At 61.6% G+C, this 264,627-nt stretch overlaps 5 protein-coding genes, 1 long non-coding RNA gene and 1 pseudogene across 9 annotated transcripts; 3 read left to right on the plus strand and 4 right to left on the minus strand.

Annotated features, from left to right (window-relative positions):
* The first annotated feature begins 4,252 nt into the window (after positions 1-4,252).
* VARS1 (valyl-tRNA synthetase 1) lies at positions 4,253-110,258 on the plus strand. Of its 3 annotated transcripts, XM_090129005.1 has the most exons (29): positions 4,260-4,515; positions 10,562-10,696; positions 12,389-12,670; positions 17,904-17,988; positions 23,186-23,286; positions 26,519-26,646; positions 31,455-31,619; positions 35,830-35,911; positions 40,459-40,578; positions 43,682-43,790; positions 46,539-46,642; positions 48,282-48,372; positions 50,986-51,110; positions 54,041-54,144; positions 57,179-57,337; positions 66,535-66,631; positions 70,327-70,438; positions 73,136-73,206; positions 75,974-76,099; positions 80,145-80,249; positions 81,228-81,296; positions 82,159-82,237; positions 84,276-84,403; positions 90,235-90,390; positions 94,018-94,383; positions 97,681-97,792; positions 101,744-101,937; positions 106,397-106,546; positions 110,143-110,258. In XM_090129005.1, the coding sequence occupies exons 1-29, from the start codon at positions 4,405-4,407 to the stop codon at positions 110,209-110,211; spliced, it is 3,735 nt and encodes a 1,244-aa protein (XP_089985131.1). In that variant the 5' UTR covers positions 4,260-4,404; the 3' UTR covers positions 110,212-110,258. The 3 variants fall into 3 exon arrangements, with proteins under 3 accessions (XP_089985134.1, XP_089985132.1, XP_089985131.1); XM_090129006.1 differs by lacking the exons at positions 106,397-106,546; positions 110,143-110,258 and adding an exon at positions 104,178-104,321 and having other exon boundaries at positions 4,258-4,515; XM_090129008.1 differs by lacking the exons at positions 84,276-84,403; positions 90,235-90,390; positions 94,018-94,383; ... (2 more) ...; positions 106,397-106,546; positions 110,143-110,258 and adding an exon at positions 83,311-84,089 and having other exon boundaries at positions 4,253-4,515.
* On the minus strand, positions 29,462-31,448 carry LOC149913733 (uncharacterized). The gene is made up of 3 exons (XR_016460982.1): positions 30,362-31,448; positions 30,052-30,169; positions 29,462-29,932 (listed from the first exon to the last, which is right to left on the minus strand). It is a non-coding gene; the product is annotated as an uncharacterized LOC149913733 (long non-coding RNA).
* Positions 31,626-35,822, minus strand: LOC149913734 (uncharacterized; annotated as a pseudogene).
* Positions 110,259-114,771: 4,513 nt separating the features above from the next.
* ABHD16A (abhydrolase domain containing 16A, phospholipase) lies at positions 114,772-176,330 on the minus strand. The gene is made up of 20 exons (XM_090129019.1): positions 176,178-176,330; positions 167,905-167,961; positions 165,448-165,514; positions 165,256-165,342; positions 158,002-158,087; positions 157,775-157,851; positions 154,435-154,533; positions 152,514-152,628; positions 146,775-146,876; positions 145,098-145,161; positions 138,491-138,540; positions 136,224-136,347; positions 130,615-130,719; positions 126,010-126,073; positions 125,838-125,894; positions 123,514-123,576; positions 122,198-122,274; positions 119,725-119,823; positions 119,569-119,615; positions 114,772-114,880 (listed from the first exon to the last, which is right to left on the minus strand). Exons 1-20 carry the CDS (start codon positions 176,268-176,270, stop codon positions 114,797-114,799), a joined length of 1,617 nt encoding a protein of 538 aa, XP_089985145.1. The 5' UTR covers positions 176,271-176,330; the 3' UTR covers positions 114,772-114,796.
* A 4,173-nt stretch (positions 176,331-180,503) lies between these two features.
* Positions 180,504-221,726, minus strand: CSNK2B (casein kinase 2 beta). 2 transcript variants are annotated; one of them, XM_090129270.1, is made up of 6 exons: positions 221,525-221,726; positions 207,585-207,633; positions 202,856-202,971; positions 198,791-198,866; positions 190,210-190,399; positions 180,504-180,693 (listed from the first exon to the last, which is right to left on the minus strand). In XM_090129270.1, exons 1-6 carry the CDS (start codon positions 221,594-221,596, stop codon positions 180,603-180,605), a joined length of 594 nt encoding a protein of 197 aa, XP_089985396.1. In that variant the 5' UTR covers positions 221,597-221,726; the 3' UTR covers positions 180,504-180,602. The 2 variants fall into 2 exon arrangements, with proteins under 2 accessions (XP_089985396.1, XP_089985395.1); XM_090129269.1 differs by having other exon boundaries at positions 207,585-207,687; positions 221,525-221,723.
* Positions 221,727-221,793: 67 nt separating this feature from the next.
* Positions 221,794-229,083, plus strand: GPANK1 (G-patch domain and ankyrin repeats 1). Its single transcript, XM_090128996.1, is given in 4 exon segments — positions 221,794-222,687; positions 222,690-224,152; positions 228,080-228,435; positions 229,073-229,083. Coding segments are annotated over 4 exon segments (2,403 nt in total). The 5' UTR covers positions 221,794-222,114.
* A 17,608-nt stretch (positions 229,084-246,691) lies between these two features.
* LOC149913737 (lymphotoxin-alpha-like) lies at positions 246,692-261,340 on the plus strand. The gene is made up of 4 exons (XM_090128969.1): positions 246,692-246,919; positions 250,930-250,963; positions 257,096-257,152; positions 260,847-261,340. The coding sequence occupies exons 1-4, from the start codon at positions 246,794-246,796 to the stop codon at positions 261,254-261,256; spliced, it is 627 nt and encodes a 208-aa protein (XP_089985095.1). The 5' UTR covers positions 246,692-246,793; the 3' UTR covers positions 261,257-261,340.
* Positions 261,341-264,627: the final 3,287 nt, after the last annotated feature.

The following is a 264,627-nucleotide window of genomic DNA, read 5'->3' on the forward strand; positions in this document are numbered from 1 at the left end:
GTGCCCCCCCCCAGAAATGCCCTAATAGTGCCCCCCCCCAATAAAAACCCCTTTACCCCCCCCCATTCCCAACTCCTTTATTGCCCCCCCCCAAATAAACCCCCCCTTCTGCAGCCCCCCCTTTCCTGCCCCCCCCCCCCAATAAACTCCCACTTTTGCTGCCCCCCCCCACATCACCACCCCCTTTTTGCTGCCCCCCCCCCCAATATGACCCCCCCCCTTTAAAACCCCTTTTGTGCCCCCCCCCATAAGCACCTCCTATAATCCCCCCCCCGAATTATTCCAAGCCCCCCCCACTTTCCTGCCCCCCCCATAAACCCCCCCACAGCCCCCCCACATTAAGACCCCCCCATTTTAGTGCCCCCCCCCATAAACACCCCTTTAGTGCCCCCCCATCAGCCCCCCCCTTTGCTGCCCCCCCCCCAATAAAAACCCCTTTACCCCCCCCCATTCCCAACCCCTTTCCTGCCCCCCCCCAACAAACACCCCCCCATTTGCCCCCCCCATTTATGCACCCTTCAGTGCCCCCCCCCCATCAGCCCCCTCCCTTTGGTGCCCCCCCCCAGAAATGCCCTAATAGTGCCCCCCCCCAATAAAAACCCCTTTAACCCCCCCATTCCCAACCCCTTTGCTGCCCCCCTCCAAATAAACCCCCACTTCAGCAGCCCCCCCTTTCCTGCCCCCCCCCATAATAAACTCCCACTTTTGCTGCCCCCCCCCACATCACCACCCCCTTTTTGCTGCCCCCCCCCCCATTATGACCCCCCTCTTTAGTGCCCCCCCCTCTGTGCCCCCCCCATAAGCACCTCCTATAATCCCCCCCCCGAATTATTCCAAGCCCCCCCCACTTTCCTGCCCCCCCCATAAACCCCCCCATAGCCCCCCCACATTAAGACCCCCCCCATTTTAGTGCCCCCCCCCATAAACACCCCTTTTAGTGCCCCCCCATCCGACCCCCCCCCTTTATTCCCCCCCCCCATTCACATCCCTTCTATTCCCCCCCATCAGGGCTCCCCCCCCCAAAAAAATTCCCATTTCCCCCCCCCCCACATAAACCCCCCCCATAAACCCCCCCCAATGACCCCCCCCCCATAAACACCCCTTTAGTGCCCCCCCCCCCCCAAATAAACCCCCCCCTTTTTGGTGTCCCCCCCCCATCAGCCCCCTCCCCTTTTAGTGCCCCCCCCAGAAATACCCTAATAGTGCCCCCCCCCAATAAAAACCCCTTTAACCCCCCCATTCCCAACCCCTTTGCTGCCCCCCTCCAAATAAACCCCCACTTCAGCAGCCCCCCCTTTCCTGCCCCCCCCCATAATAAACTCCCACTTTTGCTGCCCCCCCCCACATCACCACCCCCTTTTTGCTGCCCCCCCCCCCATTATGACCCCCCTCTTTAGTGCCCCCCCCTCTGTGCCCCCCCCATAAGCACCTCCTATAATCCCCCCCCCGAATTATTCCAAGCCCCCCCCACTTTCCTGCCCCCCCCATAAACCCCCCCATAGCCCCCCCACATTAAGACCCCCCCCATTTTAGTGCCCCCCCCCATAAACACCCCTTTTAGTGCCCCCCCATCCGACCCCCCCCCTTTATTCCCCCCCCCCCATTCACATCCCTTCTATTCCCCCCCATCAGGGCTCCCCCCCCCAAAAAAATTCCCATTTCCCCCCCCCCCACATAAACCCCCCCCATAAACCCCCCCCAATGACCCCCCCCCCATAAACACCCCTTTAGTGCCCCCCCCCCCCCCAAATAAACCCCCCCCTTTTTGGTGTCCCCCCCCCATCAGCCCCCTCCCCTTTTAGTGCCCCCCCCAGAAATACCCTAATAGTGCCCCCCCCCAATAAAAACCCCTTTAACCCCCCCATTCCCAACCCCTTTGCTGCCCCCCCCCAAATAAACCCCCCCTTCAGCAGCCCCCCCTTTCCTGCCCCCCCCCCAATAAACTCCCACTTTTGCTGCCCCCCCCCCACATCACCACCCTCTTTTTGCTGCCCCCCCCCCAATATGACCCCCCCCCTTTAAAACCCCTTTTGTGCCCCCCCCCATAAGCACCTCCTATAATCCCCCCCCAATTATTCCAAGCCCCCCCCACTTTCCTGCCCCCCCCATAAAGCCCCCCACAGCCCCCCCACATTAAGACCCCCCCATTTTAGTGCCCCCCCCATAAACACCCCTTTAGTGCCCCCCCATCCGATCCCCCCCCCTTTATTCCCCCCCCCCCCCCATTCACATCCCTTCTATTCCCCCCCATCAGGGCTCCCCCCCCCAAAAAAAATTCCCATTTCCCCCCCCCCCACATAAACCCCCCCCAATGACCCCCCCCCCCCCCATAAACACCCCTTTAGTGCCCCCCCCCCCCAAATAAACCCCTCCCTTTTTGGTGTCCCCCCCCAACGACCCCCCCTTTAGTGCCCCCCCCTTCAAGCCCCCCCCTATTTGCTGCCCCCCCCCCATTATGACCCCCCCCTTTAAAACCCCTCTCTGTAACCCCCCCATATTTTAGAACCCCCCCTTCTCCTATGCCCCCCCCATTTATTCCCCCCCCTTTCAGTGCCCCCCCATTAGAATCCCCCCCTCTGATGCCCCCCCCCTCCAATGCCCCCCCATTTATTCCCAGCCCCCCCTTTCAGCGCCCCCCCCCATATTTCAGAATCCCCCCCCTCCAATGCCCCCCTATTTGTTCTCCCCCCTTTCATTGCCCCCCCATTAGAATTCCCCTCTTCTGATGCCCCCCCTTCTCCGATGCCCCCCCATTTTTCACCCCCCCTCAGTGCCCCCCCATATTTCAGAATCCCCCCCCTCCAATGCCCCCCCCATTTATTCCCCCCCTTTCAGTGCCCCCCCCAATTAAAATCCCCCCCCCTCCAATGCCCCCCCATTTATTCCCAACCCCCCCTTTCAGTGCCCCCTCTGTATTTTAGAATCCCCCCCCCTCTCCGTTCCCCCCCCATTTTTCCCCCCCTTTCAGTGCCCCCCCAATATTTCAGAATCCCCCCCCCTTCTCCGATGCCCCCCCATTTATTCCCCCCTCTCTCAGTGCCCCCCCCCATATTTTAGAACCCCCCCCTCCGATGCCCCCCCCCACATTTATTCGCCCCCAATTAAAATGCCCCCCCTTCTCTGATGCCCCCCCATTTATTCCCAACCCCTCCCTTTCAGTGCCCCCCCCGTATTTTAGAATCCCCCCCCTTCTCCGAAGACCCCCCATTTATTCCCACCCCTTTCAGTGCCACCCCCCTTAAGAATCCCCCCCCCCTCTGATGCCCCCCCTTCTCCGATGCCCCCCCATTATTCCCCCCCCTTCAGTGCCCCCCCAATTAAAATCCCCCCCTTCTCCGATGCCCCCCCCATTTACTCCCCCCTCCTTTCAGTGCCCCCCCCCATATTTTAGAATCCCCCCCCTTCTCCGATGCCCCCCCATTTATTCCCCCCTCTCTCAGTGCCCCCCCCCATATTTTAGAACCCCCCCCCCTCCGATGCCCCCCCCACATTTATTCCCCCCCAATTAAAATGCCCCCCCTTCTCTGATGCCCCCCCATTTATTCCCAACCCCTCCCTTTCAGTGCCCCCCCTGTATTTTAGAATCCCCCCCCTTCTCCGATGTCCCCCCCTCATTTATTCCTCCCCCCTTTCAGTGCCCCCCCCAATAGAATCCCCCCCTCTGATGCCCCCCCCTTCTCCAATGCCCCCCCATTTATTCTCCCCTCTCTCAGTGCCCCCCCCCATATTTTAGATCCCCCCCTTCTCCGATGCCCCCCCCATTTCCCCCCCCCCTTTCAGTGCCCCCCCCAATTAAAATCCCTCCCCTACTCTGATGCCCCCCCCATTTCCCCCCCCCTTCACTGCCCCCCCCATATTTTAGAATCCCCCCCCCTTCTCCGATGCCCCCCCCATTTATTCCCCCCCTTTTGTGCCCCCCCCCATTAAAATCCCCCCCCCTTCTCCAATGCCCCCCCCTCATTTATTCCCCCCCCTTTCAGTGCTCCCCCCCCCCGGCTCCAATGCCCCCCCCATTTATTCCCAACCCCCCCCCTTTCATTACCCCCCCCATATTTTCTCCCTTCCCCCCCCCTCCCATTCTACCCCCCCCAATCATTCCTCCATCTAATTAACCTCATTAATTTCTTTTTCTCCCCCCCCCCCCCCAACAGCAATGGCCGCCCCCCGTCTTTTTCTGCCCCCCCCCCCGGACGACGCCCCCCCCACCCAACGCGTCCTCATCGCCGCCCTTTTTTCCCCCCACCCCCCCGAAATCATCCGCCTCTCCCCATCCTCCCCCCCCCCGAAAGAATTCACCTCCCTTTTCCCCCCCCTCACCAAATTCCCCTCCCAGCTCTTTTGACTCCGGGGGGGGCGCTGCTATGGGGACCCGGAGCCGTAGGGTTTTTTTTGGCCCCCCCCGAAATGGGGGGGTCGGACCCCCCCGCGGCTGCTTTGGTTCGCCAATGGGAGGCGTTCGCTGATGGGGAGATCCGGCCTGCGGGGGCTGTGCTGGCGGGGGGGGGCGGACAGGAGGTAAGGGGGGGGGGGGGGCAAAATTGGGGGGGGGGGGGGGAGAAATTTGGGGGGGGGAATAGGGGGGGGGAAGTGGGGGGGGAAGGGGGAGAAACGGGGGGGTTATGGGGGGGTTATGGGGGCACTGGGAGATCTGGACTGGGGGGGCAAATTGATGGGGGGGGGCGGAGAGGAGGTAAGGAGGGGGGGCAAGTTTGGGGGGGGGGGCAAATTTGGGGGGGGGGCAAATTTGAGGGGGGGGAACTGGGGGGGGGAAGGGGGAGAAATGGGGGGGGTTTGGGGGGTTATGGGGGCACTGGGGGATCTGGACTGGAGGGGGGGAGGGATTAAATTGGGGGGGGTAAAATTGAGGGGGGGGCAAATTGAGGGGGGGGGAAAACTGGGGGGGGAAATTAGGGGGGGAAATTGGGGGGGAAAGGGGGAGAAATGGGGGGGTTATGGGGGGGTTATGGGGGCACTGGGAGATCTGGACTGGGGGGGCAAACTGATGGGGGGGGCGGAGAGGAGGTAAGGGGGGGGGGCAAAATTGGGGGGGGGAGAAATTTGGGGGGGGGGAGCAAAATTGAGAGGGGGGGAAATGGGGGGGGGAAATTGGGGGGCAAATGGGGGGATATGGGGGCACTGGGGGATCTGGACTGGGGGGGCTGTGCTGGTGGGGGGGGGGCGGAGAGGAGGTAAGGGGGGGGGCAAAATTGGGGGGGGGCAAATTTGGGGGGGGGGGAATAGGAGGGGGAAGTGGGGGGGAAAGGGGAGAAATGGGGGGGTTATGGGGGCACTGGGAGATCTGGACTGGGGGAGGCAAATTGATGGGGGGGGCGGAGAGGAGGTAAGGGGGGGGGCAAAATTGGGGGGGGGGTAAATTTGAGGGGGGGGTGAATAGGGGGGGGAACTGGGGGGGGGCTGGGGGGGGAAGGGGGAGAAATGGGGGGGTTATGGGGGGGTTATGGGGGCACTGGGAGATCTGGACTGGGGGGCTGTGCTGGTGGGGGGGGGCGGAGAGGAGGTAAGGGGGGGGGGCAAAATTGGGGGGGGGGTAAATTTGGGGGGGGGGATTGGGGGGGGAACTGGGGGGGGAAGGGGGAGAAATGGGGGGGGTTTGGGGGGTTATGGGGGCACTGGGGGATCTGGACTGGAGGGGGGGAGGAATTAAATTGGGGGGGGTTAAATTGGGGGGGGCAAAATTGAAGGGGGGGCAACTGGGGGGGGAATTGGGGGGGGGAAATGTGGGCTGGGGGGGGAAATGGGGGGGAAGGGGGAGAAACGGGGGGGTTATGCGGGGGTTATGGGGGCACTGGGAGATCTGGACTGGGGGGGCAAATTGATGGGGGGGGGGCGGAGAGGAGGTAAGGGGGGGGGGCAAGTTTGGGGGGGGGAATCGGGGGGGGGAAATGGGGGGGGGAATGGAAGAAATGGGGGGGTTATGGGGGCACTGGGAGATCTGGACTGGGGGGGCTGTGCTGATGGGGGGGGCGGAGAGGAGGTAAGGGGGGGGGCAAAATTGGGGGGGGGGAATAGGGGGGGAACTTGGGGGGGGAACTGGGGGGGAAGGGGGAGAAATGGGGGGGTTATGGGGGCACTGGGAGATCTGGACTGGGGGGGCAAATTGATGGGGGGGGGCGGAGAGGAGGTAAGGGGGGGGGGGCAAAATTGGGGGGGGGGAGAAATTTGGGGGGGGGAAGTGGGGGGGGAAGGGGGAGAAACGGGGGGGTTATGGGGGGCTTATGGGGGCACTGGGGGATCTGGACTGGGGGGATGGGGATGAGGTGGGGGGGGAGCAAAGTTGGGGGGGGGCAAATTTGGGGGGGGGCAAAATTGAGGGGGGGGAAAACTGGGGGGGAGAAATTAGGGGGGGAAATTGGGGGGGAAAGGGGGAGAAATGGGGGGGTTATGGGGGGGTTATGGGGGCACTGGGGGATCTGGACTGGAGGGGGGGGAGGAATTAAATTGGGGGGGGTAAATTGGGGGGGCAAAATTGAGGGGGGGTAAATTGGGGGGGGGAAATGTGGGCTGGGGGGGGATATGGGGGGGAAGGGGGAGAAACGGGGGGGTTATGGGGGGGTTATGGGGGCACTGGGAGATCTGGACTGGGGGGGCAAATTGATGGGGGGGGCGGAGAGGAGGTAAGGGGGGGGGCAAAATTGGGGGGGAGGCAAATTTGGGGGGGGGGAATGGGGGGGAAGGAGGAGAAATGGGGGGGTTATGGGGGCACTGGGAGATCTGGACTGGGGGGGCTCTGCTGATGGGGGGGGCAAAATTGGGGGGGGGGGGCAAAATTGGGGGGGGGCAAATTTGAGGGGGGGAATAGGGGGGGGAAGTGGGAGAAACGGGGGGGTTATGGGGGGGTTATGGGGGCACTGGGAGATCTGGACTGGGGGGATGGGGATGAGGTGGGGGGGGGAGCAAAGTTGAGGGGGGGGCAAATTTGGGGGGGGGGCAAAATTGAGGGGGGGGGAACTGGGGGGGGAAATTAGGGGGGGAAATTGGGGGGGAAAGGGGGAGAAATGGGGTTATGGGGGCACTGGGGGATCTGGACTGGAGGGGGGGGGAGGAATTAAATTGGGGGGGGGTAAATTGGGGGGGGCAAAATTGAGGGGGGGCACTGGGGGGGGAAATTGGGGGGGGGCAAATTTGAGGGAGGGGAAATGGGGGGGGGAAATGGGGGGGTTATGGGGGCACTGGGGGATCTGGACTGGAGGTGGGGGCGGGGGGGTGGTTAAATTGGGGGGGGGGGCAAAATTGAGGGGGGGGTTAAATTGGGGGGGGGGACAATTTGGGGGAGAAGGGGGAAAAATGGGGGGGTTGTGGGGGTGGATGGGGGACGGGTTAAATTGGGGGGGGCAACAAGGGGTAAATTGGGGGGGGGGCAGATTTGGGGGGGGGTTATGGGAGCACTTTGGGGGGGGGATAAATTGGAGGGAGGGGGGAATTTCAGGGGGGGGCAGCTTGGGGGGGGGAGTTGAGGGGAGGGCTTAAATGGGGGGGGCAAACTGGGGGGGGGAAATGGGGGGGTTATGGGGTCTTGGGGGGGGAGTTAAAGTGGGGGGGGTATTTGGGGGGGGCAAAAGGGGGTAAATTGGGGGGGGATTTGGGGGGGGCAGGGGGTAGGTTGGGGGGGTTAAATTGGGGGGGGGGCAGCATGGGGTAGATGGGGGGGGGATTATATTGGGGGGGGGTTAAATTGGGGGGGGGCAGCAGGGGGTAGATGGGGGGGGGGCAAGAGGGGTTAAACTGGGGGGGGGTAATTTGGGGGGGGGGGCACCTGGGGGTAGATTGGGGGGGGGATTAAATTGGGGGGGGGGGCAATTTGGGGGGGGGCATCAGAGGGTAGATTGGGGGGGGTGAATTGGGGGGGGGTGAATTGGGGGAGGGATTTAATTGGGGGGGGGCAACGTGGGGGGGTGAATTGAGGGGAGGGAGAAATTTGGGGGGGGGGCAAATTTGGGGGGGGGAGCAATGGGGGGGGTTAATTGGGGGGGGTTAATTGGAAGGGGGGTTAATTGGGGGGGGGGTGAAATTGAGGGGGGGGCAAATTGGGGGGGGGCACGGGGGGGTTTAATTGGATGGGATGCAAACGCGGGGGGTAAATTGGAATAAATGGAGAGGGACAAAGTGGGGGGGGGGACAAATTTTGGGGGGGGGGTCATTTGGGGGGGGGGGGATTTGGGGAGGAGGACCGGGGGGGTTAATTGGGGGGGGGGGGTTAATTGGGGGGGTAAAAAGGGGGGGGGAGGGATGAATTTGGGGGGGGGCAAATTTGGGGGGGGGGGCACGGGGTGATCTGAGATGGGGGGGGGGGGCATAAGTATGGGGGGGTGAAATGGGGGGGTACATTGGGGGGGGGGGGGGAGGTTGGGGATTTTGGGTGGGGGGGGGCACCGGGGGGGGGGAATTGGGGACTTGGGGGGGGGGATGGGGGGCATTGAGGTGCTGGGGGGGGCAATGGGGGCTGTTGGAGTCAATGGGGGGAACTGGGGGGGGGCATTGGGGTGGGGGGTGCTGGGGGGGGGCACTGGGTGCTACTGGAGTCGATGGGGGAAAATCTGGGGGGGGCATTGGGGGGGGGGCACTGGGTGCTACTGGAGGGAATGGGGGGGCACTGGGGGGGGAACTGGGGGCTGTTGGAGTCAATGGGGGGGGCATTTGGGGGGGCATTGGGGTGGGGGGGTTGCTGGGGGGGGCACTGGGTGCTACTGGAGCCAATGGGGGGAACTTGGGGAGGGGCATTGGGGTGGGGGGGGCACGGGGGGGGCACTGGGTGCTACTGGAGTCAATGGGGGGAACTTGGGGGGGGGGGCATTGGGGTGGGGGGGGCACTGGGTGCTACTGGAGCCAAGGGGGGGGTGGGGGGGGCATTGGAGTCAATGGGGGGGGGCATTTGGGGGGGCATTGGGGTGGGGGGGCGTTGGGGGAGGCACTGGGTGCTACTGGAGTCGATGGGGAGAAACTGGGGGGGCATTGGGGTGGGCGGGCACTGGGGGGGGCACTGGGTGCTACTGGAGCCAAGGGGGGGGCGGGGGGGGCATTGGAGTCAAGGGGGGGGGCATTTGGGGGGGCATTGGGGTGGGGGGGCGCTGGGTGCTACTGGAGTGAATGGGGGGGTGCTGGGGGGGGCACTGGGGCTCTGGGTGTCAATGGGGGGGAACTGGGGGGGGGCATTGGGGTGGGGGGGCGCTGGGGGGGGGCACTGGGTGCTACTGGAGTCGATGGGGGAAAATCTGGGGGGGACATTGGGGTGGGGGGGGCACTGGGGGGGGCACTGGGTGCTATTGGAGTCGATGGGGAGGAACTGGGGGGGGGCGCTGGGGGGGGGCACTGGGGGCTGTTGGAGTCAATGGGGGGGAACTGGGGGGGGGAATTGGGGTGGGGGGGGCACTGGGTGCTACTGGAGTCAATGGGGGGAACTGGGGGGGGGGGCATTGGGGTGGGGGGGCACTGGGTGCTACTGGAGTTGATGGGGGGGCAGGGGGGGCATTGGAGTCAATGGGGGGGGGCATTTGGGGGGGCATTGGGGTGGGGGGGCGCTGGGGGGGGCTGGTTATGGGACAGGCTATTGGTCCAGCTATGGGGCAGGCTGTGAGCCTGGCTATGGGGCCGGTTATGGGGCAGGCTATGGGTCTGGCTATGGGGCAGGCTGTGGGTTCAGCTATGGGGCCAGCTATGGGGCAGGTATGGGGCAAACTATGGGGCCGGTTATGGGGCAGGCTGTGGGTCCAGCTATGGGGCAGGCTGTGGGGCTGGCTATGGGTCAGGTTATGGGGCAGGCTATGGGACAAACTATGGGGCCAGTTATGAAGCAGGCTATGGGTCCAGCTATGGGGCAGGCTATGAGTCTGGTTATGGGGCAAACCCTGGGGCGCTATGGGGCTGGTTATGGGGCAGGCTATGGGTCAGGTTATGGGGCTGGCTATGGGGCAAACTATGGGGCCGGGTATGGGTCCAGCTATGGGGCAGGCTGTGGGGCAAACTATGGGGCCAGTTATGGGGCAGGCTATGGATCCAGCTATGGGGCAGGCTGTGGGGCTGGCTATGGGGCAGACTATGGGTCAGACTGAGTCTGGCTATGGGGCAAACTATGGGGCCACTTATGGGGCAGGCTATGGGGCAGGCTTGTAAGTCCAGCTATGGGGCTGGTTATAGGTCCAGCTATGGGGCAGGCTGTGGGTCTGGCTATGGGGCAAACTATGGGGCTGGTTATGGGGCAGGCTGTGGGTCCGCCTATGGGGCAAACTATGGGGCTGGTTATGGGGCAGGCTGTAAGTCCAGCTATGGGGCTGGTTATGGGGCTGGCTATGGGGCAAACTATGGGGCTGGTTATGGGGCAGGCTGTGGGTCCAGCTATGGGGCAGGCTGTGGGGCAGGTTATGGGTCTGGCTATGGGTCAGGCCGTGGGTTCAGCTATGGGGCAAACTATGGGGCTGGTTATGGGGCAGGCTGTAAGTCCAGCTATGGGGCTGGTTATGGGGCTGGCTATGGGGCAAACTATGGGGCCGCTTATGGGTCCGGCTGCGGGTCCGGCAACGGAGCTGAGCTGCAATTCCCCTCCCAGGCGCTGGGGGCGCTGCTGCGCGCACTGGGGGCGCTGGAATCGCACCTCGGGGGGGGGCGGCGCTTCCTGCTGGGGGAGGCGCCCACCCTGGGGGACGTCGCCGTCGTCTGCGCCCTGCTGCCGCCCTTCTGCCACGTGAGCGACACCCCGGCACCCCCCCACGTGACCCCCCGGCACCCCATGACCCCCCCGTGACCCCCTGCTGACCCCATGACCCCCCATGCCCCCCCGATACCCCCCTGCTGACCCCATGATCCCACATGACCCCTGTGACCCCCGTGCCCCCCCATGACCCCCCCATAACCCCCAAGTGTCCCCGTGACCCCCCTGTGACCCCCCCATAACCCGCTGCTGACCCCATGGCCCCCCCATGACCCCCGCATAACCCCCTGCTCACCCCCATGACCCCACATGACCCCTGTGAACCCTGTGCCCCCCCATGACCCCCCAAGTGTCCCCATGACCCCCCTGTGACCCCCCATAGCCCCCTGCTGACCCCATGACCCCCCATGTCCCCTGTGACCCCCGTGCCCCCCCATGACCCCCTGCTGACCCCATGGCCCCCCCATGACCCCCCCATAACCCCCTGCTCAGCCCCGTGACCCCACATGACCCCTGTGACCCCCGTGCCCCCCCATGACCCCCCAAGTGTCCCCATGACCCCCCTGTGACCCCCCATAGCCCCCTGCTGACCCCATGACCCCACATGACCCCTGTGACCCCCGTGCCCCCCCCGTGACCCCCCCATGACCCCCCAAGTGTCCCCGTGACCCCCCTGTGACCCCCCCATAACCCCCTGCTCAGCCCCATGACCCCACATGACCCCTGCGACCCTCAACCCCCCCGTGACCCCCCCATGACCCCCCAAGTGTCCCCATGACCCCCCTGTGACCCCCCCATAACCCCCTGCTCACCCCCATGACCCCACATGACCCCTGTGACCCCCGTGCCCCCCCATGACCCCCAAGTGTCCCCATGACCCCCCTGTGACCCCCTCATAACCCCCAGCTCAGCCCCATGACCCCACATAACCTTACAACCCCGTGACCCCCGGTGACCCCATGAGCCCACATAACCTTACGACCCCATGACACCCGTGACCCCACATAACCTTGTGACCTCGTGACCCCCCCGTGACCCCACATAAACTTACGACCCCATAATCCCTCATGACCCCCTGCGACCCCACATAATGTTACAACCTCGTGACCCCCCGGTGACCCCGTGACCCCCCTGGTGACCCCACATAACCTTATGACCCCGTGACCCCCCGGTGACCCCGTGACCCCCCTGGTGACCCCGTGACCCCACATAACCTTATGACCCTGTGACCCCCCAGTGACCCCTTATGACCCCACATAACCTTACGACCCCATAATCCCCCATGACCCCTTACGACCCCACATAACTCTTCTACCCTGTGACCCCCGGTGACCCCATGACCCCACATAACCTTACGACCCTGTGACCCCCCATGACCCCCCGGTGACCCCATGACCCCCCGTTGACCCCATGACCCCACATAACCTTACAACCCCCCTGTGACCCCATGACCCCCTATGACCCCACATAACCTTACAACCTCGTGACCCCCCTGGTGACCCCGTGACCCCACATAACCTTATGACCCCGTGACCCCCCGGTGACCCCGTGACCCCCCTGGTGACCCCTTATGACCCCACATAACCTTACGACCCCATAATCCCCCATGACCCCCTACGACCCCACATAACCTTACAACCCCGTGACCCCGCGGTGACCCCGTGACCCCACATAACCCTACGACCCCGTGACCCCCGCTTGACCCCGTGACCTCTGACCCCGCAGGCTCTGCCGCGGTCGCATGGCGCCCGTTTCCCGGCGGTTGAGCGCTGGCTGCGGCGCTGCAGGGAGCTGCCCCAAATCGGCGCCATTTTGGGGCCGCCGCCGCCCCACCTCCACCCCAAGGGCGGCCCTAATGAGCCTAACGAGGGCGCTAACGAGCCTAATGAGCCTAACGAGCCTAACGAGCCTAACGAGGCTCCCAAGAGCGCCGCCCAGCTGAGGAAGGAGGCCAAGAAGAGGGAGAAAATGCTGCGCTTCCAGAGCAAGCAGAACAGAGCCATGCAGGTCTGCGCTTATGGGGTCGTTATGGGGTCGGCTATGGGGTCGGCTATGGGGTCGTTATGGGGTCGTTATGGGGTCACTATGGGGTCGTTATAGGTTATGGGGTCACTATGGGGTCACTATGGAGTCGTTATGGGTTATGGGGTCCTTATGGGGTCACTATGGGGTCACTATGGGGTCACTATGGGGTCCTTATGGGGTCACTATGGGGTCACTATGGGGTCACTATGGGGTCACTATGGGGTCGTTATAGGTTATGGGGTCACTATGGGGTCACTATGGGGTCAGTTATGGATTATGGGGTCACTATGGGGTCCTTATGGGGTCCTTATGGGTTATGGGGTCCTTATGGGGTCACTATGGGGTTGTTATGGGGTCGCTATGGGGTCGTTATGGGGTCACTATGGGGTCGTTATGGGTTATGGGGTCATTATGGGTTATGGGGTCCTTATGGGGTCAGTTATGGGGTCATTATGGGTTATGGTGTCACTATGGGGTCACTATGGGGTCCTTATGGGGTCAGTTATGGGGTCGTTATGGGTTATGGGGTCGTAATGGGGTCGTTATGGGGTCACTATTGGGTCAGTTATGGGGTCAGTTATCGGGTCACTATGGGGTCACTATGGGGTCGTTATGGGGTCGTTATGGGGTCCTTATGGGGTCACTATGGGGTCCTTTATGGGGTCGTTATGGGTTATGGGGTCACTATGGGGTCCTTATGGGGTCCTTATGGGTTATGGGGTCCTTATGGGTTATGGGGTCGTTATGGGTTATGGGGTCACTATGGGATCGGCTATGGGGTCGTTATGGAGTCACTATGGGGTCCTTATGGGGTCCTTATGGGGTCGTTATGGGGTCACTATGGGGTCACTATGAGGTTGTTATGGGTTATGGGGTCACTATGGGGTTGTTACGGGGTCGTTACAGGGTCGTTATGGGGTCGTTATGGGGTCGTTATGGGGTCGTTATGGGTTATGGGGTCACTATGGGGTCGTTATGGGTTATGGGGTCACTATGGGGTCCCTATGGGGTCACTATGGGGTCGTTATAGGTTATGGGGTCACTATGGGGTCCTTATGGGGTCCTTATGGGTTATGGGGTCGTTATGGGGTCGTTATGGGGTCGTTATGGGGTTGTTATGGGGTTGTTATGGGGTCGTTATGGGGTCACTATGGGGTCACTATGGGGTCATTATGGGCTATGGGGTCGGCTATGGGGTCATTATGGGGTCACTATGGGGTCCTTATGGGTTATGGGGTCACTATGGGGTCATTATGGGGTCACTATGGGGTCACTATGGGGTCACTATGGGTTATGGGGTCACTATGGGGTCACTATGGGCTTGTTAGGGGCTATGGGGTCACTATGGGGTCACTATGGGGTCGTTATGGGGTCACTATGGGGTCACTATGGGTTATGGGGTCTTTATGGGGTCCATATGGGGTCACTATGGGGTCCTTATGGGGTCCTTATGGGTTATGGGGTCCTTATGGGGTCACTATGGGGTCAGTTATGGGGTTTTTATGGGTTATGGGGTCACTATGGGGTCACTATGGGGTCCTTATGGGGTTGTTATGGGTTATGGGGTCACTATGGGGTCACTATGGGGTTGTTATGGGTTATGGGGTCACTATGGGGTCACTATGAGGTTGTTATGGGTTATGGGGTCACTATGAGGTTGTTATGGGTTATGGGGTCGTTATGGAGTCACTATGGGGTCCTTATGGGGTCACTATGGGGTCACTGTGGGGTCACTATGAGGTTGTTATGGGTTATGGGGTCACTATGGGGTCGTTATGGGGTCGTTATGGGGTCGTTATGGGGTCACTATGGGGTCCTTATGGGGTTGTTATGGGTTATGGGGTCGGTTATGGGGTCGTTATGGGGTCACTATGGGGTCGGCTATGGGGTCGTTATGGGGTCACTATGGGGTCCTTATGGGATTATGGGGTCGGCTATGGGGTTATGGGGTGGGTTATAGGGTTGGTTATGGGCTATGGGGTCGGTAATAGGGTCATTTATGGGGTCCTTATGGGGTCACTATGGGGTCACTATGGGTTATGGGGTCTTTATGGGGTCACTATGGGGTCCTTATGGGTTATGGGGTCCTTATGGGTTATGGGGTCACTATGGGGTCGTTATGGGGTCACTATGGGGTCGTTATGGGGTCACTATGGGGTCGTTATGGGGTCCTTATAGGGTCGTTATGGGGTCACTATGGGGTCACTATGGGGTCGTTATGGGGTTGTTATGGGTTATGGGGTCATTATGGGGTCACTATGGGGTCACTATGGGTTATGGGGTCACTTTGGGGTCAGTTATGGGGTCACTATGGAGTCACTATGGGGTCACTATGGGGTCAGTTATGGGGTCAGTTATGGGGTCACTATGGGGTCACTATGGGGTCGTTATGGGGTCACTATGGGGTCACTATGGGGTCCTTATGGGTATGGGGTCCTTATGGGGTCACTATGGGGTCGTTATGGGGTCGTTATGGGGTCGTTATGGGGTCGTTATGGGTTATGGGGTCATTATGGTGTCGCTATGGGGTCACTATGGGGTCACTATGGGTTATGGGGTCACTATGGGGTCAGTTATGGGGTCGTTATGTGGTCACTATGGGGTCACTATGGGGTCCTTATGGGTTATGGGGTCACTTTGGGGTCAGTTATGGGGTCACTATGGAGTCACTATGGGGTCACTATGGGGTCAGTTATGGGGTCAGTTATGGGGTCACTATGGGGTCACTATGGGGTCGTTATGGGCTATGGGGTCGGCTATGGGGTCCTTATGGGGTCACTATGGGGTCACTATGGGTTATGGGGTCTTTATGGGGTCCTTATGGGGTCACTATGGGGTCCTTATGGGGTCCTTATGGGTTATGGGGTCACTATGGGGTCGTTATGGGGTCACTATGGGGTCGGCTATGGGATCGTTATTGGGTCACTATGGGGTCACTATGGGGTCACTATGGGGTCGTTATGGGTTATGGGGTCACTATGGGGTCAGTTATGGGGTTGTTAGGGGTCCTTATGGGGTCACTATGGGGTCACTATGGGGTCATTATGGGTTATGGGGTCGTTATGGGGTCACTATGGGGTCGTTATGGGTTATGGGGTCGCTATGGGGTCCTTATGGGGTCCTTATGCGGTCCTTATGGGTTATGGGGTCCTTATGGGGTTATGGGGTTGGTTATGGGGCTATGGGGTCGTTATGGGTTATGGGGTCATTATGGGGTCATGGGGTCAGTTATGGCGTCATGGGGTCGGCTATGGGGTCGTTATGGGGTCGGTTATGGGGTTATGGGGTGGGTTATGGGTTATGGGGTCATTATGGGGCTATGGGGTCGGCTATGGGGTCGGCTATGTGGGGTTGGTTATGGGGCTATGGGGTTGGTTATGGGGTCATGGGGTTGGCTATGGGGTTGTGGGGTTATGGGGTCATGGGGTCAGTTATGGGGTCATTATGGGGTTGTTATGGGGTCGTTATGGGGTTATAACACCAGTTATGGGGTCGTTATGGGGTCATGGGGTTGGCTATGGGGTCGTTATGGGGTTGGTTATGGGGTCACGGGGTCGGCTATGGGGTTGTTATGGGGTCGGTTATGGGTTATGGGGTGGGTTATGGGGTCAGTTATGGGATTATGGGATCAGTTATGGTGTTGTGGGGTCGTTATGGGGCTATGGGGTTGTTATGGGGTCGGTTATGGGGTCGGTTATGAGGTTGGTTATGGGGTCATTATGAGTTCCTTATGGGGTCAGTCATGGGGTTATGGGGTCAGTTATGGGATTGGTTATGGGGTCAGTTATGGGGTCAATTATGGGGTTATGGGGTCATGCAGTTGGTTATGGGGGCAGTTATGGGGTCGGTTGTGGGGTTGCTTGTGGGGTTATGGGGTGAGTTATGGGGTCGGTTATGGGGTTATGGGGCCGTTATGGGGTTGGTTATGGAGCTATGGGGTCGGTTATGGGGTTGGTTTGGGGGTTATGGGGTCAATTATGGGCTCGGCTATGGGGTCGGTTATGGGGTCGTTATGGGTTATGGGGTCATTATGGATTCTGGGGTCAGTTATGAGTTACGGGGTCGGTTACGGGGTCAGTTACGGGGTCGGTTATGGGGTCGGTTATGGGGTTGGTTATGGGGTTGGTTATGGGGTCATGCAGTTGCCTATAGGGTTATGGGGTCGGTTCTGGGGTCGGTTATGGGGTTCTGGGGTCGGTTATGGGGCTATGGGGTCGGTTATAGGGTCATGGGGTCGGTTATAGGGTCATGGGGTCGGTTATGGGGTTGGTTATGGGTTCTGGGGTCGGTTACGGGGTCGTTATGGGTTATGGGGTCATTATGGATTCTGGGGTCAGTTATGAGTTACGGGGTCAGTTATGGGGTTGGTTATGGGGTTGGTTATGGGGTCATGCAGTTGGCTATAGGGTTATGGGGTCAGTTATGGGGCTATGGGGTCGGTTATAGGGTCATGGGGTCGGTTATAGGGTCATGGGGTCGGTTATGGGGTTGGTTATGGGTTCTGGGGTCGGTTACGGGGTCGTTATGGGTTATGGGGTCATTATGGATTCTGGGGTCAGTTATGAGTTACGGGGTCAGTTATGGGGTTGGTTATGGGGTTGGTTATGGGGTCATGCAGTTGGCTATAGGGTTATGGGGTCAGTTATGGGGCTATGGGGTCGGTTATAGGGTCATGGGGTCGGTTATAGGGTCATGGGGTCGGTTATGGGGTTGGTTATGGGTTCTGGGGTCGGTTACGGGGTCGTTATGGGTTATGGGGTCGTTATGGATTCTGGGGTCAGTTATGAGTTACGGGGTCGGTTACGGGGTCGGTTACGGGGCCGGTTATGGGGTCGGTTATAGGGTTGGTTATGGGGTCATGCAGTTGGCTATAGGGTTATGGGGTCAGTTATGGGGTCAGTTATGGGGTCGGTTGTGGGGTTATGGGGTGAGTTATGGGGTGTTATGGGGTCGGTTATGGGGCTATGGGGTTGGTTATGGGGTCGGTTATGGGGTGTTATGGGGTCAGTTATGGGGTGTCATGGGGTCGGTTATAGGGTCATGGGGTCGGTTATAGGGTCATGGGACCGGTTATGGGGTCAGCTATAGGGTATGAGATCGATGATGGGGTTGGTTCTGGGTTCTGGGTTTCTGGGGTCAGTTCTGGGTTCTGGGGTCGCTTACGGGGTCGCTTACGGGGTTTTGGGGGAATTTTCTGGGATTTTGGGTCCCCCAGGCTCAGCCGAAGCCGCCCCGCAAGCAGCGCCGCGATCCGGGCGTCCTCAGCTACGATGTCGGCACCCAGCCCGGCACCAAAAAGGGTCTGCGGGGTCATGGGGGGTCTGTGGGGTCTGTGGGGTCATGGGGGATTCGGGGGGTCTGTGGGGTCTGTGGGGTCTGTGGGGTCATGGGGGGTCTGTGGGGTCTGTGGGGTCTGCGGGGTCATGGGGGGTCTGTGGGGTCTGTGGGGTATGGGGGGTCATGGGGGGTCTGGGGGGTCTGCGGGGTCATGGGGGGTCTGTGGGGTCTGTGGGGTCTGCGGGGTCATGGGGGGTCTGGGGGGTCTGCGGGGTCATGGGGGGTCTGTGGGGTTTTGTGAGGTATGGGGGGTTTGGGGGGTTATGGGGGATTTGGGGGGTCTGTGGGGTTATGGGGGTCATGGGGGGTCTGTGGGGTTTGGGGGGTCTGTGGGGTCATGGGGGGTCTGCGGGGTTTGGGAGGTTTCTGGGGTCATGGGGGGTCTGTGGGGTTTTGTGGGGTATGGGGGGTCATGGGGGATCTGTGGGGATTTGTGGGGTATGGGAGGTTTGTGGGGTCATGGGGGGTCTGGGGGGTCTGCGGGGTCATGGGGGGTCTGGGGGGTCTGCGGGGTCATGGGGGGTCTGTGGGGTCTGTGGGGTATGGGGGGTCATGGGGGGTCTGTGGGGTTTTGTGAGGTATGGGGGGTTTGGGGGGTTTGGGGGGTTATGGGGGATTTGGGGGGTCTGTGGGGTTATGGGGGTCATGGGGGGTCTGTGGGGTTTTGTGGGGTCTGGGGGGTCATGGGGGGTCTGTGGGGTCTGGGGGGTCTGTGGGGTTTTGTGGGGTATGGGGGGTCATGGGGGATCTGTGGGCTTTGGGGGCTCTGTGGGGTTATGGGGGATTTGGGGGGTCTGTGGAGTTATGGGGGATTCGGGGGGTCTGTGGGGTCATGGGGGGTCTGTGGGGTCTGGGGGGTCTGGGCGGTCATGGGGGGTTTGTGGGGTTTTGTGGGGTATGGGGGGTCATGGGGGATTTGTGGGGTATGGGGGGTCATGGGGGATCTGTGGGCTTTGGGGGCTCTGTGGGGTTATGGGGGATTTGGGGGGTTATGGGGGATTTGTGGGGTCTGTGGGGTCATGGGGGGTTTGGGGGGTCTGTGGGGTCATGGGGGATTTGGGGGGTCTGTGGGGTTTTGGAGGCTCTGTGGGGTCATGGGGGCTCTGTGGGGTTTGGGGGGTCTGTGGGGTTATGGGGGATTTGTGGGGTCATGGGGGGTCTGTGGGGTCATGGGGGATTTGGGGGGTCTGTGGCGTCATGGGGGATTTGGGGGGTCTGTGGGGTCATGGGGGGTCTGGGGGCTCATGGGGGGTCTGTGGGGTTTGGGGGGGTCTGTGGGGTTTTGTGAGGTATGGGGGGTTTGGGGGGTTTGGGGGTTATGGGGGATTTGGGGGGTCTGTGGGGTTATGGGGGTCATGGGGGGTCTGTGGGGTTTGGGGGGGATTTGTGGGGTCTGTGGGGTTTGGGGGGTCTGTGGGGTCATGGGGGGGTCTGTGGGGTTTTGTGGGGTATGGGGGGTCATGGGGGATCTGTGGGGATTTGTGGGGTATGGGAGGTTTGTGGGGTCATGGGGGGTCTGTGGGGTTTTGTGGGGTCATGGGGGGTCTGTGGGGTCTGCGGGGTCATGGGGGGTCTGTGGGGTCTGTGGGGTCATGGGGGGTCTGTGGGGTTTGGGGGGGATTTGTGGGGTCTGTGGGGTTTGGGGGGTCTGTGGGGTTTTGTGGGGTCTGTGGGGTCATGGGGGGTCTGTGGGGTCTGGGGGGTCATGGGGGGTCTGTGGGGTTTGGGGGGGTCTGTGGGGTTTTGTGAGGTATGGGGGGTTTGGGGGGTTATGGGGGGTCTGCGGGGGATTTGTGGGGTCTATGGGGTCGTGGGGGATTTGTGGGGTCTGTGGGGTTATGGGGGGGTCTGTGGGGTTTTGTGGGGTATGGGGGTTATGGGGGGTCTGTGGGGTCATGGGGGGTCTGTGGGGTCATGGGGGGTTTGGGGGGTCATGGGGGGTCTGTGGGGTTTGGGGGGGATTTGTGGGGTCTGTGGGGTTTGGGGGGTCTGTGGGGTTTTGTGGGGTCTGTGGGGTCATGGGGGGTCTGTGGGGGATTTGTGGGGTCTGGGGGGTCATGGGGGATCTGTGGGGTTTGGGGGGTCTGTGGGGTTATGGGGGTCATGGGGGGTCTGTGGGGTTTGGGAGGTTTGTGGGGTCATGGGGGATCTGTGGGGTTTGGGAGGTCTGTGGGGTCATGGGGGGTCTGTGGGGTCATGGGGGGTCTGGGGGGTCATGGGGGGTCTGTGGGGTTTGGGAGGTCTGTGGGGTCATGGGGGGTCTGTGGGGTTTGGGAGGTCTGTGGGGTCATGGGGGGTCTGTGGGGTCTGTGGGGTCATGGGGGGTCTTTGGGGTTTTGTGGGGTATGGGGGATTTGTGGGGTTATGGGGGGTCTGTGGGGTTATGGGGTGGGAGAAGTCTGGGGGTCTGTGGGGTTATGGGGGGTCATGAGCGATTTGTGGGGTCTGGGGGGTCATGGGGGGTCTGTGGGGTTATGGGGGATTTGGGGGGTTATGGGGGATTTGGGGGGTCTGTGGGGTTTTGTGGGGTATGGGGGGTCATGTGGGATCTGTGCGGTTTGGGGGGTCTGTGGGGTCATGGGGGATTTGGGGGGTCTGTGGGGTTATGGGGGTCATGGGGGGTCTGTGGGGTCATGGGGGGTCTGTGGGGTTTGGGGGGGATTTGTGGGGTCTGTGGGGTTTGGGGGGTCTGTGGGGTCATGGGGGGTCTGTGGGGTTTTGTGGGGTATGGGGGATCATGGGGGTCTGGGGGGTATGGGGGTTATGGGGGATTTGGGGGGTTATGGGGGATTTGGGGGGTCTGTGGGGTTATGGGGGATTTGTGGGGTCTGTGGGGTTTGGGGGGTCTGTGGGGTTTTGTGGGGTATGGGGGGTCATGGGGGATCTGTGGGGTTTGGGGGGTCTGTGGGGTTATGGGGGATTTGGGGGGTCATGGGGGGCCTGTGGGGTCATGGGGGATTCAGGGGGTCTGTGGGGTCATGGGGGGTCTGGGGGGTTGTGGGGGATTTGTGGGGTCGTGGGGGATTTGTGGGGTCTGTGGGGTTATGGGGGGTTTGGAGGGTCTGTGGAGTCATGGGGGATTTGGGGGGTCTGCGGGGTTTGGGGGGTCTGTGGGGTTATGGGGGATTTGGGGGGTCTGTGGGGTTTTGTGGGGTATGGGGGGTTTGAGGGGTCTGTGGGGTCATGGGGGATTTGTGGGGTCATGGGGATTTGGGGGGTCTGTGGGGTCATGGGGGGTCTGTGGGGTTTGGGGGGGATTTGGGGGGTCTGCGGGGTTTGGGAGGTTTCTGGGGTCATGGGGGGTCTGTGGGGTCTGTGGGGGATTTGTGGGGTCTGGGGGGTCATGGGGGATCTGTGGGGTTTGGGGGGTCTGTGGGGTTATGGGGGTCATGGGGGGTCTGTGGGGTTTGGGAGGTTTGTGGGGTCATGGGGGTTCTGTGGGGTCATGGGGGGTCTGTGGGGATTTGTGGGGTATGGGGGGTTTGTGGGGTTTTGTGGGGTCTGCGAGGTTTGGGGGGTCTGTGGGGTTATGGGGGATTTGGGGGGTTATGGGGTTTTGGGGGTCTGTGGGGTCATGGGGGGTCTGCGGGGTTTGGGAGGTTTCTGGGGTCATGGGGAGTCTGTGGGGTTATGGGGGAATTGGGGGGTCAAGGGGGATTGGGGGGGTCTGTGGGGTTATGGGGGATTCGGGGGGTCTGTGGGGTCATGGGGGATTTGGGGGGTCTGTGGGGTTATGGGGTGGGAGAAGTCTGGGGGGTTGTGGGGGGTCTGTGGGGTCATGGGGGATTTGGGGGGTCATGGGGGATTTGGGGGGTCTGTGGGGTTATGGAGATTTTGGGGGGTTATGGGGTGGGAGAAGTCTGTGGGGTTATGGGGGGTCTGTGGGGTTATGGGGGGTCTGTGGGGTTTTGTGGGGTCATGGGGGATTTGTGGGGTCATGGGGGATTTGTGGGGTCTGTGGGGTTATGGGGGTCTGTGGGATTTTGTAGGTTTTATGGGGGTTTTGTGGGGTTTTGTGGGGTTGTGGGGTGGGAGAAGTCTGTGGGGTTATGGGTGGTCTGTGGGGTTATGGGGGGTCTGTGGGGTTTTGTGGGATTATGGGGTTATGGGGGATTTGTGGGGTTGTGGGGGGTCTGTGGGGTTATGGGGAGTCTGTGGGGTTTTGTGGGGTTATGGGGGATTTGTGGGGTTTTGTGGGGTTATGGGATGGTGCCGGTGCCGGCGTTGTACAGCCCCACATCACCCCATAACCCCATAATGCTCCATCACCCCATAATGCCACAACCCCATAACCCCACAACCCTACAACCCCACAACCCCACAGACGTGTCGGTGCCGCTGCCGCCGTCCTACAGCCCCACATCACCCCATAACCCCACATCACCCCATAACCCCACATCACCCCATAACCCCACATCACCCTATAACCCTACATACCCTACAAAACCCCACAGACGTGTCGGTGCCGCTGCCGCCGTCCTACAGCCCCACATCACCCCATAACCCTACAAACCCTACAAACCCTACAAACCCTACAAAACCCCACAGACGTGTCGGTGCCGCTGCCGCCGTCCTACAGCCCCACATCACCCCATAACCCCCCATAACCCTATAAACCCTATAAACCCTACAAACCCTACAAAACCCCACAGACGTGTCGGTGCCGCTGCCGCCGTCCTACAGCCCCACATCACCCCATAACCCCACATCACCCCATAACCCCACATCACCCCATAACCCCACAAACCCTACAAACCCTACAAAACCCCACAGACGTGTCGGTGCCGCTGCCACCGTCCTACAGCCCCACATCACCCCATAACCCTACAAACCCTACAAACCCTACAAAACCCCACAGACGTGTCGGTGCCGCTGCCGCCGTCCTACAGCCCCACATCACCCCATAACCCCCCATAACCCTATAAACCCTACAAACCCTCCAAACCCTACAAAACCCCACAGACGTGTCGGTGCCGCTGCCGCCGTCCTACAGCCCCACATCACCCCATAACCCCCCATAACCCTATAAACCCTACAAACCCTCCAAACCCTACAAAACCCCACAGACGTGTCGGTGCCGCTGCCGCCGTCCTACAGCCCCACATCACCCCATAACCCTACAAACCCTACAAACCCTACAAACCCTACAAAACCCCACAGACGTGTCGGTGCCGCTGCCGCCGTCCTACAGCCCGCGCTACGTGGAGGCGGCCTGGTACAGCTGGTGGGAGAAGGAGGGATTCTTCAAACCCGAGTATGGGGTGAGCCGCCCTACAACGGCCCCATAACGGCCCCATAACAGCCCCACAACGGCCCCACAACGGCCCTAGAGCTGCCCTACAACGGCCCTATAGCTGCCCTACAACCCCCCTAGAACCGGCCTACAACGGCCCTATAGCTGCCCTACAACGGCCCTACAACGGCCCCAAACAGCCCCACAACGGCCCTACAACAGCCCTAGAGCTGCCCTACAACGGCCCTATAGCTGCCCTACAACGGCCCTACAACAGCCCCAAACAGCCCCACAACGGCCCTACAACGGCCCTATAGCTGCCCTACAACGGCCCTATAGCTGCCCTACAACGGCTCTACAGTGGCCCTATACCTGCCCTACAGTGGCCCTACAACGGCCCTACAACGGCCCTATAGCTGCCCTACAACGGCCCTACAACGGCCCTATAGCTGCCCTACAACGGCCCTACAATGGCCCTATTGCTGCCCTACAACCGCCCTATAGCTGCCCTACAACGGCCCTATAGCTGCCCTACAATGGCCCCACAACGGCCCCACAATGGCCCTAGAGCTGCCCTACAACCCCCCTAGAACCCCCCTGCAACGGCCCTATAGCTGCCCCACAACGGCCCTATAGCTGCACTACAGCGGCCCTATAGCTGCCCTACAACCCCCTAGAATGGCCCTACAACGGCCCTATAGCTGCCCTACAATGGCCCTACAACGGCCCCACAACGGCCCCACAGCAGCCCTATAGCTGCCCTATAGCTGCCCCACAACGGCCCTATAGCTGCCCTACAACCCCCTACAACCCCACTAGAACCCCCCTACAACGGCCCTATAGCTGCCCTACAACAGCCCTACAACGGCCCTATAGGTGCCCTAGAGCTGCCCTACAACGGCCCTAGAGCTGCCCTACAACGGCCCTACAACGGCCCTACAACGGCCCTATAGCTGCCCTACAACCCCCCTACAACCCCCCTGCAACGGCCCTACAACAGCCCTACAATGGCCCTATAGCTGCCCTACAACGGCCCTACAATGGCCCTATAGCTGCCCTACAACAGCCCTACAATGGCCCTATAGCTGCCCTACAACGGCCCTACAATGGCCCTATAGCTGCCCTACAACAGCCCTACAATGGCCCTATAGCTGCCCTACAACAGCCCTACAATGGCCCTATAGCTGCCCTACAACGGCCCTACAACAGCCCTATAGCTGCCCTACAACAGCCCTACAACAGCCCTATAGCTGCCCTACAACAGCCCTACAATGGCCCTATAGCTGCCCTACAACGGCCACATAATGGCCCCACAGCTGCCCCATAGCACCCCACAGACACCCCATTATGCCCCATAGGCACCCCAAAGCACCCCATAGCCGCCCCATAGCCACCCCATAGCCACCCCACCACACCCCATAGCGACCCCATAGCCTCCTCAAAGCACCCCATAGCCACCCCATAGGCACCCCATACCTTCCTTAAAGCACCCCATAGGCACACCCCATAGCCACACCCCATAGCCACCCCACCCCATAGGCATCCCATAGGCACACCCCATAGCCACCCCATCGCCACCTCCCCACTGCCCCATAGCTGCCCCATAGGCACCCCACCTCACCCCATAGGCACCCCATAGCCACCCCACCTCACCCCATAGCACCCCAAAGGCACCCCCCCACCCCATAGGCACCCCATAGCCGCCCCACAGGCACCCCATAGCTGCCTCATAGCCACCCCACCTCACCCCATAGCACCCCATAGGCACCCCCCTTCAACCCCATAGCCATCCCATAGCCACCCAACCGCCCCCCCATAGCTGCCCCATAGCCACCCCATAGCCACCCCATAGGTACCCCATAGCACCCCATAGCCACCCCCCCTCACCCCATAGGCACCCCATAGCCGCCCCATAGCGACCCCATAGGCACCCCATAGCACCCCATAGCCGCCCCATAGCTGCCCCATAGGCACCCAATAGCACCCCATAGCACCCCATAGCCACCCCACCTCACCCCATAGCCACCCATAGCCACCCCCCCTCATCCCATAGGCACCCCATAGGCACCCCACCTCACCCCATAGCACCCCATAGCACCCCATAGCCACCCCCCCTCACCCCATAGCCACCTATAGCCACCCCCCCTCATCCCATAGGCACCCCATAGCCACCCCCCCTCACCCCATATCACCCCATAGGCACCCAATAGCACCCCATAGCCACCCCACCTCACCCCATACCACCCCATAGCCACCCCCCCTCACCCCACCTCACCCCATAGGCACCCCATAGGCACCCCACCTCACCCCATAGGCACCCCATAGCACCCAATAGTGCCACATAGCCGCCCCATAGCCACCCCCCCTCACCCCACCTCACCCCATAGCCACCCCACCTCACCCCATAGCACCCCATAGCCGCCCCATAGCCGCCCCATAGCACCCCATAGCACCCCATAGCACCCCATAGCACCCCACCTTACCCATAGCACCCCATAGCCACCCCACCTCACCCCATAGCACCCCATAGCCGCCCCATAGCCGCCCCATAGGCACCCAATAGCACCCCATAGCCACCCCACCTCACCCCATACCACCCCATAGCCACCCCCCCTCACCCCACCTCACCCCATAGCCACCCCACCTCACCCCATAGCACCCCATAGCCGCCCCATAGCCGCCCCATAGCACCCCATAGCACCCCATAGCACCCCACCTTACCCATAGCACCCCATAGCCACCGCACCTCACCCCATAGCACCCCATAGCCGCCCCATAGCCGCCCCATAGGCACCCAATAGCACCCCATAGCACCCCATAGGTCCCCCACCTTACCCATAGCACCCCATAGCCACCCCACATCACCCCATACCACCCCATAGCCAACCCCCTCATCCCATAGCACCCCATAGCCACCCCCCTCACCCCATATCACCCCATAGGCAGCCCCCCTCACCCCATAGCACCCCATAGCCGCCCCATAGCCACCCCCCCTCACCCCATAGCACCCCATAGCACCCCATAGCCGCCCCATAGCCACCCCCCCTCACCCCATAGCACCCCATAGGCACCCAATAGCACCCCATAGCCACCCCACCTCACCCCTTAGCACCCCATAGCCGCCCCATAGGCACCCAATAGCACCCCATAGCCGCCCCATAGCACCCCATAGCACCCCATAGCCGCCCCATAGCACCCCATAGCACCCCATAGCTGCCCCATAGCCTCCCCAACCCCCCACCTGTGCCCCCTGCCCGCAGCGCGCCGGGATCTCGGCGCCGAACCCTCGGGGGGTGTTCATGATGTGCGTCCCCCCCCCCAACGTCACCGGGACGCTGCACCTCGGCCACGCGCTGACCAGCGCCATCCAGGACGCCCTGACGCGATGGTGAGCCCACAGCTGCCCCACAGCTGCCCCATAGCGGCCCCATGGCGGCCCTATAACTGCCCCATAGCTGCCCCATAGATGCCCCATAGCTGCCCTATAACTGCCCCATAACTGCCTCATGGCTGCCCTAAAACTGTCCCACAGCTGCCCCACAGCTGCCCCATAGCTGCCCCATGGCTGCCCCACGGCTGCCCCATGGCTGCCCCATAACTGCCCCACAGCTGCCCTATAACTGCCCTATAACTGCCCCATAGCTGCCCCACGGCTGCCCCATAGCTGCCCCATAGCTGCCCCATAGCTGCCCCACAGCTGCCCCATGGCTGCCCCATAGCTGCCCTATAACTGCCCTATAACTGCCCTATAACTGCCCCATGGCTGCCCTAAAACTGCCCTATAACTGCCCCATGGCTGCCCCATAGCTGCCCCATAGCTGCCCCATGGCTGCCCCACGGCTGCCCCATAGCTGCCCCATAGCTGCCCCACGGCTGCCCCATAGCTGCCCCATAGCTGCCCTAAAACTGCCCCATGGCTGCCCCATGGCTGCCCCATGGCTGCCCCACGGCTGCCCCACAGCTGCCCCACGGCTGCCCCATAGCTGGCCCATAGCTGCCCCATAGCTGCCCTATAACTGCCACATAACTACCCTATAACTGCCCCACAGCTGCCCTATAATTGCCCCACGGCTGCCCCATGGCTGCCCCATAGCTGCCCCATAGCTGCCCTATAACTGCCCCATGGCTGCCCCACGGCTGCCCCACGGCTGCCCCATAACTGTACTATAACTGCTCCACAGCCGCCCCACGGCTGCCCCACAGCTGCCCTATAACTGCCCCACAGCTGCCCCACAGCTGCCCCACGGCTGCCCCATAGCTGCCCCATAGCTGCCCCACAGCTGCCCCATGGCTGCCCCATAGCTGCCCTATAACTGCCCTATAACTGCCCTATAACTGCCCCATGGCTGCCCTAAAACTGCCCTATAACTGCCCCATAGCTGCCCCATAGCTGCCCTAAAACTGCCCCATGGCTGCCCCATAGCTGCCCCATAGCTGCCCCATGGCTGCCCCACGGCTGCCCCATAGCTGCCCCATAGCTGCCCCACGGCTGCCCCATAGCTGCCCCATAGCTGCCCTAAAACTGCCCCATGGCTGCCCCATGGCTGCCCCATGGCTGCCCCACGGCTGCCCCACAGCTGCCCCACGGCTGCCCCATAGCTGGCCCATAGCTGCCCCATAGCTGCCCTATAACTGCCACATAACTACCCTATAACTGCCCCACAGCTGCCCTATAATTGCCCCACGGCTGCCCCACGGCTGCCCCATAGCTGCCCTATAGCTGCCCCATGGCTGCCCCATGGCTGCCCCATAGCTGCCCCATGGCTGCCCCATGGCTGCCCCATAGCTGCCCCATAGCTGCCCCATGGCTGCCCCATGGCTGCCCCATAGCTGGCCCATAGCTGCCCCATAGCTGCCCTATAACTGCCACATAACTACCCTATAACTGCCCCACAGCTGCCCTATAATTGCCCCACGGCTGCCCCACGGCTGCCCCATAGCTGCCCTATAGCTGCCCCATGGCTGCCCCATGGCTGCCCCACAGCTGCCCCATAGCTGCCCTATAACTGCCCCATGGCTGCCCCACGGCTGCCCCACGGCTGCCCCATAACTGCACTATAACTGCTCCACAGCCGCCCCACGGCTGCCCCACAGCTGCCCTATAACTGCCCCACAGCTGCCCCACAGCTGCCCCACGGCTGCCCCATAACTGTCCTATAACTGCCCCACAGCTGCCCCACGGCTGCCCCATAGCTGGCCCATAGCTGCCCTATAACTGCCCTATAACTGCCCCATGGCTGCCCCATGGCTGCCCCATGGCTGCCCCATAGCTGCCCCACGGCTGCCCCACAGCTGCCCCATGGCTGCCCTATAACTGCCCCACGGCTGCCCCACGGCTGCCCCATAACTGCACTATAACTGCTCCACAGCCGCCCCACGGCTGCCCCACAGCTGCCCTATAACTGCCCCACAGCTGCCCCACAGCTGCCCCACGGCTGCCCCATAACTGTCCTATAACTGCCCCACAGCTGCCCCACAGCTGCCCCATAGCTGCCCTATAACTGCCCCATGGCTGCCCTAAAACTGCCCCATGGCTGCCCTAAAACTGCCCCACAGCCGCCCCATGGCTGCCCCATGGCTGCCCCATAACTGCCTCATGGCTGCCCTAAAACTGTCCCACAGCTGCCCCACGGCTGCCCCACGGCTGCCCCATAGCTGCCCCATAGCTGCCCCATAGCTGCCCCACAGCTGCCCTATAACTGCCCCATGGCTGCCCTATAATTGCCCCATACCCACCCCACATCTCACCCCACACCTCACCCCACAGGCAGACGATGCTGATGGAACCCAGGCTGTGCCCCATAACCTGCCCCATATCCCACCCCATATCCCACCCTATAGTGCCCCATACCCACCCTACAGCTGACCCCACCGCTGACCCCACAGCTCACCCCACACCTCACCCCACAGCTCACCCCGCAGGCACCAGATGTGCAGGCAGACGATGCTGTGGAACCCGGGCTGTGCCCCATAACCTGCCCCATATCCCACCCTATAGTGCCCCACATCTCACCCCACATCTCACCCCACAGGCAGACGATGCTGATGGAACCCAGGCAGTGCTCCATATCCCACCCCATATCCCACCCTATAGTGCCTCATCCCCACCCCATATCCCACCCCACACCTCACCCCCCATCTCCCCCCATAGGCACCGGATGTGCGGGCGGACGACGCTGTGGAACCCGGGCTGTGCCCCATAACCTGCCCCATATCCCACCCTATAGTGCCGCATACCCACCCCATATCCACCCCATCCCCACCCCACACCTCACCCCACATCTCACCCCACATCTCACCCCACAGGCAGATGATGCTGATGGAACCCGGGCTGTGCCCCATAACCTGCCCCATATCCCACCCTATGGTGCCCCATATCGCACCCCACAGCCTGCCCCATCCCCACCCCACATCTCACCCCACAGGCAGACGATGCTGATGGAACCCAGGCAGTGCTCCATATCCCACCCCATATCCCACCCCATAGTGCTCCATATCCCACCCCACAGCCTGCCCCATCCCCACCCCACAGCTGACCCCACAGCTGACCCCACATCTCACCCCACAGGCAGACGATGCTGATGGAACCCGGGCTGTGCCCCATAACCTGCCCCATATCCCACCCTATAGTGCCCCATATCCCACCCCATAGTGCCCCACACCTCACCCCACACCTCACCCCCCATCTCACCCCACAGGCAGACGATGCTGATGGAACCCGGGCTGTGCCCCATAACCTGCCCCATATCCTGCCCCATATCCCACCCTATGGTGCCCCATCCCCACCCCACACCTCACCCCCCATCTCCCCCCATAGGCACCGGATGTGCGGGCAGACGACGCTGTGGAACCCGGGCTGTGCCCCATAACCCCATATCCCACCCTATAGTGCCCCATATCCCACCCCACATCTCACCCCACAGGCAGACGATGCTGATGGAACCCAGGCTGTGCCCCATATCCTGCCCCATATCCCACCCTATAGTGCCCCATATCCCACCCCACATCTCACCCCACAGGCAGACGATGCTGATGGAACCCGGGCTGTGCCCCATATCCTGCCCCATATCCCACCCTATAGTGCCCCATATCCCACCCCACACCTCACCCCACACCTCACCCCCCATCTCCCCCCCAGGCACCGGATGTGCGGGCAGACGATGCTGTGGAACCCGGGCTGTGCCCCATAACCTGCCCCATATCCCACCCTATAGTGCCCCATATCCCACCCCATAGTGCCCCACACCTCACCCCACACCTCACCCCACATCCCACCCCACATCTCACCCCACATCTCACCCCACAGGCAGATGATGCTGATGGAACCCAGGCTGTGCCCCATATCCCACCCCATATCCCACCCTATAGTGCCCCATCTCCACCCCACACCCTGCCCTATACCCACCCCACACCTCACCCCACACCTCACCCCACATCTCACCCCACATCTCACCCCACAGGCAGACGATGCTGATGGAAGCCAGGCTGTGCCCCATAACCTGCCCCATATCCCACCCCACATCCCACCCCATATCCCACCGTATAGTGCCCCACATCTCACCCCACATCTCACCCCACATCTCACCCCACAGGCAGACGATGCTGATGGAACCCAGGCTGTGCCCCATATCCTGCCCCATATCCCACCCTATAGTGCCCCATATCCCACCCTATGGTGCCCCATATCCCACCCTATGGTGCCCCACACCTCACCCCACACCTCACCCCCCATCTCCCCCCCAGGCACCGGATGTGCGGGCAGACGATGCTGTGGAACCCGGGCTGTGCCCCATATCCTGCCCCATATTGCACCCTATAGTGCCCCATATCCCACCCTATGGTGCCCCACACCTCACCCCACACCTCACCCCCCATCTCCCCCCCAGGCACCGGATGTGCGGGCAGACGATGCTGTGGAACCTGGGCTGTGCCCCATAACCTGCCCCCATATCCCACCCTATAGTGCCGCATACCCACCCCATATCCACCCCATCCCCACCCCACATCTCACCCCACATCTCACCCCACATCTACCCCCCAGGCACCGGATGTGCGGGCAGACGACGCTGTGGAACCCGGGCTGTGCCCCATATCCTGCCCCATATTGCACCCTATAGGGCCCCATATCCCACCCTATGGTGCCCCATCCCCACCCCACACCTCACCCCACATCTCACCCCCCATCTCCCCCCATAGGCACCGGATGTGCGGGCGGACGACGCTGTGGAACCCGGGCTGCGACCACGCGGGCATCGCCACGCAGGTGGTGGTGGAACGGAAGCTGCAGCGAGAGCGGGGGCTGGGCAGGCTGGAGATGGGCAGGGAGGCCTTCCTGCAGGAGGTCTGGAGGTGGAAGGAGGAGTGAGTGAACCCATAACACCCCATAATACCCCATAGGGACCCATAGGGACCCCACAGAGCACTTCCTGCAGGAGGTCTGGAGGTGGAAGGAGGAGTGAGTGAACCCATAACACCCCATAATACCCCATAGGGACCCATAGGGAACCATTGTGCCCATAGAGCCCATAGGAACCCATTGGGACCCATAGGAACCCATAGGGACCCATAGGGACCCATAGGGAACCATTGTGCCCGTAGATCCCATAGGAACCCATAGGGACCCATAGGAACCCCATAGGGCCCCTTAGGGAACCATTGTGCCCATAGATCCCATAGAGACCCATAGGAACCCATAGAGACTCCATAGAGACCCATAGGAACCCATAGGGAACTATTGTGCCCATAGGGATCCATAGAAACCCATAGGAACCCCATAGGGACTCATAGGGACCCCACAGAGCACTTCCTGCAGGAGGTCTGGAGGTGGAAGGAGGAGTGAGTGAACACCTACCCCATAACTACCCCATAAGTACCCCATAAAGACCCATAGGGACCCATAAGGACCCATAGGGAACCATTGTGCCCATAGGGATCCATACAAACCCATAGAAACCCATAGGAACCCCATAGGGACCCATAGGGAACCATTGTGACCATAGATCCCATAGAGACCCATAGGAACCCATAGAGACTCCATAGAGACCCATAGGGACCCATAGGGAACCATTGTGCCCATAGGAACGCATAGAGACCCCATAGGAACCCCATAGGGACCCATAGGGACCCCACAGAGCACTTCCTGCAGGTGGTCTGGAGGTGGAAGGAGGAGTGAGTGAACCCATAACACCCCATAATACCCCATAGGGACCCATAGGGAACCATTGTGCCCATAGAGCCCATAGGAACCCATAGGGACCCATAGGAACCCATAGGGACCCATAGGGACCCACAGGGACTCCATAGAGACCCATAGGGACCCACAGGGACCCATAGGGACCCACAAGGACTCCATAGAGACCCATAGAGACCTATAGGGAACCATTGTGCCCATAGATCCCATAGGAACCCATAGAAACCCATAGGAACCCCATAGGGACCCATAGGGAACCATTGTGCCAATAGATCCCATAGAGACCCATAGGAACCCATAGAGACTCCATAGAGACCCATAGGGACCCATAGGGAACCATTGTGCCCATAGAGCCCATAGAGACCCATAGGAACCCCATAGGGACCCATAGAGACCCCACAGAGCACTTCCTGCAGGAGGTCTGGAGGTGGAAGGAGGAGTGAGTGAACCCATAATACCCCATAATACCCCATAGGGACCCGTAGGGAACCATTGTGCCCATAGAGCCCATAGGAACCCATAGGGACCCATAGGAACCCATAGGGACCCATAGGAACCCATAGAGACCCCATAGGGACCCATAGGGAACCATTGTGCCCATAGATCCCATAAAGACGCATAGGAACCCATAGGGACCCATAGGGAACCATTGTGCCCATAGAGCCCATAGGAACCCATAGGGACCCATAGGAACCCATAGGAACCCCATAGGGACCCATAGGGACCCATAGGGAACCATTGTGCCCATAGATCCCATAGAGACCCATAGGAACCCCATAGGGACCCATAGAGACCCATAGGAACCCCATAGGGACCCATAGAGACCCATAGGAACCCCATAGGGACCCATAGGGACCCATAGGGACCCCACAGAGCACTTCCTGCAGGAGGTCTGGAGGTGGAAGGAGGAGTGAGTGAACCCATAACACCCCATAATACCCCATAGGGACCCATAGGGAACCATTGTGCCCATAGAGCCCATAGGAACCCATAGGAACCCATAGAGACCCATAGGAACCCCATAGGGACCCATAGAGACCCTTAGGAACCCCATAGGGACCCATAGAGATCCTTAGGAACCCCATAGGGACCCCATAGAGACCCATAGGGCCCCTTAGGGAACCATTGTGCCCGTAGGGATCCGTAGAGAGCCATAGGAACCCATGGGGACCCATAGAGACTCCATAGAGACTATAGGGACCCCGTAAAGACCCATAGGGAACCATTGTGCCCATAGATCCCATAGAGACCCATAGGAACCCATAGAGACCCATTGAGACTCCATAGAGACCATAGGGAACCATAGGGAACCATTGTGCCCATAGAGACCCAAAGGAAACCATAGGGACCCATAGGAACCCATAGAGACCCATAGAGACTCAATAGAGACCATAGAAACCCCATAGGGACCCATAGGGAACCATTGTGCCCATAGATCCCATAGAGACCCATAGGAACCCGTAGAGACCCATAGGAACCCCATAGGGACCCATAGGAACCTCATAGGGACCCCATAGAGACCCATAGGGACCCATAGGGAACCATTGTGCCCATAGATCCCATAGAGACCCATAGGAATCCATAGGGACCCATAGGGACCCATAGGGATCTGTAGAAACCCATAGGAACCCATAGATCCCATAGAGACCCATAGGAAACCATAGGGACCCATAGAGACTCCATACAGACCATAGGGACCCCATAGGGACCCGTAGGGATCCGTAGAGACCCATAGGAACCCATAGAGACCCATAGGGACCCATAGGGATCCGTAGAGACCCATAGGAACCCCATAGGAACCCCATAGGGACCCCATAGAGACCCATAGGGACCCATAGGGACCCCATAGAGACTCCATAGAGACTATAGGGACCCCGTAGGGACCCATAGGGAACCATTGTGCCCATAGATCCCATAGAGACCCATAGGAACCCGTAGAGACCCATAGGAACCCCATAGGGACCCATAGGAACCTCATAGGGACCCCATAGAGACCCATAGGGACCCATAGGGAACCATTGTGCCCATAGATCCCATAGAGACCCATAGGAACCCGTAGAGACCCATAGGAACCCCATAGGGACCCATAGGAACCTCATAGGGACCCCATAGACACCCTATAGTGCCCCACAGTGCCCCATAGACACCTGTAGTGCCCCATAGAAACCCCATAGTGCCCTGTAGTGCCCTATAGACACCTGTAGTGCCCCCATAGACACCCTATAGTGCCCCATAGTCACCCTGTAGTGCCCCATAGACACCTTATAGTGCCCCACAGTGCCCCGTAGACACCCCATAGCACCCTATAGACACCCTGTAGTGCCCCATAGACACCCCATAGCACCCTATAGACACCTGTAGTGCCCCATAGACACCCCTGTAGTGCCCCATGGTGCCCCATAGACACCTGTAGTGCCCCATAGACACCCCGTCCACATCCCACAGTGCCCCATAGATACCCTATAGTGCCCTGTAGTGCCCTATAGATACCTGTAGTGCCCCATAGACACCCCATAGTGCCCTATAGACACCTCTAGTGCCCCATGGACACCCCATAGTGCCCCACAGTGCCCCATAGACACCCTATAGCGCCCCACAGTGCCCCATAGACACCTGTAGTGCCCATAGATACCCTATAGACACCCCACAGAGCCCCATAGACATCTGTAGTGCCCCATAGAAACCCTATAGTGCCCCATAGTGCCGTATAGACACCTCTAGTGCCCTATAGACACCCCATAGACACCCCACAGTGCCCCATAGACACCTATAGTGCCCTGTAGACACCCTGTAGTGCCCCACAGTGCCCCATAGACACCTGTAGTGCCCCACAATGCCCCATAAACACCCCACAGTGCCCCATAGGCACCCCATAGTGCCCCATAGACTCCTATAGTGCCCTATAGACACCCTATAGTGCCCCACAGTGCCCCATAGCCACCCCATAGTGCCCCATTGACACCCCATAGACACCCCACAGTGCCCCATAGCCACCCCATAGTGCCCCATTGACACCCCATAGACACCCCATAGTGCCCCATAGACACCCCATAGACACCCCATAGACACCCCATAGACACCCCACAGTGCCCCATAGACACCCCATAGTGCCCCATAGCCACCCCATAGACACCCCACAGTGCCCCATAGACACCCCATAGTGCCCCATAGACACCCCATAGACACCCCATAGACACCCCACAGTGCCCCATAGACACCTGTAGCACCCTATAGGCACCCTATCATGCCCTGCTATGCTAAACATAGCCTATAGCACCCTATAGAAACCCCATAACGCCCCCCAGTGCCCCCATAGACACCCTATAGCGCCCCATAGGTGCCCCACAGCAGCTCCCCCAGCTGCCCCACATCTCCCCACAGGAAGGGCGACCGCATCTACCAGCAGCTGCGCCGCCTGGGAGCCTCCATGGACTGGGACCGAGCCTGCTTCACCATGGACCCGGTGTGTGGGGTGCTGTGGGGTGCTATGGGGTGCTATGGGGTGGCTGTGGGGCTGTATGGGGCAGCTATGGGGCCTCCATGGACTGGGACCCAGCCTGCTTCACCATGGACCCGGTGTGTGGGGTGCTGTGGGGTGGCTGTGGGGCTGTATGGGGCAGCTATGGGGTGGCTATGGGACTGTATGGGGTGCTATGGGGTGGCTATGGGGCTGTATGGGGTGCTATGGGGTGCTATGGGGTGGCTGTGGGGCTGTATGGGGTGCTATGGGGTGCTATGCGGTGGCTGTGGGGCTGTATGCAGCACTATGGGGTGCAATGGGGTGGCTGTAGGGCTGTATGGGGTGCTATGGGGTGGCTGTGGGGCTGTATGGGGTGCTATGGGGTGGCTGTGGGGCTGTATGGGGTGCTATGGGGTGCTATAGGGTGGCTGTGGGGCTGTATGGGGTGCTATGGGGCGCTATGGGGTGCTATGGGGTGGCTGTTGGGGCTGTATGGGGCACTATGGGGTGCTATGGGGCAGCTATGAGGCTGTATGGGGTGCTATGGGGTGCTATAAGGTGGCTGTGGGGCTGTATGGGGCAGCTGTGGGGTGCTATGGGGTGGCTGTGGGGCTGTATGGGGCAGCTATGGGACTGTATGGGGCAGCTATGGGGTGCTATGGGGTGGCTGTGGGGCTGTATGGGGCAGCTATGGGGTGCTATGGGGTGGCTGTGGGGCTGTATGGGGCAGCTATGGGGTGCTATGGGGTGGCTATGGGGCTGTATGGGGCAGCTATAGGGTGCTATAAGGTGGTTGTGGGGCTGTATGGGGCAGGTATGGTGTGCTATGGGGTGGCTGTGGGGCTGTATGGGGTGCTATGGGGTGGCTGTGGGGCTGTATGGGGCAGCTATGGGGTGCTATGAGGTGGCTGTGGGGCTGTGTGGGGTGCAATGGGGTGGCTGTGGGGCTGTATGGGGCAGCTATGGGGTGCTATGGGGCAGCTATGGGGCTGTATGGGGTGCTATGGGGTGGCTGTGGGGCTGTATGGGGCACTATGGGGTGCTATGGGGTGGCTGTGGGGCAGTATGGGGCACTATGGGGTGCTATGGGGTGGCTGTGGGGCTGTATGGGGCACTATGGGGTGGTATGGGGTGGCTGTGGAGCTGTATGGGGCAGCTATGGGGCAGCTATGGGGTTGTATGGGGCAGCTATGGGGCCTCCATGGACTGGGACCAAGCCTGCTTCACCATGGACCCGGTGTGTGGGGTGCTGTGGGGTGCTATGGGGTGCTATGGGGTGGCTGTGGGGCTGTATGGGGTGCTATGGGGTGCTATGGGGTGCTATGGGGTGTTATGGGGTGGCTATGGGACTGTATGGGGTCCTATGGGGTGCTGTGGGGTGGCTGTAGGGCTGTATGGGGTGCTATGCGGTGGCTGTGGGGCTGTATGGGGTGCTATGGGGTGCTATAGGGTGGCTGTGGGGCTGTATGGGGTGCTATGGGGCGCTATGGGGTGCTATGGGGTGGCTGTTGGGGCTGTATGGGGCACTATGGGGTGCTATGGGGCAGCTATGAGGCTGTATGGGGTGCTATGGGGTGCTATAAGGTGGCTGTGGGGCTGTATGGGGCAGCTGTGGGGTGCTATGGGGTGGCTGTGGGGCTGTATGGGGCAGCTATGGGACTGTATGGGGCAGCTATGGGGTGCTATGGGGTGGCTGTGGGGCTGTATGGGGCAGCTATGGGGTGCTATGGGGTGGCTATGGGGCTGTATGGGGCAGCTATAGGGTGCTATAAGGTGGTTGTGGGGCTGTATGGGGCAGCTATGGGGTGCTATGGGGTGGCTGTGGGGTTGTATGGGGTGCTATGGGGTGGCTGTGGGGTTGTATGGGGCAGCTGTGGGGTGCTATGAGGTGGCTGTGGGGCTGTGTGGGGTGCAATGGGGTGGCTGTGGGGCTGTATGGGGTGCTATGGGGTGGCTGTGGGGCTGTATGGGGTGCTATGGGGTGGCTGTGGGGTTGTATGGGGCAGCTATGGGGTGCTATGAGGTGGCTGTGGGGCTGTGTGGGGTGCAATGGGGTGGCTGTGGGGCTGTATGGGGCAGCTATAGGGTGCTATGGGGCAGCTATGGGGCTGTATGGGGTGCTATGGGGTGGCTGTGGGGCTGTATGGGGCACTATGGGGTGCTATGGGGTGGCTGTAGGGCTGTATGGGGTGCTATGGGGTGCTATGGGGTGGCTGTGGGGCAGTATGGGGCACTATGGGGTGCTATGGGGTGGCTGTGGGGCTGTATGGGGCAGCTATGGGGTGGTATGGGGTGGCTGTGGAGCTGTATGGGGCAGCTATGGGGCAGCTATGGGGCTGTATGGGGCAGCTATGGGGCCTCCATGGACTGGGACCAAGCCTGCTTCACCATGGACCCGGTGTGTGGGGTGCTGTGGGGTGCTGTGGGGTGCTATGGGGTGGCTGTGGGGCTGTATGGGGTGCTATGGGGTGCTATGGGGTGTTATGGGGTGGCTATGGGACTGTATGGGGTCCTATGGGGTGCTGTGGGGTGGCTGTAGGGCTGTATGGGGTGCTATGCGGTGGCTGTGGGGCTGTATGGGGTGCTATGGGGTGCTATAGGGTGGCTGTGGGGCTGTATGGGGTGCTATGGGGCACTATGGGGTGCTATGGGGTGGCTGTTGGGGCTGTATGGGGCACTATGGGGTGCTATGGGGCAGCTATGAGGCTGTATGGGGTGCTATGGGGTGCTATGGGGTGGCTGTGGGGCTGTATGGGGTGCTATGGGGTGCTATAGGGTGGCTGTGGGGCTGTATGGGGCAGCTATGGGGCTGTATGTGGCACTATGGGGTGCTGTGGGGTGGCTGTGGGGCAGTATGGGGCACTATGGGGTGCTATGGGGTGGCTGTGGGGCTGTATGGGGTGCTGTGGGGTGGCTGTGGGGCTGTATGGGGCAGCTATGGGGTGCTATAGGGTGGCTATGGGGCTGTATGGGGCAGCTATAGGGTGCTATAAGGTGGTTGTGGGGCTGTATGGGGCAGGTATGGTGTGCTATGGGGTGGCTGTGGGGTTGTATGGGGTGCTATGGGGTGGCTGTGGAGCTGTATGGGGCACTATGGGGTGGCTATGGGGTGGCTGTGGGGCTGTATGGGGCAGCTATGGGGCAGCTATGGGGCTGTATGGGGCAGCTATGGGGCCTCCATGGACTGGGACCCAGCCTGCTTCACCATGGACCCGGTGTGTGGGGTGCTGTGGGGTGGCTGTGGGGCTGTATGGGGTGCTATGGGGTTGTATGGGGTGCTATGGGGTGGCTGTTGGGACTGTATGGGTCAGCTATGGGGTGCTGTGGGGTGGCTGTGGGGCTGTATGGGGCAGCTATGGGGTGGCTGTGGGGCTGTATGGGGTGCTATGGGGTGCTATGGGGTGGCTGTGGGGCTGTATGGGGCAGCTATGGGGTGCTATAAGGTGGTTGTGGGGCTGTATGGGGCAGGTATGGTGTGCTATGGGGTGGCTGTGGGGTTGTATGGGGTGCTATAAGGTGGTTGTGGGGCTGTATGGGGCAGGTATGGTGTGCTATGGGGTGGCTGTGGGGTTGTATGGGGTGCTATGGGGTGGCTGTGGGGCTGTATGGGGCAGCTATGGGGCCTCCATGGACTGGGACCCAGCCTGCTTCACCATGGACCCGGTGTGTGGGGTGCTGTGGGGTGGCTGTGGGGCTGTATGGGGCAGCTATGGGGTGCAATGGGGTGGCTGTGGGGCTGTATGGGGTGCTATGGGGTGGCTGTGGGGCTGTATGGGGTGCTATGGGGTGGCTGTGGGGTCCCTGTGGGTCCCTATGGTGTCCTTAGATCTCTGTGGGATGTCTATGGGGTTTCTATGGGGTCCCTGTGGGTCCCTATGTATCCCTATGGGGTGCCTGTAGGTCCCTATGGGGCTCTGTGGGGCTCTGTGTGTCCCTGCCTATCCCTATGGGGTCCCTATGGGTCCCTATGGTGTCCTTAGATCCCTATGGGGCCCTATGGGGTCCCTATGGGGTCCCTATGTATCACTATGGGTCCCTGTGCGTCCCTATGATGTCCTTAGACCTCTATGGGATCCCTATGGGGTGCCTGTGGGTCCCTATGGGTCCCTAAGGGTCCCTATTGATCTCTATGGGTCCCTGTGGGTCCCTGTCAGTCCCTATTGGTCCCTATGGGTCCCTATTGATCTCTAAGGGTCCCTATGGGTCTCTATGGGTTCCTAAGGGGCCCTATTGGTCCCTATTGATCCCTAAGGGTCCCTATGGGGTCCCTATTGATCTCTAAGGGTCCCTATGGGTCTCTATGGGTTCCTAAGGGGCCCTATTGATCTCTAAGGGTCCCTATGGGTCACAGTGGGTCCCTATGGGTCCCTAAGGGTCCCTATGGGTCTCCATTGGTTCCTAAGGGTCCCTATGGTTCTTGATGGGTCCCTGTGGGTCCCTATGGGTCCCTATGGGTCTCCATTGGTTCCTAAGAGTCCCTATGGGTCCCTATGGGTCCCTATGGGGTACGTATGGGGTTGGTGTGGGTCTGACCCCCTGTGTGCCCGCAGAAAATGTGCCGCGCGGTGACGGAGGCGTTCGTGCGGCTCCACGAGATGGGGCTCATCTACCGCAGCACCAGGCTGGTCAACTGGTCCTGTGCTCTCAGGTCTGCCATCTCCGACATCGAGGTGAGGGGGGGGCGTGGGGGGGGGGCAGGGGGTGGTATGGGGGGGATATGGGGTGGTTAGGGGGGGTATGGGGGGATGTGAAGGGATATGGGGTGGTTATGGGGTGGTTGGGAGGGGGATATGGGGTGGTTATGGGGGGATATGGGGTGGTTATGGGGGGATATATAGGGATATGGGCTGGTTATGGGGTGGTTGGGGGGGATATGGGGTGGTTATGGGGTGGTTGGGGGGGGATATGGGGTGGTTAAGGGGGGATATGGGGTGGTTATGGGGTGGTTGGGGGGGGATATGGGGTGGTTATGTGGGGATATGGGGTGGTTATGGGGGGATATGAAGGGATATGGGCTGGTTATGGGGTGCTTAGGGCGGAATATGGGGTGATATGGGGTGGTTAGGGGGGGTATGGGGTGGTTATGGGGGGATATATAGGGATATGGGCAGGTTATGGGGTGGTTGGGGGGATATGGGGTGGTTAAGGGGTGATATGGGGGGATATGGGGTGGTTATGGAGTGGTTAGGGGGGGTATGGGGTGGTTAGGGAGGGATATGGGGTGGTTATGGGGTGATATGGGGTGCTTATGGGGGGATATGGGGTGGTTATGGGGGGATATATAGGGATATGAGGGGATATGGGGTGGTTATGGGGGGATATGAAGGGATATGGGCTGGCTATGGGGTGGTTATGGGGGGATATGGGGTGGTTAGGGAGGGATATGGGGTGGTTATGGGGGGATATGGGGTGGTTAGGGAGGGATATGGGGTGGTTATGGGGGGATATATAGGGATATGAGGGGATATGGGGTGGTTATGGGGTGGTTAGGGGGGAATATGGGGTGATATGGGGTGGTTATGGGGTTGTTATGGGGGGATATGGGGTGGTTATGGGGGGATATGAAGGGATATGGGCTGGTTATGGGGTGGTTAGGGGGTGATATGGGGTGGTTAGGGGGTGGTTGGGGGGATATGAGGGGTATGGGGTGGTTAAGGGGGGTGATATGGGGGGATATGAGGGGGTATGGGGTGGTTATGGGGGGATATGAGGGGATACGGTGTGGTTATGGGGGGATATGGGGTGGTTATGGGGTGGTTGGGGGGGATATGGGGTGATATGGGGTTGTTATGGGGGGATATGCTGTGGTTATGGGTGGATATGGGGTGATATGGGGTGGTTAGGGAGGGATATGGGGTGGTTATGGGGGGATATATAGGGATATATAGGGATATGGGGTGGTTAAGGGGTGATATGGGGGGATATGGGGTGGTTATGGAGTGGTTAGGGGGGGTATGGGGTGGTTATGGGAGGATATATAGGGATATGAGCTGGTTATGGGGTGGTTGGGGGGGATATGGGGTGGTTATGGGGTGGTTGGAGGGGGGATATGGGGTGGTTATGGGAGGATATATAGGGATATGAGCTGGTTATGGGGTGGTTGGGGGGGATATGGGGTGGTTATGGGGGGATATGGGGTGGTTATGGGGTGGTTGGGGGGGATATGGGGTGGTTATGGGGGGATATGGGGTGGTTATGGGGTGGTTGGAGGGGGATATGGGGTGGTTATGGGGTGGTTGGAGGGGGGATATGGGGTGGTTATGGGAGGATATATAGGGATATGAGCTGGTTATGGGGTGGTTGGGGGGGATATGGGGTGGTTATGGGGTGGTTGGGGGGGGATATGGGGTGGTTAGGGGGGATATGGGGTGGTTAGGGGGTGGTTGGGGGGGGATATGGGGTGGTTATGGGGGGATATATAGGGATATGGGCTGGTTATGGGGTGGTTGGGGTTGGATATGGGGTGGGTATGGGGGGATATGAAGGGATAGGGGCTGGTTATGTGGTGGTTATGGGGTGATATGGGGTGGTTAGGGAGGGATATGGGGTGGTTATGGGGGGATATATAGGGATATGAGGGGATATGGGGTGGTTATGGGGTGGTTGGGGGAGGATATGGGGTGGTTATGGGGGGGTATGGGGGGATATGGGGTGGTTATGGGGTGGTTATGGGGGGATATGAGGGGATGTGGGGTGGTTATGGGGTGTTTGGTCTCTGTGTGTCCCTATGGGTCCCACTATGGGTCGCTATGGGTCACTGTGTGTCCCTATGGGTCGCCATGGGTTGCTATGGGTCCCTATGTGTCACTGTGGGTCTGGCTGTGGGTCGCTATGGGTCGCTGTGGGTTGCCATGGGTCACTGTGGGTCTGGCTGTGGGTCAGCATGGGTCCCGCTATGGGTCGCTGTGGGTCGCCATGGGTCACTGTGTGTCCCTATGGGTCCCTATGGGTCCCGCTATGGGTCGCCATGGGTCGCTGTGTGTCCCTATGGGTCGCCATGGGTCGCTATGGGTCGCTATGGGTTGCTATGGGTCGCTGTGGGTCTGGCTGTGGGTTGCTGTGTGTCCCTATGGGTCCCACTATGGGTCGCCATGGGTCGCTGTGTGTCCCTATGGGTCGCCATGGGTCGCTGTGGGTCGCTATGAGTCACTGTGGGTCTGGCTGTGGGTCGCTGTGTGTCCCTATGGGTCCCTATGGGTCCCGCTATGGGTCGCTGTGGGTCTGGCTGTGGGTCACCATGGGTCCCTATGGGTCGCTATGGGTCGCTATGGGTCGCTGTGTGTCCCTATGGGTCGCTATGGGTCGCCATGGATCGCTGTGGGTCGCTATGGGTCGCTGTGTGTCCCTATGGGTCGCTATGGATCGCTATGGGTCGCTGTGGGTCGCTATGGGTCGCTGTGTGTCCCTATGGGTCGCTATGGATCGCTATGGGTCGCTGTGGGTCGCTATGGGTCGCTGTGTGTCCCTATGGGTCCCACTATGGGTCGCTATGGGTTGCCATGGGTTGCTGTGTGTCCCTATGGGTCGCTGTGTGTCCCTATGGGTCCCTATGGGTCGCTGTGGGTCGCTGTGTGTCCCTATGGGTCGCTATGGGTCACTGTGTGTCGCTGTGTGTCCCTGTGGGTCCCTATGGGTCCCTATGGGTCACTGTGTGTCCCTATGGGTCCCTATGGGTCGCTGTGGGTCGCTGTGTGTCCCTATGGGTCCCTATGGGTCACTGTGGGTCCCGCTATGGGTCGCTATGGGTCGCCATGGGTCGCTGTGGGCCGGCAGGTGGAGAAGCGGGAGCTGCGGGGCCGGACGCTGCTGCGGGTGCCGGGATACCAGCAGCCCGTCGAGTTCGGGGTCCTCGTGGCCTTCGCGTATCCGCTGCAGGGCGCCGGTATGGGGTGGGGGGGGTGTGGGGTGGGATATGGGGTGGGGATATGGGGTGGGATATGGGGTGGGGATATGGGGTGGGTGGGGATATGCGGTGGGATATGGGGTGGGGATATGGGGGGGGGGGGTATGGGGTGGGATACGGGGTGGGGATATGGGGTGGGGATATGGGGTGGGGGGGGATATGGGGTGGGGATATTGGGTGGGGGGGGATATGGGGTGGGGGGATATGGGGTGGGATATGGGGTGGGGGGGGGTATGGGGTGGGATATGGGGTGGCGGGATATGGGGTGGGGATATGGGGTGGGGGGGTATGGGGTGGGATATGGGGTGGGATATGGGGTGGGGGGATATGGGGTGGGGTGTGGGATGTGGGGGGTGGGGTGTGGGGAGTGGGGTGTGGGATGTGGGGTGTGGGATATGGGGAGTGGGGTGTGGGGTATGGGGGGGGGGGAATGTGGGGGGTGGGATATATGGGGTGGGATATGGGGTGGGGGTGTGGGATATGGGGGGTGGGGGGGTGGGGTGGGGGGGGTGGGATGTGGGATATGGGGTGTGGGATATGGGATATGGGGGGTGGGATGTGGGGTGGGGATGTGGGGTGTGGGATATGGGATGGGGGGGATATTGGGGTCCTCGTGGCCTTCGCATATCCACTGCAGGGCACTGGTATGGGGGGGGATATGGGGGTGAGATGTGGGGTGGGGGTGTGGGATATGGGGGGTGGGGAGTGGGGTGGGGGGGGGTGGGATGTGGGATATGGGGTGTGGGATATGGGATATGGGCTGTGGGATGTGGGGTGGGGGTGTGGGGTGTGGGATATGGGATGGGGGGGATATCGGGGTCCTCGTAGCCTTCGCCTACCTGCTGCAGGGCGCCGGTATGGGGCGTATGGGGTGGGGTGTGGGGTGGGGGGGGATATGGGGTGGGGGGGTATGGGGTGTGGGGGGGTATGGGGTGTGGGGATATGGGGTGGGGTGTGGGATGTGGGGTGGGGGTGTGGGATGTGGGATATGGGGCTGTGGATATGGGGGGTGGGATATGGGATGGGGGGGATATGGGATGGGGGGGGTGGGGTGTAGGGGGGTGGGATGTGGGATATGGGGTGGGGGATGTGGGGGGTGGGATGTGGGGTGGGGGTGTGGGATATGGGGGGTAGGGGGTGGGGAGTGGGGTGTAGGGGGTGTGGGATATGGGATGGGGGGATGTGGGGGGGGGGGGGGGGGTGTGGGATATGGGATATGGGGTGTGGGGGGTGTTGGATATGGGATGGGGGGGATATGGGGGGTGGGATGTGGGATATGGGGTGTGGGGCTGTGGGATATGGGGGGTGGGGTGTAGGGGGTGGGATGTGGGATGTGGGGTATGGGGTGGGGGATATGGGGGGTGGGATGGGATGGGGGATGAGGTGGGAGGGATGTGGGGTGTGGGATGTGGGATGTGGGGGGTGGGATGTGGGGTTGGGGTGTAGGGGGTCTGGGATTGGGGGGGTGGGATGTGGGGGATGGGGGGTGGGGATGTGGGATGTGGGGGGTGGGATATGGGGGATGGGATGTGGGGCGCTATGGGGCAGGCACAGAGGTGCTATGGGGCAGGCACAGCAGCTCTATGGGGCGCTATGGGGCAGGCACAGAGGCGCTATGGGGTGCTGTGGGGCACTATGGGGCCAGCACAGAAGGCTATGGGGCGCTGTGGGGTCAGGCACAGCAGCTCTATGGGGCGCTATGGGGCAGGCACGGAGGCGCTATGGGGCAGACACAGGCGTTATGGGACAGGCACAGAGGTGCTATGGGGCGCTGTGGGGCAGGCAGTGGGGCGCTATGGGGCAGGCCGGGGGGCGCTGTGGGGCAGACACACAGGTGCTATGGGGCAGGCACAGAGGCGCTATGGGGCGCTGTGGGGCGCTATGGGGCAGGCACAGAGGCACTATGGGGCGCTATGGGGCAGACACAGAGGCGCTATGGGGCAGGCACAGAGGCGCTATGGGGCAGGCAGTGGGGCGCTGTGTGGCAGGCATAGAGGCGCTATGGGGCAGGCAGTGGGGCGCTATGGGGCAGGCACAGAGGCGCTGTGGGGCAGGCAGTGGGGCGCTGTGGGGCAGGCACAGAGGCGCTATGGGGCAGGCAGTGGGGCGCTATGGGGCAGGCAATGGGGCGCTGTGGGGCAGGCACAGAGGCGCTGTGGGGCAGGCAGTGGGGCGCTATGGGGCAGGCACAGAGGCGCTATGGGGCGCTATGGGGCAGGCATAGAGGCGCTATGGGGCAGGCAGTGGGGCGCTATGGGGCAGGCAGTGGGGCAGGCACAGAGGCGCTGTGGGGCAGGCAGTGGGGCGCTATGGGGCAGGCAGTGGGGCGCTGTGGGGCAGGCACAGAGGTGCTATGGGGTGCTATGGGGCGCTATGGGGCAGGCAGTGGGGCGCTGTGGGGTGCTGTGGGGCGCTGTGAGGCGCTATGGGGCAGGCAGTGGGGCGCTGTGGGGCGCTGTGGGGCAGGCACAGAGGCGCTATGGGGCAGGCAGTGGGGCGCTGTGGGGCAGGCACAGAGGTGCTATGGGGTGCTATGGGGCGCTGTGGGGCAGGCAGTGGGGCGCTATGGGGCAGGCAGTGGGGCGCTGTGGGGCAGGCACAGAGGCGCTATGGGGTGCTATGGGGCGTTGTGGGGCAGGCAGTGGGGCGCTGTGGGGCGCTATGGGGCAGGCAGTGGGGCGCTATGGGGCGCAGTGGGGCGCTGTGGGGTGACGGCGTGCCCCACAGGCGGCGAGGCGGGGCCGCAGGAGGTGGTGGTGGCCACGACGCGGCCGGAAACCATGCTGGGCGATGCCGCCGTCGCCGTGCATCCCGACGACCCCCGCTACCAGGTGGGCGGGGCTTCCGGGGGGAGGGGGGCGGGACTTCCGGGGAGAGGGGTGGGACGTCGTGGAGGAGGGGGGCGAGGCTTCCTGGGGAGGGGTGGGGCTTCTGGGGGGAGGGGCGGGACTTCCTGGAGGAGGGGTGGGACTTCCAGGAGGACGGGGGCAGGGCTTCTGGGGGAGGGGAGCGGGGCTTCCGGGGGGAGGGGGGCGGGGCTTCCGGGGGGAGGGGTGGGACTTCCTGGAGGGGGGGGGGCTTTCGGGGGAGGGATGAGCCTTCTGGGGGGAGGGGTGGGACTTCCGGGAGGACGGTGGCAGGGCTTCTGGGGAAGGGGGGTGGGACTTCCGGGAGGAAGGGGGCGGGGGGGCTTCTGGGGGAGGGGGGCGGGGCTTCCGGGAGATGGGTGGGACTTCCGGGGGGGGGTGAGACATCCGGGGGGAGGGGGGCGGGGCTTTCCTGGGGGAGGGGTGGGACTTCCAGGAGGACGGGGGCAGGGCTTCTGGAGGAGGGGGGCGGGACTTCCGGGGGGAGGGGGGCGGGGCTTCAGGTGGGCTGAAGGCACAACTTCCAGGGGGGTGGAGGGTGATTCTTCTGTGGGTGGGACCCATAGATCCCATAGGGACCCATAGAGGGACCTATAGATCCCATAGGGACCCATAGAGGGACCCACAGATCCCATAGTGACCCATAGAGGGACCCACAGATCCCATAGGGACCCACAGATCCCATAGGGACCCATAGATCCCATAGCAACCCATAGATCCCCACGGATCCCATAATGACCCATAGATCCCATGGTGACCCATAGAGCTCCATAGATCCCATAGAGCCCCATAGATCCCATAGATGGAGCCCCATAGATCCCATAGCGACCCATAGAGCCCCATAGATCTCATAGAGCCCCATAGAGACTCATAGATCCCATAGATGGAGCCCCATAGATCCTATAGCAGCCCATAGAGCCCCATAGATCCCATAGAGCCCCATAGATCCCATAGTGACCCATAGAGCCCCATAGATCCCATAGATGGAGCCCCATAGATCCCATAGATCCTATAGAGCCCCATAGATCCCATGGTGACCCATAGATCCCATAGAGCCCCATAGATCCTATAGTGACCCATAGATCCCCATAGATCCCATAGCGACCCATAGAGCCCCACAGATCTCCTGGTGACCCATAGATCCCATAGAGCCCCATGGAGCCCCATAGAGCCCCACAGATCCCATAGTGACCCTTGGATCCCCATAGATCCCATAGCGACCCATAGAGCCCCACAGATCCCATGGTGACCCATAGATCCCATGGTGACCCATAGATCCCATGTGACCCGTAGATCCCATGTGACCCATGGATCCCCACAGATCCCATGGTGACCCATAGATCCCATAGAGCCCCATAGATCCCCATAGATCCCATAGCGACCCATAGAGCCCCACAGATCCCATAGAGCCCCATGGGTGACTCTCTATGGGGCAGACCCACAGATCCCCATTAATTCCCACCATTAATTGCCCCGCTCGTTACCCTAATGAGGAAAGGGATGCGGGGGGGGAAGGAGGAGGGGCTGGGAAGCGATGGGCGGGACTTCCGGGCGTGGGGTGGGGGCGTGGCCAATGGATGACGGCGTTGCCCCGCCCCCCCAGCACCTGATTGGTCGGCGCGTGGTGCACCCGTTCACCGGGCAGAGCCTGCCAATCATCATGGACGCCTTCGTCGACCCCCAGTTTGGAACCGGTGAGGGGCGGGGCCTGGAAAGGGGGCGGGGCTTGGGAAGGGGGCGGGGCTTGGGAAGGGGTGGAGCCAGGAGTTGATGGGGGGTGTTGAAAGGGGCGGAGCTTGTAGAGGGGTGGGGCTTGGAAATGGGGGCGGGGCATGGGAAGGGGGCGGGGCTTGGATATGGGTGGAGCCAGGAGTTGATGGGGGGTGTCGAAAGGGGAGGAGCGTGTAGAGGGGTGGGGCTTGGAAAAGGGGGCGGGGCTTGGGAAAAGGGGTCGGGTCTTAAAAGGGGGCTTGAAAGGGGGCGGAGCCAGGAATGGAAGGGGGGTTATGAAAGGGGAGGGGCTTGGAAAAGAGGAGGGGCTTGGAAAAGGGGCAGAGCGAGGAGTGGATGGGGGTCTGAAAGGGGCGGAGCTTGTAGTGGGGCGGGGCTTGGAAAGAGGGCGGGGCTGGGTAAAGGGGCGGATCCATGAGTGGGTGGGGGGATTTTGAAGGGGCGGAGCTTATGGGTGGGAAGGTGTGTTGGTGGGGGCGGGGCAGGAAGTGGATGGCGCTTGGTGATTGGTTGGAATAGAAGTGGGTGGAGCCGGGATGGGGTGGAGCCTGCAGAAGGGTGGGTTGCCTTGGGGCGGAGCCTGAGTTGGGCAGAGCTTGGGGATTGGTGGGATCTGAAGTGGGCGGGGCTTGGGAAGGGGAGGAGCCTGATGATAGGACGGGCCTATAGGGGTTGGGGGCGGGGCTTGGAAACGGACCGGACCAGAAGTGGGCGGGGCTTAGAAATGGGCGGAGCTTATGGAGAGGTGTGGAGCAGTGGGGGCGGGGCAGGAAGTGGGTGGCGCTTGCTGATTGGTTGGAATAGAAGTGGGTGGAGCCGGGAAGGGGAGGAGCCTGTAGAAGTTTGGGGTGTGATGGGGCGGGGCCTGAAATGGGCAGAGCTTGGGGATTGGTGGGATCTGAAGTGGGCGGGGCTTGGGGAGGGGAGGAGCCTGAGGATAGAGTGGTCCTATAGGTGTTGGGGGCGGGGCTTGGAAGGGGGCTGGACCAGAAGTGGGCGGGGCTTAGGAATGGGCGGAGCTTATGGAGGGGTGTGGAGCGGTGGGGGCGGGGCAGGAAGTGGGTGGCGCTTGCTGATTGGTTGGAATAGAAGTAAGTGGAGCCGGGAAGGGGAGGAGCCTGCAGAGGGGCGGGGCTTATTAAAGGGTGGGGCATAGTGGGGGTGGGGCCTGAAATGGGCAGAGCTTGGGGATTGGTGGGATCTGAAGTGGGCGGGGCTTCAGAAGGGGAGGAGCCTGATGATAGGAGGGTCCTATAGGTGTTGGGGGCTGGGCTCGGAAAGGGGAGGAGCATGAATTGGGCGGGGCTTAGAAATGGGCGGAGCTTATGGAGAGGTGTGGAGTGGTGTGGGCGGGGCAGGAAGTGGGTGTCACGTGCTGATTGGTTGGAATAGAAGTGGGTGGAGCCGGGAAGGGGAGGAGCCTGCAGGGAGGCGGGGCTTATTAAGGAGCAGAGTGTGATTGGGTGCAGGGCCTGAGTTGGGCAGAGCTTGGCGATTGGTGGGACCGGAAATGGGCGGGGCTTGGAAGGGGCAGAGCTTATGGGTGGGTCATGGTGGGGGGTGGGACAGGATGTGTGTGGCGCTTGGTGATTGGTTGGAATAGAAGTGGGTGGAGCCGAGAAGGGGAGGAGCCTGCAGGGAGGCGTGGCTTATTAAAGGGTGGGGGCGTGGTGGGGGCGGGGCCTGAATTGGGCAGAGCTTGGGGATTGGTGGGATCTGAAGTGGGTGGAGCCGGGAAGGGGAGGAGCCTGCAGAAGTGTGGGACGTCTTGGGGCGGGGCCTGAAATGGGCAGAGCTTGGGGATTGGTGGGATCTGAAGTGGGCGGGGCTTGGGAAGGGGAGGAGCCTGGGGTAGGAGGGTCCTATAGGGGTTGAGGGGCCTATAGGGGTTGGGGGCGGGGCTTGGAAATGGGCCGGACTAGAAGTGGGCGGGGCTTGGAAATGGGCGGGGCTTATGGAGGGGTGGGGCGTGGTGGGGGCGGGGCTGGATTTGGGCAGAGCTTGGGGATTGGTGGGATCTGAAGTGGGCGGGGCTTCGGAAGGGGAGGAGCCTGAGGATAGGAGGGTTCTACAGGGGTTGGGGGCGGGGCTCGGAAAGGGGAGGAGCATGAAGTGGGCGGGGCTTAGAAATGGGCGGAGCTTATGGAGAGGTGTGGAGTGGTGGGGGCGGGGCAGGAAGTGGGTGTCGCGTGCTGATTGGTTGGAAGAGAAGTGGGTGGAGCCGGGAAGGGGAGGAGCCTGCAGGGAGGCGTGGCTTATTAAAGGGTGGGGGCGTTGTGGGGGCGGGGCCTGAATTGGGCAGAGCTTGGCGATTGGTGGGATCTGAAGTGGGCGGGGCTTCGGAAGGGGAGGAGCCTGAGGATAGGAGGGTCCTATAGGGGTTGGGGGCGGGGCTTGGAAATGGGCTGGACCAGAAGTGGGCGGGGCTTAGAAATGGGCGGAGCTTATGGAGAGGTGTTGAGTGGTGGGGGCGGGGCAGGAAGTGGGTGGCACTTGCTGATTGGTTGGAATAGAAGTGGGTGGAGCCGGGATGGGGGGGTCCGTGGGGGTCCCTGATTCCCCCCCCCCCCCCCCAGGTGCAGTGAAGGTGACCCCCGCCCACGACGCCACCGACTTCGATGTGGGGCAGCGGCACCAACTGCCCTTGGTCAGCATCATGGGGGAGGATGGGAGGCTGCAGAACGTGCCCCCCCCCTTCCTGGTGAGATGGGGGGGATGTGGGGCGCTGGGGGGGGGGATATGGGGCGCTGTGGGGTGCTATGAGACGGATATGGGGCGCTGGGGGGTGGGTATGGGGTGCTGTGGGGTGCTATGAGACGGATATGGGGTGCTGGGGGGGGGATATGGGGTGGATATGAGGTGCTATGAGACGGATATGGGGCGCTGGGGGGGGGATATGGGGTGCTGTGGGGTGCTATGAGACGGATATGGGGTGCTGGGGGGGGGATATGGGGCGCTGGGGGGGAGATATGGGGCACTGGGGGGAGGATATGGGGTGCTGTGGGGTGCTATGAGACGGATATGGGGCGCTGGGGGGGGGATATGGGGCGCTGGGGGGGAGATATGGGGCACTGGGGGGAGGATATGGGGTGCTGTGGGGTGCTATGAGACGGATATGGGGCGCTGGGGGGGGGATATGGGGCGCTGGGGGGGAGATATGGGGCACTGGGGGGAGGATATGGGGTGCTGTGGGGTGCTATGAGACGGATATGGGGCGCTGGGGGGGGATATGGGGTGCTGTGGGGTGCTATGAGATGGATATGGCACACTATGGGGTGGCTATGGGGCGCTGTGGGGTGGATATGGGGTGCTGGCGGGGTGATACAGGGTGCTATGGGGTGGATATGGGGTGCTGTGGGGTGGATATAGGGTGGATATGCGGTGCTGTAGGGCACTATGGGGCACATATGGGGCACTATGGGGTGGCTATGGGGCACTGCGGGGTGGATATGGGGTGCTGTGGGGCACTATGGCGTGGATATGGGGTGCTGTGGGGGGGATATGGGGCACTGGGGGGAGGATATGGGGCGCTGTGGGGTGCTATGAGACGGATATGGGGTGCTGGGGGGGGGATATGGGGTGGATATGAGGTGCTATGAGACGGATATGGGGCACTGGGGGGGGATATGGGGTGCTGTGGGGTGCTATGAGACGGATATGGGGCGCTGGGGGGGGGATACAGGGTGCTGTGGGGTGCTATGAGACGGATATGGGGCGCTGTGGGGTGGATACGGGGTGCTGTGAGGCACTATGGGGCAGATATGGGGCACTATGGGGTGGCTATGGGGCAGTATGGGGCACTATGGGGTGGATATGAGCTGTTGTAGGGGGGATATGGGGCGCTGTGGGGTGGATATGGGGTGCTGTGGGGTGGATACAGGGTGCTGTGGGGCACTATGGGGTGGATATGGGGTGCTGTGGGGTGGATATGGGGTGCTGTGGGGTGGATACAGGGTGCTGTGGGGCACTATGGGGTGGATATGGGGTGCTGTGGGGTGGATATGGGGTGCTGTGGGGTGGATACAGGGTGCTGTGGGGCACTATGGGGTGGATATGGGGTGCTGTGGGGTGGATATGGGGTGCTGTGGGGTGGATACAGGGTGCTGTGGGGCACTATGGGGTGGATATGGGGTGCTGTGGGGTGGATACGGGGTGCTGTGAGGCACTATGGGGCAGATATGGGGCACTATGGGGTGGCTATGGGGCACTGCGGGGTGGATATGGGGTGCTGTGGGGCACTATGGCGTGGTTATGGGGCGCTGTGGGGTGGCTATGGGTGCTGTGGGGTGGATATGGGGTGCTGTGGGGTGGATATGGGGTGTTGTGGGGCACTATGGCGTGGATATGGGGTGCTGTGGGGGGGATATGGGGCGCTGGGGGGGGATATGGGGTGCTGTGGGGTGCTATGAGATGGATATGGGGTGCTGTGGGGTGGATATGGGGTGCTGGCGGGGCGATACAGGGTGTTATGGGGTGGATATGGGGTGCTGTGGGGCACTCTGGGTGGTTATGGGGCACTATGGGGTGGCTATGGGGCACTGTGGGGTGGATATGGGGTGGATTTGGGGCGGTATGGGGCACTATGGGGTGGCTATGGGTGCTGTGGGGTGGATATGGGGTGCTGTGGGGGGGATACAAGGTGCTGTGAGGTACTATGGGGCAGATATGGGGCATTATGGGGTGGCTTTGGGGTGCTCTGGGGTGGCTGTGGGGTGCTGTGGGGGGGATATGGGGCACTATGGGGTAGCTATGGGGTGCTGTGGGGTGGATATGGGGTGCAGTGGGGGGGATACGGGGTGCTATGGGGTGCTGTGGGGTGGATATGGGGTGCAGTGGGGGGGATACGGGGTGCTATGGGGTGCTGTGGGGTGGATATGGGGTGCAGTGGGGGGGATACGGGGTGCTATGGGGTGCTGTGGGGTGGATATGGGGTGCAGTGGGGGGGATACGGGGTGCTATGGGGTGCTATGAGACGGATATGGGGCGCTGGGGGGGGATATGGGGTGCTGTGGGGTGCTATGAGACGGATATGGCACACTATGGGGTGGCTATGGGGCGCTGTAGGGTGGATATGGGGTGCTGGCGGGGCGATACAGGGTGCTATGGGGTGGATATGGGGTGGCTATGGGGCGCTGTGGGGCAGCATTGACTCGGCGCCCCATAGGGCATGCGGTGCTTTGAGGCGCATGGGGCAGGTCGCTATGGGGCAGGTCGCTATGGGGCAGGTCTCTATGGGTCACTATGGGGCATGCGGTGCTGTGGGGCAGGGCGTTGTGGGGCAGGGCACTATGGGGCAGGTCTCTATGGGGCGCTATGGGGCAGCGGTGTGTCGGTGCCCCATAGGGGATGCGGCGCTTTGAGGCTCATGGGGCAGGTCGCTATGGGGCAGGGCTCTACGGGTTGCTATGGGGCAGGGCGCTATGGGGCAGCAGTGTGTCGGTACCCCATAGGGGATGTGGCGCTTCGAGGCGCGTGGGGCAGGACTCTATGGGGCAGGTCTCTATGGGGCGCTATGGGGCAGGTCTCTATGGGGCAGGTCTCTATGGGGCGCTATGGGGCAGGTCGCTATGGGTCGCTATGGGGCAGGCGCTATGGGGCGCTGTGGGGCAGCAGTGGCTCTGTGCCCCATAGGGGATGCGGCGCTTCGAGGCGCGCAGTGCGGTGGTGGCGGCGCTGCAGCGGCTGGGGCTGCTGCGGGGGGAGAGCGAAAACCCCATGGCTGTGCCCATATGCAGGTAAGGGGGGGATGTGGGGCTGTGGGGTGGGGATGTGGGGCAGGGTGTGGGGTGGAGATGGGGGCTGTGGGGTGGGGATGTGGGCTGTGGGGTTGGGGATGTGGGGCAGGCTGTGGGGTGGGGATGTGGGGTGAGATGTGGGGTGGAGATGGGGGGTATGGGGTGGGGATGTGGGGCTGCGGGGTTGGGGATGTGGGGCAGGATGTGGGGTGGGGCTGTGGGGTGGGGTATGGGGTGGGGATGTGGGCTGTGGTTGGGGATGTGGGGCAGGATGTGGGGTGGGGCTGTGGAGTGGGGTATGGGGTGGGGATGTGGGGTGAGATGTGGGGTGACTGGGGTGGGGATGTGGGGATGTGGGGTTGGGGATGTGGGGCAGGGTGTGGGGAGGGGCTGTGGGGTGGGGTTTGGGGTGGGGATGTGGGGATGTGGGGTGTGGGGTGAGACGTGGGGGGACTGTGGGGGGGGGATGTGGGGCTGTGGGGTGAGACGTGGGGTGACACTGTGGGGTGGGGATGTGGGGCTGTGGGGTTGGGGATGTGGGGCAGGATGTGGGGTTGGGGTATGGGGTGGAGGTGGGCGGCTGTGGGGTGGGGATGTGGGGCTGTGGGGTGTGGGGTGAGATGTGGGGTGACGCTGTGGGGTGGGGATGTGGGGCAGGGTGTGGGGTTGGGGTATGGGGTGGAGGTGGGGGGTATGGGAGGGGGATGTGGGGCTGTGGGGTTGGGGATGTGGGGCAGGCTGTGGGGTGGGGTTTGGGGTGGGGATGTGGGGATGTGGGGTGTGGGGTGTGGGGTGAGATGTGGGGGGACTGTGGGGGGGGGATGTGGGGCTGTGGGGTGAGACGTGGGGTGACACTGTGGGGTGGGGATGTGGGGCTGTGGGGTGGGGATGTGGGGCAGGGTGTGGGGTGGAGATGGGGGCTGTGGGGTGGGGTATGGGGTGGGGATGTGGGGTGTGGGGTGAGATGTGGGGTGACACTGTGGGGTGGGGATGTGGGGTTGGGGTATGGGGTGGAGATGGGGGGTGTGGGGGGGGGATGTGGGGATGTGGGGTGGGGACGTGGGGCAGGATGTGGGGTTGGGGTATGGGGTGGAGGTGGGGGGCTGTGGGGTGGGGATGTGGGGCTGTGGGGTGTGGGGTGAGATGTGGGGTGACTGTGGGGTGGGGATGTGGGGATGTGGGGCTGCGGGGTTGGGGATGTGGGGCAGGCTGTGGGGTGGGGTATGGGGTGGGGATGGGGTGCTGTGGGGTGTGGGGTGAGACGTGGGGTGACACTGTGGGGTGGGGATGTGGGGCAGGGTGTGGGGTGGAGATGGGGGCTGTGGGGTGGGGTATGGGGTGGGGATGTGGGGTGTGGGGTGAGATGTGGGGTGACACTGTGGGGTTGGGATGTGGGGCTGTGGGGTTGGGGATGTGGGGCAGGGTGTGGGGTTGGGGTATGGGGTGGGGATGTGGGGCTGTGGGGTGGGGATGTGGGGCTGTGGGGTGTAGGGTGAGATGTGGGGTGACGCTGTGGGGTGGGGATGTGGGGCAGGGTGTGGGGTTGGGGATGTGGGGTGGAGGTGGGGGGCTGTGGGGTGGGGATGTGGGGCTGTGGGGTGTGGGGTGAGACGTGGGGTGACACTGTGGGGTGGGGATGTGGGGTGGGGATGTGGGGCAGGATGTGGGGTTGGGGTATGGGGTGGAGGTGGGGGGCTGTGGGGTGGGGATGTGGGGCTGTGGGGTGTGGGGTGAGATGTGGGGTGACACTGTGGGGTGGGGATGTGGGGCGTCGGGTGGCAGCGTGGGTCCCTATGGGTCCCTGTGGGTCCCTGTGGGATCTGTATGTATCTCTATGGGGTCCCTATGGGGGTCCATATGTGATTCCCTATGGGGTCGCTATGGGGATTCTTTATAAGGTTCCCTATGGGGGTCCCTATGGGGATTCCTTATAGGGGTCCCTATGGGGTCCCTATGGGGAGTCCCTATGGGGGGTCCCTATGGGGTATCTGTGTGTCCCTATAGGGGGGTCCCTAAGGGGTCCCTATGGGGCTTCCTTATAAGGTTCCCTATGAGGGGTCCCTATGGGGTCCCTATGGGGTCTTTATGGGGTATCTGTGTGTCCCTAAGGGGGGTCCCTATGGGGATTCCTTATAGGGGTCCCTATGGGGGGTCCTTATGGGGTATCTGTGTGTCCCTATAGGGGGGTCCCTATGGGTCTCTATAGGGGGTCCCTATGGGGTATCTGTGTGTCCCTAAGGGGGGTCCCTAAGGGGTCCCTATGGGGATTCCTTATAAGGTTCCCTATGGGGTCCCTATGGGATTCCTGATGGGGTCCCTAAGGGGGGGTCTCTAAGGGGTCCCTATGGGGTTCCTATGGGGGGTCCCTATGGGGTATCTGTGTGCCCCTATGAGGGGTCGCTAATGGGGGGTCCCTATGGGGGGGTCTCTAAGGGGTCCCTAAGGGGGGCTCCTTATGGGGGCCCTTATGGGGGTCCCTAAGGGGGTCCCTGACGCTGTCCCCGTGTCGCAGCCGCACGCAGGACGTGGTGGAGCCGCTGCTGTGCCCGCAGTGGGGCTGGGGGTCCCTATGGGGTCCCTATGGGATTCCTGATGGGGTCCCTAAGGGGTCCCTATGGGGATTCCTTATAAGGTTCCCTATGGGGTCCCTAGGGGACTCCCTATGGGGTCCCTACAGGGGGTCCTTATGGGGGTCCCTAACAGTGTCCCCCCGTGTCACAGCCGCACGCAGGACGTGGTGGAGCCGCTGCTGTGCCTGCAGTGGGGCTGGGGGTCCCTATGGGGTCCCTACAGGGGGTGGCTATGGGGGGGGGTCCTTATGGGGGCCCTTATGGGGGTCCCTAAGGGGGTCCCTGACGCTGTCCCCGTGTCACAGCCGCACGCAGGACGTGGTGGAGCCGCTGCTGTGCCCGCAGTGGGGCTGGGGGTCCCTATGGGGTCCCTATGGGGTATCTGTGTGTCCCTATGGGGTCCCTATGCGGGGGCCCTTATGGGGGTCCCTAAGGGGGTCCCTAACGCTGTCCCCGTGCCGCAGCCGCACGCAGGACGTGGTGGAGCCGCTGCTGTGCCCGCAGTGGTTCGTGCGCTGCGCCGAGTTGGCGCGGGGGGCCAGCGCCGCCGTGCGCAGGGGGGAGCTGAGGCTGCGGCCCCCCCAGCACACCAGGACGTGGTTCACCTGGATGGACAACATACGGTCAGTGGACAGAAACCCCACAGGCACCCCGCAGATCCCATAGATCGCATGTAGATGCATGGAAACCCCATAGAGATCCCATACCCGGAGAAACCCCATAGAGATCCCACAGATCCCACAGATCGCATCCAGACCCATGGAAACCCCATAAAGATCCCATACACGTAGAAACCCCATAGAGATCCCATAGATCGCGTCCAGATGCATAGAAACCCCATAGAGATCCCATACACGTAGAAACCCCATAGAGATCCCATAGATCGCATCCAGATGCATGGAAACCCCATAGAGATCCCATACACGTAGAAACCCCATAGAGATCCCACAGATCCCATAGATCGCATGTAGACGCATGGAAACCCCATAGAGATCCCATACCCGTAGAAACCCCATAGAGATCCCATAGATCGCGTCCAGATGCATAGAAACCCCATAGAGATCCCATACACGTAGAAACCCCATAGAGATCCCATAGATCGCATGTAGACGCATGGAAACCCCATAGAGATCCCATACCCGTAGAAACCCCATAGAGATCCCACAGATCCCACAGATCGCATCCAGACACATGGAAACCCCATAGAGATCCCATACACGTAGAAACCCCATAGAGATCCCATAGATCGCATCCAGATGCATAGAAACCCCATAGAGATCCCATACACGTAGAAACCCCATAGAGATCCCATAGATCATATCCAGACCCATAGAAACCCCATAGAGATCCCATACCCATACAAACCCCATAGAGATCCCATAGATCGCATCCAGACCCATGGAAACCCCATAGAGATCCCATACACGTAGAAACCCCATAGAGATCCCATACACGTAGAAACCCCATAGAGATCCCATACACGTAGAAACCCCATAGAGATCCCACAGATCCCATAGATTGCGTCCAGACCCATAGAAACCCCATAGAGATCCCACACCCGTAGAAACCCCATAGACATCCCACAGATCCCATAGATCGCATGTAGACCCATGGAAACCCCATAGAGATCCCATACACGTAGAAACCCCATAGGCACCCCACAGATCCCATAGATCGCATCCAGACGCATAGAAACCCCATAGAGACCCCATACACGTAGAAACCCCATAGAGATCCCATAGATCACATCCAGACACATAGAAACCCCATAGAGATCCCATACCCATAGAAACCCCATAGAGATCCCATAGATCACATCCAGACACATAGAAACCCCATAGAGATTCCATACACGTAGAAACCCCATAGAGATCCCATACACGTAGAAACCCCATAGAGATCCCATACACGTAGAAACCCCATAGGCACCCCACAGATCCCATAGATCGCATGTAGACGCATAGAAACCCCATAGAGACCCCATACACGTAGAAACCCCATAGAGATCCCATAGATCGCATCCAGACGCATGGAAACCCCATAGAGATCCCATACACGTAGAAACCCCATAGAGATCCCATACACGTAGAAACCCCATAGAGATCCCATAGATCACATCCAGACCCATAGAAACCCCATAGAGATCCCATACCCATACAAACCCCATAGAGATCCCATAGATATCATCCAGACCCATGGAAACCCCATAGAGATCCCATACACGTAGAAACCCCATAGACATCCCACAGATCCCATAGATCGCATGTAGACCCATGGAAACCCCATAGAGATCCCATACACGTAGAAACCCCATAGAGATCCCACAGATCCCATAGATTGCATGTAGACGCATGGAAACCCCATAGAGATCCCATACACGTAGAAACCCCATAGAGATCCCATAGATCGCATCCAGATGCATAGAAACCCCATAGAGATCCCACACCCATAGAAACCCCAGAGGCATCCCCACAGATCCCATAGATCGCATGTAGACGCATGGAAACCCCATAGAGATCCCATACACGTAGAAACCCCATAGAGATCCCACAGATCCCATAGATTGCGTCCAGATCCATAGAAACCCCTTAGAGATCCCATACACGTAGAAACCCCATAGACATCCCACAGATCCCACAGATCACATCCAGACCCATAGAAACCCCATAGACATCCCATACACGTAGAAACCCCATAGATATCCCATAGATCCCACAGATCCCATCCAGACCCAAAGAAACCCCATAGAGATCCCACAGATCACATAGAGATCCCACAGATCCCATCCAAACCCCATAGAGATCCCATAGATCCCATAGATCGCATCCAGACACATAGAAATCCCATAGAGATCCCATACCCATAGAAACCCCATAGAGATCCCATACATGTAGAAACCCCATAGACATCCCACAGATCCCACAGATCGCATCCAGACCAATAGAAACCCCATAGAGATCCCATACCCATAGAAACCCCATAGACATCCCACAGATCCCATAGATCGCATGTAGACCCATAGAAACCCCATAGAGATCCCATAGATCGCATCCAGATGCATAGAAACCCCATAGAGATCCCATACACGTAGAAACCCCATAGAGATCCCATAGATCACATCCAGACACATAGAAACCCCATCAAGATCCCATACCCATACAAACCCCATAGAGATCCCATAGATCGCATCCAGACCCATGGAAACCCCATAGAGATCCCATACACATAGAAACCCCATAGAGATCCCATACACGTAGAAACCCCATAGAGATCCCATACACGTAGAAACCCCATAGAGATCCCACAGATCCCATAGATCGCATGTAGACGCATGGAAACCCCATAGAGATCCCATACCCGTAGAAACCCCATAGAGATCCCATAGATCGCGTCCAGATGCATAGAAACCCCATAGAGATCCCATACACGTAGAAACCCCATAGAGATCCCATAGATCGCATGTAGACGCATGGAAACCCCATAGAGATCCCATACCCGTAGAAACCCCATAGAGATCCCACAGATCCCACAGATCGCATCCAGACACATGGAAACCCCATAGAGATCCCATACACGTAGAAACCCCATAGAGATCCCATAGATCGCATCCAGATGCATAGAAACCCCATAGAGATCCCATACACGTAGAAACCCCATAGAGATCCCATAGATCATATCCAGACCCATAGAAACCCCATAGAGATCCCATACCCATACAAACCCCATAGAGATCCCATAGATCGCATCCAGACCCATGGAAACCCCATAGAGATCCCATACACGTAGAAACCCCATAGAGATCCCATACACGTAGAAACCCCATAGAGATCCCATACACGTAGAAACCCCATAGAGATCCCACAGATCCCATAGATCGCATGTAGACGCATGGAAACCCCATAGAGATCCCATACCCGTAGAAACCCCATAGACATCCCATAGATCGCGTCCAGATGCATAGAAACCCCATCGAGATCCCATACACGTAGAAACCCCATAGAGATCCCATAGATCACATCCAGACACATAGAAACCCCATAGAGATCCCATACCCATACAAACCCCATAGAGATCCCATAGATCACATCCAGACACATGGAAACCCCTTAGAGATCCCATACACGTAGAAACCCCATAGAGATCCCACAGATCCCATAGATTGCGTCCAGACCCATAGAAACCCCATAGAGATCCCACACCCGTAGAAACCCCATAGACATCCCACAGATCCCATAGATCGCATGTAGACCCATGGAAACCCCATAGAGATCCCATACACGTAGAAACCCCATAGACATCCCACAGATCCCATAGATCGCATGTAGACGCATGGAAACCCCATAGAGATCCCATACACGTAGAAACCCCATAGGCACCCCACAGATCCCATAGATCGCATCCAGACGCATAGAAACCCCATAGAGATCCCATAGATCACATCCAGACACATAGAAACCCCATAGAGATCCCATACCCATAGAAACCCCATAGAGATCCCATAGATCACATCCAGACACATAGAAACCCCATAGAGATTCCATACACGTAGAAACCCCATAGAGATCCCATACACGTAGAAACCCCATAGAGATCCCATACACGTAGAAACCCCATAGGCACCCCACAGATCCCATAGATCGCATGTAGACGCATAGAAACCCCATAGAGACCCCATACACGTAGAAACCCCATAGAGATCCCATAGATCGCATCCAGACGCATGGAAACCCCATAGAGATCCCATACACGTAGAAACCCCATAGAGATCCCATACACGTAGAAACCCCATAGAGATCCCATAGATCACATCCAGACCCATAGAAACCCCATAGAGATCCCATACCCATACAAACCCCATAGAGATCCCATAGATATCATCCAGACCCATGGAAACCCCATAGAGATCCCATACACGTAGAAACCCCATAGACATCCCACAGATCCCATAGATCGCATGTAGACCCATGGAAACCCCATAGAGATCCCATACACGTAGAAACCCCATAGAGATCCCACAGATCCCATAGATTGCATGTAGACGCATGGAAACCCCATAGAGATCCCATACACGTAGAAACCCCATAGAGATCCCATAGATCGCATCCAGATGCATAGAAACCCCATAGAGATCCCACACCCATAGAAACCCCAGAGGCATCCCCACAGATCCCATAGATCGCATGTAGACGCATGGAAACCCCATAGAGATCCCATACACGTAGAAACCCCATAGAGATCCCACAGATCCCATAGATCGCGTCCAGATCCATAGAAACCCCATAGAGATCCCATACACGTAGAAACCCCATAGACATCCCACAGATCCCACAGATCACATCCAGACCCATAGAAACCCCATAGACATCCCATACACGTAGAAACCCCATAGATATCCCATAGATCCCACAGATCCCATCCAGACCCAAAGAAACCCCATAGAGATCCCACAGATCACATAGAGATCCCACAGATCCCATCCAAACCCCATAGAGATCCCATAGATCCCATAGATCGCATCCAGACACATAGAAATCCCATAGAGATCCCATACCCATAGAAACCCCATAGAGATCCCATACATGTAGAAACCCCATAGACATCCCACAGATCCCACAGATCGCATCCAGACCAATAGAAACCCCATAGAGATCCCATACCCATAGAAACCCCATAGACATCCCACAGATCCCATAGATCGCATGTAGACCCATAGAAACCCCATAGAGATCCCATACACGTAGAAACCCCATAGAGATCTCATACCCACAGAAACCCCATAGAGATCCCATAGATCCCAAAGATCACATCTAGACACATAGAAACCCCATAGAGATCCCATACCCATAGAAACCCCATAGAGATCCCATAGATCACATCCAGACACATAGAAACCCCATAGAGATCCCATAGATCGCATCCAGATGCATAGAAACCCCATAGAGATCCCATACCCATAGAAACCCCATAGGCACCCCACAGATCCCATAGATCACATCCAGACCCATAGAAACCCCATAGAGATCCCACAGATCCCATAGAATCCCCATAGAGATCCCACAGATCCCATCCAGACCCATAGAAACCCCATAAAAACCCCATAGAAACCCCACAGAGATCCCACAGATCACATAGAGATCCCACAGGTCCCATAGAGATCCCATAGAGATCCCACAGATCACATAGATCCCATCCAGACCCATAGAAACCCCATAGAGATCCCACAGATCACATCCAGACCCATAGGAACCCCATAGAGATCCCCCAGATCCCAGAGATCCCAAAGAGATCCCATAGTTCCCATCCAGACCCATAGAAACCCCATAGAGATCCCACAGATCCCATAGAGATCCCACAGGTCCCACAGAGATCCCATAGAGATCCCAAAGATCCCATAGATCCCATCCAGACCCATAGAAACCCCATAGAGAACCCACAGATCCCACAGATCCCATCCAGTCCCATAGAAACCCCATAGAGAACCCACAGATCCCACAGATCCCATCCAGTCCCATAGAAACCCCATAGAGATCCCATACCCATAGAAACCCCATAGAGATCCCACAGATCCCATAGATCACATCCAGACCTATAGAAACCCCATAGAGATCCCACAGATCCCATCCAGTCCCATAGAAACCCCATAGACATCCCACAGATCCCATATATCCCATAGATCACATACAAACCCATAGAAACCCCATAGAGATCCCACAGATCCCATTGAGACACCACAGGTCCCATAGAAACCCCTAGAGATCCCACAGATCCCATAGAAACCCCATAGAGATCCCATAGATCCCATCCAGACCCACAGAAACCCCATAAAAACCCCATAAAAACCCCACAGAGATCCCACAGAGATCCCATCCAGACCCATAGAAACCCCATAAAAACCCCATAGAAACCCCATAGAGATCCCACAGATCACATAGAGATCCCACAGGTCCCATAGATCCCATCCAGACCCATAGAAACCCCATAGAAACCCCATAGAAACCCCATAGAAACCCCATAGAGACCCCATAGAGATCCCACAGATCACATAGAGATCCCACAGGTCCCATCCAAACCCCATAGAGATCCCATAGATCCCATCCAGACCCATAGAAACCCCATAGAAACCCACAGAGATCCCACAGAGATCCCATCCAGACCCATAGAAACCCCATGGAAACCCCATAGAAACCCCATAGAGATCCCACAGATCACATCCAGACCCATAGAAACCCCATAAAAACCCCTTAGAAACCCCATAGAGATCCCACAGGTCCCATAGAGATCCCATTGAGATCCCACAGATCCCACAGATCCCATCCAGACCCATAGAAACCCCACAGAGATCCCACAGATCCCATCCAGACCCATAGAAACCCCATAAAAACCCCATGGAAACCCCATAGAGATCCCATAGAGATCCCATAGAGATCCCATAGAGATCCCACAGAGATCCCACAGACCCCATAAGGGCTTCGCCCCCCCTCACTGTAGGGCTGCCCTACACTTCTCCCCCTGCCCCCTTATAGGGCCACCCCGCACACCCCCTTATGGGGCCACCCTACACCCTTATAGGGCCGTCCCACTCCCCCCCCCCTTCTGGGGCCACCCTACAGCCTTATATGGCCACCCCACAGCCCCCTTATAGGGCCACCCCCTGCTCTCTCCACACCCCCCTTATAGGGCCGCCCCACAGCCCTTATAGGGCTGACCCACACCCCCCCTTATAAGGCCACCCCACAGCCCTTATGGGGCCACCCCACAGTCCTTATAGGGCCGCCCCGCAGCCTTATAGGGCCGGCTGCCCCACAGCCCTTACAGAGCCACCCCACACCCTTATAGGGCCACCCCACAGCCTTATAGGGCCAACCACCCCCCCCCTTATAGGGCCAGCTGCCCCACAGCCCTTATAGGGCTGGCTGCCCCACAGCCCTTATAGGGGCACCCCACAGCCCTTATAGGGCCACCCCACACCCTTATAGGGCCGGCTGCCCCACAGCCCTTGTAGGGCCGCCCCGCAGCCTTATAGGGCCAGGCACCCCACAGCACTTATAGGGGCACCCCACAGCCTTATAGGGCCACCTCGCAGCCTTATAGGGCCAGCTGCCCCACAGCCCTTACAGAGCCACCCCACAGCCTTATAGGGCCGCCCCACAGCCTTATAGGGCCAGGCACTCCACAGCCCTTATAGGGGCACCCCACACCCTTATAGGGCCACCCCACAGCCCTTATAGGGCCACCCCACAGCCCTTATAGGGTTGGCTGCCCTTATAGGGCTGACTATTCCCCCCTTATAGGGCCAGCCGCCCCACAGCCCTTATAGGGCCGCCCCACACCCTTATAGGGCCGGCTGCCCCACAGCCCTTATAGGGGCACCCCACACCCTTATAGGGCCGCCCCGCAGCCTTATAGGGCCAGCCACCCCACAGCCCTTACAGAGCCACCCCACAGCCTTATAGGGCCGCCCCGCAGCCTTATAGGGCCAGGCACTCCACAGCCCTTATAGGGGCACCCTACAGCCTTATAGGGCCGTCCTGCAGCCCCACAGCCCTTATAGGGGCACCCCACAGCCCTTATAGGGCCGCCCCGCAGCCTTATAGGGCCAGGCACTCCACAGCCCTTATAGGGGCACCCCACACCCTTATAGGGCCGCCCCACACCCTTATAGGGCCGGCTGCCCCACAGCCCTTATAGGGGCACCCCACAGCTCTTATAGGGCCACCCCACAGCCTTATAGGGTCGGCTGCCCTTATAGGGGCACCCCACACCATTATAGGGCTGACTATTCCCCCCTTATAGGGCCGCCCCACACCCTTATAGGGTCATCCTACACCCTTATAGGGTCATCCTACACACTTATAGGGCCACCCCACACCCTTATAGGGCCGCCCCACAGCCCTTATAGGGCCAGCTGCCCCACAGCCCTTACAGGGCCACCCCACACCCTTATAGGGCCGCCCCACAGCCCTTATAGGGCCAGCTGCCCCACAGCCCTTACAGGGCCATCCCCCTCCTTATAGGGCTGCCCCACAGCCCTTACAGGGGCACCCCACAGCCTTATAGGGCCGCCCCGCAGCCTTATAGGGCCAGCCACCCCACAGCCCTTACAGAGCCACCCCACAGCCTTATAGGGCCGCCCCGCAGCCTTATAGGGCCAGGCACTCCACAGCCCTTATAGGGGCACCCTACAGCCTTATAGGGCCGTCCTGCAGCCCCACAGCCCTTATAGGGGCACCCCACAGCCCTTATAGGGCCGCCCCGCAGCCTTATAGGGCCAGGCACTCCACAGCCCTTATAGGGGCACCCCACACCCTTATAGGGCCGCCCCACACCCTTATAGGGCCGGCTGCCCCACAGCCCTTATAGGGGCACCCCACAGCTCTTATAGGGCCACCCCACAGCCTTATAGGGTCGGCTGCCCTTATAGGGGCACCCCACACCATTATAGGGCTGACTATTCCCCCCTTATAGGGCCGCCCCACACCCTTATAGGGTCATCCTACACCCTTATAGGGTCATCCTACACACTTATAGGGCCACCCCACACCCTTATAGGGCCGCCCCACAGCCCTTATAGGGCCAGCTGCCCCACAGCCCTTACAGGGCCATCCCCCTCCTTATAGGGCTGCCCCACAGCCCTTACAGGGGCACCCCACAGCCTTATAGGGCCGCCCCGCAGCCTTATAGGGCCAGCCACCCCACAGCCCTTACAGAGCCACCCCACAGCCCTTATAGGGCCGCCCCGCAGCCTTATAGGGCCAGGCACTCCACAGCCCTTATAGGGCTGCCCCGCAGCCTTATAGGGCCGCCCGTCTCCCCCTTTTAGGGACTGGTGCATTTCGAGGCAGCTGTGGTGGGGTCACCGCATCCCTGCTTATCGGGTCCGAATCCATGGGGTCAGCGGAGCCTGCGGCCCCAATGGGGTGAGGCGGGGTTGTGGGGTTGTGGGGTGGCTGTGGGGTTTTGGGGTTTTGGGGTGGCTGTGGGGTTTTGGGGTTGTGGGGTGGTTGTGGGGTTTTGGGGTTGTGGGGTGGCTGTGGGGTTTTGGGGTTGTGGGGTGGTTGTGGGGTTTTGGAGTGGCTGTGGGGCTGTGGGGTGGCTGTGGGGCTGTGGGGTGATTGTGGGGTTTTGGGGTGGCTGTGGGGTTGTGGGGTGGCTGTGGGGTTTTGGGGTGGTTGGGTGGCTGTGGGGTTTTGGGGTGGTTGTGGGATTGTGGGGCTGTGGGGTGGCTGTGGGGTTGTGGGGTTTTGGGGTGGCTGTGGGGTTTTGGGGTGGTTGGGTGGCTGTGGGGTTTTGGGGTGGCTGTGGGGTTGTGGGGTTTTGGGGTGGCTGTGGGGTTGTGGGGTTGTGGGGTTTTGGGGTTTTGGGGTGGCTGTGGGGTTGTGGGGTGGCTGTGGGGTTTTGGGGTTGTGGGGTGGTTGTGGGATTCTGGGGTGGCTGTGGGGTTTTGGGGTTGTGGGGTGGCTGTGGGGTTGTGGGGTTTTGGGGTGGCTGTGGGGCTGTGGGGTGATTGTGGGGTTTTGGGGTGGCTGTGGGGTTTTGGGGTTGTGGGGTGGTTGTGGGGTTTTGGAGTGGCTGTGGGATTGTGGGGCTGTGGGGTGGCTGTGGGGTTGTGGGATTCTGGGGTGGCTGTGAGGCTGTGGGGTGGTTGTGGGGTTTTGGGGTGGTTGTGGGATTGTGGGGCTGTGGGGTGGCTGTGGGGTTGTGGGGTTTTGGGGTGGCTGTGGGGTTTTGGGGTGGTTGGGTGGCTGTGGGGTTTTGGGGTGGCTGTGGGGTTGTGGGGTTGTGGGGTTTTGGGGTTTTGGGGTGGCTGTGGGGTTGTGGGGTGGCTGTGGGGTTTTGGGGTTGTGGGGTGGTTGTGGGATTCTGGGGTGGCTGTGGGGTTTTGGGGTTGTGGGGTGGCTGTGGGGTTGTGGGGTTTTGGGGTGGCTGTGGGGCTGTGGGGTGATTGTGGGGTTTTGGGGTGGCTGTGGGGTTTTGGGGTTGTGGGGTGGTTGTGGGGTTTTGGAGTGGCTGTGGGATTGTGGGGCTGTGGGGTGGCTGTGGGGTTGTGGGATTCTGGGGTGGCTGTGAGGCTGTGGGGTGGTTGTGGGGTTTTGGGGTGGTTGTGGGATTGTGGGGCTGTGGGGTGGCTGTGGGGTTGTGGGATTCTGGGGTGGCTCTGGGGTTGTGGGGTGGCTGTGGGGTTTTGGGGTGGCTGTGGGGTTTTGGGGCTGTGGGGTGGCTGTGGGGTTTTGGGGTGGTTGTGGGATTGTGGGGCTGTGGGGTGGCTGTGGGGTTGTGGGGTTTTGGGGTGGCTGTGGGGCTGTGGGGTGATTGTGGGGTTTTGGGGTGGCTGTGGGGTTGTGGGGTTGTGGGGTGGTTGTGGGGTTTTGGAGTGGCTGTGGGATTGTGGGGCTGTGGGGTGGCTGTGGGGTTGTGGGATTCTGGGGTGGCTGTGAGGCTGTGGGGTGGTTGTGGGGTTTTGGGGTGGTTGTGGGATTGTGGGGCTGTGGGGTGGCTGTGGGGTTGTGGGGTTTTGGGGTGGCTGTGGGGTTGTGGGGTGGCTGTGGGGTTTTGGGGTGGTTGGGTGGCTGTGGGGTTTTGGGGTGGCTGTGGGGTTGTGGGGTTTTGGGGTGGCTGTGGGGTTTTGGGGTTGTGGGGTGGTTGTGGGGTTTTGGAGTGGCTGTGGGATTGTGGGGCTGTGGGGTGGCTGTGGGGTTGTGGGGTTTTGGGGTGGCTGTGGGGTTGTGGGGTTGTGGGGTTTTGGGGTTTTGGGGTGGCTGTGGGGTTGTGGGGTTGTGGGGTGGTTGTGGGGTTTTGGAGTGGCTGTGGGATTGTGGGGCTGTGGGGTGGCTGTGGGGTTGTGGGATTCTGGGGTGGCTGTGAGGCTGTGGGGTGGTTGTGGGGTTTTGGGGTGGTTGTGGGATTGTGGGGCTGTGGGGTGGCTGTGGGGTTGTGGGATTCTGGGGTGGCTGTGAGGCTGTGGGGTGGTTGTGGGGTTTTGGGGTGGTTGTGGGATTGTGGGGCTGTGGGGTGGCTGTGGGGTTGTGGGGTTTTGGGGTGGCTGTGGGGTTTTGGGGTGGCTGTGGGGTTGTGGGGTGGCTGTGGGGTTTTGGGGTGGTTGGGTGGCTGTGGGGTTTTGGGGTGGCTGTGGGGTTGTGGGGTTTTGGGGTGGCTGTGGGGTTTTGGGGTTGTGGGGTGGTTGTGGGGTTTTGGAGTGGCTGTGGGATTGTGGGGCTGTGGGGTGGCTGTGGGGTTGTGGGGTTTTGGGGTGGCTGTGGGGTTGTGGGGCTGTGGGGTTTTGGGGTTTTGGGGTGGCTGTGGGGTTGTGGGGTGGCTGTGGGGTTTTGGGGTTGTGGGGTGGTTGTGGGGTTTTGGGGTGGTTGTGGGGTTTTGGGGCTGTGGGGTGGCTGTGGGGTTGTGGGATTCTGGGGTGGCTCTGGGGTTTTGTGGTGGCTGTGGGGTTTTGGGGTGGCTGTGGGGTTGTGGGGTTTTGGGGTGGTTGTGGGGCTGTTGTGGGGTTGTGGTTTGGGGTGGTTGTGGGGTTGTGGGGTGGTAGTGGGGTTTTGGGTTGGCTCTGGGGTTGTGGGGTTTTGGGGTGGTTGTGGGATTCTTGGGTGGCTGTTTCTGTGTTTCTGAGTCCCTATGGTTCTCCCTACGTGTCCCTGTGGGTCCCTATGGGTGTTCCTGGGTCCCTATGGGTGTTCCTGGGTCCCTATGAGTCCCTATGGGTGTTTCTGGGTCCCTATGGGTGTTCCTGGGCCCCTATGGGTGTTCCTGGGTGCCTATGGGTCCCCGTGGGCCCCTATGGGTGTTTCTGGGTCCCTATGGGTGTTCCTGGGTCCCTATGGGTGTTTCTGGGTCCCTATGGGTCCCCGTGGGTTCCTATGGGTGTTCCTGGGCCCCTATGGGTGTTCCTGGGTCCCTATGGGTCCCTATGGGTGTTTCTGGGTCCCTATGGGTGTTCCTGGGTCCCTATGGGTGTTTCTGGTCCCCTATGGGTCCCCATGGGCCCCTATGGGTGTTCCTGGGTCCCTATGGGTGTTCCTGGGCCCCTATGGGTGTTCCTGGGTGCCTATGGGTCCCTATGGGTCCCTATGGGTGTTCCTGGGCCCCTATGGGTGTTCCTGGGTGTTTCTGGGTCCCTATGGGTCCCTATGGGTGTTCCTGGGTCCCTATGGGTGTTCCTGGGTGCCTATGGGTCCCTGTGGGTCCCTATGGGTGTTCCTGGGCCCCTATGGGTGTTCCTGGGCCCCTATGGGTGTTTCTGGGTCCCTATGGGTCCCCATGGGCCCCTATGGGTGTTCCTGGGTGCCTATGGGTGTTTCTGGGTCCCTATGGGTCCCTATGGGTGTTTCTGGGTCCCTATGGGTGTTCCTGGGTCCCTATGGGTGTTCCTGGGTGCCTATGGGTCCCTATGGGCCCCTATGGGTGTTCCTGGGCCCCTATGGGTGTTCCTGGGTGTTTCTGGGTCCCTATGGGTCCCCATGGGCCCCTATGGGTGTTCCTGGGTGCCTATGGGTGTTTCTGGGTCCCTATGGGTCCCTATGGGTGTTCCTGGGCCCCTATGGGAGTTCCTGGGCCCCTATGGGTGCTCCTGGGTGCCTATGGGTCCGCGCCCGTGTGTGTGGGGCAGGGCAGCCCCGACGCTGACGGCCCGTGGGTCTGCGGGCGGACGGAGGAGGAGGCGCGCAGCAAAGCGGCCAAAGAGTTCGGAGTGCAGCCCGAATGCATCGACCTCCTGCAGGGTGCGCCGCGGGGTGGGGTGGGGTGGGGTGGGGTGGGGTGATGGGGGGTGATGGGGGTGATGGAGGGGGGGAGATGTGGGGCAGGGTGGGGTGATGTGGGGTGATGTGGGGCAGGGTGGGGTGATGTGGGGTGATGTGGGGTGGGGTGATGTGGGGTAGGGTGGGGTGATGTGGGGTGGGGTGATGTGGGGCGGGGAGATGTGGGGTGATGGGGGTGATGGAGGGGGGGGAGATGTGGGGCAGGGTGGGGTGATGTGGGGTGGGGTGATGTGGGGCGGGGAGATGTGGGGTGGGGTGGGGAGATGTGGGGTGATATGGGGTGGGGTGATGTGGGGTGATGTGGGGTGGGGTGATGTGGGTGATGGGGGTGATGGTGGGGGGAGATGTGGGGCAGGGTGGGGTGATGTGGGGTGGGGTGATGTGGGGTAGGGTGGGGTGATGTGGGGTGGGGTGATGTGGGGTGGGGAGATGTGGGGTGATGGGGGTGATGGGGGGTGGGGAGATGTGGGGTGATGTGGGGTGGGCTGGGGTGAGGTGATGGGTAGGGTGGGGTGATGGGGGGTGATGTGGGGCGGGGTGGGGTGATGGGGGTGATGGGGGGTGGGGAGATGTGGGGTGGGGGGGGGTGGGGGTGGGGTGGGGTGGGGTGGGGTGATGGGTGGGGTGATGTGGGGTGATGTGGGGTGGGGAGATGTGGGGTGGGGTGGGGTGATGTGGGGCAGGGGGGGTGGGGGTTGATGTGGGGTGATGTGGGGTGATGTGATGTGGGGTGGGGTGATGTGATGTGATGTGGGGTGGGGTGATTTGGGGTGGGGTGATGTGGGGTGATGTGGGGTGGGGTGATGTGGGGTGATGTGGGGGTAGGATGGGGTGATGTGGGGTGGGGTGATGTGGGGTGGGGTGAGGAGATGTGGGGCAGGGTGATGTGGGGCAGGGTGGGGTTATATGGGGTGATGTGGGGTGGGGTGATATGGGGCAGGGGGGGTGATGTGGGGTGGGGTGGGGTGATGGGGGGTGATGTGGGGTGGGAAGATGTGGGGTGGGGTGATGTGGGGCGGGGGGGGTGGGGGGTGGGCTGGGGTGGGGTGGGGTGATGGGTGGGGAGATGTGGGGTGGGGGGGGTGATGTGGGGTGGGGAGATGTGCGGCGGGGAGATGTGGGGTGGGGTGTGGTGATGTGGGGTGATGTGGGGCAGGATGGGGTTATATGGGTTGATGTGGGGTGGGGTGATGGGTGGGGAGATGTGGGGCAGGGGGGGTGATGTGGGGTGGGGTGATGTGGGGTGGGGAGATGGGATGGTGGGGTGATGTGGGGTGATGTGGGGCGGGGTGATGTGGGGCAGGGTGGGGTGATCTGGGGTAGGGTGGGGTGATGTGGGGTGGGGTGATGGGTGGGGAGATGTGGGGGTAGGATGGGGTGATGTGGGGTGGGGTGATGTGGGGCGGGGTGATGTGGGGCGGGGAGATGTGGGGTGGGGTGATGTGGGTTGCTGTGGGGTGATGTGGGGTGGGGTGATGTGGGGTGGGTGGGGTGATGTGGGGTGGGGTGATGTGGGGCGGGGGGGAGATGGAGGGTAGGGTGGGGTGATGTGGGGTGGGGAGATGTGGGGCAGGTTGGGGTGCTGTGGGGTGGGGTGCTGTGGGGTGGGGTGGGGAGGGGTGGGGAGATATGGGGCAGGGTGGGGTGATGTGGGGTGGGGTGGGGTGGGGAGATGTGGGGTGGAGAGATATGGGGCAGGGTGGGGTGATGTGGGGTGATGTGAGGTGGGGAGATGTGGGGCAGGGTGGGGTGATGTGGGGCACTATGGGGTGATGTGGGGTGGGGAGATGTGGGGCAGGGTGGGGTGATGTGGGGTGGGGTGGGGTGGGGTGGGGAGATGTGGGGTGGAGAGATATGGGGCAGGGTGGGGTGATGTGGGGTGATGTGGGGTGGGGTGATGTGGGGTTGGGAGATGTGGGGCAGGGTGGGGTGATGTGGGGCACTATGGGGTGATGTGGGGTGGGGAGATGTGGGATGCTATGGGTGCTATGGGCTGCTGTGGGGTGGGGTTATGCAGGGTACTAGGGGGTGCTATGGGGTGGGGAGATGTGGGGCCCGGTGGGGTGGATCACGTATGGGTCACTGTGGGTCACTTATGGGGCACTGGGTCACTTATGGGGCGGTATGGGGCACTGTGGGTCACTTATGGGGTGGTATGGGGCACTGTGGGGCACTTATAGGGCGTTATGGGGCACTGTGGGTCACTTATGGGGCGGTATGGGGCACTGTGGGTCACTTATGGGATGCTGTGGGGCACTGTGGGTCACTTATGGGGCGGTATGGGGCACTGTGGGTCACTTATGGGGCACTTATGGGTCACTTATGGGGCGGTATGGGGCACTGTGGGTCACTTATGGGGCACTTATGGGTCACTTATGGGGCGGTATGGGGCACTGTGGGTCACTTATGGGGCAGTATGGGGCACTGTGGGTCACTTATGTGTCACTTATGGGGCAGTATGGGGCGCTGTGGGTCACTTATGGTGCGTTATGGGGCACTGTGGGTCACTTATGGTGTGTTATGGGTCACTGTGGGTCACTTATGGGGTGGTGTGGGTCACTGTGGGTTGCTTATGGGGCACTGTGGGTCACTTATGGGTCAGTTATGGGGCGCTGTGGGTCACTTATGGGGCACTTATGGGTCACTTGTGGGGCGCAGACGAGGACGTCCTGGACACGTGGTTCTCCTCCGGGCTGTTCCCCTTCTCCATCTTCGGGTGGCCGGAGCAGGTGGGTTATGGGGCGGGGGGGGGAGAGGGGGGGGACGCTGCCCCACTGCGCCCCACTGAGCCCCACTGCGCCCCGCTGCGCCCCACTGAGCCCCGCTGAGCCCCACTGAGCCCCATTGTGCCCCACTGATAACAGTCAGCCCTTTGTGCCCCACGGAGCCCATTGATGATGCTGTGCCCCATTGATAATTCTGGGCCCCATTGATCCCATTGATGACGCTGTGCCCCATTGATCTCATTGATAACTCTGTGCCCCATTGATAATTCTGGGCCCCATTGATAACATTGTGCCCCATTGATCCCATTGATAACGTTGTGCCCCACGGAGCCCATTGATGACGCTGTGCCCCATTGATAATTCTGGGCCCCATTGATAACTCTGTGCCCCATTGATCCCATTGATAACGCTGTGCCCCATTGATAACTCTGAGCCCCACTGATCCCATTGATAACGCTGTGCCCCATTGATAATTCTGGGCCCCATTGATAACGCTGTGCCCCATTGATCCCGTTGATAACTCTGGGCCCCATTGATAATTCTGGGCCCCATTGATAACATTGAGCCCCATTGATCCCATTGATAACGTTGTGCCCCATTGATCCCATTGATAACGCTGTGCCCCATTGATAATTCTGGGCCCCATTGATAACTCTGTGCCCCATTGATCCCATTGATAACGCTGTGCCCCATTGATAACTCTGAGCCCCACTGATCCCATTGATAACGCTGTGCCCCATTGATAATTCTGGGCCCCATTGATAACGCTGTGCCCCATTGATCCCGTTGATAACTCTGGGCCCCATTGATAATTCTGGGCCCCATTGATAACATTGAGCCCCATTGATCCCATTGATAACGTTGTGCCCCATTGATCCCATTGATAACGCTGTGCCCCATTGATAATTCTGGGCCCCATTGATAACTCTGTGCCCCATTGATCCCATTGATAACGCTGTGCCCCATTGATAACTCTGAGCCCCACTGATCCCATTGATAACGCTGTGCCCCATTGATAATTCTGGGCCCCATTGATAACGCTGTGCCCCATTGATCCCGTTGATAACTCTGGGCCCCATTGATAATTCTGGGCCCCATTGATAACACTGTGCCCCATTGATCCCATTGATGACGCTGTGCCCCATTGATAACTCTGTGCCCCACTGATCCCATTGATAACTCTGAGCCCCATTGATAACGTTGTGCCCCACTGATCCCACTGATAACGCTGTGCCCCATTGATAACGCTGTGCCCCACTGATCCCATTGCTAACTCTGTGCCCCATTGCTAACGCTGTGCCCCACTGATCCCATTGATAACGCTGTGCCCCATTGATAACTCTGTGCCCCATTGATCCCATTGATAACGCTGTGCCCCATTGATAACTGTGCCCCATTGATCCCATTGATAATATTGAGCACCATTGATAACTCTGAGCCCCACTGATCCCATTGATGATGCTGTACCCCATTGATAATTCTGGGCCCTACTGATAACATTGAGCCCCATTGATCCCACTGATAACGCTGTGCCCCATTGATAACGCTGTGCCCCACTGATAACGCTGTGCCCCATTGATAACTCTGTGCCCCACTGATCCCATTGATAACTCTGTGCCCCATTGATAACAGATGACAGTGGGGGCAGAGTTGGGATGGGGGGAGGTGAAGTGACCCCCCCCCCGAGTGGGTGGGGGGGGGGCAATGAGGTGACCCCTCCCCCTGCCCCCCCCCCGCCCCCCCCCAGAGCGAGGAGCTGTCGGTGTTCCGGGGGGGGGCAGGGGAGGGGGGAGTGCAGATGACACGATGACACTGGGGGCAGAATTGACATGGGGGGGGGGGGGGGGAGGCCACAGGGGGGAGGTGAAGTGACCCCCCCCCGGGTGGGGGGGGCAATGAGGTGACCCCCCCCGTCACCCCCCCCCAGAGCGAGGAGCTGTCGGTGATCCGGGGGGGGCAGGGGACGGGGGGGGGGTGCAGGTGACACTGAGGGCAGAGGCAACATTAAGGGGAGGGGGGGAGATGATGTGACCCCCCCGGGTGCGGGGGGGGGCAATGAGGTGACACCCCCCCGCCCCCCCCCCAGAGCGAGGAACTGTCGGTGATCCAGGGGGGGGCAGGGGAGGGGGAGGGTGCAGGTGACACTGGGGGCAGAACTGACATGGGGGGGGGGGGGGGGCACAGGGGGGAGGTGAAGTGACCCCCCCCCGGGTGGGTGGGGGGGCTATGAGGTGACCCCCCCCCACTGCCCCCCCCCCCGTCACCCCCCCCCAGAGCGAGGAGCTGTCGGTGTTCCGGGGGGGGGGCAGGGGACGGGGTCGGGGTGCAGAATTGACATGGGGGGGGGGGGGAGATGATGTGACCCCCCCGTTTGGGGGTGGGGGCAATGAGGTGACCCCCCCCCCGCCCCCCCCCCAGAGCGAGGAGCTGTCGGTGTTCCGGGGGGCTGCAGGGGAGGGGGGGGTGCAGGTGACACTGAGGGCAGAGGCAACATTAAGGGGGGGGGTGGGGAGATGATGAGATGATGTGACCCCCCCGATTGGGGGTGGTGGGGAGGGGGGGGGGGCAGTGAGGTGACCCCCCCCCACTGCCCCCCCCCGCCCCCCCCCAGAGCGAGGAGCTGTCGGTGTTCCGGGGGGGGGGGGCAGGGGACGGGGTCGGGGTGCAGAATTGACATGGGGGGGGGGGGGGAGATGATGTGACCCCCCCGTTTGGGGGTGGGGGGGGAGGGGGGGGGGCAATGAGGTGACCCCCCGCCCCCCCCCCCCAGAGCGAGGAGCTGTCGGTGTTCTACCCGGGGACGCTGCTGGAGACGGGCCACGACATCCTGTTCTTCTGGGTGGCCCGCATGGTGATGCTGGCGCTGGCGCTCACCGGGAAGCTGCCGTTCCGAGAGGTTGGGGGGGGTGAGGGGGGGCTCCGGGGGGGGGGGCTTCAGAGGGGGGGGGGGGGTTGAAGTTGAGGGGGGGGTCTTTGGGGTGGGGGGGATCCGGGGGGGAAAGTTGGAGGGGCTTTGGGGGGGGAGGTTTAGGGGGATTTGGGGGGGGAAGAAGTTGGGGGGGGCTCTGGGGGGGGCGGAAGTTGGGTGGAGTCTTTGGGGGGGGGCTCTGGGGGGGGGGCAGAAGTTGGGGGGGCTCTGGAGGGTGTCTTGGGGGGGGACAGAAGTTGGGGGGGGTCTTTGGGGTGGGGGGGGATCCGGGGGGGAAAGTTGGAGGGGCTTTGGGGGGGAGGTTTAGGGGGATTTGGGGGGGGGAAGTTGGGGGGCTCTGGGGGGGGCTTTGGGGGGGGCAGAAGTCACAGGGGCTTTGGGGGGGGGCTCTGGGGTCTTTGGGGGGGGGGCTTTGGGGAGGGGGGGATCCGGGGGGGAAAGTTGGAAGGGCTCTGGGGGGGGGGGCTTTGGGGGGAGGGCGCTGGCGCTCACCGGGAAGCTGCCGTTCCGAGAGGTTGGGGGGGGGGGCTTCAGGGGGGGGGGGGCTTTAGGGGGGGGGGTGGGTAGAAGTTGAGGGGGGGGTCTTTGGGGTGGGGGGGATCCGGGGGGGAAAGTTGGAGGGGCTTTGGGGGGGGGCTTTGGGGGGGAAGAAGAAGTTGGGGGGGGCTCTGGGGGGGGGGGGCAGAAGTTGGGGGGGGGCTTTGGGGGGGGGCTCTGGAGGGGGCAGAAGTTGGGGGAGTCTTTGGGGGGGGCTCTGGGGGGGAGGAAAGTTGGAGGGTTTTTAGGGGGGAGGTTTAGGGGGATTTGGGGAGGGGGAAGTTGGAGGGGCTCTGGGGGGGGCGGAAGTTGGGGGGGGTCTTTGGGGTGGGGGGGATCCGGGGGGGAAAGTTGGAGGGGCTTTGGGGGGGAGGTTTAGGGGGATTTGGGGGGGCAGAAGTTGGGGGGCTCTTTGGGGGGGGGGCACCGGGGGGGGGGTCTTCGGGAAGTTGGGGGGGCTCTGGGGGGGGCTCTGGGGGGGGGGGCGGAAGTTGGGGGGGGTCTTTGGGGTGGGGGGGGATCCGGGGGGGAAAGTTGGAGGGGCTTTGGGGGGGAGGTTTAGGGGGATTTGGGGGGGGGAAGTTGGGGGGGCTCTGGGGGGGGCAGAAGTCACGGGGGCTTTGGGGGGGGGCTCTGGGGGGGCGGAAGTTGGGGGGGGTCTTTGGGGGGGGGGCTTTGGGGAGGGGGGGATCCGGGGGGGAAAGTTGGAAGGGCTCTGGGGGGGGGGGCTTTGGGGGGAGGGCGCTGGCGCTCACCGGGAAGCTGCCGTTCCGAGAGGTTGGGGGGGGGGGCTTCAGGGGGGGGGGGGCTTTAGGGGGGGGGGGCGGGTAGAAGTTGAGGGGGGGGTCTTTGGGGTGGGGGGGATCCGGGGGGGAAAGTTGGAGGGGCTTTTGGGGAGGAGGTTTAGGGGGATTTGGGGGGGGAAGAAGTTGGGGGGGGCTCTGGGGGGGGGCGGAAGTTGGGGGGGGTCTTTGGAGGGGGGGCTCTGGGGGGGGCAGAAGTTGGGGGGGTCTTTTGGGGGGGGCTTTGGGGGGGGGCAGAAGTTGGGGGGGTCTTTGGGGGGGGGATCCGGGGGGGAAAGTTGGAGGGTCTCTGGGGGGGGCTTTGGGGGATTTAGGGGGGGGAAGTTGGGGAGGCTCTGGGGGGGTTAGGGGGGACTTCGGGGGGGGGGCAGAAGTTGGGGGGGTCTTTGGGGGGGGGCTCTGGGGGGGGGGCGGAAGTTGGGGGGGTCTTTGGGGGGGGGCTACGGGGGGGGGACGTTGGAGGGGCTTTGGGGGGAGGAAAGTTGGAGGGTCTTTAGGGGGGAGGTTTAGGGGGATTTGGGGGAGGGGAAGTTGGGGGGGCTCTGGGGGGGGGGCAGAAGTTGGGGGGGGGTCTTTGGGGTGGGGGGGATCCGGGGGGGAAAGTTGAGGGGCTTTGGGGAGGAGGTTTAGGGGGATTTGGGGGAGGGGGAAGTTGGGGGGGCTCTGGGGAGGGCTTTAGGGGGGGGGCAGAAGTTGGGGGGGGGCTTTGGGGGGGGGGCTCTGGGGGGGGCAGAAGTTGGGGGGGTCTTTGGGGGGGGCTCTGGGGGGGAGAAAAGTTGGAGGGTCTTTGGGGCGGAGGTTTAGGGGGATTTAGGGGAGGGGAAGTTGGGGGACTCGGGGGGGGGGCAGAAGTTGGGGGGGTCTTTGGGGGGGGGCTCTGGGGGGGCGGAAGTTGGGGGGGGTCTTTGGGGGGAGGCTCTGTGGGGGTGGAAAGTTGGAGGGTCTTTGGGGGGGGGTTGGGGGGCTTTGGGGGGATTTTGGGGGGTGAAGTTGGAGGGGCTTTGGGGGGGTTCTTTTGGGGGGGGTCAGGGGGTCTTTGGGGGGGGTAGGGGGGCTTTTGGGGGAACTGGTTTTGGGGGGGGGGGTTGTGGGGATTTCGGGGGGGGGTTGGGGGGTTTTGTGGGGGGGGTCTTCGGGGGGGTTCTTTTGGGGGGGGTCAGGGGGTCTTTGGGGGGGGTAGGGGGGTTTGGGGGGGTTGGGGGCTTTTGGGAGGGGGGTTTGGGGGGGTCTTTGGGGGAACTGGTTTTGGGGGGGGTTGTGTTGGATCTCAGGGGGATTTGGGGGGGGTTTGTGGGGATTTCGGGGGGGGGTTGGGGGGTTTTGTGGGGGGGGTCTTTGGGGGGATTCTTTTGGGGGGGTCCAGGGGGTCTTTGGGGGGGGTAGGGGGCTTTTGGGAGGGGGTTGGGGGGGTCTTTGGGGGAACTGGTTTTGGGGGGGGGGTTGTGTTGGATCTCAGGGGAGGGGTTGGGGGGGGTTTGTGGGGATCTTGGGGGGGGGTTGGGGGGGACTTTGGGGGGGGCTTCAGGGGGGTTCTTTTGGGGGGGGTCAGGGGGTCTTTGAGGGGGGGTAGGGGGGCTTTTGGGGGGGGTTGAGGTGTCTTTGGGGGAACTGGTTTTGGGGGGGGATTGTGGGGATGTCGGGGGGATTTGGGGGGGGTTTGTGGGGATTTCAGGGGGGGGGTTGGGGGGTTTTGTGGGGGGGCTTAGGGGGGTTCTTCTGGGGGGGTCAGGGGGTCTTTGGGGGGGGTAGGGGGGGTTTTGGGGGGTTGGGGCTTTTGGGAGGGGGTTGGGGGGGTCTTTGGGGGAACTGGTTTTGGGGCTGGTTGTGGGGATTTCGGGGGGATTTGGGAGTGGGTTTGTGGGGATCTTGGGGGGGGCTTTGGGGGGGGCTTCGGGGGGGTTCTTTTGGGGGGGGTCAGGGGGCTTTGAGGGGGGGTTGGGGGCTTTTGGGAGGGGGGTTTGGGGGGGTCTTTGGGGGAACTGGTTTTGGGGGGGGGTTGTGGGGATTTCGGGGGGATTTGGGGGTGGGTTTGTGGGGATCTTGGGGGGGGGTTGGGGGGGACTTTGGGGGGGGCTTCAGGGGGGTTCTTTTGGGGGGGGTCAGGGGGTCTTTGAGGGGGGGTAGGGGGGCTTTTGAGGGGGGTTGAGGTGTCTTTGGGGGAACTGGTTTTGGGGGGGTTGTGTTGGATCTCAGGGGGATTTGGGGGGGGTTTGTGGGGTTTTCGGGGGGGGGGTTTGAGGGGTTTTGTGGGGGGGGTCTTTGGGGGGGTTCTTTTGGGGGGGTCCAGGGGGTCTTTGGGGGGGGAGGGGGGTTTGTGGGGGGGGTTGGGGGCTTTTGGGAGGGGGGTTTGGGGGGGTCTTTGGGGGAACTGGTTTTGGGGGGGGTTGTGGGGATTTCGGGGGGATTTGGGGGTGGGTTTGTGGGGATCTCGGGGGGGGTTGGGGGGTTTTGTGGGGGGGTTGGGGGGGTCTTCGGGGGGGTTCTTTTGGGGGGGGTCAGGGGGTCTCTGAGGGGGGGTAGGGGGGCTTTTTGGGGGGGTTGGGGGGGTCTTTGGGGGAACTGGTTTTGGGGGGGTTTGTGGGGATTTTGGGGGGATTTGGGGGTGGGTTTGTGGGGATCTCGGGGGGGGGTTTTGTGGGGGGGCTCGGGGTGAAATAATGGCCCCCCCCCAGGTGTATCTGCACGCCATCGTGCGGGACGCCCACGGCAGGAAGATGAGCAAATCCCTGGGGAACGTCATCGACCCGCTGGACGTCATCCAGGGCATCAGTCTGCAGGTGGGGGGGCGGGGGGGGACAGGAAGGGGGGGGGCATCAGTCTGCAGGTGGGGGGGGAAGGGGGGTGGGGGGGGAGGGGGGGAGTCAGTCTGCAGGTGGGGGGGGCGGGGGGGGTCAGTCTGCAGGTGGGGGGGGGGAAGGGGGGGTCAGTCTGTGGGGGGGGGGGGGCATCAGTCGGTGGGGTGGGGGGGGGAAGGAGGGGGCAATCAGTCTGCAGGTGGGGGGGGTGGGGTCAGTTGCCGGGGGGGGGGGGGGGGGGGGACAGGAAGGGGGGGGGAATCAGTCTGCAGGTGAGGGGGGGGAAGGGGGGGGCATCAGTCTGCGGGGGGGGGTCAGTCTGCAGGTGGGGGGGAAAATCGATCTGCGGGGGGGGAGGAAGGGGGGGGTCAGTCTGCAGGTGGAGGGGGGGCGGGGGGGTCAGTCTGCGGGGGGGGGAGGGGATGGGGGGGATGGGGGGGAATCAGTCTGCAGGTGGGGGGGGCTCGGGAATTTATGGGGCTGCTATGGGGCAGCTATGGGGTTGGTATGGGGTTGGTATGGGGCAGCTGTGGGGCTGTTATGGGGCAGCTGTGGGGCAGCTATGGGGCTGCTATGGGGCAGCTGTGGGGCTGTTATGGGGCAGCTATGGGGCTGTTATGGGGCAGCTATGGGGCAGCTATGGGGCTGCTATGGGGCATCTGTGGGGCTGTTATGGGGCAGCTGTGGGGCAGCTATGGGGCTGCTATGGGGTCAATATGGGGTTGCTGTGGGGTTGTTATAGGGCTGCTATGGGGCAGTTGTGGGGCTGCTATGGGGCTGTTATGGGGTTCCTATGGGGCAGCTATGGGGCTGTTATGGGGTCAGTATGGGGCCGCTATGGCGCAGCTGTGGGGAGGCTATGGGGCAGCTGTGGGGCTGTTATGGGGCATCTATGGGGCTGTTATGGGGCCGCTATGGGGCAGCTGTGGGGCCAACGTGGGGCGCTGTGTCCCCCTGCAGGGTCTCCACCAGCAGCTGCTCAACAGCAACCTGGACCCCGCTGAGCTGGAGCGCGCGCGGGAGGGGCAGGTGTGGGGCTGGGACCCACAAGTGTGGGGCAGGGACCCACAAGTGTGGGGTGGGACTCCCATAGTAGGGCTGGGACCCCCATATGTAGGGTTGGGACCCATAAGTGTGGGATGGGATCCCCAAATATGGGACTGGGACCCACAAGGGTGGGGTGGGACCCCCATATGTGGGGCTGAGACCCACAAGTGTGGGGTGGGACCCCCATATGTGGGGCTGGGACCCACAAGTGTGGGGTGGGATGCCCATATGTGGGGTGGGACCCCCAAATATGGGGCTGGGATCTCCATATATGGGGCTGGAACTCCTATATGTGGGGTGGGATCCCCATATATGGGGCTGAGACCCACAAGTGTGGGGTGGGACTCCCATAGTAGGGCTGGGACCCCCATATGTGGGGCTGGGACCCACAAGGGTGGGGTGGGACCCCCATATGTGGGGCTGGGACCCCCATATGTGGGGTTGGGACCCACAAGGGTGGGGTGGGATCCCCATGTGTGGGGCTGGGACCCCCATGTCTAGGGCTGGGACCCACAAGTGTGGGGTGGGACTCCCATAGTAGGGCTGGGACCCCCATATGTAGGGCTGGGACCCCCATATGTGGGGCTGGGACCCACAAGTGTGGGGCTGCGACCCACATATGTGGGGCTGCGACCCCCATATGTGGGGCTGGGGCCCCAAGTGTGGGGCTGCGACCCCCAAATGTGGGGCTGAGACCCCAAAGTGTGGGGCTGAGACCCCCAAGTGTGTTTCCAAACCCTCCCCAACAGGATTTTTGGGGGGATTGTGGGGCAGCCCCCCCCCCAATATGTGGGGCTGACCCCCACCTCCCCCCCCCGCCCCCCGTTTTCTTTCTGCCCCACAGAAACGCGATTTCCCCAACGGGATCCCGGAGTGCGGCACCGACGCGCTGCGCTTCGCCCTCTGCGCCTACACGGCTCAGGGTGAGACCCACGGCTGCCCCACAGCTGCCCCACAGCTGCCCCATAGCTGCCCCATAGCTGCCCCATAGCGGCCCCACAGCTGCCCCATAACTGCCCCATAGCGGCCCCATAGCTGCCCCATAGCTGCCCCATAGCGGCCCCATAGCTGCCCCATAGCTGCCCCACAGCTGCCCCATAGCTGCCCCATAGCTGCCCCATAGCTGCCCCATAACGGACCCATAGTGGACCCATAGCTGCCCCATAACAGCCCCATAGCTGCCCCATAGCGGCCCCATAGCTGCCCCATAACTGCCCCATAGTGGCCCCATAACAGCCCCATTGTGCCCCATAGCTGCCCCACAGCTGCCCCATAGTGGCCCCATAGCTGCCCCATAACAGCCCCATAGCAGCCCCATAGCTGCCCTATAATGGCCCCATAGCGGCCCCATAACTGCCCCACAGCTGCCCCATAGCGGCCCCACAGCTGCCCCACAGCTGCCCCATAGCGGTCCCATAGCTGCCCCATAGCTGCCCTATAATGGCCCCATAACTGCCCCATAGCTGCCCCATAGTGGCCCCGTAGCTGCCCCATAGCGGCTCCATAGCAGCCCCATAGTGGCCCCACGGCTTCCCCACAGCTGCCCCACAGCTGCCCCATAGCTGCCCCATAGTGGTCCCATAGCTGCCCCACAGCAGCCCCATAGCTGCCCCATAGATGCCCCATAGCTGCCCCACAGCTGCCCCATAGCGGCCCCATGGTGGCCCCATAGTGGCCCCATACCTGCCCCATAGCTGCCCCATAGCTGCCCCATAACTGCCCCATGGAGGCCCTATAACTTCCCCATAGCTGCCCCATAGCTGCCCTATAATGGCCCCATAGTTGCCCCACAGCTGCCCCACAGCTGCCCCACAGCTGCCCCATAGCGGCCCCATGGAGGCCCTATAACTGCCCCATAGCTGCCCCATAGCTGCCCCACAGCTGCCCCATAGCGGCCCCATAGAGGCCCCATAGCAACCCCATTGTGCCCCATAGCTGCCCCATAGCAGCCCCATAGCGGCCCCACAGCTGCCCCACAGCTCCCCCCACCCCACAGGCCGCGACATCAACCTGGACGTGGGGCGGGTTTTGGGGTACCGCCCCACATTGCCCCAAATCCACCCCAAATCCACCCCAAATCACCCCAAATCACCCCAAATCACCCCATATCCACCCCAAATCCACCCCATATCCACCCCAAATCTACCCCAAATCACCCCATATCCCCCCAAATCCACCCCAAATCCACCCCATATCCACCCCAAATCCCCCCAAATCCACCCCATATCCACCCCAAATCCACCCCATATCCACCCCAAATCCACCCCATATCCCCCCATATCCACCCCAAATCCCCCCACATCCCCCCAAATCCACCCCATATCCACCCCACATCCACCCCACATCCCCCCAAATCCACCCCATATCCACCCCAAATCTGCCTCATATCCACCCCAAATCCACCCCATATCCCCCCAAATCCACCCCAAATCACCTCAAATCACCCCAAATCCACCCCATATCCACCCCAAATCCCCCCAAATCCACCCCAAATCACCCCATAACTGCCCCAAATCCACCCCATATCCACCCCAAATCCCCTCATATCCACCCCAAATCCACCCCAAATCCCCCCAAATCCACCCCAAATCCCCTCATATCCACCCCAAATCCACCCCAAATCACCCCATAACTGCCCCAAATCCACCCCAAATCCACCCCAAATCCACCCCATATCCCCCCAAATCCACCCCAAATCCACCCCAAATCCCCCCAAATCCACCCCATATCCCCCCAAATCCACCCCAAATCACCCCATAACTGCCCCAAATCCACCCCAAATCCCCCCATATCCACCCCAAATCCACCCCAAATCCACCCCATATCCCCCCAAATCCACCCCAAATCCACCCCAAATCACCCCATAACTGCCCCAAATCCACCCCAAATCCCCCCATATCCACCCCAAATCCACCCCACATCCCCCCAAATCCCCCCAAATCCCCCCCAAATCCCCCCCAGGCCGCGACATCAACCTGGACGTGGGGCGGGTTTTGGGGTACCGCCATTTCTGCAACAAAGTGTGGAACGGGGCCCGGTTCACCCTAAAGGCGCTGGGACCCCAATTCCGACCCCCCCCGGACATGCAGGTGAGCAGGCCTTTATAGGGCCGCGCGCTTCCTATGGGGTTGGCGTGATCCTATGGGGTTGGCGTGATCCTATAGGGTTAGGGGTGTTCTTATGGGGCCGGGCAGTTCTTATGGGGTTGGGGTGATCCTATGGGGTTGGGGTGTTCCTATGGGGTTGGGGGTGTTCTTGTAGGGCCGCGCGCTTCCTATGGGGTTGGCGTGATCCTATGGGGTTGGGGTGATCTTATGGGGTTGGGGTGATCCTATGGGGTTGGCGTGATCCTATGGGGTTGGGGTGATCCTATAGGGTTAGAGGTGTTCTTATGGGGTTGGGGTGATCCTATAGGGTTAGAGGTGTTCTTATGGGGTTGGGGTGATCCTATGGGGTTAGGGGTGTTCTTATGGGTTTGGGGTGTTCTTATAGGGCCGGGCGGTTCTTATGGGGTTGGGGGTGATCCTATGGGGTTGGGGGTGTTCTTATGGGGCCGGGCTGTTCTTATGGGGTTGGGGTGATCCTATAGGGTTGGGATGTTCCTATGGGGTTAGAGGTGTTCTTATGGGGTTGGGGATGTTCTTATGGGGCCAGAATGTTCTTATGGGGCCGGGCTGTTCTTATGGGGTTGGGGGTGATCCTATGGGGTTGGGGTTGTTCTTATGGGGTTGGGGTGATCCTATGGGGTTGGGGTGTTCTTATGGGGTTGGGGGTGATCCTATGGGGCCGGGCTGTTCTTATGGGGTTGCCAAAGTTCTTATGGGGTTGGGGGTGTTCTTATGGGGTTAGGGTGATCCTATAGGGTTAGGGGTGTTCTTATGGGGTTGGGGTGATCCTATGGGGTTGGGGTGATCCTATGGGGTTGGGGTGTTCTTATGGGGTTAGAGGTGTTCTTATGGGGTTGGGGTGATCCTATGGGGTTGGGGTGTTCTTATGGGGTTGGGAGTGTTCTTGTAGGGTCGGGCGGTTCTTATGGGGTTGGGGTGATCCTATGGGGTTGGGGTGTGCTTATGGGGTTGGGGTGATCCTATGGGGTTAGGGGTGTTCTTATGGGGTTGGGGGTGTTCCTATGGGGTTGGGGGTGTTCTTATGGGGCCGCGCGCTTCTTATAGGGTTGGGGTGATCCTATGGGGTTGGGGTGATCCTGTAGGGTTAGGGGTGTTCTTATGGGGTTGGGGTGATCCTATGGGGTTAGGGGTGTTCTTATGGGGTTGGGGTGATCCTATGGGGTTAGAGGTGTTCTTATGGGGTTGGGGATGTTCTTATGGGGCCGGGCAGTTCTTATGGGGTTGGGGTGATCCTATGGGGTTGCGGGTGTTCCTACGGGGTTGGGGGTGTTTTTATGGGGCCAGAGTGTTCTTATGGGGCCAGGAGTGTCCCTATGGGGTTGTGGATGTTCTTATGGGGTTGGGGATGTTCTTATGGGGTTGGGGTGATCCTATGGGGTTGGGGGTGTTCTTATGGGGTTGGGGCTGTTCCTATGGGGTTGGCGATGTTCTTATGGGGTTGGGGGTGTTCTTATGGGGTTGGGGTGATCCTATGGGGTTGGGGTGATCCTATAGGGTTAGGGGTGTTCTTATGGGGTTGGGGTGATCCTATGGGGTTAGGGGTGTTCTTATGGGGTTGGGGTGATCCTATGGGGTTAGAGGTGTTCTTATGGGGTTGGGGTGATCCTATGGGGTTGGGGTGATCCTATGGGGTTAGGGGTGTGCTTATGGGGTTGGGGTGATCCTATGGGTTGGGGTGATCCTATGGGGTTGGGGTGTTCTTATGGGGTTGGGGTGATCCTATGGGGCTGGGGACGTTCTTATGGGGTTGGGGTGATCCTATGGGGTTAGAGGTGTTCTTATGGGGTTGGGGACGTTCTTATGGGGCCAGAATGTTCTTATGGGGCCGGGCTGTTCTTATGGGGTTGGGGTGATCCTATGGGGTTGGGGTTGTTCTTATGGGGTTGGGGTGATCCTATGGGGCCAGGGTGATCCTATGGGGCTGGGGATGTTCCTATGGGGTTGGGGGTGTTCTTATGGGGTTGGGGCTGTTCCTATGGGGTTGGGGTGTTCTTATGGGGTTGGGGGTGATCCTATGGGGTTAGAGGTGTTCTTATGGGGTTGGGGTGATTCTATGGGGTTGGGGTGATTCTATGGGGTTGGGGTGATCCTATGGGGCCGGGGTGATCCTATGGGGTTGGGGTGTTCCTATGGGGTTGGGGTGTTCTTGTAGGGCCGGGCGGTTCTTATGGGGTTGGGGTGATCCTATGGGGTTGGGGTGATCCTATGGGGTTGGGGTGTTCTTATGGGGTTAGAGGTGTTCTTATGGGGTTGGGGTGATCCTATAGGGTTAGAGGTGTTCTTATGGGGTTGGGGGTGATCCTATGGGGTTGGGGGTGTTCTTATGGGGCCGGAAGTGTCCCTATGGGGTTGGGGCTGTTCCTATGGGGTTGGGGGTGTTCTTATGGGGTTGGGGGTGTTCTTATGGGGCCAGAGTGTTCTTATGGGGTTGGGGGTGATCCTATGGGGCTGAGGGTGTTCCTATGGGGCTGAGCTGTTCTTATGGGGCCGGAAGTGTCCCTATGGGGTTGGGGGTGTTCTTATGGGGTTGGGGGTGATCCTATGGGGTTGGGGTGTTCTTATGGGGTTGGGGGTGTTCCTATGGGGTTGGGGGTGTTTTTATGGGGCCGGGCGCTTCTTATGGGGTTGGGGTGATCCTATGGGGTTGGGGTGTGCTTATGGGGTTAGGGGTGTTCTTATGGGGTTGGGGTGATCCTATGGGGTTAGGGGTGTTCTTATGGGGCTGGGGATGTTCCTATGGGGTTGGGGATGTTCTTATGGGGCCAGAGTGTTCTTATGGGGCCGGGCTGTTCTTATGGGGTTGGGGTGATCCTATGGGGTTGGGGTGATCCTATGGGGTTAGGGGTGTTCTTATGGGGTTGGGGTGATCCTATGGGGTTGGGGTGATCCTATAGGGTTAGGGGTGTTCTTATGGGGTTGGGGGTGTTCTTATGTGGCCAGAAGTGTCCCTATGGGGTTGGGGGTGTTCTTATGGGGCCAGAGTGTTCTTATGGGGCCAGGAGTGTCCCTATGGGGTTGTGGATGTTCTTATGGGGTTGGGGATGTTCTTATGGGGTTGGGGTGATCCTATGGGGCTGGGGATGTTCCTATGGGGTTGGGGATGTTCCTATGGGGTTGGGTTGTTCTTATGGGGCTGGGCTGTTCTTATGTGGTTGGGGGTGATCCTATGGGATTGGGGTGATCCTATGGGGTTAGGGGTGTTCTTATGGGGTTGGGGTGATCCTATGGGGTTGGGGGTGTTCCTATGGGGTTGGGGTGTGCTTATGGGGTTGGGGATGTTCTTATGGGGTTGGGGATGTTCTTATAGGGCCAGAGTGTTTTTATGGGGTTGGGGTGATCCTATGGGGCTGAGGGTGTTCCTATGGGGCTGAGCTGTTCTTATGGGGTTGGGGTGATCCTATGGGGTTAGAGGTGTGCTTATGGGGTTGCGGATGTTCTTACGGGGTTGGGGCTGTTCTTATGGGGCCAGAGTGTTCTTATGGGGCCAGGCTGTTCTTATGGGGTTGGGGTGATCCTATGGGGTTGGGGTGATCCTATAGGGTTAGGGGTGTTCTTATGGGGTTGGGGATGTTCTTATGGGGTTGGGGATGTTCTTATGGGGCCAGAATGTTCTTATGGGGCCGGGCTGTTTTTATGGGGTTGGGGTGTTCTTATGGGGTTGGGGGTGTTCTTATGGGGCTGGGATGTTCTTATGGGGTTGGGGTGATCCTATGGGGTTGGGGTGTTCTTATGGGGTTGGGGGTGTCCTTATGGAGCTGAGCTCCCTATGGGGCTGGGCTCCTTATGGGGTTGCACTGTCCCTATGGGGCTGAGCTGTCTTTATGGGGCTGTCCCTATGGGGCCGCAGCGTCCCTATGGGGCTGGGCTGTCCCTATGGGGCTGAGCTGTCCCTATGGGGCTGTCCCTATGGGGCTGGGCTGTCCCTATGGGGTTGGCTGTCCCTATAGGGCTGTCCCTATGGGGCTGAGCTGTCCCTATGGGGTTGGCTGTCCCTATAGGGCCGTTCTATTGGGCCACAGCGTCCCTATGGGGCTGAGCTCCCTATGGGGCTGCACTGTTCCTATAGGGCCGTCCCATGGGGCCGCAGCGTCCCTATGGGGCTGAGCTCCCTATGGGGCCGCACTGTCCCTATGGGGCCGTCCCTATGGGGCTGTCCCTATGGGGCTGAGCTGTCCCTATGGGGCTGTCCCTATGGGGTTGGCTGTCCCTATAGGGCTCTCCCTATGGGGCTGAGCTGTCCCTATGGGGTTGGCTGTCCCTATAGGGCCGTTCTATTGGGCCACAGCGTCCCTATGGGGCTGAGCTCCCTATGGGGCCATCCCTATGGGGTTGGCTGTCCCTATAGGGCTGTCCCTATGGGGCTGAGCTCCCTATGGGGCTGAGCTGTCCCCATGGGACTGTCCCTATGGGGCCGCACTGTCCCTATAGGGCCGTCCCATGGGGCCGCCCCGTCCCTTTGGGGCTGAGCTGTCCCTATGGGGTTGGCTGTCCTTATGGGGTTGGCTGTCCCTATAGGGCTGTCCCATGGGGCCGCAGCACCTATGTGGCTGAGCTCCCTATAGGGCCGTCCCATGGGGCCGCCCCGTCCCTATGGGGCTGAGCTCCCTATGGTGTTGGCTGTCCCTATAGGGCCGTCCCATGGGGCCGCACTGTCCCTATGGGGCTGAGCTCCCTATGGGGCTGCACTGTCCCTATAGGGCCGTCCCATGGGGCCGCAGCGTCCCTATGGGGCTGAGCTCCCTATGGGGCCGCACTGTCCCTATGGGGCCGTCCCTATTGGGCTGAGCTGTCCCTATAGGGCTGTCCCTATGGGGCTGAGCTCCCTATGGGGCTGAGCTGTCCCTATAGGGCCGTCCCATGGGGCTGCAGCATCCCTATGGGGCTGAGCTGTCCCTATGGGGTTGGCTGTCCCTATGGGGTTGGCTGTCCCTATAGGGCTGTCCCTATGGGGTTGGCTGTCCCTATAGGGCCGTCCCGTGGGGCCGCAGCGTCCCTATGGGGCTGAGCTGTCCCTGTGGGGCTGTCCCTATGGGGTTGGCTGTCCCTATGGGGTTGGCTGTCCCTATAGGGCTGTCCCTATGGGGCTGGGCTCCCTATGGGGCCGTCCCTATGGGGTTGGCTGTCCCTATAGGGTCGTCCCTATGGGGTTGGCTGTCCCTATAGGGCTGTCCCATGGGGCCGCAGCACCTATGGGGCTGAGCTCACTATGGGGCCGTCCTATGGGGCCGCCCCGTCCCTATGGGGCCGCACTGTCCCTATGGGGCTGTCCCTATGGGGTTGGCTGTCCCTATGGGGCTGAGCTCCCTATGGGGCTGGATTCTCCCTATGGGGCTGAGCTGTCCCTATAGGGCTGTCCCTATAGGGCTGTCCCTATGGGGTTGGCTGTCCCTATGGGGCTGAGCTGTCCCTATAGGGCTGTCCCTATGGGGCTGAGCTCCCTATGGGGCTGAGCTGTCCCTATAGGGCTGTCCCTATAGGGCTGTCCCTATGGGGCTGAGCTGTCCCTATAGGGCTAAGCTGTCCCTATAGGGCTGTCCCTATAGGGCTGTCCCTATGGGGCTGAGCTGTCCCTATAGGGCTAAGCTGTCCCTATAGGGCTGTCCCTATAGGGCTGTCCCTATGGGGCTGAGCTCCCTATGGGGCTAAGCTGTCCCTATAGGGCCGTCCCTATAGGGCTGTCCCTATGGGGCTGAGCTGTCCCTATGTGGCTGAGCTCCCTATAGGGCCGTCCCATGGGGCCGCCCCGTCCCTATGGGGCAGCCCCACATCTCCGCCCCCCCCCCCCCCCGCAGCTTCGCGGCCGGCCCGGCATCGCGGAGCGTTGGATCCTCAGCCGCCTGAGCCGCGCCGTGGCGGCGTGCGGAGCAGCGCTGGGCCGCTTCGATTTCCCAGCAGCCACTTCGGCGGTGCACGGCTTCTGGCTCTACGACCTGTGCGACGTCTACCTGGTACGGGGTTATTAGCGGTCACGTGGGGTCACGTGGGGTTGTGTGGGGTCACGTGGGGTTGTGTGGGGTCACGTGGGGTTATGGGGTGGTTATGGGGTGGTTATGAGGTTATGGGGTGGTTATGGGGTCATATGGGGTTATATAGGGTCGTATGGGGTTATGGGGTGGTTATGGGTTATATGGGGTTGTATGGGGTTGTATGGGGTTGTATGGGGTGGTTATGGGGTGGTTATGGGGTGGTTATGAGGTTCTATGGGGTTATGGGGTGGTTATGAGGTTATGGGGTGGTTATGGAGTGGTTATGGGGTTATGGGGTGGTTATGGGGTGGTTATGGGTTATATGGGGTCATATGGGGTTGTATGGGGTCATATGGGGTCATATGGGGTTATATGGGGTTATATGGGGTCGTATGGGGTTATATGGGGTTCTATGGGGTTATGGGGTGGTTATGAGGTGGTTATGGGGTTCTATGGGGTTATGGGGTGGTTATGGGGTGGTTATGGGGTTCTATGGGGTTATGGGGTGGTTATGAGGTTATGGGGTGGTTATGGGATGGTTATGGGGTTATATGGGGTCATATGGGGTTGTGGGGTGGTTATGGGGTGGTTATGGGTTCTATGGGGTTCTATGGGGTCATATGGGGTTATATGGGGTTATGGGGTGGTTATGGGATGGTTATGGGGTTCTATGGGGTTATGGGGTGGTTATGGGGTGGTTATGGGATCATATGGGGTTGTATGGGATTACATGGGGTTGTATGGGGTCATGTGGGGTTATGGGGTTATATGGGGTTGTATGGGGTCATATGGGCTTGTATGGGGTTATGGGGTGGTTATGGGGTGGTTATGGGGTTCTATGGGGTTATGGGGTGGTTATGGGGTTCTATGGGTTATATGGGGTTGTATGGGGTTCTATGGGGCTGTATGGGGTTCTGGGGTGGTTATGGGTTATATGGGATGCTGTAGGGCACAGTGGGTCCCTATGGGTCTCTATGGGTTTCTGTGGGGTCCCTATGGGTCTCTATGGGTCTGTATGGGGTTACGGCTCACTATGGGGTGCTGTGGGTCCCTATGGGTCTCTATGGGGTTGTGGCTCACTATGGGGTGCCGTGAGTCCCTATGGGTCCCTATGGGTTCCTGTGGGACCCCTATGGGTCCCTATGGGTCTCTATGGGGTCTCTATGGGGTTACGGCTCACTATGGGGTGCTGGGGGGCACAGTGGGTCCCTATGGGTCCCTGTGGGTCTCTATGGGTCTCTATGGGTCTCTATGGGGTTACGGCTCACTATGGGGTGCTGTGTGTCCCTATGGGGTCCCTATGGGTCCCTGTGGATCCCTATGGGTCCTGCGGGTCCCTGTGGGGTTTCCATGAGTCCCTGTGGGTCCCTATGGGTCTCTATGGGGTTACAGCTCATTATGGGGTGCTGTGGGTCCCTATGGGTCCGTATGGGTTCCTGTGGGATCCCTATGGGTCCCTGTGGGTCTGTATGGGGTTACGGCTCACTATGGGGTGCTGTGGGGCACAGTGGGTCCCTGTGGGTCCCTGTGGGTCCCTATGGGTCTCTATGGCTTCCTGTGGGATCCCTATGGGTCCCTATGGGTCTGTATGGGGTTACAGCTCACTATGGGGTGCTGTGGGTCCTTGTGGGGTCCCTATGGGTCTCTATGGGGTCATGGCTCACTATAGGGTGCTGTGTGTCCCTATGGGTCCCTATGGGTCTCTATGGGTCTCTATGGGGTTTACAGCTCACTATGGGGTGCCGTGTGTCCCTATGGGTCCCTATGGGTCTCTATGGGTCTCTATGGGGTTACAGCTGACTATAGGGTGCTGTGTGTCCCTATGGGTCCCTATGGGTCTCTATGGGGTTACGGCTCACTCTGGGGTTCTGTGGGTCCTTGTGGGGTCCCTATGTGTCCCTATGTGTCCCTATGGGTCTCTATGGGTCTCTATGGGGTTTACAGCTCACTATGGGGTGCCGTGTGTCCCTATGGGTCCCTATGGGTCCCTATGGGTCCCTATGGGTCCCTATGGGTCCCTATGGGTCTCTATGGGGTTACAGCTGACTATAGGGTGCTGTGTGTCCCTGTGGGTCCCTATGGGTCCCTATGGGTCTCTATGGGGTCATGGCTCACTATAGGGTGCTGTGTGTCCCTATGGGTCCCTATGGGTCTCTATGGGGTTACGGCTCACTATGGGGTTCTGTGGGTCCTTGTGGGGTCCCTATGTGTCCCTATGGGTCCCTATGGGTCTCTATGGGTCTCTATGGGGTTTACAGCTCACTATGGGGTGCCGTGTGTCCCTATGGGTCCCTATGGGTCCCTATGGGTCCCTATGGGTCTCTATGGGGTTACAGCTGACTATAGGGTGCTGTGTGTCCCTGTGGGTCCCTATGGGTCCCTATGGGTCTCTATGGGGTCATGGCTCACTATAGGGTGCTGTGTGTCCCTATGGGTCCCTATGGGTCTCTATGGGGTTACGGCTCACTATGGGGTTCTGTGGGTCCTTGTGGGGTCCCTATGTGTCCCTATGGGTCCCTATGGGTCTCTATGGGTCTCTATGGGGTTTACAGCTCACTATGGGGTGCCGTGTGTCCCTATGGGTCCCTATGGGTCTCTATGGGTCTCTATGGGGTTACAGCTCACTATAGGGTCCCTATGGGTCCCTATGGGTCCCTATGGGTCCCTATGGGTCCCTATGGGTCTCTATGGGTCTCTATGGAGTTTACAGCTCACTATGGGGTGCCGTGTGTCCCTATGGGTCCCTATGGGTCTCTATGGGGTTACGGCTCACTATGTGGTGCTGTGGGATCCCTATGGGTCCCTGTGGGTCTCTATGGGGTCACGGCTCACTATAGGGTGCTGTGTGTCCCTATGGGTCCCTATGGGTCTCTATGGGTCTCTATGGGGTTACAGCTCACTATGGGGTGCTGTGTGTCCCTATGGGTCCCTATGGGTCTCTATGGGGTCATGGCTCACTATAGGGTGCTGTGTGTCCCTATGGGTCCCTATGGGTCTCTATGGGGTTACGGCTCACTATGTGGTGCTGTGGGTCCTTGTGGGGTCCCTATGGGTCCCTATGGGTCTCTATGGGGTTTACAGCTCACTATGGGGTGCCGTGTGTCCCTATGGGTCCCTATGGGTCTCTATGGGTCTCTATGGGGTTACAGCTCACTATAGGGTGCTGTGTGTCCCTATGGGTCCCTATGGGTCTCTATGGGGTTACAGCTGACTATAGGGTGCTGTGTGTCCCTATGGGTCCCTATGGGTCTCTATGGGTCTCTATGGGGTTACAGCTCACTATAGGGTGCTGTGTGTCCCTATGGGTCCCTATGGGTCTCTATGGGGTTTACAGCTCACTATGGGGTGCTGTGGGTCCTTGTGGGGTCCCTATGGGTCCCTATGGGTCCCTATGGGTCTCTATGGGTCTCTATGGGTCTTTATGGGGTTACAGCTCACTATAGGGTGCTGTGTGTCCCTATGGGTCCCTATGGGTCCCTATGGGTCTCTATGGGGTTACAGCTCACTATGGGGTGCCGTGTGTCCCTATGGGTCCCTATGGGTTCCTGTAACCTCACCCCACTCTTTTCCCCCCCCTCCCTCCCCCCTCCCCCCCCCTCTGCCCCATAGGAATGCGTGAAGCCCGTGCTGGCCCGCGTCAGCGGGGTTGGGGGCACAGACCCCCCCCCACCCCAAAACCCTACGGATGATCCGGCGGGGGGGGAACCCAGCGAGGAACCCCGCGATGAGGACGTGGAGGAAGAGGAAGAGGAAGAGGAGGAGGAAGAGGAAGAGGAGGAGGAAGAAGAAGGGGGGGGGGACGCGGAGGGGCGGGCGGCGGCGGTGCGGGATGCGCTGCATTGCTGCATGGAGGGGGGGCTGCGACTCCTGGCCCCTTTTATGCCCTTCGTCAGCGAGGAGCTGTGGCAGCGTCTGCCCCACGCCCCCCCCGCGCCCCCCAGCCTCTGTGTGTGCCCCTATCCGCAGCCTGAGACGGTGAGGGGGGGGGAAATGTGGGGTTTGGGGGGGAGAAATGGGGTCTGGGGGGGAGATTGGGGGGCAGAAATGGGATCTGGGGGGGCAGAAATGGGGTCTGGGGGGGGCAAATGGGGTCTGGGGGGGGGAAATGGGGCCTGGGGGGAGATTGGGGGGCAACAGTGGGGTCTGGGGGGGAGGTTGGGGGGCAGAAATGGGATCTGGGGGGGCAAAAATGCGGTCTGGGGGGGGCAAATGGGGTCTGGGGTGAGAGTGGGGGCAGAAATGGGATCTGGGGGGGCAAAAATGGGATCTGGGGGGGCAGAAATGGGGTCTGGGGGTGGGAAATAGGGTGTGGGGGGATATTGGGGGGCAAAAGTGGGGTCTGGGGGGGAGATTGGGGGGCAAAAGTGGGATCTGGGGGGGCAGAAATGGGGTCTGGGGGTGGGAAATGGGGTCTGGGGGGATATTGGGGGGCAAAAGTGGGTCTGGGGGGGGAAATGGGGTCTGGGGGGGCAAAAATGGGGTCGGGGGGGGCAAATGGGGTCTGGGGGGAGATTGGGGGGCAACAATGGGGTCTGGGGGGGAGGTTGGGGGGCAAAAATGCGGTCTGGGGGTGGGAAATGGGGTGTGGGGGGATATTGGGGGGCAGAAATGGGATCTGGGGGGGCAAAATGGGATCTGGGGGGGCAAAAATGGGGTCTGGGGGTGGGAAATGGGGTCTGGGGGGAGATTGGGGGGCAACAGTGGGGTCTGGGGGGGAGGTTGGGGGGCAGAAATGGGATCTGGGGGGGCAAAATGGGGATCTGGGGGGGCAAAAATGGGGTCTGGGGGGGGGAAATGGGGTCTGGGGGGAGATTGGGGGGCAACAGTGGGGTCTGGGGGGGAGGTTGGGGGGCAGAAATGGGATCTGGGGGGGCAAAAATGCGGTCTGGGGGGGGCAAATGGGGTCTGGGGGGGAGATTGGGGGGCAGAAATGGGATCTGGGGGGGCAAAATGGGATCTGGGGGGGCAAAAATGGGGTCTGGGGGGGTGGAATGGGGTCTGGGGGTGGGAAATGGGGTGTGGGGGGATATTGGGGGGCAAAAGTGGGGTCTGGGGGGAGATTGGGGGGACGGAATGGGATCTGGGGGGGCAAAAATGGGGTCTGGGTGGGGGAAATGGGGTCTGGGGGGAGATTGGGGGGCAACAGTGGGGTCTGGGGGGGAGGTTGGGGGGCAGAAATGGGATCTGGGGGGGCAAAAATGGGGTCTGGGTGGGGGAAATGGGGTCTGGGGGGAGATTGGGGGGCAACAGTGGGGTCTGGGGGGGAGGTTGGGGGGCAGAAATGGGATCTGGGGGGGCAAAAATGCGGTCTGGGGGGGCAAATGGGGTCTGGGGGGATATTGGGGGGCAACAGTGGGGTCTTGAGGGGAGATTGGGGGGCGGAAATGGGATCTGGAGGGGCAAAAATGGGGTCTGGGGGTGGGAAATGGGGTCTGGGGGGAGATTGGGGGGCAACAGTGGGGTCTGGGGGGGAGGTTGGGGGGCAGAAATGGGATCTGGGGGGGCAAAAATGCGGTCTGGGGGGGCAAATGGGGTCTGGGGGGATATTGGGGGGCAACAGTGGGGTCTTGAGGGGAGATTGGGGGGCAGAAATGGGATCTGGAGGGGCAAAAATGGGGTCTGGGGGTGGGAAATGGGGTCTGGGGGGATATTGGGGGGGCAAAAGTGCGGTCTGGGGAGGGGGCTGGGGGGGTCAGTGAGGGAGGAGCTGTGGCAGCGTCTGCCCCACGCCCCCCCCGCGCCCCCCAGCCTCTGTGTTTGCCCCTATCCGCAGCCTGAGACGGTGAGGGGGGGGGGAAATGTGGGGTTTGGGGGGAAGAAATGGGGTTTGGGGGGGAGAAATGGGGTCTGGGGGGGAGATTGGGGGACAGAAATGGGATCTGGGGGGGCAAAAATGGAGTCTGGGGGGGCAAATGGGGTCTGGGGGGATATTGGGGGGCAAAAGTGGGGTCTGGGGGGGAGATTGGGGGCAGAAATGGGATCTGGGGGGGCAAAAATGGAGTCTGGGGGGGAAATGGGGTCTGGGGGGATATTGGGGGGCAAAAGTGGGGTCTGGGGGGGAGGTTGGGGGGCAGAAATGGGATCTGGGGGGGCAAAAATGCGGTCTGGGGGGGGCAAATGGGGTCTGGGGGGGAGATTGGGGGGCAACAGTGGGATTTGGGGGAGATTGGGGGGCAGAAATGGGGTCTGGGGGGGTAAAAATGGGGTCTGGGTGGGCAAAAATGGGATCTGGGGGGGCAAAAATGGGGTCTGGGGGTGGGAAATGGGGTGTGGGGGGATATTGGGGGGCAAAAGTGGGGTCTGGGGGGGAGATTGGGGGGCAGAAATGGGATCTGGGGAGGCAAAAATGGGTTCTTGGGGGGCAACAGTGGGGTGTGGGGGGAGAGTGGGGGCAGAAATGGGATCTGGGGGGGCAAAAATGGGATCTGGGGGGGCAGAAATGTGGTCTGGGGGTGGGAAATGGGGTGTGGGGGGATATTGGGGGGCAAAAGTGGGGTCTGGGGGGAGATTGGGGGGCAGAAATGGGATCTGGGGGGGCAAAAATGGGGTCTGGGTGGGGGAAATGGGGTCTGGGGGGAGATTGGGGGGCAACAGTGGGGTCTGGGGGGGAGGTTGGGGGGCAGAAATGGGATCTGGGGGGGCAAAAATGGGGTCTGGGGGGGGGAAATGGGGACGGGGGGATATTGGGGGGCAAAAGAGGGGTCTTGAGGGGAGATTGGGGGGCAAAAATGGGATCTGGGGGGGCAAAAATGGGGTCTGGGGGTGGGAAATGGGGTCTGGGGGGATATTGGGGGGCAAAAGTGGGGTCTGGGGGGGAGATTGGGGGGCAGAAATGGGATCTGGGGGTGCAAAAATGGGATCTGGGTGTGCAGAAATGGGGTCTGGGGGTGGGAAATGGGATCTGGGGGGATATTGGGGGGCAAAAGTGGGGTCTGGGGGGGGAAATGGGGTCTGGGGGGGCAAAAATGGGGTCTGGGGTGGAGATTGGGGGCAACAGTGGGGTCTGGGGGGGGGAAATTGGGTCTGGGGGGAGTCTGTAGGTCCGTGGGGGGTGGAGGGGGGGGGTCTGTGTGGGTCTGGGGGTGTCAATGACCCCCCCCCTTTGCCCCCCCCCTCCCAGTTCTGCTGGGAGGACCTGGAGTTGGAGACCACCGTGATAGGGGGGGGAAGGGGGGGGGTTCTGTGGGTCTGGGGGGGGGTCTCTATGGGTCTCTATGGGTCTGTGTGGGTCTGGGGGTGTCAATGACCCCCCCCCCCTTTGCCCCCCCCCAGTTCTGCTGGGAGGACCCGGAGTTGGAGACCACCATGGAGTTCGTGCTGAGCATCGTGAGGGCGCTGAGGGGGCTGCGGGCTGAGCACGGCCTGACCAAGAGCCGACCTCGATGTGAGTGGGGGGGGGGCTTCGGGGGGGTCGTGGGGGTCTGGGGGTCTGGGGGGGGGTCCTGAGGGGGTCTTGGGGGGGTCCTGGGGGTCTGGGGGGGGTCCTGGGGGGGTTCAGTGTGGTAAATGGGGGCTGCGGGCTGAGCACGGCCTGACCAAGAGCCGACCTCGATGTGAGTGGGGGGGGGGCTTGGGGGGGGGGTCCTGGGGGTCTGGGGGGGGGTCCTGGGGGGGTCCTGGGGTCTGGGTGGGGGTCTTGGGGGGGTTCAGTGTGGATTATGGGGCTGGGAGCTGAGCACGGCCTCAGTAGGAGTCAACCCTGATGTGAGTGGGGGGCGCTGGGGGGGTCCTGGGGGTCTGGGGGGGGGTCCTGGGGTGGTCCTGGGGTCTGGGGGGGAGGTCTTGGGGGGGTCCTGGGGTCTGGGGGGGGTCTTGGGGGGGTTCAGTGTGGATTATGGGGGCTGGGAGCTGAGCACGGCCTCAGTAGGAGTCAACCCTGATGTGAGTGGGGGGCGCTGGGGGGGTCGTGGGGGTCTGGGGGGGGGTCCTGAGGGGGTCCTGAGGTCTGGGTGGGGGTCCTGGGGGGGTCGTGGGGGTCTGGGTGGGGGTCTTGGGGGGCTTCAGTGTGGATTATGGGGCTGGGGGCTGAGCATGGCCTCAGTAGGAGTCAACCCTGATGTGAGTGGGGGGCGCTGGGGGGGTTCCTGGGGGTCTGGGGGGGGGTCCTGGGGGGGTCCTGCGGGTCTGGGGGGGTCCTGAGGGGGTCCTGGGGGGGAAATGGGGGTCTGGGTGGGGGTCTTGGGGGGGTTCAGTGTGGATTATGGGGGCTGGGGGCTGAGCATGGCTTCACTAGGAGTCAACCCTGATGTGAGTGGGGGGCGCTGGGGGGGTTCCTGGGGGTCTGGGGGGGTCTTGGGGGGGTCCTGGGGTCTGGGTGGGGGTCTTGGGGGGGTCGTGGGGGTCTGGGTGGGGGTCTTGGGGGGGTTCAGTGTGGATTCTGGGGGCTGCGGGCTGAGCATGGCCTGACCAAGAGCCGACCTCGATGTGAGTGGGGGGGGGCTTGGGGGGGCGGTCGTGGGGGTCTGGGGGGGGGTCCTGGGGGGGTCGTGGGGGTCTGGGGGGGGGTCCTGAGGGGGTCCTGAGGTCTGGGGGGGGGTCCTGAGGGGGTCCTGGGGTTCTGGGGGGGGTCTTGGGGGGGTTCAGTGTGGATTATGGGGGCTGCGGGCTGAGCACGGCCTGACCAAGAGCCGACCTCGATGTGAGGGGGGGGGGGGTTTGGGGGGAGGGTCGTGGGGGTCTGGGGGGGGGTCCTGAGGGGGTCCTGGGGTCTGGGGGGGGGTCTTGGGGGGGTTCAGTGTGGATTATGGGGGCTGGGGGCTGAGCGTGGCTTCACTAGGAGTCAACCCTGATGTGAGTGGGGGGCGCTGGGGGGGTTCCTGGGGGTCTGGGGGGGTCTTGGGGGGGTCCTGGGGTCTGGGTGGGGGTCTCGGGGGGGTCGTGGGGGTCTGGGGGGGGGTCCTGAGGGGGTCTTGGGGGGGTCCTGGGGTTTGGGGGGGGGGTCTTGGGGGGGTTCAGTGTGGATTATGGGGCTGGGGGCTGAGCATGGCCTCAGTAGGAGTCAACCCTGATGTGAGTGGGGGGCGCTGGGGGGGTTCCTGGGGGTCTGGGGGGGTCTTGGGGGGGTCCTGGGGGTCTGGGGGGGGTCCTGGGGGGGTCCTGGGGTCTGGGTGGGGGTCTTGGGGGGGTTCAGTGTGGATTATGGGGGCTGCGGGCTGAGCACGGCCTGACCAAGAGCCGACCTCGATGTGAGTGGGGGGGGGGTCTTGGGGGGGGGGTCGTGGGGGTCTGGGGGGGTGCTGGGGGTCTGGGGGGGGGCCTGGGGGGGTCGTGGGGGTCTGGGAAGGGGTCCTGGGGGGGTTCAGTGTGGATTATGGGGCTGGGGGCTGAGCATGGCCTCACTAGGAGTCAACCCTGATGTGAGTGGGGGGCGCTGGGGGGCTTCCTGGGGGTCTGGGGGGGGTCCTGGGGGGGTCCTGGGGGTCTGGAGGGGGGGTCCTGGGGGGGTCCTGAGGTCTGGGCGTGGGTCCTGAGGGGGTCCTGGGGGGGTCCTGGGGGTCTGGGGGTGATGAAGCTGTATGGGGGGGGGGTCCTATGGGTCTGGGGTTATGAGGGGGGTCCTATGGGTCTGGGGGCTATGGGGCTTTATGGGGAGGGGGGGTCCTATGGGTCTGGGGGTTATGAGGGGGATCTATGGGGGGGGGTCCGTATGGGGGGGAGGTTATGTGATCCTATGGGGGGGGGGTCCTATGAGTCTGGGAGTTATGGGGTCCAAAAGGGGGGGGGGGTCCTATGGGTCTGGGGACTATGGGGCTCTATGGAGGGGGGGTCCTATGGGTCTGGGGGATCTATGGGGGGGGGGGGGGGTGTTATGGGATCCTATGGGGGGGTTCCTATGGGTCTGGGAACTATGGGGGGGGTCCTATGGGGGGTTATGGGGTCTTATGGGGGGTTCTATGGGTCTGGGGATTATGGGGTCCAATGGGGGGGGTCCTATGGGTCTGGGGGTTATGGGGTCCAAAAGGGGGGGGGGGTCCTATGGGTCTGGTGGTTATGGGGCTCTATGGGATGGGGGCTGGGCTCCTATGGGGCTGGGGGTTATGGGGTCCAATGGGGGGGGTCCTATGGGTCTGGGGGTTATGGGGCTCTATGGAGGGGGGGTCCTATGGGTCTGGGGGATCTATGGGGGGGGGGGGGGTTATGGGATCCTATGGGGGGGTTCCTATGGGTCTGGGGTTATGAGGGGATTCCTATGGGTCTGGGAAATATGGGGGGGGGTCCTATGGGGGGTTATGGGGTCTTATGGGGGGTTCTATGGGTCTGGGGGTGATGGGGTCCTGCTGGGGGGGGTCCTATGGGGTGGGGGTCCTATGGGTCTGGGGTAATGGGATGCTATGTAGGGGGGTTCTATGGGTCTGGGGGCTATGGGGCTTAATGGGGGGGGGTCCTATGGGTCTGGGGGTTATGGGGCTTTATGGGGTTGGGGGGGGTCCAATGGGTCTGGGGTTTATGGGGTCCTGCTGGGGGGGTCCTATGGGGTGGGGGTCCAGTGGGTCTTGGGTTATGAGGGGGGTCCTATGGGTCTGGGGGTTATGGGGCTCTATGGGATGGGGGGGGGGTCCTATGGGTCTGGGGGATCTATGGGGGGGGGAGTTATGGGATCCTATGGGGGTGGTCCTATGGGGGCTATGGGGCTCTATGGGATGGGGGGGGGGTCCTATGGGTCTGGGGGTTATGGGACTCTATGGAGGGGGGGTCCTATGGGTCTGGGGGCTATGGGGCTTTATGGAGGGGGGGTCCTATGGGTCTGGAGATCTATGGGGGGGGGGATTATGGGATCCTATGGGGGGGTTCCTATGGGTCTGGGGGTTATGAGATCCTATGGGAGGGGTCCTACGGGGGGGGGTCCTATGGGTCTGGGGATCTATGGGGGGGGGTGGGCCTATGGGGGTATTATGGGATCCTATGGGGGGGTTCCTATGGGTCTGGGGGCTATGGGGCTCTATGGGGCTGGGCTCCTATGGGGCTGGGGGTTATGGGGTCCAATGGGGGGGGTCCAGTGGGTCTGGGGTAATGGGATGCTATGGGGGGGGGGTCCTATGGGTCTGGGGGTTATGGGGCTCTATGGGATGGAGGGTTATGGGGGGGTCCTATGGGTCTGGGGGATCTATGGGGGGGGGGGGGTTATGGGATCCTATGGGGGTGGTCCTATGGGGGCTATGGGGCTCTATGGGATGGGGGGGGGGGTCCTATGGGTCTGGGGGTTATGGGGCTCTATGGGATGGGGGGGGGGGGGTCCTATGGGTCTGGGGGCTACAGGACTCAATGAGAGGCTGAGGGGGGGGGTCCGCCACTGATACCCCCCCCCCCCCCCCCCCCCCAAATTTGCCCCCCCCAGGCTTCCTGCAGTGCCCCGACCCCACATGGGCCGCCCGCGCCCGGCTCTGCCGGCCCCACATCCGCACCTTGGCCTCGGTGGGGGTCGTCAAAATCCTCGGGGGGGCGGGGGGGGGGGGCAACGAGAGAGACCCCCCCCCGGGATGCGCCGTGGCCGTGGCCTCCGAGCACTGCACGGCTCATCTGCTGCTGAAGGTATTTTTTGGGGGGGGGGATCGGGGGGGGGGGGAATGGGGGGTTATGGGGTGGGGGGGGGGTCAGGATTTGGGGGTTGTGGGGTGGGGGGGCGGAAATGGGGGGAGAAATTGTGGGGGTTATGGGGTGGGGGGGCAGAAATGGGCAGTTATGGGGTGGGGGGGGGTCAGGAATGGGGGGTTATGGGGTGGGGGGGCAGAAATGGGGGGAGAAATTGGGGGGGTTATGGGGTGGGGGGGAGAAATGGGGGGAGAAATGGGGGCAGAAATTGGGGGTTATGGGGTGGGGGGCGGAAATGGGGGGAGAAATTGTGGGGTTTATGGGGTGGGGGGGCAGAAATGGGGGGTTATGGGGTGGGGGGGGGTCAGGAATGGGGGGTTATAGGGTGGGGGGGCGGAAATGGGGGGAGAAATTGTGGGGGTTATGGGGTGGGGGGCGGAAATGGGGGGAGAAATTGTGGGGTTTATGGGGTGGGGGGGCAGAAATTGGGGGTTATGGGGCGGGGGAGTCAGAAATGAGGGGTTATAGGGTGGGGGGGCAGAAATGGGGGGAGAAATTGGGGGTTATGGGGGGGGTAGAAATGGGGAGAAATTGGGGGTTATGGGGTGGGGGGGCGGAAATGGGAGAAATTGGGGGGCTATGGGGTGGGGGGGCTGAAATGGGGGGTTATGGGGTGGGGGGGCAGAAATGGGGGGAGAAATTGGGGGGGGTTATGGGGTGGGGGAGCAGAAATGGGAGCAGAAATGGGGGCAGAAATTGGGGGTTATGGGGCGGGGGGGTCAGAAATGAGGGGTTCTGGGGTGGGGGGGTGGAAATGGGGGGAGAAATTGTGGGGTTTATGGGGTGGGGGGGCAGAAATGGGGGGAGAAATTGGGGATTATGGGGGGGGGTAGAAATGGGGGAGAAATTGGGGGTTATGGGGTGGAGGGGCTGAAATGGGGGGTTATGGGGTGGGGGGGCAGAAATGGGGGGAGAAATTGGGGGTTATGGGGTGGGGGGGGTCAGGAATGGGGGGTTATGGGGTGGGGGGGCAGAAATGGGGGGAGAAATTGGGGGTTATGGGGTGGGGGGCAGAAATTGGGGGAGAAATTGGGGGAGAAATGGGGGGAGAAATTGGGGGGGTTATGGGGTGGGGGGGCAGAAATGGGGGAGAAATGGGGGAGAAATTGGGGGTTATGGGGTGGGGGGGCAGAAATGGGCAGAAATGGGGGAGAAATTGGGGGTTATGGGGTGGGGGGGCAGAAATGGGGGCGGAAATGGGGGGAGAAATGGGGGGTTATGGGGTGGGGGAGCAGAAATGGGGGGAGAAATGGGGGGGGTTATGGGGTGGGGGGGCAGAAATGGGGGCAGAAATGGGGGAGAAATTGGGGGTTATGGGGTGGGGGGGCGGAAATGGGGGGAGAAATTGGGGGGCTATGGGTTGGGGGGGTCAGAAATGAGGGGTTCTGGGGTGGGGGGGCAGAAATCGGGGGAGAAATTGGGGGTTATGGGGTGGGGGAGTCAGAAATGAGGGGTTATAGGGTGGGGGGGCGGAAATGGGGGGAGAAATTGGGGGGTTTATGGGGTGGGGGGGCAGAAATAGGGCGAGAAATTGGGGGTTATGGGGTGGGGGGGTCAGAAATGAGGGGTTCTGGGGTGGGGGGGCAGAAATGGGGGGAGAAATTGGGGGTTATGGGGTGGGGGGCAGAAATTGGGGGAGAAATTGGGGGAGAAATGGGGGGAGAAATTGGGGGGGTTATGGGGTGGGGGGGGCAGAAATGGGGAGAAATGGGGGAGAAATTGGGGGTTATGGGGTGGGGGGGCAGAAATGGGGGCGGAAATGGGGGGAGAAATGGGGGGTTATGGGGTGGGGGGGCGGAATTGGGGGGAGAAATGGGGGAGAAATTGGGGGTTATAGGGTGGGTAGAAATTGGGGGTTATGGGGTGGGGGGGCGGAAATGGGGGGAGAAATTGGGGGGCTATGGGTTGGGGGGGTCAGAAATGAGGGGTTATGGGGTGGGGGGCAGAAATGGGGGCAGAAATGGGGGGAGAAATTGGGGGGGTTATGGGGTGGGGGGGCAGAAATGGGAGCAGAAATGGGGGCAGAAATTGGGGGCTATGGGGTGGGGGGGCAGAAATGGGGGGCTATGGGGCTGGGGGGGCTCTCTATGGGTCTGGGGTCTCTCTATGGGTCTGACCTCCACCTCTCTATGGGTCTGGGGGCTCTCTATGGGTCTGACCCCCCCCTCCTCACCCCATAGGGTCTGATTGACCCCCCCCGGGATCTGACCCACCTGGGGGGGCACCTATGGGTCTGGGGGCTCCCTATGGGTCTGGGGGGTCTCTCTATGGGTCTGACCCCCCCCCCTCGCCCCATAGGGTCTGATTGACCCCCCCCAGGAGCTGACCCACCTGGGGGGGCTCCCTATGGGTCTGGGGTCTCTCTATGGGTCTGACCCCCCCTCCTCACCCCATAGGGTCTGATTGACCCCCCCCGAGATCTGATCCATCTGGGGGGGCTCCCTATGGGTCTGGGGGCTCCCTATGGGTCTGGGGGCTCTCTATGGGTCTGGGGGCTCTCTATGGGTCTGACCCCCACCTGGGGGGGCTCCCTATGGGTCTGACCCCCCCCCCTCACCCCATAGGGTCTGATTGACCCCCCCCGGGATCTGACCCACCTGGGGGGGCTCCCTATGGGTCTGGGGGCTCCCTATGGGTCTGACCCCCACCTGGGGGGGCACTTATGGGTCTGGGGGCTCTCTATGGGTCTGACCTCCACCTCTCTATGGGTCTGGGGTCTTTCTATGGGTCTGACCCCCCACCCCCCACCCCATAGGGTCTGATTGACCCCCCCCCCGGGAGCTGACCCACCTGGGGGGGCTCCCTATGGGTCTGGGGGCTCTCTATGGGTCTGACCCCCACCGGGGGGAGCACCTATGGGTCTGGGGGCTCCCTATGGGTCTGGGGGGTCTCTCTATGGGTCTGACCCCCCCCCCTCACCCCATAGGGTCTGATTGACCCCCCCGGGAGCTGACCCACCTGGGGGGGCACCCATGGGGTTGGTGGGGCTCCCTATGGGTCTGGGGTCTCTCTATGGGTCTGACCTCCACCTCTCTATGGGTCTGGGGTCTCCCTATGGGTCTGACCCCCCCCCCCTCGCCCCATAGGGTCTGATTGACCCCCCCCTGGAAAGTGACCCACCTGGGGGGGCTCCCTATGGGTCTGGGGGCTCTCTATGGGTCTGACCCCCACCTCTCTATGGGTCTGGGGGCTCTCTATGTGTCTGACCCCCACCTGGGGGGGCACCTATGGGTCTGGGGGCTCCCTATGGGTCTGGGGGCTCCCTATGGGACTGGGGGGGATCCCTATGGGTCTGACCCCCCCCCCCTCACCCCATAGGGTCTGATTGACCCCCCCCGAGATCTGATCCATCTGGGGGGGCACCCATGGGGTTGGTGGGGCTCCCTATGGGTTTGACCCCCACCTGGGGGGGCACCTATGGGTCTGGGGGCTCCCTATGGGTCTGGGGGCTCCCTATGGGTCTGGGGGGTCTCTCTATGGGTCTGACCCCCCCCCCTCACCCCATAGGGTCTGATTGACCCCCCCGGGAGCTGACCCACCTGGGGGGGCACCCATGGGGTTGGTGGGGCTCCCTATGGGTCTGGGGTCTCTCTATGGGTCTGACCTCCACCTCTCTATGGGTCTGGGGTCTCCCTATGGGTCTGACCCCCCACCCCCCACCCCATAGGGTCTGATTGACCCCCCCCCCGGGAGCTGACCCACCTGGGGGGGCTCCCTATGGGTCTGGGGGCTCTCTATGGGTCTGACCCCCACCGGGGGGAGCACCTATGGGTCTGGGGGCTCCCTATGGGTCTGGGGGGTCTCTCTATGGGTCTGACCCCCCCCCTCACCCCATAGGGTCTGATTGACCCCCCCGGGAGCTGACCCACCTGGGGGGGCACCCATGGGGTTGGTGGGGCTCCCTATGGGTCTGGGGTCTCTCTATGGGTCTGACCTCCACCTCTCTATGGGTCTGGGGTCTCCCTATGGGTCTGACCCCCCCCCCTCGCCCCATAGGGTCTGATTGACCCCCCCCCCGGGAGCTGACCCACCTGGGGGGGCTCCCTATGGGTCTGGGGGCTCTCTATGGGTCTGACCCCCACCTCTCTATGGGTCTGGGGGCTCTCTATGTGTCTGACCCCCACCTGGGGGGGCACCTATGGGTCTGGGGGCTCCCTATGGGTCTGGGGGCTCCCTATGGGACTGGGGGGGATCCCTATGGGTCTGACCCCCCCCCCCTCACCCCATAGGGTCTGATTGACCCCCCCCGAGATCTGATCCATCTGGGGGGGCACCCATGGGGTTGGTGGGGCTCCCTATGGGTTTGACCCCCACCTGGGGGGGCACCTATGGGTCTGGGGGCTCCCTATGGGTCTGGGGGGTCTCTCTATGGGTCTGACCCCCCCCCCTCACCCCATAGGGTCTGATTGACCCCCCCCGGGAGCTGGCCCGGCTGGGGGGGCGGCGGGAGGAGCTGCAGAGGCAGCGGGATCGGCTGGTGGAGAGGAGGGGGGCGGAGGGGTACGGCCTGAAAGTGCCCCCCTCTGTGCAGGAGGCTGACGCTGCCAAGGTGGGGGGGGGGCGGGGGGGGGGCGGGGAGAAAATTGGGGGGGGGGGGGTAAAGGTGGGAGGGAAACGGGGGGGTTAAATGGGGGGGGAAATGGGGCTGGGGTGGGGAGTGGGGGGGGAGTGATGGGGAAATGGGGCTGGGGGGGGGGAATGGGGGGGGAATGATGGGGAAATGGGGCTGGGGGGGGAAGGGGGGGGGAATGATGGGGAAATGGGGCTGGGGGGGGGAAATGGGGGGGGAATGATGGGGAAATGGGGCTGGGGGGGGAATGGGGGGGGAATGGGGGGGGATGGGGGAAATGGGGCTGGGGGGGGAAAATGGGGGGGGAATGATGGGGAAATGGGGCTGGGGGGGGAAGGGGGGGGAATGATGGGGAAATGGGGCTGGGGGGGGGGAAATGGGGGGGGAATGATGGGGAAATGGGGCTGGGGGGGGAATGGGGGGGGAATGGGGGGGGATGGGGGAAATGGGGCTGGGGGGGGGAAGGGGGGGGAAGGATGGGGAAATGGGGCTGGGGGGGGGAAATTGGGGGGGAATGATGGGGAAATGGGGCTGGGGGGGGGAAGGGGGGGAATGATGGGGAAATGGGGCTGGGGGGGGGAAGGGGGGGGCAATATGGGGGGTTAAATGTGGGGGGAAATGGGGCTGGGGGGGGGAGTGGGGGGGAATGATGGGGAAATGGGGCTGGGGAGGGGAGTGGGGGGGAATGATGGGGAAATGGGGCTGGGGGGGGGAAATGGGGGGGGATGGGGGAAATGGGGCTGGGGGGGGAAGGGGGGGGAATGATGGGGAAATGGGGCTGGGGGGGGGAAGGGGGGGGAATGATGGGGAAATGGGGCTGGGGGGGGGAAGGGGGGGGAATGATGGGGAAATGGGGCTGGGGGGGGGAAATGGGGGGGGAATGATGGGGAAATGGGGCTTGGGGGGGGAATGGAGGGGCAAAATGGGGGAAATGGGGGAGGAAATGGGGGGGGGGCAGAGGTGGGAGGGAAGTGGGGGGAAATGGGGCTGGAGTGGAAAATGGGGCTGGGAAATGGGGTTGGGGTGGGAAATGGGGGGGGGCAAAATGGGGGAAATGGGGTGAGGAATGGGGTCAAATTGTGGGGTGGGAAATGGGGGGGCAAAATGGGGGAAATGGGGGAAATGGGGGAATGGGGGGGGATGGCTGGAAAATGGGGGGTGGGAAATGGGGGGGTGAAATGGGGGGGGGAATGGGGGAAATGGGGGGCAAAATGGGGGGGGAAATGGGTGGGAAATGGAGGGGCAAAATGGGGGGGAAATGGGGCTGGGGTGGGAAATGGGGGGTGGGAAATGGGGGGGGGAACGGAGGGGCAAAATGGGGGAAATGGGGGGGAATGAGGTGGGGGGGCAAAATGGGGGAAATGGGGTTGGGGTGGGGGGGCAAAATGGGGTTGGGGAGGGAAATGGGGCTGGGGTGGGAAATGGGGGGGGAATGGGGGAGGGGGATGAGGAAGGGGGGGCAAAATGGGGGGGGGGTGGGTGGGAAAAGGAGGGGCAAAATGGGGGGGAAATGGGGCTGGGGGGGAAATGGGAAATGGGGGGAAATGGAGGGGCAAAATGGGGGAAATGGGGGGGGGAATTGGGGGGGTGGCAGAGGTGGGAGAGAAATGGGGGGGTTAAATGGGAGGAAATGGGGCTGGGGTGGGGAATGGGGGGGGGAATGGAGGGGCAAAATGGGGGAAATGGGGGGGGGACAAAATGGGGGGGGATGAAATGGGGCTGGGGTGGGGAATGGGGGGGGGGTGATGGGGAAATGGGGCTGGGGGGGGGGAATGGGGTGGGGGGGCAAAATAGGGGTGGGAAGGAAATGGGGGAAATGGGGTTGGGGGGGAAATGGGGGGTGAGAAATGGGGGGGCAAAATGGGGGAATGGAGTTGGGGGGGGAAATGGGGGGGAATGGGGGGGGTGGTAAAGGGAGGAGGGAAATGGGGGGGTTAAATGGGGGAGAAATGGGGCTGGGGTGGGGAGTGGGGGGGAATGATGGGGAAATGGGGCTGGGGGGGGAAATGGGGGGGAGAAAATCGGGGGGGGTAAGGGTGGGAGGGAAATGGGGGGGTTAAATGGGGGGGAAATGGGGCTGGGGTGGGGAGTGGGGGGGGAATGATGGGGAAATGGGGCTGGGGGGGGGAATGGGGGGGGAATGGGGTTGGGATGGGAAATGGGGGGGGAAGGGGGGGCAACATGGGGGAAATGGGGGGGAGGGAGTGAGGTGGGGGGGCAAAATGGGGGGGAAATGGGGGGTGGGAAATGGGGGGGGCAAAATGGGGAAATGGGGTTGGGGTGGGGAATGGGGGAATGGGGGGGTAAATGGGGGGGTTAAATGTGGGGGGAAATGGGGCTGGGGGGGGAATGGGGGGGAATGGGGGGGGCTGGGGGAAATGGGGCTGAGGGGGGGAAGGGGGGGGGAATGATGGGGAAATGGGGCTGGGGGGGGGAATGGGGGAACTGGGGCTGGGGGGGGGGAAATGGGGGGGGAATGATGGGGAAATGGGGCTGGGGTGGGAAATGGGGAAGGAATGGGGGAAATGGGGGGGGGAAATGGGGGGTGGTAAAGGGAGGAGGGAAATGGGGGGGTTAAATGGGGGGAAATGGGGCTGGGGTGGGGAATGGGGGGGGGAATGGAGGGGCAAAATGGGGGAAATGGGGGGGGGAGGGAGTGAGGTGGGGGGGCAAAAGGGGGGGAAATGGGGCTGGGGGGAAATGGGGTGGGGGGGCAAAATAGGGGTGGGAAGGAAATGGGGGAAATGGGGTTGGGGTGGGGAATGGGGGGTGGGAAATGGGGGGGCAAAATGGGGGAAATGGGGTTGGGGTGGGAAATGGGGGAATGGGGGGGTGGTAAAGGGGGAGGGAAATGGGGGGGTTAAATGGGGGGGAAATGGGGCTGGGGTGGGAAATGGGGGGGGAATGGAGGGGCAAAATGGGGGAAATGGGGGGGGACAAAATGGGGGGGGACAAAATGGGGGGGAAATGGGAGGGGAATGATGGGGAAATGGGGCTGGGGGGGGAAATGGGGAGGAAATGGGGGGTGGGAAATGGGGGGGGAACGGAGGGGCAAAATGGGGGAAATGGGGGGGGATGAGGTGGGGGGCAAAATGGGGTTGGGTTGGAAATGGGGGCGAATGGGGGAGTTAAATGGGGGGGGAATGGGGTTGGGGTGGGAAATGGGGGGGAATGGGGTGGGGGGCAAAATGTGGGGGGGGGAATGGGGGGGGGGAAATGGGGTCAGAATGGGGTTGGGGTGGGAAATGGGGGGGTTTAAGGGGGGGGGAGTGGGGGGGCAAAAGTAGGGGGGTAATGGGGCTGGGGTGGAAAATGGGGGGGCAAAATGGGGAAAATGGGGTTGGGGTGGGAAATGTGGGGTGGGAAACGGGGGGGTAAATGGGGGAGAGTGGGGTGGGGGGCAAAAGGTGGGGAGGGAAATGGGGGGGCAAAATGGGGGGGGTGGGGGAATCGGGTTTTGTGGGGCTGGGGGGGCGATTTGTGGGGCGGGGGGGGGGCGATAAGTGGGGCAGTGTGAGTCGAGGGGGCGTGGCTTGCCGTGGCTCCGCCCCCTGACGCTTTGGCCCCGCCCCCAGCTGGCGCAGGCGGAAGCGGAGCTCAGGAAGGTGGAGGAGGCGCTGGCGCGCGTGCGCGGGATGCTCTGAGCCAATAAAAACGCAGCGTTGCCCCGATAGGGGGGCGTGGTCTCAAATGGAGGGGGCGTGGTCTGTTTGTGGGCGGGGCCTAGGGAAGGGGGGCGGATGTCCTTATATGGGAATGGGGGGCGTGGCTTGCACGGTGGGACCCATAGGGACCCGTAGGAACCCATAGGGACCCATAGGGGATATAGAGACCCATCCGGACCATAGAGACCCAAAGAAACCCACAGGGACCCATAGAAACCCATAGAGACCCATAGAAACCCATAGGGACCCATAGAGACCCAGAACTCCCCATAGAGACCCATAGCTGCCCCATAGCTGCCCCATAGGAACCCATAGCGACCCATAGAGACCCATAGGAACCCATAGGAACCCATAGGGACCCATAGAGACCCATAGGGACCCCATAAGGGCCCACAGAGACCCAGAACTCCCTATATAGACCCATAGCTGCCCCATAGCTGCCCCATAGGAACCCATAGCGACCCATAGCGACCCATAGAGACCCATAGAGACCCATAGAGACCCACAGGGACCCATAGGGTCCCATAGAAACCCATAAATCCCCATAGAGACCCATAGCAGTCCCATAGGAACCCATAGCGACCCATAGAGACCCACAAGGACCCATAGAAACCCATAGAGCCCCATAGAGCCCCATAGAGCCCCATAGAGACCCATAGAGACCCATAGGGACCCCATAGGGACCCACAAAGACCCAGAACTCCATATATAGACCCATAGCTGCCCCATAGGGACCCATAGCGACCCATAGAGACCCACAGGGACCCATAGAAACCCATAGAGACCTATAGAGACCCATAGGGACCCATAGGGTCCCATAGAGACCCATAGGAACCCTCAAAGACCCATAGGGACCCCATAGGGACCCACAGAGACCCATAAATCCCCATAGAGACCCATAGCAGCCCCATAGGAACCCATAGCGACCCATAGAGACCCACAGGGACCCATAGAAACCCATAGAGACCCAAAGGGACCCCATAGGGGCCTACAGAGACCCAGAACTCCCTATATAGACCCATAGCTGCCCCATAGCTGTCCCATAGGGACCCATAGCGACCCATAGAGACCCACAGGGACCCATAGAGACCCATAGAGACCCATAGGGACCCCATAGGGGCCTACAGAGACCCAGAACTCCCCATAGAGACCCACAGCTGCCCCATAGCTGCCCCATAGGAACCCATAGCGACCCATAGAGACCCATAGGAACCCATAGGGACCCATAGAGACCCATAGGGACCCCATAGGGACCTACAGAGACCCAGAACTCCCCATAGAGACCCATAGCAGCCCCATAGGAACCCATAGCGACCCATAGCGACCCATAGCGACCCATAGAGACCCATAGAGACCCATAGAGACCCACAGGGACCCATAGGGTCCCATAGAAACCCATAAATCCCCATAGAGACCCATAGCAGTCCCATAGGAACCCATAGCGACCCATAGAGACCCACAAGGACCCATAGAAACCCATAGAGCCCCATAGAGCCCCATAGAGCCCCATAGAGACCCATAGAGACCCATAGGGACCCCATAGGGACCCACAAAGACCCAGAACTCCATATATAGACCCATAGCTGCCCCATAGGGACCCATAGCGACCCATAGAGACCCACAGGGACCCATAGAAACCCATAGAGACCTATAGAGACCCATAGGGACCCATAGGGTCCCATAGAGACCCATAGGAACCCTCAAAGACCCATAGGGACCCCATAGGGACCCACAGAGACCCATAAATCCCCATAGAGACCCATAGCAGCCCCATAGGAACCCATAGCGACCCATAGAGACCCACAGGGACCCATAGAAACCCATAGAGACCCAAAGGGACCCCATAGGGGCCTACAGAGACCCAGAACTCCCTATATAGACCCATAGCTGCCCCATAGCTGTCCCATAGGGACCCATAGCGACCCATAGAGACCCACAGGGACCCATAGAGACCCATAGAGACCCATAGGGACCCCATAGGGGCCTACAGAGACCCAGAACTCCCCATAGAGACCCACAGCTGCCCCATAGCTGCCCCATAGGAACCCATAGCGACCCATAGAGACCCATAGGAACCCATAGGGACCCATAGAGACCCATAGGGACCCCATAGGGACCTACAGAGACCCAGAACTCCCCATAGAGACCCATAGCAGCCCCATAGGAACCCATAGCGACCCATAGAGACCCATAGGGACCCATAGCGACCCATAGAGACACATAGAGACCCACAGGGACCCATAGGGTCCCATAGAAACCCATAAATCCCCATAGAGACCCATAGCAGCCCCATAGGAACCCATAGCGACCCATAGAGACCCACAGGGACCCATAGAAACCCATAGAGACCTATAGAGACCCATAGGAACCCATAGGGTCCCATACAGACCCATAGGAACCCTCAAAGACCCATAGGGACCCCATAGGGACCCACAGAGACCCATAGGGACCCCATAGGGGCCTACAGAGACCCAGAACTCCCCATAGAGACCCACAGCTGCCCCATAGCTGCCCCATAGGAACCCATAGCGACCCATAGAGACCCATATCTGCCCCATAGGAACTCATAGGGACCCATAGCGACCCATAGAGACCCATAGAGACCCATAGGAACCCACAGAGACCCATAAATCCCCATAGAGACCCATAGCAGCCCCATAGGAACCCATAGCGACCCATAGAGACCCACAGGGACCCATAGAGACCCATAGAGACCCATAGGGACCCCATAGGGACCTACAGAGACCCAGAACTCCCCATAGAGACCCATAGCTGCCCCATAGGGACCTATAGCGACCCATAGAGACCCACAGGGACTCATAGAGACCCACAGGGACCCCATAGGGACCCACAAAGACCCAGAACTCCATATATAGACCCATAGCTGCCCCATAGCTGCCCCATAGCGACCCATAGAGACACATAGAGACCCACAGGAACCCATAGGGACCCATAGAGACCCATAGGAACCCATAGGGTCCCATAGAGACCCATAGGAACCCTCAAAGACCCATAGGGACCCCATAGGGACCCACAGAGACCCATAAATCCCCATAGAGACCCATAGCAGCCCCATAGGAACCCATAGCGACCCATAGAGACCCACAGGGACCCATAGAAACCCATAGAGCCCCATAGAGACCCATAGGGACCCCATAGGGGCCTACAGAGACCCACAACTACCCATAGAGACCCATAGCTGCCCCATAGCTGCCCCATAGGGACCCATAGCGACCCATAGAGACCCACAGGGACCCATAGAAACCCATAGAGCCCCATAGAGACCCATAGGGACCCCATAGGGGCCTACAGAGACCCACAACTACCCATAGAGACCCATAGCTGCCCCATAGCTGCCCCATAGGGACCCATAGCGACCCATAGAGACCCACAGGGACACATAGGGACCCATAGAGACCCCATAGGGACCCATAACTCCCCATAGAGACCCATAGCTGCCTCATAGGAACCCCCACTGCCCACCATTGCCCCCCATTAAAGTGGCCCCCCCACTTTCCCCCCATTGCCCATTAACGTGCCCCCCCCACTTCCCCCCATTGACCTCCATTAATGTGCCCCCCCACAGCCCCCCATTAACGTGCCCCCCCACTGCCCCCCAATTAATGTGCCCCCCCACTGCCCCCCACAGCCCCCCATTAACGTGCCCCCCCACTGCCCCCCACTGCCCCCCATTAACGTGCCCCCCCCACTGCCCCTCCATTAACGTGCCCCCCCACTTCCCCCCCATTAATGCGCCCCCCACTGCCCCCCATTGACCCCAATTAACGTGCCCCCCCCACCGCCCCCCCACTGCCCCCCATTGACCCCCATTAAAGTGCCCCCCCACTGCCCCCCCACCCCCCATTAACGTGCCCCCCCACCTTCCCCCACTGCCCCCCATTAATGTGCCCCCCCCACTTCCCCCCCCACTGACCCCCCATTAACGTGCCCCCCCCACTGCCCCCCATTGACCCCCATTAACGTGCCCCCCCACCGCCCCCCCATTGACCCCCATTAACGTGCCCCCCCACCGCCCCCCAACTGCCCCCCATTAACGTGCCCCCCCCACTGCCCCACATTAACGTGCCCCCCCACTTCCCCCCCATTAACGTGCCCCCCCACTGACCTCCATTAATATGCTCCCCCACTTCCCCCCCATTGACCCCCATTAACGTGCCCCCCCACTTCCCCCCCATTGACCCCCATTAACGTGCCCCCCCACTGCCCCCCATTGACCCCCATTAACGTGCCCCCCCCACTGCCCCCCACTGCCCCCCATTAGCGTGGCCCCCCCCCATTGACCCCCATTATTTTTGATCCCCCCTCCCCCCCCCCCAAAAAAAGAAACCCCACTACAAAAAAATACCATTTATTGCCCCCCCCTCCATATTGGGGGGGGGGGGGGGGGGGTTTCCCAGTGCTGTTGTGGGGGGCGGGGTTCAGAGTAGTGGGGGGGGGGGGGGGGGAAGAAGGAAGGGGGGGGGGGGGTCCGTGCAGGTTTTTTTTGGGGGGGGGGGGGGGTTGAAGTGGGGGGGGGGGGGCGGACATTTTGGAGGGGGGGGGGTCACAGAGTCCATGGGAGGCGGAAGGCGGGGGGGGGCAGGGGGGTGCAGTGCGAAGCCTCGAAGTTCTGCAGGTGCTTCTGAGCCTGGGGGGGGGGGGGGCACATAAGATTCGGGGGGGGGTCGGGGGGGGGGGGGAGGTGAAGTCATTCTGACCCCCCCCCCCTTCGTCACCCCCCCCCCCCCCATAAAAAATAATGGGAACGGGATGCGATTCCCCAAAGTGCCCCCCCCCCCACGGTGCCCCCCCTCATCGCCCTCCCCCCAGAGAGACCTCCTCCCTTCCCCCCCCCCACAATAAGAACACCCCCCCCCCCCAAAATGAGCCCCCCCATAGTGCCCCCCAATGAGACCCCCCCACATTGCCCCCCCCACAATGAGACCCCCCCCAAAGTGCCCCCCCACAATGAGTCCCCCCCCCACAATGCCCCCCCATGAGACTCCCCCACAATCACACCCCCCCACTGTGCCCCCCACCAGACCCCCCCCAATGAGACCCCCCCATAGTGACCCCCCCAAAATGCCCCCCCATGAGACCCCCCCATAGTGCCCCCCCCACGAGACCCCCCCAATGAGACCCCTCCATACACCCTCCCACAGTGCCCCCCCCACAAGACCCCCCCCACAATGACCCCCCACGAGACCCCCCCAATGAGACCCCCCCCCAAAATGCCCCCCCATGACATTCCCCCCAATGAAACCCCCCCCAAATGCCCCTCCAATGGGACTCCCCCATAGTGCCCCCCCCACGAGACCCCCCCACTGTGCCCCCCCCACAATGAGACCCCCCCACACAATGCTCCCCCATGAGACCCCCCCACAATGAGACCCCCCCATAGTGCCCCCCCCACGAGACCCCCCCACAATGAGACCCCCCCACAGTGCCCCCCCAATGAGATCCCCCCCAAAATGCCCCCCCCATGAGACCCCCCCAACGCCCCCCTAATGCTCCCCAATGAGACCCCCCCCATAATGAGACCCCCCCAGAGTGCCCCCCCCACAGTGCCTCCCCATGAGACCCCCCCTCAAAATGCCCCCCATGAAACCCCCCCCATGAGACCCCCTCAATGCCCCCCCTCATTGCACCCCAATGAGACCCCCCCATAGTGCCCCCCCCACAGTGACACCCCCCCACAGTGCCCCCCCATGAGGCCCCCCCATAGTGCCCCCCCCACGAGACCCCCCCCCCACAATGCTCCCCCATGGGACTCCCCCAAATGAGACCCCCCCCAATGAGACCCCCCCACAATGACCCCCCCCGACAATAACCCCCCACGAGACCCCCCCCAAAAAGCCCCCCCCACAGTGACACCCCCCCATTGTGCCCCCCATGAGACCCCCCCCAATGCCCCCCCCCAAAATGCCCCCCATGAGACCCCCCCAAAGGCCCCCCCCACAATGAGACCCCCCCCCCACAGTGCTGCCCCATGAAACCCCCTCTCCAATGGCCCCCCCATGAGACCCCCCCATAGTGCCCCCCCAAATGAGACCCCCCCCCCACAATGCTCCCCCATGAGACCCCCCAAATGAGACCCCCCCCATAGTGCCCCCCCCACAGTGACACCCCCCCATTGTGCCCCCCCCAATGCCCCCCCCCAAAATGCCCCCCATGAGACCCCCCCAAAGGCCCCCCCCACAATGAGACCCCCCCACACAATGCTCCCCCATGAGACCCTCCCAAATGAGACCCCCCCCAATGAGACCCCCCCATAGTGCCCCCCCCACGAGACACCCCAATGAGACCCCCCCCCACAATGACTCCCCACGAGACCCCCCCAATGAAACCCCCCCCAAATGACCCCCCCTAAGACCCCCCCAATGGGACCACCCCATAGTGCCCCCCCCACGAGACCCCCCCACAGTGCCTCCCAATGAAACCCCCTCCCCAATGGCCTCCCCCCAAAATGCCCCCCCATGAGACCCCCCCATAGTGACCTCCCCCAGTGCCCCCCCCAAATGCCCCCCCATGAGACCCCCCCATAGTGCCCCCCCCACGAGACCCCCCCAATGCCCCCCATGAGACCCCCCCAATGAGACCCCTCCATACAGCCCCCCATTGTGCCCCCCCCAATGAGACCCCCCCCCACAATGCCTCCCAATGAGACCCCAATGAGACCCCCCCCATAGTGCCCCCCCCACAGTGACACCCCCCCATTGTGCCCCCCCCAATGCCCCCCCCCAAAATGCCCCCCATGAGACCCCCCCAAAGGCCCCCCCCACAATGAGACCCCCCCACACAATGCTCCCCCATGAGACCCTCCCAAATGAGACCCCCCCCAATGAGACCCCCCCATAGTGCCCCCCCCACGAGACACCCCAATGAGACCCCCCCCCACAATGACTCCCCACGAGACCCCCCCAATGAAACCCCCCCCAAATGACCCCCCCTAAGACCCCCCCAATGGGACCACCCCATAGTGCCCCCCCCACGAGACCCCCCCACAGTGCCTCCCAATGAAACCCCCTCCCCAATGGCCTCCCCCCAAAATGCCCCCCCATGAGACCCCCCCATAGTGACCTCCCCCAGTGCCCCCCCCAAATGCCCCCCCATGAGACCCCCCCATAGTGCCCCCCCCACGAGACCCCCCCAATGCCCCCCATGAGACCCCCCCAATGAGACCCCTCCATACAGCCCCCCATTGTGCCCCCCCCAATGAGACCCCCCCCCACAATGCCTCCCAATGAGACCCCAATGAGACCCCCCCATAGTGCCCCCCCAATGAGATCCCCCCCCAAAATGCCCCCCCATGAGACCCCCCCCAAAATGCCCCATGAGACTCCCCCATAGTGCCCCCCCAATGAGACCCCCCCACAGTGCTGCCCCATGAGACCCCCCCCAATAGCCCCCCCAAAATGCCCCCCATGAGACCCCCTCAATGCCCCCCTATTGCTCCCCAATGAGACGCCCCCCATAATGAGACCCCCCCCATAGTGCCCCCCCCACAGTGCCTCCCCATGAGACCCCCCCCCAAAATGCCCCCCATGAAACCCCCCCCATGAGACCCCCTCAATGCCCCCCCTCATTGCACCCCAATGAGACCCCCCCATAGTGCCCCCCCCACAGTGACACCCCCCCATTGTGCCCCCCCATGAGACCCCCCCAATGCCCCCCCCCAAAATGCCCCCCCATGAGACCCCCCCAAAGGCCCCCCCCACAATGAGACCCCCCCACACAATGCTCCCCCATGAGACCCCCCCAAATGAGACCCCCCCACAATGACCCCCCACGAGAGCCCCCCAATGAGACCCCCCCCAAATGCCCCCAACATGAGACCCCCCCATAGTGCCCCCCCCACAGTGACACCCCCCCACAGTGCCCCCCCATGAGACCCCCCCATAGTGCCCCCCCCCCAAAATGCCCCCCCATGAGACCCCCCCAAAGGCCCCCCCCACAATGAGACCCCCCCCCCACAGTGCTTCCCCATGAGACCCCCTCCCCAATGGCCCCCCCACAAAATGCCCCCCCATGAGACCCCCCCCCAAAATGCCCCCCCACAATGAGACCCCCCCACAGTGCCCCCCCACGAGACCCCCCCACAATGAGACCCCCCCATAGTGCCCCCCCCACAGTGACACCCCCCCACAGTGCCCCCCCATGAGACCCCCCCATAGTGCCCCCCCCCAAAATGCCCCCCATGAGACCCCCCCAAAGGCCCCCCCCACAATGAGACCCCCCCCCACAATGCTCCCCCATGAGACCCCCCCAAATGAAACCCCCCCCAATGAGACCCCCCCAACGCCCCCCCTCACTGCCCCCCAATGCGCCCCCCCCATAGTGCCCCCCTATATTTGCCTCCCCCGCCATGAACCCCCCCCCCCAAATTACGAGACCCCCCCATAGTGCCCCCCCCATGAGACCCCCCCACAGTGCCCCCCCATGAGACCCCCCCCAAAATGAGACCCCCCCAAAGTGCCCCCCCCACGAGACCCCCCCCCACAATGCTCCCCCATGGGACTCCCCCAAATGAGACCCCCCCCCCAATGAGACCCCCCCCCAATGACCCCCAAGAGCCCCCAAATGAGACCCCCCCATAGTGCCCCCCCCACGAGACCCCCCCACAGTGCTTCCCCATGAGACCCCCCCATAGTGCCCCCCCAAATGAGACCCCCCCCCACAATGCTCCCCCATGAGATCCCCCAGATGAGACCCCCCCAAATAGTGCCCCCCCCACGAGACCCCCCCCACAGTGCCTCCCCATGAGACCCCCCCCCCAACGCCCCCCCCAAAATGCCCCCCCATGAGACCCCCCCAAAGGCCCCCCCCACAATGAGACCCCCCCCACAGTGCTTCCCCATGAAACCCCCCAAATGAGACCCCCCCCATAGTGCCCCCCCCACAGTGACCCCCCCCACAGTGCCTCCCCATGAGACCCCCCCCATGAGACCCCCCCAATGAGACCCCCCCCACAATGCTCCCCCATGAGACCCCCCCAAATGAAACCCCCCCAATGAGACCCCCCCCCACGAGACCCCCCCCACAGTGCCTCCCCATGAGACCCCCCCAATGAGACCCCCCCAAAAATGCCCCCCCATGAGACCCCCCCAAATGAGACCCCCCCCAAAATGCCCCCCCATGAGACCCCCCCAATGAGACCCCCCCCACAATGCTCCCCCATGAGACCCCCCCAATGAGACCCCCCCCACAATGCTCCCCCACGAGACCCCCCCAAATGAAACCCCCCCAATGAGACCCCCCCCCAAATTACGAGACCCCCCCATAGTGCCCCCCCCCCATATTTCCCCCCCCCCCCACGAAACCCCCCCCCCAAATTACCAAAAACAACGCCAACATCCTGCGCTGCTCCACTGTCATCTCCTCCCCTGCATTTATGGGTGGGTTTTTTTTTTTTGGGGGGGGGGGGCACACAAAAAATCCCATTCATTCCGTGCCCCCCCCCCTTAAAAATAACCCCCCCCCCCCCCTACTCACCCAGAGCCCATGGGAAGGGGGGGGGGCTCTCCCCAGCAAAGCCCCCCAGCGCCGATTGGCACCAATCCGAGTCCAGCGGGCAGCGCTGCAGCACCGCCTCTATTTTGGGGGGGGGGCAAATATGGGGGGGGGGGGGACACAATGGGGGGGGTCATTATATTGGGGGGGGTCATTGGATTGGGGGGGTCATTGGATTGGGGGGGGTCATTGGATTGGGGGGGGAAATATGGGGGGCAAATATGGGGGGGGACAATGGGGGGGTCATTGGATTGGGGGGGCAAATATGGGGGGGTACAATGGGGGGGTCATTGGATTGGGGGGGCAAATATGGGGGGGTACAATGGGGGGGTCATTGGATTGGGGGGGGCAAATATGGGGGTCATTATATTGGGGGGGGTCATTGGATTGGGGGGGGTCATTATATTGGGGGGGGAAATATGGGGGGGTACAATGGGAGGGTCATTATATTGGGGGGGTCATTCGATTGGGGGGGGTCATTGGATTGGGGGGGAAATATGGGGGGCAAATATGGGGGGGGGGACAATGGGGGGGTCATTGGATTGGGGGGGGTCATTGGATTGGGGGGGGAAATATGGGGGGCAAATATGGGGGGGGACAATGGGGGGGTCATTGGATTGGGGGGGGTCATTGGATTGGGGGGGCAAATATGGGGGTCATTGGATTGGGGGGGGAAATATGGGGGGCAAATATGGGGGGGGACAATGGGGGGGTCATTGGATTGGGGGGGGTCATTGGATTGGGGGGGCAAATATGGGGGTCATTGGATTGGGGGGGGCAAATATGGGGGTCATTATATTGGGGGGGTCATTGGATTGGGGGGGGAAATATGGGGGGCAAATATGGGGGGGGACGACAATGGGGGGGGTCATAATATTGGGGGGGGGGTCATTGTATAGGGGAGGTCATTGTAGTGGGGGGGGGCAAATATGGGGGTCATTGTATTGGGGGGGGAATATAGGGGGCAAATATGGGGGGGGGACAATGGGGGGGGGTCATTGGATTGGGGGGGGCATTGGGGCAAATATGGGGGGTACAATGGGGGGGGCATTATATTGGGGGGGGTCATTGAAGTGGGGGGGCAAATATGGGGGTTATAATGGGGGGGTCATTATATTGGGGGGGGTTAATTGTAGTGGGGGGGTCATTGGATTGGGGGGGCAAATATGGGGGTCATTATATTGGGGGGGGTCATTGGATTGGGGGGGGAATATGGGGGGCAAATATGGGGGGGGAGGACAATGGGGGGGGGTCATTGGATTGGGGGGGTCGTTATATTGGGGGGGGTCATTATATTGGGGGGGTCATTCGATTGGGGGGGTCATTGTAGTAGGGGGGCAAATATGGGGGTCATTGTATTGGGGGGGGTCATTAAATTGGGGGGGCAAATATGGGGGGGTACAATGGGGGGGTCATTATATTGGGGGGGGTTAATTGTATTGGGGGGGTCATTAAATTGGGGGGGCAAATATGGGGGGGTCACAATGGGGGGTCATTGGATTGGGGGGGAAAATATGGGGGGCAAATAGGGGGGGGGACAATGGGGGGGTCATATAATTGGGGGGGGTCATTGTAGTGGGAGGGTCATTGGATTGGGGGGGCAAATATGGGGGGGTCACAATGGGGGGCTCCTATATGGGGGGGGGCGTTATATTGGGGGGGGCGTTATATGGGGGGGGTGTTATATGGGGGGTGGCATTATATAGGGGGGGGGCGTTATATAGGGGGGGGCGTTATATGGGGGGGGGGCATTAGACCGGGGGGGGGGCGTTATATGGGGGGGGGGCTACAGGGGGCGGGCGTTATATGGGAGGGGGCGTTATATGGGGGGGGGCGATATATGAGGGGGTGTTATATGGGGGGGGGCGTTATATGGGGGGGGGGCATTAGACCAGGGGGGGCGTTATATGGGGGGGGCGTTATATGGGGGGGGGTTATATGGGGGGGGGGGCGTTATATGTGGGGGCGTTATATGGGGGAGGGTTATATAGGGGGGGGGGGCGTTATATGTGGGGGCGTTATATGGGGGGGGGTTATATAGGGGGGGAGGGGTTAAATGGGGGAGGGTTATATGGGGGGGGCGTTATATGGTGGGGGGGGCGTTATATGGGGGGGAGTATATGGGGGGGGGGCCTTATATGAGGGGGGAATGTTATATGGGGGGGCCGTTATATGGGGGGGGCGTTATATAGGGGGGGGGCGTTATATGGGGGGGGGGTTATATAGGGGGGGAGGGGTTAAATGCGGGGGGGTTATATGGGGGGGGCGTTATATGGGGGGGGTGTTATATGGGGGGGGGCATTTTATGGGGGGGTGTTATATGGGGGGGGGCGCTATATGGGGTGGGGCGTTATATGGGGGGGGGTTATATGGGGGGCGCGTTATATGGGTGGGGGGGTTATATAGGGGGGGGGTTATATAGGGGGGGGGTGTTATATAGGGGGGGGGTCCTCACCCTCCTCGCTGGGGGTGGCCGCCCCCAACCACTCCTTCACCACGCGCCCCCCCTCCTCCGCCATGATTTTGGGGTACCTGGGGGGGGGGGGGCACTCAATATTTCTGCCCCCCCCCCCCACACACACACAGTGGGAGACGTTGCAACACATAGGGACACATAGGGACCCATAGGGACCCATAGAGACCCATAGAGATCAATAGGGACCCATAGAGACCCATAGGGACCCATAGCTGCCCCATAGAGATCAATAGGGACCCATAGCTGCCCCATAGAGACCCACAGAGCCCCATAGAGACCCATAGAGACCCACAGAGAACCACAGCTGCCCCATAGAGACCCGTAGCTGCCCCATAGGGACACACAGCTGCCCCACAGCTGCCCCATAGCTGCCCCATAGACACCCACCGCTGCCCCATAGCTGCCCCATAGCTGCCCCCTAGAGACCCACAGCTGCCCCACAGCTGCCTCACAGCTGCCCCATAGAGACCCACAGCTGCCCCACAGCTGCCCCATAGACACCCACCGCTGCCCCATATCTGCCCCATAGAGACCCATAGCTGCCCCATAGCTGCCTCAGAGACCCACAGCTGCCCCATAGAGACCCACAGCTGCCCCATAGAGACCCATCGCTGCCCCATAGCTGCTCCATAGAGACCATAGCTGCCCCATAGCTGCCCCATAGAGACCCACAGCTGCCCCACAGCTGCCCCACAGCTGCCCCATAGAGACCCACAGCTGCCCCATAGCTGCCCCATAGAGACCCACAGCTGCTCCATAGAGACCACAGCTGCCCCATAGCTGCCCCACAGAGACCCACAGCTGCCCCACGGCTGCCCCATAGCTGCCCCATAAAGACCCATAGAGATCCATAAGGACCCACAGCTGCCCCATAGAGACCCATAGAGATCCATAAGGACCCACAGCTGCCCCACCGCTGCCCCATATCTGCCCCATAGAGACCCACAGCTGCCCCATAGCTGCCCCATAGCTGCCCCATAGAGACCCATAGCTGCCCCATAGCTGCCCCATAGCTGCCCCACAGAGACCCACAGCTGCCCCATAGCTGCCCCGTAGAGACCCACAGCTGCCCCATAGCTGCCCCATAGCTGCCCCACAGAGACCCACAGCTGCCCCATATCTGCCCCATAGAGACCCATATCTGCCCCATAGAGACCCATAGCTGCCCCATAGAGACCCATAGCTGCCCCACAGAGACCCACAGCTGCCCCATATCTGCCCCATAGAGACCCATAGCTGCCCCATAGCTGCCCCATAGCTGCCCCATAGAGACCCACAACCCCCCCCCCCCTCACCGGAACTGCAGCAGTTTCAGCAGTAAATCATTGCCGCGGTTGGAGGCGATGTCATCGGGGGTCCTGGGGGGGGGGGACAACGGGGGGGGGGGGGGCACAATTTTTGGGTGGGGGGGGGTGTGGGGGGGGGGCACTTTGGTGAGGGTGGGCTCCATTTTTTCTCTCGGGGGGGGGCAAAGATTTAGAAGGGGGCTCATATTTTGGGGGGGGGTCCCACTGTTTCTTTTGGGGGTCCCTCGATTTGGGGGGGGATTCAATTATCCGGGGGGGGGGGGGTCCCTTAAATTGGTGAGTCTCATAATTTGAGGGGGGGTCCCACAATTTGGGGGGGTCCCATAATTTGAGGGGGGGTCCCACTTTGGGGGGGTCCCACAATTTGGGGGGGGTCCCATTATTTGGAAGGAGCTCCCACTATTTTGGGGGGGGGTCCCATTATTTGGGGGGGGGCTCCCATTATTGGGGGGGGTCCCACTATCGGGAGGGCTCCTATTATTTTGGGGGGGTCCCACTGTTGGGGTGGGTCCCACAATTTGAGGGGGGATCCATTATTTGGGGGGGGTCCCACTATTAGAGAGGGAGTCCCATTATTTGGGGGGGGTCCCACTGTTTGGGGGGGGTCCCATTATTTGGAGGGAGCTCCCACTATTTTGGGGGGGGTCCCATTATTTGGGGGGGGTCCCATTTTTCTGGGGGTGGGGTCCCACTTCGGGGGGGGTCCCACAGATGGGGGGGGCTCCCTTTATTTGGGGGGGGTCCCATAATTCGGGGGGGCTCCTATTATTTTGGGGGGGGTCCCACTGTTGGGGTGGGTTCCACAATTTGGGGGGGGGGTCCATTATTAGGGGGGGGGTCCCACTATTAGAGGGGGGCTCCCATTATTTGGGGGGGGTCCCACTGTTTGGGGGGGGGTCTGACTGTTGGGGGGGGTCCCACAAATTGGGGGGGGTCCCATTATTTGGGGGGGGTCCCACAAATTGGGGGGGGTCCCATTATTTGGGGGGGCTCCCATTATGGGGGGGGGGTCCCATTATTTGGGGGGGGTCCCATTATTTGGGGGATTCCCACAATTTGGGGGGGGTCCCATTTTTCTGGGGGTGGGGTCTCACTGTGGGGGGGTTCCACAAATAGGGGGGGGCTCCATTATTTGGGGGGGGTCCCGCTATCGGGGGGGCTCCTATTATTTTGGGGGGGGTCCCACTGTTGGGGTGGGTCCCACAATTTGGGGGGGGGTCCATTATTTGGGGGGGGTCCCAAATTAGAGGGGGGCTCCCATTATTTGGGGGGGGTCCCACAATTTGGGGGTGGTTTCCATTATCTTGGGGGGGGTCCCACAAATTGGGGGGGGTCCCATTATTTGGGGGGGGTCCCACTATTAGAGGGGGGGTCCCATTATTTGGGGGGGGCTCCCATTATTGGGGGGGTCCCATTATTTGCGGGATTCCCACAATTTTGGGGGGGGTCCCCACTTTGGGGGGGTGTCCCACAATTTGAGGGGGGGTCCCACAATTTGGGGGGGGTCCCACAATCTGGGGGGTGTTCCACAATTCGAGGGGGGGCTCCCACAATTTGGGGGGGGTCCCATTATTTGGGGTGTCCCACTATTTGGGAAGGGTCCCACAATTTGGGTGTTTCCCACAATTTTAGGGGGGGGTCCCACAATTTGGGACGGGTCCCATAATTTGGGACGGGTCCCACAATTTGGGGGGGGGTCCCACAATTTGGGGGCTCCCACAATTTGAGGGGGGGTCCCACAATTTGGGTGTTTCCCACAATTTGGGGGGTTCCCACAATTTGGGGGGGGTCCATTATTTGGGGGGGGGTCCCACAATTTGGGGGGGCGTCCCACAATCTGGGGGGGGTTCCAAAATTTGGGGGGGGGTCCCACAATTTGGGGGGGGTCCCACAATTTGAGGGGGGGTCCAACATTTTGGGGGGGGGGTCCAACAACTTGGGGGGGGTCCCATAATTTGAGGGGCTTTCCCACAATTTGGGGGGGGTCCCATTATTTGGGGGGGGGGGTCCCACTTTGGGGGGGTGTCCCACAATTTGAGGGGGGGTCCCACAATTTGGGGGGGGCTCCCACAATTTGGGGGGGGTCCCACAATTTGGGGGGGTGTTCCACAATTCGAGGGGGGGCTCCCACAATTTGGGGGGGGTCCCACAATTTGGGGTGTCCCACTATTTGGGAAGGGTCCCATAATTTGGGGGGTGGTCCCACAATCTGGGGGGGCATCCCACAATTTGGGGGGGGGTCCCACAATCTGGGGGGGGGTCCCACAATTTGGGGGGGGGTCCCACAATTTGGGGGGGGGTCCCTCCCTCACGTGGTGGTGATGATCTCATCCCGCGTCCTCCGCACCAGCAGCACCGGGCCCTGGTACCTGGGGGGGGGGGGGGGTTGTATTTTAATTAGGGGGGGGGTCATTAATTTAATTAGGTGTGTGTGTGTGGGGGGGTTATTATGGGATGGGGGTTGTGCCCCCCCCCCCCCAATACCTGCAGAGCTGCTCTGCGTTGTTGAGGTTGAGGTGCTGGCGAACCGTCAGCGTCACCAAATCGCCTGCGATTTTTTTTTTTGGGGGGGGGGACAAAGGGGGGGGGGGTCAGAGGTTGAGGGGGTATTTGGGATGGGGGGGTATTTGGGATGGGGGGGGTGATAGGGGGGTATTTGGGATGGGGGGGTATTTGGGATGGGGGGGGTGATAGGGGGGTATTTGGGATGGGGGGGGATTTGGGATGGGGGGGGTGATAGGGGGGTATTTGGGATGGGGGGGTATTTGGGATGGGGGGGTGATAGGGGGGTATTTGGGATGGGGTGGTGATAGGGGGATGGGGGGGGGATTTGGGATGGGGGGGGATTTGGGGCTGGGGGGGCATTTAGGGCTGGGGGTATTTGGGATGGGGGGGGCATTTGGGGCTGGGGGGGGATTTGGGATGGGGGGGGAATTTGGGATGGGGGGGTATTTGGGATGGGGGGGGAATTTGGGATGGGGGGGGCAATAGGAGGGTGGGGGGGTATTTGGGATGGGGGGGCTATTTAGGGCTGGGGGGGGATTTGGGATGGGGGGGGATTTGGGGATGGGGGGGTAATAGGGGGGCGGGGGGGTTTTGGGATGGGGGGAGCATTTGGGATGGGGGGGGAATTTGGGGCTGGGGGGGGGATTTGGGGATGGGGGGGTATTTGGGATGGGGGGGGTAATAGGGGGGTGGGGGGGTATTTGGGATGGGGGGGGTATTTAGGGCTGGGGGGGGATTTGGGGCTGGGGGCTATTTGGGGCGGGGGGGTATTTGGGATGGGGGGGGCATTTGGGGCTGGGGGGGTTTTTTGGATGGGGGGGGCAATAGGGGGGCTGGGGGGGGATTTGGGGCTGGGGGCTATTTGGGGCTGGGGGGGTATTTGGGATGGGGGGGCATTTAGGGCTGGGGGGGTATTTGGGGCTGGGGGGTATTTGGGATGGGGGGGGTAACAGGGGGGCGGGGGGTATTTCGGATGGGGGGGGGATTTGGGGCTGGGGGGGTATTTGGGATGGGGGGGAATTTGGGGGCTGGGGGGGGGATTTGGGGCTGGGGGGGGATTTGGGATGGGGGGGGATTTGGGGATGGGGGGGCAATAGGGGGGCGGGGGGGTATTTGGGATGGGGAGGGAATTTGGGGCTGGGGGGCATTTGGGGCAGGGGGGGCATTTAGGGCTGGGGGGGTATTTGGGATGGGGGGGGCATTTGGGGCAGGGGGGGGGATTTGGGGCTGGGGGGGGATTTGGGATGGGGGGGTTATTTAGGGCTGGGGGGGATTTGGGGATGGGGGGGATTTGGGGATGGGGGGGTAATAGGGGGGCGGGGGGGTTTTGGGATGGGGGGGCATTTGGGATGGGGGGGGAATTTGGGATGGGGGGGGAATTTGGGGCTGGGGGGGGGATTTGGGATGGGGGGGGATTTGGGGATGGGGGGGCAATAGGGGGGCGGGGGGGTATTTGGCATGGGGGGGGCATTTGGGGCTGGGGGGGCATTTGGGGCAGGGGGGGCATTTAGGGCTGGGGGGGTATTTGGGATGGGTGGGTATTTGGGATGGGGGGGGCAATGGGGGGGGGGGTATTTGGGACGGGGGGGGTATTTGGGGCTGGGGGGTATTTGGGATGGGGGGGGCAATAGGGGGGCGGGGGGGGATTTGGGATGGGGGGGCGGATTTGGGGCTGGGGGGTGTAATAGGGGGGCGGGGGGTATTTGGGATGGGGGGGGTAATAGGGGGTGGGGGGTATTTGGGATGGGGGGGGCATTTAGGGCTGGGGGGGATTTGGGATGGGTGGGTATTTGGGATGGGGGGGGCAATAGGGGGGCGGGGGGGTATTTGGGATGGGGGGGGCATTTAGGGCTGGGGGGGATTTGGGGATGGGGGGGGTATTTGGGATGGGGGGGGTAATAGGGGGCGGAGGGTATTTGGGATGGGGGGGGGCATTTAGGGCTGGGGGGGATTTGGGGATGGGGGGGGTATTTGGGATGGGGGGGGTAATAGGGGGCTGGGGGGGATTTGGGATGGGGGGGGTAACGGGGGCGGGGGGTATTTCGGATGGGGGGGGGATTTGGGGCTGGGGGGTATTTGGGATGGGGGGGGTAACAGGGGGGCGGGGGGGTATTTGGGATGGGAGGGGATTTGGGGCTGGGGGGAATTTGGGGATGGGGGGGGTAATAGGGGGGCGGGGGGGTTTTGGGATGGGGGGGGGTATTTAGGGCTGGGGGGGGATTTGGGATGGGGGGGCATTTGGGATGGGGGGGGCAATAGCGGGACAAGGGAGTATTTGGGATGGGGGGGGGGAGGGCGCAATTAAGGTCTGGGGGGGGCCCAAGGGGGGGGGTCCCTCATTCTTTTGGGGGGGGTCCATCATTCTGAGAGGGTGAATTAAGGTCTGGGGTGGGGGGGGCTCATTCTAGGGGGGGTTTTGGGGGGGTTCCTTATTCTGGGGGGGGTCCCTCATGTGGGGGGGGGGTCCACTAGGATCTGGGGGGTCCATTAGGGTCTGGGGGGGGCCCAAGGGGGGGGGGCTCACGTTCTGTGGGGGGGGGTCCATCATTCTGAGAGGGTGAATTAAGGTCTGGGGTGGGGGGGGGCTCATTCTAGGGGGGGTTTTGGGGGGGTTCCTTATTCTGGGGGGGGGATCCTCATATGGGGGGGGGTCCACTAGGATCTGGGTGGGTCCATTAGGGTCTGGGCAGGCCCCAAGGGGGGGGGTCCCTCATTCTTTTGGGGGGGGGGGGTCCGTCATTCTGAGAGGGTGAATTAAGGTCTGGGGTGGGGGGGGCTCATTCTAGGGGGGGTTTTGAGGGGGTTCCTTATTCTGGGGAGGGTCCCTCATATGGGGGGGGGCGGTCCACTAGGATCTGGGGGGGTCCATTAGGGTCTGGGGGGGGGCCAAGGGGGGGGTCCCTCATTCTGGGGGGGGTCCATCATTCTGAGAGGGTGAATTAAGGTCTGGGGTGGGGGGGGCTCATTCTAGGGGGGGTTTGGGGGGGGTTCCTTATTCTGGGGGGGGGGTCCTTATTCTGGGGGGGGTCCCTCATGTGGGGGGGGGTCCACTAGGATCTGGGGGGTCCATTAGGGTCTGGGGGGGGCCCAAGGGGGGGGGGCTCATTCTGGGGGGGGTGGGGGGGTCCATCGTTCTGAGAGGGTGAATTAAGGTCTGGGGTGGGGGGGGCTCATTCTAGGGGGGGTTTTGGGGGGGTTCCTTATTCTGGGGGGGGTCCCTCATATGGGGGGGGGGTCCACTAGGATCTGGACGGTCCATTAGGGTCTGGGGGGGGGCCAAGGGGGGGGGCTCACGTTCTGTGGGGGGGGGTCCATCATTCTGAGAGGGTGAATTAAGGTCTGGGGTGGGGGGGGGCTCATTCTAGGGGGGGTTTTGGGGGGGTTTCTTATTCTGGGGGGGGGTCTCTCATATGGGGGGGGGTCCACTAGGATCTGGGGGGGTCCATTAGGGTCTGGGGGGAGCCAAGGGGGGGGTCCCTCATTCTGGGGGGGGTGGGGGGGTCCGTCATTCTGAGAGGGTGAATTAAGATCTGGGGTGGGGGGGGCTCATTCTAGGGGGGGTTTTTGGGGGGTTCCTTATTCTGGGGGGGGTCCTCATATGGGGGGGGGTCCACTAGGATCTGGGGGGGTCCATTAGGGTCTGGGGGGGGGCCAAGGGGGGGGTCCCTCATTCTGGGGGGGGTGGGGGGGTCCGTCATTCTGAGAGGGTGAATTAAAGTCTGGGGTGGGGGGGGCTCATTCTAGGGGGGGTTTTGGGGGGGGTTCCTTATTCTGGGGGGGTGAATGAAGGTCTGGGGGGGTCCCTCATACTGGGGGGGTCCATTAGGGTCTGGGGGGGCCCAAGGGGGGGGGTCCCTCATTCTTCTGGGGGGGGTCCATCATTCTGAGAGGGTGAATTAAGGTCTGGGGTGGGGGGGGGCTCATTCTAGGGGGGGTTTTGGGGGGTTCCTTATTCTGGGGGGGGTTCCTCATATGGGGGGGGGGTCCACTAGGATCTGGGGGGTCCATTAGGGTCTGGGGGGGGGCCAAGGGGGGGGTCCCTCATTCTTTTGGGGGGGGGGGTCCGTCATTCTGAGAGGGTGAATTAAGGTCTGGGGTGGGGGGGGTTCATTCTAGGGGGGGTTATGGGGGGGTTCCTTATTCTGGGGGGGGGGGTCCTTCATTCTGGGGGGGGGTCCCTCATATGGGGGGGTCCACTAGGATTTGGGGGGGTCCATTAGGGTCTGGGGGGGGGCCAAGGGGGGGGTCCCTCATTCTGGGGGGGGTCCGTCATTCTGAGAGGGTGAATTAAGATCTGGGGTGGGGGGGGCTCATTCTAGGGGGGGTTTTTGGGGGGTTCCTTATTCTGGGGGGGGGTCCTCATATGGGGGGGTCCACTAGGATCTGGGGGGGGCCAAGGTAGGGTCCCTCATTCTTTTGGGGGGGGTCCATCATTCTGAGAGGGTGAATTAAGGTCTGGGGTCGGGAGGGGGGGGGCTCATTCTAGGGGGGGTTTCTTATTCTGGGGGTGTGAATGAAGGTCTGAGGGGGGGGTGGGGGGGTCCCTTATTGTGGGGGGGGGGGGTTTGGGGGGGTGTCACTCACGCCAGCTGCGGGGCAGCACCTTGAGGGCCAGAGGCAGCAGGTCGTCAAAGGATGCATCCAGGACCAGCCCCCCCACCTCGGGGTACCACATGGCTGCCCACGTGGCTGGGGGGGGGCACGGGGGGGGGGGCATGGAAAAAATTTGGGGGGGGGGGAGTATATGGGGAGGGGGGTAAAGATATGGGGGGGGGAAAGGAGGGGGGGGTATGGGGGGTAAAGATATGCGGGGCAGGGGGAGATGGGTGGGATATGGGGGGGGGCAAGAAATGGGGGGGGCACATGGGGGGGGATATGGGGGGGTGGGGAAATGGGGGGGGAATAAATGGGGAGGGGAAATGGGGGGTAAAGATATGGGGGGGGAGATTAGGGGGGGATATGGGGGGTAAAGATATGGGGGGGTAAAGATATGGGGGGGCAGGGGGGTATGGGTGGGATATGGGGGGGGGAAGAAATGGGGGGGGATATGGGGGGGTAAAGTTATGGGGGAGTAAGGATATGGGGGGCAGGGGAGGGTGGGGGGTGGGATATGGGGGGGTAAAGATATGGGGGGGGCAGGGGGAGATGGGGGGTGGGATGTGGGGGGGGGAAGAAATGGGGGGGGGATATGGAGGGGTAAAGATACGGGGGGGAGATAGGGGGTGGGATATGGGGGGGGAAGAAATGGGGGGGGGACATGGGGGGGGGATATGGGGGGGTAAAGATATGGGGGGGTTGAAATGGGGGGGGAATAAATGGGGAGGGGAAATGGGGGGTAAAGATATGGGGGGGTAAAGATATGGGGGGGTAAAGATATGGGGGGGGGATATGGGGGGTAAAGATATGGGGGGGGGAGATTGGGGGGGGGATATAGGGGAGGAAATGGGGGGGATATGGGGGGGGTGGGGAAATGGGGGGGAGAAGAAATGGGGGGGTAAAGATATGGGGGGGCAGGGGGAGATGGGGGGTGGGATGTGGGGGGGGGAAGAAATGGGGGGGAATAAATGGGGAGGAGATATGGGGGGGGAAATGGGGGGGGATATGGGGGGGGATATGGGGGTAAAAAATGGGGGGGGGATATGGGGGGTAAAGTTATGGGGGGGTAAAGTTATGGGGGGGCAGGGGGAGATGGGGGGGAGATGGGGGGGGAAGAAATGGGGGGGGAAGAAATGGGGGGGTAAAGATATGGGAAGGCAGGGGGAGATGGGGGGTGGGAGATGGGGGGGTAAAGATATGGGGGGGAGATGGGGGGTGGGAGATGGGGTGGGAAATGGGGGGGAAGAAATGGGGGTGGGATATGGGGGGGTAATTATATGGGGGGGCAGGGGGGGATGGGGGGTGGGATGTGGGGGGGGAAGAAATGGGGGGTAAAGATATGGGGGGGTAAAGATATGGGGCGGCAGGGGGAGATGGGGGGTGGGATGTGGGGGGGGTAAAGATATGGGGGGGTAAAGATATGGGGGGGCAGGGGGGGATGGGGGGTGGGATGTGGGGGGGGAAGAAATGGGGGGGGAACATGGGGGGGTAAAGATATGGGGGGCAGGGGGGGATGGGGAGTGGGATGTGGGGGGGGGGAAGAAATGGGGGGGGAAGAAATGGGGAGGAGATATGGGGGGGAGAAATGGGGGGGGGATATGGGGGGGAAATGGGGGTAAAAAATGGGGGGGGGATATGGGGGGTAAAGTTATGGGGGGGTGAAGTTATGGGGGAGCAGGGGGAGATGGGGGGGGAGATGGGGGGGGAAGAAATGGGGGGGGATATGGGGGGGTAAAAATATGGGGGGGGCAGGGGGGGGATGGGGGGGTGGGAGATGGGGGGGGTAAAAATATGAGGAGGTAAACGGGGGGGGGGCAGATGGGGGGGGTAAAGAGATGGGGAGCAAAGGGAGAAATGTGGGGGGGGGGAAATGGGGTGGGGGGGGTAAAAATATGGGGGGGGTGCAGATATGGGGGGGGTGGAGACATTGGGGGGGGGGCACAGACATTGTGGGGAGGGCGGGGGGGGGAGAAAAATGGGGGGGGGCACTGTCATATATATGAGAGGCAGCCCCCAAAGACCCCCCCCCAAAAGACCCCCTCATCCCAGCCCCCCCCCCCCCTTCAGGACCCCCTCAGGACCCCTTCCTCAAAGATGCCCCCCCCCAAAAAAAGACCCCCTCATCCCACCCCCCCCCTTCAGGACCCCCCTCAAGACCCCTCCCTCAAAGACCCCCCCCCCCCCCCCAAAAAAGACCCCCCTTATACCAAGACCCCCCCCCACCCCCACGACCCCCCACGACCCCCCAGCCCCCCCCCCCCGTACCAGTGAAGGCCCCAATGAACCCCCCCCAGAACCCCCCCTCAACCTCCAGGATCCCCCAAAGCCCACTGCCAGGACCCCCCCACGACCCCCCCCCATACCAAGACCCCCCCCCACCCCCAGGACCCGCCCAGGCCCCCCCCCATACCAGTGAAGCCCCCAATGGACACCCCCACGACCCCCCCCGCACCCCCAGGATCCCCAGGACCCCCCCCCACGACCCCCCTCACACCCCCAGGACCCCCCCCAGGACCCCCCCCCCCCATACCAAGACCCCCCCCCCACCCCCAGGACCCCCACCCAGGACCCCCCCACACCCCCAGGACCCCCCCCAGGATCCCCCCTGCACCCCCAGGACCCCCCCACGACCCCCCCATACCAAGACCCCCCCCACCCCCAGGACCCCCCCCCATACCGGTGAAGCCCTTGATGGACCCCCCCCCACGACCCCACCCCCACACCAAGACCCCCCCCCCCCACCCCCAGGTCCCCCCCCCACGACCCCCCCCATACCAAGACCCCCCCCCACGACCCCCCCCCATACCAAGACCCCCCCCCACCCCCACGACCCCACCCCCATACCAAGACCCCCACCACCAGGACCCCCCCCACGACCCCCCCCCATACCAAGACCCCCCCCCCCACCCCCAGGACCCCCACCCAGGACCCCCCTGCAACCCCAGGACCCCCCCACGACCCCCCCCCACCCCCAGGACCCGCCCCCCATACCGAGACCCCCCCACACCCCCAGGACGACCCCCCCCAGGACCCCCCTCCCCATACTTGTGAAGCCCCCGATGGATCCCCCCAGGACCTCCCCCATACCAAGACCCCCCCATACCAAGAACCCCCCACACCCCCAGGACCCCCCCCCACGACCCCCCCCACGACCCCCCCACACCCCCAGGACCCCCCCCAGGATCCCCCCCCCATACCAAGACCCCCCACCCCCACGACCCCACCCCCATACCAAGACCCCCCCCCCACCACCAGGACCCCCCCCACGACCCCCCCCCATACCAAGACCCCCCACCCCCACCCCCACGACCCCACCCCCATACAAAGACCCCCCCCCCACCACCAGGACCCCCCCCACGACCCCCCCCCATACCAAGACGCCCCCCCCCACCCCCAGGACCCCCACCCAGGACCCCCCCACACCCCCAGGACCCCCCCCAGGACCCCTCCCCCATACCAAGACCCCCCCCCCAAAAAAGAGGGACCCCCCCCCATACCAAGACCCCCCCCCCCACCCCCAGGACCCCCCCCAGGACCCCCCTCCCCATACCAGTGAAGCCCCCAATGGACCCCCCCACGACCCCCCCCCATACCAAGACCCCCCCCCACCCCCAGGACCCCCCCCACGCTCCCCCCACGACGCCCCCCCCACCACCAGGACCCCCCCATACCAAGACCCCCCCCCCCACCCCCAGGACCCCCCCCCACGACCCTCCCCCCCCCGTACCAGTGAAGCCCCTGATGGATCCCCCCAGGACCCCCCCCAGGACACCCCCCCCATACCAAGACCCCACCCCTACCCCCAGGACCCCCCCCCACGACCCCCCCACAACCCCAGGACCCCCCCCAGGATCCCCCTCCAATACCAAGACCCCCCTCCCCACCCCCAGGACCCCCCCCATGACCCCCCCCCATACCAAGACGCCCCCCCCCACCCCCAGGACCCCCACCCAGGACCCCCCCACACCCCCAGGACCCCCCCCAGGATCCCCCCCCATACCAAGACCCCCCACCCCCACCCCCACGACCCCACCCCCATACAAAGACCCCCCCCCCACCACCAGGACCCCCCCCACGACCCCCCCCCATACCAAGACGCCCCCCCCCCACCCCCAGGAAGCCCACCCAGGACCCCCCCACACCCCCAGGACCCCCAGGACCCCTCCCCCATATCAAGACCCCCCCCCCAAAAAAGAGGGACCCCCCCCCACCCCCAGGAACCCCCCAGGACCCCCCCCAGGACCCCCCTCCCCATACCAGTGAAGCCCCCAATGGACCCCCCCACGATCCCCCCCCATACCAAGACCCCCCCCCACCCCCAGGACCCCCCCCACGCTCCCTCCACGACGCCCCCCCCACCACCAGGACCCCCCCATACCAAGACCCCCCCCCCACCCCCAGGACCCCCCCCCACGACCCTCCCCCCCCCGTACCAGTGAAGCCCCTGATGGATCCCCCCAGGACCCCCCCCAGGACACCCCCCCCATACCAAGACCCCACCCCCACCCCCACGACCCCCCCCACGACCCCCCCACACCCCCAGGACCCCCCCCAGGATCCCCCCCCCATACCAAGACCCCCCTCCCCACCCCCAGGACCTCCCCCCCATACCAAGACCCCCCCCCACCCCCAGGACCCCCCCCACGACCCCCCCACATACCAAGACCCCCCCCACCCCCACGACCCCCCCCACGACCCCCCCACACCCCCAGGACCCCCCGCAGGATCCCCCCCCCATACGAAGACCCCCCCCCCACACCACGACCCCACCCCCATACCAAGACCCCCCCCCCACCCCCAGGACCCCACCCAGGACCCCCCCACACCCCCAGGACCCCCCCCAGATTCCCCTCCCCATACCAAGACCCCCCCCCACCCCCAGGACCCCCCCCACGACCCCCCCCCCCCATACCAAGACCCCCACCCCCACCCCCAGGACCCCCCCCACGACCCCCCCCCATACCAAGAACCCCCCACACCCCCAGGACCCCCCCCCACGACCCCCCTCCATACCAAGACCCCCCCACCCACCCCCAGGACCCCCACCCAGGACCCCCCCACACCCCCAGGACCCCCCCCAGGATCCCCCCTGCACCCCCAGGACCCCCCCACGACCACCCCCCACCCCCAGGACCCCTCCCCAAACCAAGAACCCCCCCCACTCCCAGGACCCCCCCAGGACCCCCCCACGACCCCCCCCACACCCCCAGGCCCGCCCCCAGGACCCCCCCCACGCTCCCCCCACGACCCCCCCACACCCCCACGACCCCCCCCAGGACCCCCCCCCCCATACCGGTGAAGCCCCTGATGGATCCCCCCAGGACCCCCCCCACGACCCCCCCCCATACCAAGACCCCCCCCCCCCCCACCCCCAGGTCCCCCCCCACGACCCCCCCCCATACCAAGACCCCCCCCACCCCCAGGACCCCCCCCCCCCATACCGTTGATGGACCCCCCCCCAAGACCCCACCCCCATACCAAGAACCCCCCCCCACCCCCAGGACCCCCCCCACGCTCCCCCCACGACCCCCCCCCATACCAAGACCCCCCCCCCATCCCCACGACCCCCCCCCACCCCCACGACCCCCCCCCCGTACCGGTGAAGCCCCCGATGGACCAGGCGTAGATGACGAGGTCCCTCGGGGCGAAGCCCAGCCTCTGCAGGGCGTATTGCAGCACCACGTCCATGGCGTTGGCCTCGCTCTGAGGCAGCGGCACCCCCTGGGGGGGGGGCAAAATTGGGGGGGGGGCAAATTGGGGAGGGGGCTTCGCCGGTGTGTACCCACAAAGTTCAGCAAAAAGCCCTAAAAAGACCCCAAAAGCCCCAAAAAAGACCCCAAAGCCACTCAAAATGACCCCGCTGTGGCAGTTGTGCCTCATGGGAGGGGGATTGGATGGGGGGGGGGCAAAATTTGGGGGGGGGGCAAATTGGGGAGGGGGCTTCGTCGGTGGGTGCCCACAAAGTTCAGCAAAAGACCCTAAAAAGACCCCAAAGGCCCCTAAAAAGACCCCAAAATGACCCCAAAGCCACTCAAAATGACCCCCCTGTGGCAGTTGTACCTCATGGGGGGGGGGCAAAATTGAGGGGGGTGGGCAAAATTCGGGGGGGGGCAAATTGGGGGAGGGGCTTCGTCTGTGTGTGCCCACAAAGTTCAGCAAAAGACCCTAAAGACCCCAAAAGGCCCTAAAAAGACCCCAAAATGGCCCCAAAAGCCTCTAAGAAGACCCCAAAGCCATTCAAAATGACCCTAGAAAGCCCCAAATTTTCCCCTGATGCCCCAAAAAATCCCCAAAATGACCCCAAAAGCCCCCAAATTGACCCCAAAACCACCCACCCAAATTCCCCTAAATGCCCCAAATTGACCCCAAAAGGCCCCAAATTGACCCCAAATGTCCCAAATTGACCCCAAAACCACCCGAAATGACCCGAAAATGCCCCAAATTTCCCCCAAATGATCCTAAAATGGCCCCAAACTGACCCCAAATACCCCCCCAAAATGACCCCAAATGCCCCCAAAACCTCCCAAATTGACCCCAAAACCACCCAAAATTGCCCCAAATCCCCCCAAAAATCCCCAAATTGACCCCAAAACCACCCAAAATTACCCCAAATGCCTCCAAAATGACCCCAAAACCACCCAAAATTACCCTAAAATGCCCCAAATTGCCCCCAAATTTACCCCAAATTGCCCCAAATCCCCCAAACTGCCCCCAAATGACCACAAATACCCCCAAAAATGACCCCAAATTTCCCAAATTGACCCCGAAATGACCCTAAAGCGCCCCTCAAATTGACCCCAAAACCACCCAAAATTGCCCCAAATCCCCCAAATTGCCCCCAAATGACCCCAAATATCCCCCAAAATGACCCAAAATGTCCCAAATGACCCCAAAATGACCCTAAAATGCCCCTCAAATTGACCCCAAAACCACCCGAAATGACCAGAAAATGCCCCAAATTTCCCCCAAATGATCCTAAAATGGCACCAAATTGACCCTAAAACCACCCAAAATTACCCCAAATCCCCCAAATTGCCCCCAAATGACCCCAAATACCCCCCAAAATGACCCCAAATGTCCCAAATTGACCCCAAAACCACCCAAAATGACCCGAAAATCCCCCAAATTGCCCCCAAATGATCCTAAAATGGCCCCAAACTGACCCCAAAACCACCCAAAATGCCCCCAAATGCCCCTCCAAAGTCCCCATAATGACCCCAAAACCACCCAAAATTGCCCCAAATCCCCCAAATTGCCCCCAAATGACCCCAAATACCCCCCAAAATGACCCCAAATGTCCCAAATTGACCCCAAAACCACCCAAAATGACCCGAAAATGCCCCAAATTTCTCCCAAATGATCCTAAAATGGCCCCAAACTGACCCCAAAACCACCCAAAATGCCCCCAAATGCCCCTCCAAAGTCCCCATAATGACCCCAAAACCACCCAAAATTGCCCCAAATCCCCCAAATTGCCCCCAAATGACCCCAAATACCCCCCAAAATGACCCCAAATGTCCCAAATTGACCCCAAAACCACCCAAAATGACCCGAAAATGCCCCAAATTTCTCCCAAATGATCCTAAAATGGCCCCAAACTGACCCCAAAACCACCCAAAAATGCCCCAAAAATGACCCCAAAACCACCCAAAATGGCCCCAAATCCCCCAAATCCCCCAAATCGCCCCCATATGACCCCATATACCCCCCCAAAATGACCCTGAATGACCCCCAATGACCTCGAATGACCCTTAGTGACCTCGAATGACCCCAATGACCCCGAGTGACCCCAGAACGGGTTTAGTTTTTTTTTGGGGGGGGGTCTCATTTTTTTTTTTGGGGGGGGGGTTGTGTGGTTACTCACAGTGCTGCCTCCAAAGCCGGGGTGGTTCCAACCCAGCACCGAATAACCGGCTGTAGGGGGGGGGGCGTTAAAATAGGGGGGGGGGGGGGAGTATGGGGGAGGGGGCAGGGGGGGTTACATCGGGGGGGGGCAGGATGTGGGGGGGTTATAATGTGGGGGGGGGCTGGGGAGGCGTGGGGGGGCGAGGGGGGGTTGTATTGGGGGGGTCTGGGGGGGTACGAGGGGGTACGGGGGGGCGTGGGGGGATTATAATGTGGGGGGGGGCATCTGGGGGGGGTCTGGGGGGCTTTGGGGGGCATGGGGGGGTTGTATTGGGGGGGTCTGGGGGGGTACGGGGGGGGCATGGGGGGGTTATAATGTGTGGGGGGGCATCTGGGGGGGTACGGGGGGGCACTGGAGGGCATGGGGGGTTACATCGTGGGGGGGGGGGGGACGTGGGGGGGTTATAATGTGGGGGGGGGCTGGGGAGGCGTGGGGGGGCGAGGGGGGGTTGTATTGGGGGGGTCTGGGGGGCTATGGGGGGGTTATAACGTGGGGGGGGGCATCTGGGGGGGTCTGGGGGGGCACTGAGGGGTATTGGGGGGCTATGGGAGGGTATGGGGGGGTTGTAATGTGGGGGGGGCACTGGGGGTCTATGGGGGGGCGTGGGGGGGTTGTATTGGGGGGGTCTGGGGGGCTACGGGGGGGCGTGGGGGGTTATAATATGGGGGGGGGGGCATCCGGGGGGGGGTCTGGGGGGGCATGGGGGGGCATTGGGGGGCTATGGGGGGGCATGGGGGGGTTGTAATGTGGGGGGGGGCTGGGGGGCTACGGGGGGGCGTGGGGGGATTATAATGTGGGGGGGGGGCATCTGGGGGGATCTTGGGGGGCCCAGGGGGGCATTGGGGGGCTATGGGGGGCCATGGGGGGGGTCTTGGGGGCTATGGGGGGGGTATGGGGGGGTTATAAAGTCTGGGGGGGGTCTGGGGGGCTATGGGGGGGCATGGGGGGGTTGTATTGGGGGGGGAAGGGGGGCTTTGGGGGGCTTGGGGGGGTTATAACGTGGGGTGGGGGGCATCTGTGGGGGTTACGGGGGGGCACTGGGGGGGCATTAAGGGGCTATGGGGGGGCATGGGGGGGTTATAATGTGGGGGGGGGGGCATCTGGGGGGGTCAGGGGGGGCCCAGGCGGGCATTGGGGGGCTATGGGGGGGGTATGGGGGGGTTATAACGTGGGGGGGGGGGCATCTTGGGGGGGTCTGGGGGGGCCCAGGGGGGCATTGGGGGTCTATGGGGGGTATGGGGGGGTTGTATTGGGGGGGTCTGGGGGGCTATGGGGGGGGCGTGGGGGGGTTATAATGTGGGGGGGGTCTGGGGGGGCTATGGGGGGGGCATGGCGGGGTTACAACGTGGGGGGGGGCATCTGGGGGGGATACGGGGGGGCACGGGGGGGGCATTGGGGGGCATGGGGGGGTTATAACGTCTGGGGGGGGGCTGGGGGGCTATGGGGGGGCGTGGGGGGGTTGTATTGGGGGGGTCTGGGGGGCTACGGGGGGGCGTGGGGGGGTTATAATATGGGGGGGGGGCATCCGGGGGGGGGTCTGGGGGGCCCGGGGGGGCATTGGGGGTCTATGGGGGGGCATGGGGGGGTTATAATGTGGGGGGGGGCTGGGGGGCTATGGGGGGGCGTGGGGGGGTTATAATATGGGGGGGGGGCATCCGGGGGGGGGTCTGGGAGGCCCGGGGGGGCATTGGGGGTCTATGGGGGGGCATGGGGGGGTTATAATGTGGGGGGGGGCTGGGGGGCTATGGGGGGGCGTGGGGGGGTTGTATTGGGGGGGGAAGGGGGGCTATGGGGGGGGCGTGGGGGGGTTATAACGTGGGGGGGGGGCATCTGGGGGCGGTCTGGGGGGCACTGGGGGGCATGGGGGGTTACAATGGGGGGGGGGAGTATGGAGGAGGGGGCGGGGGGGGTTACATCGGGGGGGGGGCGGGACGTGGGGGGGTTATAATGTGGGGGGGGGCTGGGGAGGCGATGGGGGGGCGAGGGGGGGTTGTATTGGGGGGGTCTGGGGGGCTATGGGGGGGCATGGGGGGTTTATAATGTGGGGGGGGCATCTGGGGGGGATCTGGGGGGGCATGGGGGGGCATTAAGGGGCTATGGGGGGGCATGGGGGGGTTATAACGTGGGGGGGGGGGGGGCATCTTGGGGGGGTCCAGGGGGGGCCCAGGGGGGCATTGGGGGTCTGGGGGGGTATGGGGGGGTTGTATTGGCGGGGGTCTGGGGGGCTATGGGGGGGGCGTGGGGGGGTTATAATGTGGGGGGGGTCTGGGGGGGCTATGGGGGGGGCATGGCGGGGTTACAACGTGGGGGGGGGCATCTGGGGGGGATACGGGGGGGCACGGGGGGGGCATTGGGGGGCATGGGGGGGTTATAACGTCTGGGGGCGGTCTGGGGGGGTTGTAATGGGGGGGGTCTGGGGGGCTACGGGGGGGGTATGGGGGGGTTATAATGTGGGGGGGGCTGGGGGTCTATGGGGGGGCGTGGGGGGGTTGTATTGGGGGGGGAAGGGGGGCTTTGGGGGGCTTGGGGGGGTTATAATGTGGGGGGGGCATCTGGGGGGGTTACGGGGGGGCACTGGGGGGCATGGGGGGTTACAATGGGGGGGGAGGAGTATGGGGGGGGCATGGGGGGGTTACATCTTGGGGGGGGGGGCGGGACGTGGGGGGGTTATAATGGGGGGGGGGCTGGGGGGCTATGGGGGGGCGTGGGGGGGTTGTATTGGGGGGGGGTCTGGGGGGCTACGGGGGGGCGTGGGGGGGGTTATAATATGGGGGGGGCATCTGGGGGGCACTGGGGGGCATTGGGGGTCTATGGGGGGGCATGGGGGGATTATAATGTGGGGGGGGGCTGGGGGGCTTTGGGGGGGCGTGGGGGGGTTATAATGTGGGGGGGGGGCATCTGGGGGGGTCAGGGGGGGCCCAGGCGGGCATTGGGGGGCTATGGGGGGGGTATGGGGGGGTTATAACGTGGGGGGGGGGGCATCTGGGGGGGGTCTGGGGGGGCCCAGGCGGGCATTGGGGGGTCTATGGGGGGTATGGGGGGGTTGTATTGGCGGGGGTCTGGGGGGCTATGGGGGGGGCGTGGGGGGGTTATAATGTGGGGGGGGTCTGGGGGGGCTATGGAGGGGCTATGGGGGGGGCATGGCGGGGTTACAACGTGGGGGGGGGCATCTGGGGGGGTTACGGGGGGGCACGGGGGGGGCATTGGGGGGCATGGGGGGGTTATAACGTCTGGGGGCGGTCTGGGGGGCTATGGGGGGGGCATGGGGGGGTTGTATTGGGGTGGAAGTGGGGCTATGGGGGGGGCATGGGGGGGTTATAACGTGGGAGGGGGTCTGGGGGGGGGGCAGGGGGGTGATGTAGGGGGGGGGGCAGCATTGAGGTCCTATGGGGTTGGGTTGAGGGTCTCCTATGGGGTTGAGGGGTTCCTATGGGGTTGGGGGGGGGGGCTCCTATGGGGTTTGGGGGGGCTCCTATGGGGTTGGGGGTCTCCTATGGGGTTGGGGGGGTCCTATGGGATTTGAGGGGGGTCCTATGGGGCCAGGGGTGCTATGGGGCTGGGAGGGGGGGGGGGCAACACTGAGGTCCTATGGGGTTGGGGGGGGCTCCATTGGGGTCCTATGGGGCTGGGGGGCTCCTATGGGGTTGGGGGGCTCCTATCGGGTTGGGGGGGTTCTGTTGGGGTCTCCATTGGGGTCCTATGGGTTTGGGGGAGCTCCTATGGGGCTGGGGGGGGGGCAACACTCAGGTCTTATGGGGTTGGGGGGCTCTTATGGGGTTGGGGGGGTTCTATGGGGCCAGGGGGTCCTATGGGGACCTATGGGGCTGGAAGGGGGAGAGAGGGGCAACACTGAGGTCCTATGGGGTTGGGGGTTCCTATGGGGTTGGGGGGTTCCTATGGGGTTGCGAGGGGTCCTATGGGGTTGGGGAGCTCCTATGGGGCTGGGGGGAGGGCAACACTCAGGTCTTATGGGGTTGGGGGGCTCTTATGGGGCTGGGGGGTTCCTATGGGGCCAGGGGGTCCTATGGGGTCCTATGGGGCTGGAAGGGGGGAGAGGGGCAACACTGAGGTCCTATGGGGTTGGGGGTTCCTATGGGGTTGGGGGGCTCCTATGGGGTTGGGGGGGCTCCTATGGGGTCCTATGGGGCTGGAAGGGGGGGAGAGGGGCAACACTGAAGTCCTATGGGGTTGGGGGGGGCTCCATTGGGGTCCTTTGGGGCTGGGGGTCTCCTATGGGGTTGGGGGGCTCCTATGGGGTTGGGGGGCTCCTATGGGGTTGGGGGGCTCCTATGGGGCTGGGGGGGGGGGGCAACACTCAGGTCCTATGGGGTTGGAGGTTCCTATGGGGTTGAGAGGTTCCTATGGGGTTGGGGGGGTCCTATGGGGCCAGGGGGTCCTATGGGGTCCTATGGGGCTGGAAGGGGGGGCAACACTGAGGTCCTATAGGGTTGGGAGTTCTTATAGGGTTGGGGGGCTCCTTTGGGGTTGGGGGACTCGTATGGGGTTGGGGGGGTCCTATGGGGCCAGGGGGATCCTATGGGGTCCTATGGGGCTGGAAGGGGGGGAGGGGGGCAACACTGAGGTCCTATGGGGTTGGGGGGGGCTCCATTGGGGTCCTATGGGGTCAGGGGGCTCCTATCGGGTTGGGGGGCTCCTATGGGGTTGGGGGGCTCCTATGGGGCTGGGGGGGGGGGGGGCAACACTGAGGTCCTATGGGGTTGGGGGTTCCTATGGGGTTGAGGGGTTCCTATGGGGTTGGGGGACTCATATGGGGCTGGGGGGATCCTATGGGGTTGCGAGGGGTCCTATGGGGCCAGGGGGTCCTATGGGGTCCTATGGGGCTGGAAGGGGGGGAGAGGGGCAACACTGAGGTCCTATGGGGTTGGGGGGGGGCTCCATTGGGGTCCTATGGGGCTGGGGGTCTCCTATGGGGTTGGGGGGGTCCTATGGGGTTGGGGGGGGGGCAACACTCAGGTCCTATGGGGCTGGAGGTTCCTATGGGGTTGAGGGGTTCCTATGGGGTTGGGGGGTTCCTATGGGGCCAGGGGGTCCTATGGGGTCTTATGGGGCTGGAAGGGGGGTCAACACTGAGGTCCTATGGGGTTGGGGGGGGGCTCCATTGGGGTCCTATGGGGTTGGGGGTCTCCTATGGGGTTGGGGGGGTCCTATGGGGTTGGGGGGCTCCTATGGGGTTGGGGGGGGCAACACTCAGGTCCTATGGGGTTGGAGGTTCCTATGGGGTTGAGGGGTTCCTATGGGGTTGTGAGGGGTCCTATGGGGTTGGGGAGCTCCTATGGGGCTGGGGGGAGGGCAACACTCAGGTCCTATGGGGTTGGGGGGCTCCTATGGGGTTGGGGGGGGTCCTATGGGGTCCTATGGGGCTGGAAGGGGGGGAGGGGGGCAACACTGAGGTCCTATGGGGTTGGGGGGGGGCTCCATTGGGGTCCTATGGGGCTGAGGGTCTCCTATGGGGCTGAGGGTCTCCTATGGGGTTGGGGGGGTCCTATGGGGTTGGGTGGGGGGGCAACACTGAGGTCCTATGAGGTTGGGGGTTCCTATGGGGTTGAGGGGTTCCTATGGGGTTGATGGGTTCCTATGGGGTTGGGGGGTCCTATGGGGCCCTATGGGGCCAGAAGGGGGAGGGGGGCAACACTGGGGTCTTATGGGGTTGAGGGGGCCTCCATTGGGGTCCTATGGGGCTGGGGGTCTCCTATGGGGTTGGGGGGGTCCTATGGGGTTGGGGGGGGGGGGCAACACTGAGGTCCTATGGGGTTGGGGGGGGCTCCATTGGGGTCCTATGGGGCTGAGGGTCTCCTATGGGGTTGGGGGGGTCCTATGGGGTTGGGGGGCTCCTATGGGGTTGGGGGGGTCCTATGGGGTGGGGGGAGGCAACACTGAGGTCCTATGGGGTTTTGGGGTGGGCTCCATTGGGGTCCTATGGGGTCAGGGGGTCCTATGGGGTTGGGGAGCTCCTATGGGGCTGGGGGGAGGGCAACACTCAGGTCTCATGGGGTTGGGGGGCTCTTATGGGGTTGGGGGGCTCCTATGGGGTTGGGGGGGGTCCTATGGGGCCCTATGGGGCTGGAAGGGGGGGAGGGGGGCAACACTGAGGTCCTATGGGGTTGGGGGGGGCTCCATTGGGGTCCTATGGGGTCAGGAGGCTCCTATGGGGTTGGGGGGCTCCTATGGGGCTGGGGGGGGGGGCAACACTGAGGTCGTATGGGGTTGTGGGGGGCTCCATTGGGGTCCTATGGGGTCAGGGGGCTCCTATCGGGTTGGTGGGGGGTCTGTTGGGGTCTCCATTGGGGTCCTATGGTGTTGGGAGTCTCCTATGGGGTTGTGGGGCTCCTATGGGGTTGGGGGGTCCTATGGGGTGGGGGGCAACACTGAGGTCCTATGGGGTTTGGGGGGGCTCCATTGGGGTCCTATGGGGTTGTGGGGCTCCTATGGGGCTGGGGGGGGGGGCTCCATTGGGGTCCTATAGGGTTGGGGGGCTCCTATGGGGTCCCGTGGGGCCGGGGGGTTTTATAGGGCCGGGTTTTGGGGTTTGGGGGGGGGTCCGTACCCTCGAGGGGGGTGGACAGACAGCCGACCTCATAGAAACCCGCGTTGCCCTCGCAGCAGATCACCTATGGGGCGGCCATAAATGCTTATGGGGCGGCCATATATGTACATGGGGCGGCCATAAATGGTTATGGGGTGGCCATAAATGCTTATGGGGCGGCCATAAATGGTTATGGGGTGGCCATAAATGTACATGGGGCAGCCATAAATTTACATGGGGTGGCCATAAATGGTTACGGGGTGGCCATAAGTGTTTATGGGGTGGCCATATATGTACATGGGGCGGCTATAAATGGTTATGGGGCGGCCATAAATATATATGGGCAGCCATAAATGTGTATGGGGTGGCCATAAATGTACATAGGGAGACCATAAATGTTTATGGGGTGGACATAAATGTGTACGGGGTGGCCATAAATGTACATAGGGTGGCCATAAATGTGTATGGGGTGGCCATAAGTGTATATGGGGTGGCCATAAATGGTTATGGGGTGGCCATAAATGGTTATGGGGTGGCCATAAAAGTGTATGGGGCGGCCATAAATGTACATGGGGTGGCAATAAATGTGTATGGGGTGGCCATAAATGTATATGGGGTGGCCATAAGTGTTTATGGGGTGGCCATAAGTGTATATGGGGTGGCCATAAGTGTTTATGGGGTGGCCATAAATGTTTATGGGGTGGCCATCCCCTCCCCCCACCTCTCCATCCCCACCCCATAACCCCACCCCACAGCCCCCTCCCACCCCACCCCGTAACCCCCCACCCCATAACCCCCCACCCCATAACCACCCCCACCCCATAACCCCAGCTTATAAATCCCCAGCCCCATAACCCCACCCCATAACCCTACCCCATAACCTCACCCCATAGCCTCCCCATAACCCCTACCCTATGACCCCCCACCCCATAATCCACCACCCCATAACCCCCCAGCCCCATAACCACCCCCACCCCATAACCCCAGCTTATAAACCCCCAGCTTATAAACCCCCAGCCCCATAACCCCACCCCATAACCTCACCCCATAGCCTCCCCATAACCCCCACCCCATGACCCCCCAGCCCCATAACCCCCCCCCCACCCCATAGTCCCCCATCCCATAATCCCACCCCATAACCCCCCCCACGACCCCCCCCCAATTTCTTCCAGCAGGGGTCGCTGCGGTTCCCCCCCCCCTTTTCCCCCCCCACCCCACACATCTCCCCCCCCTCCCCCCACCTCTCCATCCCCACCCCATAACCCCCCACCCCACAGCCCCCTCCCACCCCATCCCACAACCCCCCACCCCATAACCCCACCCCATAACCCCCCCCACGACCCCCCCCCACCAATTTGCGGTTCCCCCCTCCCTACCTTTCCCCCCTCCCCGTCTGCCCCCATCCCCCCCCTCCCCCCACCTCCCCATCCCCACCCCATAACCCCACCCCACAGCCCCCTCCCACCCCCACCCCACGCCCCCCCACCCCATAACCCCCCCCACAACCCCCCCCACGACCCCCCCCCACCAATTTGTGGTTCCCCCCTCCCTACCTTTCCCCCCTCCCCCCTGTCTGCCCCCATCCCCCCCCTCCCCCCACCTCCCCATCCCCACCCCATAACCCCACCCCACAGCCCACTCCCACCCCCACCCCATGACCCCCCACCCCATAACCCCCCCCCCACGACCCCCCCCCACCAATTTGTTCCCGCGGGGGTCGCCGCGGTTCCTGCGATCCACAAACATGGTGTCGATGTGATTCCCGTCGCACGCCTGCAGCTTCGCCCGCTGCCCGCCCCACTGCAGGGGTTATGGGGCGGGGTTATGGGGCGGGGTTATGGGGTGCGGGGTTATGGGGTGGGGTTATGGGGTGGGGTGGGAGGGGGCTGTGGGGTGGGGTTATGGGGTAGGGGGTCATGGGGTGGGGTGGGAGGGGGCTGTGGGGTGGGGGGTTATGGGGCGGGGTTATGGGGTGGGAGGGGGCTGTGGGGTGGGGTTATGGGGTGGGGGGTCGTGGGGTGGGGGGTTATGCGGCTGGGGGATTATGGGGTGCGGGGTTGTGGGGTGGGGTTATGGGGTGGAAGGTTATGGGGTGGGGTTATGGGGTGGGGGGTTATGGGGTGGGGTTATGGGGTGCGGGGTTATGGGGCGGGGTTATGGGGTGGGAGGGGGCTGTGGGGTGGAGGGTTAAGGGGTGGGGGGTTATGCGGCTGGGGGATTATGGGGTGCGGGGTTGTGGGGTGGGGTTATGGGGTGGGAGGTTATGGGGTGGGGTTATGGGGTGGGGGGTTATGGGGTGGGGTTATGGGGTACGGGGTCATGGGGTGGGGTGAGAGGGGGCTGTGGGGTGGGGGGTTATGGGGTGGGGTTATGGGGCGGGGTTATGGGGTGGGGTTATGGGGTGGGAGGGGGCTGTGGGGTGGGGGGTTATGGGGTGGGGGTTTATGCGGCTGGGGAATTATGGGGTGCGGGGTTGTGGGGTGGGGTTATGGGGTGGGAGGTTATGGGGTGGGGGGTTATGGGGTACGGGGTCATGGGGTGGGGGGTTATGGGGTGGGGGGTTATGGGGCGGGGTTATGGGGTGGGGGGTCGTGGGGTGGGGTTATGGGGTGGGGTTATGGGGTGGGGGGCAGTTATGGGTGGGGGGTTATGGGGTGGGAGGGGGGTATGGGGTGGGGTTATGGGGTGGGGTGGGAGGGGGCTATGGGGTGGGGTTATGGGGCTGGGGGGCAGTTATGGGGTGGGGGGTTATAGGGTGGGGTTATGGGGTGGGGACGGGGGGGTAGGGGGTTATGGGGTGGGGTTATGGGGTGGGAGGGGGTTATGGGGGGGGGTTATGGGGTGGGGTTATGGGGTGGGGTGGGAGGGGGCTATGGGGTCGGGTTATGGGGCTGGGGGGCAGTTATGGGGTGGGGGGTTATAGGGTGGGGTTATGGGGTGGGGTTATGGGGTGGGGACGGGTGGGGGTAGGGGGTTATGGGGTGGGGGGTTATGGGGTGGGGGGCGGTTATGGGGCGGGGGGTTATGGGGTGGGATTATGGGGTGAGGTTATGGGGTGGGGGGTTATGGGGCTGGGGGGTTATGGGGTGGGCGGTTATGGGGTGGGAGGGGGTTATGGATGGGGTTATGGGGTGGGGGGTCATGGGGTGGGGGGTTGTGGGGTGGGGTTATGGGGTGGGGTTATGGGCTCTATGGGGTGCTATAGGGCAGTAGGGGGCGCTATGGGGCTCTATGGGGCAGTAGGGGGCGCTGTGGGGCTCTATGGGGCGCTATGGGGCAGTAGGGGGCGCTATGGGGCAGTAGTGGGCGCTATGGGGCTCTATGGTGCTCTATAGGGTAGTATTGGGCTCTATGGGGCTCTATGGGGCGCTATGGGGCAGTAGGGGGCGCTATGGGGCTCTATGGGACGCTATGGGGCTCTATGGGGCAGTAGGGGTTGCTGTGGGGAGCTATGGGGCTCTATGGGGCGCTATGGGGCTCTATGGGGCGCTATAGGGCAGTAGGAGGTGCTATGGGGCTTTATGGGGCGCTATGGGGCAGTATGGTGCACGATGGGGCAGTAGGGGGCAGTAGGAGGCGCTATGGGGGTCTATGGGGCACTATGGGGCAGTATGGGGCTCTATGGGGCGCTATAGGGTAGTAGGGGGCAGTATGGGGCTCTATGGGGCAGTATGGGGCTCTATGGGGCGCTATAGGGCAGTAGGGGGCGCTATGGGGCACTATGGGGCTCTATGGGGCACTATGGGGCAGTAGGGGGCGCTATGGGGTGCTGTGGGATGCTATAGGGCAGTAGGGGGCCCTATGGGGCTCTATTGGGCTCTATGGGGCAGTAGGGAGCTCTATGGGGCGCTATGGGGCTCTATGGGGCGCGATAGGGCAGTAGGGGGCCCTATGGGGCCCTATGGGGCTCTATGGGGCAGTATGGGGCTCTATGGGGCGCTATAGGGCAGTAGGGGGCGCTGTGGGGCGCTATGGGGCGCTATGGGGCACTATGGGGCAGTATGGGGCGCTATGGGGGCTATAGGGCAGTAGGGGGTGCTGTGGTGCGCTATGGGGCAGTATGGGGCGCAATGGGGCGCTATGGGGCAGTAAGGGGCGCTATGGGGCAGTATGGGGCTCTATGGGGCGCTATGGGGCAGTAGGGGGCGCTGTGGGGCAGTATGGGGCGCAATGGGGCGCTATGGGACAGTATGGGGCGCTATGGGGCGCTATGGGGCAGTAGGGGGCGCTATGGGACAGTAGGGGGCGCAATGGGGCGCTATGGGGCTCTATGGGGCGCTATGGGACAGTAGGGGGCGCTATGGGGCGCTATGGGACAGTAGGGGGCGCTGTGGGGCGCTATGGGGCAGTAGGGGGCGCTGTGGGGCGCTATGGGGCGCTATGGGGCAGTAGGGGGCGCTGTGGGGCGCTGTGGGGCAGTAGGGGGCGCTATGGGGCACTATGGTGCAGTAGGGGGCGCTGTGGGGCGCTATGGGGCAGCAGGGGGCGCTGTGGGGCACTATGGGGCGCTGTGGGGCGCTATGGGGCAGTAGGGGGCGCTGTGGGGCGCTGTGGGGCACTATGGGGCGCTATGGGGCAGTAGGGGGCGCTGTGGGGCTCTATGGGGCGCTATGGGGCAGTAGGGGGCGCTATGGGGCAGTAGTGGGCGCTATGGGGCTCTATGGTGCTCTATAGGGTAGTATTGGGCTCTATGGGGCTCTATGGGGCGCTATGGGGCAGTAGGGGGCGCTATGGGGCTCTATGGGACGCTATGGGGCTCTATGGGGCAGTAGGGGTTGCTGTGGGGAGCTATGGGGCTCTATGGGGCGCTATGGGGCTCTATGGGGCGCTATAGGGCAGTAGGAGGTGCTATGGGGCTTTATGGGGCGCTATGGGGCAGTATGGTGCACGATGGGGCAGTAGGGGGCAGTAGGAGGCGCTATGGGGGTCTATGGGGCACTATGGGGCAGTATGGGGCTCTATGGGGCGCTATAGGGTAGTAGGGGGCAGTATGGGGCTCTATGGGGCAGTATGGGGCTCTATGGGGCGCTATAGGGCAGTAGGGGGCGCTATGGGGCACTATGGGGCTCTATGGGGCACTATGGGGCAGTAGGGGGCGCTATGGGGTGCTGTGGGATGCTATAGGGCAGTAGGGGGCCCTATGGGGCTCTATTGGGCTCTATGGGGCAGTAGGGAGCTCTATGGGGCGCTATGGGGCTCTATGGGGCGCGATAGGGCAGTAGGGGGCCCTATGGGGCCCTATGGGGCTCTATGGGGCAGTATGGGGCTCTATGGGGCGCTATAGGGCAGTAGGGGGCGCTGTGGGGCGCTATGGGGCGCTATGGGGCACTATGGGGCAGTATGGGGCGCTATGGGGGCTATAGGGCAGTAGGGGGTGCTGTGGTGCGCTATGGGGCAGTATGGGGCGCAATGGGGCGCTATGGGGCAGTAAGGGGCGCTATGGGGCAGTATGGGGCTCTATGGGGCGCTATGGGGCAGTAGGGGGCGCTGTGGGGCAGTATGGGGCGCAATGGGGCGCTATGGGACAGTATGGGGCGCTATGGGGCGCTATGGGGCAGTAGGGGGCGCTATGGGACAGTAGGGGGCGCAATGGGGCGCTATGGGGCTCTATGGGGCGCTATGGGACAGTAGGGGGCGCTATGGGGCGCTATGGGACAGTAGGGGGCGCTGTGGGGCGCTATGGGGCAGTAGGGGGCGCTGTGGGGCGCTATGGGGCGCTATGGGGCAGTAGGGGGCGCTGTGGGGCGCTGTGGGGCAGTAGGGGGCGCTATGGGGCACTATGGTGCAGTAGGGGGCGCTGTGGGGCGCTATGGGGCAGCAGGGGGCGCTGTGGGGCACTATGGGGCGCTGTGGGGCGCTATGGGGCAGTAGGGGGCGCTGTGGGGCGCTGTGGGGCACTATGGGGCGCTATGGGGCAGTAGGGGGCGCTGTGGGGCTCTATGGGGCGCTATGGGGCAGTAGGGGGCGCTATGGGGCAGTAGTGGGCGCTATGGGGCTCTATGGTGCTCTATAGGGTAGTATTGGGCTCTATGGGGCTCTATGGGGCGCTATGGGGCAGTAGGGGGCGCTATGGGGCTCTATGGGACGCTATGGGGCTCTATGGGGCAGTAGGGGTTGCTGTGGGGAGCTATGGGGCTCTATGGGGCGCTATGGGGCTCTATGGGGCGCTATAGGGCAGTAGGAGGTGCTATGGGGCTTTATGGGGCGCTATGGGGCAGTATGGTGCACGATGGGGCAGTAGGGGGCAGTAGGAGGCGCTATGGGGGTCTATGGGGCACTATGGGGCAGTATGGGGCTCTATGGGGCGCTATAGGGTAGTAGGGGGCAGTATGGGGCTCTATGGGGCAGTATGGGGCTCTATGGGGCGCTATAGGGCAGTAGGGGGCGCTATGGGGCACTATGGGGCTCTATGGGGCACTATGGGGCAGTAGGGGGCGCTATGGGGTGCTGTGGGATGCTATAGGGCAGTAGGGGGCCCTATGGGGCTCTATTGGGCTCTATGGGGCAGTAGGGAGCTCTATGGGGCGCTATGGGGCTCTATGGGGCGCGATAGGGCAGTAGGGGGCCCTATGGGGCTCTATGGGGCAGTATGGGGCTCTATGGGGCGCTATAGGGCAGTAGGGGGCGCTGTGGGGCGCTATGGGGCGCTATGGGGCACTATGGGGCAGTATGGGGCGCTATGGGGGCTATAGGGCAGTAGGGGGTGCTGTGGTGCGCTATGGGGCAGTATGGGGCGCAATGGGGCGCTATGGGGCAGTAAGGGGCGCTATGGGGCAGTATGGGGCTCTATGGGGCGCTATGGGGCAGTAGGGGGCGCTGTGGGGCAGTATGGGGCGCAATGGGGCGCTATGGGACAGTATGGGGCGCTATGGGGCGCTATGGGGCAGTAGGGGGCGCTATGGGACAGTAGGGGGCGCAATGGGGCGCTATGGGGCTCTATGGGGCGCTATGGGACAGTAGGGGGCGCTATGGGGCGCTATGGGACAGTAGGGGGCGCTGTGGGGCGCTATGGGGCAGTAGGGGGCGCTGTGGGGCGCTATGGGGCGCTATGGGGCAGTAGGGGGCGCTGTGGGGCGCTGTGGGGCAGTAGGGGGCGCTATGGGGCGCTATGGTGCAGTAGGGGGCGCTGTGGGGCGCTATGGGGCAGCAGGGGGCGCTGTGGGGCACTATGGGGCGCTGTGGGGCGCTATGGGGCAGTAGGGGGCGCTGTGGGGCGCTGTGGGGCACTATGGGGCGCTATGGGGCAGTAGGGGGCGCTGTGGGGCTCTATGGGGCGCTATGGGGCAGTAGGGGGCGCTGTGGGGCACTATGGGGCGCAATGGGGCGCTATGGGACAGTAGGGGGCGCTGTGGGGCGCTGTGGGGCACTATGGGGCGCAATGGGGAGCTATGGGGCAGTAGGGGGCGCTGTGGGGCGCAGTGTTTGCAGCGTGCTGACCTCCTCGACGAGCCGCGCCTGTCCGTGCAGCAGCGCCGGCAGCAGCGCCCTCTGCAGGAGCCGCACCGAGCCGGGGAACAGCAGCCGGCGGCCCAGCGTGTGCGCCAGGACCAGGCTGAAACGGGCGGGGTTACGCGAGGCCACGCCCACTGATGGGCGGGGCTACGCGAGGCCACGCCCACTATGGGGGCGGGGCAGCGGCATAGTGTGCATCTAAACCGGGCTGAAAGGGGCGGGGTTACGGTGGGCACGCCCACTAAGGGGCGGGGCTACAGCATAGCGTGTGAAAGAACTGGGCTGAAAGGTGTGGGGTGACGGTGGGCACGCCCACTGAGGGGCGGGGCTACGTGAGGCCACGCCCACTAAGGGGCGGGGCGACGGCATAGCGTGTGAAAGAACCTGGCTGAAAGGGGCGGGGTTACGGTGGCTACGCCCACTAAGGGGCGGGGCTACGCGAGGCCACGCCCCCGAGGGCCGAGGCTACGGCAAATTGTGAGCCAGAGCCGGACTGAAAAGGGCGGGGTTACGATGGACACGCCCACTAAGGGGCGGGGCTACGGCACAATGTGAGCCAGAACCGGGTTTAAAGGGGCGGGGTTACAGTGGCTACGACCACTGGGGGGCGTGGCTAGGCGAGGCCACGCCCACTAAGGGGCGGGGCTACAGCACAATGTCAGCCAGAACCGGGCTGAAAGGGGCGGGGATACGGTGGACACGCCCACTAAGGGGTGGGGCTACTGCAGTTTGCACCAGAGTCGGACAGAAAGGGGCGGGGTTCCGGTGGCCACGCCCACGGAGGGGCAGGGTTACGGTGGACACGCCCACTAAGGGGCGGGGCTACGGCATAGCGTGTGAAAGAACCGGGCTGAAGGGGGCGGGGTTACGGTGAACACGCCCAATATGGGGCGGGGCTACGGCACAATGTGAGCCAGAACCGGGTTTAAAGGGGCGGGGTTACGATGGACACGCCTACCAAGGGGCGGGGCTACGCGAGGCCACGCCCACTAAGGGGCGGGGCTACGGCTGTGTGAAGAACTGAGCTGAAAGGGGCGGGGTTACGGTGGGCACGCCCACTAAGGGGCGGGGCTACAACACAGACCGAATCAGAACCAGATTGAAAGGGGCGGGGTTACGATGGACACTCCCACTAAGGGGCGGGGCTACAGCATAGCGTGTGAAAGAACCGGGCTGAAGGGGGGTGGGGTTACAGTGGCTACGCCCACTGGGGGGGCGTGGCTAGGCGAGGCCACGCCCACTAAGGGGCGGGGCTACAGCACAATGTCAACCAGAACCGGGCTGAAAGGGGCGGGGTTACGCGAGACCACGCCCACTAGGGGAGGGGCTGCAGCACAGACTGAATCTGAACCAGGCTGAAAGGGGCGGGGTTACGGTGGCCACGCCCACCAAGGGGCGGGGCTACGGCGGTGAGTGCGCTTGAATCAGGCTGTAAGGGGGGGGTCTACGATGGACACGCCCACTAAGGGGCGGGACTAAGCCCCTAATGGGCGGGGCTATGGCTTTGTGTGCGCCAGAACGAGGCTGAAAGGGGCGGGGTCTTAAAAGGCCACGCCCTCTAAGGGGCGGGGCTCCGGCCCAGGTTTTCAAGCGGTGTGTTTGCATAGGACACGCCCACTGGGGGGTGGGGCTTTGGCGAGGACACGCCCACCCCCATTAAAGGTAGTGCAAGCCCCGCCCACTTCCGTTTCAGGTGGCCAATCCCTGCTTTTCCCACCAGCTCGGTGGCCCCGCCCACATCCAAGCCCCACCCACACGATGACCACGCCCATCTCCAAGCCCCGCCCACTCCAATACAACCCCCCCCCCCCCCCCAATTCCCCATACGGTGACAGAGGCCCATGAAGCCCCGCCCACTCTACGACCACGCCCACCCGTAGCCCCGCCCACCGTAAGCCCCGCCCACCTGGCCAGCTGGCACGGCAGCTTCCGGATGGCAGCCAGGACCCCGCGGTGGTGTCGGGGTGGGGGGGCACGGAGCAATGGCACGGCTTTGGCCCCGCCCCTATGGGACAAAGGGAGGGGGGGAGGGGTCAGAAAGGGGGCGGGGCCAAAAAGGGCCGAGCCACAAAGGGGGCGTGGTCAGAAGTGGGCGGGGCCACAAAGGACAGGGACAAAGAGGGGGGTGTGGTCAGGAAAATGGGGCGGGGCCACAAATGACTGTTGTCAAAGGGGGGCGCGGTCAGAAAGGGGCGTGGTCAGAAGGGGGCGGGGTTACAAATGACAGTGTCGGGGGGGCGGAGTCAGGAAAAGGGGGCGGGGCCACATGGGACACAGCAAGGAATGGGCATGGTCATGAAAGGGGGCGGAGTCAAATATGACAATGTCAGAATGGGGCGTGGTCAGAAAAGGGGCGGGGCCACAAATGACTGTGTCAAAGGGGGGCGTGGTCAGAAAGGGGCGTGGTCAGGAAAGGGGGCGGGGCCATAAAAGAGAGTTAGAAAAGGGGCGGTGTGAGAATGGGGGCAGGGCGTGAACGGGATGGGGGCGTGGCCACAAAGAGGGTCAAGTGGAGGGGTCAGAAAGGGGGCGGGGCCAAAATGAAATAGCCACCAAAGGGGGCGTGGTCAGACGAAAAGGGGGTGTGGTCACATATGACTGTCTTAACGGGGGGGCGTGGTCAGGGAAAGACAGCAAGAAAGGGGGCGTGGTCTGAAAAAGGGGGCGTGGACAGAAAAGGGGCGGGGCCATAATGAATAGTGTTCGGAAGGGGGCGTGGCCAGAGAAACGGGGGGCGTGGTCAGGTAAGGGGTGGAGCCATAAGGGGTGTGGTTAGAAAAAACGGGGCGGGGCCACAATGGACATTACAAGAAAGGGGGCGTGGTCAGAGAAAAAGGGGGTGGGGCCACAAGTGACGGTGACAAAAAGTGAGCGTGGTCAGAAAAAAGGGGCGGGGCCACAGGTGGGGGAGGGGCTTGAAAGGGGGCGGGGCCAATGATGGGGAGGGATTCCTAAGGGGGAGGGGCCACAGATGGGCTGAAAAGGGGGCGGGGCCACAGATGAGGGGAGGGGCTTCAAAGGGGGCGGGGCTTAAAGATGGAGAGAGGTGGCTGAAAGGGGGCGGGGCCACAGATGGGCTGAAAAGGGGGCGGGGCCACAGACGGGTGGGAGGGGGCTTGAAAGGGGGCAGGGCCACTGATGGGGGGGTGGGGGCTTCAAATGGGGTTGGATCAGAGATGGGAGGAGGGGTTTCAAAGGGGGCGGGGCCACAGATGGAGGGAGGGGCTTCAAAGGGGGCGGGGCCGCAGATTGGTGGGATGGGCTTTAAAGGGGGCGGGGCCACAAACGGGGAGGGGCTTCAAAGGGTGCGGGGCCACAGATTGGTGGGAGGCGCTTTAAAGGGGGCGGGTCCACAGACAGGGGAGGGGATACAAAGGGGGTGGGGCCACAGATGGGCCGAAAAGGGGGCGGAGCCACAGTCGGGGGAGGGGCATCAAAGGGGGTGGGGCCACAGATGGGGGAGGGACTTCAAAGTGGGCAGGGGCACAGATTGGGGGTTGGGGCCGGGGGAGGGGGCTTCATCGGGGGCGGGGCCACAAGTGGGGGGCGGGGGGGGTTCAAAGGGGGCGGGGCCACAGGTGGGTGGGAGGGGCTTTAAAAGGGGCGGGGTCACAAACGGGGGGGGCTTCAAAGGGGGCGGGGCCACAGACGGGCCGAAAAGGGGGCGGGGCCACAGTCGGGGGAGGGGCACCAAGGGGGTGGGGCCAGAGATGGGGGCGGGGCCAAAGATGGGGGAGGGACTTCAAAGTGGGCAGGGGAACAGATGGGGGGTGGGGGCGGGGCAGGGGGCTTCATCGCGGGTGGAGCCACAGATTGGTGGGAGGGGCCTTAAAGGGGGCGGGGCCACAGAAGGGGGAGGTGCTTCAAAGGGGGCGGGGCCACAGGTGGGCTGAAAAGGGGGCGGAGCCACAGACGGGGGAGGGGCATCAAAGGGGGTGGGGCCACAGATGGGGGCAGGGCCACACATGGGGGAGGGACATCAAAGTGGGCAGGGGCACAGATGGGGGGGTGGGGGCAGGGGAGGGGGCTTCGTCGGGGGCGGGGCCACAAGTGGGGGGCGGGGGAGGGGGTTCAAAGGGGGCGGGGCCACAGATTGGTGGGAGGGGCTTTAAAGGGGGCGGGTCCACAGAAGGGGGAAAGGATACAAAGGGGGCGGGGCCACAGATGGGCCGAAAAGGGGGCGGAGCCACAGTCGGGGGAGGGGCATCAAAGGGGGTGGGGCCACAGATGGGGGCGGGGCCAAAGATGGGGGAGGGACTTCAAAGGGGGCAGGGGCACAGATAGGGGGGTGGGGGCAGGGGAGGGGGCTTCGTCGGGGGCGGGGCCACAAGTGGGGGGCGGGGGAGGGGGTTCAAAGGGGGCGGGGCCACAGATTGGTGGGAGGGGCTTTAAAGGGGGCGGGTCCACAGAAGGGGGAAAGGATACAAAGGGGGCGGGGCCACAGATGGGCCGAAAAGGGGGCGGAGCCACAGTCGGGGGAGGGGCATCAAAGGGGGTGGGGCCACAGATGGGGGCGGGGCCAAAGATGGGGGAGGGACTTCAAAGGGGGCAGGGGCACAGATGGGGGGGTGGGGGCAGGGGAGGGGGCTTCGTCGGGGGCGGGGCCACAAGTGGGGGGCGGGGGAGGGGGTTCAAAGGGGGCGGGGCCACAGATTGGTGGGAGGGGCTTTAAAGGGGGCGGGTCCACAGACGGGGGAGGGGATAAAAAGGGGGCGGGGCCACAGATGGGCTGAAAAGGGGGCGGGGCCACAGTCGGGGGAGGGGCACCAAGGGGGGTGGGGCCACAGATGGGGGCTGGGCCACAGCTGGGGGAGGGACTTCAAAGGGGGCAGGGGAACAGATGGGGGGTGGGGGCGGGGCAGGGGGCTTCATCGCGTGCGGGGCCACAGATTGGTGGGAGGGTCTTTAAAGGGGGCGGGGCCACAGACGGGGGAGGGGCTTCAGAGGGGGCGGGGCCACAGATGGGCTGAAAAGGGGGCGGGGCCACAGACGGGGGAGGGGCAATAAAGTGGGTGGGGCACAGATGGGGGCGGGGCCACAGATGGGCTGAAAAGGGGGCGGGGCCACAGTCGGGGGAGGGGCATCAAAGGGGGTGGGGCCACAGATGGGGGCGGGGCCACAGACGGGGGAGGGGCGGGGCAGGGGGTTCAAAAGGGGCGGGGCTCAAGATGGGGGAGGGTCTTTTCAAAGGGGGCGTGGCTTAAAAGGGGGGCGTGGCTTAAAAGGGGTGGGGGGCGTGTCTTTACCAGGGCTGCCCGGCGCTGTCCCAGCGGAAGTCAACGGGCCAACTGCGGAAGTCGAAGGTGTATGCGGCCAACTTGCGCTGTGGGAGGGGTGGGGGGGGGGCGATGGGGATGGGGATGGGGGGGGGACGATGTGGGGGTCCCGGGGGGGTAGGGGGGGGTCCCCTGAAATCAGACGGAGGCACCCCCCCCCCCCCCCACCCCGCCCTCCCCCCCCCTCAGCCCCACACCTTGACCTCGGGGGTCCCCAGGCGGTGGCTGTCCTCCAGCACCGTGATGAACTCCACGTACTGAGGGTTGCTCCAGCGGCCCAGCCCTTATTTAGGGGGGGGGGGGGGAGAATATGGGGTGAGACCCCCCCTCCCCCTTATTGAAACATCCAAAAACCCCCCCCCAAGGTAAGCCCCCCCCCCCCCCCCAAAAAATCCCACTGAGATTTCTCCACACCCCATACCCCAGCCCCCCCCCCCACCCCTCACCCCCCCAGCCCAGGACCCCCCCCTATTGAAACATCCAAACCCCCCCCCCCAAAAATCCCACTGAGATTTCTCCACCCCCCATACACCAGCCCCCCCCCCCCCCCAGCCCAGGAACCCCCCCCCCCCCAATGAAACATCCAAACCCACCCCCCAGGTAACCCCCCCTCCCCCCCCCCAAAAAATCCCACCAAGATTCCTCCACACCCCAGCCCCCCCCCCCCAACCCCCAGCCCAGGACCCCCCCCCCTATTGAAACATCCAAAACCCCCCCCCCAAAAATCCCACTGAGATTTCTCCACCCCCCATACCCCAGCCCCCCCCCCCCAAACCCCAGCCCAGGACCCCCCCCTATTGAAGCCTCCAAACCCCCCCCCCAGGTAAGCCCCCCCCCTCCCCCCCCCCAAAAATCCCACCGAGATTCCTCCACACCCCGTACCCCAGGCCCCCCCCCCCACCCCTCACCCCCGCAACCCAGGACCCCCCCCCTCCCAATGAAACATCCAAACCCCCCCCCCAGGTAACCCCCCCTCCCTCCCCCCCCAAAAAAATCTCACAGAGATTTCTCCACCCCCCATACCCCAGCCCCCCCCCCCCTCCCCACCCTCCCAGCCCAGGACCCCCCCCTATTGAAACATCCAAACCCCCCCCCCCAGGTAACCCCCCCCCCCCCCAAAAATCCCACCGAGATTTCTCCACCCCCATACCCCAGCCCCCCCCCCACCGACCCCCCCCCCCCAGGCCCCCCCCCTCACTGCACTCATTTCCCCCTCCTTCCTCCCCCCAGGACCTTCCCAACCCCCCCCCCCCCCCCCCATGATTCTCCCTCCTCTCCCCAAAACCATCCCCCCTTTCTGCCCCCCCCCCCCCCCCCCCCCGCCAGGACCCTCCCAAATGTTCCAAGGTCCCTCCCCAACCCCCCCCCCCCCACTCAGGGACCCCTGAATACCCCCCCCAAGGACCCCTCTAATGTCACCCAGCCCCCCCAGCCCCCACCCAAACCTCCCAGGACCCCTCATTGCACTCAGCCCCCCCCCCCCAACCTCCCCCCAGGACCTTCCCAAAAGCCCCCCCCCCCCCCAATGATTCTCCCTCCTCCCCCCACGACCCCTCCAACATCACCCAGCCTGCCCCCAATGTCCCCCCCCCCAGGACTCCCCCCATGTCACCCAGACCCTCCCCCCCCCCCCACAAACCCTCCAATATCACTCAGCCCCCCCCCCCCCCCCCAAGACCCCTCCAATATCACCCAGACCCCCCCAGTCCCCCACCCAGGACCCCTCCAATGATAACCAGTCCCCCCTCCCCTCACAACCCCTCCAACATTACCCAGCCCCCCCAAACCCCTCCAGGACCCCCCCCCCCACATCACCCAGACCCTCCCAAAGCCCCCCAGGACCCCTCCAACATCACCCAGCCCCCCCCAAACCCCTCCAGGACCCCCTTCCCCCCTTCCCCCCCCCCCCAACATCACCCAGACCTTCACAAACCCCCCCCACGACCCCTCCAACATCACCCAGCCCCCCCCAGGCCCCCCTCCAACATCACCCCCAGACCTCTTCAGGACCCCCCCCCACATCACCCAGCCCCCCCAGCCCCCCTCCCACGACCCTTCCAACATCACCCAGCCCCCCCCTCCCCCCCTCAGGACCCCTCCAACATCACCCAGCCCCCCCAAACCCCTCCAGGACCCCCATCCCCCCCCCCACATCACCCAGACCTTCACAAACCCCCCCCACGACCCCTCCAACATCACCCAGCCCCCCCCAGGCCCCCCTCCAACATCATCCAGACCTCTCCAGGACCCCCCCCCATCACCCAGCCCCCCCCAGCCCCCCTCCCAGGACCCCTCCACCATCACCCAGCCCCGCCAAACCTCTCCAGGACCCCCCCCCCAATCACCCAGACCGCCCCCAAACCCCCCCACGACCCCTCCAACATCACCCACCCTCCCCTCCCAAGACCCCAGCCCCCCCCAGCCCCCCTCCCAGGACCCCTCCAACATCACCCGGCCCCCCTACCAGGATGCCTCCAACATCACCCAGACCCCCCAAATCTCTCCAGGACCCCCCCCTCCACTTCACCCACCCCCCCCATCCCCAGGACCCCTCCAACATCACCCAGACCCCCCCCCTCCCAGGACCCCTCCAGCATCACCCCCAGACCTCTCCAGGACCCCCCCCACATCACCCAGCCCCCCCAAACCCCACCACAACCCCCTCCCCCCCACCCCCCATCACCCCCCCCCCCCAACCCCCCCCCCCCTCTCAGGACCCCTCCAACATCACCCAGCCCCCCCCAGGCCCCCCTCCAACATCACCCCCAGACCTCTTCAGGACCCCCCCCACGTCACCCAGCCCCCCCCAGCCCCCCTCCCAGGACCCCACCAACATCACCCAGACCCCCCCCCTCCCCAGGACCCCTCCAACATCACCCAGACCCCCACTTCCACCTCCAGAACCCCTCCAACATCACTGAGCCCCCCCCCCAAACCCCTCCAGGACCCCCTTCCCCCCCCCCCCCACATCACCCAGACCCTCACAAACCCCCCCCACGACCCCTCCAACATCACCCAGACCTCTCCAGGACCCCCCCCACATCACCCAGCCCTCCCAGCACCCCTCCCAGGACCCCTCCAACATCACCCAGCCCCCCCCAAGCCCCCAGCCCTCCCCCAGGAACCCCTGGATGGGCCCCCCAGGACCCCTCCAACATCACCCAGCCCCCCCAGCCCTCCTCCCAGGACCCCACCAACGTCACCCAGACCCCCCCCCCCTCCCCAGGACCCCTCCAACATCACCCAGCCTGCCCCAATGTCCCCCCCAGGACTCCCCCCCCGTCAGCCAGAGCCCCCCAGCCCCACCCCCCTCCCAAGACCCCTCCAACATCACCCAGACCCCCCCCTCCACCTTCAGGACCCCTCCAACATCACCCAGCCCCCCCAGATCTCTGCAAGACCCCCCCCCACGTCACCCAGTCCCCCCCCAGCCCCCCTCCCAGGACCCCTTCAACATCACCCAGACCCCCCCCCCCCCATCCCCAGGACCCCTCCAACATCACCCAGCCCCCCCAAACCCCTCCAGGACCCCCTCCCCCTGTCCCCCCCCAGGACCCCTCCAACATCCTCCAGCCCCCCCAAACCCCTCCAGGACCTCCTCCCCCTGTCCCCCCCCCCATCATCCAGTCCCCCCCAGCCCCCCCCCCAGGACCCCTCCAACATCCCCCAGCCCCCCTCCTAAAACCCCTCCAATGTCACCGAGCCACCCCCCCCCTCAGGACCCCTCCAACATCACTCAGCCCCCCCCCAAACCCCACCAGGACCCCCTTCCCCCCCCCCACATCACCCAGACCTTCACAAACCCCCCCCACGACCCCTCCAACATCACCCAGCCCCCCCCAGGCCCCCCTCCAACATCACCCAGACCTCTCCAGGACCCCCCCCCATCACCCAGCCCCCCCCAGCCCCCCTCCCAGGACCCCTCCAACATCACCCAGCCCCCCCCAAGCCCCCAGCCCCCCCCCAGGAACCCCTGGATGGGCCCCCCAGGACCCCTCCAACATCACCCAGCCTGCCCCAATGTCCCCCCCAGGACTCCCCCCACGTCACCCAGAGCCCCCCAGCCCCACCCCCCTCCCAGGACCCCTCCAACATCACCCAGACCCCCCCCTCCACCTTCAGGACCCCTCCAACATCACCCAGCCCCCCCAGATCTCTCCAAGACCCCCCCCCACGTCACCCAGTCCCCCCCCAGCCCCCCTCCCAGGACCCCTTCAACATCACCCAGACCCCCTCCTCTACTTTCAGGACCCCTCCAACATCACCCAGCCCCCCCCCAGCCCCCCTCCCAGGACCCCTCCACCATCACCCAGCCCCGCCAAACCTCTCCAGGACCCCCCCCCCAATCACCCAGACCGCCCCCAAACCCCCCCACGACCCCTCCAACATCACCCACCCTCCCCTCCCAAGACCCCAGCCCCCCCCAGCCCCCCTCCCAGGACCCCTCCAACATCACCCGGCCCCCCTACCAGGATGCCTCCAACATCACCCAGACCCCCCAAATCTCTCCAGGACCCCCCCCTCCACTTCACCCACCCCCCCCATCCCCAGGACCCCTCCAACATCACCCAGACCCCCCCCCTCCCAGGACCCCTCCAGCATCACCCCCAGACCTCTCCAGGACCCCCCCTACATCACCCAGCCCCCCCAAACCCCACCACAACCCCCTCCCCCCCACCCCCCATCACCCCCCCCCCAACCCCCCCCCCCCTCTCAGGACCCCTCCAACATCACCCAGCCCCCCCAAACCTCTCCAGGACCCCCTCCACCCCCCCCATCACCCAGCCCCCCTCCTAAAACCCCTCCAATGTCACCGAGACACCCTCCCCCTCAGGACCCCTCCAGCATCACCCAGCCCCCCCCAAGCCCCCAGCCCCCCCCCCCCAGTCCTCTCCCAGGAACCCCTGAATGGCCCCCCCAGGACCCCTCCAATGTCACCCAGCCCCCCCCCAAACCCCTCCAGGACCCCCTTCCCCCCCCCACACATCACCCAGACCTTCACAAACCCCCTCAGGACCCCTCCAACATCACCCAGCCCCCCCCAGGCCCCCCTCCAACATCACCCCCAGACCTCTTCAGGACCCCCCCCCACGTCACCCAGCCCCCCCCAGCCCCCCTCCCAGGACCCCACCAACATCACCCAGACCCCCCCCCTCCCCAGGACCCCTCCAACATCACCCAGACCCCCACTTCCACCTCCAGAACCCCTCCAACATCACTCAGCCCCCCCCCCAAACCCCTCCAGGACCCCCTTCCCCCCCCCCCCCACATCACCCAGACCCTCACAAACCCCCCCCACGACCCCTCCAACATCACCCAGACCTCTCCAGGACCCCCCCCACATCACCCAGCCCTCCCAGCACCCCTCCCAGGACCCCTCCAACATCACCCAGCCCCCCCCAAGCCCCCAGCCCCCCCCCAGGAACCCCTGGATGGGCCCCCCAGGACCCCTCCAACATCACCCAGCCCCCCCAGCCCTCCTCCCAGGACCCCACCAACGTCACCCAGACCCCCCACCCCTCCCCAGGACCCCTCCAACATCACCCAGCCTGCCCCAATGTCCCCCCCAGGACTCCCCCCCCGTCAGCCAGAGCCCCCCAGCCCCACCCCCCTCCCAAGACCCCTCCAACATCACCCAGACCCCCCCCTCCACCTTCAGGACCCCTCCAACATCACCCAGCCCCCCCAGATCTCTGCAAGACCCCCCCCCACGTCACCCAGTCCCCCCCCAGCCCCCCTCCCAGGACCCCTTCAACATCACCCAGACCCCCCCCCCCCCATCCCCAGGACCCCTCCAACATCACCCAGCCTGCCCCAATGTCCCCCCCAGGACTCCCCCCACGTCACCCAGAGCCCCCCAGCCCCACCCCCCTCCCAGGACCCCTCCAACATCACCCAGCCCCCCCCCAGCCCCCCTCCCAGGACCCCTTCAACATCACCCAGACCCCCCCCCCCCATCCCCAGGACCCCTCCAACATCACCCAGCCCCCCCAAACCCCTCCAGGACCCCCTCCCCCTGTCCCCCCCCCCCATCAACCAGTCCCCCCCTGTCCCCCCCCAGGACCCCTCCAACATCCTCCAGCCCCCCCAAACCCCTCCAGGACCTCCTCCCCCTGTCCCCCCCCCCCATCATCCAGTCCCCCCCAGCCCCCCCCCCAGGACCCCTCCAACATCCCCCAGCCCCCCTCCTAAAACCCCTCCAATGTCACCGAGACACCCTCCCCCTCAGGACCCTTCCAACATCACCCAGACCCCCCCCCCCCCTCAGGACCCCTCCAACATCACCCAGCCCCCCCAAACCCCTCCAGGACCCCCTTCCCCGCCCCCCCACATCACCCAGACCTTCACAAACCCCCCCACAACCCCTCCAACATCACCCAGCCCCCCCCAGGCCCCCCTCCAACATCACCCCCAGACCTCTCCAGGACCCCTCCAATGTCACCCAGCCCCCCCAGGCCCCCTCCCACGACCCCTCCAACATCACCCAGTCCCCCCAAACCCCTCCAGGACCCCCTCCCCCTGTCCCCCCCCCCCCCAATCACCCAGTCCCCCCCAGCCCCCCCCCCAGGACCCCTCCAACATCCCCCAGCCCCCCTCCTAAAACCCCTCCAATGTCACCGAGCCACCCCCCCCCTCAGGACCCCTCCAACATCACTCAGCCCCCCCCCAAACCCCACCAGGACCCCCTTCCCCCCCCCCACATCACCCAGACCTTCACAAACCCCCCCCACGACCCCTCCAACATCACCCAGCCCCCCCCAGGCCCCCCTCCAACATCACCCAGACCTCTCCAGGACCCCCCCCACATCACCCAGCCCTCCCAGCACCCCTCCCAGGACCCCTCCAACATCACCCAGCCCCCCCCAAGCCCCCAGCCCTCCCCCAGGAACCCCTGGATGGGCCCCCCAGGACCCCTCCAACATCACCCAGCCCCCCCAGCCCTCCTCCCAGGACCCCACCAACGTCACCCAGACCCCCCCCCCCTCCCCAGGACCCCTCCAACATCACCCAGCCTGCCCCAATGTCCCCCCCAGGACTCCCCCCCCGTCAGCCAGAGCCCCCCAGCCCCACCCCCCTCCCAAGACCCCTCCAACATCACCCAGACCCCCCCCTCCACCTTCAGGACCCCTCCAACATCACCCAGCCCCCCCAGATCTCTCCAAGACCCCCCCCCACGTCACCCAGTCCCCCCCCAGCCCCCCTCCCAGGACCCCTTCAACATCACCCAGACCCCCCCCCCCCATCCCCAGGACCCCTCCAACATCACCCAGCCCCCCCAGCCCCCCTCCTAAAACCCCTCCAATGTCACCAAGCCACCCTCCCCCTCAGGACCCTTCCAACATCACTCAGACCCCCCCCCGGGGGCCTGGGGGGGAGGGGAGGGGGGGGTTGGGATCCCATGGGGTGTGAGGACCCCCCCCCAGGACCCCCCTTTCCCCCCCCCCCCCCACCTCTCAGACAGGCCACCCCCGCCAGCAGCAGCGCGATGGTCGCAGCACAGTGTGACAGTGGCACCACGCGGGACATGGTCAGCAATCCTGGGGGGGGGGCAGGAAGCACAGCGTGGGGGGGGTCAGCAAATCACGTGGCAGCCCCCCCGCCACCCCGCCCCTAAACGCCCCCCCCCCCCCCCCCCCGCATACCTTTTCGGTACAGATAGAAAACAGCCAAAGGCGAAGCGTAGTAGGAAATGGACCACAGCACTGAAGCCTATGGGGAGGGGGGGAAGGAATGGGGGGGGGTCAGCATGGCTCAGAAGGGGGAAGGGGGGGGTCCTCACACCCGGGTTGGGGGTCTTCACACCCCGTGGGACCCCTTACACCCCCAGGGGGGGGGGGGTCAGCATGGCTCAGAAGGGGGGGGGTCCTCACACCCAGGTTGGGGGTCCTCACACCCCATGGGACCCCCCCCATCCCCCCCACACCCCCGGGGGGGGGGGTCAGCATGGCTCAGAAGGGGGGAGGGGGGTCCTCACACCCAGGTTGGGGGTCTTCACACCCCGTGGGACCCCCCCACCCCCCCCCAGACCCCCAGGGGGGGGTCAGCACGGCTCAGAAGGGAGGGGGGGGCTCCTCAAACCCCATGGGACCCCCCTCATCCCCCCCCACACCCCCGGGGGGGGTCAGCATGGCTCAGAAGGGGGGAGGGGGGTCCTCACACCCAGGTTGGGGGTCTTCACACCCCATGGGACCCCCCCACCCCCCCCCCAGACCCCCAGGGGGGGGGTCAGCATGGCTCAGAAGGGAGGGGGGGGCTCCTCAAACCCTATGGGACCCCCCACCCCTCCCCAGACCCCCAGGGGGGGTCAGCATGGCTCAGAAGGGGGGGGGTCCTCACACCCAGGTTGGGGGTCTTCACACCCCGTGGGACCCTCCCACCCCCCCCCCACACCCCTGGGGGGGGGTCAGCATGGCTCAGAAGGGGGGAGGGGGGTCCTCACACCCAGGTTGGGGGTCTTCACACCCCATGGGACCCCCCCACCCCCCCCACAACCCTGGGGGGGGTCAGCATGGCTCAGAAGGGGGGGGAGGGGGGGTCCTCACACCCAGGTTGGGGGTCTTCACACCCCACCCCCCCCAGACCCAGACCCCCGGGGGGGGGTCAGCATGGCTCAGAAGGGAGGGGTGGGGGTCCTCACACCCCATGAGACCCCCCACCCCTCCCCAGACCCCCAGGGGGGGGGTCAGCATGGCTCAGAAGGGGGGGGGGGTGGGGTCCTCACACCCAGGTTGGGGGTCTTCACACCCCATGGGACCCCCCCCATCCCCCACACATCCCTGGGGGGGGGGTCAGCACGGCTCAGAATGGGGGGGGGGGCTCCTCAAACCCCATGAGACCCCCCACCCCTCCCCAGACCCCCAGGGGGGGGGTCAGCATGGCTCAGAAGGGGGGGGGGGTGGGGTCCTCACACCCAGGTTGGGGGTCTTCACACCCCATGGGACCCCCCACCCCCCCACACACCCCTGGGGGGGGTCAGCATGACTCAGAAGGGGGGAGGGGGGTCCTCACACCCAGGTTGGGGGTCTTCACACCCCGTGGGACCCCCCACCCCTCCCCACACCCCTGGGGGGGGGTCAGCATGGCTCAGAAGGGGGGAGGGGGGTCCTCACACCCAGGTTGGGGGTCTTCACACCCCGTGGGACCCCCCACCCTTCCCCAGACCCCCAGGGGGGGGGGTCAGCATGGCTCAGAAGGGGGTGGTCCTCACACCCAGGTTGGGGGTCTTCACACCCCGTGGGACCCCGCCACCCCCCCCCCAGACCCCCATGGGGGGGTCAGCATGGCTCAGAAGGGGGGAGGGGGGTCCTCACACCTAGGTTGGGGGTCTTCACACCCCATGGGACCCCCCTCATCCCCCCCCACACCCCCGGGGGGGTCAGCATGGCTCAGAAGGGAGGGGTGGGGCTCCTCAAACCCCATGGGACCCCCCACCCCTCCCCACACCCCCGGGGGGGGTCAGCATGGCTCAGAAGGGGGGGGGGGGGTCCTCACACCCAGGTTGGGGGTCCTCACACCCCACCCCCCCCAGACCCAGACCCCCGGGGGGGGGTCAGCATGGCTCAGAAGGGAGGGGGGGTCCTCACACCCAGGTTGGGGGTCTTCACACCCCGTGGGACCCCCCCACCCCCCCCCCAGACCCCCAGGGGGGGGTCAGCATGGCTCAGAAGTTTGGGGGGGGTCCTCACACCCAGGTTGGGGGTCTTCACACCCCGTGGGACCCCCCCACCCCCTCCCCAGACCCCAAGGGGGGGTCAGCATGGCTCAGAAGGGAGGGGGGGGGCTCCTCAAACCCCATGGGACCCCCCACCCCTCCCCACACCCCTGGGGGGGGGTCAGCATGGCTCAGAAGGGGGGGGGTCCTCACACCCCATGGGACCCCCCACCCCCCCTCCACAACCCTGGGGGGGGGCAGCATGGCTCAGAAGCGGGGGGCGGGGGGGTCCTCACACCCAGGTTGGGGGTCTTCACACCCCACCCCCCCCAGACCCAGACCCCCGGGGGGGGGTCAGCATGGCTCAGAAGGGGGGGGGTCCTCACACCCAGGTTGGGGGTCTTCACACCCCGTGGGACCCCCCCAGCGCCCCCCCCCCAGCACTCACCAAAGCCAGGACGCTGTCCGTGTGCTTCTCCAGGCCCCGGGGTTGGTAGTAAGAGTCCTATGGGGGGGGGGCAAAAGAAGGGGGGGGGGGGGCAAAAGGTGGGGTGGGGGGCAAAAGGTGTGGGGGGGGGGGGTTTGAGGAGTTAAAAGGTGAGAAGGACCCGAAAAGTGAAAGCAAAAAGGCGAGGAGGCTTCAGAGCTGCTGAGAGTGAGGGGGGGGCGGGGGGGGGGGCAGAGGGAGAGGTTGGAAAATTGGGGGGGGGGGCTGAGACTGGGTCTGGGATTGAAGGGGGGGGGGGGGATGGATGGGTTGGGGGGGGTGGATTTGGGGGAGACAGTTTAAGGGGGATGGGTTGGGGGGATGTGGGGGGGTTGGGGGGGTGGATTGGGGGGATGCAGTTTGGGGGGGGTGGATTGGGGGGATGGTTTTGGGGGGGTGGGTTGGGGGGATGGCAGTTTGGGGGGGTGGGTTGGGGGTGTTTTGGGGGGCTGGATTTGGGGGATGGGTTGGGGGGGTGGTTTTGTGGGGGTGGATTGGGGGGATGCAGTTTGGGGGGGGTGGTTTGGGGGGGTGGGTTGGGGGGATGCAGTTTGGGGGCATGGCAATTTGGGGGGGTGGTTTTGGGGGGCGTGGATTTGGGGGGGACAGTTTAAGGGGGATGGGTTGGGGGGATGCGGGTTTGGGGGGGTGGGTTGGGGGGATGGCAGTTTGGGGGGGGGTTTGGGGGTGTTTTGGGGGGCTGGATTTGGGAGATGGGTTGGGGGGGTGGTTTTGGGGGGGTGGGTTGGGGGGATGCAGTTTGGGGGCATGGCAATTTGGGGGGGTGGTTTTGGGGGGCGTGGATTTGGGGGGGACAGTTTAAGGGGGATGGGTTGGGGGGATGCGGGTTTGGGGGGGTGGGTTGGGGGGATGGCAGTTTGGGGGGGGTGGTTTGGGGGTGTTTTGGGGGGCTGGATTTGGGAGATGGGTTGGGGGGGATGGTTTTAGGGGGGTGGGTTGGGGGGATGGCAGTTTGGAGGGGGTGGATTTGTGGGATGGGTTGGGGGGGTGGATTTGGGGGGGTGGGTTGGGGGGATGCAGTTTGGGGTGATGGCAGTTTGGGGGGGTGGCTTTGGGGGGGGTGGTTTGGGGGGGTGGGTTTGGGGGGGACAGTTTAAGGGGGATGGGTTGGGGGGATGCGGGTTTGGGGGGGTGGGTTGTGGGGGTGGTTGGGGGGGGATGGCAGTTTGGGGAAGATGGTTTTGGGGGGGTGGTTTGGGGAGATGGCAATTTTGGGGGGACGTTTTGGGGGGGTGGTTTGGGGGGGTGGTTTGGGGGATGCAGTTTGGGGGGGTGGGTTGGGGGGATGGCAGTTTGGGGGGTGGTTTTGGGGGGGTGGTTTTGGGGGGGTGGTTTGGAGGGGGTAGTTGTGGGGGGGGTAGTTGTGGGGGGGGTAGTTGTGGGGTTGGTTTGGGGGGATGGCAGTTTGGGGGGACGTTTTGGGGGGGTGGTTTGGGGGGAGTGGATTTGGGGGGGACAGTTTAAGGGGGAAGGGTTGGGGGAATGCAGTTTGGGGGGGTGGTTTTGGGGGGGTGGTTGGGGGGTGGTTTAAGGGGGATGGGTTGGGGGGATGCGGGTTTGGGGGGGTGGGTTGGGGGGGTGCTTTTGGGGAATGCAGTTTGGGGGGGTGGTTTGGGGGGGAGGTTTGGGGGCGATGGCATTTTGAGGGGATGGTTTGGGGGGGATGGCTTGGGGGGGTGGTTTTGGGGGGGTGAATTTGGGGGGGTGGGTTGTGGGGGTGGTTGGGGGGCATGGCAGTTTGGGGGAGATGGTTTTGGGGGGTGGTTGGGGGGGTGGTTGGGGGGGTGGATTTGGGGGATGGGTTGGGGGGGTGGGTTGGGGGATGCAGTTTGGGGGGACGTTTTGGGGGGGTGGTTTGGGGGGGTGGATTTGGGGGATGGCAGTTTGGGGGAGATGGTTTGCGGGGGATGGTTTGGGGGAGTGGTTTTGGGGGTGGTTGGGGGGGTGGATTTGGGGGGATGGATTTGGGGGGATGGATTTTGGGGGGATGGCAATTTGGGGGGGTGGTTTTGGGGGATGCAGTTTGGGGGGGTGGTTTTGGGAGGGTGGTTTGGGGGGTTCGTTTGGGGGGGTGGCAGTTTGGGGGGGGTGGTTTGGGGGGGTGGATATGGGGGATTGGTTCAAGGGGTGGTTGGGGGGCTGGTTTTGGGGTGGCAGTTTGGGGGGAGTGGTTTTGGGGGGATGGCAGTTTGGGGGGGGTGATTTTGAGGGGGTGGCAGTTTCGGGGGACAGCCTGTGCCCTATAGCACATCCCATAGCTTCTGCCCTATAGCACACCCCACACCCTCTGCCCTACAGCACACCCTACAACCTGCGCCCTATAGCACATCCTAAACACTGTCCCCTAGAGCACACCCCACACCCTGCGCCCTATAGGACACCCCACAGCCTGAGCCCTATAGCACAGGTCTCAATGCCTTCCTTAGAGCCACGACCCCAAAACTGAACGGGTCTCAATGCCTTCCTTAGAGCCACGACCCCAAAACTGAACGGGTCTCAATGCCTTCCTTAGAGCCACGACCCCAAAACTGAACGGGTCTCAATGCCTTCCTTACAGCCACGACCCCAAAACTGAACGGGTCTCAATGCCTTCCTTACAGCCACGACCCCAAAACTGAACGGGTCTCAATGCCTTCCTTACAGCCACGACCCCAAAACTGAACGGGTCTCAATGCCTTCCTTACAGCCACGACCCCAAAACTGAACGGGTCTCAATGCCTTCCTTACAGCCACGACCCCAAAACTGAACGGGTCTCAATGCCTTCCTTACAGCCACGACCCCAAAACTGAACGGGTCTCAATGCCTTCCTTACAGCCACGACCCCAAAACTGAACGGGTCTCAATGCCTTCCTTACAGCCACGACCCCAAAACTGAACGGGTCTCAATGCCTTCCTTACAGCCACGACCCCAAAACTGAACGGGTCTCAATGCCTTCCTTACAGCCACGACCCCAAAACTGAACGGGTCTCAATGCCTTCCTTACAGCCACGACCCCAAAACTGAACGGGTCTCAATGCCTTCCTTACAGCCACGACCCCAAAACTGAACGGGTCTCAATGCCTTCCTTACAGCCACGACCCCAAAACTGAACGGGTCTCAATGCCTTCCTTACAGCCACGACCCCAAAACTGAACGGGTCTCAATGCCTTCCTTACAGCCACGACCCCAAAACTGAACGGGTCTCAATGCCTTCCTTACAGCCACGACCCCAAAACTGAACGGGTCTCAATGCCTTCCTTACAGCCACGACCCCAAAACTGAACGAGTCTCAATGCCTTCCTTACAGCCACGACCCCAAAACTGAACGGGTCTCAATGCCTTACAGCTGTGACCCCAAAACTGAACGGGTCTCAATGCCTTCCTTACAGCTGTGACCCCAAAACTGAACGGGTCTCAATGCCTTCCTTACAGCTGTGACCCCAAAACTGAACGGGTCTCAATGCCTTCCTTACAGCCACGACCCCAAAACCGAACGGGTCTCAATGCCTTCCTTACAGCCACGACCCCAAAACTGAACGGGTCTCAATGCCTTCCTTACAGCCACGACCCCAAAACTGAACGGGTCTCAATGCCTTCCTTACAGCTGTGACCCCAAGACTGAACGGGTCTCAATGCCTTCCTTACAGCCACGACCCCAAAACTGAACGGGTCTCAATGCCTTACAGCCACGACCCCAAAACTGAACGGGTCTCAATGCCTTCCTTACAGCCACGACCCCAAAACTGAACGGGTCTCAATGCCTTACAGCCACGACCCCAAAACTGAACGGGTCTCAATGCCTTCCTTACAGCCACGACCCCAAAACTGAACGGGTCTCAATGCCTTCCTTACAGCCACGACCCCAAAACTGAACGGGTCTCAATGCCTTACAGCCACGACCCCAAAACTGAACGGGTCTCAATGCCTTCCTTACAGCCACGACCCCAAAACCGAACGGGTCTCAATGCCTTACAGCCGTGACCCCAAAAGTGAACGGGTCTCAATGCCTTCCTTACAGCCACGACCCCAAAACTGAACGGGTCTCAATGCCTTCCTTACAGCCACGACCCCAAAACTGAACGGGTCTCAATGCCTTCCTTACAGCTGTGACCCCAAAACTGAACGGGTCTCAATGCCTTCCTTACAGCCACGACCCCAAAACCGAACGGGTCTCAATGCCTTCCTTACAGCCACGACCCCAAGACTGAACGGGTCTCAATGCCTTCCTTACAGCCACGACCCCAAAACTGAACGGGTCTCAATGCCTTCCTTACAGCTGTGACCCCAAAACTGAACGGGTCTCAATGCCTTCCTTACAGCCACGACCCCAAAACCGAACGGGTCTCAATGCCTTCCTTACAGCCACGACCCCAAAACTGAACGGGTCTCAATGCCTTCCTTACAGCCACGACCCCAAAACTGAACGGGTCTCAATGCCTTCCTTACAGCCACGACCCCAAAACTGAACGGGTCTCAATGCCTTCCTTACAGCCACGACCCCAAAACTGAACGGGTCTCAATGCCTTCCTTACAGCTGTGACCCCAAAACTGAACGGGTCTCAATGCCTTCCTTACAGCCACGACCCCAAAACCGAACGGGTCTCAATGCCTTACAGCCACGACCCCAAAACTGAACGGGTCTCAATGCCTTCCTTACAGCTGTGACCCCAAAACTGAACGGGTCTCAATGCCTTCCTTACAGCTGTGACCCCAAAACTGAACGGGTCTCAATGCCTTCCTTACAGCCACGACCCCAAAACTGAACGGGTCTCAATGCCTTCCTTACAGCCACGACCCCAAAACCGAACGGGTCTCAATGCCTTCCTTACAGCTGTGACCCCAAAACTGAACGGGTCTCAATGCCTTCCTTACAGCCACGACCCCAAAACTGAACGGGTCTCAATGCCTTACAGCCACGACCCCAAAACTGAACGGGTCTCAATGCCTTCCTTACAGCTGTGACCCCAAAACTGAACGGGTCTCAATGCCTTCCTTACAGCCACGACCCCAAAACTGAACGGGTCTCAATGCCTTCCTTACAGCTGTGACCCCAAAACTGAACGGGTCTCAATGCCTTCCTTACAGCTGTGACCCCAAAACTGAACGGGTCTCAATGCCTTCCTTACAGCCACGACCCCAAAACTGAACGGGTCTCAATGCCTTCCTTACAGCTGTGACCCCAAAACTGAACGGGTCTCAATGCCTTCCTTACAGCCACGACCCCAAAACTGAACGGGTCTCAATGCCTTCCTTACAGCCACGACCCCAAAACTGAACGGGTCTCAATGCCTTCCTTACAGCCACGACCCCAAAACTGAACGGGTCTCAATGCCTTCCTTACAGCCACGACCCCAAAACTGAACGGGTCTCAATGCCTTCCTTACAGCTGTGACCCCAAAACTGAACGGGTCTCAATGCCTTCCTTACAGCCGTGACCCCAAAACTGAACGGGTCTCAATGCCTTCCTTACAGCCACGACCCCAAAACTGAACGGGTCTCAATGCCTTCCTTACAGCCACGACCCCAAAACCGAACGGGTCTCAATGCCTTACAGCCACGACCCCAAAACTGAACGGGTCTCAATGCCTTCCTTACAGCCACGACCCCAAAACTGAACGGGTCTCAATGCCTTCCTTACAGCTGTGACCCCAAAACTGAACGGGTCTCAATGCCTTCCTTACAGCTGTGACCCCAAAACTGAACGGGTCTCAATGCCTTCCTTACAGCCACGACCCCAAAACTGAACGGGTCTCAATGCCTTCCTTACAGCTGTGACCCCAAAACTGAACGGGTCTCAATGCCTTCCTTACAGCCACGACCCCAAAACTGAACGGGTCTCAATGCCTTCCTTACAGCCACGACCCCAAAACTGAACGGGTCTCAATGCCTTCCTTACAGCCACGACCCCAAAACTGAACGGGTCTCAATGCCTTCCTTACAGCTGTGACCCCAAAACTGAACGGGTCTCAATGCCTTCCTTACAGCTGTGACCCCAAAACTGAACGGGTCTCAATGCCTTCCTTACAGCTGTGACCCCAAAACTGAACGGGTCTCAATGCCTTCCTTACAGCCACGACCCCAAAACTGAACGGGTCTCAATGCCTTCCTTACAGCCACGACCCCAAAACTGAACGGGTCTCAATGCCTTCCTTACAGCTGTGACCCCAAAACTGAACGGGTCTCAATGCCTTCCTTACAGCCACGACCCCAAAACTGAACGGGTCTCAATGCCTTCCTTACAGCCACGACCCCAAGACTGAACGGGTCTCAATGCCTTCCTTACAGCCACGACCCCAAAACTGAACGGGTCTCAATGCCTTCCTTACAGCCACGACCCCAAAACTGAACGGGTCTCAATGCCTTCCTTACAGCCACGACCCCAAAACTGAACGGGTCTCAATGCCTTCCTTACAGCCACGACCCCAAAACTGAACGGGTCTCAATGCCTTCCTTACAGCTGTGACCCCAAAACTGAACGGGTCTCAATGCCTTCCTTACAGCCACGACCCCAAAACTGAACGGGTCTCAATGCCTTCCTTACAGCCACGACCCCAAAACTGAACGAGTCTCAATGCCTTCCTTACAGCTGTGACCCCAAAACTGAACGGGTCTCAATGCCTTCCTTACAGCCACGACCCCAAAACTGAACGGGTCTCAATGCCTTCCTTACAGCCACGACCCCAAAACTGAACGAGTCTCAATGCCTTCCTTACAGCTGTGACCCCAAAACTGAACGGGTCTCAATGCCTTCCTTACAGCTGTGACCCCAAAACTGAACGGGTCTCAATGCCTTCCTTACAGCTGTGACCCCAAAACTGAACGGGTCTCAATGCCTTCCTTACAGCTGTGACCCCAAAACTGAACGGGTCTCAATGCCTTCCTTACAGCCACGACCCCAAAACTGAACGGGTCTCAATGCCTTCCTTACAGCCACGACCCCAAAACTGAACGGGTCTCAATGCCTTCCTTACAGCTGTGACCCCAAAACTGAACGGGTCTCAATGCCTTCCTTACAGCCACGACCCCAAAACTGAACGGGTCTCAATGCCTTCCTTACAGCCACGACCCCAAAACTGAACGGGTCTCAATGCCTTACAGCTGTGACCCCAAAACTGAACGGGTCTCAATGCCTTCCTTACAGCTGTGACCCCAAAACTGAACGGGTCTCAATGCCTTCCTTACAGCCACGACCCCAAAACTGAACGGGTCTCAATGCCTTCCTTACAGCCACGACCCCAAAACTGAACGGGTCTCAATGCCTTCCTTACAGCCACGACCCCAAAACTGAACGGGTCTCAATGCCTTCCTTACAGCCACGACCCCAAAACTGAACGGGTCTCAATGCCTTCCTTACAGCCACGACCCCAAAACTGAATGGGCCCTCAAGATGCCCCCCCTGCCCCCCCCTCACCCCCTCAGCCCCGCTATCAGCACGACCCCCCCCTCCCCCAAACCCCCCCCCAAAACCCGGTGTCCCCCCCCATTCCCCCCCCCATGGGGTTTATTGCACCCAAACTGCAGCACTTTGTGCTCACAGGAAGGGCCTCATGATGCCCCCCCCCCCCTCCCATCACCCCCCACCCCCCAGCTATCAGCACGACCCCCCCCCCACAAAATCCCCCCCCCCAAAATCCCCCCCCAAAACCCGGTGTCCCCCCCTCCCCCCCCCATGGGGTTTATTGCGCCCAAACTGCAGCACTTTGTGCTCACAGGAAGGGCCTCACGGTGCCCCCCCCTTCCCCCCCCCTCCCCCAACCTCCCCCCCCCAAAACCTGGTGTCCCCCCCCATTCCCCCCCCATGGGGTTTATTGCACCCAAACTGCAGCACTTTATGCTCACAGGAAGGGCCTCATGATGCCCCCCCCTTCCCCTCACCCCCACCCCCCCCCCCCAAAATCCCCCCCCCCAAAATCCCCCCCCCAAAACCCGGTGTCCCCCCCTCCCCCCCCCCCATGGGGTTTCTTGTGGCCAAACTGCAGCACTTTATGTTCACAGGAAGGGCCTCACAGTGCCCCCCCCCCCCCCCCATTCTACCCCCCCTTTATCAGCACGACCCCCCCCCAAAAACCCAGTTCCCCCCCCCTCCCCCCCCACCTTGGGGTTTTTGTGCCCAACCTGCAGCACTTTGTGCTCACAGGAAGGGCCTCACAGTGCCCCCTCCCCCCCCCCGTTATCAGCGCGACCCCCCCCCCCCCAAAACCCGGTTCCCCCCCCACCCCCTTCCCAGCTCACCCAGCTCGGCTCTCGCCGCTCCCCCCCCTCCGCTCTCAGCCGGTGAACCCGGTAGAGACGCGGGCCCAAAACGCAGCTCAGCAGCTTCGCCATGACGGTGCCGGAAGTGGGGAATGGGGAAAGCGGAAGTTGAGAGGAAAAGCTAAAGGAAGATTTCCGGTCGAGCTACGGAAGCCGATGAGGGAGGAGATTGCGGTTGGCATGGCAACGGGCGCCATCTTGGGGGGGGTAATAGTGTGGTGAAGGATGAGGTGGGAAGGGGTGAAATGGGACGAAAACGGCCCGAATTGGGACGGGAGGAAGATAAAAATCAGACTGCAGGGCCCAAAACGACGCCAAAATGTCCACAGACCGCTCGAGCCGATCCCAAAATCACCCCATTTACCCCCAAAATGTCCCTCAAGTGTACAAAAAATGACACAAAACCACCCCAAAATGTCGTAAAACCACCCAAAATGACCCCCAAACGACCCCAATTACCCCCTAAACATCCCAAAAATGTACAAAAAATGTCACAAAACCACCTCAAACCCCTTCAAAATGATCCCAAAACCACCCGTTACCCCCAAAATATCCCAAACCCACACAAATTACCCCAGGTATCCCCCAAAATATCCCCAAAATGACCCAAAAACGTCACAAAACCACCCCAAATCCCCCCAAAATCACTTGAAATGACCCCAAAACCACCCAAAATCCCCCCAAAATTCCCCAATCTGCCCAAAATGACCCCAAAACCACCACAATTACCCCCAAAACATCCCAAAAATGTACCAAAAATGTCACAAAACCGCCCCAAACCCCTCCAAAATGACCCCAAACCACCCCAATTACACCCAAAATATCCCAAAAATCTACCAAAAATGTCACAAAACCACCCCAAATCCCCACAAAATGACACAAAATGTCCCAAAACCACCCAAAAATGACCCCAAACCGCCACAATTACCCCCAGATATCCCAAAAACGTCCCAAAACCACCCCAAAGCTCCCCAAAATCACTCAAAATGACCTCAAAACAACCCAAAATCCCCCAAAATGACCTAAACCCCCCCAAAATCACTTGAAATGACCCCAAAACCACCCCAATTACCCCCAAAACATCCCAAAAATGGACCAAAAATGTCACAAAACCGCCCCAAAACTGTCCAAACTCACTCAAAATGACCCCAAAACCACTCAAAATACCCCAAAATGACCCCAAAAGGACCCAAAATCCCCCAAATCGACCTCAAATCCCCCCCAAAATCACTCGAAGTGACACCAAAACCCCCCAAAATGTCCCCAAAACCACCCAAAAATCCCCCAAAACGACCCCAAAATCACTCAAAATGACCCCAAAACCACCCCAATTACCCCCAAAACATCTCAAAAATGGACCAAAAATGTACCAAAACCGCCCCAAATCCCCCCAAAATGACCCCAAAATCCCCAAAACCACCCCCAAATGACCCCAAAACCACCCAAAAATGCCACAAAACGACCTCAAATCCCCCCCAAAATCACTCAAAAATGACCCCAAAACCCCCCAAAATCCCCCAAAATGACCCCAAAGCCACCCAAAAAAACCCCAAAATGACCCAAAATCCCCCAAAATGACACCAAAACCACCCAAAAAACCCCCAAAACCACCCAAAAATCCACCCAAAATCACTCAAAATGACCCCAGAACCCCCCAAAATGACGCCAAACCCACCCCAAATCCCCCAAAACGACCCCAAAACCACCCCAATTACCCCCAAAACATCCCAAAAATGGACCAAAAATGTCACAAAACCGCCCCAAAACCACTCAAAATGACCCCAAAACATCCCAAAATCAAACCAAAACCCCCCAAAATCACTCAAAATGACCCCGAAACCCCCCAAAATCCCCCAAAATGACCCCAAAGCCACCCAAAAATCCCCCAAAACGACCTCAAATCCCCCCAAAATCACTCAAAATGACCCCAAACCCCCCCCAAACCCCCCAAAATGACCCCAAAACCCCCACAAAGACCTCAAATCCCCCCAAAATCACTCAAAATGTCCCCAAAACCCCCCAAAATGACGCCAAAACCACCCCAAATCCCCCAAACGACCCCAAAACCACCCCAATTACCCCCAAAACATCCCAAAAATCTACCAAAAATGTCACAAAACCGCCCCAAAATCACTCAAAATGACCGCAAAAACCCACAAAATCCCCGAAAATGACCCCGAAACCACACAAAATTCACCAAAACGACCACAAATCCCCCCAAAATCACTCGAAATGATCCCAAAACCCCCCAAAATCACTCAAAATGACCCCAAAGCCACCCCATTAACCCCAAAACATCCAAAAATCTACCAAAAGTGACCCCAAAACCACCCAAAAATCCCCCAAAACGACCTCAAATCCCCGCAAGATCACTCAAAATGTCCCCAAAACCCCCCAAAATCCCCCAAAATGACCCCCAAACCACCCCAAATCCCCCAAAACGACCACAAATCCCCCCCAAAATCACTCGAAGTGACACCAAAACCCTCCAAAATGTGCCCAAAACCACCCAAAAATCCCCCAAAACGCCCCCAAAATCACTCAAAATGACCCCCAAACCACCCCAATTACCCCCAAAACATCCCAAAAATGGACCAAAAATGTCACAAAACCGCCCCAAAACCACTCAAAATGACCCCCAAACATCCCAAAATCAACCCAAAACCCCCCAAAATCACTCAAAATGACCCCGAAACCCCCCAAAATCCCCCAAAATGACCCCAAAGCCACCCAAAAATCCCCCAAAACGACCTCAAATCCCCCCAAAATCACTCAAAATGACCCCAAAACCCCCCCAAACCCCCCAAAATGACCCCAAAACCCCCACAAAGACCTCAAATCCCCCCAAAATCACTCAAAATGTCCCCAAAACCCCCCAAAATGACGCCAAAACCCCCCAAAATCCCCCAAACGACCCCAAAACCACCCCAATTACCCCCAAAACATCCCAAAAATCTACCAAAAATGTCACAAAACCGCCCCAAAACCACTCAAAATGACCCCAAAACCCCCCAAAGCTTCCAAAATGACCCCAAAACAACCCCAAAATCCCCCAAAATGACCTCAAATCCCCCTAAAATCACTCAAAATGACCCCAAAAACCCACAAAATCCCCCAAAATGACCCCGAAACCACACAAAATTCGCCAAAACGACCACAAATCCCCCCAAAATCACTCGAAATGATCCCAAAACCCCCCAAAATCACTCAAAATGACCCCAAAGCCACCCCATTAACCCCAAAACATCCAAAAATCTACCAAAAGTGACCCGAAAACCACCCAAAAATCCCCCAAAATGACCTCAAATCCCCGCAAGATCACTCAAAATGTCCCCAAAACCCCCCAAAATCCCCCAAAATGACCCCCAAACCACCCCAAATCCCCCAAAACGACCACAAATCCCCCCCGAAATCACTCGAAGTGACACCAAAACCCTCCAAAATGTGCCCAAAACCACCCAAAAATCCCCCAAAACGACCCCAAAATCACTCAAAATGACCCCAAAACCACCCCAATTACCCCCAAAACATCCCAAAAATGGACCAAAAATGTCACAAAACCGCCCCAAAACCACTCAAAATGACCCCAAAACATCCCAAAATCAACCCAAAACCCCCTAAAATCACTCAAAATGACCCCCAAACCCCCCAAAATCCCCCAAATGACCCCAAAACCACCCCAATTAGCCCCAAAATGACCCCAAAACCCCCCAAAATCCCCCAAATGACCCCAAAACCACCCCAATTACCCCCAAAATGACCCCAAAACCACCCCAAATCCCCCAAAACGACCACAAATCCCCCCCAAAATCACTCGAAATGACCCCAAAACCCCTCAAAATGACCCCAAAACCCCCCAAAACCCCCCAAAATGCCCCCAAAACGACCTCAAATCCCCCCAAAATCACACAAAATGACCCCAAAACCCCCCAAAATGACCCCAAAACCCTCCAAAACCCCCCAAAATGCCCCCAAAACGACCTCAAATCCCCCCAAAATCACTCAAAATGACCCCAAAACCCCCCAAAAGCCCCCAAAATGCCCCCAAAACGACCTCAAATCCCCCCAAAATCACTCAAAATGACCCCAAACCCCCCCAAAATGCCCCCAAAACGACCTCAAATCCCCCCAAAATCACACAAAATGACCCAAAAACCCCCCAAAATGACCCCAAAACCACCCAAAATCCCCCCCAAAATCCCCCAAAATGACCCCAATGCCCCCCAAAAACCCCCCAAAATCCCCCCCCCCCCCCAAACCACCTCACACCCAACACGTTTTTCATCATCCTCAGTTTCTTTATTCCCCCCCCCCCTCGGCGTTTTTCGTTCCGTCGACCCAAAATCGCAGGAATTTGCCCCAAAATCCCCCTTCCCCCCCCCCCTTTTCTCCCCCACCCCCCCCTCAGCGGATGGTTTTCACGGGGCTCTTGAAGTTGCTGGCAGCCTGCAGCTGCAGCTGGTAAGCCATGGGGTGGATCTTGAAGCCGTACAGCCTGAGGGGGAAAAAAAGACACAAATCAGCCCCAAATCACCCCAAAATTGACCCCAAAAGGGACACGGAGACATCAGGGGGAACTGGGGGGGAATGAGACACCAAAATGGGTCCAAATCTGCCCCAAATCACCCCAAAATTGACCCCAAATGGGACACGGAGACGTCAGGGGGAGCTGGGGAGAATGAGACACCAAAATGGGTGCAAATCTGCCCCAAATCACCCCAAAATTGGCCATAAAACAGGGATGAAGCCTCAATGAGAGCCAGGGGGAATGCAGGACCCAAACAGCCCCAAATCTGCCCCAAATCACCCCAAAATTGGCCCCAAATGGGACAAGGAGACATCAGAGGGAGCTGGAGGGGATGAGACACCAAAATGGCCCCAAATCTGCCCCAAATCACCCCAAAATTGACCCCAAATGGGACATGGAGCCGTCAGGGGGAGTAGGAGGGAATGAGAGACCAGAACAGCCCCAAATCTGCCCCAAATCACCCCAAAATTGGCCCCAAATGGGACACGGAGCCATCAGGGGAAGCTGGAGGGGAACACGACACCAAAATGGCCCCAAATCTGCCCCAAATCACCCCAAAATTGACCCCAAATCAGGGCTGGAGACCTCAATGGGAACTGGGGGGGAATGAGACACCAAAATGGGTGCAAATCTGCCCCAAATCACCCCAAAATTGGCCATAAATCAGGGATGGAAGCATCAATGAGAGCCAGGGGGAATGCAGGACCCAAACAGCCCCAAATCTGCCCCAAATCACCCCAAAATTGGCCCCAAAAGGGACACAGAGACATCAGTGGGAATGGGAGGGAATGAAAGACCAAAACAGCCCCAAATCTGCCCCAAATCACCCCAAAATTGACCCCAAATGGGACATGGAGACATCAGGGGGAGATGGGGAGAATGAGACACTAAAATGGGTCCAAATCTGCCCCAAATCACCCCAAAATTGGCCCCAAATGGGACACGGAGCCATCAGTGGGAGTAGGAGGGAATGAAAGACCAAAACAGCCCCAAATCTGCCCCAAATCACCCCAAAATTGACCCCAAATCAGGGCTGGAGACCTCAATGGGAACTGGGGGGGAATGAGACACCAAAATGGCCCCAAATCTGCCCCAAATCACCCCAAAAATTGGCCATAAAACAGGGATGGAAGCCTCAATGGGAGCCAGGGGGAATGCAGGACCCAAACAGCCCCAAATCTGCCCCAAATCACCCCAAAATTGACCCCAAAAGGGACACGGAGCCATCAGTGGGAATGGGAGGGAATGAAAGACCAAAACAGCCCCAAATCTGCCCCAAATCACCCCAAAATTGACCCCAAATGGGACACAGAGCCATCAGTGGGAGCTGGGGGGAATGAGACACCAAAATGGTCCCAAATCTGCCCCAAATCACCCCAAAATTGACCCCAAATGGGACAAGGAGCCATCAGATGGAGCTGGAGGGGAACATGGCCCCAAATCGGCCCCAAATCACCCCAAAATTGACCCCAAATGGGACATGGAGACATCAGGGGGAGATGGGGAGAATGAGACACCAAAATGGGTCCAAATCTGCCCCAAATCACCCCAAAATTGGCCCCAAATCAGGGATGGAAGCATCAATGGGAGCCAGGGGGAATGAAAGACCAAAACAGCCCCAAATCAGCCCCAAATCACCCCAAAATTGACCCCAAATGGGACACGGAGACATCAGTGGGAGTGGGAGGGAATGAAAGACCAAAATAGCCCCAAATCTGCCCCAAATCACCCCAAAATTGACCCTAAAAGGGACATGGAGCCGTCAGGGGGAGTAGGAGGGAATGAGAGACCAGAACAGCCCCAAATCTGCCCCAAATCACCCCAAAATGGGACCACAAAGGGACACGGAGCCATCAGGGGGAGCTGGGGAGAATGAGACACCAAAATGGCCCCAAATCTGCCCCAAATCACCCCAAAATTGACCCCAAATGGGACACGGAGACATCAGGGGGAGTGGGAGGGAATGAAAGACCAAAACAGCCCCAAATCTGCCCCAAATCACCCCAAAATTGACCCCAAATCAGGGCTGGAGACCTCAATGGGAACAGGGGGGGGATGAGACACCAAAATGGCCCCAAATCTGCCCCAAATCACCCCAAAAATTGGCCATAAAACAGGGATGGAAGCCTCAATGGGAGCCAGGGGGAATGCAGGACCCAAACAGCCCCAAATCTGCCCCAAATCACCCCAAAATTGACCCCAAAAGGGACACGGAGCCATCAGTGGGAATGGGAGGGAATGAAAGACCAAAACAGCCCCAAATCTGCCCCAAATCACCCCAAAATTGACCCCAAATGGGACACAGTGCCATCAGTGGGAGCTGGGGGGAATGAGACACCAAAATGGTCCCAAATCGGCCCCAAATCACCCCAAAATTGACCCCAAATCAGGGCTAGAGACCTCAATGGGAACTGGGGGGGAATGAGACACCAAAATGGCCCCAAATCTGCCCCAAATCACCCCAAAATTGGCCCCAAATCAGGGATGGAAGCATCAATGGGAGCCAGGGGGAATGAAAGACCAAAACAGCCCCAAATCTGCCCCAAATCACCCCAAAATTGACCCCAAATGGGACACGGAGACATCAGTGGGAGTGGGAGGGAATGAAAGACCAAAATAGCCCCAAATCTGCCCCAAATCACCCCAAAGTTGACCCTAAAAGGGACATGGAGCCGTCAGGGGGAGTAGGAGGGAATGAGAGACCAGAACAGCCCCAAATCTGCCCCAAATCACCCCAAAATGGGACCACAAAGGGACACGGAGCCATCAGGGGGAGCTGGGGAGAATGAGACACCAAAACAGCCCCAAATCTGCCCCAAATCACCCCAAAATTGACCCCAAATGGGACATGGAGACATCAGGGGGAGATGGGGAGAATGAGACACTAAAATGGGTCCAAATCTGCCCCAAATCACCCCAAAATTGGCCCCAAATGGGACACGGAGCCATCAGTGGGAGTAGGAGGGAATGAAAGACCAAAACAGCCCCAAATCTGCCCCAAATCACCCCAAAATTGACCCCAAATCAGGGCTGGAGACCTCAATGGGAACTGGGGGGGAATGAGACACCAAAATGGCCCCAAATCTGCCCCAAATCACCCCAAAAATTGGCCATAAAACAGGGATGGAAGCCTCAATGGGAGCCAGGGGGAATGCAGGACCCAAACAGCCCCAAATCTGCCCCAAATCACCCCAAAATTGACCCCAAAAGGGACACGGAGCCATCAGTGGGAATGGGAGGGAATGAAAGACCAAAACAGCCCCAAATCTGCCCCAAATCACCCCAAAATTGACCCCAAATGGGACACAGAGCCATCAGTGGGAGCTGGGGGGAATGAGACACCAAAATGGTCCCAAATCTGCCCCAAATCACCCCAAAATTGACCCCAAATGGGACAAGGAGCCATCAGATGGAGCTGGAGGGGAACATGGCCCCAAATCGGCCCCAAATCACCCCAAAATTGACCCCAAATGGGACATGGAGACATCAGGGGGAGATGGGGAGAATGAGACACCAAAATGGGTCCAAATCTGCCCCAAATCACCCCAAAATTGGCCCCAAATCAGGGATGGAAGCATCAATGGGAGCCAGGGGGAATGAAAGACCAAAACAGCCCCAAATCAGCCCCAAATCACCCCAAAATTGACCCCAAATGGGACACGGAGACATCAGTGGGAGTGGGAGGGAATGAAAGACCAAAATAGCCCCAAATCTGCCCCAAATCACCCCAAAATTGACCCTAAAAGGGACATGGAGCCGTCAGGGGGAGTAGGAGGGAATGAGAGACCAGAACAGCCCCAAATCTGCCCCAAATCACCCCAAAATGGGACCACAAAGGGACACGGAGCCATCAGGGGGAGCTGGGGAGAATGAGACACCAAAATGGCCCCAAATCTGCCCCAAATCACCCCAAAATTGACCCCAAATGGGACACGGAGACATCAGGGGGAGTGGGAGGGAATGAAAGACCAAAACAGCCCCAAATCTGCCCCAAATCACCCCAAAATTGACCCCAAATCAGGGCTGGAGACCTCAATGGGAACTGGGGGGGAATGAGACACCAAAATGGCCCCAAATCTGCCCCAAATCACCCCAAAAATTGGCCATAAAACAGGGATGGAAGCCTCAATGGGAGCCAGGGGGAATGCAGGACCCAAACAGCCCCAAATCTGCCCCAAATCACCCCAAAATTGACCCCAAAAGGGACACGGAGCCATCAGTGGGAATGGGAGGGAATGAAAGACCAAAACAGCCCCAAATCTGCCCCAAATCACCCCAAAATTGACCCCAAATGGGACACAGAGCCATCAGTGGGAGCTGGGGGGAATGAGACACCAAAATGGTCCCAAATCTGCCCCAAATCACCCCAAAATTGACCCCAAATGGGACAAGGAGCCATCAGATGGAGCTGGAGGGGAACATGGCCCCAAATCGGCCCCAAATCACCCCAAAATTGACCCCAAATGGGACATGGAGACATCAGGGGGAGATGGGGAGAATGAGACACCAAAATGGGTCCAAATCTGCCCCAAATCACCCCAAAATTGGCCCCAAATCAGGGATGGAAGCATCAATGGGAGCCAGGGGGAATGAAAGACCAAAACAGCCCCAAATCAGCCCCAAATCACCCCAAAATTGACCCCAAATGGGACACGGAGACATCAGTGGGAGTGGGAGGGAATGAAAGACCAAAATAGCCCCAAATCTGCCCCAAATCACCCCAAAATTGACCCTAAAAGGGACATGGAGCCGTCAGGGGGAGTAGGAGGGAATGAGAGACCAGAACAGCCCCAAATCTGCCCCAAATCACCCCAAAATGGGACCACAAAGGGACACGGAGCCATCAGGGGGAGCTGGGGAGAATGAGACACCAAAATGGCCCCAAATCTGCCCCAAATCACCCCAAAATTGACCCCAAATGGGACACGGAGACATCAGGGGGAGTGGGAGGGAATGAAAGACCAAAACAGCCCCAAATCTGCCCCAAATCACCCCAAAATTGACCCCAAATCAGGGCTGGAGACCTCAATGGGAACAGGGGGGGGATGAGACACCAAAATGGCCCCAAATCTGCCCCAAATCACCCCAAAAATTGGCCATAAAACAGGGATGGAAGCCTCAATGGGAGCCAGGGGGAATGCAGGACCCAAACAGCCCCAAATCTGCCCCAAATCACCCCAAAATTGACCCCAAAAGGGACACGGAGCCATCAGTGGGAATGGGAGGGAATGAAAGACCAAAACAGCCCCAAATCTGCCCCAAATCACCCCAAAATTGACCCCAAATGGGACACAGTGCCATCAGTGGGAGCTGGGGGGAATGAGACACCAAAATGGTCCCAAATCGGCCCCAAATCACCCCAAAATTGACCCCAAATCAGGGCTAGAGACCTCAATGGGAACTGGGGGGGAATGAGACACCAAAATGGCCCCAAATCTGCCCCAAATCACCCCAAAATTGGCCCCAAATCAGGGATGGAAGCATCAATGGGAGCCAGGGGGAATGAAAGACCAAAACAGCCCCAAATCTGCCCCAAATCACCCCAAAATTGACCCCAAATGGGACACGGAGACATCAGTGGGAGTGGGAGGGAATGAAAGACCAAAATAGCCCCAAATCTGCCCCAAATCACCCCAAAGTTGACCCTAAAAGGGACATGGAGCCGTCAGGGGGAGTAGGAGGGAATGAGAGACCAGAACAGCCCCAAATCTGCCCCAAATCACCCCAAAATGGGACCACAAAGGGACACGGAGCCATCAGGGGGAGCTGGGGAGAATGAGACACCAAAATGGCCCCAAATCTGCCCCAAATCACCCCAAAATTGACCCCAAATGGGACACGGAGACATCAGGGGGAGTGGGAGGGAATGAAAGACCAAAACAGCCCCAAATCTGCCCCAAATCACCCCAAAATTGACCCCAAATCAGGGCTGGAGACCTCAATGGGAACAGGGGGGGGATGAGACACCAAAATGGCCCCAAATCTGCCCCAAATCACCCCAAAAATTGGCCATAAAACAGGGATGGAAGCCTCAATGGGAGCCAGGGGGAATGCAGGACCCAAACAGCCCCAAATCTCCCCAAATCACCCCAAAATTGACCCCAAAAGGGACACGGAGCCATCAGTGGGAATGGGAGGGAATGAAAGACCAAAACAGCCCCAAATCTGCCCCAAATCACCCCAAAATTGACCCCAAATGGGACACAGTGCCATCAGTGGGAGCTGGGGGGAATGAGACACCAAAATGGTCCCAAATCTGCCCCAAATCACCCCAAAATTGACCCCAAATGGGACAAGGAGCCATCAGAGGGAGCTGGAGGGGAACATGGCCCCAAATCGGCCCCAAATCACCCCAAAATTGACCCCAAATCAGGGCTAGAGACCTCAATGGGAACTGGGGGGGAATGAGACACCAAAATGGCCCCAAATCTGCCCCAAATCACCCCAAAATTGGCCCCAAATCAGGGATGGAAGCATCAATGGGAGCCAGGGGGAATGAAAGACCAAAACAGCCCCAAATCTGCCCCAAATCACCCCAAAATTGACCCCAAATGGGACACGGAGACATCAGTGGGAGTGGGAGGGAATGAAAGACCAAAATAGCCCCAAATCTGCCCCAAATCACCCCAAAATTGACCCTAAAAGGGACATGGAGCCGTCAGGGGGAGTAGGAGGGAATGAGAGACCAGAACAGCCCCAAATCTGCCCCAAATCACCCCAAAATGGGACCACAAAGGGACACGGAGCCATCAGGGGGAGCTGGGGAGAATGAGACACCAAAATGGCCCCAAATCTGCCCCAAATCACCCCAAAATTGACCCCAAATGGGACACGGAGACATCAGGGGGAGTGGGAGGGAATGAAAGACCAAAACAGCCCCAAATCTGCCCCAAATCACCCCAAAATTGACCCCAAATCAGGGCTGGAGACCTCAATGGGAACAGGGGGGGGATGAGACACCAAAATGGCCCCAAATCTGCCCCAAATCACCCCAAAAATTGGCCATAAAACAGGGATGGAAGCCTCAATGGGAGCCAGGGGGAATGCAGGATGGAAAGAGCCCCAAATCTGCCCCAAATCACCCCAAAATTGACCCCAAATGGGACATGGAGACATCAGGGGGAGCTGGGGGGAATGAAAGACCAAAACAGCCCCAAATCTGCCCCAAATCACCCCAAAATTGACCCCAAATGGGACACAGAGCCGTCAAAGGGAGCTGGGGGGAAAGAGACACCAGCTACCCCAAAACCGCCCCATAACTGCCCCATAACCACCCCACAGCTTCCCTATAACCGACCCATAACCACCCCATAGCTGCCCCACAGCCTCCCTACAACTGCCCCATAACCGCCCCATAACGGCCCCAAACGCCCCATACCGACCCCAAACCACCCTATAACCACCCCATATCGACCCCAAACCACCCCATATCGACCCCATATTGACCCGAAATCACCCCATAACCACCCCAAACCACCCCATATTGACCCCAAACCACCCCATAACCACCACAAGTGACCCCATATCGACCCCAAATCACCCCATAACCGCCCCATAACCACCCCAAACCACCCCATATCGACCCCAAACCACCGCATATCGACCCTAAACCACCCCGTACCACCCCATAACGACCCCAAACCACCCCATATCGACCCCAGACCACCCCATAACCACCCCATATCGACCCGAAATCACCCCATAACCACCCCAAACCACCCCATATCGACCCCAAATCACCCCATAACGACCCCATAGCCACCCCACACCCACCTGGGCACGAACTGGTTGGCGGGGCGCTTGGGGCGGTACTCGGGGTGCGCCCCCAAACCACCCCATATCGACCCCAAATCACCCCATACCCACCCCATATCGACCCCAAACCACCCCATAACCGCCCCATATCGACCCCAAGTCACCCCATAATGACCCCAAACCACCCCATATCGACCCCAAACCACCCCATATCCATCCGAAACCACCCCATATCGACCCCAAACCACCCCATAACCGCTCCATATCGACCCGAAGTCACCCCATACCGACCCCAAACCACCCCATATCGACCCCATATCGACCCCAAACCACCCCATAACCGCCCCATAACCACCCCAAATCACCCCGTATCGACCCCAAACCACCCCGTATTGAACCCAAACTTCCCCATATCGACCCCAAACCACCCCATAACCGCCCCATATCGACCCCAAGTCACCCCATACCGACCCCAAACCACCCCATATCGACCCCATACCACCCCATAATTACCCCAAACCACCCCATATCGACCCCAAACCACCCCATATCAACCCCATAACCACCCCACATCGACCCCAAACCACCCCAAACCACCTCATAACCACCCCACATTGACCCACCTGGGCACGAACTGGTTGGCGGGGCGCTTGGGGCGGTACTCGGGGTGCGCCCCCAAATCACCCCATATCGACCGCAAACCACCCCATAACCACCCCATATCGACCCCAAACCACCCCACATCGACCCCAAACCACCCCAAACCACCCCATAACCACCCCATATCAACCCCAAATCACCCCATATCGACCCCAAATCACCCCATAACCACCCCATATCGATCCCAAACCACCCCATAACCACCCCAAACCACCCCATAACGACCCCATACCGACCCCACAGCCCGACCTGGGCACGAACTGGTTGGCGGGGCGCTTGGGGCGGTACTCGGGGTGCGCCCCCAAATCACCCCATATCGACCCCAAATCACCCCATATCGACCCCATAACCACCCCAAACCACCCTATAACGACCCCAAACCACCCCATATCGATCCCAAACCACCCTGAGTCACCCCATATCGACCCCAAGTCACCCCATATCGACCCCAAACCACCCCATAATGACCCCAAACCACCCCATATCAACCCCAAACCACCTCATAACCACCCCATAGCCACCCCACAGCCCCACCTGGGCACGAACTGGTTGGCGGGGCGCTTGGGGCGGTACTTGGGGTGCGCCCCCAAATCACCCCATATCGATCCCAAATCACCCCATAACGACCCCAAACCACCCCATAACCACCCCATATCGACCCCAAACCACCCCATATCGACCCCATATCGACCCCAAACCACCCCATATCGACCCCAAACCACCCCATAACCACCCCAAACCACCCCATATCGACCCCATATCGACCCCAAACCACCCCATAACCGCCCCATAACCACCCCAAATCACCCCGTATCGACCCCAAACCACCCCGTATTGAACCCAAACTTCCCCATATCGACCCCAAACCACCCCATAACCGCCCCATATCGACCCCAAGTCACCCCACATTGACCCACCTGGGCACGAACTGGTTGGCGGGGCGCTTGGGGCGGTACTCGGGGTGCGCCCCCAAATCACCCCATATCGACCCCAAACCACCCCATAACCACCCCATATCGACCCCAAACAACCCCATACCGACCCCATAGCCACCCCACATTGACCCACCTGGGCACGAACTGGTTGGCGGGGCGCTTGGGGCGGTACTCGGGGTGCACCATGAACAGCATGTGTGGGAAGCCGGTGCCGAAATAGGCGCCGTCGGTGTGGTGATGCCGCGACGACTTCGGGGTGTAGACGTCCATGCATTTGGGGCAGTACAGCTTCACCATCGCCTCCCCGGGGATGTCCGACAGCCCTACAAGTGTGGGGTGGGACCCACTGAGCGCCGGCTCTGCCCCATAGAGCACCCAGCACCACAGATCCCAGCCCCATAGAGCCAAGTCCCATAAATCCTTCAACCCCATAGACATCAGCCCTATAAAGATGTGAGTCCTATAAGTCCCCAGCCCCATAAATCCCCCAGCCCCACAGATCCCAACAGCCCTACAAGTGCGGGGCGGGACCCGCTGAGTGCCAGCTCTGCCCCATAGAGCACCCAGCCCCACAGATCCCAGCCCCATAGAGCCAAGTCCCTTAAATCCTTCAGCCCCATAGAACCCCCAGTCCCATAGATGTGAGCCCTATAGGGACGTCAGCCCCACAGATCCCAGCCCCATAGATCCCAACAGCCCTACAAGTGTGGGGCGGGACCCACTGAGCGCCGGCTCTGCCCCATAGAGCACCCAGCCCCACAGATCCCAGCCCCATAGAGCCAAGTCCCTTAAACCCTTCAGCCCCATAGAGCCCCCAGCCCCATAGATGTGAGCCCTATAGGGACATCAGCCCCATAGAACCCAACAGCCCTACAAGTGTGGGGCAGGACCCACTGAGCGCCGGCTCTGCCCCATAGAGCACCCAGCACCACAGATCCCAGCCCCATAGAGCCAAGTCCCATAAATCCTTCAACCCCATAGACATCAGCCCTATAAAGATGTGAGTCCTATAAGTCCCCAGCCCCATAAATCCCCCAGCCCCACAGATCCCAACAGCCCTACAAGTGCGGGGCGGGACCCGCTGAGTGCCAGCTCTGCCCCATAGAGCACCCAGCCCCACAGATCCCAGCCCCATAGAGCCAAGTCCCTTAAATCCTTCAGCCCCATAGAACCCCCAGTCCCATAGATGTGAGCCCTATAGGGACGTCAGCCCCACAGATCCCAGCCCCATAGATCCCAACAGCCCTACAAGTGTGGGGCGGGACCCACTGAGCGCCGGCTCTGCCCCATAGAGCACCCAGCCCCACAGATCCCAGCCCCATAGAGCCAAGTCCCTTAAACCCTTCAGCCCCATAGAGCCCCCAGCCCCATAGATGTGAGCCCTATAGGGACATCAGCCCCATAGAACCCAACAGCCCTACAAGTGTGGGGCAGGACCCACTGAGCGCCGGCTCTGCCCCATAGAGCACCCAGCACCACAGATCCCAGCCCCATAGAGCCAAGTCCCATAAATCCTTCAACCCCATAGACATCAGCCCTATAAAGATGTGAGTCCTATAAGTCCCCAGCCCCATAAATCCCCCAGCCCCACAGATCCCAACAGCCCTACAAGTGTGGGGCGGGACCCGCTGAGTGCCAGCTCTGCCCCATAGAGCACCCAGCCCCACAGATCCCAGCCCCATAGAGCCAAGTCCCTTAAATCCTTCAGCCCCATAGAACCCCCAGTCCCATAGATGTGAGCCCTATAGGGACATCAGCCCCATAGAACCCAACAGCCCTACAAGTGTGGGGCAGGACCCACTGAGCGCCGGCTCTGCCCCATAGAGCACCCAGCCCCACAGATCCCAGCCCCATAGAGCCAAGTCCCATAAATCCTTCAACCCCATACACATCAGCCCTATAAAGGTGTGAGCCCTATAGGTCCCCAGCCCCATAGATCCCAACAGCCCTACAAGTGTTGGGTGGGACCCACTGAGCGCCTGCTCTGCCCCATAGAGCACCCAGCCCCACAGATCCCAGCCCCACAGATTAAAATCCCATAGATCCAAGTCCCTTAAATGCTTCAGCCCCATAGAGCCCCCAGTCCCATAGATGTGAGCCCTATAGGGACCCAGCCCCACAGATCCCAGCCCCATAGATCCCAACAGCCCTACAAGTGTGGGGCAGGACCCACTGAGCGCCGGCTCTGCCCCATAGAGCACCCAGCCCCACAGATCCCAGCCCCATAGAGCCAAGTCCCTCAAATCCTTCAGCCCCATAGAGCCCCTAGTCCTATAGATGTGAGCCCTATAGGGACATCAGCCCCATAGACCCCAACAGCCCTACAAGTGTGGGGCAGGACCCACTGAGCGCCGGCTCTGCCCCATAGAGCACCCAGCACCACAGATCCCAGCCCCATAGAGCCAAGTCCCATAAATCCTTCAACCCCATAGACATCAGCCCTATAAAGATGTGAGTCCTATAAGTCCCCAGCCCCATAAATCCCCCAGCCCCACAGATCCCAACAGCCCTACAAGTGTGGGGCGGGACCCGCTGAGTGCCAGCTCTGCCCCATAGAGCACCCAGCCCCACAGATCCCAGCCCCATAGAGCCAAGTCCCTCAAATCCTTCAGCCCCATAGAGCCCCTAGTCCTATAGATGTGAGCCCTATAGGGACATCAGCCCCATAGACCCCAACAGCCCTACAAGTGTGGGGCGGGACCCGCTGAGGGCCGGCTCTGCCCCATAGAGCTCCCAGCCCCACAGATCCCAGCCCCAAAGACCCCACAGCCCCACAGATCCCAGCCCCATAGATCCCAACAGCCCTACAAGTGTGGGGCAGGACCCACTGAGCGCCTGCTCTGCCCCATAGAGCACCCAGCCCCACAGATCCCAGCCCCACAGATTAAAATCCCATAGATCCAAGTCCCTTAAATGCTTCAGCCCCATAGAGCCCCCAGTCCCATAGATGTGAGCCCTATAGGGACCCAGCCCCACAGATCCCAGCCCCATAGATCCCAACAGCCCTACAAGTGTGGGGCAGGACCTGCTGAGTGCCAGCTCTGCCCCATAGAGCACCCAGCCCCACAGATCCCAGCCCCATACATCCAAACACCATAGATGTCAATGCTATAGATGCAAGTCCCTTAAATCCTTCAGCCCCATAGATCCCCCAGCCCCATAGATCCCAACAGCCCTACAAGTGTTGGGTGGGACCCGCTGAGCGCCGGCTCTGCCCCATAGAGCTCCCAGCCCCACAGATCCCAGCCCCATAGAGCCAAGTCCCATAAATCCCAGCCTCATACACATCAGCCCTATAAAGATGTGAGCCCTATTGGTCCCCAGCCCCACAGATCCCAACAGCCCTACAAGTGTGGGGCGGGACCCGCTGAGTGCCAGCTCTGCCCCATAGAGCACCCAGCCCCACAGATCCCAGCCCCATAGAGCCAAGTCCCTTAAATCCTTCAGCCCCATAGGTCCCCCAGCCCCATAGACATGAGCCCTATAGCACCCAGCCCCATAGAACCCGACAGCCCTACAAGTGTTGGGTGGGACCCACTGAGCGCCTGCTCTGCCCCATAGAGCACCCAGCCCCACAGATCCCAGCCCCACAGATTAAAATCCCATAGATCCAAGTCCCTTAAATGCTTCAGCCCCATAGAGCCCCCAGTCCCATAGATGTGAGCCCTATAGGGACCCAGCCCCACAGATCCCAGCCCCATAGATCCCAACAGCCCTACAAGTGTGGGGCAGGACCCACTGAGCGCCGGCTCTGCCCCATAGAGCACCCAGCCCCACAGATCCCAGCCCCAGAGATCCAAACCCCGTAGATGTCAACGCTATAGATGCAAGTGCCTTAAATCCTTCAGCCCCATAGATCCCCCAGCCCCATAGATCCCTATAGCACCCAGCCCCACAGATCCCAACAGCCCTACAAGTGTGGGGCGGGACCCGCTGAGTGCCAGCTCTGCCCCATAGAGCACCCAGCCCCACAGATCCCAGCCCCACAGATCCCAGCCCCATAGAGCCAAGTCCCTCAAATCCTTCAGCCCCATAGAGCCCCTAGTCCTATAGATGTGAGCCCTATAGGGACATCAGCCCCATAGACCCCAACAGCCCTACAAGTGTGGGGCGGGACCCGCTGAGGGCCGGCTCTGCCCCATAGAGCTCCCAGCCCCACAGATCCCAGCCCCAAAGACCCCACAGCCCCACAGATCCCAGCCCCATAGATCCCAACAGCCCTACAAGTGTGGGGCAGGACCCACTGAGCGCCTGCTCTGCCCCACAGAGCACCCAGCCCCACAGATCCCAGCCCCAAAGACCCCACAGATCCCAACCCATAGATCCCAACAGCCCTACAAGTGTGGGGCAGGACCCGCTGAGCGCCGGCTCTGCCCCATGGAGCACCCAGCCCCACAGATCCCAGCCCCATAGAGCCAAGTCCCTTAAACCCTTCAGCCCTATAGAACCCCCAGTCCCATAGATGTGAGCCCTATAGGGACATCAGCCCCATAGAACCCAACAGCCCTACAAGTGTGGGGCAGGACCCACTGAGCGCCGGCTCTGCCCCATGGAGCACCCAGCCCCACAGATCCCACACCCCACCCCGCAATCCCCAGCCCCACACCGACCCCCTGCCCCCCTCCCACCCCGCGACCCCCAGCCCCACAACGACCCCACAACCCCACAACGACCCCCCCCACCCCACAACCCCCAGCCCCACACTGCCCCCCCCGGCAACCCCCAGCCCCACAACGACCCCACAACGACCCACCCCATAACCGCAGGACCCCCAGCCCCACAGCGACCCACCCCATAACCCCCGGACCCCCAGCCCCCCACCCCAAATGCCCTCCCCGTACCGATGGGCAGCATGGGTCCCATGCCCCACAACAACCCCACAGCGACCCCACAGCGACCCCCCGCCCCACACTGCCACCCACCCCACAACCCCAAGGCTGACAACGACCCCACAACGACCCCACAACCCCCAGCCCCACGCTGCTCCCCCCACCCCACAACTCCCAGCCCCACAACGACCCCACAACGACCCCAAGCCCCCCTGCGACCCCCACCCCACAAGAACCCCACAACCCCCAGCCCCACAACGACCCCACAACAACCCCCAGCCCCACAACGACCCCACAACAACCCCACAACCCCCAGCCCCATACTGCCCTCCCGTGACCCCCAGCGCCACAACGACCCCACAACGACCAACCCCATAACCCCGCGACCCCCAGCCCCCCACCCCATAACAACCCACCCCACAACCCCACAAGCCCCCGTACTGATGGGTAGCATGGGCCCCATGCCCCACAGCAACCCCACAACAACCCCACAACAACCCTATAACGACCCCACAACGACCCGCAGCCCCATGCTGCCCCCCCCACCCCGCGACCCCCAGCCCCCCACCCCACAACAACCCCCCCATAGCCCCCCACACCACAACCCCCCACCCCACAACGACCCACCCCACAACCCCATAACCCCATAACCCCCCGCCCCCCACCCCACAACGACCCACCCCACAACCCCATAACCCCCCGCCCCCCAGCCCCCCACCCCACCCCACCACGACCCACCCCATAACCCCATAACCCCCTGCCCCACAACAACCCACCCCATAGCCCCCCACCCCACAAGCCCCCCATACCGATGGGCATCACGGGCCCCATGCCCCACAGCAACCCCACAACGACCCCACAACGACCCCAAGCCCCACAACGACCCACCCCATATCCCCATAACACCCCACCCCACAACGATCCACCCCATAACCCCATAACCCCCACCCCACCCCACAACGACCCACCCCACAACCCCATAACCCCCCACCCCACAACGACCCACCCCACAACCCCATAACCCCCAGCCCCCCACCCCACCCCACAACGACCCACCCCATAACCCCATAACCCCCCACCCCACAACAACCCACCCCATAGCCCCCCACCCCACAAGCCCCCCATACCGATGGGCATCACGGGCCCCATGCCCCACAGCGACCCCACAACGACCCCACAACGACCCCCAGCCCCCCACCCCACCCCACAACGACCAACCCCATAACCCCATGACCCCCAGCCCCCCACCCCACAACGACCCACCCCATAACCCCATAACCCCCCTCCCCCAAGCCCCCCACCCCACCCCACAACGACCCACCCCATAGCCCCCCACCCCACAACCCCCCACCCCACAACGACCCCCCACATAACCCCGTGACCCTCAGCCCCCCACCCCACCCCACAACGACCCACCCCATAGCCCCCCACCCCACAACCCCCCGTACCGATGGGCAGCATGGGCCCCATGCCCCACAACGACCCCACAACAACCCCCAGCCCCACACTGCCCCCCACCCCACCACCCCCAGCCCCACAACGACCCACCCCATAACCCCATAACCCCCCGCCCCCCACCCCACAACGACCCCCCCATAGCCCCCCACCCCACAACCCCCCATACTGATGGGCAGCATGGGCCCCATGCCCCACAGCAACCCCACAACGACCCCACAACGACCCCAAGCCCCACAACGACCCACCCCATATCCCCATAACACCCCACCCCACAACGATCCACCCATAACCCCATAACCCCCACCCCACCCCACAACGACCCACCCCACAACCCCATAACCCCCCACCCCACAACGACCCCCCCACAACCCCACAAGCCCCGTAGTGATGGGCAGCATGGGCCGCCTGCCCCCCACCCCACAACGACCCACCCCATAACCCCATAACCCCCCACCCCACAACGACCCACCCCATATCCCCATAACCCCATAACCCCCCACCCCACCACGACCCCCCCCATAACCCCATAACCCCATAACCCCCCACCCCACCACGACCCCCCCCCATAACGACCCACCCCATATCCCCATAACACCCCACCCCACAACGACCCACCCCATAACCCCATAACCCCATAACCCCCCACCCCACAACGACCCACCCCATAACCCCATAACCCCCAGCCCCCCACCCCACAACGACCCACCCCATAACCCCATAACCCCCCGCCCCCCAGTCCCCCACCCCACAACGACCCCCCCACAGCCCCCCACCCCACAACCCCCCACCCCACAACGACCCCCCCACAACCCCCCACCCCACAACGACCCCCCCACAATCCCCCACCCCACAACGACCCCCCCACAATCCCCCACCCCACAACGACCCCCCACAACCCCACCAGCCCCGTACTGATGGGCAGCATGGGCCCCATGACCCACAGCAGCCCCACAACGACCCCAAGCCCCAAAACGACCCACCCCATAACCCCATAACCCCCTGCCCCCCACCCCACAACGACCCACCCCATAACCCCATAACCCCCTGCCCCCCACCCCACAACGACCCACCCCATAACCCCATAACCCCCCACCCCACAACGACCCCCCCATAACCCCCCACCCCACAACGACCCCCCCCACAACCCCATAACCCCCCACCCCACAACGAACCCCCCATAACCCCACAACCCCATAACCCCCCACCCCACAACGACCCCCCCACAACCCCACCAGCCCCGTACCGATGGGCAGCATGGGCCCCATGACCCACAGCAACCCCACAACGACCCCAAGCCCCAAAACGACCCACCCCATAACCCCATAACCCCCTGCCCCCCACCCCACAACGACCCACCCCATAACCCCATAACCCCCTGCCCCCCACCCCACAACGACCCACCCCATAACCCCATAACCCCCCACCCCACAACGACCCCCCCCACAACCCCATAACCCCCCACCCCACAACGAACCCCCCATAACCCCACAACCCCATAACCCCCCACCCCACAACGACCCCCCCACAACCCCACCAGCCCCGTACCGATGGGCAGCATGGGCCCCATGACCCACAGCAACCCCACAACGACCCCAAGCCCCAAAACGACCCACCCCATAACCCCACGATCCCCAGCCCCCCACCCCACAACGACCCACCCCACAACCCCATAACCCCCTGCCCCCCACCCCACAACGACCCACCCCACAACCCCCTGCCCCCCACCCCACAACGACCCCCCCCATAACCCCCCACCCCACAATGACCCACCCCATAACCCCATAACCCCCCGCCCCCCAGTCCCCCACCCCACAACGACCCCCCCACAACCCCATAACCCCCCACCCCACAACAACCCCCCCACAACCCCATAACCCCCCACCCCACAACAACCCCCCCCATAATCCCCCGCCCCATAACCCCCCGCCCCACAATGACCCACCCCATATCCCCATAACCCCCCACCCCACAACGACCCCCCCCATAACCCCCCACCCCATAACCCCATAACCCCCCACCCCACAACGACCCCAACCATAGCCCTCCACACAACCCCCCACCCCACAATGACCCCCCCATAACCCCATAACCCCCCACCCCACAACGACCCCCCCACAGCCCCCCACCCCATAACCCCCCACCCCACAACGACCCCCCCCATAACCCCCCACCCCATAACCCCAGAACCCCACAACCCCCCCGTACCGATGGGCAGCATGGGCCCCCTGCCCCCCACCCCACAACGACCCACCCCATAACCCCATAATCCCCCGTCCCCCAGCCCCCCACCCCACAACGACCCCCCCCATAAGCCCACGAGCCCCAGCCCCCCACCCCACCCCACAACGACCCCCCCCATAACCTCATAACCCCATAACCCCATAGCCCCCCACCCCATAACCCCATAACCCCACAACCGCCCCGTACCGATGGGCAGCATGGGCTGGTTCTCGCAGTAGACACGGGGGCAGTACCCGAAATCCCCCTGCTGGTATTTCTCCAACTGGGGGGGGGGTGAAAAATGGGGTCACAGGTGGAGCTGTGGGGCAGGGGGGAAGCTGTGGGGCAGGGGGGGATCTATGGGGTGGGTGGGAAAGCTGTGGGGTGGGGGGGAAGCTGTGGGGCGGGGGGGGGGGAAGTGTGGGGCGGGGGGGGAGGGAAGCTGTGGGGCAGGGGGGGAGGAAGCTGTGGGGTGGGTGGGGGGGAAGAAGCTGTGGGGCGGGGGTGGGGGGGAAGCTGTGGGGTGGGTGGGAAAGATGTGGGGTGGGGGGGGAAGATGCTGTGGGGTGGGGGGGGAAGCTGTGGGGCAGGGGGGGAAGCTGTGGGGTGGGTGGGGAAGAAGCTGTGGGGTGGGTGGGGAAGAAGCTGTGGGGTGGGGGGGAAGAAGCTGTGGGGTGGGAGGGGAGAAGCTGTGGGGCAGGGGTGGGGAGGAAGCTGTGGGGCAGGGGTGGGGAGGAAGCTGTGGGGCAGGGGGGGATCTATGGGGTGGGTGGGAAAGCTGTGGGGTGGGGGGGAAGCTGTGGGGCAGGGGGAGAAGCTGTGGGGCAGGGGGGGAAGCTGTGGGGCAGGGGGGAGAAGCTGTGGGGCGGGGGGGAGAAGCTGTGGGGCGGGGGGGAGAAGCTGTGGGGCGGGGGGGGGAAGTTGTGGGGCGGGGGGGGAAGCTGTGGAGCGGGGGGGGAAGAAGCTGTGGGGCAGGGGGGGGAAGAAGCTGTGGGGCAGGGGGGGGAAGCTGTGGGGTGGGTGGGGGGGAAGTGTGGGGTGGGGGGGGAAGCTGTGGGGCGTGGGGGGGAAGAAGCTGTGGGGTGGGAGGGGAAGCTGTGGGGCAGGGGGGGAAGCTGTGGGGCGGGGGGGGGGATCTATGGGGTGGGTGGGAAAGCTGTGGGGCGGGGGGGGGGAGAAGCTGTGGGGCGGGGGGGGAAGATGCTGTGGGGTGGGTGGGGAAGCTGTGGGGTGGGTGGGGGGGAAGTGTGGGGTGGGGGGGGAAGCTGTGGGGCGGGGGGGGGGCAGAAGCTGTGGGGTGGGACGTGTGGGGCGGGGGGGCGAAGCTGTGGGGTGGGTGGGGGGGAAGCTGTGGGGCGGGGGGGGAAGCTGCTGTGGGGCAGGGGGGGAGGAAGCTGTGGGGAGGGGGGGGATCTATGGGGTGGGTGGGAAAGATGTGGGGTGGGGGGGGAGGAAGCTGTGGGGAGGGGGGGGATCTATGGGGTGGGGGGAATGCTGTGGGGTGGGGGGGAAGCTGTGGGGCGGGGGGGGAAGAAGCTGTGGGGCAGGGGGGGAACTGTGGGGAGGGGGGGGAAGCTATGGGGTGGGTGGGGAGGAAGTGTGGGATGGGGGGGGAACTGTGGGGAGGGGGGGGGATCTATGGGGTGGGTGGGAAAGCTGTGGGGTGGGTGGGGAGGAAGCTGTGGGGCGGGGGGGAAGCTGTGGGGCAGGAAAGGATCTGTGGGGCAATCTGGAGCATGGGGAGGATCTGTGGGGCAATCTGTGGGGCAATCTGTGGGGCAAGGAGGGCAGGGATCTGTGGGGCAAGGAGGGCAGGGATCTGTGGGGCAAAGGGGAGAAGGATCTGTAGGGCAATCTGTGGGGCAAGGGGGGATCTATGGGGCAGGGGGAGATCTGTGGGGCAATGTGGGGTGGGGGGGAAGCTGTGGGGTGGGGGGGGGAAGAAGCTGTGGGGTGGGGGGGAAGCTGTGGGGCGGGGGGGGATCTATGGGGTGGGTGGGAAAGCTGTGGGGTGGGTGGGGGGGAAGCTATAGGGCAGGAAAGGATCTGTGGGGCAATCTGGGCCACGGGGAGGATCTGTGGGGCAATCTGTGGGGCAAGGGGGGAAGGATCTGTGGGGCAATCTGTGGGGCATGGGCAGGATCTGTGGGGCATGGGGGGGAAGGACCTGTGGAGCAATCTGTGGGGCAAGGTGGGGATCTGTGGGGCAATCTGTGGGGCAAGGGGGGGATCTGTGGGGCAATCTGTGGGGCAAGGGGGGGATCTGTGGGGCAATCTGTGGGGCAAGGGGGAGGAATCTGTGGGGCAATCTGGGGCAGGGGGAAGATCTGTGGGGCAAGCTGTGGGGCAAAACGAGGGGATCTGTGGGGCAATCTGTGGGGCAAGGGGGGAAGGACCTGTGGGGCAATCTATGGGGCAAGGGGGGGATCTGTGGGGCAATCTATGGGGCAAGGGGGGGATCTGTGGGGCAGGGAGCTCCATGGGGCAGGCTATATGGGTCAGGGCTCCCTATACGGCATGATGCTCTATGGGGCAGGATGCTCCCTATGGGGCAGGGATGTTCTATGGGGCAGGATACTCTATGGGGCAGGGCTCCCTATGGGGCAAGACTCCCTATGGGGCAGAATCTATGGGGCAGGACGCTCCCTATGGGGCAGGGATGTTCTATGGGGCAGGATACTCTATGGGGCAGGGCTCCCTATGGGGCAAGACTCCCTATGGGGCAGAATCTATGGGGCAGGACGCTCCCTATGGGGCAGGATGCTCGCTATGGGGCAGGATCTATGGGGCAGGGCTTGCTGTGGGGCAGGGCTCGCTCTATGGGACACGGCTCCCTGTGGGGCAGAATCTATGGGGCAGGACTCCCTATGGGGCAGAACTCCCTGTGGGTCAGAATCTATGGGGCAGGACGCTCTATGGGGCAGGATTCCCTATGGGGCACAATGCTCCCTATGGGGCAGGACTCCCTGTGGGGCAGGAAGCTCTATGGGGCAGGGCTCGCTATGGGGCACAATGCTCGCTATGGGGCAGGGCTCGCTGTGGGGCAGACTCTATGGGGCAGGGCTCGCTATGGGGCAGACTCTATGGGGCAGGGCTCGCTGTGGGTCTGAATCTATGGAGCAGGACGCTCCCTATGGGGCAGGGTTCCCTATGGGGCAGACTCTATGGGGCAGGGCTCGCTGTGGGGCAGACTCTATGGGGCAGGGCTCCCTATGGGGCAGACTCTATGGGTCAGGGCTCGCTGTGGGGCAGGGCTCCCTATGGGGCAGACTCTATGGGTCAGGGCTCCCTATGGGGCAGACGCTATGGGTCAGGGCTCGCTATGGGTCAGGGCTCGCTATGGGGCAGGATGCTCCCTATGGGTCAGGGCTCCCTATGGGGCAGACTCTATGGGTCAGGGCTCGCTATGGGGCAGGGCTCGCTGTGGGGCAGGGCTCGCTGTGGGGCAGGATGCTCCCTATGGGTCAGGGCTCGCTGTGGGGCAGACTCTATGGGTCAGGGCTCGCTGTGGGGCAGACTCTATGGGGCAGGGCTCGCTATGGGGCAGACTCCATGGGGCAGGGCTCCCTATGGGGCAGACTCTATGGGGCAGGATGCTCCCTATGGGGCAGACTCTATGGGGCAGGGCTCGCTGTGGGGCAGACTCTATGGGGCAGACTCTATGGGGCAGGGCTCGCTGTGGGGCAGGGCTCGCTGTGGGGCAGACTCTATGGGGCAGGGCTCCCTATGGGGCAGACTCTATAGGGCAGACTCTATGGGGCAGGGCTCGCTGTGGGGCAGACTCTATGGGGCAGGGCTCCCTATGGGGCAGGGCTCGCTGTGGGGCAGACTCTATGGGGCAGGGCTCCCTATGGGGCAGACTTTATGGGTCAGGGCTCCCTATGGGGCAGACTCTATGGGGCAGGGCTCGCTGTGGGTCAGGGCTCCCTATGGGGCAGACTCTATGGGTCAGGGCTCGCTGTGGGGCAGGGCTCGCTGTGGGGCAGGGCTCGCTGTGGGGCAGGGCTCCCTGTGGGGCAGACTCTATAGGGCAGACTCTATGGGGCAGGGCTCGCTGTGGGGCAGGGCTCGCTGTGGGGCAGACGCTATGGGGCAGGGCTCGCTGTGGGGCAGGATGCTCTATGGGGCAGGGCTCGCTGTGGGGCAGGGCTCGCTGTGGGGCAGGGCTCGCTGTGGGGCAGGATGCTCTATGGGGCAGGGCTCGCTGTGGGGCAGGGCTCGCTGTGGGGCAGGGCTCGCTGTGGGGCAGGGCTCGCTGTGGGGCAGGGCTACCATCTGCGCGATGCCGCGGTTGGTGAGGATGTATCTGGCGTGGATGAGGCCGTAGAGCATCTCGGCCGCCTGCTCGATCAGGTCGCTCTGGTTCGGGTTGTCCTCCAGCTCCTCGTCTGCACGGCACCGCAGCCTCAGCCCCACTGCGCCCCATAGCGCCCCACTGCGCCCCATAGCGCCCCTATAACGGCCCCACACCGCCCCTATAACGGCCCTATAAGGGCCCTGTAAGAGGCCGCCTGCTCGATCAGGTCGCTCTGGTTCGGGTTGTCCTCCAGCTCCTCGTCTGCAGGGCAGCACGGCCTCAGCCCCACTGCGCCCCATAGCGCCCCACACCACCCCACACCGGCCCCATAGCGCCCCTATAACAGCCCTATAACGGCCCTATAAGGGCCCTATAAGAGGCCGCCTGCTCGATCAGGTCGCTCTGGTTCGGGTTGTCCTCCAGCTCCTCGTCTGCAGGGCAGCACGGCCTCAGCCCCACTGCGCCCCATAGCGCCCCACACCACCCCACACCGGCCCCATAGCGCCCCTATAACAGCCCTATAACGGCCCTATAAGGGCCCTATAAGAGGCCGCCTGCTCGATCAGGTCGCTCTGGTTCGGGTTGTCCTCCAGCTCCTCGTCTGCAGGGCAGCACGGCCTCAGCCCCACTGCGCCCCATAGCGCCCCACACCACCCCACACCGGCCCCATAGCGCCCCTATAACAGCCCTATAACGGCCCTATAAGGGCCCTATAAGAGGCCGCCTGCTCGATCAGGTCGCTCTGGTTCGGGTTGTCCTCCAGCTCCTCGTCTGCACGGCACCGCAGCCTCAGCCCCACTGCGCCCCATAGCGCCCCACACCGCCCCTATAACGGCCCTATAACGGCCCTATAACGCGGCCTCAGCCCCACTGCGCCCCATAGCGCTCCATAGCGCCCCTATAACGGCCCTATAACGCAGCCTCAGCCCCACTGCGCCCCATAGCGCCCCACACTGCCCCTATAACGGCCCTATAACAGCCCACTGCACCCCACAGCACCCCTATAACAGCCCTATAACGCCCCACTGCGCCCCATAGCGCCCCTATAATGGCCCTATAACAGCCCACACCGCCCCACTGCGCCCCACACTGCCCCTATAATGGCCTTATAACGGCCCTATAACGCCCCACTGCGCCACTATAACGGCCCTATAACGCCCCATAGCACCCCACAGCGCCCCTATAACGGCCCTATAATGCCCCACTGTACCCCACACCGCCCCTATAATGGCCCTATAATGCCCCACTGCGCCCCATAGCGCCCCACACCGCCCCTATAACGGCCCTATAACAACTCACTGTGCCCCACAGCACCCGTATAACGGCCCTATAACAGCCCACTGCGCCCCATAGCGCCCCTACAACGGCCCTATAACGCCCCACTGCGCCCCATAGCGCCCCTATAACGGCCCTATAACGCCCCACTGCGCCCTATAGCGCCCCTATAACGGCCCTATAACAGCCCACACCGCCCCACTGCGCCCCACACCGCCCCTATCATGGCCTTATAACGGCCCTATAACGCCCCACTGCGCCACTATAACGGCCCTATAACGCCCCATAGCACCCCACACCTCCCCTATAACGGCCCTATAATGCCCCACTGTACCCCACACCGCCCCTATCATGGCCCTATAACGCCCCATAACACCCCACACCGCCCCTATAATGGCCCTATAACGCCCCATAGCACCCCACACCTCCCCTATAACGGCCCTATAATGCCCCACTGTACCCCACACCGCCCCTATAATGGCCCTATAACGCCCCATAACACCCCACACCGCCCCTATAATGGCCCTATAACGCCCCATAGCACCCCACACCTCCCCTATAATGGCCCTATAACGCCCCACAACGACCCATACCGCCGCACACCACCCCTATAATGGCCCTATAAGGGCCCTAAAATGCCCCACTGCACCCCATAGCGTCCCACATCACCCCTATAACGGCCCTATAATGGCCCTATAACGCCCTATAGTTCCCCTATAACGCCCCACTGCACCCCTATAATGCCCCATAGCGCCCCTATAACGCCCCACTGCGCCCCATAGTGCCTCTAGAACACCCTACTGCACCCCACAGCATCCCTATAACACCCCCACAAGGCCGCCTCAGCCCCATAGCGCCCCACTGCGCCCTACTCCGCCCCTATAACGGCCCTATAACACCCCACTGCACCCCACAGCGCTCCTATAACGGCCCTATAACGCGGCCTCAGCCCCACTGCGCCCCATAGCGCCCCTATAACGGCCCTATAACGCAGCCTCAGCCCCACTGCGCCCCATAGCGCCCCACTGCGCCCCATAGCACCCCACACTGCCCCTATAACAGCCCTATAACACCCCACTGCGCCCCATAGCACCCCACACTGCCCTATAAAGACCCTATAACACCCCACTGCGCCCCATAGCGCCCCTATAAAGACCCTATAACACCCCACTGCGCCCCATAGCGCCCCACAGCACCCCTATAACAGCCCTATAACAACTCACTGTGCCCCACAGCGCCCCTATAACGGCCCTATAACAGCCCACTGTACCACACACCACCCCTATAACGCCCCACTGCGCCCCATAGTGCCCCTATAACAACTCACTGTGCCCCACACCGGCCCTATAACGGCCCTATAACAACTCACTGTGCCCCACACCGGCCCTATAACGGCCCTATAACAACTCACTGTGCCCCACACCGGCCCTATAACGGCCCTATAACACCCCACTGTGCCCCTATAACGGCCCACACCGCCCCACACCGGCCCTATAACACCCCACTGTGCCCCATAGCGCCCCTGTAATGGCCTTATAACGGCCCTATAACGCCCCACTGCGCCCCTATAATGGCCCACACCACCCCACAGCGCCCCATAGCGTCCCTATAACAGCCCTGTAACACCCCATAGCACCCCACACCACCCCTATAACGGTCCTATAATGCCCCTATAACGGCCCCATAGCGCCCCTATAACGGCCCACTGCACCCCACAGCGCCCCTATAACGGCCCCACAATGCCCCTATAACGCCCCCATAGCGCCCCTGTAACGGCCCTATAACGCCCCACTGCGCCCCATAGCGCCCCTATAACGGCCCTATAACAGCCCACACCGCCCCACTGCGCCCCACACCGCCCCTATCAGGGCCTTATAACGGCCCTATAACGCCCCACTGCGCCACTATAATGGCCCTATAATGCCCCACTGTACCCCACACCACCCCTATAATGACCCTATAACACCCCACACCGCCCCATAGTGCCCCACACCGCCCCTATAACGGCCCTATAACGGCCCACTGCACCCTACACCGCCCCTATAACGCTCCATAGCTCCCCTATAACGGCCCTAAAAAGGCCCTATAAAGGCCCACACCGCCCCACTGCGCCCCACACTGCCCCTATAATGGCCTTATAACGGCCCTATAACAGCCCTATAAAGGCCCACACCACCCCACACCGCCCCTATAACAGCCGTATAACGGCCCACTGAGCCCCACAGCGCCCCTATAATGGCCCTATAACGCCCCACTGCACCCCTATAACGGCCCTATAGTGGCCCACTGTACCCCACACTGCCCCACTGTGCCCCTATAATGGCCCTATAATGCCCCACTGCACCCCACACCATCCCATAACGGCCCTATAACGCTCTGCCCCACACCACCCCACTGCGCCCTTATAACGGCCCTATAATGCCCCACTGCACCCCACACCACCCCTATAACGGCCTTATAATGTCCCACACCGCCCCATAGCCCCCCCCGGCCCCCCCATAACACCCCATAACCCCCCCCAGCCCCCCATAACTCCTCCCCATACCACCCCATAACCCCCCCAGCACCCCATAACCCCCTCCCACCACCCCATAACCCCCCCATACCCCCCCCAGCCCCCCATACCACCCCATAACCCCCCCCAGCCCCCCATAACTCCTCCCCATACCACCTCATAACCCCCCCAGCACCCCATAAACCCCCCATACCACCCCATAACCCCCCCCAGCCCCCCATAACTCCCCCCCATATCACCCCATAACCCCCCCAGCACCCCATAACCCCCCCATTCCACCCCATAACCCCCTCCCAGCCCCCCATAACTCCTCCTCATACCACCCCATAACCCCCCCAGCACCCCATAACCCCCTCCCACCACCCCAAACCCCCCCATACCCCCCCCCAGCCCCCCATACCACCCCATAAGCCCCCCCAGCCCCCCCATACCCCCCCAGAGCCCCCCAATACCCCCCCATAACCACCGCATACCCCCCCCCAGCCCCCTGTATCACCCCATAACCCCCCCAGCTCCCCCATAACCCCCCCCCATCCCCCCAATACCCCCCCATAACCACCCCATAACCCCCCCATACCCCATAACCCCCTCCAGCCCCCATACCCCCCCATAACCACCCCATAACGCCCCCTCACCACCCCATACCCCCCCCCACCCCCATACCACCCCATACCCCCCCCAGCACCCCATACCACCCCATAACCCCCTCCCAGCTCCCCCCACCACCCCATAACCCCCCCCATCCCCCCCATACCACCCCATAACCCCCTCCAGCCCCCCGTATCACCCCATCCCCCCCCCCATACTCTCCAGCCCCCCATAACCCCCTCCAGCCCCCCATACCACCCCATAACCCCCCCAGCCCCCCGTATCACCCCATAACCCCCCCCATACCCCCCAGCCCCCCCGCTGACCGGGCTCGAGGTCGAGGATCATGTCGAGCGCCTGGCGGTAGTGCGGCACCTGTTCGTTCAGCCCGGTCAGGTTGAACTTGTCCTGGATGTAATCCTCGTCCACCTGCGCCACACGCCGCCTCAGCCCCACGGCTGCCCCACAGCGCTGCCCCATAGCGCCACACGCCGCCTCAGCCCCACGGCTGCCCCACAGCGCCGCCCCATAGCGCCGCCCCACAGCGCTGCCCCACAGCGCCACACGCCGCCTCAGCCCCACGGCTGCCCCACAGCGCTGCCCCATAGCGCCACACGCCGCCTCAGCCCCACGGCTGCCCCACAGCGCCGCCCCACAGCGCCACACGCCGCCTCAGCCCCACAGCTGCCCCACAGCGCTGCCCCATAGCGCCACACGCCGCCTCAGCCCCACGGCTGCCCCACAGCGCCGCCCCACAGCGCCGCCCCACAGCGCCGCCCCACAGCGCCACACGCCGCCTCAGCCCCACAGCTGCCCCACAGCGCTGCCCCATAGCGCCACACGCCGCCTCAGCCCCACGGCTGCCCCACAGCGCTGCCCCATAGCGCCGCCCCATAGCACCACACGCCGCCTCAGCCCCACAGCGCTGCCCCATAGTGCCGCCCCACAGCGCTGCCCCATAGTGCCGCCCCACAGCGCCGCCCCATAGCGCTGCCCCAGAGTGCCGACCCATAGCGCTGCCCCATAGCGCCGCCCCACAGCGCTGCCCCATGGTGCCACATGCCGCCTCAGCCCCACGGCGCTGCCCCACAGCGCTGCCCCATAGCACCACACGCAGCCTCAGCCCCATGCCTGCCCCACAGCGCTGCCCCATAGCGCCACACGCCGCCTCAGCCCCACGGCTGCCCCACAGCGCTGCCCCATAGCGCCACACACCGCCTCAGCCCCACAGCGCTGCCCCATAGTGCCGCCCCACAGCGCTGCCCCATAGCGCCGCCCCATAGCGCCGCCCCATAGCGCTGCCCCAGAGTGCCGACCCATAGCGCTGCCCCATAGCGCCGCCCCATAGCGCTGCCCCACAGCGCCACACGCCGCCTCAGCCCCACAGCTGCCCCACAGCGCTGCCCCATAGCGCCACACGCCGCCTCAGCCCCACGGCTGCCCCACAGCGCCGCCCCACAGCGCCGCCCCACAGCGCCACACGCCGCCTCAGCCCCACAGCTGCCCCACAGCGCTGCCCCATAGCGCCACACGCCGCCTCAGCCCCACAGCTGCCCCACAGCGCTGCCCCATAGCGCCACACGCAGCCTCAGCCCCATGCCTGCCCCACAGCGCTGCCCCACAGCGCCACACGCCGCCTCAGCCCCACAGCGCTGCCACACAGCGCCGCCCCATGGTGCCACACGCCGCCTCAGCCCCACAGCGCTGTCCCATAGCGCTGCCCCATAGCGCCACACGCCGCCTCAGCCCCACGGCTGCCCCACAGCGCTGCCCCATAGCGCCACACGCCGCCTCAGCCCCACAGCGCTGCCCCACAGCGCCGCCCCATAGCGCCGCCCCATAGCACCACACGCCGCCTCAGCCCCACAGCGCTGCCCCATAGTGCCACCCCACAGCGCTGCCCCATAGTGCCGCCCCATAGCGCCGCCCCATAGCGCTGCCCCAGAGTGCCGACCCATAGCGCTGCCCCATAGCGCCGCCCCACAGCGCTGCCCCATGGTGCCACATGCCGCCTCAGCCCCACGGCGCTGCCCCACAGCGCTGCCCCATAGCGCCACACGCCGCCTCAGCCCCATGCCTGCCCCACAGCGCTGCCCCACAGCGCTGCCCCATGGTGCCACACGCCGCCTCAGCCCCACAGCGCTGCCCCATAGCGCCACACGCCGCCTCAGCCCCACGGCTGCCCCACAGCGCTGCCCCATAGCGCCACACGCAGCCTCAGCCCCATGCCTGCCCCACAGCGCTGCCCCACAGCGCCACACGCCGCCTCAGCCCCACAGTGCTGCCCCACAGCGCTGCCCCATAGCGCTGCCCCATGGCGCTGCCCCACAGCGCCGCCCCAGAGTGCCGACCCATAGCGCCACACGCCGCCTCAGCCCCACGGCTGCCCCACAGCGCTGCCCCATGGCTGCCCCATAGCGCCACACGCCGCCTCAGCCCCACGGCGCTGCCCCACAGCGCTGCCCCATAGCACCGACCCATAGCGCCGCCCCATAGCGCCGCCCCATAGCGCCGCCCCATAGCGCCGCCCCATGGCTGCCCCATAGCGCTGCCCCACAGCACTGCCCCACAGCGCCGCCCCATAGCGCCACACACCGCCTCAGCCCCACAGCGCTGTCCCATAGCGCTGCCCCATAGCGCCGCCCCATAGCGCCGCCCCATAGCGCCACACGCCGCCTCAGCCCCACAGCGCTGCCCCATAGTGCCGCCCCACAGCGCCGCCCCACAGCGCCGCGCCAGCCCCACAGCGCTGCCCCATAACGCCGCCCCATAGCGCTGCCCCATAGTGCCGCCCCATAGCGCTGCCCCACAGCGCCGCCTCAGCCCCACACCTGCCCCATAGCGCCGCCCCATAGCTCCGCCTCAGCCCCACAGCGCTGCCCCATAGTGCCGCCCCACAGCGCCGCCTCAGCCCTACGCCTGCCCCATAGCGCCACCCCATGGTGCTGCCCCACAGCGCCGCCCCACGGCTGCCCCATAGCACCACCCCATGCCTGCCCCATAGCGACACCCCATGGCTGCCCCACAGCACCGCCCCACAGCGCTGCCCCATAGCGCCACCTCAGCCCCACGCCTGCCCCATAGCGCCGCCCCACGGCTGCCCCATAGCGCCACACCACGCCTGCCCCACAGCGCCGCCCCACAGCGCCGCCCCATGGCACCGCACCACGCCTGCCCCATGGCGCCGCCCCATAGCGCCGCCCCACGGCTACCCCATAACTCCACACACCGCCTCAGGCCCACAGCACTGCCCCATAGCATCAGCCCCATGGTGCTGCCCCATAGCACCTCCCCATAGCGCCACCCCATAGAGTCAGCCCCACACCTGCCCCACAGCTGTCCCACAGCGCCACCCCAAGGCTGCCCCATAGCACCACCCCCCAGCTGCCCCATAGCGACACCCCACGGCTGCCCCATAGCGCCGCCCCATAGTATCAGCCCCACGCCTGCCCCAGAGCGCCGCCTCAGCCCCACGCCTGCCCCACAGCACTGCCCCATAGCGCCGCCCCAGCCCCACGCCTGCCCCATAGCTCTGCCCCACGGCGCTGCCCCATAGAGTCAGCCCCACATCTGTCCCATAGCACTGCCCTATAGCGCCGCCCCACAGCTGCCCCATAGCACCACCCCATGCCTTCCCCACAGCGCCACCCCATAGCACTGCCCCACAGCGCCACACGCTACCTCAGCCCCACGCCTGCCCCATAGCGCTGCCCCATAGCGCCGCCTCAGCCCCACGCCTGCCGCACAGCACCGCCCCACAGCGCCGCCCCACAGCACCACCCCACGGCTGCCCCATAGCGTCAGCCCCACACCTGCCCCATAGCGATGCCCCACAGCGCCAGCCCCACACCTGCCCCATAGTGCTGCCCCACAGCGCCGCCCCACACCTGCCCTATAGTGCTGCCCCACAGCGCCGCCCCACGCCTGCCCCATAGTACTGCCCCACAGCGCTGCCCCACAGCGCTGCCCCATAGTGCTGCCCCATAGTGCTGCCCCACAGCGCCGCCCCACACCTGCCCTATAGTGCTGCCCCACAGCGCCGCCCCACGCCTGCCCCATAGTACTGCCCCACAGCGCTGCCCCACACCTGCCCCATAGTGCTGCCCCACAGCACCGCCCCACACCTGCCCCACAGTGCTGCCCCACGGCGCCAGCCCCACACCTGCGCCACACACCTGTCCCATAGTGCTGCCCCACGGCGCTGCCCCATAGCTTCAGCCCCACGGCTGCCCCATAGCACCCTCCCCCATGGCACTGCCCCATAGCCGCCCCATAGCATCACCCCACAGCGCCCTGCCCCATAGCGCCCCATAACCCCACCCCACATCCTCCCAACCCCCCCCCCACCCCATAACCCCACAGCCCCCCCAAAGCCCCTCAACAAACCCCCTCCCACAGCTCACCCCACAGAGCCCCCCTCCCCACCCCCCTCACCCCATATTTTGCCCCACACCCCTCACCCCATAGCAAACCCCCTCCCCCAAACCTTATTTCCATACCCCCCTTTATAGGACCACCCCATAACTTCGCATCTCCCCCTGCACATCACCCCATAACAACCCCCACAAACTCCACCCCATAAAACCCCCCAAAAAATCCTCACCCCATAACAACCCCCCCCACAGCCCTCACCCCATACAGCCCCCCCCAAACCCCCCCTGAGGTCCCCACCCCATAAACCTCCCCCATCCCCTATAGGGCCTCCCAAGTAGGTTTCACCCCATAGCCCCCCCCCCATAAACCTCCCCCTCTTCCCTATAAGGACCCCATAAACATTTCACCCCATAGATCCCCCACAAAACCTCCCCCCTTACACCTCTCCCCATAAACCCCCCCCCCATCCCCTATAAGATCCCCCATATAGGTTTCATCCCACAGACCCCCCCACCCCAAAACCTCACCCCACGCAACTCCCCCATAAACCTCCCCCCTTCCCTATAAAAACCCCCATAGAGGCTTCACCCCATAAATCCCCCACAAAACCACCCCCCATAAACCTCACCCCACAAAACTCCCCCCATAAACCCCCACTGGCCCCTTATAGGGCCCCCCAAATAGCTTCGACCCCATAGCCCCCACCCCACAGATCCCCCCCTATGGGTGTCCCATCTCCCATCCCCTATAGGGCCCCCCAAATAGGCTTCACCCCACAACCCCCCCCCATATTACCTCCATCCCATAAGCCCTCCCACCCCCAAAAACCTCCCCCCCCCCCATAGGGCCTGCACCCCATAAACCTCACCCCACAAACCTTCCCCTATTGCCCCCCCCCCAAACATCAACCTCACCCCAAAAGCCCCCCCACCCCCCCTATAGCCCCCCCATAAACCTCACCCTACAAACCTTCCCCTATTGTCCCCCCCCCAAACATCAACCTCACCCCAAAAGCCCCCCCACCCCCCCTATAGCCCCCCATAAACCTCACCCCACAAAACTCCCCCCATAAACCCCCACTGGCCCCTTATAGGGCCCCCCAAATAGCTTCGACCCGATAGCCCCCACCCCACAGATCCCCCCCTATGGGTGTCCCATCCCCCATCCCCTATAGGGCCCCCCAAATAGGCTTCACCCCACAACCCCCCCCCCATTAACTCCATCCCATAACCCCCCCATATTACCTCCATCCCATAAACCTCCCCCCCCCAAAAACCTCCCCCCCCCCATAGGGCCTGCACCCCATAAACCTCACCCCACAAACCTTCCCCTATTGCCCCCACCCCAAACATAAACCTCACCCCAAAATGCCCCCCCACGCCCTATAACCCCCCATAAACCTCACCCCACAAAACTTCCCCTATTGCCCCCCCCAAACATCAACCTCACCCCACAGGACCCCCCCCACCCCCTATAGCCCCCCCATAAACCTCACCCCACAAACCTTCCCCTATTGCACCCCCCCACCATAAACCTCACCCCACAGGACCCCCCCCATAGATCTCACCCCAAAGGCCCCCCCCCGGCCCCCCCCACGCCCCCTATAGGCCCCCCAATGAACCTCACCCCACAAACCTTCCCCTATTGCCCCCCCAAACATAAACCTCACCCCAAAGGCCCCCCCCGCAACCCTTATAGCCCCCCCACAAACCTCACCCCACAAACCTTCCCCTACTGCCCCCCCCCCAAATAAAACTGACCCCAAAGACCCCCCTATAGCCCCCCCATAAACCTCACCCCACAAACCTTCCGCTATTGCCCCCCCCAAACATAAACCTCACCCCAAAAACCCCCCACCCCCCCATAAACCTCACCCCACAAACCTTCCCCTACTGCCCCCACCCCAAACATAAACCTCACCCCACAGAACCCCCCCAATAGATCTCACCCCACAAAACTCCCCAGAGCCCCCCCACACCCCCTAAAGCCCCCCCATAAACCTCACCCCACAAACCTTCCCCGATTGCCCCCCCCAAACATAAACCTCACCCCAAAAGCCCCCCCTGTAGGACCCCCACTCCCCCTATAGGACCCCCCATAAACCTCACCCCACAAACCTTCCCCTATTATCCCCCCCCAAACATCAACCTCACCCCAAAAGCCCCCCCCCACCCCCCCTATAGCCCCCCCATAAACCTCACCCCACAAACCTTCCCCTATTTCCCCCCCAAACATAAACCTCACCCCAAAGACCCCCCCCGACCCCCCTAAAGCCCCCCCATAAACCTCACCCCACAAACCTTCCCCTATTGCCCCCCCCCAAATAAAACTCACCCCAAAGACCCCCCCTATAGCCCCCCCACAAACCTCACCCCACAAACCTTCCCCTATTGCCCCCACCCCAAACATAAACCCCATCCCAAAAGCCCCCCCACCCCCCCTATAGCCCCCCATAAACCTCACCCCACAAACCTTCCCCTATTGCCCCCAACCCAAACATAAACCTCACCCCACAGGACCCCCCCCATAGATCTCACCCCACAAAACTCCCCAGAGCCCCCCCACACCCCCTAAAGCCCCCCCATAAACCTCACCCCACAAACCTTCCCCTATTGCCTCCCCCCCTACACAAACCTCACCCCAAAAGCCCCCCCACCCCCCCTACAGCCCCCCCATAAACCTCACCCCACAAACCTTCCCCTATTGCCCCCATCCCAAACATAACCCTCACCCCACAGGACACCCCCCCATAGATCTCACCCCACAAAACTCCCCCCCACACCCCCTAAAGCCCCCCCCCATAAACCTCATCCCACAAACCTTCCCCCATTGCCCCCCCCCCAACATAAACCTCACCCCACAAGACACCCCCCCCATAGATCTCACCCCACAAAACTCCCCCCCCAGCCCCCCCACACCCCCTATAGCCCCCCCATAAACCTCACCCCACAAACCTTCCCCTACTGCCCCCCCCAAATAAAACTCACCCCAAAGACCCCCCCTATAGCCCTCCCATGAACCTCACCCCATAAACCTTCCCCTATTGCCCCCCCCAAACATAAACCCCACCCCAAAGGCCCCCCCCCAACCCCCTGTAGGACCCCCCATAAACCTCACCCCACAAACCTTCCCCTATTGCCCCCCCCCAAACATCAACCTCACCCCAAAGACCCCCCCGTCCCTCCGCCCCCCCTATAGCCCCCCCATAAACCTCACCCCACAAACCTTCCCCTATTGCCCCCCCAAACATAAACCTCACCCCAAAACCCTCCCACCCCCCCTATAGCCCCCCATAAACCTCACCCCATAAACCTTCCCCTATGATCCCCCCCCAAACATAAACCTTACCCCAAAAGCCCCCCCAGTCCGCCCCCGCCCCAAAAGCCCCCCCATAAACCTCACCCCACAAAACTCCCCCTGTTGCCCCCCCCCAAACATAAACCTCACCCCACAGAACCCCTCCGCCCCCCCCCACCCCCTATAGCCCCCCCCCATAAACCTCACCCCACAAACCTTCCCCTATTGCCCCCCCCAAACATCAACCTCACCCCAAAAGCCCCCGCACCCCCCTATAGCCCCCCCCCCATAAACCTCACCCCACAAACCTTCCCCCATTGCCCCCCCAAACATAAACCTCACCCCAAAGGCCCCCCCACCCCCTTTACAGCCCCCCCATAAACCTCACCCCACAAACCTTCCCCTATTGCCCCCCCAAACATCAACCTCACCCCAAAGCCCCCCCACCCCCCCTATAGCCCCCCATAAACCTCACACCACAAAACTCCCCCCACAAACCCCCCACTGGCCCCTTATAGGGCCCCCCAAATAGCTTCGACCCCATAGCCCCCACCCCACAGATCCCCCCCTATGGGTGTCCCATCCCCCATCCCCTATAGGGCCCCCCAAATAGGCTTCACCCCACAACCCCCCCCCCATTAACTCCATCCCATAACCCCCCCATATTACCTCCATCCCATAAACCTCCCCCCCCCCAAAAACCTCCCCCCCCCCCATAGGGCCTGCACCCCATAAACCTCACCCCACAAACCTTCCCCTATTGCCCCCCCAAACATAAACCTCACCCCAAAAGCCCCCCCCACCCCCCCACGCCCCCTATAGCCCCCCCATAAACCTCACCCCACAAACCTTCCCCTACTGCCCCCCCCCAAATAAAACTCACCCCAAAGACCCCCCCTATAGCCCTCCCATAAACCTCACCCCATAAACCTTCCCCTATTGCCCCCAACCCAAACATAAACCCCACCCCAAAAGCCCCCCCCACCCCCCTATAGCCCCCCATAAACCTCACCCCACAGGACCCCCCCCCATAGATCTCACCCCACAAAACTCCCCCCCACACCCCCTAAAGCCCCCCCCATAAACCTCATCCCACAAACCTTCCCCCATTGCCCCCCCCCCCAACATCAACCTCACCCCAAAAGCCCCCCCTGTAGGACCCCCACCCCCCTGTAGGACCCCCCATAAACCTCACCCCACAAACCTTCCCCTATTGCCCCCCCCCCAAACATAAACCTCACCCCAAAGGCCCCCCCCACCCCCCCCATAGCCCCCCCATAAACCTCACCACACAAAACTTCCCCTATTGCACCCTCCCCAAATAAACCTCACCCCACAGGACCCCCCCCCCATAGATCTCACCCCACAAAACTCCCCCCCAGCCCCCCCACTCCCCCTATAGCCCCCCATAAACCTCACCCCACAAACCTTCCCCTATTGCCCCCCCCAACATAAACCTCATCCCAAAAGCCCCCCCTGTAGGACCCCCCCCCCCCCCCACAGGACCCCCCCCATAGATCTCACCCCAAAGGCCCCCCCTGCCCCCCCGCCCCCCCTATAGCCCCCCATAAACCTCACCCCACAAACCTACCCCTATTATCCCCCCCCAAACATAAACCTCACCCCACAGCCCCCCCCTCCTCCCCCCCAGAAACCTCCCCCCCTAAAATCCCCCCCCCCATGTCCCCCCCCCGGCCCCTCACCTCCCCCCCCCCCCCCCCCAAATTCCCCCCCAGGCCTCATGCCACCGCCCCCCCCCCAAATCCTGCCTCATTCCCCCCAAAGACCTCACGCCCCCTCCAAACATCATGCCCCCCCTTCCCCCCCCCCCATAGACCTCACAGCCCCACAAACATCATACGCCCCCCCCCCTTCCCCCCCCAAAGACCTCACCCCCCCACAAACATCATGCCCCCCCCCACAAACCTCTCTTACCACCCCCCCATAGTCCTCAGCCCCCCAAAGACCCCCCCCCCACTTACCTCTCACCCCCCACCCCCCCGACGCCTCTCCCCCCCCCCAGGCATCTCTCACCCCCCTCCCCCCACAGACCTCAACGCCCCCCCCCCAGGGCTCACCCCCCCCACCTCTCTCGCCCCCCCCCCCCCCCCACAGGCCTCAACCCCCCCAAAGACCTCCCTCCCCCCCCCCCAGCCTCTCTCACCCCCCCCCCAAGGCCTCACTCATCCCCTCCCATAGACCTCCCCCCCCCCCCCAAGATCTCTCTCACCCCCTCCTATAGACCTCACCCCCCAAAATCCCCCCCCCATGTTCCCCCCCCCTCTCAAATCCTGCCTCATTCCCCCCAAAGACCTCACCCCCCCCCCCCCCCCCCAAACATCATGCCCCCCCCTTTTCCCCCCCCCAATAGACCTCACAGCCCCCCAGGCCTCTCTCATCCCCCCCCCAGGCCTCACTTCCCCCCCCCCCCCCCCCCACATCTCTCTCACCCCCTCCTATAGACCTCACCCCCCCCAAATCCCCCCCCATGTTCCCCCCCCCCCCCAGGCCCCCCCTCCCGCAAGGCCGCATGCCCCCCCCACAGCCCTCACCGCACAAACCTCTCCCCCTAAAATCGCCCCCCCAGGTCCCCCCCCAGCCCCTCACCTCCCCCCCTTCCCCCAGGCCTCAATCCCCCCCCCAAATTCCCCCCTCAGGCCTCATGCCACCGCCCCCCCCCCAAATCCTGCCTCATTCCCCCCAAAGACCTCACGCCCCCCCCAAACATCACGCCCCCCCTTCCCCCCCCCCCATAGACCTCACAGCCCCACAAACATCATACACCCCCCCCTTCCCCCCCCAAAGACCTCACGCCCCCCCACAAACATCATGCCCCCCCCCACAGACCTCTCTTACCACCCCCCATAGTCCTCAGCCCCCCAAAGACCCCCCCCCCACTTACCTCTCACCCCCCCCCCCCCGAGGCCTCTCCCCCCCCCCCCCCACAGGCATCTCTCACCCCCTCCTATAGACCTCACCCCCCAAAATCCCCCCCCCATGTTCCCCCCCCCTCAAATCCTGCCTCATTCCCCCCAAAGACCTCACCCCCCCCCCAAACATCATGCCCCCCCCTTTTCCCCCCCCCAATAGACCTCACAGCCCCCCAGGCCTCTCTCACTCCCCCCCCCACCCCCCCCCACAGGTCTCTCTCACCCCCTCCTATAGACCTCACCCCCCCCAAATCCCCCCCCATGTTCCCCCCCCCCCCCCCAGGCCCCCCCTCCCGCAAGGCCGCATGCCCCCCCCACAGCCCTCACCGCACAAACCTCCCCCCCTAAAATCGCCCCCCCAGGTCCCCCCCCAGCCCCTCACCTCCCCCCCTTCCCCCAGGCCTCAATCCCCCCCCCAAATTCCCCCCTCAGGCCTCATGCCACCGCCCCCCCCCCAAATCCTGCCTCATTCCCCCCAAAGACCTCACGCCCCCCCCAAACATCATGCCCCCCCTTTCCCCCCCCCAATAGACCTCACAGCCCCACAAACATCATACACCCCCCCCTTCCCCCCCAAAGACCTCGCCCCCCCACAAACATCATGCCCCCCCCCACAGACCTCTCTTACCACCCCCCATAGTCCTCAGCCCCCCAAAGACCCCCCCCCCACTTACCTCTCACCCCCCCCCCCCCGAGGCCTCTCCCCCCCCCCCACAGGCATCTCTCACCCCCTCCTATAGACCTCACCCCCCAAAATCCCCCCCCCATGTTCCCCCCCCCTCAAATCCTGCCTCATTCCCCCCAAAGACCTCACCCCCCCCCCAAACATCATGCCCCCCCCTTTTCCCCCCCCCAATAGACCTCACAGCCCCCCAGGCCTCTCTCACTCCCCCCCCCACCCCCCCCCACAGGTCTCTCTCACCCCCTCCTATAGACCTCACCCCCCCCAAATCCCCCCCCATGTTCCCCCCCCCCCCCCCCAGGCCCCCCCTCCCGCAAGGCCGCATGCCCCCCCCACAGCCCTCACCGCACAAACCTCCCCCCCTAAAATCGCCCCCCCAGGTCCCCCCCCAGCCCCTCACCTCCCCCCCTTCCCCCAGGCCTCAATCCCCCCCCCAAATTCCCCCCTCAGGCCTCATGCCACCGCCCCCCCCCCAAATCCTGCCTCATTCCCCCCAAAGACCTCACGCCCCCCCCAAACATCATGCCCCCCCTTTCCCCCCCCCAATAGACCTCACAGCCCCACAAACATCATACACCCCCCCCTTCCCCCCCCAAAGACCTCGCCCCCCCACAAACATCATGCCCCCCCCCACAGACCTCTCTTACCACCCCCCATAGTCCTCAGCCCCCCAAAGACCCCCCCCCCACTTACCTCTCACCCCCCCCCCCCCGAGGCCTCTCCCCCCCCCCCCACAGGCATCTCTCACCCCCTCCCATAGGCCTCACCCCCCCACACCCCCACAGACCTCACCCCCCCCACCTCTCCCCCCCCCCCCACAGGCCTCAACCCCCCCAAAGACCTCCCTCCCCCCCCCCAGCCTCTCTCACCCCCCCCCCCAAGGCCTCACTCATCCCCTCCCATAGGCCTCCCCCCCCCCCCCAAGATCTCTCTCACCCCCTCCTATAGACCTCACCCCCCCAAATCCCCCCCCATGTTCCCCCCCCCAGGCCCCCCCTCCCGCAAGGCTGCATGCCCCCCCCACAGCCCTCACCGCACAAACCTCCCCCCCTAAAATCGCCCCCCCAGGTCCCCCCCCAGCCCCTCACCTCCCCACCTTCCCCCAGGCTTCAATCTCCCCCCCCAAATCCCCCCCCAGGCCTCATGCCACCGCCCCCCCCTCCCAAATCCTGCCTCAATCCCCAGAAAGACCTCACCCCCCCCCCCCCAAACATCATGGCCCCCCCAATAGACCTCACAGCCCCACAAATATCATACGCCCCCCCTTCCCCCCCCCAAAGACCTCACCCCCCCCCCCCAAACATCATGGCCCCCCCAATAGACCTCACAGCCCCACAAACATCATACACCCCCCCCTTCCCCCCCCAAAGACCTCACCCCCCCCACAAACATCATGCCCCCCCCCACAGACCTCTCTTACCACCCCCCCATAGTCCTCAGCCCCCCAAAGACCCCCCCCCCACTTACCTCTCACCCCCCACCCCCCCGACGCCTCTCCCCCCCCCCAGGCATCTCTCACCCCCCTCCCCCCACAGACCTCAACGCCCCCCCCCCCGAAGCCTTCCCCCCCCCCCCCCCCCCAGGGCTCAACCCCCCCCCCCACCTCTCTCTCCCCCCCCCCACAGGCCTCAACCCCCCCAAAGACCTCCCTCCCCCCCCCCAGCCTCTCTCACCCCCCCCCCCAAGGCCTCACTCATCCCCTCCCATAGACCTCCCCCCCCCCCCCCAAGATCTCTCTCACCCCCTCCTATAGACCCCACCCCCCAAAATCCCCCCCCCATGTTCCCCCCCCCTCTCAAATCCTGCTCATTCCCCCCAAAGACCTCACCCCCCCCCCAAACATCATGCCCCCCTCCTTTTCCCCCCCCCAATAGACCTCACAGCCCCCCAGGCCTCTCTCATCCCCCCCCCCAGGCCTCACTTCCCTCCCCCCCCCCCCACAGCTCTCTCTCACCCCCTCCTATAGACCTCACCCCCCCATGTTCCCCCCCCCCAGGCCCCCCCTCCCGCAAGGCTGCATGCCCCCCCCACAGCCCTCACCGCACAAACCTCCCCCCCTAAAATCGCCCCCCCAGGTCCCCCCCCCAGCCCCTCACCTCCCCCCCTTCCCCCAGGCCTCAATCCCCCCCCCAAATTTCCCCCCCAGGCCTCATGCCACCCCCCCCCCCAAATTCTGCGTCATTCCCCCCAAAGACTTCACCCCCCCCCCCAAACATCATGCCCCCCCCTTTTCCCCCCCCCAATAGACCTCACAGCCCCCCAGACCTCTCTCACTCCCCCCCCCCAGGCCTCTCTCACCCCCTCCTATAGACCTCACCCCCCCAAATCCCCCCCCCCATGTTCCCCGCCCCCCCCGGCCCCTCACCTCCCCCCCTCCTCCCAAGGCCTCAACCCCCCCCCCCCAATTCCCCCCAGGCCTCATGCCACCCCCCCCCCCAAATCCTGCCTCATTCCCCCCCAAAGACTTCACCCCCCCCCAAACATCATGGCCCCCCCTTTCCCCCCCAATAGACCTCACAGCCCCCCAGACCTCTCTCACCCCCCCCCCAGGCCTCCCCCCCCCAGGTCTCTCTCACTCCCTCCTATAGACCTCACCCCCCCAAATCCCCCCCCATATTCCTCCCCCCCCCGGCCCCTCACCTCCCCACCTTCCCCCAGGCCTCAATCCCCCCCCCAAATTCCCCCCCCAGACCTCACCCCCCCCCCCCAGATCTCTCTCACCCCCTCCCACAGACCTTACCGCCCCCCCCCCACAGAACCTCAACCCCCGCCCCCGTCAGGCCTCTCCCCCCCCCCAGGCCTCATCCCTCCCCCACACGCCCTGTGCCCCCCCCCCCCGCCCCAGGACCTCTCTCATCCCCTCCCAAAAAATCCCTCCCCCCCCCCAGGCCTCAACCCCCTCCCCCCCCCCAGACCTCTCTCACCCCTCCCCCCACCCCCCAATAGGCCTCACACCCCCAGGCCTCCCCTTTCCCGCCCCCACCTCGCAGAAGAACTCGTTGCCTCGCAGGCCGCAGAACCACGAGATCCACGACACCTCCTCGGAGCTGCTCATGGCGCCGGGACCCCCCGCGGGCCGCCCCGTCCGGCAGCGCCCGCCCGCCCTTCTTCTCCTCCTCCTCCTCCTCCTCTTCCTCCCGTCCGCCGCTCCGCTCCTCGGGGCCCTCAGCGCCGCGCGCGGGGCACGACGGGAAGCTTCGTCACGACGCCGCGCGCGGGGGCCGACGGGAAGCGTAGTCCGTCCGCCAATCACAGCGCGCCGCGCCCTTGCGGCGCAGAACTACGACTCCCAGAGCGCACCGCGCGGCGCGGCGCGCAGAGCCCGGCGGGAGGTGGAGCCAGGAGGGCGCAACGCGCATGCACCTCTTCCGTCCCGTTTTCCGGTGGGAAAACCGCGCGTGCGCAGATGCGGAGGGGGCCGCGCGATGCGACAAAGCGCATGCGCAAAGGGGGCCGGCGCATGCGCGAAGCGGGCAGGCGCATGCGCGAAGCGGGGCCGGCGCATGCGCAGTGCGGCGTTGCCATGGCAATGGCGGCCTAGCCCGTGCCTCGGAGCCCTGCTCCCTTTCCGCCATGTCGCGTCTGATCGCCTTCCGCCGGGCCCGCGACCCCGAATGCGGGTGGAAGGACGGGCTGAAGGCCGAGCCGCCCCCGGAGCCGAACCCGGAGCCGAACCCGGAGCTTTCGGCCGGCGAGGAGGCGCGCAGTTTCTACGAGAGCCTGCTGCGGGAGGAGATGCCCGCCTTGCGGCCTGCGACGCCATCGGCGCCGCCGCCGCCGCCCAAACGCCGCCGGGCGGCGCCGTTCGTCCCCGCGGACCGGGAGCGGCACGGGCACGCCATGCTGAAGGCGGCGCAGGACGGAGACGTGGCGGCGCTGAGGAGGATGCTGGAGAGAGAGGGAGGAGACGTCCGCTTCAAAGATGGCTTCCAATGGAGCGCGCTGATGTGCGCGGCCCGCGCCGGGCGGCTGAGGGCCGTCAGGTATCTGCTGGAACGCGGGGCTGACGGCAGGAGGAAGGCCGAGAAATTGGCCAGGGCTGCCGGGCATTGGGGGGTGGCCGCGCTCATCAGGGCGTGGGGGGGCAAAATGGCCGCCGAGGGGGAGGGGGGGAGGGGGCGGAGGTGGGAGCCAAGGAGGGCAAGATGGCGGCTGGAGACAAGATGGCGGGCAAGATGGAGGATGGAGACAAGATGGCGGAGAGGGGTAAGATGGCGGCCAAGATGGAGGATGGAGACAAGATGGCGGAAGGGGGCAAGATGGCGGGCAAGATGGTGGAGGGGGGCAAGATGGCGGGCAAGATGGAGGATGGAGACAAGATGGCGGAGGGGAGCAAGATGGCGGGAAAGATGGAGGATGGAGACAAGATGACGGAGAGGGGCAAGATGGCGGGCAAGATGGCAGAAGGGAGCAAGATGGTAGGCAAGATGGCGGATGGAGACAAGATGGCGGAGGGGGGCAAGATGATGGAGGGGGAAAAGGTGGCGAAGGAGGGCAAGATGGCTGCCGAGGGCAAGATGGTGGATGGAGGCAAGATGGCCACCAAGGAGAGCAAGATGGCCAAGGGGGGGAAGATGGCCAAGGGGGGGAAGATGGTGGAGGGGGACAAGATGGCAGATGGGGACAAGATGGTGGATTGGGGCAAGATGGCCGAGAAGGAGGGCAAGATGGTGGAGGGGGGCGAAATGGCAGCCAAGGAGGGCAAGATGGCAGAGGGGGGCAAGATGGCAGCCAGGGACAAAATGGTGGATAGGGGCAAGTTGGCTACCAAGGGCAAGAAGGCGGAGGGAGACAAGATGGCGGATGGAGACAAGATGGTGGCCAAAAGGAAGATGGCGTCCGAGGAGGGCAAGATGGCAGAGGGGGGCAAGATGGCGGCCATGGGCATGATGGCTGGAGACATAAACAAGATGGTGGCCGAGGAGGGTGACATGGCGGATGGGGACAAGGGAGCAGCCAAGGAGAGCAAGATGGCTGCTAAGAGCAAGGTAGCAATTGGGGACAAGATGGTGGCCAAGGAGGGTGTGATGGCTGCCCAGGAGGGCAAGATGGCAGCAGAAGGGGAGATCGTGATGGCGGCCATGGAGGACTGCAAGATGGCGGCCCATGAGGACAAGATGGCGGCCATGGAGGACTACAAGATGGCGGCCATGGAGGACTACAAGATGGCGGCCCATGAGGACAAGATGGCGGACATGGAGGACTACAAGATGGCGGCCATGGAGGACTGCAAGATGGCGGCCATGGAGGACTGCAAGATGGTGGCCCATGAGGACAAGATGGCGGCCATGGAGGACTGCAAGATGGCGGCCCATGAGGACAAGATGGCAGCCATGGAGGACTACAAGATGGCGGCCATGGAGGACTACAAGATGGCGGCCCATGAGGACAAGATGGCAGCCATGGAGGACTACAAGATGGCGGCCCATGAGGACAAGATGGCAGCCATGGAGGACTGCAAGATGGCGGCCCATGAGGACTGCAAGATGGCGGCCAGCGGTGTGAAGGTGGGGATGCGAGAGGGCACCAAGATGGCGGCCGGGCAGGAGGTCAAGATGGCGGCTGAGGAGGACGTCAAGCTGGCGGAGGAGGAGACAAAGATGGCGGCCCAGTGAGTCCCTTCTTCCCCCCCCCCCCCCCCATTTCCCCGATGATGTCACACCATTGGCCCAACCTGGTGACGTCATCGCCCTGTGCTCCAATCAGATGACGTCACTGTTTATTGCCCCCCCCCCCTCGTGACGTCATCAACCTGCGCCCACCCCCAATTGGTCTTCATTTACTTCCCTTTTTATTTGCCCCACGTTCATTTACCCCCCCATTAATTTACCCCCCTTTAATTACCCCTCATTTATTTACCCCCCCATTTATTTGCCCCCCCATTTAATTACGCCCCCCCAGTTCCCCCCTTACTGCCCCGCAATGACTTTCTCCACTTAATTACCCCTAACGACCCCCCCTATTTAATTACCCCCTATGACCCCACCCCATAGTACTCTTCCATCTTCCCCATTTAATTACCCCCCCCAATTACTCCCCTACCCAATTAATTACCCCCCAATGGCCCCCACCCCCCTTTTAATTACCCCCCCAATTATCCCCTTACACCCCCACTACAATTATCCCCATTAATTACCCCCCACCCCATTAATTCCCCCATAACGACCCTACTCCCCCAATTAATTGGCCCATTATAATTCCCCACCCCCATTTAATTACTCCCCCCGTTTAATTACCCCCCCACCCAATTAATTACCCCCCAATGACCCCCACCCCCATTTAATTACCCCCAATTATCTCCTACCCCATTTACATCCCCCTAACGAGCCTCCCACCCCCACTTAATTACCCCCACCCCCCCAATTAGCCCCCTACCCAATTAATTACCCCCAATGACCCCCACCCCCCGCTTAATTACCCCCCCCAATTATCCCCTTCCCCTCCCCACTACAATTATCCCCATTAATTATCCCCCACCCCATTAATTCCCCCATAACGACCCCACCCCCCAATTAATTGGCCCCTTATGATTCCCCACCCCCATTTAATTACTCCTCCCACTTAATTACCCCCCCACCTCATTTATTCCCCCCAATGACCCCCACCCCCCATTTAATTACCCCCAATTATCTCCTACCCCACTTACATCCCCCTAACGAGCCTCCCACCCCCACTTAATTACCCCCACCCCCCCAATTACCCCTCTACCCAATTAATTACCCCCCAATGACCCCCACCCCCATTTAATTACCCCCCCAATTATCTCCTTTATCCTATTTATTCCTCCCCCATTTAATTATTTTCCCCAATTATCTTATTTATTAAATGACTGCCCAACTAATTACCCCCCGATTAATTACCCCCCCCCAATTATTTCCTACCCCATTTACTCAATCCTCAATGGCCCTCCCAATTAATTGCCCCCCCACTAATTATCCCCCTACTCCATTCACACCCCCTCCCTGCCCCCTCCCCCCCAATTAATTACCCCCCCCACTAATTATCCCCCTACCCCATTTATTCCCCCTTCAACCGCCCCCCCCAATTAATTACTGTGTGCGCTAATTACCCCCATTTAATTACCCCCCAAAAAACCCCCTACCCATGAATTCCCCTCTAATGACCCCCCACCCCCCAATTAGTTACCCCACCACTAATTACCCCCCTACCCCATTCATCCCCCCTTCCCTCCCCCCAATTAATTACCCCCCCCAATTACCCCCCTACCCCATTCATACCCCCTTCCCTCCCCCCCCAATTAATCACCCACCCACTAATTACCCCCCTGCCCCCCCAATTACCCCCTACCCCATTCATATCCCCTCCCCTCCCCCCCAATTAATTACCCCCCTCCAATAACCCCCCTTCCCCATTCATACCACCTCCCCCCCCAATTAATTCCCCCCCCACTAATTACCCCCCTGCCCCCCCAATTACCCCCCTACCCCATTCATACCTCGTCCCCCCCCCCAATTAATTACCCCCATCCCAATTACCCCCTACCCCATTCATACACCCTCACCCCCCCACTAATTACCCCCTACCCCATCCATACCCCCTCCCCTCCCCCCCCACCCCCCAATTAACCCCCCCCGCTAATTACCCCCCTGCCCCCCCAATTACCCCCCTACCCCATTCATATCCCCTCCCCCCCAATTAATGACCCCCCCTCTAATTACCCCCCTTCCCCATTCATTCCCCTCCCCCCCCCAATTAATGACCCCCCCCCAATTACCCCCTCCCCCCCCCAATTAACCCCCTACCCCATTCATACCCCCTCCCCTCCCCAATTAATTACCCCCCCACTAATTACCCCCCTGCCCCCCCTATTTCCCCCCTACCCCATTCATACCCCTCCCCCCCCACCTAATTACCCCCTTCCCCATTCATACCCCCTCCCCCCCCCAATTAATGACCCCCCCAAATTACCCCCTACCCCATCCATACCCCCTCCCCTCCCCGCCCAATTAATTCCCCCCCCACTAATTACCCCCCTGCCCCCCCAATTCCCCCCTCCCCCATTCATACCCCCTCCCCTCCCCCCCCAATTAATTACCCCCCCTCTAATTACCTCCCTACCCCATTCATATCCCCTCCCTGCCAATTAATGACCCCCCCCATTTACCCCCCTTCCCCATTCATTCCCCTCCCCTCCCCCCCCAATTAATTACCCACCCACTAATTACCCCCCTGCCCCCCCAATTTCCCCCCTACCCCATTCATACCCCCTCCCCCCCCAATTAATTACCCCCCTACCCCATTCATATCCCCTCCCCCCCCCAATTAATTACCCCCCCCAATTACCCCCTACCCCATCCATACCCCCTCCCCTCCCCCCCCCAATTAATCCCCCCCCACTAATTACTCCCCTACCCCATTCATACCCCTCCCCCCCCAATTAATTACCCCCCCACTAATTACCCCCCTACCCCATTCAAACCCTCTCCCCTCTCCCCCCCCAATTAATTCCCCCCCTCTAATTACCCCCCTACCCCATTCATATCCCCTCCCTGCCAATTAATTACCCCCCCCATTTACCCCCCTTCCCCATTCTTTCCTCTCCCCCCCCAATTAATGACCCCCCCAATTACCCCCTACCCCATCCATACCCCCTCACCTCCCCCCCCACCCCCCAATTAACCCCCCCCGCTAATTACCCCCCTGCCCTCCCAATTTCCCCCCACCCCATTCATACCCCCTCCCCCCCCAATTAATGACCCCCCCACTAATTACCCCCTACCCCATTCATACCCCCTCCCCTCCCCCCCCAATTAATGAGCCCCCCACTAATTACCCCCCTACCCCATTCATACCCCCTCCCCTCCATTAATTACCCCCCTCCAATTACCCCCTACCCCATCCATACCCCCTCCCCTCCCCCCCCACCCCCCAATTAACCCCCCCCGCTAATTACCCCCCTCCCCCCCCAATTTCCCCCCACCCCATTCATACCCCCTCCCCCCCCACCTAATTACCCCCCTACCCCATTCATATCCCCTCCCCCCCCCAATTAATTACCCCCCCCAATTACCCCCTCCCCTCCCCCCCCAACCCCAATTAACCCCCCCCCGCTAATTACCCCCATCCCCCCCCAATTTCCCCCCTACCCCATTCATACCCCCTCCCCCCCCCCAATTAATTACCCCCATCCCAATTACCCACTATCCATACCGCCTCCCCTCCCCTCCTAATTAATTACCCCCCCCCAATTTCCCCCCTACCCCATTCATACCCCTCCCCCCCCACCTAATTACCCCCTACCCCATTCATTCCCCTCCCCCCCCATTAATTCCCCCCCCAATTACCCCCTCCCCTCCCCCCCCACCCCCCCAATTAACCCCCCCCCCGCTAATTACCCCCCTGCCCCCCCAATTACCCCCCTACCCCATTCATACCCCTCCCCCCCCACCTAATTACCCCCTACCCCATTCATTCCCCTCCCCCCCCCATTAATTACCCCCCGCAATTACCCCCTCCCCTCCCCCCGCACCCCCCAATTAACCCCCCGCCCCGCTAATTACCCCCCTTCTCCCCCCAGCTTCTGCCCCACGTGCGGCTCCCACTTCCGGGACCCCCCCCCAAAACACCGCAGTTCCACCGCTCACCTCCTGGCCTTGGGGGGGGGGGAGGAGGGGGGAGGAGGAGGAGACAAAAATGGGGGGGGGTCGACCCCCTTTTTCCTCCCCCCCACCAACGTGGGTTTCAAACTGCTTCTGAGGGGGGGTTGGGACCCCCGAGGTGGGTTGGGACCGACGGGGGGGGGCACCAAGACCCCCCTTAAAACCGAACTCAAATGGGATCAACGCGGTTTGGGTTTTCCGGGTGGGGGGGGGGGACCCAGGGTCACCCATTTCGGTCCCGGTGACGTCAGAGCCGTGCTGGGACCCCCCCGGGGTGGGGGGGGGGGCGGGGGGGGGGGATTTGGGGGGTGGGGGGCGCGGGGGGGGGCGGCGATCCGAGGCGGCGCTGCGGGCGTGGGAGAGGAGGATGAGGGAATACATGGGGCGCTGGTGAACGGGGGGCGGGGGGGGAATAAAGGATTCAGTGCGGGACCTGCGCTGCCCCATGGCGGCCCCATAGCGCCGTCCTTCTGGCCCCATAGCTGCCCCATAGCGCCGTCCTTCTGGCCCCATAGCTGCCCCATAGCGCCGTCCTTCTGGCCCCATAGCTGCCCCATAGCGCCGTCCTTCTGGCCCCATAGCGGACCCATAGCGTCATCCTTCTGGCCCCATAGCTGCCCCATAGCGCCGTCCTTCTGGCCCCATAGCTGCCCCATAGCAGCACCATTGTGGCCCCATAGCAGCCCCATAGCCACCCCATAGCAGCGCCAATATGGCCCCACAGCAGCCCCATAGCGGCCCCATAGCAGCACCAATGTGGCCCCATAGCAGCAATAATGTGGCCCCATAGCAGCACCATTGTGGTTTCATAGCCGCCCCATAGCGGCCCCATAGCAGCACCAATGTGGCCCCATAGCAGCCCCATAGCGGCACCATTGCGGCCCTATAGCGGCATCGTTCTGGCCCCATAGCTGCCCTATAGCAGCACCAAGGTGGCCCCATTGCGGCCCCATAGCAGCCCCATAGCCACCCCATAGCTGCCCTATAGCAGCACCATTGTGGCTCTGTAGCTCCCCCATAGCTGCCCCATAACTGCTCATAGCTGCCCCATAGCTGCCCTATAGCAGCACTATAGTTGCCCCATAGCAGCACCATAGCTGCCCCATACCCACCCCATAGCTGCCCCATAGCCGCCCCATAGCTACCCCATAGCTGCCCCACAGTGTCCCCGTAGCTGCCCCATAACTGCCCACAGCCGCCCCATAGTGGCCCCATAGCGGTACCAGTGTGGCCCCATAGCTGCCCCATAGGGGCCACTGGGGAGGGGAACCCCAAACGCCCATCCCTACCCCATAACCACCGCTGGGGGGGCAGCCCCATAACCTCCCATATCTGCCCCATAACCACCATCAGGGGGACCCCAAACTTCCCATATCTGCCCCATATCTGCCAGCAGGGGGGGGAAACCCCATAACCTCCCATATCTGCCCCATAACCGCCAGCAGGGGGACCCCAAACTTCCCATATCTGCCCCATAACCGCGACTGGGGGGGGGCAACCCCATAACCTCCCATATCTGCCCCATAACCGCAATCAGGGGGACCCCAAAATTCCCATATCTGCCCCATAACCGCGACTGGGGGGGGCAACCCCATAACCTCCCATATCTGCCCCATAACCGACAGCAGGGGGGGCAGCCCCATAACCTCCCATTCCTGCCCCATAACCGCCAGCAGGGGGACCCCAAACTTCCCATATCTGCCCCATAACCGCCGCTGGGGGGGGCAACCCCATAACCTCCCATATCTGCCCCATAACCGACAGCAGGGGGGGCAGCCCCATAACCTCCCATTCCTGCCCCATAACCGCCAGCAGGGGGACCCCAAACTTCCCATATCTGCCCCATAACCGCCGCTGGGGGGGGCAACCCCATAACCTCCCATATCTGCCCCATAACCGACAGCAGGGGGGGCAGCCCCATAACCTCCCATTCCTGCCCCATAACCGCCAGCAGGGGGACCCCAAACTTCCCATATCTGCCCCATAACCGCCGCTGGGGGGGGCAACCCCATAACCTCCCATATCTGCCCCATAACCGACAGCAGGGGGGGCAGCCCCATAACCTCCCATTCCTGCCCCATAACCGCCAGCAGGGGGACCCCAAACTTCCCATATCTGCCCCATAACCGCCGCTGGGGGGGGCAACCCCATAACCTCCCATATCTGCCCCATAACCGCCATCGGGGGGACCCCAAATCTCCCATCCCTGCCCCATAACCGCCAGCAGGGGGAGGGGGGCGGGAATCTGAAACATCCCATAATCACCCCATAACGGTTGCTGGGAGGGGAACCCCATAACCACCCCATAACCACCCCATATCCACCCCATAAGTGCTGTTGGGGGATGGGACTCATGATGGCCCCATAACTGCCTCGGGGGGGGAACCCCATAACCACTCATATCCGCCCCATAACCACCCCATAACCGCCGCCAAGGGGGGAACCCCAAACTTCCCATCCCTGCCCCATAACTGCTGCTGGGGGATGGGACCCATAGCGGCCCCATAACCACCTCATAACCACCCCATAACTGCTGCTGGGGGATGGGACCCATAACCACCCCATAACCATCCCATAACTGCTGCTGGGGGATGGGACCCATAATGGCCCCATAACCACCCCATAACCACCCCATAACCGCCACTGGGGGAGGGGGAACCCCATAACTTTTCATCACGACCCCATAACCTCCCATCCCTGCCCCATAACCACCCCATATCCACCCCATAACCACTGCTGGGGGGGAAACCCCATATGCTCCCATTCCTTCCCCATAACCACCACCAGTGGGGGAACCCCAAATCTCCCATCCCTGCCCCATAACCGCCATTGGGGGGGAACCCTATAAGCTCCCATCTCCGCCCCATAACCTCCCACCCCTGCCCCATAACCTCCGCCAGTGGGGGAACCCCAAACATCCCATATCCACCCCATAACCGCTGCTGGGGGGGGAATCCCATAACCTCCCATCCCTGCCCCATAACCGCCACTGGGGGGCTGATCCCACATCTCCCATCCCTGCCCCATAAACTCCCATCCCTGCCCCATAACCGCCATTGGGGGGAAACCCCATAACCTCCCACCCTTGCCCCATAACTGCCACTGGGAGGGGTGACCCCAAATCTCCCATCCCTGCCCCATAACCGCTGCCAGGGGGAAACCCCATAAGCTCCCATTCCTGCCCCATAACCACCATTGGGGGGGAACCCTATAAGCTCCCATCTCCGCCCCATAACCTCCCACCCCTGCCCCATAACCACCACTGGGAGGGATGACCCCAAATCTCCCATCCCTGCCCCATAACCGCTGCCGGGGGGAAACCCCATAAGCTCCCATATCTGCCCCATAACCGCCACAGGGAGGGGAACCCCAAACTTCCCATGTCTGCCCCATAACCGCCAGCAGGGGGATGGGGGGGGGAACCTGAAACATCCCATAACCACCCCATAACGGTTGCCAGGAGGGGAACCCCATAACCACCCCATAGCGACCCCATAACCACCCCATATCCACCCCATAACCACCCCATAACCACCCCATAGCGACCCCATAGCCACCCCATAACCACCCCATAACCACCCCATAACTGCTGCTGGGGGATGGGACCCATAATGGCCCCATAACATCCCATCCCTGCCCCATAACTGCTGCTGGGGGGGAACCCCATAACCACCCCATAGCGACCCCATAACCACCCCATAGCGACCCCATATCCACCCCATAGCGACCCCGTATCCACCCCATATCCACCCCATATCCACCCCATAACCACCCCATAACCACCCCATAGCGACCCCATATCCACCCCATAACCACCCCATAGCCACCCCATAGCGACCACATAACCACCCCATAACCATCCCATAACCATCCCATAACCACCCCATAACTGTTGCTGGGAGATGAGACCCATAACGGCCCCATAACTGCCTCTGGGGGGGAACCCCATAACCACCCCATAACCAGCCCATAACTGCTGCTGGGGGATGGGACCCATAATGGCCCCATAACCTCCCATCCCTGCCCCATAACTGCTGCTGGGGGGGAACCCCATAACAACCCCATAACAACCCCATAACCACCCCATAACCACCCCATAGCGACCCCATAACCACCCCATAACCATCCCATAACCACCCCATATCCACCCCATAGCGACCCCATATCCACCCCATAACTGCTGCTGGGGGATGGGACCCATAGCAGCCCCATAACCACCCCATAACCACCCCATAGCGACCCCATAACCATCCCCATAACCACCCCATAACCACCCCATAACCACCCCATAACTGCTGCTAGGAGATGGGACCCATAATGGCCCCATAACTGCCTCTGGAGGGAAACCCCATAACAACCCCATAACCACCCCATAACCACCCCATAGCGACCCCATAACCATCCCCATAACCACCCCATAACCACCCCATAACCACCCCATAACTGTTGCTGGGAGATGGGACCCATAACGGCCCCATAACTGCCTCTGGGGGGGAACCCCATAACAACCCCATAACCACCCCATAACCACCCCATAGCGACCCCATATCCACCCCATAACCACCCCATAACCACCCCATAGCCACCCCATAGCGACCACATAACCACCCCATAACCATCCCATAACCACCCCATATCCACCCCATAACTGTTGCTGGGAGATGAGACCCATAACGGCCCCATAACTGCCTCTGGGGGGGAACCCCATAACCACCCCATAACCAGCCCATAACTGCTGCTGGGGGATGGGACCCATAATGGCCCCATAACCACCCCATAACCACCCCATAGCGACCCCATAACCATCCCCATAACCACCCCATAACCACCCCATAACCATCCCCATAACCACCCCTTAAGCACCCCATAGCGACCCCATAACCACCCCATAACCACCCCATAACTGCTGCTAGGAGATGGGACCCATAATGGCCCCATAACTGCCTCTGGAGGGAAACCCCATAACAACCCCATAACCACCCCATAACCATCCCATAACCACCCCATATCCACCCCATAACTGTTGCTGGGAGATGGGACCCATAACGGCCCCATAACTGCCTCTGGGGGGGAACCCCATAACAACCCCATAACCGCCCCATAACCACCCCATAACCACCTCATAACCACCCCATAACCACCCCATAACCACCCCATAACTGCTGCTGGGGGATGGGACCCATAATGGCCCCATAACCTCCCATCCCTGCCCCATAACTGCTGCTGGGGGGGAACCCCATAACAACCCCATAACCACCCCATAGCGACCCCATAACCACCCCATAACCATCCCATAACCACCCCATATCCACCCCATAACCATCCCCATAGCGACCCCATAACCACCCCATAGCGACCCCATAACCACCCCATAACCACCCCATAACCACCCCATAACTGCTGCTGGGAGATGAGACCCATAACGGCCCCATAACCTCCCATCCCTGCCCCATAACCGCCACTGGGGGGGGGGGTGACCCCAAATCTCCCATCCCTGCCCCATAACCGCTGCTGGGGAGGGGATGACCCCATAACCTCCCACCCTTGCCCCATAACCGCCCCACAGCTGCCCCACAGCTGCCCCATAGCTGCCCCATAAGTGCTGTGGGGGGACCCATAACTGCCCCATAGCTGCCCCATAAGTGCCGGGGGGAACCCATAACTGCCCCATAGCTGCCCCATAAGTGCTGGGGGGGACCCATAACTGCCCCATAACTGCCCTATAGCTGCCCCATAAGTGCTGGGGGGAACACATAGCTGCCCCATGGCTGCCCCATAAGTGCCGGGGGGACCCATAACTGCCCCATAGCTGCCCCATAAGTGCCGGGGGGAACACATAACTGCCCCATAGCTGCCCTATAGCTGCCCCATAAGTGCTGGGGGAGAATCCATAACTGTCCTATAAGTGTGAGGGATGACCCATAAGTGCCCCATAGCTGCCCCATAGCTGCCCCATAAGTGCCCCATAGCTGCCCTATAAGTGCCCCATAACTGTTAAGGGGTGACCCATAACCGCCCCATAACTGCCCCACAGCTGCCCCACAGCTGCCCCATCACTGCCCTTTAGCTGCCCCTTAGCTGCCCCATAAGTGCCCTATAAGTGCCCCCATAAGTGCCCCATAACTGCCCCATAGCTGCCCCACAGCTGCCCCATCACTGCCCTTTAGCTGCCCCATAGCTGCCCCACTGCTGCCCCATAGCTGCCCCATAGCTGCCCCATCAGTGCCCCATCAGTGCCCCATAGCTGCCCCATCAGTGCCCCATAGCTGCCCCATAACTGCCCCATAGCAGCCCCATAGCTGCCCCAAAAGTGCCGGGGGGAACCCATAACTGCCCCATAGCTGCCCTATAGCTGCTCCATAAGTGCCGGGGGGAACCCATAGCTGCCCCATAAGTGCCGGGGGAACACATAACTGCCCCATAGCTGCCCCATAAGTGCTGGGGGGAACCCATAGCTGCCCCATAGCTGCCCTATAGCTGCCCCATAAGTGCTGGGGGAGAATCCATAACTGTCCTATAAGTGTGAGGGATGACCCATAAGTGCCCCATAGCTGCCCCATAGCTGACCCATAACTGCACCATAAGTGCCCCATAGCTGCCCCATAAGTGCCAGGGGGCACCCATAAGTGCCCCATAGCTGCCCCATAAGTGCTGGGGGGAACCCATAACTGCCCCATAGCTGCCCCATAAGTGCTGGGGGGGACCCATAACTGCCCCATAGCTGCCCTATCAGTGCCCCATTAGTGCCCCATCAGTGCCCCATAGCAGCCCCATCAGTTCCCCATAAGTGCCCCATAGCTGCCCCATCACTGCCCCATAGCTGCCCCATAACTGGCCCATAAGTGCCCAATAGCCGCCCCATGGCTGCCCCATAACTGCCCCATAGCTGCCCCATCGCTACCCCACTGCTGCCCCATAGCTGCCCCACTGCTGCCCCATAGCTGCCCTATAAGTGCCGGGGGGAACCTATAACTGCCCCATAGCTGCCCCATAGCTGCCCCATCATTGCCCCATAAGTGCCCCATGGCTGCCCCATAACTGCCCCATCACTGCCCCCCAAGTGCCCCATAGCTGCCCCATAAGTGCCCCATCACTGCCCCATAGCTGCCCCATAACTGCCCCATAGCTGCCCCATAACTGCCCCATTGCTGCCCCATAGCTGCCCCATAGTTGCCCCATAACTGCCCCATAACTGCCCCATAGTTGCCCCATAGCTGCCCCATAGCTGCCCCATAAGTTCCCCATAGCTGCCCCATAGCTGCCCCATAACTGGCCCATAAGTGCCCAATAGCCGCCCCATGGCTGCCCCATAGCTGCCCCATAGTTGCCCCATCAGTGCCCCATAACTGCCCCATAGCTGCCCCATAACTGCCCTATGTGCCCCATAGCTGCCCCATAGCTGCCCCATAGTTGCCCCATCACTGCCCCATAGCTGCTCCATCGCTGCCCCATCATTGCCCCATCACTACCCCATAGCTGCCCCATAACTGCCCCATCACTGCCCCACAGCTGTCCCATAACTGCCCCATAGCTGCCCCATAAGTGCCCCATGGCTGCCCCATAGCTGCCCCATCACTGCACCATAAGTGCCCCATCATTGCCCCATAAGTGCCCCATAGCTGCCCCATGGCTGCCCCATAGTTGTCCCATCACTGCCCCATTACTGCCCCATAGCTGCCCCATAGCTGCCCTATAGTTGCCCCATCACTGCCCCATAACTGCCCCATAAGTGCCGCATAGCTGCCCCATAACTGCCCCATTGCTGCCCCATAGCTGCCCAATGGCTGCCCCATCAGTGCCCCATAGCTGCCCTATAGTTGCCCCATCACTGCCCCATAGCTGCCCCATAGCTGCCCCATAGCTGCCCCATAGTTGCCCCATAACTGCCCCATAGTTGCCCCATAGCTGCCCCATAACTGCCCCATAGCTGCCCCATAGTTGCCCCATCAGTGCCCCATAAGTGCCCCATCCCCAAAACTGACATCATTTGTGGGGGGGGACCCAAAACCCTCTTTTTTTTGGGGGGGGGGGGGGGTTGACCCAAAACTGACACAATTGGGGGGGTGGGGGGGGGCAAAACTGTCATAATTTTGGTGGGGGGGACTTGAATCCATCATTTGGGGGGGGGGACCCAAAACTGACATCATTTGGGGGGGGGACGACCCAAAACCGCCCTAATTTGTGGGGGGAGGGACACCCGAATCCATCATTTTTTGGGGGGTGGGGGGGGGGGGCCAAAACTGACCTAATTTTGGGGGGGGGGGACGCTGAAACCATCATTTTTTGGGGGGGTGGGGGGGCAAAACTGACATCATTTGGGGGGGGGCCGAAATCCATCATTTTTTTGGGGGTGGGGGGACCCAAAACTGGCCTAATTTGTGGGGGGACGACCTGAAACCATCATTTTTTTGGGGGGGGGGGCTCAAAATTGACATAATTTGAGGGGGGGGACCCGAAATCCATCATTTTTTTGGGGGGGGGAGGGGACCCAAAACTGACATCATTTGTGGGGGGGGGACACACCCGAATCCATCATTTTTTGGGGGGGGGGGGGACCCAAAACCGCCCTAATTTGCGGGGGGGGGGGACACCCGAACCTATCATTTTTTGGGGGGGGGGGACACCCAAAACTGACCTCATTTATGGGGGGGGGACCGAAATCCATCATTTTTTTGGGTGGGGGGGGGGGGGGTTTGACCCAAAACTGACATAATTTTGGGGGGGGACCCGAATCCATCTTTTTTGGGGGGGGGGGGGGCAGAAACTGACCTAATTTGGGGGGGGGGGGGGGGACCCAAAACCCTCATTTTTTTGCGCGGGGGGGGGGGGGGGCCGAAAAACGTCCCAATTTATCCCTGTGTGTGCGGGGGGGGGGGGTTGTGTGTCCCCCCCCCCCCGAAAGTCTCATATTTTATTTTTTTCCGTGCGAGGACCCGAAAACCGAGATTTTTTTTTTTTCTGCGGGGGGGGGGCAGAAACGAAAGCGGCCGTTTTTCGTGTTTGTGCCGCAGGAAACGAATCGGAATCCCCCCCCCCCCCGCCCCCCCCCCGGCAAAAAGTGCCCCCCCCCCCCCCTCCATCCCATAGGGTGAAGATGGGGGCGGGGGGGGGGGCAGGAAATGCCCCAGTTCTGCTTTTAGGGCGGCCCCCCCCCCCGCCCCCCCCCCGGTGTCGGGACCGCATCCGGGCCGGGCATTTCCGTGCTTTAAGGGGGGGGGGGGGGGGTGTTAATTACGTGTTAATTAGGGCGGGGGTGGTAATGATGTGTTAATGGGGAGTGAAAGTGGGGGGGGGTTGTATCGAGGGGGGGGGTTGGGGGGGTTCTTAATTACGTGTTAATTAGGGCGGGGGGGGGGGTAATGATGTGCTAATGGGGAGTGAAAGTGTGGGGGGGGTTGTATCGGGGGGGGAGGGGGTTAATTACGTGTTAATTAGGGCGGGGGGGCTGTTAATCATACGTTAATAAAGATTGTAATTGGGGGGGGATGTTTGTATAGGGGGGTGGTAATTTGGGGGGGTTAATTACGTGTTAATTAGGGCGGGGGGGGGGTAATGATGTGTTAATGGGGAGTGAAAGTCGGGGGGGGGGTGTTTGTATGGGGGGGGGTTAATTACGTGTTAATTAGGGTGGGGGGGTAATGATGTGTTAATGGGGAGTGAATGTGGAGGGGGGGGGTTGTATCGGGAGGGGGGGGGTTAATTATGTGTTAATTAGGGCGGGGGGGTAATGATGTGTTAATGGGGAGTGAAAGTGGGGGGGGGCTGGGGGGGTGTTAATTACGTGTTAATTAGGGCGGGGGGGGTAATGATGTGTTAATGGGGGATGAAAGTGGGGGGGGTTGTATCGAGGGGGGGGGTAATTATGTGTTAATTAGGGCGGGGGGGGGTAATGATGTGTTAATGGGGAGTGAAAGTGGGGGGGGGGTGTTTGTGTCGGGGCGGAGGGGTTAATTATGTGTTAATTAGGGCGGGGGGGCGGTAATTATGGGCTAATGGGGTATGAAAATGGGGGAGGTTGCTAATTTGGGGGGTTAATTACGCGTTAATTAGGGCGGGGGGGGTAATGATGTGTTAATGGGGAGTGAAAGTGGGGGGGGGTGGTAATTTGGGGGGGTTAATTACGTGTTAATTAGGGCGGGGGGGGTAATGATGTGTTAATAGGGAGTGAATGTGGGGGGGGGTTGGTTTTTTTTGGGGGGGGTGTTAATTACGTGTTAATTAGGGCGGGGGGGGGTAATGATGTGTTAATGGGGAGTGAAAGTGGGGGGAGGTTTTGTATCCGGGGGGGAGGGGGTTAATTACGTGTTAATTAGGGCGGGGGGGGGGGGTAATGGTGTGTTAATGGGGAATGAAATTGGGGAGGGGTGCTAATTACGTGTTAATTAAGGCAGGAGAGGTAATTATGTGCTAATGGGGACTGAATTTGGGGGGGGGGAGGTGTTAATTACCGGTTAATGAGGGCGGGGGGTGTTAATTACACGTTAATGGGAACTGTAATTGCGGAGGGAGGGTTGCTAATTTGGGGGGGGGGGGTTAATTACGTGTTAATGAGGGCAGGGGGGCACTAATTATGTGCTAATGGGGCCTGTCATTAAGGGGGGGGGGTGTTAATTACATATTAATGAGGACGGGGAGCACTAATTACGTGCTATTGGGGCCTGTCATTAAGGGAATGGACTAATTAAATATTAATGGAGACTGACATTGGAGGGCAGGGAGTGTTAATTACATATTAATGAGGGTGGGGGGGCACTAATTATGTGCTAATTGGGCCTGTCATTAAGGGGGGGGCCTAATTACATGCTAATGGGGACTGTCATTGGGGGATGTGTGTTAATTACATGTTAATGAGGACGGGGAGCACTAAGTATGTGCTAATTGAGCCTGTCATTAAGGGGGGGGCCTAATTACATGTTAATTGGGACTGTCACATTAACATTAATATTGGTGGGCTGCTCATTAGAGGGCTGCATTAATTAGACCCTAATAACGTGATGTTGGGGGGCTGCTCATTAGAGGGCTGCACTAATTAGACACTAATTAGACACTGATTTTTTTGGGGGGTGTTCATTAAGAGGGCTGTACTAATTACACACTAATAACGTGTGTTGTTGGGGTGTGCTCATTAAGAGGGCTGCGCTAATTACACACTAATAATGTGTTGTTGGGGTGTGCTCATTAGAGGGCCATGCTAATTACACGCTAATGAACGCATGGCAGCGGGGATGGCTGCTAATTTGGGGGCTGTGCTAATTACACGCTAATAACGTGTGCCATTGGGGGGGTGCTCATTAGGGTCTGTGTTAATTACTCACTAATAACGCCTCTTTGGGGGGAGCTCATTAAGAGGGCTGTGCTAATTACTCTCTAATAAGATGTGTTATTGAGGGCTGCTCATTAAGAGGGCCGTGCTAATTACTAATAGTGCCTCATTGGGGGGAGCTCATTAAGAGGGCTGTGCTAATTACACGCTAATAACATGTGATATTGGGGGGCTGCTCATTAGAGGGCTGCGCTAATTACAGACTAATAACGTGTGTTACTGGGGATTGCTCATTAGAGGGCCGTGCTAATTACACGCTAATGAACGCATGGCAGCGGGGATGGCTGCTAATTTGGGGGCTGTGCTAATTACACGCTAATAACGTGTGCCTTTGGGGGGGTGCTCATTAGGGTCTGTGTTAATTACTCACTAATAATGCCTCTTTGGGGGGAGCTCATTAAGAGGGCTGTGCTAATTACTCACTAATAACGCCTCTTTGGGAGGAGCTCATTAAGAGGGCCATGCTAATTACACGCTAATAACATGTGATATTGGGGGGCTGCTCATTAGAGGGCTGCGCTAATTACACACTTATAACATGTGTTATTGAGAGCTACTCATTAAGAGGGCTGTGTTAATTACACGCTAATGACACGTGTGGGGTCACACGCGTGTGATGGGGAACACGTGTGTAGTGTCACACGCGTGTGAGAGAACACAGCTGCATCGGAACACGCGTGTGATGGGGAACACTTGTGTAGTGTCACACGCGTGTGAAAAAACAGCTGCATTGGAACACGCGTGTGATGGGGAACACGTGTGTAGTGTCACACGCGTGTGAGAGAACACAGCTGCATCAGAACACGTGTGTGATGGGGGAACACGTGTGTAGTGTCACACGCGTGTGAGAGAGAACACGGAACTGCATTGGGACACGCGTGTGATGGGGAACACGTGTGAGAGAACGTGGAACTGCATCAGAACATGTGTGTCATGGGAACACATATGTGGTGTTACACGTGTGGGAGAGAACACGGAGCTGCATCAGAACACGTGTGAGATGTGGGAACACGTGTGTGCAGTATCACATGTGTGGGAGAGAACATGGGACTTCAACACACGTGTGAGATGTGGGAACATGTATGAAGTGTCACACGTGTGTAAGAGAACACGGAGGTGCATCAGAACACATGTGTAACACAGGAACATGTATGAAGTGTCACACGCGTGTGAGAGAACACAGCTGCATCAGAACATGCATGTGATGTGGGAACGTGTATGAAGTGTCACACGTGTGTAAGAGAACACGGAGCTGCATCAGAACACGTGTGATGTGGGAACATGTGTGTAGGGATCATGTATGTACTGGAATAAAAATGCTGGTTGGAACACGGATACACGCGTGACGTGAACATGCGTGTGAGGACACCGAACTTCATCGGAACACGTGTGGCATGGGAACACGTGTGTGCAATGGCACGCGTGTGAGAGAACAGAGCTGCATCAGAACATGCATGTAATTAACGTGGCAACATGTGTGCAGCGTCACACGCGTGTAAGAGGACACAGCTGCATCAGAACACACGTGTGTGACATGGGAACACGTGTGTCGGGATCATGTATGACCTGGAATAAAAATGCTCACAAGACGGGAACACGCGTGTGTGGAGACACATGTGTGAGAACAGTCACGTGTGTGCAAGGTTACACACGTGAGAGAACACGTCATGCATCAGAACACGCGTGTGCGATGTGGGGGCAGGGGGACACGTGTGTAAATGCTCACACGCATGTGAGAGAACACACAGCTGCGTGTCAGAGCACGCTTGTGTGACACGTGGGCACACGTGTGTGAGGCTGCACGCGTCACCCCGTAGCCCCACGTTTCCACGTATGGGGGATGAGTTCTTCCCATGTTTTCCAGTGTTATCACATGTCCACACGCATGGGGGCTCCATGTTCTTTCCGTGTTTCCCCGTGTTCTTCCCACGTCTCAGCAGAACATGGGGGTTTTTTTTCTGTGTTTTCCTGTGTTCTTTCCATGTGTTCTTCCCGTGTTCTTCCTGTTTCCCCATGTTCTTCCCATGTTTTTCTCATGTTCTTCCCGTGTTCTTCCCATGTTCTTCGCATGTCTCCCCATGTCCCCACAGAATACATTTTTCTCATGTTCTTTCCATGTTCTTCCCATGTTCTATGTCCCCACAAAACATGTTTTCCCCATGCTCTTCCCGTTTTCTTGCCATGCTCTTCCCATGTTCTTCCCATGCTCTTCCCATGTCCCAATAGAACACGCTCTTCCCGTGTTTCCCCATGTTCTTCCCGTGTTTCCCCATGTTCTTCCCATGTTCTTCTCATGTTCTTCCTGTGTTCTTCCCATGTTCTTCCCACGTTCTTCCCATGTCCCCACAGAGCACGTTCTTCCCTTGTTTCCCCATGTTCTTCCCATGTTCTTCCCATGTTCTTCCCATGTTCTTTCCATGTTCTTCCCGTTTTCTTCCCATGTTCTTCCCATGTCCCAATACAACACGCTCTTCCCGTGTTTCCCCATGTTCTTCCCATGTTCTTTCCATGTTCTTCCGGTTTTCTTCCCATGTTCTTCCCATGTCCCCACAGAACACGTTCTTCCCGTGTTTCCCCATGTTCTTCCCATGTTCTTCCCATGCTCTTCCCATGTTCTTCCCACGTTCTTCCCATGTCCCAATAGAACACGTTCTTCCCTTGTTTCCCCATTTTCTTCCCGTGTTTCCCCATGTTCTTCCCATGTTCTTTCCATGTTCTTCCCGTTTTCTTCCCATGCTCTTCCCATGTCCCGATAGAACACGCTCTTCCCTTGTTTCCCCATGTTCTTCCCATGTTCTTCTCATGTTCTTCCCGTTTTCTTCCCATGCTCTTCCCATGTCCCAATAGAACACGTTCATCCCATGTTTCCCCATGTTCTTCCCTTGTTTCCCCATGTTCTTCCCATGTTCTTCCCATGTTCTTCCCGTTTTCTTCCCATGCTCTTCCCATGTCCCAATAGAACACGTTCATCCCGTGTTTCCCCATGATCTTCCCTTGTTTCCCCATGTTCTTCCCATGTTCTTCCCATGTTCTTCCCATGCTCTTCCCATGTCCTAATAGAACACGCTCTTCCCGTGTTTCCCCATGTTCTTTCCATGTTCTTCCCGTTTTCTTCCCATGCTCTTCCCATGTCCCAATAGAACACGTTCATCCCGTGTTTCCCCATGTTCCTCCCATGTTCTTTCCGTGTTCTTCCCATATCTCCATAGAACACGTTCTTCCCGTGTTCTCCCACGTCACCCCGTGTCACCCCACGTTTCCCCGTCTCACCCTGTGTTCTTCCCATGTTTCCCCGTGTCACCCCGTGTCCCCACATCCCCACATGTGGACGCATCCTTTCCGTGTCTCCACGTGTCATCCTGTGTTTCTCCACGTCTCTCCACGTCCCCATGTTCCACGTATCAGGACGCGTTCTTTCCGTGTTTCCCCATGTTCTTATCGTGTTTTCCTGTGCTCTTTCCGTGTTTCCCCATCTTCTTTCCATGTTTCCTCATGCCCTTCCCATGTCCTTCCCATATCACCCCACGCCTCCCCACGTCCTTCTCATGTTCCATCCATGTCCCCCTGTGTTCATTCCGTGTTTCCCCATGTTCCATCCCTGTCTCCCTGTGTTCTTTCCGTGTTTCCCCATGTTCCATCCATGTCTCCCTGTGTTCTTTCCGTGTTTCCCCATGTTCCATCCATGTCCCCCTGTGTTCTTTCCGTGTTTCCCCATGTTCCATCCATGTCTCCCTGTGTTCTTTCCGTGTTTCCCCATGTTCCATCCATGTCCCCCTGTGTCCTTTCCGTGTTTCCCCATGTTCCATCCGTGTCTCCCTGTGTTCTTTCCATGTCTCCCTGTGTTCATTCCATGTTTCCCCATGTTCCATCCGTGTCTCCCTGTGTTCTTTCCGTGTTTCCCCATGTTCCATCCATGTCTCCCTGTGTTCTTTCCGTGTTTCCCCATGTTCCATCCATGTCTCCCTGTGTTCTTTCCGTGTTTCGCCATGTTCCATCCCTGTCCCCCTGTGTTCTTTCCGTGTTTCCCCATGTTCCTTCCATGTTCCCCTGTGTTCTTTCCGTGTTTCCCCATGTTCCATCCCTGTCCCCCTGTGTTCTTTCCTTGTTTCCCCATGTTCCATCCATGTCCCCCTGTGTTCTTTCCTTGTTTCCCCATGTTCCATCCCTGTCCCCCTGTGTCCTTTCCGTGTTTCCCCATGTTCCATCCATGTCCCCCTGTGTTCTTTCCGTGTTTCCCCATGTTCCATCCGTGTCTCCCTGTGTTCTTTCCATGTCTCCCTGTGTTCATTCCATGTTTCCCCATGTTCCATCCATGTCTCCCTGTGTTCTTTCCGTGTTTCCCCATGTTCCATCCATGTCTCCCTGTGTTCTTTCCATGTCTGCCTGTATTCATTCCATGTGTTCCCATGTTACCCCGTGTCCCCACACACGAGTACATGCTTTTCCCATGCCTCCCCATATCACCCCACACATTCACACGCTCTTTCCATGTCTCCCCATGTCCTTCCCATGTTCCCACATCACCCCACGCCCCACACATGAACACGCTCTTTCCGTGTTTTCCCGTGTTCTTCCCATGTTCCTCCCCCATCTCCCATGTCCCCACAGAACACGCCCTTCCTGTGTTTCCCTGTGTTCTCCCCATGTCCTTCCCATGTCTTCTCGTGTCCTCCCCATGTTCTCACATCACCCCTCACCCCACACATGCACACGCTCTTTCCATGCCTTCCCATGTCCTTTCCATGTCTCTGTGTCCTTCTCATGTTCTCACATCACCCCTCACCCCACACATGCACACGCTCTTTCCGTGTCTCCCCATGTCCTTCCCATGTCTCCCCATGTCCTTCTCATGTTCTCACATCACCGCACACCCCACACATGCACACGCTCCTTCCGTGTCTCCCCATGTCCTTCCCATGTCTCCCCATGTCCTTCTCATGTTCCCACATCACCGCTCGCCCCGCACATGATCACGCTCTTTCCGTGTCCTTCTCATGTTCTCACATCACCCCACACCCCACACATGCACACGCTCCGTCCGTGTCTCCCCATGTCCTTCCCATGTTCGCCCCCATTCCGTGTTTCCCCGTACGGCCCCACATTTCCCCATACCACCCCACACACACACGCTCTTTCCATGTCTCCCCGTGTCCTTCCCATGTTCCCACATCACCCCTCACCCCACACATGCACACGCTCTTTCCATGTCTCCCCGTGTCCTTCCCATGTCTCCCCATGTCCTTCTCATGTTCTCACATCACCCCACACCCCACACATGAACACGCTCTTTCCATGCCTTCCCATGTCCTTTCCATGTCTCTGTGTCCTTCTCATGTTCTCACATCACCCCACACCCCACACACGCACACGCTCTTTCCGTGTCTCCCCGTGTCCCTCCCATGTTCACCCCCGTTCCGTGTTTCCCCGTACGGCCCCACATTTCCCCATATCACCCCACACATGCACACGCTCCTTCCGTGTCTCCCCGTGTCCTTCCCATGTCTCCCCATGTCCTTCTCATGTTCTCACATCACCCCACACATGCACACGCTCCGTCCGTGTCTCCCCATGTCCTTCCCATGTTCGCCCCCATTCCGTGTTTCCCCATACGGCCCCACATTTCCCCGTATCACCCCACACATTCACACGCTCTTTCCGTGTCTCCCCGTGTCCTTTCCATGTCTCTGTGTTCTTCTCATGTTCCCACATCACCCCACACCCCACACATGAACACGCTCCTTCCATGTCTCCCCATGTCCTTTCCATGTCTCCCCGTGTCCTCCCCATGTTCTCACATCCCCCCACACCCCACACATGCACACGCTCTTTCCATGTCTCCCCATGTCCTTCCCATGTTCGCCCCCGTTCCGTGTTTCCCCGTACGGCCCCACATTTCCCCGTATCACCCCACACATTCACACGCTCTTTCCATGCCTTCCCATGTCCTTTCCATGTCTATGTGTCCTTCTCGTGTTCTCACATCACCCCACACACACACACGCTCTTTCCATGTCTCCCCATGTCCTTTCTATGTCTCCCCATGTCCTTCCCATGTTCACCCCCGTTCCGTGTTTCCCCATACGGCCCCACATTTCCCCGTATCACCCCACACATGCACACGCTCCTTCCGTGTCTCCCCATGTCCTTCCCATGTTCTCACATCACCCCACACATGCACACGCTCTTTCCGTGTCTCCCCATGTCCTTTCTATGTCTCCCCGTGTCCTTCTCATGTTCTCACATCACCCCTCACCCCACACATGCACACGCTCCTTCCATGTCTCCCCGTGTCCTTCCCATGTCTCCCCATGTCCTTCCCATGTTCTCACATCACTCCACACCCCACACATGAACACGCTCCTTCCGTGTCCTTTTCATGTTCTCACATCACCCCTCACCCCACACATTCACACGCTCTTTCCATGCCTTCCCATGTCCTTTCCATGTCTATGTGTCCTTCTCGTGTTCTCACATCACCCCACACACACACACGCTCTTTCCATGTCTCCCCATGTCCTTTCTATGTCTCCCCATGTCCTTCCCATGTTCACCCCCGTTCCGTGTTTCCCCATACGGCCCCACATTTCCCCGTATCACCCCACACATGCACACGCTCCTTCCGTGTCTCCCCATGTCCTTCCCATGTTCTCACATCACCCCACACATGCACACGCTCTTTCCGTGTCTCCCCATGTCCTTTCTATGTCTCCCCGTGTCCTTCTCATGTTCTCACATCACCCCTCACCCCACACATGCACACGCTCCTTCCATGTCTCCCCGTGTCCTTCCCATGTCTCCCCATGTCCTTCCCATGTTCTCACATCACTCCACACCCCACACATGAACACGCTCCTTCCGTGTCCTTTTCATGTTCTCACATCACCCCACACCCCACACATGCACACGCTCCTTCCATGTCTCCCCATGTCCTTTCTATGTCTCCCCATGTCCTTCCCATGTTCGCCCCCATTCCGTGTTTCCCCGTACGGCCCCACATTTCCCCGTATCACCCCACACACGCACACGCTCCTTCCGTGTCTCCCCGTGTCCCTCCCATGTTCGCCCCCATTCCGTGTTTCCCCGTACGGCCCCACATTTCCCCTCACCACCCCACACACGCACACGCTCTTTCCGTGTCTCCCCGCGTGTCCGTTCCGTGTTCCCCCGCGTTCTTTCCGTCTTTCCCCATTCCCCCCCCCCCCGGTTCCCCTCCCTTCCTTACTTCCCCCTTTCGCCGTGGGGCTGCCCCACACGTGGGCGGTGCGGCCATAAAAGGCCCGTAGGGTCCGGGGGGGGGGAGGACACCGCCATGGCCCCCCCGCGCTGCCACCGCCGGCGCCGCGCCGTCACCGCTGTCACCGCTGTCACCTCGTCGCCGTCGCTGCTGCTGCTGCTGCTGCTGCTGCCCCACATCCACGCGCTGCCGTGGGGAGAGGTGCGTCCCCACCTCGACGGCCCCGGGTCCCCCCCCCCCCCACCGTGTCCCCAGATTGTCCCCAGATTGTCCCCGTGTCCCCCAATGTCCCCAGATTGTCCCTGTGTCCCCCCATGTCCCCATACAGACCCCATGTCCCCAGATTGTCCGTGTCCCCCAATGTCCCCATATTGTCCCCGTGTCCCCCCATGTCCCCTCATGTCCCTCCATGTCCCCATGTCCCCCCACGTCCCCATATTGTCCCCGTGTCCCCCCATGTCCCCATACAGACCCCACATCCCCAGATTGTCCCCGTATCCCCCCATGTCCCCATGTCCCCTATGTCCCCATATTGTCCCCGTGTCCCCCCATGTCCCCCCATGTCCCCCCATGTCCCCATGACCCCCATGTCCCCCCATGTCCCCATGACCCCCATGTCCCCCCATGTCCCCATATTGTCCCTGTGTCCCCCCATGTCTCCCATGTCCCCCCATGTCCCAATACAGACCCCCCATGTCCCCCCATGTTCCCATATTGTCCCCATGTCCCCCCATGTCCCCAGATTGTCCCTGTGTCCCCCCATGTCTCCCATGTCCCCATACAGACCCCATGTCCCCAGGTTGTCCCCGTGTCCCCCCATGTCCCCAGATTGTCCCCATGACCCCCATGTCCCCCCATGTCCCCATACAGACCCCCCATGTCCCCCCATGTCCCCAGATTGTCCCCGTGTCCCCCCATGTCCCCCCATGTCCCCATGCAGACCCCATGTCACCATATTGTCCCCGGGTCCCCCCATGTCCCCCCATGTCCCCATACAGACCCCATGTCCCCAGATTGTCCCCGTATCCCCCCATGTCCCCATGTCCCCAATGTCCCCATATTGTCCCCATGTCCCCCCATGTCCCCCCATGTCCCCCCATGTCCCATACAGACCCCATGTCCCCCCATGTCCCCATATTGTCCCCATGTCCCCCCATGTCCCCAGATTGTCCCTGTGTCCCCCCATGTCCCCCATGTCCCCATACAGACCCCATGTCCCCAGGTTGTCCCCGTGTCCCCCCATGTCCCCAGATTGTCCCCATGTCCCCCCATGTCCCCATGACCCCCATGTCCCCCCATGTCCCCATACAGACCCCCCATGTCCCCCCATGTCCCCATACAGACCCCCCATGTCCCCCCATGTCCCCCATGTCCCCATACAGACCCCCCATGTCCCCCCATGTCCCCATATTGTCCCTGTGTCCCCCCATGTCCCCCATGTCCCCCATGTCCCCCATGTCCCCATACAGGCCCCCCATGTCCCCCCATGTTCCCATATTGTCCCCATGTCCCCCCATGTCCCCAGATTGTCCCTGTGTCCCCCCATGTCCCCCCATGTCCCCATACAGACCCCATGTCCCCAGATTGTCCCCGTGTCCCCCCATGTCCCCCCATGTCCCCCCATGTCCCCATGACCCCCATGTCCCCCCATGTCCCCATACAGACCCCCCATGTCCCCCCATGTCCCCAGATTGTCCCCGTGTCCCCCCATGTCCCCCCATGTCCCCATGCAGACCCCATGTCCCCATATTGTCCCCATGTCCCCCCATGTCCCCCCATGTCCCCCCATGTCCCATACAGACCCCATGTCCCCCCATGTCCCCATATTGTCCCTGTGTCCCCCCATGTCCCCCATGTCCCCCCATGTCCCCATACAGACCCCCCATGTCCCCCCATGTTCCCATATTGTCCCCATGTCCCCCCATGTCCCCAGATTGTCCCTGTGTCCCCCCATGTCTCCCATGTCCCCATACAGACCCCATGTCCCCAGGTTGTCCCCGTGTCCCCCCATGTCCCCAGATTGTCCCCATGTCCCCCCATGTCCCCCCATGTCCCATACAGACCCCATGTCCCCCCATGTCCCCATACAGACCCCCCATGTCCCCCCATGTCCCCAGATTGTCCCCGTGTCCCCCCATGTCCCCCCATGTCCCCATACAGACCCCATGTCCCCAGATTGTCCCCGGGTCCCCCCATGCCCCCCTATGTCCCCATGTCCCCCCATGTCCCCCCATGTCCCCATACAGACCCCACATCCCCAGATTGTCCCTGTGTCCCCCCATGTCCCCATGTCCCCCAATGTCCCCATATTGTCCCCATGTCCCCCCATGTCCCCCCATGTCCCCCCATGTCCCATACAGACCCCATGTCCCCCCATGTCCCCATATTGTCCCTGTGTCCCCCCATGTCCCCCATGTCCCCCATGTCCCCATACAGACCCCCCATGTCCCTCCATGTTCCCATATTGTCCCCCCATGTCCCCCCATGTCCCCACATTGTCCCTGTGTCCCCCCATGTCCCCCATGTCCCCATACAGACCCCATGTCCCCAGATTGTCCCCGTGTCCCCCCATGTCCCCCCATGTCTCCATACAGACCCCATGTCCCCCCATGTCCCCATACAGACCCCATGTCCCCAGATTGTCCCCATGACCCCCATGTCCCCCCATGTCTCCATACAGACCCCATGTCCCCCCATGTCCCCATATTGTCCCCATGTCCCCCCTTGTCCCCCCATGTCCCCATATAGACCCCATGCCCCCCCATGTCCCCATGCAGACCCCATGTCCCCAGATTGTCCCTGTATCCCCCCATGTCCCCATGTCCCCTATGTCCCCATATTGTCCCTGTGTCCCCCCATGTCCCCCATGTCCCCATACAGACCCCATGTCCCCAGATTGTCCCCGTGTCCCCCAATGTCCCCAGATTGTCCCTGTGTCCCCTCATGTCCCCATACAGACCCCCGTGTCCCCATACAGACCCCATGTCCCCAGATTGTCCCTCTGTCCCCCCATGTCCCCATATTGTCCCCATGTCCCCCCATGTCCCCATACAGACCCCACATCCCCAGATTGTCCCCGTGTCCCCCCATGTCCCCATGTCCCCCCATGTCCCCATATTGTCCCCATGTCCCCCCATGTCCCCCCATGTCCCCCCATGTCCCATACAGACCCCACGTCCCCCCATGTCCCCATACAGACCCCCCATGTCCCCCCATGTTCCCAGATTGTCCCCATGTCCCCCCATGTCCCCACATTGTCCCTGTGTCCCCCCATGTCCCCCCATGTCCCCCCATGTCCCATACAGACCCCACATCCCCAGATTGTCCCCGTGTCCCCCCATGTCACCCCATGTCCCCATATGGTCCCCATGTCCCCATATTGTCCCCACGTCCCCATGTCCCCCCATGTCTCCATACAGACCCCCCCTGTCCCCAGATTGTCCCCATGTGTCCCCATGTCCCCATACAGACCCCCCATGTCGCCATACAGACCCCATGTCCCCAGATTGTCCCCGTGTCCCCCTTGTCCCCCCATGTCCCCATATTGTCCCCATGTCCCCCATTGCCCCCCCATGTCCCCATAGAATCCTCACATCCCTCTGCCCCCCATTGTCCCCCCATTGTCCCCCCATTGTCCCCCCATGTCCCCAAATGTCCCAATGCCCCTCTGACCCCATGTCCCCATAGTGTCCCCAAATCCTTCTGCCCCCCATCGCCCCCCATTGTCCCCCTATGTCCCCCCTATGTCCCCATAATGTCCCCCCATGTCCCCCCATGTCCCCATAATGTCCCTCCATTGTCCCCCCCATTGTCCCCCATTGTCCCCCCATGTCTCCATAATGTCCCCCCATTGTCCCCCATTGTCCCCAAATGTCCCCATAGTGTCCCCACATCCCTCTGCCCCCATTGTCCCCCCATTTTCCCCCCCATTGTCCCCCCATGTCCCCAAATGTCCCCATAATGTCCCCCCATGTCCCCATAATGTCCCCCCATTGTCCCCCCCATTGTCCCCCCATGTCCCCATAACGTCCCCCCATGTCTCCCCATGTCCCCATAGTGTCCCCACATCCCTCTGCCCCCCATTGTCCCCCACTGTCCCCCCATGTCCCCATGCCCCCCCTCCCCCCATTGTCCCCCCATTGTCCCCTCCTGTCCCCATAACGTCCCCACCCCCCCATTTTCCCCCCACCTGACCCCTGTGTCCCCCTCAGGACCCCACAGCAACACTCAGAACGACGTCACCCGGTGAGTTTGGCCCCAAAATGTCCCCAAATGTCCCCCAAAATGTCCCCAAATGACCCCAAATGTCCCCAAATGTCCCCAAATGGCCCCAAATATCCACAATTGGCCCCCAAAATGTCCCCAAATGGCCCCAAATGTCCCCCAAAATGTCCCAAATGTCCACAAATGTCTACAAAGTGTCCCCAGATGTCCCCAAAATTGTCCCCAAAATGTCCCCAAATGGCCCCAAATGGCCCCAAATATCCTCAATTGGCCCCCCAAATGTCCCAAAATGTCCCCAAAATGACCCAAATATCCACACTTGTCCCCAAATATTTCCCCAAATGTCCCCAAAACTGTCCCAAATGTCCCCAAAAATGTCCCAAATGTCCACAATTGTCTACAGTGTCCCCAGCTGTCCCCAAAATTGGCCCAAATGGCCCCAAAATGACCCAAATATCCACACTTGTCCCAAAAATTGTCCCCAAAATGTCCCCAAATGTCCCCAAAAATGTCCCAAATATCCACAATTGTCTAGTGTCACCAGATGACCCCAAAAATGTCCCAAAAATGTCCCAAAAATGTCCCCAAAATGTTCACAATGGTCCCCCAAAATGTCCCCAACTGCCCCCAAATGTCCCAAAAATGGCCCAAATATCCACAATTGTCCCCAAAAATGTCCCCAAATGTCCCCAAAATGACCCAAATATCCACAGTTGTCCCCAAAATTGTCCCCAAAATGTCCCCAAATGGCCCCAAATGTCCACAATTGGCTCCAAAAATGTCCCCAAATGTCCCAAATGTCCCCAAAATGACCCAAATATCCACAATTGTCCCCAAAATTCTCCCAAATGTCCCCAAAACTGTCCCAAATGTCCCCAAAAATGTCCCAAATGTCCACAATTGTCTACAAAGTGTCCCCAGCTGTCCCCAAAATTGGCCCAAATGGCCCCAAAATGACCCAAATATCCACAGTTGTCCCCAAAATTGTCCCCAAATGCCCCCAAATGTCCCCAAAAATGTCCCAAATATCCACAATTGTCTAGTGTCACCAGATGACCCCAAAAATGTCCCAAAAATGTCCCAAAAATGTCCCCAAAATGTTCACAATGGTCCCCCAAAATGTCCCCAACTGCCCCCAAATGTCCCAAAAATGGCCCAAATATCCACAATTGTCCCCAAAAATGTCCCCAAATGTCCCCAAAATGACCCAAATATCCACAGTTGTCCCCAAAATTGTCCCCAAAATGTCCCCAAATGGCCCCAAATGTCCACAATTGGCTCCAAAAATGTCCCCAAATGTCCCAAATGTCCCCAAAATGACCCAAATATCCACAATTGTCCCCAAAATTCTCCCAAATGTCCCCAAAACTGTCCCAAATGTCCCCAAAAATGTCCCAAATGTCCACAATTGTCTACAAAGTGTCCCCAGCTGTCCCCAAAATTGGCCCAAATGGCCCCAAAATGACCCAAATATCCACAGTTGTCCCCAAAATTGTCCCCAAATGCCCCCAAATGTCCCAAAAATGGACCAAATATCCACAATTGTCCCCAAAAATGTCCCCCAAAATGTCCCCAAATGTCCCCAAAAATATCCCCAAATGTCCCCCAAAATGTCCCAAATGTCCACAATTGTCTACAAAGTGTCCCCAGATGTCCCCAAAATTGTCCCAAATGTCCCCAAAATGACCCAAATATCCACACTTGTCCCCAAAATTGTCCCCAAAATTGTCCCCAAAATTTTCCCAAATGTCCCAAAAATGACCCAAATATACACAATTGTCCCCAAAAATGTCCCCAAATGTCCCCCAAAATGTCCCAAATGTGCCCCAAAATGTCCCAAATGTCCACAATTGTCTATAGTGTCCCCAGCTGTCCCCAAAATTGTCCCAAATGTCCCCAAAATGACCCAAATATCCACAACTGTCCCCAAAATTGTCCCCAAAATGTCCCCAAATGTCCCCAAATGACCCCAAATGTCCACAATTGGCCCCCAAAATGTCCCCAAATGTCCCCAAATGGCCCCAAAATGACCCAAATATCCACACTTGTCCCCAAATATTTCCCCAAATGTCCCCAAAACTGTCCCAAATGTCCCCAAAAATGTCCCAAATGTCCACAATTGTCTACAAAGTGTCCCCAGCTGTCCCCAAAATTGGCCCAAATGGCCCCAAAATGACCCAAATATCCACAGTTGTCCCCAAAATTGTCCCAAAAATTGTCCCCAAATGTCCCCCCAAATGTCCCAAATGTCCACAATTGTCTACAGTGTCCCCAGATGTCCCCCAAATTCTCCCAAATGTCCCCAAAAATGTCCCAACTGTCCACACTTGTCCCCCAAATTGTCCCCAGATGTGCAAAAAATGTCCCAAATGTCCCCAAAATGACCCAAATATCCACAATTGTCCCCAAAAATGTCCCCAAATGCCCCCAAAAATGTCCCAAATGTCCCCAAAATGACCCAAATATCCACACTTGTCCCCAAATGTCCCTAAACGGCCCAAAAATGTCCCCAAATGTCCCCAAATGTCCTCAAAAATGTCCCAAATATCCAGTTGTCCCCAAAATTGTCCCCAAATGTCCCCAAATGTCCCCCAAAATGTCCCAAATGTCCACAATTGTCTACAGTGTCCCCAGATGTCCCCAAAATTCTCCCAAATGTCCCCAAAAATGTCCCAAATGTCCACAGTTGTCCCCAAAAATGTCCCCAAATGTCCCAAAATGTCCCAAAATTGCCCCAAATGTCCCCAAAATGGCCCAAATATCCACACTTGTCCCCAAAAATCGTACCCAAAATGTCCCCAAATGTCCCCCAAAATGTCCCAAATGTCCACAATTGTCTACAGTGTCCCCAGATGACCCCCAAAATGTCCCCAAATGTCCCCAAAATGTCCCAAAAATGGCCTAAATATCCACAGTTGTCCCCCAAAATGTCCCAAATGTCCCCAAAATGTCCCAAATGTCCCCAAAACTGTCCCAAATGTCCACAATTGACTACAAAGTGTCCCCAGATGTCCCCAAAATGTCCCAAATGTCCACAATTGTCTACAGTGTCCCCAGATGACCCCAAAAATGTCCCCAAATGTCCCCAAATGTCCCCAAAATATCCACAATTGCCCCCAAAATTGTCCTCAAATGTCCCCAAATGTCCCCAAAATGACCCAAATATCCACAGTTGTCCCCAAAAATGTCCCCAAATGTCCCCCAAAATGTCCCAAAAGTCCACACTTGTCTACAGTGTCCCCAGATGTCCCCAAAATTCTCCGAAATGTCCTCAAAAATGTCCCAAATATCCACAGTTGTCCCCCAAATTGTCCCCAAATGTCCCCAAACGTCCCCAAAATGTCCCAAATATCCACAATTGTCCCCAAAAATGTCCCCAGATGTCCCCAAAAATGTCCCAAATGTCCCCCAAAATGTCCCAAATATCCCTAAATATTCCCAAAATTCTACAATTGTCCCAAAATATCCACACTTGTCCCCAAAATTGTCCCCAAAATGTCCCCAAATGTCCCCAAAATGTCCCAAATGTCCCCAAAAATGTCCCAAATGTCCACAATTGTCTACAAAGTGTCCCCAGATGTCCCCAAAATTGTCCCAAATGTCCCCAAAATGTCCCAAAATGTCCACAATTGTCCCCAAAATTGTCCTCAAATGTCCCCAAATGTCCCCAAAATGACCCAAATATCCACAGTTGTCCCCAAAAATGTCCCCAGATGTCCCCAAAAATGTCCCAAATGTCCCCCAAAATGTCCCAAATGTCCCTAAATATTCCCAATATTCTACAAATGTCCCAAAATATCCACAATTGTCCCCCCAAAAGTCCCCAAATGTCCCCCAAAATGTCCCCAGATGTCCCCAAAATGTCCCAAATGTCCCCAAAATGACCCAAATATCCACAGTTGTCCCCAAAATGTCCCCAAATGTCCCCAAAAATATCCCTCAAATATCAAAAAAAAAAAAAAAAAGTCCTAAAAAATGTCCCCAAATGTCCCCAAAATGTCCCCAAATCATCCCATACACCCATCCCCCCCCCCTTCCCCCCCCCTTCCCCTCCCCCCCCCCAACGTGGGCCTCCGGAAACCCCCCGTGTTCCCCCCCCGCCCCCCCCCTCCCCACCACATCCCCTTTCGGTGCCACCGCCCCTCCCCCCCCATCCGGTGTCCCCCCCCCCCGATGTCCCCGTTGTCACCGCCGACCCCTTTGTGCCCCCCCCCGATGTCCCCGTTGTCCCCATTGACCCCTTTGCCCCCCCCCGATGTCCCCGTTCACACCGCCGACCCCTTTGCCCCCCCCCCCGATGTCCCCGTGGTCACCGCCGACCCCTTTGCCACCCCCCCGATGTCCCCGTTGTCACCACCGACCCCTTTGTTCCCCCCCCCCGATGTCCCCGTTGTCACCGCTGACCCCTTTGTGCCCCCCCCCGATGTCCCCGTTGTCACCGCCGACCCCTTTGTACCCCCCCCAGACCCCCCCCCCGATGTCCCCGTTGTCACCGATGACCCCTTTGTGCCCCCCCCCGTTGTCCCCGTTGTCACGACCGACCCCTTTGTGCCCCCCTCGATGTCCCCGTTGTCACCGCTGATCCCTTTGTGCCCCCCCCCGATGTCCCCGTTGTCCCCGTTCACCCCTTTGTGCCCCTCCGTTGTCCCCGTTGTCACCGATGACCCCTTTGTGCCCCCCCCGTTGTCCCCGTTGTCACGACCGACCCCTTTGTGACCCCCCCCCAGAACCCCCGATGTCCCCATTGTCACCGCCGACCCCTTTACCCCCCCCCGATGTCCCCGTTGTCACCGCCGACCCCTTTGTGCCCCCCCCGATGTCCCCGTTGTCACCGCCGACCCCTTTGTTCCCCCCCCCGTTGTCCCCGTTGTCACCGCTGAGCCCTTTGTGCCCCCCCCCAGGCCCCCCCCATTGTCCCCGTTGTCACCGCTGATCCCTTTGCCCCCCCCCCCGATGTCCCCGTTGTCACCGCCGACCCCTTTGTTCCCCCCCCCCGATGTCCCCGTTGTCACCGCTGACCCCTATGCCCCCCCCCGATGTCCCCGTTGTCACCGCTGACCCCTTTGTGCCCCCCCCCAGGCCCCCCCCATTGTCCCCGTTGTCACCGCTGACCCCTTTGTGCCCCCCCCCAGGCCCCCCCCATTGTCCCCGTTGTCACCGCTGACCCCTTTGCCCCCCCCCGATGTCCCCGTTGTCACCGCCGACCCCTATGCCCCCCCCCGATGTCCCCGTTGTCACCGCTGACCCCTTTGTGCCCCCCCCCAGGCCCCCCCCATTGTCCCCGTTGTCACCGCTGACCCCTTTGCCCCCCCCCGATGTCCCCGTTGTCACCGCCGACCCCTTTGTGCCCCCCCCCGATGTCCCCGTTGTCACCGCTGACCCCTTTGTGACCCCCCCCCAGAACCCCCGATGTCCCCATTGTCACCGCCGACCCCTTTGCCCCCCCCCCGATGTCCCCGTTGTCACCGCCGACCCCTTTGTGCCCCCCCCCGATGTCCCCGTTGTCACCGCCGACCCCTTTGCCCCCCCCCCGATGTCCCCGTTGTCACCGCCGACCCCTTTGCCCCCCCCGATGTCCCCGTTGTCACCGCCGACCCCTTTGTGCCCCCCCCAGACCCCCCCCCGTTGTCCCCGTTGTCCCCGTTGATCCCTTTGTGCCCCCCCGTTGTCCCCGTTGTCACCGCCGACCCCTTTACCCCCCCCCGATGTCCCCGTTGTCACCGCTGACCCCTTTGTGACCCCCCCCCAGAACCCCCGATGTCCCCATTGTCACCGCCGACCCCTTTGCCCCCCCCCGTTGTCCCCGTTGTCACCGCTGACCCCTTTGCCCCCCCGATGTCCCCGTTGTCCCCGCTGACCCCTTTGCCCCCCCCCGATGTCCCCGTTGTCACCGCCGACCCCTTTGTTCCCCCCCCAGACCCCCCCCGATGTCCCCGTTGTCACCGCTGACCCACTTGTGCCCCCCCTCGATGTCCCCGTTGTCACCGCCGACCCCTTTGTGCCCCCCCCCGATGTCCCCGTTGTCACCGCTGACCCCTTTGCGCCCCCCCCTTTGCCCCCCCCCCGATGTCCCCGTTGTCACCGCCGACCCCTTTGTCCCCCCACCTCGATGTCCCCGTTGTCACCGCTGACCCCTTTGTGCCCCCCCCCCAGACCCCCCCATGGAGCTGCAGGCGGCACGGAGGGACAAACCGGCAGCGCACGTCGTGGGTGAGTGGATATGGGGCGCTATGGGGTGGATATGGGGCGGATATGGGGTGGATATGGGGCGCTATGGGGTGGATATGGGGTGGATATGGGGCGGCTATAGGGCGCTATGGGGTGGATATGGGGCGCTATGGGGTGGATATAGGGCGGCTATGGGGTGGATATGGGGCGCTATGGGGTGGATATGGGTGGATATAGGGCGGATATGGGGTGGATATCGGGTGGATATGGGGCGCTATGGGGTGGATATGGGGTGGATATGGGGCGCTATGGGGCGGATATGGGGTGGATATAGGGCGCTATGGGGTGGATATGGGGTGGATATGGGGCGGATATAGGGCGCTATGGGGTGGATATGGGGCGCTATGGGGTGGACATGGGGCGGATATGGGGCGCTATGGGGTGGATGTGGGCGGCTATAGAGTGGATATAGGACGCTATGGGGTGGATATGGGGCGGCTATAGGGTGGCTATAGGGCGGATAGGGGGCGCTATGGGGTGGATATAGGGCGGCTATAGGGCGGATATAGAGCGCTATGGGGTGGATATGGGGCGTTATGGGGTGGATATGGGGTGGATATAGGGTGCTATGGGGCGGATATAGGGCGGATACGAGGCGCTGTGGGGCGGATATGGGGTGGATATGGGGCGTTATGGGTGAATATAGGGTGGATATGGGGCGGCTATAGGGCGCTATGGGGTGGACATGGGGTGGATATGGGGTGGATATGGGGCGGATATGGGGCGGATATGGGGCGCTATGGGGCAGATAGAAGGCGCTATGGGGTGGATGTGGGGCATTATAGGGTGGACATAGGGTGCTATAGGGACTGTAGGGTAGATATAGGGTGCTATGGGGCGCTATCGGGCTATATGAAGCTCTATGGGTCCCTATGGGTCGCTATGGGTCTCTATGGGTCTCTAGGGGTCTCTATGGGTTCCTATGGGTCCCCATGGGTCTCTATGGGTTCTTATGGGTTCCTATGCGTCCCTATGGCTCTTTATGGGTCCCTATGGGTCTGTATGGGTCCCTATGTGTCTGTATGGCTCCCTATGGCTCTTTATGGGTCCCTATGATTCCCTATGGGTCCCTATGGCTCTTTATGGGTCCCTATGATTCCCTATGGGTCCCTATGGCTCTTTATGGGTCCCTATGGGTTCCTATGGGTCCCTATGGCTCTTTATGGGTCCCTATGTGTCCCTATGAGTCCCTATGGGTCCCTATGGCTCTTTATGGGTCCCTATGGCTCTTTATGAGTCCCTATGGGTCCCTATGGGTCTCTATGGGTCCCTATGGCTCTTTATGGGTTTCTATGGGTCTCTTTAGGGTTTCTATGGCTCTTTATGGGTCCTTATGGGTCCTTATGGGTCTCTATGGCTCTTTATGTGTTCCTATGGGTCTCTATAGGGTTTCTATGGGTCTCTACGGGGTTTCTATGGCTCTTTGTGGGTCCCTGTGGGTCCCTATGAGTCCCTATAGGTCTGTATGAGTCCCTATGGGTCCCTATGGCTCTTTATGGGTTTCTATGGGTCTCTTTAGGGTTTCTATGGGTCTCTACGGGGTTTCTATGGCTCTTTATAGGTCCCTATGCATCCCTATGGGTCCCTATGGCTCTTTATGGGTCCCTATAGCTCTTTATGGGTTCCTATGTGTCCCTATGGGTCCCCATGGGTCTGTATGGCTCCTTATGGGTCTCTATGGTTCCCTATAGCTTTTTATGGGTCCCTATGAGTCCCTATGGCTCTTTATGGGCCCCTATGAGTCGCGATGAGTCCCTATGGGTCTGTATGGGTCCCTATGGTCCCCATGGCTCTTTATGGGTCCCTATGGCTCTTTATGGGGTCCCTATGGGTCCCCATGGGTCTGTATGTGTCACTGTGGGTCCCTATGTGTTGCTATGGGTCCCTAAGGGTCTGTATGGGTCCGTACGACTCCCTATGGCTCCCTATGGCTCTTTATGGGTCCCTATGAGTCCCTATGGCTCTTTATGGGTCTGTATGGGTCCCTATGGGTCCCTATGGCTCTTTATGGGTCTGTATGGGTCCCTATGATTCTCTATGGCTCTTTATGGGTCTCTATGGGTCCCTATGGCTCCCTATGGCTCTTTATGGGTTCCTATGGGTCCCTATGAGTCCCTATAGGTCTGTATGAGTCCCTATGGGTCCCTATGGCTCTTTATGGGTCCCCATGGCTCCCTATGGGTCCTAATGTATCCCTATGGGTCCCTATGAGTCCCTATGGGTCCCTATGGGTCCCTATGGCTCTTTATGGGTCCCCATGGCTCCCTATGGGTCCCTATGGCTCTTTATGGGTTTCTGTGTGTCTCTATGGGGTTTCTATGGGTTTCTATGGGGGTTCTATGGGTCCCCATGGGTCCCTATGGGTCTGTATGGGTCCCCACGGCTCTTTATGGGTCCCCATGGGTCCCTATGGGTCCCTATGAGTCCCTATGGCTCTTTATGGGTCCCTATGGGTCCCTATGGCTCTTTATGGGTCCCTATGAGTCCCTATGGGTCCCTATGGCTCTTTATGGGGTCCCTATGGGTCCCTATGGCTCTTTATGGGTCCCTATGAGTCCCTATGGGTCCCTATGGCTCTTTATGGGTCCCTATGGGTCCCTATGAGTCCCTATGGCTCTTTATGTGTCCCTATGGGTCCCTATGACTCTTCATGGGTCCCTATGAGTCCCTATGGGTCCCTATGGCTCTTTATGGGTCCCTATGAGTCCCTATGAGTCCCTATGGCTCTTTATGGGTCCCTATGAGTCCCTATGGCTCTTTATGGGTCCCTATGTGTCCCTATGGCTCTTTACGGGTCCCTATGGGTCCCTATGACTCTTTATGGGTCCCTATGAGTCCCTATGGCTCTTTATGGGGTCTCTATGGGTCCCTATGACTCTTTATGGGTCCCTATGAGTCCCTATGGCTCTTTATGGGTCCCTATGTGTCCCTATGGCTCTTTATGGGTCCCTATGGGTCCCTATGTGTCCCTATGTGTCCCTATGAGTCCCTATGGCTCTGTATGAGTCCCTATGTGTCCCTATGACTCTTTATGGGTTCCTATGGGTCTCTAGGGGTCTCTATGGGTCCCTATGGGTCTCTATGTGTCCCTATGTGTCTGTATGGGTCTCTATGGGTCCCTATGGCTCTTTATGGGTCCCTATGTGTCCCTATGGCTCTTTATGGGTTCCTATGGGTCTCTAGGGGTCTCTATGGGTCCCTATGGGTCTCTATGTGTCCCTATGTGTCTGTATGGGTCTCTATGGGTCCCTATGGCTCTTTATGGGTCCCTATGTGTCCCTATGGCTCTTTATGGGTTCCTATGGGTCTCTAGGGGTCTCTATGGGTCCCTATGGGTCTCTATGTGTCCCTATGTGTCTGTATGGGTCTCTATGGGTCCCTATGGCTCTTTATGGGTCCCTATGTGTCCCTATGTGTCCCTATGAGTCCCTATGGCTCTTTATGGGTCCCTATGAGTCCCTATGGCTCTTTATGGGGTCTCTATGGGTCCCTATGACTCTTTATGGGTCCCTATGTGTCTGTATGGGTCTCTATGTCTCTTTATGTGTTTTCCACGCATCCCTCCGTATCCCCACGTCTCTTCCCTCCCCCCTCTCCCCCCCCAACCCCAACACACACCCCATAACCCCCCCCACCCCCACCCCCACCCAACCTTTTTCCCCTCTTTGCCCCACAGCATCCTCCTCTCAGCCGGGTTCCCTGGTGTGGGACGATCGCGTGGCTCCATCCCTGATCCGGAACGGCGTGGTGCTACGAAGGAACAAACTGGTGGTTCCCAAAGACGGCCTTTATTTCGTTTACGCCGCAGCCGCTTTTCAAGGAGGGGGGGGCGGGGGGGGGGGAGGTGATGGTGGGGGGGGTGGGGGGAGATGTTTTAGCCCCCCCCTCCGTTTGTCCGTCAGTCGTTTCTCCGAGGAATATCCCAAAGATGTCCCCCTCCTGACCGCCGTGCGATCCGTCTGTCCCGGGGATGGGGGGAGGGGGAGGAGGAAGAGGAGGGGGGGGGAGGAGGAGGAGGAGGAGGAGGAAGAGGAGGGGGGGGGCTTTGGTTCGAGTCGCTGTATCAAGGGGCGGTGTTTTTATTGAGGGGGGGGGACGAATTGGAGGCGACCACCAGCACGGCGCAGTACCTCGATTTGCACGGGGGGGGGAGCGCTTATTTTGGGGTGGTGGGAGTGGATTAATTGGGGAGGGGGCGGGGGGGGGGGGCAATGGGGTCGTTATAGGGGGCGGTGAGGGGGATGGGGGGCATTGGGGTCGTTGTAGGGGGCATTGGGGTCGTTATAGGGGGCGGTGAGGAGGGATGGGGGGGATGGGGGGCAATGGGGTCGTTATAGGGGGCGGTGAGGGGGGGATGGGGTCGGTATGGGGGTGATGGGGGGGAATGGGAGCATTGGGGTCGTTATAGGGGGCAATGAGGGGGATGGGGGGCATTGGGGTCGTTATAGGGGGCAATAGGGTCGTTATAGGGGACAATGAGGGGGGATGGGGGCAATGGGGTTGTTATAGGGGGCAATGGGGTCGTTATAGGGGGCGGTGGGGGGGGATAGGGTCGGGATATGGGGATGGGGGGGCAATGGGGTCGTTATAGGGGGCGATGAGGGGGGATGGGGGGCATTGGGGTCGTTATAGGGGGCAATGACGGGGGATGGGGGGCATTGGGGTTGTTATAGGGGCATTGGGGTCGTTATAGGGGGCAATGAGGGGGATGGGGGCATTGAGGTTGTTATAGGGGCATTGGGGTCGTTATAGGGGCCAATGAGGGGGGGGATGGGGTCATTATAGGGGGGCTGGGGGGGAATGGGGTCTTTATAGGGGCGATGTGGGGGAATGGGGTCTTTATATAGGGCTGGGGGAGAATGGGGGGGAATAGAAGAGGAGGGGGTCGTTATTGGGGTATGGAATGGAGAAATGGGGGGCAATGGGGTCGTTATATAGGGTTTGGGGTCGTTATATGGGGGCGACGGAGGGGCTGGGGGAGGGGGGGGGGTCGTGATGGGGGTCCGAAATGGGGGAAGAAATGGGGAAATCGGGGGTCGGCGTCGTGGAGCAGAAGAAAGAAATGGGGCGAAAAATGGGGAATTGGGGACCGGAGTGAAGAAATGGGGGCTGTGGGGGGGTTTTGGGGTTTTTGGGGTAATTTATGGCATATTTATGTATTTATATTATGTATGGGGCGGGGCCGTACCGTGTAGGGCCCCCCCCCTTCCCCTCCCCCCCCCCCCCGAGCGCCGTTTTGGGCTCAGAAATGTTTATTTTTGTAAGGCGGATGTATTTATTATTTATTGGGGGAAATAAAAAGAGCTGCAGCCGGGAGGGGAAGATTTGGGGCTGAATGCGGGGATTTGGGGGGGATTTGGGGGATTTGGGGGGGGGATTTGGGGTCGGTATGGGGGGCTGGGGGGGGCAATGGGGTCGTTATAGGAGGGTCGGGGGGCAGTGGGGTCGTTATAGGGGGCGATGAGGGGGGAATGGGGTCGGGATATGGGGGTGGGGGGCATTGGGGTCGTTATAGGGGGCGATGGGGTCGTTATAGGGGGCGATGAGGGGGGGGATGGGGTCGGGATGGGGGGGAATGGGGGGCAATGGGGTCGTTATAGGGGTCAATGAGGGGGGATGGGGGCAATGGGGTCGTTATAGGGGGCAATGAGGGGGATGGGGGGCAATGGGGTCGTTATAGGGGAGTGGGGGGGAGATATTGGGTCGTTATAGGGGGATGGGGGGGGATATGGGGTCGTTATAGGGGGGTGGGGGTAGATATGTGGTCGTTATAGGGGTAGGGGGAGATATGGGGTCATTATAGGGGGGCTGGGGGGGGAATGGGGTCTTTATAGGGGCGATGGGGGGGATATGGAGTCGTTATAGGGGGATGGGGGGGGGATATGGGGTCGTTATAGGGGAATGGGGGGCAATGGGGTCGTTATAGGAGGGTGGGGGGGCAGTGGGGTCTTTATAGGGGGCGATGAGGGGGGAATGGGGTCGGGATATGGGGGTGGGGGGCAATGGGGTCGTTATAGGGGGCGATGAGGGGGGGGATGGGGTCGGGATATGGGGGTGGGGGGCAATGGGGTCGTTATAGGGGGCATTGGGGTCGTTATAGGGGACAATGAGGGGGGATGGGGGCAATGGGGTCGTTATAAGGGGGAATAGGGTCGGTATAGGGGATGGGGGGGGAATGGGGGGCAATGGGGTAGTTATAGGAGGGTGGGGGGGCAGTGGGGTCTTTATAGGGGGCGATGAGGGGGGAATGGGGTCGGGATATGGGGGTGGGGGGCAATGGGGTCGTTATAGGGGGCGATGAGGGGGGGATGGGGTCGGGATATGGGGGTGGGGGGCAATGGGGTCGTTATAGGGGGCAATGGGGGGGGATGGGGTCGGGATGGGGGGGAATGGGGGCAATGGGGTCGTTATAGGGGGCAATGGGGGGGGATGGGGTCGGGATATGGGGATGGGGGGGAATGGGGTCGTTATAGGGGACAATGAGGGGGGATGGGGGCAATGGGGTCGTTATAGGGGGCAATGAGGGGGATGGGGGGCAATGGGGCCGTTATAGGGGAGTGGGGGGGAGATATGGGGTCGTTATAGGGGGATGGGGGGGGATATGGGGTCGTTATAGGGGGGTGGGGGTAGATATGTGGTCGTTAAAGGGGTAGGGGGAGATATGGGGTCATTATAGGGGGGCTGGGGGGGGAATGGGGTCTTTATAGGGGCGATGGGGGGGATATGGAGTCGTTATAGGGGGATGGGGGGGGGATATGGGGTCGTTATAGGGGAATGGGGGGCAATGGGGTCGTTATAGGAGGGTGGGGGGGCAGTGGGGTCTTTATAGGGGGCGATGAGGGGGGAATGGGGTCGGGATATGGGGGTGGGGGCCAATGGGGTCGTTATAGGGGGCGATAAGGGGGATGGGGGGCAATGGGGGGCAATGGGGTCGTTATAGGGGGCAATGGGTCGTTATAGGGGGCGATGAGGGGGGGATGGGGTCAGAATATGGGGATGGGGGGGCAATGAGGTCGTTATAGGGGCAGTGAGGGGGATAGGGGGCATTGGGGTCATTATAGGGGGCAATGAGGGGGATAGGGGGCAATGGGGTTGTTATAGGGGCATTGGGGTCGTTATAGGGGTCAATGAGGGGAGGGATGGGGTCATTATAGGGGGGCTGGGGGGGCAATGGGGTCGGTATAGGGGAATGGGGGGCAATGGGGTCGTTATAGGGGAGTGGGGGGGAGATATGGGGTCGTTATAGGGGAATGGGGGGGCAATGGGAGGGCAATGGAGTCGTTATAGGGGTGGGGGGAGATATGGGATCGTTATAGGGGATTGGGGGGGAGATATGGGGTCGTTATAGGGTGATGGGGGGATATGGGGTCGTTATAGGGGGCTGGGGGGAAATATGGGGTCATTAAAGGGGGATGGGGGGGCAGTGGGAGGGCAGTGGGGTCGTTATAGGGGAATGG

Source organism: Phasianus colchicus, chromosome 35, assembly GCF_987193195.1.
Source record: "Phasianus colchicus chromosome 35, bPhaCol1.hap1.1, whole genome shotgun sequence".
NCBI classification, from domain to species: Eukaryota; Metazoa; Chordata; class Aves; order Galliformes; family Phasianidae; genus Phasianus; species Phasianus colchicus.

What these genes read in the sequence shown, in the direction of transcription:
- VARS1 (XM_090129005.1), top strand. Translation starts at nt 4,405, where the DNA reads ATGGGGGGGTCGGACCCCCCCGCGGCTGCTTTGGTTCGCCAATGGGAG. An exon ending in TGCTGCCGCCCTTCTGCCAC is followed by an intron (nt 10,697 to 12,388) that starts GTGAGCGACACC and finishes CTGACCCCGCAG; the next exon opens with GCTCTGCCGCGGTCGCATGG. An exon ending in AGGAGGCTGACGCTGCCAAG is followed by an intron (nt 106,547 to 110,142) that starts GTGGGGGGGGGG and finishes CCCCGCCCCCAG; the next exon opens with CTGGCGCAGGCGGAAGCGGA.
- ABHD16A (XM_090129019.1), bottom strand. Translation starts at nt 176,270, where the DNA reads ATGGCGAAGCTGCTGAGCTGCGTTTTGGGCCCGCGTCTCTACCGGGTT. An exon ending in TGGGGACCCCCGAGGTCAAG is followed by an intron (nt 157,852 to 158,001) that starts GTGTGGGGCTGA and finishes CCCCTCCCACAG; the next exon opens with CGCAAGTTGGCCGCATACAC. An exon ending in TCTGTCCACCCCCCTCGAGG is followed by an intron (nt 138,541 to 145,097) that starts GTACGGACCCCC and finishes CCCCCCCTACAG; the next exon opens with CCGGTTATTCGGTGCTGGGT.
- CSNK2B (XM_090129269.1), bottom strand. Translation starts at nt 221,596, where the DNA reads ATGAGCAGCTCCGAGGAGGTGTCGTGGATCTCGTGGTTCTGCGGCCTG. An exon ending in GATCCTCGACCTCGAGCCCG is followed by an intron (nt 202,972 to 207,584) that starts GTCAGCGGGGGG and finishes GGTGCCGTGCAG; the next exon opens with ACGAGGAGCTGGAGGACAAC. An exon ending in ACCGCGGCATCGCGCAGATG is followed by an intron (nt 198,867 to 202,855) that starts GTAGCCCTGCCC and finishes CCCCCCCCCCAG; the next exon opens with TTGGAGAAATACCAGCAGGG.
- LOC149913737 (XM_090128969.1), top strand. Translation starts at nt 246,794, where the DNA reads ATGGCCCCCCCGCGCTGCCACCGCCGGCGCCGCGCCGTCACCGCTGTC. An exon ending in ACTCAGAACGACGTCACCCG is followed by an intron (nt 250,964 to 257,095) that starts GTGAGTTTGGCC and finishes CCCCCCCCCCAG; the next exon opens with ACCCCCCCATGGAGCTGCAG. An exon ending in ACCGGCAGCGCACGTCGTGG is followed by an intron (nt 257,153 to 260,846) that starts GTGAGTGGATAT and finishes TTTGCCCCACAG; the next exon opens with CATCCTCCTCTCAGCCGGGT.